The 288,358-nt window shown below is 39.3% G+C and overlaps 2 protein-coding genes across 4 annotated transcripts; one reads left to right on the top strand and one right to left on the bottom strand.

The window, feature by feature from the left end:
- Window positions 1–103,559: 103,559 nt before the first annotated feature.
- Window positions 103,560–164,374, top strand: FANCL (FA complementation group L). 2 transcript variants are annotated; one of them, XM_070734783.1, is made up of 14 exons: window positions 103,560–103,958; window positions 109,687–109,745; window positions 113,884–113,944; window positions 116,872–116,928; window positions 119,025–119,122; window positions 121,209–121,305; window positions 129,526–129,594; window positions 152,481–152,631; window positions 153,503–153,586; window positions 157,733–157,778; window positions 157,857–157,938; window positions 163,006–163,122; window positions 163,562–163,633; window positions 163,870–164,374. In XM_070734783.1, the coding sequence occupies exons 1-14, from the start codon at window positions 103,863–103,865 to the stop codon at window positions 163,903–163,905; spliced, it is 1,125 nt and encodes a 374-aa protein (XP_070590884.1). In that variant the 5' UTR covers window positions 103,560–103,862; the 3' UTR covers window positions 163,906–164,374. The 2 variants fall into 2 exon arrangements, with proteins under 2 accessions (XP_070590884.1, XP_070590885.1); XM_070734784.1 differs by lacking the exon at window positions 129,526–129,594 and having other exon boundaries at window positions 103,625–103,958.
- Window positions 163,843–228,988, bottom strand: VRK2 (VRK serine/threonine kinase 2). Of its 2 annotated transcripts, none has more exons than XM_070734781.1 (13): window positions 228,882–228,988; window positions 224,835–224,975; window positions 221,295–221,350; window positions 219,786–219,855; window positions 219,458–219,545; window positions 218,489–218,597; window positions 217,472–217,564; window positions 206,902–207,034; window positions 187,445–187,565; window positions 180,183–180,241; window positions 175,467–175,648; window positions 166,647–166,811; window positions 163,843–164,191 (listed from the first exon to the last, which is right to left on the bottom strand). In XM_070734781.1, the coding sequence occupies exons 2-13, from the start codon at window positions 224,968–224,970 to the stop codon at window positions 163,952–163,954; spliced, it is 1,452 nt and encodes a 483-aa protein (XP_070590882.1). In that variant the 5' UTR covers window positions 224,971–224,975; window positions 228,882–228,988; the 3' UTR covers window positions 163,843–163,951. The 2 variants fall into 2 exon arrangements, with proteins under 2 accessions (XP_070590882.1, XP_070590883.1); XM_070734782.1 differs by lacking the exon at window positions 228,882–228,988 and adding an exon at window positions 226,770–226,952.
- Window positions 228,989–288,358: the final 59,370 nt, after the last annotated feature.

Here is a 288,358-nt window from a genome sequence, read left to right as displayed (position 1 = left end):
GAGGGGCGGTAACCTAGCGACTGGGGAAAATAAGGGACAATCATTGGTTCGTTCCTCAGCCAGCTGGTAGTTAAATAGGGAAACCCTGAGGAGGTTTGACAGTTGAATACTGACTGTTGTATTAACGTTATGTTTATGTTGGAATAAAGCAGTTCAAGCAAAGCCGCAATTACGTGTCTGAATCTATACAAAGCCACTTCATTGGCGACGAGGATGGGATACGAACCCACGCGTGCAAAGAACAATGGATTAGCAATAAGGAAACAGTCAAATCTGGCCACATATGAATCCCATGTTTCACTCTTAGGGTTGAAAGGCAGAAAATTAAGTTGTGTAGACATCATTCCTTTTATTTAACTTAATTTCTTAGATTGTGTACTTGCGTGGAAATCCTCGTCGCCAATGAAGTGGCTTTGTACAGATTCATCATTTATTAGATTTGTATGCCGTCCCTCTCCGTGGACTCGGAGCAGCTCACAACAAAATAACACAGTATGTATAACAAATCTAACATTAAAAAACCCAACATTAAAACCATGCAACACAATCATGCCACGCATAAACTATATATGCCTGGGGGTATCTTACCTGACACTTGTACTGGTACCTCCATCATGTTCCTCGGCGTTGTGTCCAGGGCAGCCCATTCTAAAAGAACATGTCTCACGAGTTCGGTCAAACTTCTCAAACTGGTGAAATATTTTCTTTTAGAATGGGCTGCCCTGGACATAATGCCCTGGAATGTGACAGAGGTACTGGTACAAGTGTCAGGTAGGATACGTGTCTCGTGGCCCAGCCAGACACCCACAAATTCAGTGAAGGACTTCACTTACTTTTTCCTACTGGTATGGGATCCCGACGCATGTGCAGAGGCAAAAAGAGGGCAAAAATTGTTGAAATCTCATGTGCGCAAGCATCCTCATGCAAGATCCCATGCAGAGGCATGTGCACACATGTTGGGTGCATGCGTGGCTGGACCAGCCTCTGGAACCCATAAAAAAATGCTAACAGATCACCAATCCCATCCGTACCAGATGGGGCCCATCACTGCCCAAATTGCACCCCACCATAAGACACATGTCTTGCAAGAAGAAATTACTTATTTGGTAAATTTGAATACGTAATTTTTTCACAATGCCCCTAAGCTACAGAAAGACTTTTGTGGTTCCTAAACTGTGTACCTAATAGATCCATTTATTGAGTAGTGAAATATCTCATGGTCACATCCTGTGAGTTTGCTGTGACATCCTGGGGTTCCAAAGCATACAATTTGGGAACCATGGGACTAGACTATCAAGCTGCTTTAATTCTATTTATAAAAGCCAAGCAGGAATGTGTGAAACCCATATGACATTTCCAGGAGCATCAATATGTAGGTTCAAAAGTAAAAATGTGAACTGTAATTAAATCCCATTGTGCATTGCATTTTCTTGAAAGTCAGGCGGTAGGGAAAGCAAGTAGGATGCTTGGCTGCATAGCTAGAGGTATAACAAGGAGGAAGAGGGAGATTATGATCCCGCTATATAGAATGCTGGTGAGACCACATTTGGAATACTGTGTTCAGTTCTGGAGACCTCACCTAAAAAAGATATTGACAAAATTGAACGGGTCCAAAGTTGGGCTACAAGAATGGTGGAAGGTCTTAAGCATAAAACGTATCAGGAAAGACTTAATGAACTCAATCTGTATAGTCTGGAGGACAGAAGGAAAAGGGGGGACATGATCGAAACATTTAAATATATTAAAGGGTTAAATAAGGTCCAGGAGGGAAGTGTTTTTAATAGGAAAGTGAACACAAGAACAGGGGGACACAATCTGAAGTTAGTTGGGGGAAAGATCAAAAGCAACATGAGAAAATATTATTTTACTGAAAGAGTAGTAGATCCTTGGAACAAACTTCCAGCAGACATGGTAGATAAATCCACAGTAATTGAATTTAAACATGCCTGGGATAAACATATATCCATCCTAAGATAAAATACAGAAAATAGTATAAGGGCAGACTAGATGGACCATGAGGTCTTTTTCTGCCGTCAGACTTCTATGTTTCTATTTATATAGGAATGGCTTCTCAGTAGGTTTGGATCCACAACCAAACAAGATAGACACAGACTTCAATGGATAATTAGAACTGCAGAAAAAACAATTGCTACCAACCTGCCTTCCATTGAGGACTTTATACTACACAATATAAAAATGATGTTATAGGGCATTCCACAACTGGACACAAGGACAGTTTTTTCCCTATGCCAGTGATGGTGAATCTGTGGAATGTGGAGCCATATCTGCTGGCACATGAGCCATTGCCCTAATTCAGCTCCAAAATGCATGTGTGTGCCGGCCAACTGATTATTGGTTTGCATAGAGGCTCTGGGAAGCCATTTTTGGCTTCCAGAGAGCCTTCAGGGGGATGGGGAGGGTCTTTTTTACCTTCCCCCGGCTCTAGGGAAGCCTTTGGAGCCTGGGAAGGGCAAAACACGAGCCTACTGGGCCCACCAGAAATTGGGAATCAGGCTGTTTCCAGCCTCCAGAGGGCCTCTGGGGGTGGGGAAAGCTGTTTTCGCCCTCCCCAAGCATTGGGAGTGGGCACTTGTGCATGTGTGATACTGCACACACATACTCTTTCAGCACCTGAGGAAAAAAAAGGTTCGCCATCACTGCCCTTTGCCATCACTGCTAAAAGACTAATTCCCACAAAATTGTCAAAACTATTTACTAACACTGTATTACTATTATTCTTCTCATCCTTCCTATTACCTATTTCCTTTACTAATTACTATAATTCTGTTGTGTGTATCTTTACTATTTATATTGGGTGTTTTTGTTTCCTAGTATGATTTATGTTGATTGCTTGTTTAGTGTCCTATGACTATCACTAAGTGTTGTATCTTATGATTCATGATTAATGTATTTGTGACTATGGTCATGATTTATCACTTATATCTTTTATGTACACTGAGACCTTATGCACCAAAGACAAATTCCTTGTGTGTCCAATCACACTTGGCCAATAAAGAATTCTATTCTATTCTCTTCTCTTCTATTCTATTTATTTTTAAAAACCTCTAATTTGAGATTGTTGTTTTACCAAAGCAATGTACACTGAAAGGTTAAAATGGGAAACTGTTCATATACAAAATGTCCTCTTTAGCTTTGAAAGCATTTTTGGCTAAAATACCTCCACTTTTGCCCTTTCAATGATTATTTTTATTTTAAAGCAGCTCTCATTTAAATCAATTCAAACTAATTCAAAAGGCAGTAACCCTGTGGGCATCATATAATCCTAAAATTGACATATTGGTCTCTCTTGAAAGAATATGATAATATGAACCTTTGCCAAGTTATCGGCATATTGAATGAAAATGTTGACCAAACTGCAAACAAATGTTTTAAAAAGTTAAGAAAACAAGAGCATGGGCCAAGAATAAAAGATCCATTGATGTGTCCTCAATTGCAAAGAAAAAACTTTACTTGTCTCTAATCAATTGTTTTACTGTTTCTACTTTTTCAGTCACATACCGTGTTTCCCCGAAAATAAGACACTGTCTTATATTAATTTTTGCTCCAAAGGTTGTGCTACATCTTATTTTCAGGGGGTGCCTTATATTTCTAAAATAAGACAAATTCACAGGCAGAAAAGCTGACACCCCCAAAGAAAGTGTACCGTACGGTACACTGATTACAGTACGGTACCTGTCAGTATGGCACACACACACACCAACGACGGCACTTATATGGTACAACAGTATACTCCTATATAGCTTCCGGCCACCAGAGGAACTACAGTCTACGCACTGTAGTGGAGACTGTAATGGTGGTGAGGCAGCAGCAGACTATGTCTGCTGTACTGGACGGTACAAAGCAATGGAAGGGGCCAGCAGGGGACGCCACATTATTACGGTACCGCTATGAACAGCTTTGAATGGTACCGTATGTTTTTCCACTGTACCATATGTAAACTTGACTACGCCTTATTTTTGGGGGGTGCCTTATATTAGCAAATTCTGCAAAACCTCTGACATGCCTTTCTTTCGGGGTACGTCTTATTTTCGGGGAAACAGGGTAATATTTTGAATATATAAAGGAAGGAAAGACAGAACTGGGCAAGATGGCTATATCACAGCTTAACATGTTAGATCAAATTTCAAACAACATGAGCCTTTCTAAATTTCATATAAGAATTTCCTGTTCAGAGTTAGGAGAGAGTTTATTAGAGAGATGATGATTGGAGAAAAATCATCTGGACTTTCTCTTGGGATATTTGTAAACAGGTCCTCCTTGTGCTTTGTTTTTACCTTAAACACTACAGTCAGTGTTACAAAATAGGGAAGTGAAATGAAACTATCCTCCTTGGAGAGACTGATGTAGCTTTCTCAGTCAAAGAGAATGCTCTATTCTGAAATTATCTAATTGCTATGTCCACTCTTCTAAATGGAATAATAAAGATGCTGCTTAGTTTTTGCCAAATTGGATTTTTGTATAAATGCAAATATTAAAGAGTTAGTGTGGGGGGAGGCTGAATTTTATTTATTCAGACCTCTCAACAAGGGGTTATTTCATTAAATGCTTTAGCAGGCCCTATAAAGCTATATCAAAACTATGTTTTGAGATGCAATCCCTCAGCCTGTTTTACAAGATGAGGATAAAATGGAAGAGGAACCAAATCATTCATTCTTTCAGTTATTATAGGAAAAGTAGTATAGCACTGTAGCAAACTCATTTGTCAAGCACATGTTGGGAAAAATCTACTCTAACACTGGGAAGCAATATCAAGTCAGATAACAAATTGGTTGTTACTTCCAGAACACCTTTGAATGATAGCTTTTCAGTAATCATTCAATTCTTAGCTTTTATGTACATCAATTCATTTTTCCTTTTATTTTAAAACAAAAAGTCTTCAATTTTTTTACCGCTGGATGATGTGATACAACCTCATGATTGTGTATATGAATACCCAAGTCCATAAATACAGCATATTTAGCTTAGTCCAAGAAAATGCTACCTCTAACTCTCCCACAATTTGAACAATGCTGTTACTTAGAGATAATCTCTGCTGCAATCAGAGAAATAAGTTTCCAGTAAATATGAAGAGGATCTGAATTTAAGCGCTGTGCTGGGATGCTAAATTCCATAGTCTGACTTCCCACAAAGCTAATCAACACAAACTTGCAACAGACCACTTTCTCATCCCTTGTCCCCTAAAGCCTTCAGGACTGGAGGGAATGGGAAAAATAGGAGAAGATGCGTGTTTCTGGGCATGATAAAATGCCTTTTTGGAGCTCAACCAAATTTCCCTTTTGCCACTGTAACCATAAAGCATAGCTTCAATATTTAATGAAATGCTTATGTTGCTGCACCTGGATACATTGTCAGCCCTTGTTCCCTTGTGGGTCATTACTGCAGCCATCTGAAAGGGGGACAAACTGTTCATTGATGGCAGTAATGTGTGTCTTGAAGACTTGAAAGCAACAAAACAGCAGGAGGCAAAGTTGCGTTAGTTCTGATCTTAGGAAGCTGTTCAGCCAGTGTGTGTGTGGAGGGGAGGGGGAGTAGAGGAGAGAAACATCATGTTCGCCATACTGGAGGTGATCTAGTTACCCATAAATCTGGAAGTCAAAACTTATGCATGAGATCCAAGTTGGCTGCCTTCACTCTCATTTTGCCCTCTTGGTTCCAGAGAGCCAGCGAGAGCTCTATGTCAACAAGAGAAAAAGAAGCACCAAATCGTGCAATCGCTGCTAATGATCCAATGCATCAATAGCTCAAACTATAACAACAAGCAGATGTCCTAAGTTGATATAGACTTCCCTGGGATTTTAACTGGGAAAACATGTCTTTTCAGAGACATTTGTCTTTTCTTTCCTCATGAGGGATCTGCTAAACCCTGGCAGTGTTTTCTGTGTGCATACAACAAATGGACAACCTTCCCTCTGCACACGTTCATCCCTCCCCCAAACACATACACACTTTCACCACAACTAATGGAATTTAATTACCTTAGTGGTATTAATCATCTGTACAGTAGAACAAAGTGTATTTTATTACCACTTTTAAGGGTTATTGGCACAGTTATTTCAAATGAACTGTCAAACTCCATTACGTGTCAAGAATGCCAGGTTTGAAATTCTGAAGCACAGTTGGGGGAAAATGTCTTTCTTTCTTTCTTTCTTTCTTTCTTTCTTTCTTTCTTTCTTTCTTTCTTTCTTTCATTTCTGAAAGAAACAGGAACAGCAATATTCACAAAAGATAATTATTCTAGGGCTGAGGAAAATTATCTTTCCTAAATTCTCCATGCAGATTATAGTTAGGCAAATGTTAAGGGGGAAAGATGGATTCAAATATTCTTTTGAAATTCTCCTGATCGGACACTAAAAAGGATTATTTTCCGCAAAATGTTCCCCCATTTAACTATTTATTGTTTTTGGTAAAGGAAGAATAGTAAATATTAAATAGAAAAAGAAAGGGAGGTGACCAAAATTATAGCTTCCTTTTAATAATTTTAGACACAATAAAACTACAGTAGATCCACAGTTTAAATCCTCCCATTTCAAACTAAGGAAGGAGTGCTGAAAATGTATCACTTTTCTGAATACAGAACATAGCTTATCTCTTTGCAATAAAGTAATTCATGCCAAAACAATGTATCGATATTCATATATCACCCTTAATCCATAATGTAGCTAATTAACCATAGTTTATGGCTCAAATATGCTGTAATGGCAACTTCCTATAGTTCATGCAAATGGTTAACTTAGTTGTATCAATAATACAATTCTCCATCAAGTCTGGTGAAACTCAAAAGACAATATTAACAAATGGAATCTTTTATCTAAAGCATTTTTTCTTCTTCAAGCAGATACAAAAAGCCATATGGATGGGCATTATCAACAACTTAGCAAGTGGACTGGGTATTCTGGAGATTAGTGCAAGATTGGAAGATGAGAAACGACCCGCACTCTTGTGATTTGTTGTTGAAACTCGCTATGAGCTTGCTGTTGCTTAATATAAAGGTCAATTCTCTTTCTTGCTTTGCTAAAACTATTATTTATTTATTATTTATTTATTTATTACTTAGATTTGTATGCCACCCCTCTCCGAAGACTCGGGGCGGCTCACAACATGTGGAAACAAATCATAAATAATCTGACAATTTAAAATATTTAAGATTTAAGAAAGACCCCATATACTAACAGACATACACACAAGCATACCATATATAAATTATATAAACTCTTTCTCTCACAACATTAATAAAAAGAAACAACAACCCCAGGATGGGTGGAACAATTTGCTTCACTTCTTTTAATACAGCAACCACACAGCAATAAAGTCCAGGGTATACATTTCATTCAGATAAAGCTCTTTTAGGGCCACAGAGAGCATCAGGTTGCTGCTTCTATCTTGTGATGTTCTTGCAACATTTATCTCCCTGTAACACATGCTCGTCTGTGTTTACTTATCTGAAAATGACAGCAAAAAGATGATCTTCTCCTGGCTCATAGGATGACCCTGGCCGCACACATGCTGCTGGCTAAAGTGCTGTCTGTGACAATGACAGAGTCAGAAACAGAGAGCAACCTATCTGAAAATTATGTATCTATTACATGTCAGATAGGAGCTGGGGGAAAAAAGAAAAGAAACTAGGCTCATTTTGCCTGCATGTGGCCCTGTAAGGATAAAACATGGACCTAGCAATAAAGTCTAAAGCAAGGATGTCAAACTCAAGGCCCAGGGGGCAGATATGGCCCACGGGGTACTTAGAGCTGGCCTGTTGAGCCCCCCTGGAAACAGCAAAGGACTAGCCTGAATACTCTACCAGCAAAAACAGGCTTCCAAGCTCCATTTTCAACTGCCACAGTGTCCTGCAACCCTCTTGCAGTGAAAATGGACCTCAGGGGGACCATGTGCTCAATTTTCCATGGTAGAGGGTTGCAGGAGCTTGGGAGCCTGTTTCATTGGCAGAAAATGGAGCTTGGGAGCCTGTTTTTGCTGGCAAAGCACTTAGGATACCACAGGTGTCCCCAACATAAGTGATGGCCATGCCCTCCCTCCCGGACCTTCCACCCCAGCCCCTCCAAGGTCAAACACAACCTTGATGAAGCCCTTAATAAAATTCAGTTTGACACTCCTGTTCTAAATACTTAGGAACAGCATCGTCATAGATCTGCTTAGAATCTAAAATGGAACCTTAACTCAAGTGGAATAAATGGAATCCATTTTCATTCAACAAGCCCTCAGATGGAATCAAGTACACCTAGCAGAGTTAGGAGAGAGGCATGAAATAGGATCTGAATGCCAGATGCTGAGAAAGGGAGACAGCAGTATACATGCGAAAATTTTACACCCAATTGTAGATTCTTCAAGCAAGAGGGGGAAATCTATTAGATTTGTTTGAGTTATGTTTATCCGCATTCAGCCCAAATGGTCTTTATATGTTTAGTGCTAAATATACATCTGTATGTATTCGTGTGTGTGTGTGTGTGTGTGTGTGTGTGTGTGTGTGTGTAGATATATATATATTGTCTTTTATCTTATCTTTTGAAATAAATTGAAAAAAAAAGAAAGAGTAAATGCTATTGAAAAATAACTATGAGAACCAGCATGCCTAATTACTATTAATTAATTAATTTATTAAAAATAGCTGACTACTGGATTTTCCATAACTGAAATTTACTAATTACTAGCTATGATCATCAGTCAGAAGCAAATTATAGAGCAGCAAATTCAAGCAATTTTTCAGTATTTTTTTAAAAAGAAAACAATTTCAATCTATTTCAACCCCATTTAAACTGAATGAATGGAGCTTAATGCATAAAATAATTACTGTCAAATGAGTCCCCAATAAATGATCATTGTGATTCATGGACAACTGGGAACCCCAGAGATCAAATCCAGAGAAGCATGGTTCTCGGTCAACTTCATTTTGGTTTAAAATCTGATTTAACACCAGCATCAGAATTCTTTTGTCACTGTTGAATTGACAGTTACCCTGGTTCTTCCTTCATCCAGAGGCAAAATTAAAGAGCAAGTGGTATCCTTCTCCTTCCTACTGTCAGATACTTGAGGAAGGCTAGTGAAGAAGTCAAACATTAGGGGGAAAGAGCAGCTAAGGATTAAAGAACTCACAAGACCCCGTTTGGCTCCCGACTTCAACAGTTGATCGGCAATGCCAAGTTCCTGGCTGCTAGCTGTACTTCAGGTTCTGATCAGATCTTCTCTTTTTTAGCTTCCATAACGATATTGCTCATCTTATTTTAAGCTGTATCTGGGGTCTATAAGACTATGTGTAAGAAAAAATCCAGGAGACCAGGAATAAGAAAAGCAGGAAAAAATTAATTGCAAACAAAAGCAAAAAGGAGGGGGGGACAATAAGCATATCGGACTGGAAAGATCGTAAAAAACAGTCCAAGTATGTCTAGAGTAGCTAATCTGTGCAGAACATAGCATTTTTATACATTATTTGCTCCCGTATCCTCTCATATTCCACACCCCTAATTTACTCCCATATTGGGGTGCTTCCTTAATGATTCAACACTTTCAATGAACATGCTTCTCCTTTTTTGGGTGTATCTCCCTTAACTACTTGGAACCTCCCAGAGTTCCTCCATCATTGATATTCATACCTTTATTGGTCCTACAGTTACCAGATGAATTTCCACATCTTCTGTTCATTCTTTCTAAAGGTCATTTGCACATGGCCCTGTGATACACTTCCATATTTGTAGAGGAACAGATCTTCTCCTTTTATAGGAATGGGGCACTTGTTTTTACAGAAACAGGGTTGTTTGGGGAAATTAGGACAAGGGGCCTTACAATTTTTCTTATACTATGTGTACCTCTTTGTGCACCTCTAAGCTTTTTTTTGTACAAGGAAATGGGGTAGGGTATCCATTAATTTAGAAGTTGCACGCAACACCGTGTATATGTATATGAGGTGTTTGTGTGTGCCCGTGTGCGTGTGTGTGTGTGTGTGCACAAGCCTTTCTTTTGTAGCTTACTTGTGTTTGCTTGCATTTATTTTTAAATTTATGACATTTCTGTCCCAACCTTTACTACCAACAGATCTTACTATATTCTCTTGTATTTGGAGAATCCATGCTTGAAAAAAAAGGGGGAAGTTCAGTTTCATTCCATTATTGATCTGTCAGACAAGAACCTAATCAATCTTCTTTATAAGCTATTAAAGCAGAGCAAGAGAAATGAACTCACCTGATACATTCAACATTGATTGCTTCTTTCTAAGAACTGAATGTCAGTCTTATCTGCTGCTACAGCTGTGATTCAATTTTTCAGAAACAAGTTTTTCCTCTTGTTAGTTTTCCAAGAAATAAAGAGTCCATTTTTATATTTATAAAAAAAAACATTATGTCCTAAAATAAAGAATATTGTCAGGATTAAATTTAATCAGATTTTTCTCTTTTAAAATCTAGTGAATGAAATGGAGATTCTTGCAATTCAAATCTAATCCTTGTGAATATATGTGTGGAGATTCCTCTGAGAAAGCTTAATCTTCTCTCAAAATACTTAGAATTTCTAACCCAGAATTACTAGGATAAAGCTTTAAGGTTATGAAATGAATACTCTAGATCTCCTATTAAGAATAAATTTGCCAAATCCAAAACAAGTTTAGAAATTTCAGATTCTTTTGCGAGGGAGCATGAAGGAGATGCTGAAATTCTACCTACGACTAAAATGTAGGTTACTAATTTCAAGACTTCTTGCATTTAAATGTAATAATACAATTAAGAAAAGTATAATAAAGTTAGTTTGAAAGGGGTAAGTGAAATGATGAAAGTAGTGTGATTACAGTGTACATTCCATAAAGTCACACACTTGTACACAAGCAGAAGAGTCTCTATTGTGCTTCTGTAAGTTTGTTTTCGATTACATATTTAAAAGTGAAAAACCATTCACACATTAATCCCGCAGTCTCTAGAACCGTAAACCCTACAAATGTGAAACTTGCCACGTATGTTTCTCTTGCCTTCAAGGTGCTCACTAAGAAAGGATTTTTAAAAATGAACATCAGAGCATGAGTATTTCTTATATTATTATTAACAAACTCTGATGCTAAGGAGTTCTACTCCCCTCTCCCCACCTGAAAAAAAATCTGATCCAAATGCAAACACAAGTAGAGGAGTTTCAGTTTTGATTTTGATTTCACAGCAGCAAGCAGCTTTACTACAGAACAGTTAAGCTAAACCAGTGTTTTTCAACCAGTATGCCACAGCACACTAATGTGCCATAAGACATGGCCAGGTGTGCCATGGGGAAATTAAACATGGGTCCCCAAACTACGGCCCACGTGCTGGATATGGCCCGCGGAGGACATTTATCCGGCCCACCACCAGCCACCTCCATCCGAACATAAACATTCCCCTCATAATCCCTCCAGCTATCAGCAACAGGAAGAGTGGAGGCACAGGGAATGCTCACTGACCAATCACCTTCTAGGATTCATCCCAACCACTAGCGATGAACCAAAAGCAGGCCGCCTCTCATTCACACCCAGGAAGGTCCCCGCTCGGGCTGCCGTGCACTTGTCATTGTGTGGCCGTGGCGATTAGTTGAAGCTGCTGTTCCTCCCCATGGTCCCGATTTCTAATCCTGGTCAGGACTGGAGGTAAATTTTCCCACCACTAGATGAAGCCTCAGCCTCAGCTGGTTATGTCTATCCTGATGGTGCATATAGATATTTGTCCTTTTTCTTTTATAAGAGGCCCCTGCAGAGGGTGATATATTATTAACTACATGTATAATATGTACTGTGTTAGAGTGTCATTTTGGTTGGTGGCGTGCCCCATGATTTTGTAAATGTAAAAAATGTGCCGCGGTTCAAAAAAGGTTGAAAATCACTGAGCTAAACAATGCACAGACTCCTTCCTGTCTCCTCCTTGCTCACACAGCAAATACTGTTTGAGTTTCCAAACATCCCTCAGCTCTCAACCACACTAACTGGATGCTTGCCAAATGAATACCAATGGGTGCCGGTAGGCAGAGACAAATCCGCTCCCTTTATTTTCCTCCTCAGTTCAAACAAATATATTCCTTCTACTATAACACCAGTTAAAGGAAAAGAGGCAAAAAACACAGAAAAAGATTTACAAATGTGATTAGGAAAATACAACTAAGGGAAGCTACCTGTTTCTCCCATGGCCAGTACTATGTGGCATGCTCCAGAGTCAGTTCACCTGACAGCCTGGTCACCCTCCAGCCCTATGGCAAAACCAGGAATGTTTTTTACAGGAAGGTCCTGAGCTATTCATCTGAGGGACAACTTGAAAATCTATGCTCTGTAAATGATGTCTTCATCTGTAACAGAAACTTAGCTTAGCATTTCATTAAACTAATACAGTCCCCTTTTAAACTATTCATTAATTTTCAAGTCAATTTATCAAGTCCCATCACATAGTTTCACAGCAAAGCACAGGTATTTAGCTAGTTTTGATAAAAGCATTGGGTTCTATCAAATACAGACATACAAAAGCAGTGGTGTATCTTGAGGAAAGCATTTCCTCAAGCATTGACACCACTATGAAACTTTCGCTAAAATATTATTTGTTCTATCCTTTTCTTGCGATCACCCTGCAAACTGTTAAGTGTGTATTTCTGCTTTCATAAAAAAAAGACACAGGTATTTCACAACTGCATCATTTAGCAACAATACTCATTGCAGCAAAGTGAAAGGTTTGACTCAATGGTACAATTTCAAAATCTCTAGTTACATTCTATTTGCACTTGTTTCTTCATCAACTTTTCAAGAGTTGCAAATAGGAGGAATGTGAGAAAGGCCAACAACTCGGTTAGAATATTCCTTGGGTGCGATGTGGTATAGAGGACTCAAGTTTAGGTTTAACGACATCAGCCATAGAAGTACAGCAGGTCATTTTGGGCATTTCGCCCTCTCTCAGCTCAACACAACTCATCTGATGTTACAATGATGTCTATGGGAAACAAGTTGTTAGCTCCTGCCTCCATAATGCAACAGATTTGCATGGTGGATGCTAAATGTTGGGTAAGAACCTGGCGTTTCACTGTACAGTGGTACCTCATGATACGAACCCCTCGTCTTACGAACAACCCGAGATACAAACCCGGGGTAAAGAAAATTTTTGCCTCTTCTTACGAACGTTTTTCTTCTTATGAACCCTCTGCTGCCGCCGCCGAGAAGCCCCACCGCCCGGCTGTCACTTTTTGAAACAGCTGGGGGGGCTTCCCAGCGTCCTCCTGAACCCGAACGCCAAACCCGAACTTCCGGGTTTGGCGTTCGGGAGGCCGCTGGGAAGCCCCGCCGCCCGGCTGTCACCTTTTAAAACAGCCGGGGGCTTCTCAGCGGCCTCCCAAACGCCGAACCCAGAAGTTCAGGTTTGGCGTTCGGGTTCAGGAGGACGCTGGGAAACACCCCTGGCTGTTTCAAAAGGTGACAGCCGGGCGGCAGCGTTTTTTTTGCGTTCGTTGCACGGATTAATAGATTTTACATTGTTTCCTATGGGAAACAATGTTTCGTCTTACGAACTTTTCATCTTACGAACCTCCCCCTGGAACCAATTAGGTTCGTAAGACGAGGTATTACTGTACCAGGTAAAACTGGAACACTCTATCAGTGGAACAGTTTGCTTCCAGAAGTTATGAATGCTCCAACACTGGATGTTTTTAAGAAGATGTTGGATTACTATTTGTCTGAGATGATGTAGGGTTTCCTGCCTAAGCATATGTTGGACTAGAAAACCTCCAGGGTCCCTTCCAATTCTGTTATTCTAATTTCTAATTTCTATCTCTCTCTGGCGGATTATCCTATATGATCAGTAGCTTATATTTGTCTCAGTCAGATACATTGTGCTGACATGAATTACTGTATTGCAAAGAGAAAAGTCATGAACTGTGTGTGAGGCCTCTGAGAAAGAAGCATTCTTTGCTGATATTTCGGTACAGCTGCTTTTTCAGAAATTTCACTAATGCTGGATAGGAGAGGATTAGATTCAACCATATCAGGGAGCCAAATGCTGAAATTGCAGTGGGGTTCCTGCTGAGCTTGTTTTATTTTCCTTAATACTAAATTGATTCCTGGAATATTAACTGTGCACACTTTTCTCAGAAATCCCATCCAGTCTCCGTACGTGGATATAATTTCCCCCAGGAAACAGTGATGGTGCCTTCAATCTTAAGTTTATTTATTGCAACCCCACCCTACAATGCAGAAAATGGCAGGGACATTTCTAGGAGAATGTTTCAGTCAAATTACATTAATTTCTAATTAATTTTCACTGGTATTTCCAAGAGGAAACCTTTCATCAGCATCATTTAGGCTTTGAAAATTACAAAATTAACTAATTGTAATTAAATAATAATGTATTAATTTCAATAATTTTAATTATATCCTCTGATTAAATTACCTGTTAATCAGTTCCACACTGCTTTTGTTATTAATTAGCTAATAGAAAAATGAAAGGAAGGAAGGAAGGAAGGAAGGAAAAGTACCCCACGGAACAGTTTTTCCCAAGCAGTGACCACCAAATATGATGGACTCAGCTCCCACAAAAGCCCAACTTTGTCCAGTGAATATCCTAGAAGTTGAAATCCAATGTATTGGTCAGCAGCGGGTTAGGTCACCTAAGAGAATATTTATATTTTTTCCCGAATAGGTCAGTATTCTGTATCTTTAAATCATTTTGACAGCAATTTCTTTATCACTGTTTTAAGTGCAAAAGATTAACGTCTTACAGAATAAATGATTGGTATAGTACTAAAGAGGTTACACGATGGCTCAGTGGTTAAAGACACTGAGCTCATCAGCTGCAGCTGATAGTTTGGGTTCAAGACCTGAATGCCACAGGATGGGCTTCTTACCCCAGCAACTGCCCAACTAGCAGTTTGAAAGCATGCAAATGCAAGTAGACTAATAGATACAATTACCTGGGAAGGTAACAGCATTCCTTGTGCTTGGTGTGTAGTCATGGCATGGAAGTTTCTTCAGACAATGTTGGCTTTCTTGGCTTAGAAATGGAGGTGAGACCACCCCCTAGAGTTGGACAAGGGAAACCTTTACCTTTATAGTTCTAAATCAGCTGATATGAATTGAAATGTGAAAGTTCAAAGAGGGGAGGAAAATAAACAAAAGTACAAAACAAGTATCATCTTCAGCAATTATTATGGTTACCCAAAGTCCAAATTAGACATAATGTTAATTGAGCGACTGCAACTTCCATGCTCATTAGATGTGTGAATGCAATTATCATTCATGGGTTTTGCTGAAGTGAATAATAGTTGCATAAAACTATTCAGTGTCATTCAGGGAAAAGTATGAAAGAAAAAGTTTAACTCTTTCTCTTCTTTCCATAAAAATAGAGGTTCCCATTGATACCAATGGAGATATTGTGAAATACAAATACGTGCTTTAAAAATTTGATTATTGAGTCTATGGCATGTGAAAACGTTTAGCTTCTTCTCCATTCTCATGTGGTAAGGATGGAAAATCAATGTATTATTTCCTCTGATAATTTAACTTTGAATCTCAAGGTCCTATCAAATTTACAAAGGAATCTGAGAACATGGACAGTTATTATTAAAAAGAAAGTCAAATGAATTTCTCATCAACTTCAGCCAGATTTAATATAGACATCCAGCAGCTTTCACAATAGATGGTTAAAAAAAAAGAAGCCACCACCCAAAAATGGGTGGAATTAGGCCAGGATTAAGAGTGCAATGCTGCTTCCCCAACATCCAGTTTTTGAGACATTCATGAAAACATGGGGACAGCAGAGGGGTACATGTTCTGCCGGCGTGTTTCAACGGCCCGTAATTACAGGGTAATTAGTCCAGGAAGACACACACCACACGATAAAAGGAAAACCAAAAGTTTTTATAAACAGAAAAACAGAAACAGCTCCCTTTTTAACCCTGCTGTTCTGTTCGGGTCGTATGTGACCCGAAGCCAAGTTTGAGTCCCTGTAAAAATTTTTCCCTGCATATCTGAAACTTGAAATTTCATGTAGGTTCATCATTTCAGGGGTTCTCTCTATGAGAATTTTTTTTGGGGGGTGGGGGGCTTAGTTTTTGCTGGGCAAAAAAAGTTACAAATCTTATGTTCCTGGGTCACCCTGACCCGGACCGAAAACTCTTCATTTGCAGTGCTTATGTTTGGTCTTTTTGAAAGCTTTTTTCACTTGGAAAGTAGTCTGAACATTTCTGCACACAATGATATGAAAATTGAAATGAAAAAAGTAAATCTTATTGGTTTATTTTGCGGATATAATGCACGCCCCCCCCGTTTTTGTGAAATTTTTTTCAATTTATGGATAGTTTTACTTGCAAAATGCATTCTATTTTACTAAGGTTGGTGTGGGATTGGTAGCTTGAACATTTCTGAATATAAGAAAAATATAAAGGAACTGAAAAAAATGATTCTTATTGGTTTTTTAACATCAGAAATAAGGCCTCCCCCCCCCCCCCTTGGCTGCTTGCAACCATTTTCACTTTTTATTTTTTTATGCTCCAAATCCGAAATATTCTTTAAAATCTTAGGCATTCATTTACTCAATTTAACAATGCTGATCATCAAAAAATATTTTTGGGGTGGTGGCTAATTGTTTTCTGGGCAAAAAAAAATCATAACTTTGAATCTGTTTCTGTTCGTATGTGACCGGACCAAAAATATTTTTTTAGGTACTTGAATTTGATCTTTTTGAAAACTTTTTCAACTGGAAAACTAGTTTGAACATTTATGAACATAATGATATGAAAATTGAACTGGAAAAATTGAGACTTATATTTTTATTTTGATCAAAAACCCCTCCCCCCATCCTTTTTTAATTTCGTGTCAATTTCTATTTTTTAAGGCTACAAATCCCTAAGGAATTTTCCCCCAAAAGGTTTGATATACTAAATTGAACATTTCTGAATATAAGAAAAATATAAATGAACTGAAAAAAATGGTTCTTATTGGTTTATTTTTGCCACAAAAGGGCCACCCCCCCTCGGCCTTGCTGTGTGCCATTATTGTCACTGTTTATACATATTTGTCTAGAAATATTTGGAATATCCTTTTGAAAATCAACCACATTGTAGCCAGAGAACTAATTTTATGAAACAAATCCATTTTACTAAAAAAAAGTATGTAAGTTTGAAATTAACAGCATAATGTTTATATAAATTGAAATAATTGAGGCATACTTTATGTGCAAAATAAACCAATATGCATCAATTTTTCCAGTTCAATTTTCATATCATTATGTTCAGAAATGTTCAAGCTACCAATCCCACACCAACTTTAGTAAAATAGAATGTATTTTGCTAGCAAAACTATCCATAAAGTGAAGACTATTTAAAAAAAACGGGGGGGGCGTGCATTTCATCAACAAAATAAACCAATATGCATCAATTTTTCCAGTTCAATTTTCATATCATTATGTTCAGAAATGTTCAAGCTACCAATCCCATACCAACTTTAGTAAAATAGAATGCATTTTGCAAGCAAAACTATCCATAAATTGAAAAAAATTTCACAAAAACAGGGGGGGCGTGCATTATATCCGCAAAATAAACCAATAAGATTTACTTTTTTCATTTCAATTTTCATATCATTGTGTGCAGAAATGTTCAGACTACTTTCCAAGTGAAAAAAGCTTTCAAAAAGACCAAACATAAGCACTGCAAATGAAGAGTTTTCGGTCCGGGTCAGGGTGACCCGGGAACATAAGATTTGTTACTTTTCTTAAACAGAACAGCAGGGTTTTAAATCAGAGTCCAAGGAAAAGACTTCCTCAGAGTTCCAAATTATTCCTAGAGCCATCTTGGCACATCTCTGGGAAAACCTGGATCTGATTTCCCCAGGATTTCTACTTCCAGGTTACAATTCATTCTCCTGTCCCACAATCACAAGTTCATCACATGGATCACTAATCTTCTGCTGCCATCTTCTTCCAGCCCAGTGATGACAAAAGGTGACCTTGAAACTCTAAAAGGAATTTATTTTGTCTACCTCTAAATCCTCATGCAACCACCCATCCCCTCTTCCCACAGCAAGAAACATTCCAAAAGAACATAGCATAATGTGGCAGGCCAAAACTTCCAAGCATTCTGGCTTCAGCCTGACATATCTGAATTTTAATCTCAGAGTGCCTTGGCAACTTGGTAATTCTGGGATTTGAAGGCCATCCATCTATCATGTTCCCAGGGTAGAGACTTACCTTGTGATTTCTGTGTTTTTTCAAATTTTCCTGAAGTGCTATTCGTAGCATCTCTCACCATTAACTAGCATAGATGCTTCAGGTACCACAGTTTTCTATCCCTAATGGTAACTCCACAATACGAAACATAAAGCTGTGACATTATAAAGCAAACTCTACTCTATTCTACATGAGTTATGTTTGGATGCACATTTCCTCACATATTTTCTCATGGATGCTAATGGTTTACCCAAATGAATGCCAAAGTCAAACATGTCCTGCCTTAGTAAAAGACCATAGATGTATGACTTTTAATTCCTCTCTCATTCTTCTTTTAGTTTCCCAATATTCAATTTGGTTTGTCTCATTTCCATGTAGGGTTGACACTTTGATTCATGTGTTTTAAAAATTGCAGAGAATAACTTTTGGAGTAGGTCAATATTTTTGTTTGGTATTTTATAATCAAAATCAAAACCACGAAATCCCCAAACTCTTAATAAACAGGTTAGAATTTTAAAATTGAACATGGTTTAAAATTGATTGAGGGACAAATAATTTGAAAGATAACTGGACAGATTTTTCAGTACTTACCACATTAAAATGTAAAGCTTCTGAATTATTATATATTCAAGGATATTGATGGGGCAAGATTGGCTTTACCTTCCACCCTTTTTTCTCACAATTCAGCCTTCTCTGTTCCAAACCTAGATGTAGGCTGGTACCTGTTGTGGTTAGCTCTGGCCCAGCTCCTGCCCCAAGGAATGTGCAGGTGGATGTGGGGGAAACATCCACATGCCGCAGGCCTGTTTTGCTCCCAATGGAATCTGCTGATGAAGCCTCCTCTGACCAAGGAAGCGTGAGTGACAGGGAAGAGAGGAGTTTGGCATACAGCCCAGGAGGAGATCAATCATATGTATCATCCTTGGATTCTGAACAAGAATTAATGACACATCCATGCATGCGTAGAGTGATGCATAGGAGACAACAACGGAAGGGTTATTACAAGAGAAAATGAGGCCACCTGTGGTTGGGTGGGGCTGCTGTAATCAGTGCTACAGATAAAAGTGCAACCTGGTGTTTTAGCCTCATGGCAGTTTATCTGATTCATTGTTTCGTCAAGATCATCATTTTTGTGCTGTTCAAGATTGTGTGTGGACTCTCTGGACTTTTGAATTGGACTCAAGTTCCCAGTTATTGGATGAGCAATTGGATTGCATTTAACCTTTGCCTTGTGTGTACCAGAAAATCCCTTTGACATTTAACCACTTAGATGTTAGTTGAAATGCTGACATTGAAGACCTCAAGTTCAGAGTGGTAGAAATAAATTCAGTCAGTTGATCTACAAGATATGATCATGCAGTGGACTTTTCTTTGATGTGCATATGTTTAAAACATAGGAGTCCTGATGCCTCTAGATGATCTAATTGAAGGATGGCAAACCTTCCATTGTTACATACAACCAAACTAACTTTTAGAGCTATGTACAACTGTAAATTTCTCTTATAATTTAAGTACATTTCAAGGTATGGCATTAAAATAGACACCAAAGCAACCAGTAATTTCTTTTTCCAAAAAGCATCAAATGATTAAAAAAATAGTAGCTTTCTTACTTGCAAGATGGTTTAAAAAAACATAATGTGCATTTGCCTTTAAGAACATTATCTATGTCTTTTGTTAAGTGATTTGTAATTGTTTCTAAATTGTTGATCTGTCTTTAATGGTATATTTGCAGCTGTGCGGCTGTTTAAATTCTCATTGCAAAAGCAATTTTTGGATTAACGTAAACTATTCATCTATCTTTTGATGTTGTTAAAAATAGAGAAAAAGGAGTACATGGAGAACAACTGGAAGAAAGAGGGAGAAAAGATTCTAATATGCAATTATTAAGAGATGCATTGTGATAACACCTTTAAATATTTATATAGTTGCTGATTATATATTAAACAATTCTCACATGAACTCCCTGAAAACCCATTAATATTATTATTAGATTTCAGGCACACCTGCAGACTCCATGTGAGATAGGGCCCATTATCTTAGTTCCTGTAACTCTACATTATACAAAATCCTTGCTTCATGCCCCAGGTGGCAAAAAGTGTAAGCTCAATGGTTTATAAATGGTAACCCAATTTGTAAGATGCTGTGCCCACCCATACTCTAATCTCAAAATTCTGCTGCACACAAAATTTTCAATAGCAGGGAGAGATGTGCCAACATAGGCATGCAACTTACATGCATGAATTCATTTTATGAAGAAACTTCACCCGTATTCCACTGATGGAAAAAGAGCAGAGGGGGAGAGGCAAGTTATATAACCCCTTATGTTGTTTTAAAATAATTGATGCTGCTATTATCACAAAATAAAATCTCTGAAATTATTGAGTCAGGTTTCTTTAACTATTGTGTTTATTTGGAATAAACTTTCCATTTGAATGTTAGGACTGAAAAGTGAAAAGAGAGAAGCATAAAGTAAAAGAACATTGATTTCTGGATGTAACAGTTCTAATATGTAATGTAATAAAGATGTACATATAAGATATTGACAGGGCGTTGATCACCTGACTGTGTGGTTTCTTGATTTTTTTTACCTCTCCTCTCATTACCCTTGATCAGAAATATGGTATAAAGCAGGGCTGTCAAACTCGACCTGCACTGGTCATGCCCATGCCGATACATCACATGATTCACACAATGTGAGTTTGACACCCATGGTATAAAGTCTGAGAATATTCTGATGATGTGATTCTGATTCTGGGTAAATTCTAAGCTGTTCTCAACTATCAAACATCTTCCTAGCCTGAGAGCAAAGTCTCCAGCAAATACAGTGATACCTCGTCTTACAAATGCCTCGTCATACAAACTTTTCGAGATACAAACCCGTGGTTTAAGATTTTTTTGCCTCTTCTTACAAACTATTTTCACCTTACAAACCCACCAGCGCCACTGGGATGCCCTGCTTCTGGACTTCCATTGCCAGCAAAGTACCCATTTAAACGGGCACTTCTCTGGCAACGGAAGTTTGGAGGTGGGGTTTCCCAGCGAGGGGAGTCTCAGTGAAATCGCAGCATCGCAACAACAAAGAGGTCCAGGGGTGGGGTTTCAAGGACTTCGGTGTTTTTGCGATGCTGCAATTTCACTGATGTTCCCTTTGCTGAGAAACCCCACCTCTGGACTTCCATTGCCAGCAAAGCACCCATTTTTGTGATGCTGGGATTCCCCTGCAGCATCGCAAAAACACAGAAGTCCAGAAGTGGGGTTTCCCATGGAGGGGAGCCTCAGGGCAATCCCAGCAGTGCAAAAACGGGTGCTTCGGCTGGCAAAAGGGGTGAATTTTGGGCTTGCATGCATTAATCGCTTTTCCATTGATTCCTATGGGAAACATTGTTTCGTCTTACAAACTTTTCACCTTAAGAACCTCGTCCCGGAACCAATTAAGTTTGTAAGATGAGGTATCACTGTACTTGGCATATTCAGTAGAAATCTCTATTGCTCAGCAATAATTGATCATATTGAATAAATTATAGAAAAAGGGGTGGATCGTGTCTTTAACAATAAACACACGTACATAGCATAGATTACCACATCTCATTTCCATATAATGATGCTATGGTTGTTTTGTTTATTAAACCTTCTGTGAATGGTTTAACAAAATCAATTCCAGGTAATTAAAGGGCTCAGATCCAGGATCATTTGGAGGAAAGATGACATTGGTTAAATAAATCCCAAGTCAACTTGCACTGTTCCATTATTCAATTGACAAGTTATGGAAACCAATATCTGTGGTAGCAATGTGGCCAACAGTATTCACACAGTTTTGGAGGATATGCTAAAAGCCTCCATTTATCAATAAAGCCCACCTCTCTCACCCTTATCCCCTCAACAATCATCTGAAGAGAAGATTTGGCCTGTACTGCATCTTTTATTCCTGACAAATTCCTTGCCTTGGGAGTTATTCCATCTTCAGTTATTTGTGGTAATATAAAGTATTGTTTGTTGGTTTGTTGGTTGGTTGGTTCATTCATTCATTCATTCATTCATTCATTCATTCATTCATTCATTCATTCATTTGACTTCTATGCCGCCCAATCCTTTGGAATTGCTTACAACAAAATAAACACAATATAATACAATAATAGAATAAGTCAATAGTAATAATAAAACTAAACATTAAAATAATAAAACAATAAAATCCTATTAAAACCCCACAACAATCCAATCAACATACATACCTAACCAATCTAATAGAGTGGTCTGTGATCAAAACAAAGATTTGATTTTAATTGAATATAAAGGCTGTTCTTACTGTTATTTACAGTTGCTGTATGTTTCAGAAGACACTGAAAAGGCACTAATGGAGATCTGCGTTAGGAGCAAACTTCTCTTTTTCCTTGTTTATTTTGTAACAAATCTGAGAATAAAGGATTATTTCCAGATGAATTGGTATTTGCACATATCATCTCTCAATTATTTGACATTTTAGCTACTTTACCTCATATCAGTGAATACGTTGTTATACAAAATCAATATACTAGCCATCTAGAGTTGCCCCAAACAGTGAGATAGACAGAATAAAAAATTAACAAATAAATAATCAAGTCATATGGGATAGTACACTATCGCTCATTTCTCACTATTGACCAAATATACAAAACATTATTTCCTCATCTAATACAAGAAGAATTAAAATGTTTTCTCTGAAAACAACATAACTTATTACTGGGCACTAGGTTCATAGCAAAGCTTCTGTTTTGCTAAGGAAGAACTTTATTCCACTTAGGGTTTTTTTCCTTTTAACCAAAGCTGTGTTCTTTGTTTACACACAAATACGTTATTGATTTAGACTAGCTCATTCATTTGCTTGAGAAAGTCTGGATCTAAACATTGATCCTCAATTTTAAGCCATGTGTCCTGTGAACCTGACAGAGTTCATGCAATTTAAGAGTTTGAAAATAAATATACAAAGCCCAAAGAACTCTTTGTCTCTTTGTCTTCCTACTCATATTTGCATGCACAGACATATATGCTTGCACACATATATACGTAAAACTAGATTTTTATAAAAATACAAAACATAGATTTAGCATCTCTTTTTCCTGTGGTTATTATATAACTAAAATATACAACCTTCTCTATTGTATTGTATTATGTTGTATATTGTACTGTATTGGGACAAACTTGTGTATTATTAGAAGTTAACTAGCCCTAGTTACAGGAATAGTTAGCAATTCATTGTGTCATATCAATCCAGAAAACAGAATTGAGAAAAGTGAATTAGATTAGATAATTCATTTTTTCTCCACTCTATTTTCATGTTGTTCTGGCACATCTGTTGAGAGGTAAAGACCTAAAGCTGTTAATAATTATACTGAATACATAAATAAGTTCCTAATATTTAATTTGGAGCACAAAATCAATAGTCTATCGGTTTCAAAAAAATAGAAAGTTGTTTATTTTATAATAAGACCACCCAAATACAGGAAAGGTACAACAAACTCCAAAAAAGTGCATTTAAAAAGATAATAGGTGATATAGATAGATAGACAGACAGACAGACAGACAGACAGACAGACAGACAGACAGACAGACAGACAGACTATTTATTCAGACAGACAGACTATTTATTCATTCATTCATTCATTCATTTATTGGACTTTTATGTCACCCCTCTCCGAGGATTCCAAGATAGGAGTGAAATCCAGCAGGTTTTCACAGGTTCTGGAGAACTGCTAGTGGAAATTTTGAGTAATTTAGAGAACCGGCAAATACTACCTCTGGCTTGCCCCAGAGCTGTGTGGGAATGGAAATTTTGCAGTATCCTTCTCCTGACATGGGGAGGGAATGGAGATTTTGCAATATACTTCCCCCAAGAATGGGAATGGAATGGGGATTTTGCAGTATCCTTCCCATTGCCATGCCCACCAAGCCAAGCCCGTCAAGCCACACCACGCCCACCAAGCCATGCTCATAGAATCAGTAGTATAAAAAAAAAAACATTTTACCACCGGTAGGTAGATAGGTAGGTAGATTGTGTGTGTGTGTGTGTGTGTGTGTGTGTGTGAAAGAAAGAGAGAGAGAATGAGAGAGGGGGGAGAGAGAGAGAGATTTTTAAAAATCTCAAAATTTGAAGATGATCTTCATGACTTAAACTTGTCTGGTGGTTAAGTTCTTATATACCTCTGAAAGAGCTTATCTTTCCAATAGAGGATCTTCTCCTGGTTTCCACCCAAAGTGGGGAATGCTGTTTGCTCCACAAATACATCTGTTTCAGCAGCCTTTTAACTGCTCAATGAATTTTAGTACCTATTTTATTGCCCATTTTAATCTGTGTTTTGTTTTCTCTTAATTTTGTTAGCTGCCTTGCATACTTGCCAAAATAGGGGAAACTGTTAAAAAAATTAAATAAGTGAGTAAGAAAGCATGACTATAGTATATCTTGAAAAAGAGCTGCTCAGACCATGGATTCGGTGGATACAATGACAATATCTCCACTGTCAATATACCTTTGCACAATACTTTTTATATTTGCGAGTGGCTATATTAAATATAGGTCCATTTATTTCCAAATACAAAATAATGCATATTTAACTTTTAAAGAGAAGTAATACTTTTTTTTTTCATTCAGTCAGCTGCCAAAACCATATAACTTTCATACTTCTAACATAATGAGAGGGTGGAGGATTTCTCCTCCAACCAGCCTGGTTTGTTTACTGCACACTACACAATGTATCAGAAGTTGCTCTCTCATGAAATCCACTACCCTGGACTTAGAATACACAAAGCTGGTGTCATGGTTTTGAGCCTGTTACCAACATCATGAGGTGGTACCATAACAATAGGCAAGCCATGAAAATGATCTTAGAATTTCATAGTGGTCTTTGAATGATTCAAAAACGAGTGGTTTTTCTAACATCCCACCTTGTGATAAGCCATAGATTTGGAAGCACTTTCCAATGTAATAATAGTCTTAGTTGATTCCACCCTAGCCATTACATCTACTTGTGAATAAAATACTATATAAAACAACTCCCTACTTCAGTAAAGATTTGTTCAGAAATATGGCCTTATTGGATCTGTAGCTGTCATTGTCCCAGCGTCTTCTTACCCCTTAATTCATTCATTCATTCATTCATTCATTCATTCATTCATTCATTCATTCATTCATTCATTCATTCATTCAATTTTTATGCCGCCCTTCTCCTTAGACTCAGGGCGGCTTACAACATGTTAGCAACAGCACTTTTTTAACAGAGCAAGGCTATTGCCCCCACAATCCGGGTCCTCATTTTACCCACCTCGGAAGGATGGAAGGCTGAGTCAACCTTGAGCCGGTGATGAGATTTGAACCCCTGACCTTCAGATCTACAAGTCAGCTTCAGTGGCCTGCAGTACAGCACTCTACCTGCTGCGCCACCCCGGCTCATATTAATCCTCATTGTAGGTGTATCCAAGTATTGAATAGGACAACAAAGTAATGGTATGATTGGAACTTAAGCTTAGTCGCTGCCTAAGTACCAATATATGAGTTCAAAAAAGGAAACATTTAGGTGAGCCACCGATCAAAAAATAAATAAATAAAAGGATCGGATTCAACTGCTGAACTTACATTTATCTGAACGGTGATTCTCAATCGAGGGAGCAGTCTGCAGTCAGTGGGTTGACCTCCATCCGACAACCAATCAGGACTGAGCCCATATTATAAAAGCTCAAGTTCTGTCAATCATTCCGCTTTTTTACGAAGTTCGAAGCTTGGGCTCAGTGTGGTCAACATGTACAAACGATTGACAGACAACAGAGAATCAAGACAACAGTATATAGTACAAAAACAGAAGCATGCAATCTCATAGTTGAGAAGAGAAATCAGAAAGAGTTGGTTGCTAGCCCCCTAATGAGAAGGAAAAGGGAGGGCCTGACTGCAGACTGCTCCCTCGATTGAGAATCACCGTTCAGATAAAGGTAAGTTCAACGGTTGATTCTCCAATCATTGGAGCAGTCCGCAGTCAGTGGGACCTGCCAAAGCCTGAGTCCCTTGGGAGGGAAATCTAGCTAGCTGGCGTAGAACCAGGAATGACCTGTTGGAGAACTCTTCTACCGAAGGCTGCATCAGAAGAAGTAAAGGTGTCTATCCTATAGTGTTTTATGAAGGTAATAGGAGCAGAACAGGTGGCTGCTCTACACACCTCCTCTGGGGAAGCCTGCTTGGACCAGGCAGCTGAGACTGCTGCACTCCTGGTAGAGTGGGCAGTAATGCCCCTAGGTCGAGAGGTTGCAGACATATCGTAGGTTTGGAACAAAAGGAGGGCAGGGAGAGCTCCTGAGATCTGTGGAAAGGAGAATTTACCTTAGGGAGAAAGGATAGATCAAGGCTTAGGACTACCTTGTCGGGCAGAAAGAGACAGAAGTCTTTATGCATAGCTAAGGCCGCTAGTTCGGAAATTCTCCTAGCCGAGGTGATAGCAACAAGAAAGGCCACTTTTTGAGTTAGATGGCGAGTGGAAGCATCCCGGAGTGGTTTGTATGGGGATTTTGTCAGAGAATCTAGCCCCTTGGTCAGGTTCCAGGTTGGGAAGCGCTGAGTGACCGGAGGACTACGTAAAGAGGCACCCCTCAGAAGACTTTTAATCAGTGGGTGTTGGGATAAAGGAGAAAAATCCGCACAGGCCAACACATAGGATAAGGCCAAAACCTGGCATTTTAAGGTGTTGGGGGCCAATCCTTTGGCAAAGCCGTCACTCAGGAATCCCAGCATCTTGCCTACCGTCAGGTCAGTTGGTGAGCATTGTGCTTCCTTGCACCACTTGCAGAAGGTGCGCCAGGTGGAGGCGTAAATCTGTTGTGTTGAGGACTGTCTGCTATTGATGATCAGGTCCATTGCTTCCAAAGGCACCTGGCGATTGGCTAACGTGAGCCGCTCAAGCGCCAGGTGGTCAGTTTCATCCAGTTGGGGTCTGGGTGGCATACTGACCCCTGCTGTAATGCATTGGTTCGCACTGGAAGACACCAAGGAGGGGATACAGACAAGGTCACAAGGTCTGCAAACCATGCCCTGCGTGGCTAGTAAGGGGCCACCAGTATCAGATCCACCCCCTCCTCCAACAGTTTGCATATCACCCTGGGGATTAGGGCAAGAGGAGGGAAGGCGTAGAGAAACCCCTCTGGCCATGGAGAACGAAGAGCATCAGTGCCCTATGCCCCCCGACAGCCGAACCTGGTGAAGAACCGAGGCAGGTGAGTGTTCGTTTTGGGCCATGACTCCTTGGACTTAAAGGCCCATTTCCTGGAATGAGAGAAGGAATACCCAACATTGCTGGTGCCCGGAGATGGAGAATCCCTTTAAGGAGTCAAACTTGAGGCCTCTAGCTTGTGACTCACAGGATTAGAGTCCGACATGTTAATACAGATGAGAAGGCCCAAACAATTTGCAGTTAATGTAAAATAAAATGGCCGCCGGTATGTAAAATTGCCAGAGATAACAAAATTGCAGGAGGCCTAGACAGGCTTAGAGCTGTGGGCCTCAAGGTTTGTGGTTTCCAACTGCACAGAGACAAACGGCACTTATTATTTTTATTTCACACACTCACTCCCCTGAATAGGCAAGAAAGGGCAATTTCGGCTTAGCCGCTTGAATTCTACTCCCAAATCCTAATATGAATTAAAAATTTTGACCAGGAAAAATTGGGCCTAAATTGCCTCGGAGTGGAGCGCTGCGCTGCTGCAGGAGCCGATCAGCTGTGAGGCGCTGAATAATTACTAGTTAAAACCGGGCGGATTTGTAAGCCGATCTCTGAAATTGAGCTGAAATTGCATCCTCGGGATAATTCCTGCTTCGGCATGATCGACAGCTAGAAGGGCCTCTGGGAAGGGCTTTTCGGCTGATAACAAATACCTCCCCCCCGACCGGTTGTTTAAAGGCTCCAATGTAAAAGCGGCAGAGAAAGAAATCGCTTTTTGAGTAAGCGATCTGGCTGGCCTGCCGGCACAGCTCGGAAGGACTAACCTCCCACCCTCACAAAATGCCTTCCCGGGGCAGTGGCTGAAGGGGAGGAGGATAATTGGGAGAGGGTGTTTTAAAAAAAAAAACAAAAAAACTGGTAGGTGAAGGGAGAAGAGAAGGTAAAAGGAAAAGAATACACAGTCAGTAAGTTGACCACACATCCTGTCCTGCTGAGGACTGAGGAAAAAAGCGGAATGATTGACAGAACTTGAGCTTTTATAATATGGGCTCAGTCCTGGTTGGTTGACGGACGGAGGTCAACCCACTGACTGCAGACTGCTCCAATGATTGGAGAAACGTATAGTTCAATAAAGACTGCTTTCTTCTCCACATTAGTAGGGCAGTGTATTTGTCTGATTGATTTATCTGATTATTTTTAAAATATGCAGAATTTTTCATAATTGTTTACATATACTGTATTTAAAAGCTTTTTTTAAAAAAATCTCTAATTTACATAGCTATTAATGTAAATTACTCAAGAATCTTTTTATAATGCAAATTAACATTCATTCTATGACAAAAATATCTCACCACTGCAAGCAAACTCCTTCAATGTAAACTTCCTGATGTGAGCTTATTATTTTTACAAAAAGATGCCTAACACTGTTTCTATGTAACTGGTAGTCTAACATCTACTTCAGAGTACTTTGACTAGGAAAGGTACATGTTACCTCATTTTGATGCTAATAGTAGTCCTGTTGCAAATCATTAGGTGCAATAAATGTCCAACAAAATCCAACGCAAACTTAGCTTACTTCAGGCCTGGCCAACTGAGAACATTTAGAGTGAAGGTCACAGAATTTTAAAATGGTGGGCATGTCTATGTATGTTGAAAGAGGGTTGGGGGTCTTAGTCCCTGTTCACATAAATAATTTTGAACCAGTAACCATTGTGGATTTCCATGTCAATAATACTGGGCCCCACCCCACTATTTCTTTGGATTAGAAATACTATACTTGTAAGACTCCATAGTTGCCTATCTTTGTAATTCTCTCATTGCACTACAATAGAGATTTAAAATATGTGGACTTATGTGATGAAAGAGGAAAATGAATTCTAATGAGAATGAGATTTAGGTCCTGAATCCACACAATGGATTCCTCTGGAATACTGGCTAAGCCTAGCTCCCTCCCCCCAACCCAATCTCATTGAATACAAATTAAGTTTATCTTTTCTACAGGAGCTATTTACTGGTTACAATGAAGAGTTGAATCTGGGACATATGGTGATGAGTTCTTTATGTTCAGAATTACTTTATAGCACTATTTCCATTTAATTAAAAGAAGTGTTTGTGGAAGAGGGAGAAAATACTAACACCCTGCTGTGTGTTTGTGCGTGCACGTGTGTGTAGGTGCACCAAGCTGCTTTAAAAACACATTGTTAAACCTTATTAATTGTTTAGAACTATAGTATCAAACAAGATTTTAATAAGAAACCAAAAAGATAAGGAGAAAACAAGCCACTGAAAACTTCTATATTTGAATTATAAAGGCATTGTTTTCTACTGGTGGCACCTTATTTTTCAAGTACATAAAGAGAATGAAAGCCAGAGCAGGGTGAGACAAAGATCAATGCTGAATGTATTACCTGGCAGTGGTCAGACTCAGTTTAATAAGAAAAAAATTGTTCCATTAAGCTAAACCTAATTCTTCGCCGAAAATGGTTGAAATCTATTCCTTATATTGCCAGGTTCATAAAGACTTATAATATTTGGAAGAAACAACCCAGAGCCGAGTTTAATCAGATTAAATGTATTGCAAAATATACTTAACAAGAGCCTATCAAGTTGTTAATGATTGCTATTAATAGCAAACAATTTTTGTATAGAATTTTTTTTATTAGAAACTATCGTCAAAATACAGCCTTTGTGGAATGTAATAGAAGGGGGGGCAAAGGGGGGGGGAAGCTTCACAGTAATTTGTAATAGCTACAACTATGGGCCTGAAACATTCACCTACAAGATCTAAGTAATTTATTTCATCAATTCCCTTTTTAACACAAAATGAAATTTTATTCATAAAGTATTTAAGTGCCAGCTGTTAACATAACCAGAGAAGTTCAAAGGGGACTAGAACAGTTGTTTATGGCTTGAGTTTGCTGGAACAATGTAATAGTAGAGCAAAAAAAATGATTTCTTTTTTTGGAACTCCTGAGAATAACAAAATAACAGAGTTAGAAGGGACCTTGGAGGTCATCTAGTCCAATTCCCTGCTTAAGCAGGAAATCCTTTATACCATGACTTTAATTTTTTTTAAAAAAAATTACTTTTCCCAACCTCCAGATGGACCCTTGTTAACCAGAATGATAGAATAGTGGTACTCATCATATTAGATCGGGGAAACTAGTTTGGTATTTTTATGTTGATGTTTCACATGGAAACATATAGGCGTTTGCAGTTTTTTCTGGAGTAGAAATTCAGATCTTTTGTTGCTGACTCCAGAAAGCAGAGGAACTTTGGAAAAGTGCTTCCTGGATGGCTCCTATCAGCAGCAGTGGCCATATATCAATTTGTGATTGACTCCATAGCTGTTGTGAGTGCTCCTTGTCCATCTCAGGTCATGGCAGATTCTGTTGATAATGAGCCAGGGCCCTCTGGATACCCTGGGCCAGAGTAGTTGCCAACTGATGCAGAGAGAGAGAGTGAGAGACAAAGTGACCTGAGTGAACCTGAGGAACCACCAGAGGGGGCTGATCTGACAATGGGGGAGTGGTCCCAGTCGGAGGATGAGGAAGACATTAGAGGGGATAATCAGTGGATAGATCCTTGCTATAGGAGATTGCTGAGAAGGGGAGAGGAGTTGCATAGTAAAAGGAATTAGCTTACAGCCTTAGCAGAGGTCTTCAAACTTGGCAAGTTTAAGACTTGTGGACTTCAACTCCCAGAATTCTCCAGCCAGCTATGCTGGCTGGAGAACTCTGGGAGTTGAAGTCCACAAGTCTTAAACTTGCCAAGTTTGAAGACCTCTGGCCTTAGTCTCTTTGGGATGTGATGTCACCTCCAGGCAGAATAAAGGCAAAGGATTTAGGGTAATTGGGTGTGGGGTTTCAGCACCGTTAATGGAAGAGGTTGTAGAGTGGGGGGATGCTTGAACAAGGCTTCAAAACTATGATTTCTGCCTCAATAAAAGACATTCTCTGCTGGAGGATTTTTGCTCAGGATCGGTTGAGTTGATTCATATGCTTAAATGATAAATGGACTTGTCATCTAAGGAATTCCAATTAGGCGGAGTTTGGCACCTTTCCCAGACCTTGATGATGTTTCATTCTGGAGAGAGAAATAACTCCCTTTTTCTTTGCCATTTTAAATCTGCTTTCATTGTGTGAAAGCATTCCCGGCATGATCTCATGGCCGGAAGTGGATGGGGCAGAGCGCGCAGCTTTTAAAAAACCCACAAGCCACCTAGCTCTCCTCTTTGTGCTTGTCTGCAAGCAAGAGCAGACACCCACCCTCCCTCCTCTCAATCCAGGGTGCTTAAAGGGTCGCCTAACTGGGGGCAGAGTAGGAATTTTTGCAATCGCAGCACATTTGAGTCTAGATTGTTTTTTGCCTATTCCACCCTGGAGGACGGAGAAGTGTATTTTGGTTATGTGGCGTGTCTGGGGTTTAATAAGGTCAGCAGGTAACAATTGACTAATTTCTTTTCAGTCACTGTTTGGCAGTAATGGGGCGGTAATGTGTATCAGTAGCAACTGTGTGTTCTCCATTGGGCATCTTTTGGAAGATGATCGCATGCCCTTTCCACAACTCAAACTGTCTACACAACCAGGGTGGTGGAAAGGGGGTGCCTTTGGGACTCACCAATGCTTCAGTGGTAGCAATTTACACCTATTTACACCCATTTAGTTGCCCAAGTATGTTATACATAGGAACTTCCACCCCATTTAGTGACCTCTGCAGGTCTTCTATATTTATATTTAATAAAGTGACCCAATGCTTCTGTGGTAGGGCAGTTAGTGTGATTATGCCCTTTCCACAACTCAAACTGTCTACACAACCAGGGTGGTGGAGAGGAGGTGCCTTTGGGGCTCACTCACATCATTTCCGGTTCCAGGTCATCGGGGTGAGCCCTTCCACATGCTTGAGGTGTGGCTTACATGGTTGGACGTAGGCTAAAGATAGCCTCGCACTGCCCAGGCAAGGAGTTACACCCATTTAGGTGTCCAAGTATGTTATACATAGGAACTTCCACCCCATTTAGTGACCTCTGCAGGTCTTCTATATTTATATTTAATAAAGTGACCCAATGCTTCTGTGGTAGGGCAGTTAGTGTGATTATGCCCTTTCCACAACTCAAACTGTCTACACAACCAGGGTGGTGGAGAGGAGGTGCCTTTGGGGCTCACTCACATCATTTCCGGTTCCAGGTCATCGGGGTGAGCCCTTCCACATGCTTGAGGTGTGGCTTACATGGTTGGACGTAGGCTAAAGATAGCCTCACACTGCCCAGGCAAGGAGTTACACCCATTTAGGTGTCCAAGTATGTTATACATAGGAACTTCCACCCCATTTAGTGACCTCTGCAGGTCTTCTATATTTATATTTAATAAAGTGACCCGTATTACCCAGCTCTCGTGTTCATGTGTTATTCCACATCCAGCTAGCATGAAAGGAGATTGGCACACAAAATTTTACAAAGGATACCAAGTTTGGGGAAGAGTGTTCTTTGTTAAAATGTTTCTTACCAATGATTAGGACCCTCCTTGCCTTTCGTAAACTCCTTAAAACCCACCTCTGCCGTCAGGCATGGGGGAATTGAAACATCTCCCCCCTGCCCATGTTATTTTGGTATTTGATTGATTGTGTGCTTGTTTTTTATATATATTGGGGTTGTTTTTATGAATTTCTTAACCTAAAACTGTAATTGGATTGGTGGGTATTGGATTTGTCACTATGTACTGTTTTTGCCATTGTTGTGAGCCGCCCCGAGTCTGCGGAGAGGGGCGGCATATAAATCCAATAAATCTAATCTAATCTAATCTTCTGTGGTGGGGCAGTTAGTGTGATTTTGTCTCTTCATAATATATGAAAGACATGCAAAGAAAAGAATTATGTACAATGAATGTATTCTTTACTTGTCAGGAATCACTTAGTTTCTGACAATTTTTCAGTTAAAATAAATTGTAGATTTGCTCTTTATTCTAAGACAGGATAGACACATTAATACATGCAGGTTTCCCACTTCGCTATGTTTCAGAAATATTTATCATTATAAAAGGTAAAAGATGACATTCCATAATGTTACCTCTTAGAGTAGTTAACACTACAGGGAAGATATCTGTCTTAGTCTTTACGCTGCATTACCATAAAAAAAGGCAGCAAATGAAGTCTTGCATGTACAAACAAATCACTTGTTTTTGACCAAAACACTTGACTTTTATGGCTGTAAAATGGTGTGTTCTTTCACCCTTCATTGTCCAATGCCCAAAACTGAAAGAACCAGGTCTTTTTGTTGCTACCCCATGGTTATAAGTTGGGTGGAACTAAAATTCAGCTATACTTGAATATTGTCAATCCCTGCATTGCAAATATTAATTTAGAACAGGGGTCCTCAACTTTGCAACTTTAAGACTTGTGGATTTCAACTCCCAGAATTCTACAGCCAACTATGCTGACTGGAGAATTCTGGGAGTAGAGGTTCACAAGTCTTAAAATTGCCAAGTTTGAAGACCTCTTGTTTAGAATAATCAATTTAGTACCTTCAAGCTCAGAAGACATGTTCATAATTCTCATCTGAAAATGGACAAGAACATTGTTTAAAGAATTCTTTAAACAAAAATCTAATTTGTGTTAACCTCTACAAAAATCCTTCCTCCCCCCTCCCCCTTATAGCGCAATAATAAGTTTGTCATGGGCTACAACCTTCCTGGGATGGTTATAACATCTGGAATTCTTCCATCCCTGAATACAGACAGCAAGCAAAGCCCACTCCATTTAGACAACTGGAAGCAGCTGCAATTTGGAAATCAACTTTCCCAGAATGGTCTTCTTCATATTCATCCAGATGTTTCATATAATAGCAGTGATAAACACTTGAAATAACCTTCAAGAACCAATACTTGTATTTGCTTGATTTTTCTTTTTCCATTTAAAACAGTGTTTAATATTGTAAACCTCTAGGCAAGGAATGAATCTCATGGGAACAAAAATCACTGCACCAATCATGTAAAAGAATAATTACATTAAGAACTCCACAGTTTTGAAAGTTCAGGGAACCTTCCTATCTACATATAATGTTATCCAAACAAAGAGAAACAATAAAATCTATATCAAAACAGAAATCATAAAATTAATTCTAAACACCCTTTCACTGCCCTGTCAAAGCAGATTAATGAATATCAAGCAATAAAGCATATTAATCTATCAAATCTTAGCTTACATCCATCAATTGTTAGCATTGCACCACCTCTCATTGCTTACTTTTTTTTAATATTCCTGTTTCGAAAGACCGACTATTGTGTCAGTTCATAGGGATCTATTTTAGGGATCTAAGGCCTTATTTTGATTTACTAATATTATTTTGCCCCATACTGAAATAACATAGGAGGATCTCTTAGGCCAGTTATGGCGAACCTTTTCCCCCTTGGGTGCCGGAAGACCATGCGCGGGTGCTATTGCACATGTGCAAGTGCCCACACCCATATAATTCAATGTCTGGGGAGGGTGAAAACAGCTTCCACTGCCACCTGGAGGCCTTCTGAAGGCTGGAAATGGCTTGTTTCCCAGGTTTTTGTGGGCCCAGAAGACTTCCCTGGAGCCAGGGGAGGTAAAAGTCCTCCCTCAGCCCCATGGAGGCTCTCTGGAAGCCAAAAATGCCCTCCCAGAGCCTCTGTGGGAGCCAAAAATCAGCTAGCCGGCACACACATGCACTTTGGAACTGAGCTAGGGCAACAGCTTGCGTGCCAGCAGATATGGCTCTGTGGGCCACCTGTGGCACCCGTGCCATAGGTTCACCATCACTGTCTTAGGCAATCAGTGTAGCATTGAACATCATTTGTTTTCCTGATATGTTGGTCATTATAATGTCTACCTGAAGCCTCCTGATAGCTATACAGATAGTCCTCGATTTACAGCAGTTCATTTAGTAACTATTCAAAGCTACAATGGCACTGGAAAAAAATGATTTGTGACTGTTTTCAGAGTTACAACCTTTGCAGCATCCCCATGATCATGTGATCACAATTAAGATGCTTGGCAACTAGTTCATATTTATGACCATTGTTGTGGCTTTGTCCAAGGTCCCTTTTGCAACCTTCTGACCAGCAAAGTCAATGGGGAAGCCGGATTCACTTAACAACCAAATTACTAACCAATTAATTGCAATGAATTAACAGCTGTGGCAAGAAAGGTCTTAAAATGGGGTAAAACTCACTTAACAAATATCTCATTTAACAACAGAAATGTTGGACTCAATTGTGGTCATAAGTCAAGAACTATCTATAGTGGCTTGGTTCATCTTGGAAAAGAAATGTTGCCATGCTGATCTAGAAATAGTAGGAGATGGCCAAGAAATCCAAGTTATGAATAGATGTGGAATAGGGGGGGGGGGGGGGAAGGATCCCAAAAGGTGATAAAACTACAAAGATGTTTTCATAATTATAAGGAGTCCAAATCAACTTGAAGGACACTTTAACTTTATGGAAAACTTTGCCAGCTAACATAATCTCATGTCAATGGCCATGCCATGAGAGGTAATTAAGCTTATGGATCCTGACGTTACACAAATCTGGCTGAAAAGAAAAGACTTTCAGACTTGTCTTAAAGCTGTCAAGTTTGAAGACCCCTGAGTTAGGGGTTAGGACAGGGGTGGGCTACTGCCCAGATAGGTGGGGACATGCAGTGGGGCAGCGAAAATGGAGTTCCACCCCAGAGCACCCAATTTGCACTGAAAAACATTGAAAGAAAATGCAGGGTGTCCTGCATAAGCCCTGCCCACAGTGTGGTAGTAAAAATTTTGGTAGCCCGTCACTGTGTTAGGAGTGCAAGGGTCTTTACACCTGGCATGTTTAAGGCTTGTGGACTTCAATTCCCATTTCTGAGCTAGCATGAGTGGTGAAGGAATTCTGGGAGTTGAAGTCTACAAGTCTTGAAGCTGTCAAGTTTGAAATTTGTAAAAAGTGTACATGTTTTTAAAAAGTATACATGTTTTTAAAAAGTATACATGGTTTTAAAAAGTATACAGTACATGGTTGTAAAAAGTATTCTGCTACACTGGCATTTTATTAAACAATATAATACTACACCATTTGGTTCAGAATACTTTTTTCCTTGTTTTCCTCTTCTAAAATCTAGGTGCATCTTATATACCGGTGCATCTCATACACCAAAAAATGCGGTATATCCTTAACATCCCACAACACAAGCTTTTGGCCCTAATACCTTGCTATATCTAAGGCAAAAACGTAGATGAGTATTTACTCAAACTTGAGGTCAGTTTTATTCAGTCTAGCTTAATCACAAATAAATGCAACCTAATGGAACCTACTTCTAAATAGGCATGTACAGGATTACTCTATAAGTACATAAAGGTGTATATTTGTGCTCTATTTACCTGACCTCATTTTGCTCTACTCCACTGTCATTTCCCCTGCATTGAATTGTAAATTGCAAATCCTATGGGGCAGACACCTGTCATTCCATACTTCATCGAGTGTGTCAAGCATATTGATATATTATATTTTTTTTAAAAAAGAGAACAGTATGAAGCCTCCTCTTAAAAAATTATATGTGTAACCTGTGCAACTATTTGTTTAACCTGCCTAGGATGACCATCAGAATACAGAAATCACTGGTTGCTTTCAACAGGATCCAAACTATGTGTTTAATTAAATTTGCATTCCCATCTACATTTGATGTGCATTTAGTTGCATGACCTGTGGAAGTAATCCAGTGTGTATACACCACTTTTGCATTCAGATATTTACCCAATTGAAATTCACATTTCCTAATATGCAAAGGCTGTTATAGGACATCTGCATGTAGATTACCTTCTGTAGATCAGAGTTAAGAAAACTCCTATGGTATGCATGGCTTTCTGTGTACTAGACTGCTTTGCATAATTTTATTAGACTTTTAAAAAAAGATTATAAACTAACATGTGTCCAGCCTCCACTTCCACAGCGCCCCCCGAGGAGGAGGGCTGTGTGGACAACTGTCGGTTCAGGAAGATTGCGTGCAGTTGAGCAAAAACATAGCAATTTTGGTCTCTCTGTATCGAATTCCTATAGTGTTCTTGCGGATTTAAATAGTAAGGATGTTGGAGATATTAGCAAGGTCCCTCAGGCAGAGAATGAGGGGATGTTCAAAGGGGAAGTTGTCGTAAATGTCACCAAACCATCAAGTACAGTTAGTAGAAATAAAAAGAGGACACATTTTCTTGTGGGTGATTCGACCGTTAGAGGTGTTGATTTGGGACAGAGCAAGGATGTGGTTAAGGTGCTGAGGTGTCTCCCAGGGGCCACTGCCAGCAGGGACAGGAGGCGGATTACAAACATTGTTAAGACTGTGAGTAAAGGTAATAATGTTGATGTGGTGGTGCATCTTGGCACAAATGATTTGTCCCAGAGAAATGTTAATGTAGTAAAAAGAGATTTTCAATGTCTAAGTGTGGAGCTGGGTAAAATAACTGATTCAGTGACTTTCTCAGAGGTGTTACTGGTTTGTGGCCAAGAGGATAAAACAACGTGTATCAGAGAGTTTAATGTGTGGTTAAGGCAGTGGTGTAAAGCTGAAGGTTTTGGCTATGTAAGTCATGATGTCAGTAGGTGGTCTAATAGGGAGTTGTTTAAGAGGGATGGTTTGCATCCATCATACAGAGGTACCCAGGTGCTCGGTGAGGAATTCAGAACTTTTTTGGACAGGCATTTAAACTAGGTAAAGGGGACAGAGATGTAACTGATGTGGGTGATTTCTGTCCCCGACCAATGAGGATAAAGCAGTTTTTGGAAGCTTATGAAAAGGGAGCTGCAAATAATATAGATGTAGTTGTTGATGATAAGGGGCAAACTAATAACGAAAATAATGTTCTTCGGGTAATGTGCACAAATGCTCGAAGCTTGAGCAACAAGCTCTGTGAATTAATGGCCATAATATCTAGAGATAATTTGGACCTGGTTGCCATAACTGAGACATGGTTTAAGGATTCTAATGAATGGGAAATATCCATACCAGGATATACACTGTATAGGAAGGATAGAATAGAGAGAAGGGGAGGTGGAGTAGCCATTTATATTAAAGAAAGTCTAAAAACAACACTAATTCAAAATACGTGTCAAGATCTAGAGACTCTCTGGATTTGCATGCAAAATAAAGAAGGTTCTGTCATTAGAATTGGGGTGATCTATAGGCCTCCAGGGCAATCCGAGGAATATGACAACAAGATGGTGGGTGAAATTACCCAAATGGCAGTAAAGGGAGATATTGTGGTTATGGGTGATTTCAACATGCCTGATGTTGACTGGAATATCCCCAGTGCCCTTACATGCAAAAGTAAGAATATAGTAGAGGCCTTTACAGGAGCAGCTCTGGCACAGCTGGTTAAGACACCAACTAGAGGGGAGAATATTCTAGATTTAGTTTTTACGAATGGGAATTGGGTTTCAGATGTCAAGGTGGGAGAAAATTTAGGTTGCAGTGACCATCTATGTTTGTGGTTTGATGTAAAAACTCATTGTGAGCAATCCTATAATGCAACCAAAGTATTGGATTTCAGAAAAACAAATTTTAATGCAATGGGAGAATATTTAGATAATGAATTAAAGGGGAGGGATAAAATGGCAGGAGCGAGCATCCAGTGGACTGTATTAAAAAAGGCCATCTTAAAAGCCACTGGACTGTATGTAAGACAAATAACTAAAGGTAAAAGGAAGAAGAAACCGCTATGGTTTAGCAATGATGTAAGGGCTATAGTCAATGAAAAAAAGGCTGCCTATAGGAGGTATAAAGAGTCTGGAAGTATAGCTGATAGGGAGGTATATAAAATGAGACAGAAGGAGGCGAAACAGATAATATATGCTGCTAAAGCCTCAAAAGAGGAAGAAATTGCCAAATCTGTAAAGAAGGGGGATAAAACCTTCTTCAGATATATTAATGATAAGAAGAAGAAAAACTGCGGCATCACGAAGCTTAGTACCGGGAATAATACATGCATTAATGGGAATAAGGAGATCGCTGACCATTTCAATAGCTACTTCTGTTCAGTTTTCTCAAAAGACACCTTACAAAATAATACTATAGAGGGATATAGCATTGCTTCCAGCTGTACGGATTCAGCTCCAGTGATCTTAGAAGCCGATGTCTTAGAAGAACTTGAACGATTAAAGATAAATAAGGCAATGGGTCCAGATGGCATCCACCCCAGAGTTCTTAAAGAACTCAGATCTGTCATTGCTACCCCCCTGACTGATTTGTTTAACCAATCCTTGTTAACAGGAGAAGTTCCTGAGGATTGGAGAATGGCCAGTGTTGTGCCTATTCACAAGAAGGGCAGTAGAGAAGAAGCTGGTAACTACAGGCCAGTTAGCTTGACATCAGTTGTAGTTAAAATGATGGAGACTCTACTCAAAAAGAGGATAAATCAGCACCTAAAAAACAATAACTTATTAGACCCAAATCAGCATGGCTTTACTGAAGGCAAATCATGTCAGACTAATCTCATTGATTTCTTTGACTATGTCACAAAGGTGTTGGATGAAGGTGGTGCCGTGGATATTGCCTATCTGGACTTCAGCAAAGCCTTTGATACGGTTCCACATAAAGAGCTGATAGATAAATTAGTGAAGATTGGACTTAATCCCTGGATAGTTCAATGGATTTGCAGCTGGCTGAAGCGTAGACATCAGAGAGTTATTGTTAATGGCGAGTATTCTGAGCAGAGTCAGGTTACAAGCGGTGTGCCACAAGGATCTGTTCTGGGTCCTATTCTTTTTAATATATTTGTGAGTGACATAGGGGAAGGTTTGGTAGGGAAGGTTTGCCTATTTGCCGATGACTCTAAAGTGTGCAATAGGGTTGATATTCCTGGAGGCGTCTGTAATATGGTAAATGATTTAGCTTTACTAGATAAATGGTCTAAGCAATGGAAACTGCAGTTTAATGTTTCCAAATGTAAAATAATGCACTTGGGGAAAAGGAATCCTCAATCTGAGTATTGTATTGGCAGTTCAGTGTTGGCAAATACTTCAAAAGAAAAGGATTTAGGGGTAGTGATTTCTGACAGTCTCAAAATGGGTGAACAGTGCAGTCAGGCGGTAGGGAAAGCAAGTAGGATGCTTGGCTGCATAGCTAGAGGTATAACAAGCAGGAAGAGGGAGATTATGATCCCACTATATAGAATGATGGTGAGACCACATTTGGAATACTGTGTTCAGTTCTGGAGACCTCACCTACAAAAAGATATAGACAAAATTGAACGGGTCCAAAGACGGGCTACAAGAATGGTGGAAGGTCTTAAGCATAAAACGTATCAGGAAAGACTTAATGAACTCAATCTGTATAGTCTGGAGGACAGAAGGAAAAGGGGGGACATGATCGAAACATTTAAATATATTAAAGGGTTAAATAAGGTCCAGGAGGGAAGTGTTTTTAATAGGAAAGTGAACACAAGAACAAGGGGACACAATCTGAAGTTAGTTGGGGGAAAGATCAAAAGCAACATGAGAAAATATTATTTTACTGAAAGAGTAGTAGATCCTTGGAACAAACTTCCAGCAGATGTGGTAGATAAATCCACAGTAACTGAATTTAAACATGCCTGGGATAAACATATATCCATCCTAAGATAAAATACAGAAAATAGTATAAGGGCAGACTAGATGGACCATGAGGTCTTTTTCTGCCGTCAGACTTCTATGTTTCTATGTTTCTAACATAAACTAATATAAAGAAGAAGAAGAAAAAAAGTAAAAAATAAATCTAAAAGTGCAAAAAAGATCAAAGTAGAAAAAAAGAAAATACAAAGGAGGAACTTCCAATCTTTTTTACTACTGTTCTAAGTGCCATTGCAAATTTTCCTTTTTTTCTACAATAACAATGGTTTTCTTTTTTCTACAGTTTCTTTAATCATCAAAACCATAAATCATAAGCTTTTTTCTGTTTCATTCAAAAATCTATAAGCTGTTTCCAGGCTCTAATAAACATAGATATTGCCTTTTCTCTGATCGGAGAAGTCAATTTAACTATCTCAGCAAATTTCATCATCTTTATCAACCATTCCTTTATTGTGGTAGGCACAAAATCTTTCCATCTTTGTGCATACTATAATCTTGCTGCAGGTATCATGCATAAAAACCAAGTTCCATGACTTCCATACACACAGCCCAACTGTTTGTCCACCAATTCCAAAAGAAAAACCTCTTATTTTTATCTCTCTGTATTTGTGTGCCTATATGAGATGGCTTGCAAATAGCTCTTGATGCATTTATTTATTTACATTACTTCATATTGTTAAAAATCATTTATAATGCCATTCTGTGGGAGTTGCCATTACAGACAGTAGCAGCTGTTATGGTCTATTGTGTAACTAAGTAATTATGGAATTTACAGACTGTCATGTAAATATGTAATTATGGACTTTTAAAAGTGTGTATTATTTCTTCCATGTATTATTTACTCAGCTTGCTGTAGTTCCTCAGGATGGAGCCCATTCAGCCTGTTTGGGGGGAAAAAATGTTACAACCGAACTATATACATTATTTGTTCTATAGTATTATTTCAATGCGTTAATTAGATGCATTTTAAATGGAAGTATGTGCATAATTAGTCTGGTAACATCCAATTCTTTGTTTCAGGAAAAACTGAGCTTAATGTACCAATATACTGTACTCATTCTCCAGACAGTGATAATCTTCTAGTGTAAATGCTACCATCTATATATAACAGGAGAGTTAACATATAATAATAACAACACGTTTGTGGAAAGTGTTTCAGGTGAAATTCAAAGCACCCCCCCCCCAGTGAAGTGCTGCAAAAAAAATTTACTACTGCACTGTGGGCGTGGCTTATTTTGTGGGTGTGGGTTGCAGGCCATGTGACCAGGTGGGAGTGGCTTGACGATCTTGTGACCTGGGGCAGCTTAAAGGTCATGTGACTGGCTTAAAAGTGGCCAACTTGACATTACTCACATCAAGGGTTTGAGTTAGGGTGCCTGCCCTGGCCTCGCCTCAAAGAGATACAATTTCCCTATCTATTTACTATTACTGAACAACCAAAATATACCTTTTAATTCTATGTAAATATGTCTTATATGTACGTACATATTACACACAGGCACACAAAAATATACATTATCTACTATATAAGTTGTATGTGTCTGTACACATAGATATGCATACACAGCTCTTCAAAAATTATACACATTCAACTTCATTTACTGCAATAGGAAAAATATACCCAGAGCCCAGAAGGGAAAAAAAGAGAGAGAAAAAAAATCTTTTTTTTCTACCGATATTACGTACTTGACCAAATTTTTTCTACCAGTTCTGCGTATCCCCCACCCCCCAAAAATCACCATTCTGTTCATGTAGCCATAAAATAGATAATTTGATACCTTCTGATCAGAAACATCTGCGATAGATAATTGTAAATCTCATGTAACAAATTAGTCAAATTCTTTTTAAAAGTCATATACAAACCAGAACATAACTATACTTTAGTTTTTGTACTCCTTGGAATGTTGTGAGAATGTTGCATACGGAAATGTGAAGGTTGGAGAAAATTAGAGAGAGGGGGAGGGAGGGAGAGGCAAAGAGAGGGAGAGGAAAGGGAGAAAGAGAGAGAGAGAAATTAAAAGAAATGAAAAGGTGTGTTTGGTTTTCACGAAGAGGTTTTTTTTTTCAATAAAAAAATTCCAACCAAATGAAGAAATACATAGAAGCAAAAATGCTCAAATCCAAAAAATGTAAAAAGTGAAACAGAGAAGCTCCCTCACCCTGTCCTTAGAGATGCTTCAATCGCAGAGGTTGGCCTAAATCTCTACTCCTTCAAATGACCACAACACAATGAAATATCATAAGCAACTATGACCTCCACTGCTCCGTTTTCCCTAGTGTGACGAGTTATTGTTTCCCCCCAACCCATATAAAGCTTTGGCTTCTTTGCAGCTGACTTTCTATGTGCTCAGAAGTCCACAAATATTGAGTTTCTAGCCAGGGGTTACCTCTTACTGTTTCCAATCACCTTAACAAGAACCCTCTGGCAGGTTGGGAGAGAAGTGAGATACTCACTTATTTGTGTGCAAGATGAAGATAAGAAATGGAGGGAGTCTCACCAGCTGCTGGAGGTTGTTATTGTTTTAATTGTTTTGAAAACTGCAAAGGAAATTAGGCCTTTGAGGTAAGGATGTATGATGCTGCTGGATCTCCTTTCTTAGAGAGTTCTCAGGGCACAGAGAGTGTATTTGTTGATGCCTATCAGCTCAATAGAAAAAAACCCCCCACCTATTTCTACCTGCTTATAAATGCCCATTCTGACAGTCTCTAATTTACTTTATATTGCTACAGATTTTTCCCTGGTTTTTAGCTGTGCTAATTTCTTCTTCCATATTTTTCTTTCTCTACTTTGGAGTCATTTGTTCGTGTGTGTGTTTGTGTGTGTGTGTGTGTGTGTGTGTGTGTGTGTGTTGATCTCATTTTGTCTCTGTAATCTGCCATTTTCTCTCCCTCCTAAGTTTATTTGTATTTGTATTTATTAGATCTGTATGCCGCCCCTCTCCGAAGACTCGGGGCGGCTAACAACAATAAAAAGACAATGTGAACAAATCTAATATTCAAAATAATCTAAAAAACCCCAATTTAAAGAACCAATCATACATACAAGCATACCATGCATAAATTTTATAAGCCTAGGGGGAAGGGAAAACTTCAATTCCCCCATGCCTGACGACAGAGGTGGGTTTTAAGGAGCTTTTGAAAGGCATGGAGGGTGGGGACAACTCTGATATCTGGGGGGAACTGGTTCCAGAGGGTCAGGGCCACCACAGAGAAGGCTCTTCTCCTGGATCCCGCCAAATGACATTGTTTAGTTGACGGGACACGGAGAAAGCCAACTCTGTGGGACCTAACCTAAGTTTATCTTGAGCTGCTTTCAGAAAAAGCTGCACTCCTGCATAATTCTATATTCTTCTCCTGTGGAAACTACTAAAATTCTCTTTCTGGATCTCAATATCTGTTTCCCGTATTCCCCACTGTTTTGTTTATTCTAGAGGCCCCGGTGGCATCCACAAGGTCATTCCAGATATTCCTTGTCACACTATATTACCTATGCGTGAAATCCTCATTTTGTGTGATGCTCAAAATATATATTCATGTCATCATAGCTTAATGTCCAGGAAGGATTCCACAAGCAGAAGCAAGAGAATTCACTGTCTGCTTTCTGCATTATTGTAACTAAACGGCCCAATGGGAAATGCTGACAGTTCAAGACTGGAAACGCATAAGGAGAGGAGGAAAAATAGAAAAGTTTAAGTTGGTTGGCATTGTAGAACTAGGGCATTCAGCCAAAGAAAGAAAGAAAAGTCAAAGGAATAAATTGCCTATCAAGGGTTGCAATTAGTTCTGTGTGAAGTTGATGTACCAATCTTAAAACGGTGTCTGTATTTTTGTGAGAATAACTGCAGAACCATTTCAAGGTGAGATTATGAGCAAGAAGCCCCCAGGGGCCATTGCTGCCCATGCAGTAAATCCTCATTTCGAACAGACTTAATGAGAAAAAGAATTTCTTGTAAGGCATTTGGGTATTTTCACTTATTCTCCCACATCGAGACAAGATTTCACTGTTTGGGCAGAATAAAGACAGATCATTTTGTACATGTGGAGGGTGGGGGCATAAATTCTTTCTGCTAAATGTTCCAATACTAGCCAGAATTAAGTGTTTTCAGTGTGTATTAATAACTTCAAGCCAAAGTTTTATTTTGTTTTAAAAAAACTAGATTGATGCCTGTAAATTCCGTGCTATATTTTTGGGATTCTTAGTCATGCCACATTGGACTTGACTGTTGTGTCTGGCAGGATTTGGCAAAGAATGGGGATAGATTTCAGTTCAAGTTCAACATCCAGATTAAAATATTTGGAATCCTGAATGGCAACTAATAATAGTCAGGCCAACAGAACATCTTGCTGTTACTGCTATAAAACCAGTGGTTTCTATAGTGTTTCCTACAAAAAACAGATAAACGAGACAACAATAATTGTAAAAGAACAAGATAAGCTTCAATAATTTTTTTTAAAAAGCTGAACTGTAATATCCAAAATTTGGAAGACTTACCTTTGTTGAAGACATAACACCTGTGGCAAGGAAAAGGCACAAAGCACTTCATTTCCCCTGGTTTGTAATTACCAAAGAAATATTGATATCAATGAAAGCTCCTCCAATCCACTATTCATTCTATGCTATTACATATGGAGTATCATCAAATACAAGGGTTTGGAAGAACCTTGGAGACCATCTAGTTCTAGTAGAACCGGGGGCAGGCAGCAGGGGGTGCTTCTAGGTGCGCGGCTCAGGTAGGTCTTGTGCACCCAGGTATGCAGCTCCGGTAGGTCTGGAGCCATCCACAGGTGCAACCTGGAGATAATGGCGATTTTTACCATTTTTTTGTGTGTGTGCATGTGCAGAAACAAAGAAATAGGGGGAAATCACCCAAGTCTTGTGTGCAAGAGTGTCCTCACGCAAGTGAGATTTGGGTAAAAATTGCCGAAATCTCACTTGTGCGAGGACACTTGCGTGAGATTTCATTTGCTGCGCATGCACAGCAGCCGAATCTCATGCAAGCATGTGAGCATGCATGCCGGATGCGCAGGCGCAAGGAGCACACCATGTGCACTGGCGACTGGCAGCCCATCCCTGAGTACAACCTTCAGTCCTTGCATTATGTCAGCATCCACAGAGATGGATACTCAGTCTCTATTTAACCACCTCCAGTAAAGAGAATTTGATCTTCCAGGATAGACCATTGCACTAGGAAAATTTGTAGAAAATGTTTTTGAGTAGTCAGTCTAATTCTTGCAATCTAACCACAGCTTCTTACCCTATTTCCTTAAATGACTCTGAAAATCTGCCCTATGTTTTTTCTTTTACAAGATAGCCCTTTAGATATTTGATATCATGTCACCTGAGATTTCTCCTTTCCGGGCTAAATACACCAATATTTCCAACTATTCCTCATAACATTTTACTTCCTGCTGATGACTCATTTTGGCTGCTTTCCTCTGGATAAAATCCCCTTTATCATAGCAGTGCTCAGAACTGGACGTAACATAAAAAATATGGTCTGGCCAATGCAGAGCAGAAGTGACTGTTGACTTCACTTGAGCATGACACAACATTCCTGCCAATGTAGGTTTTTTTATCCCATCTGAAACACAAGGGTGGTTTATGTTCAGACAATTCTGTTCTTCTTATCTCTATTATTTAGGTTAAAAAGCTTTGGGAATTGAATCTTTCCTATCACTGTGCATCAGAAAGGTTAAAACTATCGGCATAGAGCAGGCGTCTGCAACCTTAAACAGTGAAGGAGCCACTTGGATCCATTTCCCACAGAAAAGAAAACATTGAGAGCCACAAAACCTGGGTGGGCACGGCCAACTCAACATCACTCACTCCCACCCAGTCACATGACACACAACCCTAGCCACACCTATCCATCTGGCCATTAGGGCAGACAACTGGTTATTAAAAAAAAACACTGGAGTCACAAAATCCTTTTGACATCTCTCTCTCTCTCTCTGTATCTCTCTCTTTATCTATGTCTCTCTCCCCCCTCCCTCTTCCCCATCTTTCTGTATCTCTGTATGTCTCTCTCTCTCCCTCTCTCTGTCTCTGTCTCTCTCTCTCTGTATCCCTCTCTTTATCTCTCTATGTCTCTCTCCCCCTCCCTCTTCCCCATCTTTCTGTATCTCTGTATGTCTCTCTCTCTCCCTCTCTCTGTCTCTGTCTCTCTCTCTCTGTATCCCTCTCTTTATCTCTCTATGTCTCTCTCCCCCCTCCCTCTTCCCCGTCTTTCTGTATCTCTGTATGTCTCTCTCTCTCCCTCTCTCTGTCTCTGTCTCTCTCTCTCTCTGTATCCCTCTCTTTATCTCTCTATGTCTCTCTCCCCCTCCCTCTTCCCCGTCTTTCTGTATCTCTGTATGTCTCTCTCTCTCCCTCTCTCTGTCTCTGTCTCTCTCTCTCTGTATCCCTCTCTTTATCTCTCTATGTCTCTCTCCCCCCTCCCTCTTCCCCGTCTTCCTGTATCTCTGTATGTCTCTCTCTCTCCCTCTCTCTGTCTCTCTCTCTCTGTATCCCTCTCTTTATCTCTCTATGTCTCTCTCCCCCTCCCTCTTCCCCGTCTTTCTGTATCTCTGTATGTCTCTCTCTCTCCCTCTCTCTGTCTGTCTCGCTCTCTGTATCCCTCTCTTTATCTCTCTATGTCTCTCTCCCCCCTCCCTCTTCCCCGTCTTTCTGTATCTCTGTATGTCTCTCTCTCTCCCTCTCTCTGTCTCTGTCTCTCTCTCTCTGTATCCCTCTCTTTATCTCTCTATGTCTCTCTCCCCCCTCCCTCTTCCCCGTCTTTCTGTATCTCTGTATGTCTCTCTTTCCCTCTCTCTCTCTCTCTCTCTCTCTCTGTATCCCTCTCTTTATCTCTCTATGTCTCTCTCCCCCCTCCCTCTTCCCCTTCTTTCTGTATCTCTGTATGTCTCTCTTTCCCTCTCTCTCTCTCTGTCTCTCTCTATCTCTGTATCCCTCTCTTTATCTCTCTATGTCTCTCTCCCCCCTCCCTCTTCCCCGTCTTTCTGTATCTCTGTATGTCTCTCTTTCCCTCTCTCTCTCTCTCTCTCTCTCTCTCTGTATCCCTCTCTTTATCTCTCTATGTCTCTCTCCCCCCTCCCTCTTCCCCGTCTTTCTGTATCTCTGTATGTCTCTCTTTCCCTCTCTCTCTCTCTCTCTCTCTCTCTCTCTGTATCCCTCTCTTTATCTCTCTATGTCTCTCTCCCCCCTCCCTCTTCCCCTTCTTTCTGTATCTCTGTATGTCTCTCTCTCCCTCTCTCTCTATGTCTCCCTTTCCACCTCTCTCTGTGCCTCTCTATATCTCTCTCCCCCTCTCTCCCCACTCTATGTGTGTGTCTCTCTGTATCTCTCTCTTTGTATGCCTCTCTATGTCTCTCTCCCCCTCTCTGTGTCTCTCTGTGTGTATGTCTCTCTCCCCTCAGTGCCTTGCACAGCACAGTGAACTTTAGCACACTTCATAATGGGGGAGATGAGGTCCCCTCCTCCTCTGAGAACCCATTACATCATGGAGCCACAATGCGATTCTGACCCATTTGCCCCTAGCAATAGGATGAAGCTCCAAGCCCAAAGCTGTGGGAGGCAAGGGATGCCTTGAACCAAGTGTGGCACGAAAGCAAACATAGTCCTGAATTAAAGCTCCGGCCATTGCCATGTCCCCACCCTCCCAGCAGCTCTTTGGCAGAGTGCAGCAGGCATGAACTCCAACCTCAAGCGGCAGGAGGCAAAGGCTGCCTTGAGCACAAATGTGGTGCAAAGGCAAGTACAGGGTCACTTGGCTCCAGCACTAAGGCTCCAACAACACTCCTACTTCCTTGTCCTTCTCCTATCACTACCCCCTGGCCAGATGTGGTGAGGCTGGGAAGGTGCATACAAGCAGACAGACCCGCCTCAAGCAAGCGGCCAGGCTTAGCATAAGTGCAGAAAAGGCACACCTAGGGCAGGCAGGTGCTCGCTTGAGGAGGGTCTCCCCACTTGTGTGCATCCTCCCAGCCCATCACAGCCAGCCAGGGGGGTCACGAGAGAAGGAGAACAGGAGAAGGGTCGCCCAAAGATAACCCTCTACCATGGCTTGTGCTTGTTCCTCAGACATCCCAGATTTCCAAAAAGTTGCCAAGAAGAAAGAAAAGGAGTAATGAAGAAGCCCAAGAAGCTCGCTGGAGAGGAGACACAGAGAGAGAGAGATACTGATACACGCATGGCTTTCATTGAAAAGCATCCTCTGTCTGGCAAAAGCTCCCCATGTATGTTTTAAAGCTGCAGCTGGGCACTGCAGGCCTATCCCCCTTTCAGTTATCCTATCCTCCCAGATCCCATTCTCACCCAACCAGCCCTAGTGATAGGGAGGCTGGCATCAGTCGTGGCTGGATCGGCCCAGTGTCTCAGAGTAGAGAGCAGGTTGCACATCACCCCAAGTGACCGAGGCATGTTCAGCACCAACAAGGGCTGGAAGAATCTCCAGCAAAAATGAGGCACTGGAGAATCAGTCCCAGTGGCTTCTCCATCCCCCGCCATTGTGTCAGATACTGTATCTAGGGTGCCTTGTCATATAACTCCCTTCTTATGCGATGCATGCAAGAAAATGTATAGACATGGCATTAAATGAGGAGAATATTATTAGCGAAATAAAATGAGAAATGTCCTGTGATTTTTGTGCACTAGGTTTTCTGCAGAATTCATTATGTCTCAGCTTCCCGCTGTAAGCACAAGGTCATGGCAGATACAACTCGTCACACTATATTGCCAATGCATGAAATTCTCATTTTGCTCAACACGCCAAAATATATATTCATGTCATAATATCTTACTGTCCACTTATAGTCTGGGAGAGTCTGCCTATTATATATGCAGCATGTTGGAAGACAAATCCAGCAACAATTCTGAGATTTCTTCCCTCTCAATACACATGCTAACTCCTATTAGCTGAAAGTTTTACACTGAATTCTGAATGCTCTATATTAGGTGTGCTTCCAAAATTGACAACCCCCCAAAAAATGGAATAAATAAATTTAGCTCGAACATAAATATTGCTGCCTTATGACATGTATAGACCATAGAAACATAGAAGACTGACGGCAGAAAAAGACCTCATGGTCCATCTAGTCTGCCCTTATACTATTTTATCTTACAATGGATATATGTTTATCCCAGGCATGTTTAAATTCAGTTACTGTGGATTTACCAACCACGTCTGCTGGAAGTTTGTTCCAAGGATCTCCTACTCTTTCAGTAAAATAATATTTTCTCACGTTGCTTCTGATCTTTCCCCCAACTAACTTCAGATTGTGTCCCCTTGTTCTTGTGTTCACTTTCCTATTAAAAACACTTCCCTCCTGAACCTTATTTAACCCTTTAATATACCATCCACCTGCTCCAGCACTGCCTTTGGCTGGAAGTGACTAAAGGTAGTCTAATATAGAGTCAAAAACACCCTTTGATTTAGGACCAAGAGCAGAAAATTGGAAAGTAATTATTCCTTCACTCGTTAGATTATTCTTATTCATTTTTCTTTCAACCAGATTCATTTATGATAAATGATGCTGGCAGTATAGCACGATTAATGCAGGAGTGAAATCGATATTAGGTTGCAACCCGGTATGCGCCACACTGCACACCGGTAACAAAAATGGAGCTGCGCACACAGCTCCATGTCACCAGCATGAGCACATCCCAGCGACATTTTGCTTCTGTGTATGGGCAGTGTTGTGGTTAGCTCTGGCCCTGCTCCTGCCCCAAGGACTGTGGATGTGGGGGAGACATCCACATGCTGCAGGCCTGTTTTGCCCCCAGTGGAATCTGCTGATGAAGGCTCCTCTAACCAAGAAGACATGAGTGACAGGGAGGAGGAGAGTATGGCAGAGAAGCTCAGAAGGAGATCAATTATCTAACTCCTCCTTGGATTCAGAACAAGAGTTAATGATACAGCCACGCATGCGGAAAGCGATGCATAGGCAACAACAACTGAGAGATTATTATCAAAGAAAATGAGGCCACCTGTGGTTTGGTGGGGCTGTGGTAATTAGCGAGGCTGCTATAAATAGCAGCCTGTGGGTTTGGCCATTGTGGAGGATTATCTGATCGTTGTGTTTCATGACTGCTTTACTGACTTTGACCTTTTGTGTGCTGATTTTTCCCTGCTTTGAAACTAAACCAGAGCAAAGTGTGTTTCACTTTGTGAAAGAAGAAGGACTGGGAATTGCCTCACAGCTGCAAGCTAAGTATCACAGAACTGATACGGGACTTGTACAAATTACCCGTTTGTTTGGAGACGAGTGCTCTTTGCTATACCAAAAGAGGGCTTGGTTTAAATGAATTTTCATTATGAAGAACATTGTTTTGAATTTTCAAACGTGTGTGTCTGAAATTTGTACCTGTGAATTTTTGGGAGGATTCTACCAGAGAGCCCAACAGAACAGGCAGGAAGCAAAATCTTATGATGGTACGCATGCGAGAGAGATTTGGGGCATTTTTGGCTTCTACACATGGATGGAAACAAAAAAATTGCCAAAATCTCATGTGCAAAATCCTGCCCATGCGCAGCAGCAAAATCTCGCTGGGACGCGTGAGTGTTCACGCTGGTGACCCGAACCTGTGTGCGCATTACACTGGTAGTGGCAGTAAATAGCAACCCCCCCGCCTGGGTGAAATGAAGCAGGTTCTGATTTTGAGGCTCTGGGGCTGGCCTCAGAGTGGGATTGTAATGGAAATTTTGCAACATTTTAATTTAATTTATTTTATTTATTCGATTTTTATGCCGCCCTTCTCCTTAGACTCAGGGCGGCTTACAACGTGTTAGCAATAGCACTTTTTAACAGAGCCAGCTTATTGCCCCCACAATCCAGGTCCTCATTTTACCCACCTCGGAAGGATGGAAGGCTGAGTCAACCTTGAGCCAGTGATGAGATTTGAACCGCTGACCTACAGATCTATCAGTCATCCTTCCACCAGGAGTGGGAAAGGAATCGGGAGTTTGCATTATCCTTCCCCTGCCATGCCACCAAGCCACACCTAACAAGCCACATCACACCCACCAAGCCATGCCCACAGAACCGATATTTTTTTAAAAAAAATTTTTTATTGATTTTTACCAACAACAATAAAACATACACACAACATATAACATTGTGCCTACAACCGATATTTTTTTAAAATAAATTTTACCACTGCATTAATGCCATTGTACAGTAAGTATTAGTGTAGCATAAGAGGATGAAGATGTTGGTCAAAACCTGCAAAACTCAATTGTCAAGGCAGAATCAGATAGGGAAGCAGTGATGGCCCCCACCAGGTACAAATGGGATCAGCAATCTGTTAGCGGTTTTTGATGGGTTCCGGAGGCTGGCCGCACATGTGCCTGACATGTGTGTGCATGCCTCCACATGAGATTTCGCTTCTGGACATGTGCCCGAAGAGAAATCTTGCACGAAGATACTTGCATGGGTGAGATTTCAACAAATTCTGCCCACTTTTCTGCATGTGCAGAAGCAAAAAAGAGGGCAAAATTTGCCAAAATCTCACCTGTGTAAGCGTCCTCGTGTGAGATTTTGCTTCAGGCGCATGTGCAGAAGTTAAATCTCACATGGGGGTGCATGCACATGATGTTGCACTCATACACGCTTGCCCCAGCCTCAGGATCCCATACTGGTAGGAAAAAGTAAGTGGAGCCCTTTGCTGTAGGGCAGGTAAGTGACCTTCAATTAGCCATTATACTGTAAACTTCTTTGTAGAACTGAGATTGCAAGGAGATACTGTTAAGAGTGCTATATATGATGCCTTGAACTTCTACAAGAAAGGGGAAATATAAATGTGATAACAAAATAAATAAAAATATTCATCATCTGATCTTTGGGTAGGATTACATAACAGTACAAAAGAAGTCAAAGTGAAAGGATGTACTGTGCCAAACAGAGTACTGATTAAAAAGTGTATCAAGAATAGAATGGATGAGGTTTTCAAGACATATAGTAGTTCAGGAAATGTTTCAGGACCTCCAAAACTAAGTTGCTAAGTTGCTAAGCAACTTTATACTTATATTTAGCAAAAGTTGTTAAGCCTTTGCTTAGCAAAAAAAATACTATAACATTAAGTTCTTTATCAGTCAAGTTTCCCAGTTATAACAAGTTGAAATGCAAATCCAAAGTCAAAATAAATTACAGAATATTCTGGGGAATCAATTAAATCGAATTTACTGGAAATGCTTTGGAAAGATATGCAAATTGGACTATGGATTCTAATCTAATATTATTACTTGTATGATAGTGACAGGCTCACATATACTGTCAGCCTGGAATGAGAATGTGTATGTAAGCCACTGGAACCTAATTCTCCATTGTTTTGGCAGCAGGTAATCAGAACAAATGAACCATATATATATATACAGTGATCCCCCGGGTATCGCGACCCCAATCATTGCGAACGGGCTAAATCGCGATTTTTAAACCCGGAAGTCAAAACACCATCTGCGCATGCGTGCCCTTTTTTTATGGCCACACATGCGTAGATGGCGCCGGGCAGATCAGCTGCTGGGCGGCTTCCCTGGGTCTTCCCCCTCTTGCTGGCGGGAGGGCGAGCATCAGCGAGGAGTTTCCCCACCGCCCACGCAAACTCCTCGCTGCCGCTCGCCCGCCCTTCGCCTGCCCACGCCGTTCGCTCCCCCTCTTGCTGGCGGGAGGGCGAGAAGCCCTCCCCAGCACCCGCTCGCCCGCCCTTCGCCGCTCGCCCGCCCTTCGCCCGGCCACCCGCCGTTCGCTCGCTGCTCGCCCGGCCACCCGGGTTCGGGGGGGTGCTGGCAAGCCCCCCATGCCGGCGGCGACGTTTTAAAACAGCCGCGCGGCTTCCCAATGAGTCCCGAAGACAAACGCGGAAGTTCGCCTTTGATGTTTGTCTTCGGGACTCAGTTGCGAAGCCGCGCGGCTGTTTTAAAACGTCGCCGCCGGCATGGGGGGCTTCCTAGCAGCCCCCCAAACCCGGGTTGGGGGTCCGGGGGGGTGCTGGCAAGCCCCCCATGCCGGCGGCGACATTTTAAAACAGCCGCACCGCTTCCCAGCTGAGTCCCCTTCCCAGGAACCCCAATCTTCGGCTCCTCGCTAGCGCTGCGGAAGTAAAAACACCATCTGCGCATGCCCAGATGGTGTTTTTACTTCCGCAGCGCTACTTCGCGAAAACCCGATCATTGCTAGGGGTCCTGGAACGGAACCCTCGCAATGATCGGGGGATCACTGTATATATCTTCATGTGAATATATATATTTTAAAAAGTGGAGTGAAACAGCAAAGCAAGAGAGATGCCACATTATCAGGTGAACAGGACTAGTGGAGGAAATACCAAAAGAAACTATGAAGTGTTTGATCTTCCTGGCCTGCTAACTTGATAGAAAACCCATTACAGAAATCTCTCCTGCTTATTTTAGGAGCAATCTTCAGCCTTAATCTTAATCACTGTCACCAAGTTCTATCGGTACATAGAAGGAAAATGTATCTATTTCAATGATAAGTAAGATTCAGCTCTGTACTTCCCCTTTATTAGATGTAACACTGAAACAGTAATGTAGTGTATCACCCCTTCCCAATACGAGCAACTAATATTCACTTAATATTGAATACTAATTAGTTAGACTTTTGTTTACTGTAGTAGCTTACTTTGACCCTGTTTCTAATGTGTTTTAATTTACTTATGTTGATGTCTTGACCTTTAAAAGATGGTTTAAGATGTGTTTAAGTTGTGTTTTTATTACTGTAAATAATCACTTTAATTATTGGTGTCTTTGAATATGGCTGCATAGAAAAGTGGGTGTGAGTGTATACATATACACACACACATACACACATACTATCTACAGGGAGAGAGAGTAGTCAACTATGCCACCAAATATGTGCTACTTGGCAATGTCCCAGTTCTTTAACACTTTTTCTTCCTATAAAACTGTTTGACAATAAATGCACAGGGAACACAGTGATAGTAATTATCCTAGCAATAAATTTTACATGTCTATATGTTTTGATCATCAGAATCTCACATCAATTAAATGAGCTGCAATTTTACCTTTAAAAAAAATGTAAGTGATGCTTTACTTACAATACCATCTAATGTATCTGAATGCCCTAAGAGAGTCTAATCAAAAGTTGAATGGGTAGAAATGCTTAGAGTTACATGCTTGACATGAGCTTGTCAAGGGAACCAATTTGATTTCAAATAATTAGTTGTTTGTACCAGATTTAGTCATACTAAGACTAGACCTCCTGTAATGAATGGGATTTAATTTTATCATGACAAAAATTCCATCATTTTAAACAGGTCTACTCTGGATTCAGTTCCCCAAAACTTCATTCTTGAAATGATGTAGAAAAGGGAAGAGCAACAAGTTCTAAAAACAAGGGCTAGAACAATGAGTTAGTAGTAATAGGTATTATAGAAAATGTTTTTTATTTATGTAAATATCTTTATTATAGAGTGAACTTAACATAGTTTTTTTTAGATTTAAGTTCAAGTTTAAGTTCAAAGTCTTTATTGTCATTGTTCATCATTAATACAATGAAATTGGTTTAGCCTCTACTGGTGTAATCCATACAAGAATGCAAGACAATATGTATAACATAAAAGACAATCCTGATAGAAGTAGCTAGGGGGGGAAAACCAATCATACATTTCCATATGCACATCATATTCTGTGCAACATGTAAGCATGCAATTTAGAGAGAGTTTAGAGTGATAATAAAAATAGTAATACAGTGGTACCTCTACTTAAGCAGAAAAGTTTGTAAGCAGCAATTTTTCCCATAGGAATCAATATAAAAGCAAATAATGTGTGCGATTGAGGAAACCACAGGAAGGGTGGAGGCCCTGTTTCCTCCCAGAAGATTCCTAGAAGGGCCCCACAGAGGCTTCTGCCCGCCTTTATGGCCCTGTTTCCTCCCAGGAGATTCCTAGAGAGGCCCCACAGAGGCTTCTCCCCGCCTTATATGGTTCTGATTCCTCCCAGGAGATTCCTAGAGAGGCCCCACAGAGGCTTCTCACTGCCTTTTCTGGCCCTGTTTCTTCTCAGGAGATTCCTAGAGAGGCCCCACAGAGACTTCTCACTGACTTTTCTGGTTAGTTTCGGAGGCTCGGGTTTGTAAGTGGAAAGTGGTTCTTGAGAAGAGGCAAAAAAATCTTGAACACCCGGTTCTTATCTAGAAAAGTTTGTAAGTAGAGGCATTTGTACTTAGAGGTACCACTGTATTACTGCATGCTATCTTTTTAGCTTGAGTTCTATACCTCTAGCCTTCCTCTCTTATATGTTTTGTTAATTGTTTTGCTCTGTATTTATTTATGACTGAAACAAAGTTTGAACTGAACAGAAAGCAGTAAGTAGTATATATTCAATAGGGATTTGCAAAAGATGGCTAGCTTCTGTTGCTCCTTGACTATAATACAATGTGGGTTTGGTCCAAACATGTTTTTAAGGCAGAAATGTTTTGGAGGTGCTATAGCAGGTGGTAACTACTATAGAAACACAGAAATGTAGGCAATGGAAAGTCCAGAAGGGTTGGGAAGATTCATGAGATAACTTTCTTGAACCTAGGGACAGCAGCAGTAAAAGGCAAGCCAGACACCATTAGGAAAAGTGACAGTCAGGCTGGCCCACAGACTATGTGGAAAAGAAGATGACTAAAGATAATTCCTTTGGTCACAAGCCAGAACAACCAAAATGTTCCGCTAACCTGTAGCCTATTGCAATGATTTTACCTGCACTTCCAAAATACAATTTGCTTGTTTTGGTTCCCAAGCAAAACATATTTTCCATCTTGTAAACATTCCTAACATGGAACAAGGAAGTTTTATTCAGAGGAAACTTACCAGTTTTAGCTAATATATCTTAAGTCTCTAAATCAAATAACTAAAGCAGCTCTTTTAAAGATAAGTTCAGTTCAAACTTTGTAATATTGCATTACAATAAATGTATTATCAAGAAAAGAGTAAAGCCAGTGAACCATTGCTATGTTTATTGATAAGATTTTTATTTTAGGCTTATTGTGAGTTTCTAACAATGTGCATCCAGCTCAATAGCAAGCATATATGTAATTACTGGTTGTTTTGACAATATATAGTAAAATTCCAGCCTATAGAAAAGTGCTATTTATCTATGGAATAATTTACCATCATACTTGGTCCTCCCAAAGTTTTCATTCCAGTGAGTCTTCTGCAAGACACTGAATATTTTATCTCAAATTTAAAAGTATTTTCGTGATAAAATAAAATATATTTTATTTTAAAATATGATAAAATAAAATATAAAAGCATAAGAATGGAAGATCCTCTTTAACAGCAATTCACAAAACTCAAGCGCCATATCGTTCAAAATCAGACTGTGTGTAGAAGAATATTCCACTTTTGTTTTATCTTTCTGGAAGCACTCAATTTCCTGCCTGGGTCTGTTCTTGTAGGCAACAGAGAAGACTGATGTTACGTGCTCAGATTCTTCCTAGGACGTGTGGTTTTGCATTTCCAAATGCAAAAACTGCCTCCGAAATATAGAAAGAATCAATACTCAACATTTTCCTGGGTCACTAACATTTGTCCAGTAGTTTCTTAAATCAATAAAGATACTGTGGGTTGTTGGTTGTTGTTGTTTTTTTGTTCTTTGGTAGTGATGCTTGAAAACATCCAGCCAATCCTGTGTTTCTCTGCTTTGTATCTTGGACTTTGGTCCCTAAACATTATATGCATTTAGTTCATCACACTGTAATGAAGCAGCATAGTCCAGACAAGATAGCTATAGTGAAGTGATTTTCATGTGCCCTATCCGTAACAACATGGTAGAAAATGCAAAGTATTTTATTATCAGTATTAATACATCTTTCAGTGTTTTAAAAAATTGTACTCTGTGCATAAGCATCACCCACATGAACTTGACTAATCTCAGAGCTAAGCAGAACCAGCTCAAATTGCTATGTTGGTAAGGGAAACATTATTTTATTTATTTATTTTATTTACTTATTTATTTTGTCTAATACACAATACACATTGAAGAGAATAAATATGTAGTAATATATATCAAGGAAAGGACAGAAGAAAAGATATAAGAATAAAATAGGTCAATGAAGAATGGAGTAAAAAATATATGAATGAAAGAAGATATATGAGATCTAGGAGAGACAATTGGACAGGGGACGGAAGGCACACTAGTGCACATGCAATATTATTAATATTGCATAATATTATGCGATATTAAAAATATCATGGGTTACATGCCAGGCTGAAAAGTGAGCAAGAGGGCATTTTGACATGGAAAGCAAGATAGCAGGTAGATATTATGTACAAGGCCCAGATACCTATTTCTTATTGAACAAAATGGAATAAATATGTAATGTTTTTGTAGTATTAGATATTGGTATGGTCCCTGGTGCTCTGATTAGCTTGGTTTGTTTTCTTGTAGATGTTTGAAACTAGGTAACAAGCTAATAGCAAACAGCATCCTAAAGAAGGAATCACCAAGAACACTCACAACATGACAGGGCAAGCTACTAGCATATAAAGAAAACAAAACTCACTCCCTTCTAGCACAGATGATGTTACTTAGCTTGGTAATAAATAGTCTACAAGAAATCAACCAAGCACACAGTTCAGCCTTGAGTTGCAAATGCTGTTCCATCAGTATAAGTCTGTTTAGTATTTTATGATAGAATGTTAACCCCCTTCCCCCCCCACACACACAAGTAAAAATTAGAGTTTTGGTGCTTATTCTGCAATGCATGCAGGAGAACCACTGTAGGCATGCTGAAAAGGTGATCTGTTTTATCACCTCAGACTCCGTGATTTTGATTGTGCTGTCCCCAGAGACAGAGATAGTTGGACTGTATTTAGGCATGTCTCTTTAAGATATTGCATTAGGGGAAATGTAGTGAAATTGCACTCTGGGTAATGTAGTTCTACATGTGACCACATTTGTGCATTCCTATTGGCTCTGACTCAGGATGAGGGGCAATTGGAGACAACATTCCAGAGGGTCTTTTTTCTTCACTCTTTCATTAAGCCAGCCAGCATGTAGATGCTCCACCTAGAGCCTGGGTCAATTCAACCTCTTTTTAACTGCACAATGGGAAAGATTATACTGCAGAAGAATCGCATCATAACTGTGAGTTACTGTGAGAATTCCTGTAATAAAATGATGTGATATTTCATTGTGCTGAGTTATCTGACTGGGAAAAGTTGAGCTTGTACCAGAACACTGATTTATTTATTTATTTATTTAGATTTGTATGCCGCCCCTCTCCGCAGACTCGTTTATGGCAAAGGAAGTCCCAACGGTTATGGTTGACCCAAGCGAACATCTCTGGGAGAACCAAAACGCCCGCCACGCCTCATCATCCCCTTTAAGGCTAAGCACCATTTTCTACGCCTCACTTGGGAATACATCCACAAGGATGCTCGTTGAAAAAGCAAGGCTTTTGTTCCCCGCACTGCCCCCTTCTCGCCCTTGTTTTCCTAGAAAACAGGATCCCGCCTTCTTCGCTTGCCCCTCTGTTCAAACGAAAACACCCAGCCAAACTCTTTTGCCAGACGGCAAGGTGAGATCCTCTGGCTGCTTTCCAAAGCCCCCACCCCAGGCCGCTGCAAGTTCGTTTGCTGAAAACAGGAGAGCTGTGACCCTCGCTTGCGAGATGTGGTCGCCCTGTGGGTTTCTACTTAAAAGAGCAGCATGTGCCCTGGCGGTCATGCAAAAGCACACACTTTGGCATGCGTCGCGCACTCCGGTCATTGCATAAAAGTCCAGAGAAAATCTTCCCGTCCTACGATGCAGTTACAGCCCATTAACTCCTAATACAGTACTAGAGAATAGAGCAGCGGGGGCTGTAAGGGAGGCAGCGGGGAAAGGAGAAAGGAGGATTTTTTGAAAGGAGAAAGTGGGACTCGAGAAGAGTTTTAACCCTTAACCCCGGATTGCTGTCCCACTTACCCGGCCGCAGGGACATTCTTGCCCTCTGGGGAAGTTATTTGAGTCAGTAATCCTCACAGCCTTTAAGGGTGCCAAACAGAAACACTCCGCCATGATTTCTTTTGTTTAGCCAATTCCTCTGCTTCTGGCTTTCCCTCTTACAGCGATGCCCCCCCTCTATTTTCCTTCTCCATTTACATATTTAATTATTTACTTCGTCCCTATATTTAAATGGTTGCTGTGGCTTATGGAAGATTTGCGACTGGTTAACATTATTTATTTTAACAAAAGCTTTGTCACATCAAATTGCTGCTTTACATTTGTCCACACGGAGCAAATGTTGTTGTAATCAAAATCAGGTTAGAAATTGTTGTTGGTTTGAAAATTCTCTATAAAGAGAAGAGCCAAAACATTGCAAAGTAAGAGTGCAGATTCTACCTGAAAAGTTGTCAATTTTTAAGGTGGCCTTTATACTTGCATTTGCTTGATGTATGGTCATTAGCATGTCATGTGAAGAGAAGTGTCATGCTGAAACCTTAACTTGGTGTTAAGAGATAAGAGTTGCTTAGATAGATAGTCTTTAGGTCAGTTGGCAACCCTCTTAACAAATGAGGCCCTTCCCCCACTCCAAACAATCAGATTCTGGACAGATGCTTAGCAAATGAAGCTTACCATCCCTTTGTCTTTAAACTGTAAAGGGACTAGCTGAATTTGTATCCCAAAACAGAGGATAAAATCATTGCATCCTTTAAAATGAATCACATTATCATATAATCCTTGCTACTAATGTTGGGAATTCTTTGTGTCATAAATGGATTGCAGCCCAAATTTTTGCATGTTTTATGGCTGCAAAAAGAACAATAGAGTTGGCATCTCTGCCCAACCCCCAACCCCATTTTCCTTTAACTAATTGCAAGAATTTGTTTGATGTGGAATTATTAGTCTGTAACTGCAAGTGTCGCCCATTGAAGGTTACAACGGTAATGTAGTAGAAAGTAAACATAATTGTATGCACTGACACTTTGGGATACACACTTTAGGATTAGGCTCAAATCATACTGAAGTTAAATCCCAGTGAAAACAATGATTTATTTCTGAGTAAACATGGGGCAATACATTTTTTTGCCTGAGCAGAATTGTCTGTTTTTGACTGACAGTGCTTCTTTACTTTTAATAGCTTCATGGATGAATGAAATTCAGCAAAGTTCTCATCAGCAGAGTTTCATGCTAATTAAAGCTTTATCTGCTGTGCTTTCATTTGTCATACATTGAAGCCTTCCTTTTTTTTATAAAAAAAAAGGCAACTCTTTGAGTCATGAAAGGCATAAACTACTGTGTCAGTTTGCTTTCATGCTAAGGCTTCTTTGAATAACTTTTGCATCATGTTTACTTCTGATGCTACTGTTTTGAGAATCCCTTTTTCTGTTGGCTCATATAAAGCTTCATCATCTTTTATCTGTGTGTGTAACATTAGGAAAGATGGCAGTTCCTCCCTGACCCAAGGGATATAATGTCACATTGAATTAATGAAAGAATTGTTGGGATACCTCTGGCTAGGCTGTACCTGCACATTTTCAAAATGCAGGCAGAATAACAAATGAGCAAGAAAAACAAAACAAAACAAACTCAGTTTCTCTGGATGCAAATTGCTTTAGTGAAGGAGTTCTTGTCTAAAATATACTGCTCAAAAAATAAAAATAAAGGGAACACTCAACACATCCTATATCTGAATGAATGAAATATTCTCATTGAATACTTTGTTCTGTACAAAGTTGAATGCGCACAACAGCATGTGAAATTGATTGTCAATCAGTGTTACTTCCTAAATGGACAGTTTGATTTCACAGAGGTTTGATTTACTTGGAGTTATATTGTGTTGTTTAAGTGTTCCTTTTTTTTTTTTTTTAGCAGTGTACATATATTTACATCTCTCAATCTTATTTTGAAAGGGCTTTTTTGATACTCTTTCAGGTGAGCTTCAAAAGGTAAGTAAAATTGAAAGGCTGCAGCTTTCTTGGATAGACAGAGAGTCTTCGGAGAGGGGCGGCATACAAATCTAATAAATTATTATTATTATTATTATTATTATTATTATTATTATTATTATTATTATTATTATAGAAAACTTTGATTTAGTATGCGTCGTCAAATGTTTTCAACTCCTGGTGATCATATAGATCAGGGGTCCTCAAACTTGGCAACTTTAAGACTTGTGTACTTCAATTCTCACACTTCTGGAAGTTGATGTCCCCAAATCTTAAAGTTACCAAATTTGAGGACCTCTGACATAGATCTATTTTTTTGATTCTCTATCCCTAACCTGTTTTTCAAGTCTCCCAATAGTGCACTCACGATCCATCTCACTGCTAGTAAACCTCTTATCTTTCCTTCAGCCTTTTGCAGCATAAGAGCCTTTTTCAGAGAATTGGGTTTTCACATGCTGTGCCCAAAAGTAGGATAATTGGAGTCTGATCATTTGTGCCTTGGGTTGAATTGTTCAGTGATCCATTGGTTTCTTTTCTTGACTGTCTATATGATATACTCAGGAATCTTCTTCAACATCACAGTTCAGAGGGATCAATACTTTTCCTGTCTTGCTTCTATTAATTCCAACTTTCTCTTTCATAGAGTGTGATGGGCAATACCATGGTTTGCACTATTGCACTATTTGTAGAAGTAGATACATCGTGGTATTTGAATATCTTTTCAAAGGTTTGATAGCTCTTCTACCACTAATGCTGGTCTATGGTGTATTTCTTGGCTGCTTGTTCTTTTAATTGTGATGGTTGATTCTAAAACGGAGAAGCTAACTATCACTTCAATACCCTCATTGTCAATTCTAAGGTCATTGTTCCACTTACTTTCATTACTTGGTCTTTTTCATATTTAATTTTTTCACTGTTCTCTTTGACTTTTAACACTAGGGCTGTGATATCCTTTGCATTTTTGGCTAGAGTGGTAGTGTCATCATTATAGTACAGGTTTTCTGATTTATTTCCCCCAATTTTAAAACCATGCTTTTTCCATCCCAACTTCTTCTTGTGCCATATCCATGGACGTGGGCAATCATGTTGCTTCTTCCAACCCAACTACCCTTAATATATATTCATATTATAAGTTTAATAAATAAGGGGATAGCACATAGCCTTGTCACATGCCTTTGTCAACCTGAAATTAGACGGTTTGTTAAGGAGTGTGTAGAATAACCCTTGAGTTATCAAGGACATGCACAGAGGATAACGTGGAATTCCAGCAGATATCCAGGAGATATGAGTAATTATTCAGTCATACATTAAAGTTCAATTAGTGTTTACTTTAGAAATAGCACAGTCAATAATAATATTACAAGCCTGTCTTTGTCTTACATATCAGACATACATCACAAATGGGAGAGAGGGGCGGCATACAAACATAATAAATTATTATTATTATTATTATTATTATTAATAATAATAATAATAGTAATAATAGTAATAATAATAATAATAATAATAATAATAATAATAATAATGGGAAAGATCAAAAGCACCATGAGAAAATAATATTTTACTGAAAGAGTAGTAGATCCTTGTAACAAACTTCCAGCAGACGTGGTTGGTAAATCCACAGTAACTGAATTTAAACATGGCTGGGATAAACATATATCCATCCTAAGATAAAATACAGGAAATAGTATAAGGGCAGACTAGATGGACCATGAGGTCTTTTATGACCTCATGATCCATAGAAGAAACATCTTCTATGTTTCTATGTTAATATTAATAATAATAGTAATATTAATAATAACAATAATAATAATAATATTACAGCTTACAAATATATCAAACTACAATTGAACACACAGAGCTTACTACATCAGTCACAGTGAATCAGCAGAAAGAACAGAAAGAGCAGAAGAGGGAGAATCATGCTTTCTGGCTCCCTCTTATGGCAATTTGCAACATTACCTCTTAGAGCTATAGTACTTCAGTACATACAAACATTCAGTTTGTTTATATATTGCAAACCCAACTGTTTTGTATATAGTACTAACACCGTTTCACCATGTTCCATCTCATGGCTTGTCAGACTCCCGGCCCGTGCTGACTATGTCCATGCCCATGTTGGTTTACTGTAGGAGAAAAATGTCTTGATATGTCATGTGATATCACTGTGATGACGTGAATTTGACACTCCTGTTCTGTCTGTACTGTGTCTTTCTGCCCTAGATATAAATTTCTCATGAAAACTGTGAGATGTTCTGGGATTCCCATTTTTCTGAGCATTTTTCACAGACTGACCTGATTGACACAATTGAAGGTTTTTCTGGTATTGGTGAAGCACAAACCAGCTGCTTTTGGTTGTTTTTTTTTACTTTCTAAATTATCCAGTAGGAATCAGCAGTAATATCTCATGCTTCTAAAGTTGGCTTGAACATTTGATATCATTTTGTTCATGTAGGGATCTAATTATGGATATTATGCAACAGTTTGCACACTGTGGAAAGTTACCTTTTTCGGAGTATTGTAATGTAGACTGATATTTACCAATTGTTTGGCCACTTGTAATTCTCCAGATAGTTTAATAGTTTACAAGATTGTATGCCGCTCAACTCCAGTAGACTGTGGGCGGCTAACAACATATCAATATAGATAGATGGATAGGTAGGTAGGTAGGTAGATAGATAGATAGATAGATAGATAGATAGATAGATAGATAGATAGATAGATAGATGATTACAATATCAGCATAAAATATTTAAAAAAACAGTTCAATAAACTCTATTAATAACACTCAAACATTCAGTTATTCATCCATGGTCCCTGATTTGCTGGCATAGCTTCATTAGAATCTTGACTGGTACTGTTTTTTGTGCTTGCCAAATTTCTGTGGACATTTCATAAATTCCTATAGCCTTCTAACTTGGTAATAATAGAATGCTGATGTAACTTTATCTTCTAATTGTAGAGGTTCTTGTTAAGAAATAAATATCTTCAAAGGTATTTGGGATATTGCCATTTTATTCATTCATTCATTTGACATCTATGCCGCCCTTCTCAACCGACTGAACTACTATTTCTCTGAATAGTAGTTTAATATACAGTAGTCCCTCACCTATCGCTGGTGTTACGTTCCAGACCTGGCCGCGATAGGTGAAATCCGCGATGGGGAATTTATCGACTGATAGTACTTATTTAAGTATTTATATTGTAATTGTTTGGTAAGTTTTCATTGTTTTAAGTGTTTATAAACCCTTCCCACACAGTATTTATTTTAGATACAGTATTTAAATACAGTATTTACAATTTTAGATTTATTTTTTTTTTAAACCTGCCGATCGAGTTCGGCAGGCTGTTTAAATCTGCCGATCGACTTCCTCAGAAACCCGCGATGAAGTGAAGCCGCAGTAGGTGAAGCACGGTATAGCGAGGGACTACTGTACTGTACTTTGATCTATTTTGAATCAGTTATTATCTGTCCACTGTTAGCTTATTGTAATATTTTAATTGCCAAGAGTTACAGGACTGAAAGAATAAAAATCAAATGAATGAATAAATACGATACAATGAAATACAATATATTGCAAGTGACATCTTTATTGCTGCATGCAAAAAGTGCTTCTCATATGATCTTTAGTTCACTAACTCCCAAAGGAATATAAGAAAATCATAGTCTGAGATCTAATGCTTGCCATTTTCATAGAAGTCTAGAATCCTGCTTCCAATTAGTGTGGGCAACACGGATCTAGGATGGACTAATTGTCTATTCTTCTTACATTTCTAAACCCTACGTAAAAGCAACAATAACAACTACTCTGTTGATTTTGTTGTAAGGCAGGAGGTTAAATAACAAGTACTGTCCTTTGTATTTGTGGAACTTACTGGGACAAAGTGTCTGGTAGATCTATGAAAGTCATTCCATATCTGGATTGTCTTCAGAATTCTGTGCACTGCCTTTTACAAGCCCATTGTGTTGGATTCTATAAAGCTCTGTACCTTAGAAGTACAAAATAAAATCAATTGTAAACAGAAAAAGGAAGGCTTTCCCCCCTTCTCTGTTGTATTATCCTGAGTTACCAAATTGCTGTTTTATAACAATAACTGTACATTAATTATGCCAATTTTCCCCACATGATGACAGATTACAATGAGCAATTCATCATTGTAACATATTAATCGCGAGTATTAGTTTTTAAACGGAAGAATCACATCTGTAACATACTTGTCAGATTAGTGAAAATTACCACAATGATGAAAAATAACCCCCCAGCTTCCAAATGCATTGACAAAACAAGTGGGGAGAGGGGGGAAAGCATGATTTGCTATCCCAGCATTCTGTAACTACAGATTGTTGTAACGAATAATAATTTTATCTGGATAACTGAAGCATTTGGGATGAGCGAGTATGGTTGTGCCCTTATTTAAGAAGAAATGTTTCTGAATGTAATGTTAAACTATGGAATGTCGCTTGGATTCATATTTGCTTTGGGGAGGGTTGTGAGGAGGAAATTAAGAGTTGGGTCCAAGATAGTAAGGATACAAAGCGTTGAAGGTGTGCTCTAAATATTATTTAAAAATGAAGCGTTGTATCAGATCAAATAAAAGGAAGGAATCATAGAGTTGTTGATGTATTGTACACTTTGTGAAGACAATGCAAATTGCCCTCCAAATGGATTTGGCTGGGTCTTCAATGAATGTCTTCAGTTATGAGATGGTGAAATAGCTGGCTTGCATTACAAGCTACCTTCTTTGATAGTCTATGGCCGTGATGACAATCCTATGTCCGAAAGGCTGTAAAAACCTGGCTTTGCCGGCAGGCCTGGGGCCGACGAGCTACATCATTCATTCATTCATTCATTCATTCATTCATTCATTCATTCATTCATTCATTCATTCATTTATTGGATTTGTATGCCACCCCTCTCCGCAGACTCTGGACATGGATATGAATGACTTTCTTGTGGGGTTTAAAATTATTTTATTGTTTTAAAATGTGCGCTGCCCAGAGTCCAGACGGAGGTAAGCGGCTTATAAATCAAATTAATTAAATTATATTAAATTATGGCATGCATGCCACAGGTGGCATGGGGAAACCTCTCTGCCAGCATGCGAGCTCCACCAGACATGCCCACCTCTCGCCAGCCAGCTAATTTTCAGGTCTCTGCAGCACTGTTGTTTAATCAAAATACAGTTAAAATACTGTATATGCCATCGAGAATATAACTATATCCAACAGGAAGAGCAGAGAGAGGTAAATCCTAGAGAGGCAGGAAATGCATCATTGAACAATGGAGATGAATACTAGAGAGGAATAAAGCTACATACAAGGCCGACATAACACCTGTAACAGAGTAGGCATTCTCCCCTATGCCCTTTTTTTCCCAGGAGGTTTCAGGGAGGCCTACTAGGCTCAAAATAGGATGAGGGGGGGTCGCGGGCACATACAGGTGGGATGCACATTGTATTATGGGTTTGGGCACATGCATGTGTGCTGTCCTGCATGTGCACACGATTTTGGCATGCAAGGACAAAAAGGTTTGCCATCACTGATCTGAGGCAGGGGTAGGCAAAGTTGGGTCTTCTAAGACATGTGCACTTCAACTCCCAGAATTCCTGAGTTAGCATGATTGGCTCAGGAATTCTGGGAGTTGAAGTCCACAAGTCATAGAAGAGCCAGCTTTGCCTATCCCTGATCTGGGGTATTCTGCTTTAAGAAAAAAGAACAGAGATGAATGCCTGCCTCCAAAATGTTCAATTCCAAACAGATCAACTAATGAAAATTAGATACAGGAAGTCCTTGACTTACAACCATCATTGAGCCCAAAATTTCTGTTCTTAAGTGAGACATTTGTTAGGTGAGTTTTGCTCCATTTTATGACCTTTCTTTTCAATAGTTCTTAACTGAATCGCTGCAGTTGATAGGTTAGTAACGCAGCTGTTAATTGAATCTGGCTTCCCCCATTGACTTTGCTTTTCAGAAGGTTGCAAAAGGTGATCATATGACCTTGGGACACAGCAATGGTCCTAAATATAAATCGGTTGCCAAGCATCTGAATTTTGATCACATGTTCATGGAGAGGCTGCAAAGGTCGTAACTGAAAAACAATCATAAGTCATATTTTTCAGTGCTGATGTAATTTAGTGATCACTAAATGAACTGTTTTAAGTTCAAGGCCTGTTTGGTTTAGTAGCCTGTAAGTTTGCTAGTTTTGCAGTTATTGCTGTCTAAGAACTTGTACTGAACACACTCAGGCTTTTATATATTGCTAAAAAGCTAATTTCTCCCTTTTTGTGTTCATCTGTACTTTCTCATATCAGGAAACCTATCTTGTTCGAAACTGTTTTTAAATAGCAATTCTCCAATATTCTGATCTGATAAGATGTGAATCTGAAATTTCTCTTACCAGACAGCCTTAAACTCATTCCATTTCAGTGTTGCTTTTTATTAATATCCAAGGTAAGTTTTCTTATGTTACAGGTAGGCAGGATGGACAGCTGGGTGATGACGATTCATATGCAGCATTCTATAGATGCGAAAGCAGATCCTCTGAGTCCACAGCGGTTGCTGATTGCTTTAGATTGCTGATTGCTTTATATGAGTTGCTGGTCAGAAGTGATAAAAAAAATTAAGGTAAAAAGGACCTGTAGCAATTGGTGGAGACAACTGTTGATGCCTGGCAACCATATCTTCATTTTAAAAATTCTGCAAAGAATTTTGGGATCTAGCATCCATGGTGAGTAAAATGCTGAAAAATGTTAGGATTTAAGTAGCTATGGAGTGATTGTTTATATCAATTAACAAAAACAAGGTAATCAATGCATGGCATGATAGAATAGGTGAAAAGGACTGTAAATACATGCAAAATAGCACACTGCATTGTGGGCTGCACACTAATAATTTCTAGGTCTGTCAGCCTTGCACTAATGAATATTACCTAAGAAGCTATGCTCAACGCATGCATGCTTTTATACTATATATTGCTCAATCTAATTTCTGACTTATATTAGTAAGGTTCATTTATACTGTGTCAGGCCAAACTTGTTCAGAATTGTTCAGCTAGCAATTGTTCAGCTACTTTATCAAGGTCTTCAGTCTTCATATTTCCTTCGTCTTGTACTTAAGAGCTATTTGTTAGTGAAGTCAATGAATGAACATGAGATTAAAACTAGCCCCAAATTACAATGATGCTGATTTATAGATTGTTATTTTGTTCACTGCCTACATAAGCAACATGATTTTAAAACTACCATCTGCAAGGCAAATAAGAAATATTTTACTTGGATGAGCGAAAGGCATTTTCAAAACAATTTCAAAATCAACAATATCAAGCTGCTGCTAATATATACAGCAACAGTTCTAAATATAAAACTGACTTTTTGCAATAGTGGCAAGTATCTGTAGCTCAGGTATAGGATGAGAACGAAGGTTTGTTCTCCGAGCTTGTGGATTGGTTTCCGAATGTTTTATTACCAGGCTAGATAGACAGTGACATCCCTTAAACTCTGATGAAGATATTACCTAGCATGGTAACGAAATGTTCAGAAACCAACCCACAAGCTTGGAGAATGAACCCTCACCTTCATAAAGTGAATTCGTATTTAAACTGTTTTCAGATGATTTTAGCAGGAGGACATTGTGATGTTTTGACATCCCCACTAAAAGGCTTCCTGTTACATTTTTATAAAGCAGGACCTCTGGGGTAGACCCTGAAACATTGTAAAATTGCAAGAGTTCTTAGGAGAATTATATTCCTGTGGTTAATGTAACTCAGCATTCTACTGTACGATGGAGAGAAAGACAGGAAGACTTTTAAACCTTTTCCCCATTCTTTAGCTCTTGCTCTTACCACTGCTAAGCTTCCAAATAAACAGAGGAGGGAAATGCACTGGATTCCTAAGAGGATTTCAACAATTTTCCCAATATTTTAGACATCTTGAAAAAAAATATGGGGTCAATAGGAGAACAACCATGGAAAAATTGCCTGTCCTTAATTACTATAGTATTTAGTCTCACGACTTCAATCTTATTGAAGATTTTTCTTAGTAACAAATGACAAAGGGTTATTGGTTATTTTATTTTTTTTGCGGGGTCAGGATATTGGCATGTAAATTAAATACTGGAAATACAGCATTTTCTATTTTTCATTTCAGTTCTATTTATTTCTAAAGTGCAGAGACTTATTTAAAATTATTTAAATTCTATCATTCAGATTCTTTACAAAAGAGATTTTACATAATGTTTTTGGCTTTTTATAATTAAGCCACTTTACATCAATTAAAACAGGAATAAAGGGAAATGGAGAAGCAGTTTTCTTTCCAAAAGAACAAACTTGATTTTCTTCCAAGAGGGGATGTATTTTTAACATAAAGCTCTTCTTTTTAAAAAAAAAGTTAAGAAAGGCGTTGTCATAGCAAATGTCAGTTTTTGAGCATTTTAAATGTTCTCATAGGTGTTCATCAGGACTCAAGCAGAAGGAAAGCTGCTTTGGAAAGATACCAGCTAGACTGATTATAAAAATTCATTTTGGCTTTAAATGTTTTAAATCTCTCCTTTTTAACATCTAAAGCATTTGACACACCACTTATATTCTTCCAGATGTGTATATGCATAGTAGCTGTTCAGTCTCTTGAAAAGGCCTTTTGCACCTGACACCTTAGCTTCCTTAAGAAGCATAATGGTTATCAGCCTATATGTGGCAGGGAATTGAATGGTGTTCTATAGGAGTCACATACAACCACCCATTAACATTCTTCTCCAGGACAGTCTGCTATGGGAATAGTATTGTCTGTTTGATGCACATTGTAAAAGACCTGTTGTAAGAAATAAATCTGCTCACGTGAAAAGTTTTTGTCGATTTGGTTGATGTTTGGTTCACCATTCCATGGGTGCATCCATTTAAAAAAAAGTTACAGGGGCACTGTTGTCTCATGAGTAGAATGAAAAATGGTACATTAGGTATTTAACTCTTCACCAGGTCCTTAGGTGAAAAAAATGAGAAATACAGAGAGGAAAACTATAGTTAGGAAATCCAGAAGAAATCTATACTCTGAACAATCAGGCTCTGTTGTTATGCTTCATGGACAGGTAAGCAAGTGATGATTCCCTTGCTTTCAAAGATGGGATGGTAGAAAAGCCAGGGAAACTATCAGCTGGAGGGAATGATAGCTGAACTCTGGACAGAATACAAGTACTCCTGGACTTTTGACCACAACTGAGCCCAACATTTCTGTTGCTGAGACATTTAAATGAATTTTGCCCAGTTTACGACTTTTGCCCAGTTTTCTTGCCACAGTTTTTAAGTGAATCTCTGCAGCTGTTTAAATTAGTTAGAAGATGGTTAAGTGAATCTGGCCTTCTCATTGACTTTGCATGTCAGAAGGTCATGGGGAAGGGGACCACATGGCCCCAGGGCACTGCAACCGCCATAAATATGAGTCAGAATTGCCAAGCATCTGAATTTTGATCACGTGACCATGGGAATGCTGCAATAGTTGTAAGTTTTGAAAACAGACGTAAGTCAATTGTTTCCTAGTGTCATTGTAACTTTGAACAATGACTAAATGAACTGTTATAAATCGAGGACTGGTTTACAACGTTGCCAATTATTGCTATCTGGATAATGATTTCTTAAGTCAGCTAAAGGTCTGTAGCTGTGGTCTCAGCATGGGAGGCAGGCAACTTAAAGCTGTTGCACAGCATTGTCCATTGTTTCAGTTATTTTATTGCTGTTAAACCCTTTAGAAAGCTAATGGGGCTATTATGCCTCCAGATGGTACAAAAAAGAAAGAGTGTAAGTCTTCTGGTGGCTAGTACATTACACTAATTCTGTACCAGTTGTTTTTTCCCCCAGGCCTGATTTGGAAGCTGCAGATGAATTATCTGATGGACCATCTTCCTTTGTGTAGGCATGTGCAAACAGGCCAAAAAAAGTAGAGCTGTTGTATCAAATGGGTACAATAGAATAATAGAAAATATGGGTTTTGTATATGTTTTTGCATGTGCATGCTTTAAAGCTTCCCACCAAAACATTTATAGTTCATGGCTTCTTTGCTCAATAATTGTCGTTGTTGTTATATCATCTCTTAGTCATCACTTGAATAATTATGATTTTTCCCTAGCCTGGTCCTTCAAGGGTCCTAATGTTGCACTAATTACCACTGAAGTCAATTCACCTTGTTGCTGGTCATCTTCTTTTCCCCCTCAACTTTTCCAGCATTAGAGCCTTTTCCAGAGAGTAATGTGTCCAGACTAGGAAAATTTGATCCTGGTCATCTGTGTCTTGAGTGAAACCTATGGATTGATTTATTCACTGATCCTTTCAGTGTTTCTTTTTTTTTTTTTCCCTTTTTCTTTTGGACATTCAGTAAGGGGTGGGTTCCATCTACCTCCACCACTGGTTCACATCGCGACATTTCATGTACATTCCCTCATGCAATTCTGCTTCCACACTTACTTACTTACTTACTTACTTACTTACTTACTTACTTACTTACTTACTTACTTATTCAATTTTTATGCTGCCCTTCTCTTTAGACTCAGGGCGGCTTACAACATGTTAGCAATAGCACTTTTTTAACAGAGCAAGGCTATTGCCCCCACAATCCGGGTCCTCATTTTACCCACCTCGGAAGGATGGAAGGCTGAGTCAACCTTGAGCCGGTGATGAGATTTGAACCGCTGACCTTCAGATCTACAAGTCAGCTTCAGTGGCCTGCAGTACAGCACTCTACCTGCTGCGCCACCCACTTGCTCAGTAGCTATAATCAGCCTGAGACACAGCTGAGGAGCTGATCAGCTGTGCTTCAGGAGAAGGAATAAAGGTAAGTATAAACCTGGGGGCAGGCGGGAGGGCACCTTTATAAGCAGCAGCAGGGGGGAAAACTTCCAAACAGTAAAAAATTTGGAAAAAATCCCTCCCAAAAGACAGTGCTTCCACGGATCGGCACCAAGCAAAATGGATCCATGATGCCATTGTGACATCACCAGCGGGTCATTACCAGTTTGGATGATCCGGGTCCAAATTGTCAGGAACCCACCCTGCTTTCAGTGATATTTCCAGAAGTCTTCTCCAACTTCAAAGTTTGTACCAATTCTATTTCTATGTTGCTCCTTCAAAGTCCAGCTATGATGTCTACAGTAATTGTGTGTTGTTGTGACTTTGGTAGATAAAGACTCATCAAAGCATTTGAATATCTTTTCATAGAATACAATAAAGAATACCATGGACTTGTACTATTATAATCTTTGTAGGTATAGACACAGCACAGCATTTGAATATTTCATCACTGTTGTACCAAGACCTAATCTGTGGCATATTTCTTGACTTTGTTCTTTACTGTTGATGACTGATCCTAAAAGGCAAAAGCTCTGCTAATTCTAAGGCTGGTTGTTGTACTTGTTATTAGTTTGCTCTTTTTATATTTAATGTTAGTCCCATTCTTTCACTAGGCTCCTTGATTTTTGTTTACAAGAGCTTGCAGATTATTTGCATTTTTGGCTATCAGTAGTGTCATCATCACATCACAAATTATTGATTGTTTTCATAAGAGCCGGGGTGGTGCAATGGTTAGAGTTACTACTTCAGCTAATTGCTATCTGTAGTTTAGATTAGTTCAAATCTCACCACCGGCTCAAGGTTGACTCAGCCATCCATCCTTCCAAGGTGGGTAAAAGGAAAACCCAGATTGTTGGGGGCAATATGCTGATTCTGTAAACTGCTTAGAGAGAGCTGTAAATGCTATTGCTATTTTTCTTCCAGTTTTAAAAACATAGTCATTTTCATCCAATTTGGCTTTTCTTAATATACATTCAGCATAGTGGTTGAAATAAAAAGGTTTCCCTATCAGTCAAGTCCAACTCTAGGATTTCTTGGCCCAGGGAGCCAGTATTGTCCAAAGGTTATTTGGCCAATGTGATTATACGTAGTAATGGGCAGCCAAAATTTTTACTGCCACACTGTGGGTGTGATTATGTGGCTTGATGGTCATGTGACAGGGTAGGAGTGGCTTGCCAGCCATGTGACCAGGTGGGAGTGGCTTGAACGATCATGATCGTTCAAGTAAACTGTTAAGTTCTTGACTTACAACTTCACCAGTGACGCTCTCTGGTGTAACAATTTGCTTCGCGTTTCCTGTGTTTTCCTCCCTGGGTCGCCCCCTGCCTCAGGCTGGGTAGCTAGGTGAATGGGTGCCAATCAGCTGTTGAGAAAAGAGGGGGGAGGAAATGGGCCCCCTGCAACTCCTGCCGGTGCTGGTCTCCCTGCCGCTTTCTGAGGAGGAGGGTGGGAGGGTGGGATGGTTAGCTGGAGCTGGGCACATAGCTTCCTTTATGTTGTGAGCTGCCCCAAGTCCTCGGAGAGGAGCGGCATACAAATCCAATAAATAAATAAATAAATTTCTGCTGGTGGAACTGTGTTCCACCCCGTCCTGCCTGCTGCCCACCCCTGCTTATATGTCAAAGGCAGATGGAATGCTGTTACCTTCCCACTGTATCTACTTGCATTTGCCTGTTTTCAAACTGATAAGTGGGCTGGAGCAAGTAATGGGCGCTCACCTCGCTCACCTCATTGGGTATCAAAGTTGACCTGTCAGTTCTCCAGCTGAGAAGCTCAGTTTCTTTAAGAACTGAACCATCATACTCCCATTGGTTGAATATTAAGGGAAAAGTATAAACTTTGTCTCACTCCTTTGGTAGCCTGCAGCCAGTCTATTTCACCATGTTCTCTTCATAAATTCTCAGTAATCATTCTTTCAATTACCCTAGGGTAGTAGGTCAGTCAGTCTTTTCAGAACACTTGGCTTAAAGGCATAATTCCCAAAATTAGGATTAACTTTGGCTGAGCAAACAAGAGTCCTCTTGGGCCATTAAGTCAATAGTTTGAGAGCTCTGCTATTCACCTCCTTAATTTCCTTATCCTCTTTTTAGCTACTTGGGGCTGACTCATGTTGTATTGAGCAGCCGTTTACTGATGATTCACTGAGACAAACTAGGCATGTGGGTCAATAATGGTTGGAAAAGAAGTAGATTTAGGTATGCTAAGGCAGAACAAGCCAAGTTAATAATGCAAGGTGTAAACTTAACCATTATTTTGCTTTCTGTAATAGCAGAGGCATAGAGATAGCGCATATGCTTTATATATAAGAGATTACCCCATCTTCAGTATCTCTAAATCAGGGGTGTCAAACTTGCATTGTCACGGTATCATCACATGACATATTGGGACTTTTGTTCCCCTTTGCTAAACCGGGTGGGGGTGGAGCCAGCATGTGGTGTGTCCGATCCATGGGCTGCAAGTTTGACACCCCTGCTAAATAAAGACAGTTAGCAGTATTGAAGATTACCTCTATTTGAAACTTCCAATAACTCCACAGTAAAAAATGGTGGGTTAGATGAAACAATTGCTAATTCAAGGTAAGGCAAATTTGCAGAGTTTCTGGGTTCAATTTAAATCTAGTACTGTAGTCTGTTTTACTTTAAAGTTTAACTCCTGCTTTACAGCTGCAAGACTTTGACAACGTAAGAACTAAAGGGATGATTGAACAACTTGACATTCTTTTACCAGAGCATACTGTAAAAATATTTCAAAGTCAGTTTGACACCTGGGAAAGAAAACCTTAGATCAAGAAATGTCAGTTTGGCACTTCACAGAAAGAGAAGGATGTGATATATTATGTCATTCAGTAGCCAAGGTGGTACAAACCAACACCAATAAACTTCCCTTACTGAGTGCTACAATACACCATATCCTTGGAAAGTCCAATCAAATGGATCATTATAGATGTTTGTGAAATGTTGTGACATGGAAGTCCCAAAATTGAGACTGACCCATATTTCTCCATCGTGCTTTTATGGTTGAAAATTCTCCTCTTTATCTGGATTGCCCTGCCGGTCTTCTTTGATGTCAAAAAACTATGTTTAGAACTGATAAATGGAACGATAAGCACTCTGTGATGTTTTTCTTAGGGCAAATGAGGGCAGGTTTCTTCAACCTTTAAGATGATGTCTAGTCCATGCTATATACTTTCCAGCTTACTCCAAGGAATCCTCCCTAAAAACTACAGTCTTATGAATTTTTCATAATTATAGGCTTCACAAAATGACAGTCCCTTTATGGGAAGGATTTAGTTAATTGCATATAAGGAGTTGTGTCACAAAAGTGAGCAACTTTTTATGCCTAGGATCCACAAAATGATTTGTTATTCTCCCTGAGGCTGGCAGGGAATGTCACCAAGACTGTTCAGATTGTAAAGCAGGGGATTGAGAGGTATCAGGGCAAAATGGGTACCTTAAACTCTGTAAAGGCATAACTTCCATTCTGTTATTAAAAGCCTTGGAAATTAAGTGGATGAGTGAAAATTTCAGACTCTTTGTTTTTTTTTATATAGTCAAATGAAATTACATCTTAAAACCCTCAAAAACTAAGGGAAAAATCTGCCATTTGATGTGCATTTTTATTTTGCTTGTAGATTGAGTCCAGGGAGCCTCTCTGTTCCACTAGGCCATAGGTTACTCCTGCATCACTACTTAAAGCTTGTTATTTTATATAAAAGGGAGTACAGTAGTGCCATTAGAAATTTCTTCTTTTAAACAAAGAAGTCTTAAGATTAAAGAAGTCTGCCTCTTAAATCTACCCATTTCTTTTTCTGGAGTTTAAATAGCATCTTCTCATTTCAACCTGTCTGCAATTTGTTCAAACTGTTGTAATGGCTTATTGAAAGTCCTCATATATACCATAATCCTCTCATGTGTCCTTACATCTACAAACATTGAAAGTCCTTTCAACCTGATCCTATTTGGGGGGGGGGGGGTGATGTTATGTCAAAAACATTAAGCACTCTGAGAAGTGCTCCACTACTAAAATAACAACCCAACTTCCCCCAAGAGGAGCTTTGTAAGAACATTATTCAGATGAGTACAAATGTACTTCAGCAACATAGGACAGCAGAAAATAGAATCAGACCACCTATTTCATTCATTCATTCATTCATTCATTCATTCATTCATTCATTCATTCATTCCATTTATTTTTTTCACATTTCTGAACTGCTTATCTCCCTTATACAATATCTTCCAAAAAAATGGATACCCAGGCAATTTTTATCAAAAGTACTGATTACTCACCTAACCTAAGCACAACTAACTTAAGTTATCAAAAAGATAACAGTGCCATACATTTAAAAAAATCTCAGAAACAATGAACAATCCATACAGTATTGACACAGTATCAATGTAGGACACAAATTAAAGTCTTCAATAACATTTTAAGTAATCCATAAGACCCACTAACCGTAAGAAGAAGAAATATCAGGAGTCATCTACAACATCCAATTATGGGCTCTAATAGTGATATTATATCTAAAGAAGGATGCTTATGTGGATGCTCTATTCCAGTGATGGCGAACCTATGGCACGAGTGCCACAGGTGGCACCCAGAGCCACATATGCTGGCATGTGAGCCATTGCCCTAGCTCAGCTCCAACATGCATCTGTGTGGTGGCCAGCTGATTTTTGGCTCACACAGAGCCTCTGAGAGGGCATTGTTTGCTTCCATAAAGCCTCCAGGGCCTTTTTACCCTAATCTGGCTCCAGGGAAGACATTGGAGCCTGGGGAGGATGAAACACGAGCTACTGGGCCCACCATAAGTTGGCAAACAGGCTGTTTCTGGCCTCCAAAGGGCCTCCGATTGGGAGGGGCTGTTTTTGCTCTCCCCAGGCATTGAATTATGGGTGTGGGCACTCACAAATACGCAACAGTGCATGCACACACTCTTTCAGCATCTGAGGAAAAAAAGGTTCGCCCTCACTGCTTTTATCCTATCAGCTGTCCTGGATAAATTAGAAACACAACGAGATGAGCTAATTCTACTTCATTATAAGATTATATTAACATAATCTTGTATATCTAAAGGTACAAACTCCCCACCACCATTTTTAACCATCTGAACACTTTAGGGTGGGTCCTTCCTAAATAACTTCCTCTGACCACTATAGCATTAGCAATGACAGTTTATATACATAGTCATTTTACAGAAAAATGGAAAACTAAGTCAACCTCGAACCTGTCAGGATTGAACTCCTGGCAATAGGCAGAATCAGCCTGCAATGCTGCATTCCAACCATAGCTCTCTTTTTAATCCTTTGGGGACTCCTGCCTCTTTTGTTTGATTATTTCCTAGGCAGCATCTCTGTCATCCTCAAGGTCATCCAAATCCCATTATACTTCCGTAAAGAGATTAAGGCTTCACTGAACCAGTAACTCCTCTGAAGAGCTTTGATATATGATTGCCTTTATTTGCATTGTTGCTGTTTCCTTATTCCTTTTTGCTTGTTTTGATTTGTTTTATGTGCTAGTTTGAAAAGGGTAGGGGTAGCCTATATATGAGTATTGGACAAGACCAGGTACATTTATTATATATTATTATTATTGCTAAATGTTGTGTTAAAAAGTTATCTTTGACATTCCAAATCATTGTTTTAAATTACTGCCTCTCTTCATATAACACAAAGGAAGAACTACTCTAGAATCTTAAGAATGATCCTTTGAAGCTTGCAGTTTCCTTTGAGTTTATCCATTTATGAAACTGTAGTTCTAGACAAGTGTTCTTGCTCCAGGCTTTCATAAACTTATTACAAATATGGATAGAACTTGCTATTACCAAAGCAGAAGACCCATTAAAACTTCAAAGCAGTCTTTGAATTTAATTTTTGCCTTTTGCAAAGCATGGAACATTCATTTGCAAAAACAGGAAGTGGAATGTATGAATATGCACGTGTGTGAAAACTCTTGTCATTTTGTAGACTGAACTAGCATTAAGATTTTATTACCACCAGCAAAGTGTCCAGATTTTCTGTTTTGTTTTCTTTCGGGATGGCCCCCTTAATACACAAATGTTGGTCATGCACTACAACAAATTCTGAAAGGCAAGGATGTTTTTAAATGACTATAGAGAAACTCAATTTAAAGGCAGAGTGGGGGAAAAGAAGATCCAAATTGCTACCACTGAGAAACAAGAGAGATATATGAAGCCTTCACAGCTTTTGCAGAAAACATTTTTTTAAGACCATTAGTAGCAACCCAAGCTTTCCAGGCATGCTGGCCCATGAGAGCTGGGCTTACATCATAGAATTGAGTATATAATTGTCAGCAGTAAAGCACACACAAAACTGGATAGAGTGAAATGAAATGCTTGAATACTATCAGGATTAGATAATAACAATAGCACTTAGACCAGGGGTGCTTAATCTGGCCCGTGCGGCCATCCTGGAAACAGCGAGGGACCAGCCTCTGCTAGTAAAAATGGAGCTTGTGAATGTGCCGCCCCCCCCCCCCCCCCGAGTTCTGTTTTCAGCCACTATGGCCTCCTGCAGCCCTCTATCTAACCATAACCCTCCAAAGCTCAATTTTTACTGGCAGATGGCTGCAGGAGGCTGTCACAACAGTAATGTCAATCTGGCTGCGCCCACCCTGGACATGCCCAAATGGCTCCCCAGGTCAAACACAACTATGATATGACCCTCAATGAAATTGAGTTTGACACCCCTGATGTAGATTTATACACCCCTTCACAGTGCTTTACACACTCTCTAAGCAGTTTACAGAATCAGCATATTGGTGCCAACAATCTGGGTCATCATATTGTTGATTGGCTGGTAAAATCGCTGTGCAGGTATATTTCTTTTAATAGTACAGTACTACCAGTAGCAATAATACTTAAATTTATATACCGCTTCACAATGATTTATAGCCCTTTCTAAGCAGTTTACAGAGTCAGCATATTGTCCTCAGCAACCTGGATCCTCATTTTACTGACCTCAGAAGGATGGAAAGCTGAATTAGTGAAAATCAAACTTCTGGCAGTCAGCAGAATTAGCCTGCAGTACTGCATTCTAACCACTGCGCCACCATGGCTCTTAAGAGATGAAGATGTATTGCAATATTTTCATGTAGGATCCAATTTGCAGGGAATATTTTGAAATCAAACATACCCAAAAAAGCAAAGAATGGCAACCCCTTAAGTACCTGTATACTGCTATCATGTCCCACCCCCTGGCCTTTCTTTTCACTAGACTATCCATTCCCAGTTCCTGCAACCTCCCTTCGTATGTCTTGGTTTCTAATCCCCTTATCATTTTGGTTGCTCTTTTCTGTACCTTTTCCAATTGTATAGATGGTTTCATGGAGTAGCAACTTTTCATCTTCCATCTTAAGGTTATTTCTTTCTCTGGAATGCCATATTATTAGCATTGCATTGTGGTCTACATGTGTCATTAGCAGCATCTGTTGTTCTTTAATGGAGACCCAACAGATATCTATTCTAGAGCATGTCTGATATCTTGCAGAGTAGAAAGTCTATTTTCTCTCTTTTGGATTTTGCAGTCCATGCATTTATCAGTGGCGATTCATCCATATATTGGAAAACATTTTGCAGAAGCTTTCCACCTTTCTTCCTGTGAAGCAATCTGTCAAAATTGAAATCTAACAATTTGTTCATGTCTCCATGGACAAATATTTTATCTTGTTCCACATCCATTAACATTTGCAAAAATCTTTATTTGGAGCATCAGATTTTTTTTAGACCATTTCCATTATTTCAAATGTAAAATCCTTCCTGATTTGTCTTTACATTGACTCAATACTTACCAAGTTAGTGTCATGATATAAATTATATTTCATTATTTTTGTTTTATTTTCTACACAACCTTGTTTTAATCAGTGAACAAATCCTATTGTTATATGGGTTTCTTGTAGGTAGACATTTGGTGTGTTTTTTTTCAAATGGTTAAAAAATTTGCTACATTTTTGTGGTGAATTTATCCTATTGATTTTCAGCAACAGTAATCTCTTGACTTTGAAATCACGCCAACTATATCCAGTTATCCTTCTTCATTGTCAACAGTACCCCATTCAATGCTGAAACAATTTGGCCCCAAATGTCCTGAGCTGTTAGGTATTTTTGCAGCCAGGTTGTTTTTGAAAGCAGAGTTTTCCTGGTGACTCCAAAAATCTTTCCAGGGCAAGTGGAATGTTTCCTCTGAATCTGAGTTATTATGTTCTTAAAGTAGCTGTCTGTGATGCAAATTGTTTTATTAAAAAAAATATTGAGGAAATTTTTTGGAATACTAGCTAGAATTGTAACAAGCAGTGAGAGCTGCATTCTTTTGATTTCTGGAGGGCCATCGACTGGCCCTCCTTGATGTAAAAGCTGGGATATTTAATTCCAGCTTTCAGTGTCAAGATCTCAAAAGTTGAAAAGACAGTGGTAACATATTATGATTTTACCTGAATGTTTATACTTTATGGATCAAAGAAGAAGCATGTTCTGGATGATTAAAGTGCCCAGGAAACCCTTATCTGGGTGATTAAAGTGCCCAGGAAATGGGTCAGAATCCACACATTAGTCAATAATTATTTGAGACAAGGACAAGTTCCATTGTCTGCAACTTTGAAAAAAGTGCCGGTCTCAATTCGTAAGAAGCCAAATTTGAATCTGGAACAGCGGGAAAACGTGATTGAAACACCTGAAATTTACCTTATTGTATGTTGTAAACTAAAATAGAATATTTACAAAATGAGGACATTGGTATATGACTCTATCAAAAGTATCTAGAATGTATAAAGATGCTTCAAATTTATGTTAAAATTGTGGACAATTGAAGGGACATTTTATCATAATTGGTGGATTTGTAAAAAAAAAAAAAAGCCAGAGAATTTGGGGCTGAAATATATATGCATAATCGTGCATTCAAGGTGTTGCAAAAAGATAATTCTCTTTTACCAACTGTGTTGTGGAGTTGTGGTTCAGTTGTATCCTCCAAAACACTTTGTCATTCCCTTGCCCAAAGCCAGCAATTTTCAGTACTATATCACTACATATCCCCGCATTAACCAGAATATTGTATATCTCTCTATAAGTCCGGTATATAATTGTATATCCAATGTTTTCCCCAAACAAATCCTCATGCATGTTTTAAATTTAACATCAAGCAGAGAAATACTGTATGCTGCAATTTTCTTAAAAATGAGCTAGATTTCTACATGTGGAGATAGTTGTATTTGTTTTTAAATACTCCTATAAGTTTAGAAGATGACCTTGCTATATCTCCAAGTGGTAGTGGACCAGAATTCTAGGACTTCAATCACCTCATTTTATCTAATTTGTAGATCACATTTCCAACAAGTAATTTTGGTATCTAGCATTTGAGGCTGAGGTGGCTTCAAAATTATCCCTAAAATACAGGAGATGAAAAGAGATGTTATAACTGCATATTATAAACTAACACTGTTTGTTCCAACTTTTATCGATTGAGACTTCTTCTGCTTTAACCTCCTGTGGCATCTAAAAATAAAAGACTAAACTCTGAAAACTAAGCCTGATGAAAAACTGTTTCAATTGTTATGTATACTTACTATCATTTATTTCTGGAAAAAAACCAACACACATGCCAAGAAAGACAAACAATATGATGACTACAATATAAAGGAAATCTTGTTTTAACGGGAATCAAATAAATGTCATAAATCCATTTCAGAAGAAGTATGTATGATTGGTACATTAGTTTGTTTAAATTTACCTCTTTTTTAAAAAAGACAAACAATTATTCAAGACTTAATCCCTCACCCATATAGCAGAACTATATTCTAATTACATGGGAGCCAACAGGCTCAAGCTCAATCCAGACAAGACCAAGTGGCTTTGGGCATTGCCTCCAAAGGACTGTTCCATCTGTGTGTCCATTGTTCTGGGGGGGGGAGGAGAGATTCTGACCCCCTCAGATAGGGTCCATAACTTGGGTGTCCTCCTGGATCCACAGCTGAGCCTTTAATACCATCTCTCAGCTGTGGCCAGGGGGACCTATGGCCAGGTTCACCTGGTGTACCAGTTATCGCCCTATTTGGACCAGGCCTTGCATACAGTCAGTCAGGCACTCATCAACTCCCATCTTGATTATTGCAATGCTGAGGCATAGAGTTTATATAGAGGGCTATTTTAGTTTGGGTCCATAATGGGGTTTTATAACTATTATTAATATTTGACTTCTTTTTTATTATTGTATTATTGTATTGTTGTAAGCCACACTGAGTCTATGGGATTGGGCAGCATAGAAGTCGATTAAATTAAATAAATTAACCCAAGAGGAATTTTAGACAATTATACATTTATTCTGGGCCAGCCATTTCCAATCCATTTACATTCATATATGTTGAAGCTTCTACTCTGACCCTAACCAACATGGGCAATTAAAAGGTTGAATTGTAAAAACAGCTGAATCTTTTTTAAAAATTCTATCTAGGAAAAAAAATGACATGGTATGGTATTCCTGGATTGATAAACCATCAGTCTTTAATGATTTACCTTGCATTTTGATACATCATTTTTGAAAACTTGAATTTAAGCTGGGAATAAATAAATTATTTTAAAATATATGTTTCCTAGGTCTTCAAGACCAGCAGCACTAATAGCATCCTAATCTCAGCAGGGAGAGCAGGAGCTATGACAGAAAATGCCATAGCTCCTGCTCCTTTGATAGATTTTCTAACCACTGGATGGAAATTCCCTATCAATAACTGATTGATAAGGAATCCCTCTGCAGTGTTAGTGCTCATTGACTGGTGTTTTTCACTATGCTCAATGGCTTATTTATTTATTTACTTACTTACTTACTTACTTACTTACTTACTTACTTACTTACTTACTTACTTATTAGATTTGTATGCATGCTTCCTGAAACTATATTTTTTTCTAGAGATGGGGGCAGAGTAGTTGAAAGGGCCGCTCTTAGTATTCCATTCCATTCTATTCCAGATCCACCTGATCCATCTTGTATAGGATTGTTTCAGGGACCCAGAAGACCTATGCTTCCAAAGTTTGAGAAGGCAACATGCTTTGATAGTTTGATTCAGCTTCTGTAAAGCCCAATAGGCAGTTTGAGATTATACTGCAAGTCTTACTTGCAGGGGGGACTTGACAGACTAGTACAGCGATGGCAAATCTATGGCACGCAAGCTGTTGCCCTAGCTCAGATCCAACGTGCATGTATGTGCCAGCCAGCTTATTTTTGGCTCAGACAGAGGCTCTAGGAGGGTGTTTTTGGCTTCTAGAGAATCCCAGGAGGGGATGGGGAAGGAGAATTTTACCCTCTCCCAGCTCCAGGGAAGCTTTGGAGCTTGGGGAGGGCAAAATATGAGCCTACTAGGCCCATAGTTGGGAAACAGGCCATTTCTGTCCTCCAGAGGGCCCTGGGGGGGGGAGAAGCTGTTTTCCCCCTCCCCAAGCATTGAATTATTGGTGTGGGCACTCGCACATTTGTGATAGCATACGCCCATGTTCTTTCGGAAAATAGGTTCGCCATCACTGGACTAGTGCCTGCATGTGAGTGACATAGCCAGGCTCGTATCCAGGCCTGGAGAAGTAGTAGTCTGGCTTCAGATGGCTCAAAACAGTTTCTCTCTGAAATAAAATGAAAAAATGGGAAGTATGGGGTAAAGCTGGAATTGATATCTTTTTTTGCAAGTATCCTGAGTCCCATTGGGATTGGGCGGCATAGAAGTCGAATAAATAAATAAATCCTGAATTACATCCGTTATAAAAGGAGATGGAAAAAGAAGACGTGAGCAATGCAAGCCAGGAAGATGGGGTTTCCTTTTCACTTATTAGAGACTGAGACCTGAGGGAAAAGGATTACTATTCTACTGGTGGATGAATCCCATCTCAAAAAATGGGGAATAAACAAATGGGTGATTATGACTAATAAAGCCAGGGGGAAAAATAAAAAGAGATAAAAGTTAGAATTGGGAGCGTGTGAGTCACTTGACAGGCTTATGTCTCCTGATCTGACTGACAGAACAAATGGACCAGGATGAACTTGGGGTTCTGATCTCATTCTTACCATTTTTTGGCTCACTTATTGTTCTTTTCAGCAAGATTCCGCAATCAGCAATGGAAATGACTTAGGAGCAATTTGGAATATGATTTAGAAGAGGAGGGAGAGAAACAACTTTCATTACTATTTCTGTATTACTTTACTACTCTGTTTAACTTGCAGACAATAAGGAATGGAATCAGAATTAACAAATAGCTATACTGTATATTCACACCATTGCTTATGAAAGCATAGTTCGTAAGTGGGAAGTTTTTCCATTTTAGTACACATTTAAATCAAAGAGCAGGAGTCTTTGATCTGAGGAAACAAAAAGCCTTTTTGGATTTGTGCTCATGAGAACTTGTATCTCTTCCATCGCCTGCTGCACAACTCTTCCCGTTGCTGCCTACAACAAAATTGTGATTTACAACTGTATTCTACGTTATCAGAAAATAACATTGTTGCATTCCGGCAGCTATCCCCAGATGTCATACATGGTTACCATTGTTTCTGTGGAAATAAATGACTCTTGGTTATCATGGGCTACTCTGACAAGGTAATGTAAAATCATATTCGGGGCTCTGGTGTTCATGATGATAACATACAGTATGTTGCTAGTAGTACAAGACCGGAGAAAATTCCTTGGAATTCTTGTCTATTCACATTCAGATTCTAGTACAGCAAATTAAAGGGTGCTTTTCTTGATACCAGTCGGGGAATTATATCGTCAGAAGCTTAGATTTCCCATTTCTTTTGTAAAAAAAGGTCTGTCATCTTTTGTAAGTACTGTATGCCATTTTCTAGAACACCGCAAAGTAAACATTGCTGGCCTGATATTCAAAAAATAATCCCGAGTTAGTTAATAATATCAGACATTTTAGCTGCTGCTTTGAAAACCCTGGAATGAAAAAAACCCAAAAATCTCTGGCTTCTATCAGGATGGTGTTAGGAATATTTGAAATTGGCTTTAGAAGAAGGAGAGAACTTTTTGAAGTACAGTAGTTGTCTTTGGGAGTAGATCTAACATAAATAAAAGAGATTGTTGAGGATGAAAAATTCCTTGATTTACGACTGCGCTATGGCAATTGATGATGCCACTGAAGTCCTGTCCTGATCCCTAGAGACTGAAAGGATTTGTTACTAATCGTTGCATTCTCTGTCTGCTTCAGTGGTATCCTGATGTGGTAGTACAACCCCTAAGACAAAACTAGAACATCGGGGATTCTTGCAACAACTAAAATAGTAGCAGGAGGATCTTTGCCCAGGTATCATAGTGCACCAGTTTCAATTCTACCTGGAATGGAAGGACTTTGCTAAGTCCTCGTAATAGTCTGCTGCCATTTAGTTTGCTGCAAAAGAAACAGGGGTCAACAACCAAAAGCCTCCTGTACAATTCTGAAGCCAATCAGAAGTCTGGTTCATTACAGTGCTGTGGACTTTGCACTGGTCATCAGTAAGATTCTGGGTGCAATATAAAATCCTGGTATTGACCTATTAAGCCAGGAGTGGGATGCCCGGACGGGGGGGGGACGACGCAGTGGGGTAGCGAAAATGGAGCTCCATCCCAGAGCTCCACCCAATTTGCACTGAAAGATGTTGAAAGAAAATGCAGGGCGTCCTGCATAAGCCACGCCCACAGTGTAGTAGTAAAACTTTTGGTAGCCCTTTACTGTATGAAGCCCAATAAACTCTAGTGTCAAATTATTTGAACATTTTCCCATCAAAATCAGTGCAGCCAATTTGATTTAATTAGGCAAAGCTGTGAGTAGTTCCTTGCTTTACGGAAGTGTAGGCTTAGAAGGACTAGTTTCCAAGGATAAATGCTGGTCCTCTGAAATGGCCTCCTGGTTGTTCCCATTTGGTCTGCTTTCTGGATGTTGCTCAAAGCTTTGATCTTCTCAACAATATTTGGGCCACGATACATAGGTTTGATTTATAGAGTGCTTTTATTATATATTTTACACTTTATGCTTTATTTTTAATGGGATTTTGGATGTGTTACCGTAATTGTGTATTTAATTGTGTATTTTCTATCTTTGTGAACTACTGAGATTTATTCACAAGTTTCAATAAATCTTGTGCCTGAAATCATAGGTGAAATACTCAGGAGTTCTTTAAGTATGTTAAAGCAGATTTTTTTTTTAAAAAAAAATAATAATCTGTCCTTCCTCTTCCTTTCATGCCCTGCTGGTGCCACTTATAGTGCCTGGGAAGTTTGGGTAATACAGTGTTCCCTCGATTTTCGCGGGGGATGCGTTCCAAGACCGCCCGCAAAAGTCGAATTTCCGCGAAGTAGAGATGCGGAAGTAAATACACTATTTTTGGCTATGAACAGTATCCCAAGCCTTCCCTTAACACTTTAAACTCCTAAATTACAATTTCCCACTCCCTTAACAACCATTTAGATTATTACTCACCATGTTTATTTATTAAAGTTTATTTTAAAAAATGTTTTTTAAAGGCAGACAAAAATTTGGCAATGACATATGACGTCACCGGGCGGGAAAAATTATGGTATAGGGGAAAACACCGCAAAGTATTTTTTAATTAATATTTTTGAAAAAACGTGGTATACACGTTTCGCGAAGTTCGAACCCACGAAAATTGAGGGAACACTGTATAGCCATAAGAGACAGGCATGGTAACACAGTGGTTAGAATGCAGTATTGTAGGCTAATTGCTAACTGCCAGAAGTTTGAGCCTCAAGGGTGAGTCAATTTTCCATTCTTCTGAGGTCAGAAAAATGAAGACCCAGATTGTTTGGGGGGTGGGATGGGGGTGGGTTGGCAATATGCTGACTCCGTAAACTGCTTACAGAAGGCTGTAAACCACTATGAAGCAGTATATGAGTGCAATTGCTATTACTATTGCTATATTATGTCAATCTATTCCATATATACACAGAGAGAAAGATAACATGTCAAATTTGTGTAATTTTCAATGAAACATTTAATAAAATAAGCTGTCCTGCATACTGTTGATATATTCAACTAAGCTGAATTCTCTAATTTGAAGTAATTACACAATCTCCTAGCTCTTTTTTTTTTTGGGGGGGGGGGACCCAGAGATTTTTAAAATCAGTTTTACTACTTTCCCCTCTTTTGCACAATATGCTCAAATGGCTAGACTGTGCAAAAAGCTAGTCTCCACTAGTTATGTACCAAACATCCTTTAACAGAAACAGCAAGCATCCAACAGTGATGTTGGATAATCAATAGAGACTTCAAGGATAAAAATAAGCTGGACAAAATCTATAGTTTTGCTTCTAGTGTGTTTGGGAAACACTGTTAATGAAAAATGAGGTGGATGTACCCACTGCACATTTTTGGATTACTGTTTGGTGCCATCAATCTGAAGTCTAATGAAACATAGACCACCTACAGGGGAGGAATATTGTGTCTTTCTGACAAACAGCATCTAATTTTCTAACTGAGACTGGCATTCCTGACTAGCATCAACTGAAAACATTTCCTGTTTCTGATCAAACATTGTAAGCAGAAATCTCATTGCAGCCCCATCCCCACTATCATTGCTATAGGTGCTAAGAAAGGAATTATAGCCGGCTGCATTTGACTGAAGTGTCAGGTACCTCACCTCCAAGAATGGGCACAGCTTGTTTTCAAGTCAAAGCTAATAAACATCCCTTTGCAATGTTGGAATGTGACTGTCCAGCATAAGTGCTATTGAGGAGTCTGCACATTTAATACTTAAAGGAAATTGCAACTCCATTGAAATCAGCATATCCTCTGAATCCTGAAATAAATCTCTTTAGGATTTGATGTTGATCTGTTTATGGTTCACTATGTATTTTTAAAAAATAAATTTTGATGAAGACCAGCCCTTCCAAATGGTTGCCTAAAGATGGTTTGGATTTTAGTTCATAACAAATATAGCCATTGAGTCTTCTAAGGGCACCAGAAAGGAAGTTGCTACCATTTAGTTCATTCCTTACAGACAGCATTTTTGGAGGAAGCATATGTCTTGCATATGACTGGATTCCAGGTTAAATGGGCCTTTGGTCTGAGCTCAAAAAAACCCTTTATTTAAATTACAGCAGAACTTCAAAAAGAGGCAGAAACCCCACCCCCACATTAATCTATTTTACATTAGAAATGCCTTTTGTTTCTGCATCTTTTTATATCTCAGCAATGCTACCTTATTACTGTATGTCTTTTTGACAGACTGAAGAGAACCATTTGGAACCACGATTTATTGTAATTAGGCCTCTTGCCACCGCTGATCATAATTATGTGCATCTGCACAGGTATAAGAGAGCAAAGCTTATGAAGATAGCTGTTTTAAGGTTCCTTAAGAAATATCTGATCACGTCAATGATGAGATTGTAGAGCAACATTATATTTGACTCATTCAGTAATTAAAGTACATGAACTTCTCCAGTTTTATGTGCATACTTAGGATATATGCATCATAGGCACATTTGCATATACATTTCTTTAGTGTTGTCTTCCACTGTGTGTTTGAGGAATATGGAAAAAACATACTGCTCACTGGAGACTTAATATTATTATGCAAGAAACAAGCATATTTCTACTTGAGTTTGAATGGCCTACTCTCAGTAAACATAAATAACCTTATATACAAATGCCAATAGCTGAGCTAATTTCAGCCACAGTATCGCAAGATGAGATAACCTTCCTGAAGTGAAGGGTTTTCAATGGTGTGATCTAGTGGTAAAATCCAAAATGTTTTTACTCCTGGTTCTGTGGGTATTGCTTGGTGGGCATGGCGTGGTGGCATGGCAGGGGAGGATAGTGCAAAATCCCCATTCCCTCCCCACTCCTGGAGGAAGGATATTTCAAAATCTCCATTCCCACCGCATTCTGAGGCCAGCTAGAAGTGGTATTTTCCAGTTCTCCAAACAATTCAAAATTTCCGCTACCAGTTCTCCAGAACCAGTCAGAACCTGCTGGATTTCACTCCTGGTCTGATCGCCTCACAAAAACCAACAAAACCTAGATAATATCTGTACAAAAGACATTGCAATATATTACAGATCAAGAATTGAAGTGGAAGCGTGAATTCTTAAAATAGACAAATTGCTCAAAAGTGGGACTGTCCCACCAAAAATGGGACATCTGGTCACCTTATATTTGCTGGTTCTCTGAACTGCTCAAATGGTCACTACCAATTCGCCTGAACAGGTCTGAACCAGCTGAAAATCATCTCTAGGTATGTACATCATTATTTTTAGCCAGTTGTTTTTGTTAGAGAAAAACACCTCAGATCACCATGATTATCCTATTGATTTTAGATACAGTGCCTCTTCCACATACATAACCTTGAACTTGTTGTGATTCAGCCTGAGGCTGCTCAGGGACCAGCTGTGTCTCTGCTGGCTCCATGCCCGGTGGAGGATGACAGCGCAGAGGAGGGGGCTGAACAGTCGGACGGGGGAGAGGAAAATCAGGAATGGGATGAAGGAGAACAGCATGAGAGCCCCGGGGGAGCCTCTCCCCAGCCAGTAGCTTGGAGTCATTAGGGGATGACGCACAAGCTGTCATTGACATGAGACAGCGACGTGCAGAGCAACGAAAAGAGCAGTTAAAGAGATATTTTCACCATTGAAGTAGAAACAGCTGAGTTTGGGTGTGGTCCTCATCAGCAGGGTTTAAAAGGCAGGCAAGCCCTTGCAGCCATGTGGAGTATTATCAGCTTGGTGTGGCGTTATCCTGTCTTGTTTCACAGCGTCTCTGTTCCTGGCTTGTGGCCCAGCAGCTTTGGAAGATCCGTGGGAGGTGTAGGTCTGCTATCTACAGCCTTGGTTTGGCAGCAAGAATTCTGTATTGCTGCATGGACTTTTGGCCTTCGTGAATATATCTGAAGATACAGCATTTTCCTGTTTGTAAGGACATTTTCTGTTACCTGTGTTTTTCTTGAATTTTATAAAACTGCCTTTGCCTTTTACCAGTGTGTCTGGCTTCTCTTTTTGGGTTGGTATTGGCTTCTGGAGTGACCCAGACAGAACAGAACTTAGGGTAGTATGTCACCTGTACAATGTGCCTCTTTTGAATTGAGTTTGCCTCCCTGTGGCTTCAAGGAAATATCCCTGAAGGGTTTGGGTTTTTTTAGTTTTTTTACAAAAGGAGAATTTTTTAATGGAATTGATTTCCAAATCAAACATCTTCAGTCTTTCATTAGGTTTTTGTGGGGCTTTGTTGCCCTTTTTTAAATACACACTGCCCCCCACCCCCACGTAACACAATGTATTTTTCTACCAGAAAGGTAGGATTGCTTTTTTAGGTTCTCTTCACTATGAAATGAACTTGTCTTTCCCAATATATGAGATTAATTGTCAGTAATTGAACAGAGTTTGGAGGCTAATTATATAAAAATTGGTATTAAAAGAATACTACTGGATTGATGGAGTTGAGCAGTTCATATTTAGTTTTACAAATTACATGAGTTGAGAGGCAGCGGTAAGAAACAATAAAAATCCTCTGAGAGCTGCTAAAGCAAATTAAGGTTTACTAGTCCTTTGAAAGACAAATGATCCAAGCATATAATGCAGAGAAGGTAGTAAAATTGTTCATGACATTTACTATAGATTTAAAATATCAAATGGTCTTGGATGCCATATGCTGAACACATTTCCTTTCTATTTTCCTTTAAAGACATTTTTATTCCAAAGGGTGGTAAAAACTATGTTGCACTAGGAATATTTGAAAATCTTATGTTTTTCAAACCGTGGTCCAAAACAATGCTGATATTCTTCTGAAATTCATTATGTACTTTTCTAAAAAAAATTAATCTAAAATATTTATCTATTTATCTTAAGCATGCCTAAGGAAAATAAATACATTAATCAGAAGATCCAAGATTCAAATTCTATCATCATCTCTGTTGTCATAACTGTTGTCCGGTGGGCTATTGTTTTCAACTTATTTTATACTTGTCTATAAAACACTTTTTAAAAATCTGTGTATTCGCAATATTTCTGAGGAAAGATGATGTATACATATGATGATGTTCGTCTATCGTGTTTGAGGAGGACCTTGACATCTAATGGATTGTGGGGTGTACACAGTGGTGGGTTACTAGCCAGAACACCTAATTGGGTTCGCCTCCACGGCTCTGGAGGTCCCATGAGTTTGAGCAGAGTTATGTTGCTGCGCCAACGCAGGTAGCAAACTCGTGCATGGAGAATGCAGGTGTGCCCGTGTTCTGGCAAGGTTTTATGCTTCCGCGCATGTGGAAGTAGCCCACCCCGGCTGTACACGACTGGTGGCGATGCCAGGCTTGCATGCGCATGCACATGTGTGTACACGCCACCGGCGCTTGCCCAGACCAATGCCTGCCCTGCCCCACCACGAGCGTTGCCTTCCCACCCCATTCGCCCTTTGCTCGCTTCTCACGCCAGCTCCCACCACCATCCTTGCTGCCGCCATTTGCCCTAAGAGTGAGTGATGAGCGTGGCAAGCAGGTGGTAGTGGAGCAAATGGCGGCGGGCAGCAGTGAGCAGGCACTTACTTGTTTTCCCATTTCCAAGTTTTTTCACTTCTGCACAGGCAAATTCCGATAGGGCCTGGAATGGTAGCCCTCTCCTGCTGTAGCAGTAGGTGTGAGCTTAAATGGACTCTGGGGGGATGGTAGAGAACAGGAAGGCCTGGAGTAATGTTGTCCTCTGGGTTGTGATGGGTTAGACATGACTTTGCAACAAACAACAACAAAATTTATTTATTACTTAGATTTGTATGCCGCCCCTCTCCGAAGACTCGGGGCGGCTCACAACACGTGGAAACAAATCATAAATAATCTAAACAGATTTAAAATAATTAACGATTTTAAAAAGACCCCATATACTAACAGACATACACTCAGGCATACCATATATAAATTAAACATGCCCAGGGGAAGATGTTTCAGTTCCCCCATGCCTGACGGCAAAGGTGGGTTTTAAGGAGTTTTCGGAAGGCAGGAAGAGTAGGGGCAGTCCTAATCTCCGGGGGGAGTTGGTTCCAGAGGGCCGGTGCCGCCACAGAGAAGGCTCTTCCCCTAGGGCCCGCCAACCGACATTGTTTAGTTGACGGGACCCGGAGAAGGCCCACTCTGTGGGACCTAATCGGTCGCTGGGATTCGTGCGGCAGCAGGCGGTCTCGGAGATATTCTGGTCCAGTGCCATGAAGGGCTTTAAAGGTCATAACCAACACTTTGAATTGTGACCGGAAACTGATCGGCAGCCAATGCAGACTGCGGAGTGATGGTGAAACATGGGCATACCTAGGTAAGCCCATGACTGCTCTCGCAGCTGCATTCTGCACGATCTGAAGTTTCCGAACACTTTTCAAAGGTAGCCCCATGTAGAGAGCATTACAGTAGTCGAACCTCGAGGTGATGAGGGCATGAGTGACTGTGAGTAATGAGTCCCGGTCCAGATAGGGCCGCAACTGGTGCACCAGGCGAACCTGGGCAAACGCCCCCCTCGCCACAGCTGAGAGATGTTTTTCTAATGTGAGCTGTGGATCGAGGAGGACGCCCAAGTTGCGGACCCTCTCTGAGGGGGTCAATAATTCCCCCCCCAGGGTGATGGACGGACAGATGGGATTGTCCTTGGGAGGCAAAACCCACAGCCACTCCGTCTTATCCGGGTTGAGCTTGAGTCTGTTGACACCCATCCAGGCCCCAACAGCCTCCAGGCACCGGCACATCACTTCCGCCGCTTCGTTGACTGGGCATGGGGTGGAGATGTAAAGCTGGGTATCATCCGCATATTGATGATACCTCACCCCATGTCCTTGGATGATCTCACCCAGCGGTTTCATGTAGATGTTAAATAGCAGGGGGGAGAGGACCGACCCCTGAGGCACCCCACAAGGGAGAAACCTAGGAGTCGACCTCTGACCCCCCACTAACACCGACTGCGACCGGCCAGAGAGGTAGGAGGAGAACCACTGAAGAACAGTGCCTCCCACCCCCAACCCCTCCAGCCGGCGCAGAAGGATACCATGGTCGATGATATCGAAAGCCGCTGAGAGGTCAAGGAGCACCAGGACAGAGGATAAACCCCTGTCCCGGGCCCGCCAGAGATCATCCATCAACGCGACCAAAGCGGTTTCCGTGCTGTAACCGGGCCTGAAACCCGACTGCCGGGGACCTAGATAATCGGCTTCTTCCAAGGACCGCTGGAGCTGGAGCGCCACCACCTTCTCGACAACCTTCCCCATAAAGGGAAGGTTGGAGACTGGACGGTAGTTGTTGAGCACAGCTGGGTCCAGGGAGGGCTTCTTGAGGAGGGGGCGCACAAGCGCTTCTTTATAGAGTGATGGAAAAACTCCCCTCCCCAAAGAAGCGTTGGTAATCTCCTGGGCCCAGTTCCGCGTCACCTCCCTGCTGGCCGAAACCAACCAGGAGGGACACGGATCCAGTAAGCAGGTGGCGGAACTCACAGCTCCAATGGCCTTGTCCACTTCATCAGGTGTCACCAGATCAAACTCTTCCCAGACAGGTGGACAAGTACGTGCCCCAGTCACCTCGACTGACTCGTTGTCAGTCGACTCTGTTTTACAATTGTCATTAGCCTCTCTGTTAGTCTTCTATCTACTGGTATAGCTTAGCCAGAAACATGCTGAAGAAGATAGGACAGGACTCAATCTGCAAAACCTAAAGTCTTCCTTCATTCATTAGAAAGTTTCCATTGCAACTTGGTTCTCCCAAGTAGAGAAGAAACAGTTCTATTTATGGAGAAGCAAGTTTAGATCTCACCCCATGAATGTCTTTGATAAATATTCAACTGGCATGCTTATATAAAACTATTTTAAAATATGAAATATATTCATGGATGACAAATAAATGTGTTAAAGGTTGACACACAATCTTTACTAAAATAGTTGCAATGAAAAGTATCCAACCAGAAATATTAGGATGATAGCTTTTACTGGCAAACTATGTAGGGCAAAGAAAAATATAGCAGCTTTATAGGTTCCAACATTTTCACAAAAGTATATGTGCCATGTAAAGCTCCACAGCTGATGAGAGAGAAAGCAAAAGTTAAGTTTGAACAGATGGTAAAATTGGATGTTATCAAATGAAATCAGATGGTCAACTGGTCTTTATTATAAAACCAAGAAAGCCAAATGTTTTTAAAGTTCAAAAGCACAAGGACAGAAATGGTGCATGAAAGGAAACTACTTGCAGCTCAAGAATGTGTTTGAGGGGTTCATGTATAGACTCCAAATATAAAAAACCTTTTCCCTCGTTTTGGATGCAGACCAAGAGCTTTGGGAGGCTAATCTTTATAGTAAATATATAGAATTCTGGGCTTCCTTGCAACAGCTGTTTGAGAAAGCAAAGTGTGATCCCCAGAGATAAAGTAACAGCAAAATGCAATGTATGTGTGAGGGATATATTCAGATAAATTGTATCTGAATGTGGGTTTAGCAGATTAGCATCAGAATTAGGTGCCTTTGATAGAAAACATTTTTTTAATCAAATATGAATATACTGTAAACCAATCTAACATTCATTTCATCATTCTGACACTGATGTATTGAGGGACATACATGGGAAATAACATTTTTTCCAGAACTGGCATGGTAAAAAATCTAGAATGTTTGCAAGAAATATATCTAGTCAAGAGAAAAACGTATGATCAGTTTTTTAGTTTAGAAGTTATGTTACATTACCATGTAGTAGGTACTATAGACTACATATTGGCTAGGCTTTGTGGCTACGTATAGCTACCCATTTTTGCCTAGCTGATTGACCATTTTGTATCTCAGATATCACAAATCCAGAGCTAAAATCTAATATACAACTGACTATAGCCCAAGATTGCCTTGACTTAGTTAAAGAAAGCAAAGAGTAATTCAAAGCTAGGCCAGTATTTAAATCCAAGGATAACAAAGCAAACTGAAGGATTACAGCAAGTCTTTGGGACTTTTCTTGTCTTGTTCAGTAATACTACTGAGAATTCAATGTATTCAAACCAATACAATGCAGCTGGCTCAGATTTCCACAATGATGTGTGCCAAAATACAAGATGAATCCTGATACCATGGAATATCCAACTTGAATGTTGTATACTGGGCATATGCTAAGCCATCTTTTCACAACCTGGTGCTTTCCAGATGTTGTGGGACTAGCACATTCAGAATTCCCAGTCCATATGTCCTTTATCCATGCTGGCTATGATTTTTGGGAGTTATAGTCCCACCCCATATGTCAAAAAAGGGGACTTCTGGAGAGGAAATAGCAAACTGAAGATTGTAGCATGAAGAATCAGTGATAGACTAGCTCTTTGTAATTAATCTCTGGACAAGGAGAGGATTGTGCTCATTCACAAGTACTCCATACTGTTGTCCCTTATGGGGAAACTACAAGACAGTGGTCTCCAGCAGGTTTAGAGTCCCGGGAGATGAGAAAATGGCTATCTTGTTCAACCCACAGTCAACTCCCTTAAGGACCCTGGGTTTACATACTTCCTTTTGTAATCAGATTTGGAAATTGTCCATTAACCTCTTTTCAGCTATTAGCAATCTTTGGATTGACATGTTTTAGATAACTATGTGACTTTCTCTCAATCCTTAGTTGTGACATTTTAATTACAAGTGTAAGAAATTATTTTTTGGAAATTAATAGAAAACAGAGTTGGAATGTACATTGGAGGGAGGTCTTCTAGTCCAATCCCCTGCTCAAGCAGGAGACCACACACCTTTTCAGACAAATGGTTGTCCAAATTCTTCTTCAAAACCTCCAGTGTGAGAGCAAGTCACTTCAATGATTAATTGTTCTGGCTGTCAGAATTTTTTTCCTTATTTCTAGGTTGGTTTTCTTATTGCTGCTTCTACTGCCTTCAGGTGCTTTTGAGAATAAGTTTATGAGTACAGTCTTCTGTATGAAAGCCACTTAGATATGGAACACTGCTGTCATGTTGTCCCTAGTCTTTCTCTTTTTTTCATTAAACTAACAGCAAAACGATGATTGAAATTTTGATTTTACAAAATTACAAACTTACTAAAACTGACTGGAACAAAACATTTGAACATTTGAAAAATTGAAGGATGTTTTTGTACAATTGTCCCAGAACTTATTTTTAAGAATGTCAGCCTTGATTGAGGGATTGGGTCTAAAAGATCTTATGGAAGAAGAACAGGTTTTATTAGGCAAGACCGAGACTGATTTGGATTTAGGATTGGATTTAAAGTAGGTTTTTAACAAGCTGAATGAATATGGAAAAAGATGTTACAGTAAACATAAAAAAGAAATGGATGAGGAATTTTATAAACAACAGGTTAATTTGGATAACGTTAATAATTTTTCTATATTGGTTTTACAAAAGAGACTTGTTAAAGCTTTGCAGATTTTTGTGAGAAAGAACAAAGAACAAATGAAAATAAATCAAGTTTTAGAACATTATTTGAAAGGACTAAAGTAGATTTATTTGTGTAAGATGAAAATGTAGCTAAAATGATTTATATTTGTTGTAATGAAGGCGGAATAATTCTGTCTTTTCTTTTCTTTACTGTATTCTTTTTCTTTTCTATTTTTATTGTTTGCTTTTTCTTTTTTGCATATTTTTTTTTCTTTTTGTTATTTTAGTTTCCATTATTCATTTACTTATTATATTTCCACACCACCCATCAGGCAGTGTGCACTCTCAAGCCACCAGCAATCCCCAAGATTGCAAAGCACTCTTCAATCCTCATGCTAACTGGCAGAGTAAAATCAGAAGCTCCTCTCTCCTCTGGGGTTAAGGTTTGTTAAAAGGTAGGTATAGCGGTGGCAAAGAACTTCTTCCTAGATTCTGCTAGATTCGCTAACTTTGCCCAGGATGGAGAGATACACCTGGATATCATCTATGGTATTTACTGATGATACTTTATTCCATAGTGATGCATGATCTAACCTAGTGGTTTCATGTAGATATTAGAGAGAGAGAGAGAGAGAGAGAGCCCTGAGCCCTGCGGCGCCCAACAAAGTCGGCCACCTCAGCTGAGTCTCCCAGTATCAATACTGATTAAGACAAGTCCAGACGAAGGAAGTGAATCAGCACAAGACTTTCCTGATAATATTTCTTATAAAAAGACATAAAACTTTCATGAGTTTCAACTCAGTTCCTCAGGGGTGCCTCAAAGACATTCAACATCATTAATTATTATATATCTCTGGATAGAAAATAAAGCATTGTATTACAAAGTTCTAGCTGAGCATTTAAGACTACTGCCAAGAATGTTTAGTACCAGGACATATATTGTGTGATGTTCCAAAAATTTCAAATTTGTGTCTCTGTCTTAGTATATTGTATATTATCTATCTATCTGTCTGTCTACTGTCTGTCTGTCTACCTACCTACCTACCTATCCATCTATCCATCCATTCAACCACCCATCCATCCATCCATCCACCCATCCATCCATCCATCCATCCATCCATCCATCCATCCAACAACCCACCCACCCACCCATCCATACATCCATACATCCATACATCCATCTAATTTGTGATCTGCTTAGTACTACTATAGTGGTTCCCAGGGAACCACTGTAGTGCTACTGTAGTGCTACTATAGTGGTTCACTGGGAAAAAATTCAGTGGAAAAGGCTGCTCAGACAATTGGGAATTGCATCCTTTTATGGTTGACAGAGGAAGAATAAATAGGAATGTAATCAGCCTTGGTTTTCAGCAAGTTCTATTTCATTTTTGTTTTTATTTTTCTACTAACAGTTTCCAGTAGGAAAAAGGATTGTAAGACTAATCATAATCACTGTAGAGAAGAGATAGTGATTAGGCAGTTGTGTGGAATTAGATGTTTAGTTATGTATGTAGTGTTTTCAATTCAGTTTTGTAAGTAAAAACATTCCTCAGTGAAAACTTGAGTGAATATCATCATTTAATGTAGATTTATTTTTTTTCTTATATATTTTTTATCTGCTCATTAAGGCTTTCATCACAATTCTAAATCAAAATTTAAAATATACAAGGATTTCCCTTTTTGGATTGGAAAAAGAAAACCTTCACTGATGACAGACTATCTTTGAAGATTTGTGCTACTGCATCAGGAAGACACTATTGAATATTCTTAGTTAGCTCCTAGTTCTAGCTCTGAGAAAAACGTCAAGAGTGCCAGTTAATCAAAGGAAAAGGGTGTTTGTGGAGGGGTATGAAACATAAAGGACAAATATTGCCCAAATATTCTATTTGAATCTGAATATATTCAATAACTAGATGATGTCCAACAAGTAAGTTAAACCCAGATTTAATATAAATGTATTGTGTACTGTACTCAAAATCATATTGTATTGTGAATAGGTTCCCCCCAAGTTCTGTTATATTATGTCAGCATGATGACTACATATGTGATCCTGGGAGGAAGGAGCAAAGGACATTGGGTATGTATGCCAAAAGTGTGTATTTCCAGCAGGGCCGCTAAACCATGAAAGTAATCCCAGCTGCCAAGCTAAAGCAAAAAGACATGTATATAGGGCAGCAAAGACATGGCAATGTGCAGGAGGCAAATGGTCAATTTAATGACAATAGCAAAGACATCACTTCATATTGTGTGAGAGTTGGCAATGATAAACCACTCGTGTACTCTATGAAGAAAACCACATGAACAGGTAGATAAAGTGACTGATGATATAATGCTATATAATGGATTCCTATAGTTAGATGTCTCTTAATATCCTGCTGAGGAAAAGCTGATGATCTTTTGGACTATTAATGAGTTTATAATACAGCTAGAATGAAAACTTTCAGACATCTACTTGCTGATGTTGCCATACAAAAACAGAACAACCAAAGCTGCAAGATCAGAATTACAATTGGAACATAGAACATACAAAGCATGAACATGTGAAAGCTCAATGTACTGAAAGATTAAATGAATCTATTACATATTGACATCACAGGCAAATTGAAATGGCCTAAAATTGGACACTGTCAATCAGGAGATTGTGCTGTTTGTTACTCAGGATGCAAACAGCAACAAAAAGCAATGATGCTGCTTTCATAGTGAAAAAAGGGTTAGGGTTAGGCAGTACTTAGATACAATGCATTCAATAACCAAAAAAATATAACTTCATTGACAACCCATTAATATGAAAGTTATTCAAGTTTATACTTCAGCATTAACAATGGTGAAGAGGAAATGGTGTGCTTTAGGATCAAGTTCAACATACCATGTAAACAGGATGTGCTGCTTGTAGTTGGAGAGTGGAATGCCAACTTCAGAAACAGTAAGGAGGAAAATATAGTTGACTGTCTAGCCTAGAAAACAGAAATAAAGCAGGATAATGACTTATCACTTTCTGCCAGTCCAGTGATTCTTTCATTGCTGACACATTCCTTAACTAAAATGAAGCTTATAGGCATGGACATTACCAGACAGAACACAGAGAGAACAAATTGACTTTGATGGGAGATGAAAGAATGTTACAATACATTACTGTAATCCATGTGGGATTAATACAATTGCATTGTTCTTTATATTGTACAATTGCTCTGGAAATATTTCTAATAAAGAAAAACAGGCCATGCAGTTTCTAAATACAGTAAGTAAATAAATAAGAAAATAAATAAATAAATATCTACTACACTTTCTTTGCTTAGGTCCTGGAATATAAATTTCTTGATCAAGATTTGAAAGCGTACATAAACCACGAGGGTTGCCCAGAAAGTAATGCACCACATTTTTTTCTTCAACAATTATTTATTGAACACAATGAAATTTACACACAAGAAAGAATGATGTTTCTTTTACACTCTCTATTTTTCCATGAAATCTCCATCCCGTTCTATGGCCTTCCTCCAGCGAGACACAAGGGCATGTATGCCCTGTCAGTACCACTCCTTGTTCTGATCAAGCAGCCATTTCTGCACTGTGCGAATCACTGAACCATCTTCTAATGGCCTCACCCTCTGTGCCCAGCGACTAACCGTGTTTCTGTTAACTGCAGATTATCCATAAACTGTACACAAATGTTTGTGAATGTTCCCAACAGTTTCTTTCTCCACAAAAATTCAATGACGACACACTGCTTGTAATGTACATCACTTACAGACGCCATTTCAAAACACTGCTGCAGCCACGCTATCTGTCTGAAGAAACACAAAATTTACACATGCACTCCTGACAATTCAAATAATGTACAAAGTTTTGCATCCATACCATTACTGTAGGCTGAGGGGGAAAATGTGGTGCATTACTTTCTGGGCGACCCTTGTATATTGATTATCCAGAAAACACTGAAAGTATACACTGAACCAGAGAATAAAAAAGAGAAAATTGCTGGCATGCTGAATTTTAAACTTGGTTGAAAGAAAACAACTTTAGTCTGATCAACTGATTACACAGGACAAAATACAAAGTGGGAAAGAGAATAAAACTAAGTGAAAGGCATAAAATTAAGGTAAAATGCAATTTAAAAAAGGAAAAACATGTTTTTATATTCTTCCCCTGCCTATGCCTAACTAATTAAAATTATAGTCAAAACGAAAGTTGTATCTTTCTCCAACTGACACTATCTTTTTAATCATCTTAGTATTCAAAGATGTTAGTTTGTTCATTAGAGCCTTACAATTCAAAATTGTTTTATTTCATTTCTTAAAATGTTTCTTCCTAAATATGAATTTGGATTTTCTCAATTGTTTTCTAACATGCTTTCCTTTCCTCCCTCCCTTATATTTTTTCCTGATTTACTCTGGGTATATCATATATTATGATGGCTTCTTATTTTTTTTATTATTGTGGCTTCTTATTTTTCTCTAAAATTTGATTCCTGTTGATGGATTTCTCAAGATTGTTTATCTTTAGTCATGTTTACCTGTAAATTTACTGTTATTATCTACTTGTACTTTGATGAGAAAATGTTACAGGTAGGAAAAGTCATAGAAATTGTAACTTTGAAGGTTTAAAAAAGGTTATGCTAAAACTAGGTTTTGAAAAAGGATTCACAAAAACATTTTTTAAAGAAATGTTAATGCAAAACTTCATAAAGATCTTATTTGATAGTTTCAGGATTTCTATCAGCTATTTCATTGGACAGTCTGGAAAAGCTTCAAGTATTCTAAGTCTTGAAAAGTAACCAAGTATCAAGGTTTGGAAGGGATTAAGAGCATCTTTGGTCTGGTTTTACATTGTTGGCTATGTCTGTAAGGGATCTGATTTATATGATTGCTATTGGACTTTTGCCAGAAAGAAATAATACAAACCAATAAAACAATATCCAAAACACCATCAACCAAAACTAGGTAAGCGCGCCCCTTACTCCCTCAACACAATCCAATACTAATATTCATTGAGATTATAATAATATAACCTCAAATGCAAACTAATAATGCAAGAAGCATTGTTAACATAATGTCTGAACTCCTTCTTATTAAATACTGCCACATTCAACATTATATTTGTTTGCAAAACATGGCTAAAACCATCCCTCCCAGACTCCATCATCACAGCAAGAAACTAACACCAAAATCTCACTCATGTATGTATCCTCATGTGAGGGTGCACCAGTAGAAGGTAAGATGAGCAGCTGTTCACTGGCATTAGCCATTGCTGTTTACAAAGACTGAGCCAAATAATGTTTTGAAGAGGTTAGCTTTCCTGATGAATCATGAGGAAAGCAGGAACCGGAGGAGTCCCTGCAGACGTGGTGAGCTCTTTCATCCTCGCACTGGAGTGGACCCTGACCTCCTACCGAGAGCGGCCGAGCACAGAAACCACGCAAATACTCCAGCACAGTGACTGTGGTGCACCATGTTGCTGTAAAGCAAACAATTAGGGGTCTGTAGAGTGGGTCTGTTAGGTCAGGCCAGGGTCTGGGTCTTTACAGTATTGGGTAGAACTGAGTTAGTTATTGTTATGCCGGGCTTCACCTTACAAGCCCCCAATTAAGCCAAAAGTGGAAATTCAAACACACAGTTTGTAAAGTAAACAAAGTAGGTTTATCAAAAGGATAATACAGTCCAAAATGCACTTTTAATCAGCCAAAGTGCTCTCCCATATACCACAAGCCTTGAATGCTGTGACAAGCATAAAACAAGAGCAAAGCAGATAAAAGGCAGCTGTGATGATGTCACAGCCACCCCCCTTCAAGAGTTCTCATGCTGAAACTTAAATGAATTGTTCTACAAGGTCCTCGAAAATCCTGAAGCAGTTCACAAAAGTCTTTGTAAATTCTGAAGCAACACCACAAGTCTCTCTCTGTCATAAAACGGATAAACTCTCACGCCAAGAGGCAACAACGCTGGCAATTTATCAGCAGCCCCATTAACCTAACTGCCCCAGCCACAGGTGTTCTCCCTTATTTCCTATAATTATCTCATATTCCTGGGAAAGATGATAGTGGGACAAAAATATCAAATCCAGTCTAAACATCTGGTTGACTACATGACAAATTTGTACTCACACACAATATAAGACTATAATCCTATCTAGCTCCCCAGAATTGTCACCACTATAACCATGGGCCACAAGTTCTCTTCCTTATGGAAAATTTCTGCACTGGTACATAAAATGACTTGAACATTAGTAAAGAAGCTAGGGTTTCCTGCCTAAGCAGGAGGCTGGACTAGAATACCTCCACGGTCCCTTCCAACTCAGTTATTCTATTCTATTCTATTCTGTTCTATTCTATTCTAACTCTGTTCTGTTCTAATTCTGTTTGCGTCTTTAAAGAGCTAATAAATCACAACAGTCTGGCCCCTTCAAAACGAATTTATCTCACGAAGACGGCACACACCCCCAACTACCGCTTTTGCAGAGAGAGAGAAAAATTTTTTTTACTGGACGGAAGTCAAACGCAAAACAGCCTGAACACACAGAGAAAAAAACACCCGCCTGACGAAAGACAAACCAGCCGCCCAAAAACCAGACGCGGGAGATCCCTTCTTACACCTCACGAAGCTCCGCCTCTCGCGTTGGAGGCGCGGCCTTTTTCTCCTCCCGCGCGGCGCTGTGGCCGTCCTGTCCAATCATGAGTAAGCAGCAACTTTGCCTCTTCGAAACGAGAGCGGGGTTTTGGTTTCCTCCTTCGGTCGGTTTACTGGGGCGCTGTACTTTCGCCTGGTTCTTCTCCCTGGCTTAAACCGAGATTAACCAGAAAACACAGTAATTTTCGCCCGAGAAAAGATAAGTGTGTTTTCCCAGCGCGGGAGGCGAAAGAAGCGCATGCGCTCGTTTTGGCGGGCCAGGGTTGTGCCGTTCGAGGGGTGAAGGGAAAAAAGGAACAACCCCGAGAAATGGCTGCTGGATTCGGGTCGTTGCTGCGCGAGTGCCCGCTCCTCTTGCCCCAGAACCGGGAAAAGAGCGTCTATGAGGGCTTCGTCACCGCCCAGGTACCGAAACACTCGGGGCGAGCAAGGAGGGGTGGCGGCGGTGGAAGTTGGAGTATCTCAGTTCCGGTTTATCGGTGGGGGGGGGGTTTCTGTTTGTTTTCCAAAAAATGTGGTGTAGCGCAGTGTTTCCTAACCGTGGCAACTTGAAGATATTTGGACTTCAACTCCCAGAATTCCCCAGCCAGCGAATGCAAAGGATATAAATGACCAGCTGTCTGCAAGGATATAAATCCTTCCATTCCCCACTATCCTGTCAGAGCTAAAGAAGCTTCTTGGATGAGAAGCAAAACGTTTTGCAAGAAAAAAAAACAAAATTCAATTGCCTCCTGAAAAAGCACTTTTGGGACAACCAAAAGTAAGCAACCTGAAAGTGTTGGGCTTTTTGAAGCACTGGAAAACTCAGGATTCCCAGCCTAAAGTTAGCCTTGCAGTTCTGTCCTACACATTAGGGATACTGCTATCACTTTATTTTCTTTATTTTAAGAAGGCCTATTTGTTCAGAATCATGGGATATACAGATAGTTCTCAACTTACTACTTAAATTGAGCCCAAAATCTCTGTTGCTAAATGAGACATTTGTAAGTGAGTTTTGCCCCATTTTATGATTGCTTCCCACAGTTGTTAAGTGAACCATTGCAGTTGTTAACTTAGTAACATGGTTGTTAAGTGAATCTGGCATCCATATTAACTCTTGTCAGAAGGTCACAAAAAGTGATCACATGACTCTCTGGGACATTGTAGCTGTCATAAATATGAATCATTTGCCAAGTATCTGAATTTTGATAACTGACTGGGAATGCGGCAACGGTCATAAGTGTGAAAAATGGTCATAAGTCACTTTTCAGGGTTGTTGTAACTTTGAAGAGTCACTAAAACTTGTAAAATGTTTTATAAGTCAAGGACTACCTGAATCCTACAGGAGTGTCCTGTTATTTGAATTTAAAGTGGTTGAAAAGGTTGAAAAACAAAAGCCCTAGTGCAGTGATGGCAAACTTTTCCCCCCTCTGGTGCCAAAAGAGTGTGTGGATGCGTGAGTGCCCACACCCATAATTCAATGCCTGGGGAGGGCAAAAACAGCTCCTCTCCCACCCCCCTGGCAAGCCCTCTGGAGGGTGGAAATGGCCTGTTTCTCAACTTCTGGTGGGCCCAGTAGGCTTGTGTTTCGCCTTCCCCAGGTTCCAAAGTCTTCCCTCGATCTGGGGGAGAGTAAAAACACCCTTCCCCATCCCCCTGGAGGCTCTCTGGAAGCCAAAAACACCATCCCAGAGCCGCTGTGAGCCAAAAAAATCAGCTGGCATGCACGCACACACATGCATGTTGGAGCTGAGCTTAGGGCAACCGGTTTGCATGCCAGCAGATATAGCTCTGCGTGCCGCCTATGGCACCTGTGCCATAGGTTCGCCATCACTGCCCTAGGGAAATAACTGCTAGGAGCAATAGTATCAAGAGAAAAATAACTTCCTATCATTGGAAGAATGTCCTATCATAGGAGAAAAAAGTATCATTTAAGCATACATTGCTTTTATTGTATTTTTTTCTACTTTTAAAACGAATTTGCATCACTCATTTACTAAACAACTCGTCTATTTCTAGTTTAGAAAATAAAGTACACTTGGAAAAATACCCTTGTTTGCAAAAAATAATTGGGGAAAGGGGAATAAATTTTCTCCCCTCTCCATTTAATATTTTTAAAGTCACAGCCCATTTATAATTTATGTCTACAATACATTTTTTTTTTCTGGCAGGATTTTATACATTATCCGTATTTGTTTTTTAAAAAGTATGATATGCCATATTAAAATTATTTGACCTTTGCAATTCACAATTACATCTATTTTTTATTTTAAAAGAGGCTATTTAAATATAATAGAAGTGAGAGTTACAATATACTATTAAATTAAAGGCTATAGGATACATTAATTATGCTGCTGAGTGTTTCTGATTACAATATGACAAGTTTCTTCTAGTGTTTTATAGAAATGTTGAAAAAAATTAATGTCTAATCACTAACCTTGGCATTAATAGTTTTTCAAATTAGAGCTTTATGAACTATGTACTGGAAAACTAACATTTTAGTTTTAGTGATTTTATGAGAGTGCACAAAGTTGAAATGGCAGGATTTTATACATTATCTGTATTTGTTGTCAAGTTCTATAACCTGTAATATTAGCACATGACAGTTTAAATAGATTAAAATGTTATTGAACACATAATGTAATTCTAAGTTGTCGACTATATTTTCTGAGATATGAACTGGTCTTTTCTTTCATATTCATACTCTATATAAATGATACAGTGAAAATTCGACTAGCCATATAAAAGAGGTATATGGATGTTTGTGCTTTATAAATGTGTAGCATTTGTAACAACTAGGAAAACAGAAGACAACATTATAATCATAATTACATATTAGCCATATGCAAGAAACAAATTTACAGTGATCCCCCGGGTATTGCGATCCCGATCATTGCAAAATGGCTATATGGCGATTTTGCAACCCGGAAGTAAAAACACCACCTGCGCATGCGCGCCCTTTTTTCTATGGGCACGCATGCGTAGATGGCGCCGGGCAGATCAGCTGCTGGGCGGCTTCCCTAGGTCTTCCCCCTCTTGCTGGTGGGAGGGCGAGCGGCGGGCATCAGCGAGGAGTTTCCCCACCGCCCACGCAAACTCCTCGCTGCCGCTCGCCCGCCCTTCGCCCGCCCACGCCGTTCATTCTCGCCGCTTCCCAGCTGAGTCCTGAAGCGAATTGGCTTCAGGACTCAGCTGGGAAGCGGCGTGAGCGAGCAGTGCGAGCGAACGGCTTGTCCGCCGCCTGCCTGCCCGCCCGCCCTTCGCCCGCCCACGCCGTTCATTCTCGCCGCTTCCCAGCTGAGTCCTGAAGCGAATTGGCTTCAGGACTCAGCTGGGAAGCGGCACGAGCGAGCGGCGTGAGCGAACGGCTTGTCCGCCGCCTGCCTGCAGGCGCGCCCCGCCCGCCCTTCGCCCGCCCACGCCGTTCATTCTCGCCGCTTCCCAGCTGAGTCCTGAAGCGAATTGGCTTCAGGACTCAGCTGGGAAGCAGCACGAGCGAGCGGCGCGAGCGAACGGCTTGTCCACCGCCTGCCTGCCCGCGCGCCCCGCCCTTCGCCCCGCCCACGCCGTTCATTCTCGCCGCTTCCCAGCTGAGTCCTGAAGCGAATTGGCTTCAGGACTCAGCTGGGAAGCGGCGCGAGCGAGCGGCGCGAGCGGTGCGAGCGAACGGCTTGTCCGCCGCCTGCCTGCCCGCCCGCCCTTCGCCCGCCCACGCCGTTCATTCTCGCCGCTTCCCAGCTGAGTCCTGAAGCGAATTGGCTTCAGGACTCAGCAGGGAAGCGGCGCGAGCGAACGGCTTGTCCGCCGCCTGCCTGCCCTTCGCCCGCCCACGCCGTTCATTCTCGCCGCTTCCCAGCTGAGTCCTGAAGCGAATTGGCTTCAGTACTCAGCTGGGAAGCGGCACGAGCGAGCGGCGTGAGCGAACGGCTTGTCCGCCGCCTGCCTGCAGGCGCGCCCGCCCGCCCTTCGCCCGCCCACGCCGTTCATTCTCACCGCTTCCCAGCTGAGTCCTGAAGCGAATTGGCTTCAGGACTCAGCTGGGAAGCAGCGCGAGCGAACGGCGCGAGCGAACGGCTTGTCCGCCGCCTGCCTGCCCGCGCGCCCGCCCTTCGCCCGCCCACGCCGTTCATTCTCGCCGCTTCCCAGCTGAGTCCTGAAGCGAATTGGCTTCAGGACTCAGCTGGGAAGCGGCGCGAGCGAGCGGCGCGAGCGAACGGCTTGTCCGCCGCCTGCCTGCCCGCCCGCCCTTCGCCCGCCCACGCCGTTCATTCTCGCCGCTTCCCAGCTGAGTCCTGAAGCGAATTGGCTTCAGGACTCAGCTGGGAAGCGGCGCGAGCGAACGGCTTGTCCGCCGCCTGCCTGCCCGCGCGCCCGCCCGCCCACGCTGTTCATTCTCGCCGCTTCCCAGCTGAGTCCTGAAGCCAATTCGCTTCAGGACTCAGCTGGGAAGCGGCGCGAGCGAGCGGCTTGTCCGCCACCTGCCTGCCCGCGCGCCCGCCCTTCGCCCGCCCACGCCGTTCATTCTCGCCGCTTCCCAGCTGAGTCCTGAAGCGAATTGGCTTCAGGACTCAGCTGGGAAGCGGCGCAAGCGAGCGGCGCGAGCGAACGGCTTGTCCGCCGCCTGCCTGCCCGCCCGCCCTTCGCCCGCCCACACCGTTCATTCTCGCCGCTTCCCAGCTGAGTCCTGAAGCGAATTGGCTTTCGGACTCAGCTGGGAAGCGGCGCGAGCGAGCGGCGTGAGCGAACGGCTTGTCCGCCGCCTGCCTGCCCGCGTGCCCGCCCGCCCTTCGCCCGCCCACGCCGTTCATTCTCGCCGCTTCCCAGCTGAGTCCTGAATCGAATTGGCTTCAGGACTCAGCTGGGAAGCGGTGCGAGCGGCGCGAGCGAACGGCTTGTCCGCCGCCTGCCCGCCCGTCCGCCCTTCGCCCGCCCACGCCGTTCATTCTCGCCGCTTCCCAGCTGAGTCCTGAAGAGAATTGGCTTCAGGACTCAGCTGGGAAGCGGCGCGAGCGAACGGCTTGTCCGCCGCCTGCCTGCCCGCGCGCCCGCCCGCCCTTCGCCCGCCCACGCCGTTCATTCTCGCCGCTTCCCAGCTGAGTCCTGAAGCGAATTGGCTTCAGGACTCAGCTGTGAAGCGGCGTGAGCGAACGGCGTGGGCAGGCGAGCGGCAGCGAGGAGTTTGCGTGGGCGGTGGGGAAACCCCAGCGCCGCTTCCCAGCTGAGTCCCCTTCCCAGGAACCCCAATCTTCGGCCCCTCGCTAGCGCTGCGGAAGTAAAAACACCATCTGCGCATGCGCAGATGGTGTTTTTACTTCCGCAGCGCTACTTCGCGAAAAACCGATCATTGCGGGGGGTCCTGGAACGGAACCCTCGCAATGATCGGGGGATCACTGTATAGGAGAAAGAAGAATAGAATAAAGTTTAATCTCCAGCTAATCACATATAAGCAATCTGTACCTTTTCTGGTTATAAGTCACTTTTTTCAGTGTCGTAACTTCAAATTGTCTCTAAAAGAGTGATTGTAAATTGAAGATTACCTGTAGTTTTAAAGAGAAGCTGGGATTATCATGGACGGCCACTGTCCTACCACTGCCCCTTGCCTCCCCCACTGCCATTATAGGCCAGAAAGGGAGAAAGTCCTGGATATAGCCCATGGGCTGTAAAATGCCCAGATCTGGAATAGACCATTCTTTCTTATTCTCTCAGGACCCCATTCCCACTATTCAAAATTATGGAAAGTTTCCAAAATAACTTTTCTTTTTATAGGTTATATTCATCAGTATTGACTGTTTTTGGATTTGCTCCTAATTTCTTTTTTCCCCCTTTCAATCATGTCTTTCTTTTATCAAATCATATGTAGAAGACCTATGCAAAGTCTGACTATTGGTCCATTTGTTTCTTGTTCTTGACCAAATAATATTTATTGTTTTATATTGACAATTTAGTGCCATAGTGTTAGTTTTATTATTGTATATACTGTATAATATACTGTGTAGGTTTTAAATAAATGAATTTAAATGCAAATTAAAGTAAAAATGTAAAAAATTAATATTAGAACATATCTTTAAAAGTCCCTGATATACTCAAGCATGTAGGCTTTGCTAAATACATGTATCTGAAAAGATTATGCCTAATATTGATTTTGTATTTCCAGGGGAGAGACTTCCACATAAGGATATTGTTACCAACGGATGGTCAGTTGAAAAATGCTAGGTGAGGAGCATAATTGCTTTACATGCTGTTTTCATTTCACAATCATTTCATTTTCCTACAAGGAATGATCATTAATTTGACTTGAAGATATTTCCAATATGTCAGAAATTTTACTGACTTAATTGTTACTAGTTGATCTTTATACTAGTTAACTCAAATGTAATTAGTCAAGTCATCATTTAAGAACACTTAATACAATTTATGAAGGAAAAAAAAGAAATATTTTCTAATTCCGGGGGCTAGAACTATAGAAACATAACTATAAAGGTTCGCCTGGTGCACCAGTTGTGGCCCTATTTGGACCGGGAGTCACTGCTCACAGTCACTCTTGCCCTCATCACCTTGAGGCTCGACTACTGTAACGCTCTCTACATGGGGCTACCTTTGAAAAGTGTTCAGAAACTTCTGATCGTGCAGAATACACAAATATGCCCATGTTACACCAACACTCCGCAGCCTGCATTGGTTGCCGATCAGTTTCCGGTCACAATTCAAAGTGTTGGTTATGACCTATAAAGCCCTTCATGGCACCGGACCAGATTATCTCAGGGACCGCCTTCTGCTGCACGAATCCCAGCGACCAGTTAGGTCCCACAGAGTGGGTCTTCTCCGGGTCTCGTCAACTAAACAATGCTGCTTGGTGGGACCCAGGGGAAGAGCCTTCTCTGTGGTGGCCCCGGCCCTCTGGAACCAACTCCCTCCAGAAATTAGAATTGCCCCCACCCTCCTTGCCTTTCGTAAGCTACTTAAAACCCACCTCTGCCGCCAGGCATGGGGGAATTGAGATACTCTTTCTCCCTAGGCCTTTACTATTTTATGCATGGTATGTCTGTATGTATGTTTGGTTTTTATATTAATGGGTTTTTAATCGTTTTTAGTATTGGATTATTATTGTACACTGTCTTATTATTGCTGTTAGCCGCCCCGAGTCTCCGGAGAGGGGCGGCATACAAATCCAATAAATAAATAAATAAAATAAATAAATATAAAGTTGAATTTGGTCTTAGAATCAAGCTGAAGTTAAACTCAGGTAATAACTGACTGTTAGAAAACTAAAATATTTTCACTGCTCTCAAGAAGCAATATCTTCCTTTCCCAACTTGACAGTAAGATACGTAATACAATGTTCTGCTTTATAGCGCATGTTATTTGTATGATGTATCTATTACATCAAGATGCACTTGTTTTTCAGATAATCTCTAAATTCTGCATTAATGTATGGATATTCCTACCAACTCAAGCCCCATGTTACTGCATCATTACTCTTCCCAGATTGACTTGTAAGATAACTTGTACGTCTCACTTCTCAAACAAGCCATGCTGTTTGAATCATACTTTACACTGTGCAAGATGTTTAAGAATCAGCCCAAATTTGGCTTTCTAGGACTTTTAAGATTTAAAGTTTTATAAATACAGTAGTACCTCTAGATACGAGCTGCTCCACATGTGAGTATTCCAAGTTACGAGCCGAGACGCGAGCAAAATTTCTGTTCGACACCCGAGCTCAAATTTGGGATACAAGCCGAGCTTCCATAGGTAGCGCAAGAATTCCTTGCTTCCAGTTATCTCGGTGCGAAAAACAAAGTCTAAAGGCATTCGTTCGAGATGCGAGTTGATCGGCATACGAGCTCGGGTCTGGAACGAATTAGACTTGTATGTCGAGGTACCACTGTATGCACAAAATCCAGCATTTAAAATTTGATTATGTTCTAACAAAACACAGCATCCTTATTTAAGGAAAAGAAAGGGGAACAAGTGGGGAAGATAAGGCATGAGGAAGCACCTGAAGATGTTTCAAAGGGAGAGTGTCTTCTTAATTCTGACATTGTTATCACCATTTGTTCATTGATATTTCATATTCTGGGTGAAATGGAGGAAAGGTTGGGAAAAGCAGGCTTTAGGGTGCTATTTTGTTCTGGGAGGTTGGATGGAGGAAGAAAAAGTGCCTGGCCCTTTTAAATTTAGGTCTCTATCTTTTTCATTGGTCTCAATCCGTTTTTTCTATACATGGAGCAAACTTTGGCCTTCTTTTTTTCCCATCTGTACAAGTGATTTCTTTGTATTTTCACAGACTTATATACTTGTGTCTGTTCCAACTTGTGATTTGATGCCAACTTCCTTTGGAAAAGAATTTGGTTACTGAGTAAAATTTAAGGTCCCTGAGAAATATCAATGAAGTAAGGAATGCTACATAAAATAGATCTGGGGGCCATTTACCTCTACAAAATTGTATCAAAGTAAAGCCAAAAGTCAATTTTTGACATACCGTATTTTTCAGAATATAAAATGCATTAGCATGTAAGATGCACCTTAATTTTGGGTGAGCAAAACAAGAAAAAACCCAATTCTGATAACAAGCAGCACAGATCTCCCCATTTTAAAAGAATTTGGTTGTACACAAGCTCCTATTGTTTGAAAATAAATTGGCATGTTGTGAAGAGCAAAAACTATAATAGCACATCTGCGTTATCTGTTAGTAGAGTAAAGATTTATTAAGTGGTAATGGTGCAACTTTTCTTAATAGCTGTTCTGTACAAAGTAAGCAGGGAAAGAGAAAAAATCATTGAAATGCCAGTTGTGAAGGAAGAAGATTTTCCTAAATTGCACTCAGGGATTTTTATTTGGATGCCTATTTCATTTTGCAGTCAGCTGGCACTAAAAAAAATTAAACAAAATGAAAAATAAATGTTTGTTTTTTAACAGGAAATGCAATCTTGTTCCTTAAATTCCTTGACTCACTTGGTTGAGTTGGGTGGCTCTAGGAGTCAAATAAAAAAGGAAGGGAAGGAATGAAGGGAGGGAGGAAGAAGGGAAGAAGGAAGGAAATGGGGAAGGACAGAAGGAAGGAAATGGGAAGGGGAGGGAGGAAGGAAGGAAAGCTCTCTAAATCGAAAAGCATGAGAAAGATTTAAATCCTGTGTGAAATGATATTAATCTTTTGTATTCACAGGCAAAAAGTGTTTAGGAATATACACAAGTTTTAATTAACTTTATTGATTAAATTATTCACTGCCCAGAGCACCTCTCTGAGGGAGTTTAAAATGTGAAATATAAATAAATAAATAAATAAAATAAAATAAAATAAAATAATGTACTGTGAACATAGCGCTTATCTGCAGCAATTCTTATACCAGGAATTTCAATTGAACAAATAGGAGGATCAGAGCTTCATAAGTTTCATAAGTGTCTTTCGTAAGAGCCCTTGGTTGAAATATGCTGCTTTTTAACCGTATTTATTCTTGCAAAGTTTAATGTGTAAAAATGAAATTGCATCTTAGAAAATGCAACAAAATAGTTGGGTTTTTAAAAACCTAAAAAGTTTGCATTACTTTTACAGATTTATAGTGCTTCAAATCCAAGCCAAAAAAGTGCTTTGGAGTAGGCATTGGCCCCATACTGAACCTGTCGCAGGAAAATAATCCTTTGAGATAAGAAGTCACTGAGAGCTTGTCCATGCCCACTATACTGAAGCTCCCTAGTATCACCATTGCAAGGTTTCCTTGAAATTGCACAATTACCATGCCCATGATCTCTCTGAAGTACCTTTTCAGCTTTAGAGCCATCGCACTGCAGAGCCGTACCAATTTCCAAAGCATACATTTATTAAATATAACATATATAGGTAGTTCTCAATTTATAACCTGTTGTTAAAGTCACGATGGCCTCAAAAAGGGAGCTTTATGGCTTAAAAAATTAATTTAATTTAATTTATTAAACTTTTAAGCTGCCCGACTCCTTGTGGACTGTGACTTAAATGTCACAGACTTCCCCTCACCCCCATCACAGAAGCATACATGATGGGATACCTTAAAAATTGCATGATTCAACAATTCAGAAACATGAAAAATTGGGTCTGATCATGTAGGTGCTTGAATTATGACCAAACCTCTGGTCCCACCTGTGGTCGTAAATCGTGGGCTTGCTTTAAGCTTTATAGAAGTTTTTCAAATACTGTATGATAACACTTTGTAGAGATGTGTTGCTCCATAATAGGAAATTTCTAGATGATGTTAACAAATAAGATGCAAAGTACTAAAAATAATTATGAGCTACTGTATTTTATCTCTTTCCAATGTACAATATATGTATATATGATATGTTAGGTTTAATTGATCATGGAAACATTTTATTTCTATAGGATTCAATGTAGCTGGCATCTGAAAAAGTTGCTTCATGGATATCATCTGATTTTAAAGCAGGTACCTACCCATTCAGACTTTTTAAAAAAAAAAATGTTAGGCTCTATGTTTATTTGAAAATCATGACTGCTGTATTGATTTTTATTGAAATGTTTCATAGTGCATGGATTATGGGTTTTATCAAAAGTACAACAAATTATGCCCTTAATTCTAAAGACAAAGAGAATCCAACAGTGAAGGTTTCTTTGAAGGAGGAAAGCTTCAAATATTGCAATGTGCTCTACATGGGGATACCCTTGAAAAGTGTTCGGAGGCTACAACTGGTCCAAAATGCAGCCACATGGGCTGTTGTCGGTGTACCTAGGTACACCCACATCACACCAACACTCCGTGAGCTGTACTGGCTTCCAATCAGTCTCCGGACACAATTCAAGGTGTTGGTTATCACCTTTAAAGCCCTACATGGCTTAGGGCCAGATTATGTACGGGACGGCCTTCTGCTGCATACCTCCCAGCAGCCAGTTAGGGCCCACAGAGTTGGTCTTCTCAAGGTCCCTTTGGCTAGACAATGTCAGCTGGCGTGATCACGTCGGAGAGGCTTCTCTGTGGCGGTCCCGGCTCTATGGAATCAACCCCCCCCCCCCCCCCCCGGGAGATCTGCACAATCCCCACCCTCCTGGCTTTCTGAAAGGCCATGAAAACATGGATTTGCCAGCAGACCTGGGGCTGGTGAACAACTCCATCTTGCCCCAGCTGAATGGATATGAATATTTTAATATTAAGGGTTTAAAAATAGTTTTTACTTTTTTTTATATTGTTGTTCACTGCCCAGAGTCCAGAAGGAGTTGGGCGGCTTATAAATAGAAATAAATAAAGTAAATAAGTAATTAGGTTCTGGAGTTATATGTCTATAACAGAAATGGAGAGCAATAAGATCTATTGAATAAGGAAATAAAACATTTTAAAAAAATGCTTGAATGAAGAATTTAAAGCAAGGATTGTGTTTGGGGAAACTCACCTTGAAGCTGCCACCTTAGCATCCAGGATCTGGTTTCCCAAACAAAAGCCAGGAGAGGTTTTCAATCTCCTGTTGTGCAGCTGATCAGGGCAGGAAATGACGACTGCTTCCAAGAGACATGAGGATCAGGCCCAGGTGCTGCAGGGGGGGTCACATCAGGGCAGAAGAGGGGGGGGCATTCAGCATTCCTGTGGTCAGTCATAAGGGCAAATGATCACGGGCACTGTAATTATTGTAACTTTGAAACAGAATCATATGTGCTTTTGGGATATCTGTCATAACTTTATACCTGTTGTAATTGACTGTTGTATCTCTGGAACTACCTGTGTAACCTTCATTGTCTATATTAATAGAACTATTGTCAGGAAATAGCTTTGTACTCTAGTGTAGTGGTCCCCAACATTTTTGGCACCAGGGACAAATTTTCCATGGACCTCTGTGTGTGTGTGTGTGTGTGTGTGTTTTATCAGGATGATTCAAGGACATTACATTTATTGTACATTTTATAAATAAATGAACAGTGCACTTTATTATAGAAACATAGAAGACTGACGGCAGAAAAAGACCTCATGGTCCATCTAGTCTGCCCTTATACTATTTCCTGTATTTTATCTTACAATGGATATATGTTTATCCCAGGCATGTTTAAATTCAGTTACTGTGGATTTACCAACCACGTCTGCTGGAAGTTTGTTCCAAGGATCTACTACTCTTTCAGTAATATAATATTTTCTCATGTTGCCTTTGATCTTTCCCCCAACTAACTTCAGATTGTGTCCCTTTGTTCTTGTGTTCACTTTCCTATTAAAAACACTTCCCTCCTGAACCCTATTTAACCCTTTAACATATTTAAATGTTTCGATCTTGTCCCCCCTTTTCCTTCTGTCCTGCAGACTATACAGATTGAGTTGTAATATATAATGAAATAATTATACTGGAGAGAGAGAGACTCAGCGTGAAAGCATTTTAAACACACACACACACACACACAAACAAACAAACAAGCACATAACACCAAACTGCGAGAAGCAGGCAAGATGTGGGCAAAATGCATGGGGCATCCTTGAATATCAAAACAAAAATAAGAAATGCGAGTTGAAGCATAAAGGAGCTTAGTAGCCTTGGAAAAGGTTCAAAATAGAGAACGATTCCCTTGGCGATGCAGCACTTAAGGGGACAGATAGCTTCTCTCTGGTCCTATTTGCACCTTGAGGGGAAAAAAAAACCCCCACACACTTTGGAGGTCACCCTCCATTGAGACTTTGGGGGAGCCCTTGGTTGCAAGCTGGACTGGCATACATTTCGCTTGCAAATCTGGAGAGCTGCAATGAAGGGAGTGTGAACCTAGTTGGGGTGACAGGAGGGAGAGGGGACGAAAGTGAGGAAGAAGATGTAGGAGAAAGAGGAAACAGGACCAGGAGGAGGAGGAGGAAGAGGTGACAAAAGCAGGAGGAAGAAGGACATGGAACCCAGGAGTGGCAAGCCAGTTGCACAAGGAGCTGGCAGGAAACCTTTGCACTGGCTTTTGCAACACTGTTCTCCTGTCTCAGTCCCAACCCCTGCAGACTCACTCCATATCTGACTGTGGAAGACATGTTTTCAACTCACCTCGAGCTCTGCAGCCTGGTTCCTAACTGGCCATGGACTGGTATTGGTCCATGGACTGGGGACCATATTTTTTTTCAACCTTCTCCACTTTTCCTAATCAGAAAATAAAAAATAATGTGTGTATCCAAAATATAGTGGGATTTTTTGCAGTAGTGGTTGAAATCTACTCAACTGGCAATGTCCATTTTACTGATACATGGTCATAATGAGAACTACCAGTATACCCCAGTGCTAATTTTATGTGAGTCTTCAACCTCACTTTATGAGTGTTAGTTGCCAGGTAATGTTGAAAGAACAGTCCATATCTACCATAATATAAAAAGAAATTGCATAACGGCATTGACAAAAAAATGTTTTTCAGATGTTGGAACATTCTTCAGATCTAGTCAGTTTCATGGTAGAGTTGAAGACTATTTTGGTGAGTTACAATTTTGCAAAAAAAACTACTGATACCACTTTGTTGATTAATATTAATGCTATAGTGAGCATGGGATACATTTCATTAATAATTTTAATGCCTACATTTAAAAGTAAATGCTTGTAGGAAATAGTTATCTGTACAGAATAATGCTATTGTTTGTAAATTTAACTTTTTAAAGTCAAAAGTTATAAATCTATTCCTGCAAAACTAGCTATTATAAAATCATTTTTGTAATGATGAATAGTCAATACGCAAACTAAATAATTATTTTATTGTTAACAATAAATAGTGTTCAGTTTTTCATGGGTAAGATCCATATTGATAAGACAGAACAAGGAGTGCCTGTATTGAATGTCCATTTTTCTTCTTGTGTGCCTATTAAGGGTTAGCTATATGAATCTAGTAGCTTATGTATATATTTACATTCTTGAGCACTACCATGTACACTGCATGATTCTGATATGGGGTATCAGAATCTTGTTATCTTGGGGTAGGATAGATGGCCTGTAAGTTTAATAAATTAATAATAAATAATACATTCTGATTTTATAGTGGTAAGTAGAAATAATAACTTAAGTAAAATTAAGTCTGGTGACAGGTTCCACAATAACTATTTTCATTCATGTCATAAATAAAACACAAATTTTTCATTTGTAGCAAACTTCACTGCTTTGGTGTTCTTTCCCCTTTTAATTCCCTTTTCTGAGTCTGTAAATAATATTTTGTTTAAAATGTTTAGTGTCCAATTATTACTAACTTTTCTCATTAAAGCATAACAGTATTTTGCTGCTTAGAGAATGCCATTCAAGAAAATCCTTTGTAGTAAATACAGCATATAATGTGGTCTAAGTATATCTTTTAGGTAATTCTTCTGACATTTTTATCATAGACTGTTTCATACCTTTCATTATTTTATAGCTTTTCAAAATTATTAATTCTTTTAAAGATTGATTGCTCCCTGATTGTAGCACTCATATAGCCCTTAAAAGAAGACTATAAAGAGCACAAGTAAGGCTCATGTTAACTAGTCCCTTAACTCCCATGAAAAATCCTATCTTTTAATTATTATTTTGTATCTTAATTGTTTTCTAAGGATATGCCCTTCCCTCCCTGTACTATTAAATCCACATCTTTGTACCTTGATTTTATCAAAAAAGATTAAAGCATAAAGGCCAGTTTCATCCCGCGCAAGGCTATTGAATATAAAAAAAATAAGTGTAAATTCTGCATTGCAATGCTGCATACCTTGTGGTTTGTATGAGTACATTACCTAGAGAAAACACTGTATTTATCACAGATAATCCTGTAAAAATTGAACTTTTAGAAACAGAATTGAAATTGGATTTTGTAGTCTTCTCCGTTTTTAGATATCTTGAGCACATGGGTGATGATAGAGGAAAACAATAATAAGAGGAAAATAATTCAAGAAATGTTATGAGATTGTTATCAAATTACTTTTAATTTATTTATTTTATCTTTTATTCTCAAATATAGTCACCAAAATTCCTTCTCAGCTTTATTTTTTTTAACAAAGTGCAATTAAAAAGCTGTACTATACTCAACATCACTGTGCTGATGTAGAGAATTTTCTCTGTATATTCCTATTAAGATTTAATGGATACCTTTCTTTTTAAAGTGTGCTTTTAGCCAGAGTGTTTGACTATTACCATTTTTTAAACTCTGATACATACTTCATATACAGTATATGCATATATGCATGAAATAATACCTGTTTAAAATGTGGAGAGGTTGCTAGCCAAATGTTTAAAAGCAGTTTAATGGATTAAGGTTTTTCTGTCTTAGCAAAGAGACCTTGCTGCTATCTGTCTAAAATTGTCATGACTATAATTGTAACCAATTAATATTTATGAGAAATGAACCCAACTAAATTGGGTTTACTTTCAGGTAGTTGTGTGTTTATGAATTGATGAACAATTACTTGAACCTAACCACTTTGATTATTTTCAACTTTATTTTTGAGTAATGTGAATAGTTGCATTTCTGGTTTTAATTTTAAGATTCATAGATAGATTTGGTAGATGGATGGATGGATAGAAATCAATCAAACAATTTTTTAAACAATTTTAATACAGGAACTGGCTTTGAAAAACACAGAAGAATTGTGTGCCCAACCACCTCCACAATATTATTCTGGTCTCATCGGAGATATAGAAAATTTGGGATGGAATAAGTATTCATGTTTATTATCTTCTGCAAATACCAAAAAGTTAACCTGCTAGTTTTAAAAATATTTATACTGTATATAGTATACTGGATTTTACTCTGATTATTTCAGTATTTACAGTTTTGCTTTTTAAATAGTTATAGTTAATCAATATTTAATAAAGTTTAAAATCTTAATACTATATAAAAGTTGACGTCATTTATACTTATAATAACTCTTCATTTGAATTTGATTATTTAGATCAAAACTTGTGCTTTACTTTAAGATATTAGTATTTTGGGCATCTTGCTCTGTACCTGAACTGATATTTAACAGTCATTCTATTTTTGAAAATCAGGTAGAATATACCATGATGTGATAAACCAGCCTTTATATTTCTACCTATCTCACCTTAGTAACTTTCAGTAGTGACTGCCTGGACTAATATGGTTAATGCAGACTAAAATGCACAAGCAAAAAGAAATATTACATGGATAGGCAGTTGGGAGAAATAACCCTAAGGGGTTACAATTAATCTGCTATTCTCACTCCTAATTACCATTTTGAATATGTACCTCTAGAATAAATTTTTAAAATAATTCTGGCTCTGGACTATTTCACTTATTTGAAAAAACATTTTCTGTGAAATATAAATATTGTATGCTAAAGCTAGTTTTATAACTCCAGGAAAAGCCCACCTTTTTTTCTTGGATCAGTATATAAAAAGCAACTGCAAAAAAAGGATGAAAATTTTGCCAGGAAGTGTAATATGTAGAGAAATAAAGGCTGACAGAAGTATAACTTTATATGCCAAAGGTTCCAGTGATAGAAAACTGAAACTGGTATTCATTTCCACAGCATGACTTCTGACACATAGTATAAATAAAAAACTATGTGACCGAATCAAATAGTTTACTTACATATTAGGAGCAGTAAATTTTTAACAGCAAAAAGGACTGTCATAGATTTCCAATTAATATATTTAGTAAAATTAATACGAATGGATTACTAAAAGAGTTACCCCAAGGACATGGGGTGAGGTATCATCAATATGCGGATGATACCCAGCTTTACATCTCCACCCCATGCCCAGTCAACGAAGCGGTGGAAGTGATGTGCCGGTGCCTGGAGGCTGTTGGGGCCTGGATGGGTGTCAACAAACTCAAGCTCAACCCGGATAAGACGGAGTGGCTGTGGGTTCTGCCTCCCAAGGACAATCCCATCTGTCCGTCCATCACCCTGGGGGGGGAATTATTGACCCCCTCAGAGAGGGTCCGCAACTTGGGCGTCCTCCTCGATCCACAGCTCACATTAGAACAACATCTTTCAGCTGTGGCGAGGGGGGCGTTTGCCCAGGTTCGCCTGGTGCACCAGTTGCGGCCCTATCTGGACCGGGACTCATTGCTCACAGTCACTCATGCCCTCATCACCTCGAGGTTCGACTACTGTAATGCTCTCTACATGGGGCTACCTTTGAAAAGTGTTCGGAAACTTCAGATCGTGCAAAATGCAGCTGCGAGAGCAGTCATGGGCCTACCTAGGTATGCCCATGTTTCACCATCACTCCGCAGTCTGCATTGGTTGCCGATCAATTTCCGGTCAAAATTCAAAGTGTTGGTTATGACCTTTAAAGCCCTTCATGGCATCGGACCAGAATATCTCCGAGACCGCCTCCTGCCGCACGAATCCCAGCGACCGATTAGGTCCCACAGAGTGGGCCTTCTCCGGGTCCCGTCAACTAAACAATGTCGGTTGGCGGGCCCCAGGGGAAGAGCCTTCTCTGTGGCGGCCCCGGCCCTCTGGAACCAACTCCCCCCGGAGATTAGAACTGCCCCTACTCTTCCTGCCTTCCGTAAACTCCTTAAAACCCACCTTTGCCGTCAGGCATGGGGGAACTGAAACATCTCCCCCTGGGCACGTTTAATTTATGCATGGTATGTCTGTGTGTGTGACTGTTAGCATATGGGGTTTTTTAAATATTTAAATATTTTAAATTTGTCTGATTGCTTATGATTTGTTTTTACATGTTGTGAGCCGCCCCGAGTCTTCGGAGAGGGGCGGCATACAAATCTAAGTAATAAATAAATAAATAAACTTGTTTTCTTCTTTGTAGGGTTCTGTTTATTGATCCTGCTTTTAGTACCATCAGGTTAAAAGCTGAAGATTCTTCTGGTCGAGATCATCAAATCACTTTAAAATTAAATTCAAAAGTAAGAGTTTTTAAAATGTTGGGGAAAAATAATAACTTGAAACTACCACACACAAGATTTTTATGGCTATTGATTGACTGAATTATCATATATAATCATTTGTAACTTAAGAATTGCTTTTTTTTTCAATTTAAATCATGTTAATTAAAGGATATGGAGCAGTGATGGCAAATATATAGCAGGCTTGCCACAGGTGGCACACAGAGCCATATCTGAGGACTTGCGAAGCATTGCTCTATGGCAGCTCTACCGTGCATTTGAGACCACATTTGGAATACTGTGTTCAGTTCTGGAGACCTCACCTACAAAAAGATATTGACAAAATTGAACGGGTCCAAAGATGGGCTACAAGAATGGTGGAAGGTCTTAAGCATAAAACCTATCAGGAAAGACTTAATGAACTCAATCTGTATAGTCTGGAGGACAGAAGGAAAAGTGGGGACATGATCGAAACATTTAAATATGTCAAAGGGTTCAATAAAGTTCAGGAGGGAAATGTTTTTAATAGGAAAGTGAACACAAGAACAAGGGGGCACAATCTGAAGTTAGTTGGGGGAAAGATCAAAAGCAATGTGAGAAAACATTATTTCACTGAAAGAGTAGTAGATCCTTGGAACAAACTTCCAGCAGACGTGGTTGGTAAATCCACAGTAACTGAATTTAAACATGCCTGGGATAAACATATATCCATTGTAAGATAAAATACAGGAAATAGTATAAGGGCAGACTAGATGGACCATGTGGTCTTTTTCTGCCATCAGTCTTCTTTGTTTCTATGTTTGTATGTGCACGCTGGTTAGCTAATTTTCCAGACGTTTTCGTTTGTTTGTATGTCCAGACGTTTTCGTTTTGTTTGTATGTGCACGCTGGTTAGCTAATTTTCCAGACGTTTTCGTTCTCCTCAGGCTTCAGGAAAGCCTCCTGAACCCTGGGCATGGCGAAAAATGGCTCAGTTGCCCATTTTTGGTCGTCCCAAGGCTTCATGAGGCTTTTCTGAACCCTGGAAACAGCGAAAAATGTTCCAGTGGGCCTACTTAAAACTTCAATGAGACCTGTGTGCACGCGTGGGGGGGGGCAGTGCGTGGAGATATTCACATGGGGGAGGCAGCGCATGGGGGTTGCTCTTGAACAGGGGAGGGTATTGCATTATGGATGTGGGCACGCACACGCTATCCTACACGGACACATCCTTTTGCCAACTGAGTCAAAAAAGGTTCACCATCACTGATACAGAGGTTTCTAATATAAAGGAGCTAATGGTACCAAGAGGATTTAGTTTTAGGAATTAATCATCCCATCTAGGCAATGTTCTAGATTGATATGAGAATTTGGCTTCTCTATTTCTATTCAGTTGGATTTCAGATACTTATCTGAGACTCAATTATTTTACTTAGAGAGCAAGTTATGAAGTATTGTAGTAAGAGTTGAAAAGGTATGGGACATCAGAGGATGTATTGCAGGGAGAGTTGTTAGGATGTGACAATGGGGAGATGGATGTTGAAAATTACGGAAAAGAGATTGAAGAGGAGTTGCAAGAGTCTGGACATCTCAGGAAATGGTTTCCAGCCAAGAGACTGCTGAATAATGATGGAGGTGACAGTGAGTTCTTGGCAGTTCCCCACAAAAGTAACTGGGGGGAAACAGTGAGAAAACAATGTAATGATTGCCATTGTTGATCACACAGCTGTAGATTGCGAGATTGGCAGCAAATAAATTTAATAATAATATTAGACTGCAATGCACTTCTGCAAGGAAGCTAAAGAAATAATAGACCACCTGGTTAGAAGATTGTACAAATTGACTGCAAACAACGACATAACAAAGTAGCAAGAAAAGTTCATTAGAAGATTTGCAAGAGATACCATTTGCCTACAAGCAAGAATTGGTGGACCATGCAATAAAATGACAATCATCATGAAAACTTTCAGTTTCCTATCATTCACTATAAATCACACTTACCCCTGCCGTCCACTTTTTACTATCTGTAACAACCCCTTAAAACTTGGCAGAGAAGCTCACTATTCCAATAAGTACAGTATATCATTAACTCCCCAGGTAGTCACATCTTTGCAGCTTGCTACCTTTCAATTGACTATTCACAATCTATCCTTTCGCATGGATTTCTTTGCTGTTTGTTCCAAATTTTCTTCTGCATCTTTGAGTCACCATAAAACTGTCTTTGGAAACTGTTGCCAGCAGCATTCCCAGTTCCAAATCTACCATTAGATTTTTTTTCCACCTTTGTCCCATTGAACATCTTTTACGGCCTCTACTTAGATACTCTTACCATAACCATGACTTCTTCTCTTACTGTAGTTTGTTGCCTAGTTAACCAGGTGTTCAGTTCTTTTGAGTTCTTTCTAGTTTAGGCAGATGTTGATGTTTGATGTTGTTAAAGATATCATTGCAGGGTGTAAGGAGTTCTGAATAAAACTGCCTTTTTAAATTGTTTGATGGTTATTTTGTCAATGCCAATGGTGTTCAAGTTATGCTCCAGTTGTTTTGGGCTTGCACCCAAAGCATCTATTACTATTGGTATTACTTTTGCTTTTTTTGTCACAATTATTCTATTTCTATTTGAGTGCATTTATATTTTGTACATTCATCTTCTCCAGTTCTTTCTCTCTCCATTTCGTTCTTTTCTGGTCTGCTGTTTCCAGGTACTGCCACCAGAGGGGGCTGGTAAGGTGTAACAGTGACGTGTGCTCGCCCCTGTGGCTCTGAGTACTAATGGAGTCCAGGTTAATTATGCTACTGCACCTGGGCAGGTAGCAAAATTGCGTGTGGACACGCAGGTGCGGCCATGTTTCGGTGCGGTAATCATGCTGAAACAGCGGCATACCAGCATGTCTGTGCGCTTTTGGAAGAGACAAGCACACCCGTGCCCGGCTGCTTCTGCGCCGACCATAGATAAAAGTTTGGCTATCAGCTTGGCTTCCTCTTGTAGCCTGCGAGAGTTTTCTTCCCCCACTTGCTTTTCTCAAGAGCTGGAGGCAGGGGAAAGTCAGTGGACGCAACACCAGGAACGTGATTGAGCTCCAAGGCCCAGATAGGATGCGCATCTCACACCCTGCCCTGCCCAACTTAACACCCCCCAATTGCACCCCACTGCAAGACGCACATCCTACCTGGAACTTGTAACTCTGTTGCATTCCTCGGTGTTGTATCCAGAAAAACCCATTGTAAAAGAAAATTTATCCCGCGTTCGAGAAGTTTGATTGAACCTGTGAGAAGTTTTCTTTTACAATGGGTTTCTCTGGACACAACACCGAGGAGCGTGACAGAGCTATAAGTGTATAGTAAGATGCGTGTTTTGCATCCCAATACATCCCGCCTGCCAGAAATGAGTCTGTGAGACTCATCACGTCTCCACCACTGCCTCATGGAGCAGGAGATCTGCAAGGCTTGGGCCGTTGCGTGCATGAATGACAGTAGGACCTCAGCTGTGCGGATATGATGAAACTCGTGGCAATCCTGGAGTTTGTGCATGCAATGGCTCAACAAGCCTTGCAGAGTCCTGCTTCATGAGGCGGTGGGCCAGCTGCTCGTCTGGCGCCAAAAACAGAGAGGGGAGGCGGTGGTGATGGGACATCCAACCTCATGCTTGCTTCCTATTGCACCCCCCAAAATAATACCCCCCCCCCCCTGATAATAAGGCCAAGGCCATATTTTGGGGTTCAAAAAAAAATATAAGGCCCTGTCTTATTTTCAAGGAAACATGGTAGGGATTGTAAAAATGTAAGCGGTTTGCTCTTCTACATTTAAAAAGCAAGTGGCTCCCCGCCCTGGTACACTACAGTTTACAGTGCCTTCTAGAAGTCATTTTGTCCCAAATCTCTCCTCTGCTGGGGAGTAGGGGAGGGGAATAAAGCAAGCAGTTTCTATAGGTAGTCCTTTTTCCTTCACCATTGCTGGTGCAATTTAATTGGTCTTGATTTGTAGAAGAGTAGACAGCTTGCTGACTTGAAATATATTTCTCTACTCTTTGCCTTACCTTTCTGTCCGTCCCCTAGTCCCAATTAGGGTCCTTAAACAAGGACTATGTGTAAAAAGAGTATAGTCAGAAGGCAGGCATTTTCTGTATCAGCCTTTACACAGTGGAATATGTTGCTCTAAATATATGCTTGGCCATTACCTTGCTGATGTTTTAGTCATTCTTTTCCAGTTGCACTTTGGGTTGGAATGAATCCTGGAAGATGGCTAGCTAGTTAGCTTTGTGGCTTTGATGTTAATTTGGGATGAGGTTGGGCATTAGGCTAAGCCTTCCCCTGCACCCACTGCACAGAATCTGAGTAGAGGTGGTCTACAATAAATACTATAAGTTAGAAAGCCTTATTAACTAAGCATGCTCACAAAACAGACGGGTGGTTTTAGGTAATTGCAAAACTGGGGGTAGGATTGTACTCTAGATCCGCTGCAGAACGCACTTTATAGTGCTTTTAAAATGAAATAGCTGTCTTCTTAATTTGTCATATACATATTCTTTTCTAATCAGTAATATGAAGAGCAAACACTTGAATGAAATCTTTAATGAAATATTTTAAGTTAATTCAATGTGTTTATGTACATTTAATTAAATATTATGGAATAAAGTTTTAAAATGGTGTCTATGCCTCTTGAGGCAGTACTTATAAAATAATACTTAAACCAAGAAAATTCAAATTCTGTGTTTTATGTTATCCAAGATGAAAATATTGGCTGGAAAGTTATTTTAGTTGCAGCTTGCAAAGAACAGATTATGCTAGTATCTAGTTGAAACTCATGATCATCAATCAACTCTGTTTCACAAGATTATAGTGATGAAAGGATCAATTGTGTTTGTCCTTTTTAAAAATGTGTCTGGCATTTAAACTTGCCACTGGAGAAAATTAATATATGAAACGTGTGTTTGATGACATGGGAATTTGATTTGTAGTAATTTATGTAATAAATGTTCTGAGCAGTTCATTCATATGTTACATTTATTTAAAGAAACAAAAGCAATATTTTTTGTGTGGACAAATCTGCCAAAATGAAATGCATTCAATGGCTATTGATTTCAAAAGAAGAAATTTAAGCATATGTTAAACTGAATTCTCATTGTAATCAATAAATGTAAAATATCCTCTTGTCTTAAAGTATTCTAAAATTATAAAATGTCAATTCAGGGAATCCTTTATTTATTCTTTGTTTCTTCAATGGAACAAATAACTTTATGTGGATTTAGAAAGGAAATTGATACAATTCTGCTTTCTCCTCCATTAACTTATGCTGATTTTCCCCTGCTTCCAAACACAGTTTACAGGCACAAACCTAGTGGAGATTTATAAAATCATGCATAATGTGAATAGAGTCCATAGAATTTTATTTCCCTCTTCCCATAGTGATGATTTGATAAATACAGTTGTGGCATTGATTGCCTATATGGGAAGAAAAATGAAAGAAACTACTTTTTAATGTAACAAATAATTTACATTATGCTGCTCTAAGGGTAGATGAGGGAGTTATGTTCATGCCATATTTCTCAGTAGTAGGAGTTCACTTATTAGAATTGTGGCATTATATCTGAAGCCCTTTTATTTAATATTAAAACCTCATTTAAGTTTTTAATGCTTACTTCTTATTTTTCTTTCTAGTATTATTGAAGATTTTACTGAAAAACTAACCTTGTGTATGGAGTACACTATTTCAGAAGAAAGCAAAAATTACTTTAGCAGCATTTGTAGCCAATACAATTTTTTTAAAAATAGTTTTTATTAAGTTTCTTTTTTAAAAAAAATACATATCAAAAACAAAAAGACAATACAATACAAAAATACAAAAACAACAAAAATAACAACAAAAAATCCAGAATAATATGTAAACTTGTATGTAGCCAATACAATTTTAATATGCATAAAAATATTTTGAGTTCAAGAGGAAGCTTTCATATTTCTCAGATTGCAAAACTAAATATCAAAATATTTAGAATACACATTTTCAGACATGCATGATGCTAGTAAAATGAAACAATAAAATTTCAGATTAATAAAGCAGTACTTTAAATGATACTTTGTTTGAAATGTTATGGAGAGATGTTGTATATTTTATTTCCTTTAAAGAATTATTAGGTACTATAGTATTCTACGTTAGAATAAAATAATACTAAATTAAATGATTACTTTTTAATCTTTGGAGTGTCTGAATCATATACATGTTGGTTACATATTTGGATACATGTTTGATAATGGTGATTAATATTGTAATTCTTAAATTAAAAAGAGAACTTACAAAGGCATATGGAATTACCAATTTTCTTACAACATTTTTACCATTAAAACTTATTTTTATGGAAAATTTTTGTTCGTTTGTTTGTTTATCTTCTATGCCACCCAATCCCTTAGGACTCAGGCGGTTTACAACAACATAAAAACAATACAATATAATAGTAAGAAGTCAACATTAAAATTAAACACTCTAAAATTATAATCAATAAAATCCCTTTTGTAGGTACGATAAGAAATTTAAGTAAATTGTAAAAATCTATAGGTATACACAGGAGCCATATGTACTCTGTGTGTGCGTGTGTGTGTGTGTGTGTGCGCGCACACATCTGTGCATAATTATATTGGATAATTAAGTTAATATATTCAGAAGAAATGTAAGATATTTGTATTAGTAACCAGTAACGTAAGATCTGTACTTTCAGTTTGTATAATTATTGGACTTTTAATAAACAGTAAATTCCATTGAATGTTCCTGTTATTCTTCCAATTGAACAAATCCTTTGCATTGCTGAACTATCTACTACCAAATTCATATTAGGTTTCAAAATTAACTTATTGCCATATATTTTTTTTGGTTGAGGTTTTTTTCTAATATATGAAAGGCTGAAAATGGAGAGATTCTTTATTTAAATTCAGTATTGTTTTCTACAAGATTTAGATATTTAAAGTAACTTAATTTATTTTCCCAGATCCAAAACGTAGTTTGCAGAGGGAAAAAATGGTGTATGGCATCTCATCTGTGATTCAGATGAATTCCCTTAATCACTCCTTTTCTATTTTGTCGCTTGCTCAAAAGTTATTAATGTAACTGACTGAAAATATCATAACAACAAAGCATAAGAGCTTTTGCAAGCCATAAAACTTTTGTTTTTAAAATGGAAAGTACAGCAGGGAACATAAAACATAGTATACATAATAAAATATAAGTGCAAATTTGAATACCAAGTAGCCAGAGAAATGAAAATAAATTTGAGTGTAACCTAGATGAGGAGCAGGTGTGAAGAATCAGTGGGAGATTACCAGAGGCAGATATAAAGTTACAGAGAAACTGAAGTTCATTACCATAAAAGTCAATTGGATGTGGTCTACTACTGAATTAAGTTAGGGAGACTAAAAACAGAGCAGAATAGTACATTATTCAAAGTGGTAGGTGGCAAGTATCCAATATTTGGGTAGTTTTATTTCGGGAGATTTAAATTATGTTTATATTTAACTTTGCTTTCTCTAAACATATCAGATGTTATGAGTTTTATTAATGAGTTTTGTTAAGGTGAATTAGAGAAGAGTTGATATTTTAATCAATGCATATACTTTAGTGTTAGCCATATTAGCGTTATTGCTGCTGTTCTTATTTCAATGTACAGAGCTCATATCAATTGGAACAGAATTTTTGAAAGAGTAAATGTGAGTGTGTCTATAATGTGTGTTCGTGTGAATACACACACACGTGTACACATGTGCATATCATATAAACAGACGTGCATAAAATGAAATCAGTAGTAGGACGTGAATGATAGCTTCTGTGAAGCTAGACAACTCAGTTTTTTAAAAAAAAGATTACATTGGAAACATTTTTCATTCTTACTGGTAAATAGCAACTTTAAAATACCATGTAAAATATGTTTTTATTAGAATTGGATGAATTCTGAATAATGCTATAGAAATCTAACTATAAGGAACTTCTTTACACTTGAATCTAAAATTTGAATGACCCAACGGTTTCCTAACAAGAAAATAGTTTTAAATAATATGTTCCTACATTTAGGAAAATATTTGGAAAAATCCTTACGTTCTTTATACAGTATTTTAGAAGTTGCTGGGAATTAGGTAGCATATAAATGTAATTAATTATTAGAATGGCTTTTCTGTTTATGAAAAAGAGGTAATTTGTTTATTTTAATATATTGTTTGCTTTTCTGCAAAAAAAATCTCATATGTGATAAACATTTCAGTTATTGTTTTCTTTCTGTGTCAGTATCCTAGAGAACAACCATACTGTCTTATTGACTTACCAGTTCAGTTTTCTTTTTCCTGGACTCCACAGGTAAGCAACCATCCATTTGTTCCCTTGTGAACTATGTATGTATTTTCGAAGATGTTAGGATCATATCTAATATACAGTTTAAACAATTTCTACTGTATAGATTAATTAACTTAAATTAATTAACTTAAATTAATCTTGACTATAATATAAATGATATAGTATCCAGTAAACCGTAAAATGAGTTCCTGCCTTAAGACTATGTTTGTATGTGAATTATTCATCGTTTTGAATAAAATAAAATTGAAAGAAAAAAAGATTTTTTCCCCCCAGTGAATCCTATGGATATATATCCAACAGTAGGAATAGTTCAATAGGAATTATTCACAAGCCAAGTGGTTACTGAAATTTGTTTCATTAGCGTAACATAACTTCTAAATCCTATTTTGTGGTGGAAAAATTATCTCCAATCTCATAGGTATTAATATTTCTAAAAATAAACATGTGTAACTTGAGACACAGAGCTAGTTTGGTGTAGTGGCCAAAATGCTAGACCAGAAACCCAGGAGATGTAAATTCTACATTAGTTGTGCAAAGCAACTGGGTGACTTTGGGCTACTCATTCTCTCTGACCAGTCTGTTCCACAGGGTGGTTATTGTGTGTTTGGGAGGGGTGGGTGGGAGGGGGCAGAAGGTTTATTGCTTTGAGTTGTATAAAAATAAAGGAGGATGTACATAGAATCTGAAAGCTGCAATAAAAACTGATAGTGAAAGATGTACTACTGGGGCAAAACAGATTAAAGTGTATGTGGGCTATTGATAGCCTACCAGTTAGACATTCAACATTCAGAGAGCACTTTAGCAATATATAATTTCTGCTTCTAAGGCTATGATAATTCAGATTCTGTAGCTTCTTGTTCAAGTTAATTGCAGAGTTTACTGGAAATTCTCATTGTTTCTTAATAGGTCTGATGACTTGAATGCAGGCATATCACAGTTTCTAAATCCTCAGCCAGCATTGTGGTGGCTTTAGAAATATTCTGTGAATATATAAAGATGACTTGAAACCTTTAATAAGGTACACCTGAGACGGGCAGAAATAGTTACAAGATGCATCTAATCAGAAATTACTTATGACATAGTGAATACTATATCTTATCCTGATAGAAAATGTTGCTAAAGATAGATTTTTGCACACCATACTTTATTTTCACACAATTAAAAATCTCTGCTGCTGATGGGATGCCCCCCTCTGGCAAGAATGCAAAATGTTTAATTTTTTCATCCTTTTCATATAAAATGTAAAATGAACATTTTTGGTATTGTTCTATGCCATAGGAAAGAGAGCAGCACAAGAAAGCATAGCTACCTTCAACCCTAATACACACAGAGACACACACTTTTTAAATAGAGGCTGAAATGGCTGTGTGTTATATGAAATTTCAAGATTCTGAATTTTAAAATGACACTATATAGTTCATGCTCCCTGTCTCATCCAAATTTCCAAAACCATGTATTACATTCAATGCCTAATCAATGGATAATTGGCAGTATTATTTGGAAAAAGCAAAATATAATTTGCTCACCTTATTGGCTTTCTTTTTTTTTATAATTTTTTTATTGATTTTCATATTAACATATGAATTATGATTATGATTAACATCACAATCTCTTATGGTATTAGGCTTACGCCACTGGCCAACATAGTTTTAAATTTTTAACATATGGTTTCCTTTTGGTTGTAGCCTCGAAGCTGGACAATCTTTCTTTTTCCTGATGTTACCAGCCTTCTAATTCAATAACATCTGTTTTCTAAGCAAAATATAGTACATTAAGCTTTTAATCTGTCTATTATATTAATATAAAATTGAAAAAAAATCTTTATACAGGTTTGTGAATATTTATGTCAGGACCTGTTAAAACCTATAATAATCTCATTCATTTTCCTAAAAGCCACAACATCTTCATTAAGATTTTCTTTTTAATATTATAAGCTGAACAAATACATCCTAATAAAAAGCAATCTGTAATTGGCTTGTAATTGGTCGAAATAGCAGCATTTTCAAATATTGTAGAAAGAGAGATCGTGAAGAGGTTGTGTGCAGCAAACTGCCTACCTCAAGCAGGCCTCTCGTGCCTACATGATCTCATTCAGTTCACATCGCCAGGATGATGGAGGACACTATCCCTGGCTGTTATGTGATCTCATCTAGGTTGTATCAACAGGATGTTCTTAAGGATTGGCGAGGAGAATTCACCAATAAAAATGCTGTTGCTCTTTGTTTTATTTATTTATTTATTATTTAGATTTGTATGCCGCCCCTCTCCAAAGACTCGGGGCGGCTCACAACAGAGTAAAACAAATCATAAATAATCCAAATAAGTTTAAAATATTTAAAGATTAAAAAAACCCCATATACTAACAGACACACACACAAGCATACCATGTATAAATTAAACATGCCCAGGGGGAGATGTTTCAATTCTCCCATGCCTGACGGCAAAGGTGGGTTTTAAGGAGTTTACGGAAGGCAGGAAGAGTAGGGGCAGTTCTAATCTCTGGGGGGAGTTGGTTCCAGAGAGTCGGTGCCGCCACAGAGAAGGTTCTTCCCCTGGGGCCCGCCAACCGACATTGTTTAATTGACGGGACCCGGAGAAGGCCCACTCTGTGGGACCTAATCGGTCGCTGGGATTCGTGCGGCAGGAGGCGGTCTCGGAGATATTCTGGTCCAATGCCATGAAGGGCTTTAAAGGTCATAACCAACACTTTGAATTGTGACCGGAAATTGATCGGCAGCCAATGCAGACTGCGTAGTGATGGTGAAACATGGGCATACCTAGGTAAGCCCATGACTGCTCTCGCAGCTGCATTCTGCACGATCTGAAGTTTCCGAACACTTTTCAAAGGTAGCCTCATGTAGAGAGCATTACAGTAGTCGAACCTCAAGGTGATGAGGGCATGAGTGACTGTGAGCAATGAGTCCCGGTCCAGATAGGGCTGCAACTGGTGCACCAGGCGAACCTGGGCAAATGCCCCCCTCGCCACAGCTGAGAGATGGTTTTCTAATGTGAGCTGTGGATCGAGGAGGACGCCCAAGTTGCGGACCCTCTCTGAAGGGGTCAATGATTCCCCCCCCAGGGTAATGGACGGACAGGTGGGATTGTCCTTGGGAGGCAAAACCCACAGCCACTCCGTCTTATCCGGGTTGAGTTTGAGTCTGTTGACACCCATCCAGGCCCCAACAGCCTCCAGGCACCGGCACATCACTTCCACCGCTTCGTTGACTGGGCATGGGGTGGAGATGTAAAGCTGGGTATCATCAGCATATTGATGATACCTCACCCCATGTCCTTGGATGATCTCACCCAGCGGTTTCATGTAGATGTTAAATAGCGGGGGGGAGGACCGACCCCTGAGGCACCCCACAAGGGAGAGACCTCGGAGCCGACCTCTGACCACCCACTAACACCGACTGCGACCGGCCAGAGAGGTAGGAGGAGAACCACTGGAGAACAGTGCCTCCCACCCCCAACCCCTCCAGCCGGCGCAGAAGGATACCATGGTTGATGGTATCGAAAGCCGCTGAGAGGTCAAGGAGCACCAGGACAGAGGATAAACCCCTGTCCCGGGCCCGCCAGAGATCATCCATCAACGCGACCAAAGCGGTTTCCGTGCTGTAACCGGGCCTGAAACCAGACTGCTGGGGACCTAGATAATCGGCTTCTTCCAAGGACCGCTGGAGCTGGAGTGCCACCACCTTCTCGACAACCTTCCCCATAAAGGGAAGGTTGGAGATTGGACGATAGTTATTAAGTACGGCTGGGTCCAGGGAAGGCTTCTTGAGGAGGGGGCGCACAAGCGCTTCTTTATAGAGTGTTGGAAAAACTCCCCTCCCCAAGGAAGCGTTGGTAATCTCCTGGGCCCAGCTCCGTGTCACCTCCCTGCTGACCGAAACCAGCCAGGAGGGACACGGATCCAGTAAACAGGTGGCGGAACTCACAGCTCCAATGGCCTTGTCCACTTCATCAGGTGTCACCAGATCAAACTCTTCCCAGACAGGTGGACAAGTACATGCCCCAGTCACCTCGACTGACTCGTTGTCAGTTGACTCTGTTTTACAATTGGAGTCGAGATCGGCCCTGATCTGAGCGACTTTATCAGCGAAAAACGAGTTAAAACCCTCGGCACTGCTCTGCAAGGGCTCCCGAGCTCCCCCCTGGTTAAGAAGGGAGCGGGTCACCCTAAACAGAGCGGCCGGGCGGGATTCCGCTGATGCAATCAAGGCGGCATGGTACGCGCATCTTGCCGCCTTGAGCGCCACTTTGTAAGTCTTAATAAAAGCTCTTACAAGTGTTCGGTCAGATTCAGACCTACTCTTCCTCCATCGTTTCTCTAGACGTCTCTTATGGCGTTTCAACTCCCGGAGCTCCTCGTTGAACCATGGGGCTCTACGGGGTCTAGCGCCACGGAGAGGTCGCAAAGGCGCAATCCGGTCAAGAGCCTCCGCCGCAGCCCTGTTCCAGGCCTCAGCAAGAGACTCCGCCGAACTGTGGACGAGTGCCTCTGGAATAACCCCAAGCGCCGTCTGAAAGCCCTCTGGGTCCATCAGGCGTCTGGGGCGGAACATCTTCATTGGTTCCGCCTCCCTGCGGGGAAGGATTGGAGCCAGGAAGTCAAGCCGTAGTAGAAAATAGTCTGACCATGACAAAGGCAATGCTTCTAAGCCCCTTAGTCTCAGACCATTACTCAATTGCTCAGGAAGAAATATCATGCGTGCCCTCCCTCGTGAGTCGGCCCCTGTACTACTTGAGTCAGGTCCATGGCTGTCATGGTGGCCATGAACTCCTGTGCCAACCCAGAGGTTTCGCCGAGTGTTACCTTTTTTTGTTACCTTTTACTGCTTGGAAAATGATATAAAAGCAATAAACACTGTGAAGGCAGTCAGGCATCTTAGCATCCTGCAATGAGTGGTCTCTAATTCCATCAAAGTATAACACTTTAAAAATTGACATTTCATTCAATGTTATATCAGGCCCAATACTAATAGCTTAAAGGTTTTAAAATTCACCTTTTTATATTTTTGTTGTCCCATCATAACTTCCTAATGTTGCATTATGTTTTTAATAAATTATTTTTATTCTTCTATTTTTAATTTAGTTTTTATTTATTTTACTAATGTATAAACCACTTTAGCTTTTCAAATAAGTGCTATATAAATATTTTAACAATAATAAATAAAATAATGGTCAAGTATTATAAATATGGGATGCCATAAGTACTAACATATTAATACAGTAAATATCTTTCCGTGAAAACAATTGTGGTATAAAGCTTTCAAAGTATAATCTACTGAGGTGTTTTTGTGTGGATGTGCATGCCTAGGCCTTTACAATTCATGTATGGTATGTTTGCATGTATGAATGTTTGGTTTTACAATAAGGGTTTTTAATTGTTTTAATATTGGATTTACATGCTGTTTTTTGTTACTGTTGTTAGCCGCCCCGAGTCTACAGAGAGGGGCGGCAATCAAATCAAATCTAAATAAATAAATAAATAAATAAATAAATAAATAAATAAATAAATAAATAAATAAGCATATTTTTTCAAATAACACCAACTCTACATTCATAGTGAGATAATAAAGATTTAATTATTACATTTTTAAAGAACTAAAATTTCTGGTGGTTCCTCTGTCCCTAACTCCTCTTCATTCTTACTCTCGGACTCAGATGGCAAGAACACTGGCCTGCGATGCCAGTACTGTCTCCTTGTCCTCTAAATCCATGACCAGCTGAGCCGTACACGGACCACTCACAACAGAATCCATGAGTTATCATTTACCCCCAAATTAATGACATGAAGCTTTATTAGTATGTCATCCTACCTAGAGCTATTGCTAGGACCATCCTGAGCCAAGATGTTTCTGGACAACACTGTAGATTGTCTTACTGATATTTGAAAATATTTACTGAGCTCTCGCATCCTGGACATAAACTCCTACCCTCAAAATGGCACTACAGAGCACTGCACACCAAGACAACTAGACACAAGAACAGTTCTTTCCTGAATGCCATCACTCTGCTAAACAAATAATTCCCTCAACACTGTCAAACTATTTACCAAGTCTGCACTACTATTACTACTAGTTTTTTCTCATCATTCCTATCACCCATTTCCTCCCACTTATGACTGTGTGACTGGAACTTGTTGCTTTTATCCTTAATATTTTTTATTAATATTGATTAATTTTCTTCATTGCTTCTTTGACCCCTATGACAATCATTAAGTGTTGTACCTCATGATTCTTGACAAATCTATATTTTCTTTTATGTACACTGAGAGCATCTGTACTTCCTATGCAAGGTCATCACTCAATTGGGGGAGCAGAGAATTCTAGAAATAAACTATTGGCCCAAAATATTGTGCCATAGAGAGAACTTTGGATTCCTAGTTTACATTACCTATAGGAAGGGCTTTGGCAGGAAATGGACTAGACCTCACAAGAAAGTGTTTGGAAAACAGTTGTCTCGGCTTATTTAAAGGGCCAGATGCATTATCAAGAGCATACTGTCCAGATCATTTGCAGTAGTAGTTTCACTTAAATTTTATAGATGAGATGAGTATTTCACAGTAAAGGAAACTTCCATTCATATATAAATGATTCCACATTATTAGTTGAAGAACTGGAGTGATTAGTGAATATTAGATAGATTGTAAGATACAGTGAGAAGGAATCTCAAAACTAATATATCAAATACCAGGGTAGTCATATTTGACAAAGAAAACCGACTGAACAATTGCAAGTTATATGTAAACAGCAAAAAACACAGCAAGTAGATTTGTCTATCTTAGTAGAAATTGGCAAAAGATGGGAAAATCGAGACTTTAAGTTAGACAAATGCTAGTAAAACGATAATAGATAAAATGTGATCTCTTGCAAGGAATGAATAAGTATCAAGCGAAAACAAGCGAGTGTAGTGAGCGGTGTTTATTTTTGGTTTGTTATTTCTTACTCATTTCTTACTTATTTCTTACTCGTTTTTTGCACTTTGCACAGCATTGCTTATGTTTATGTTGTTTATGTTTATGTTTATTTAGATTTGTATGCCGCCCCTCTCCGCAGACTCGGGGCCCAAAGGGATGTATGTGTTATATGCTATTCAGGTTAACTTTTCCCCACAAATTAAAAGCTTTGTATATGTTCAGTGAGCTATTTGTTGGCAGCTTATCATTTGTTTTTAATATTTAATTTTTTGTGTAAGCATGTGTGTGTGTGTGTGTGTGTGTGTGTGTGTGATGGATATTTAATTCTAACAACCGTAGGTCATCTTAATGAAAATAATAATAATAATAATAATAATAATAATAATAATAATAATAATAATAACTTATTAGACTTGTATGCCACCCCTCTCCAGGGAGAAAATATTGACAGGATCCTTAACTCCACGAGGACAAATGTCAAAATTAGAATACTAGCACAGAACTTGTTTTAAGAGAGTCTAAATAGATTTTAGATACAATAATTGATTTTCCCCTAACATCTGTTTCTCATTTTCTGTTCCACCAGTACTTTTGGACTCAAAGCTTGATGGTGGTTCTCCCCCCTCTTGCTTTTTATATAATAATAGACATGGCTTTATGGCATCTGTATTAAAAATGGGTAATTTTCCTTATGGTCCCTGTCTTCCTGCTGGGTTGATAATGTTTTGATGTATTTTTCTTGTGCTCTGATGAGAGGTCTGCTGCTGCTGCTCTGACATATTCATTTGGATGAATAATTATAACGTGCACAATGTCAAGCTGAAGATGGTAGGGTTTTGTGCATCGTGACAAGCCTAGTAGCCAGTGCAGGTGCCTCACAGCGGGATCAGCAGCAGACAGTGGATTCTGGTGCAGAGAAGACATTTTAAAATAGTCAGAAATCGGTACCAAGGGCAAGGCTGCTGCCATTGTTCCAGTTGCCATATATACAGAGCTTTCCAGTGACAAGTCCCAGCACAACTACTTACTTCAGTTAAAGACTTTCTTTTGTCTAATTAGCAAAATTCATTTGCTGTCGTATTTCATTTTTTAAAATGCCCCAATTACTGCAGGTATTTATCCATGGGTTAAGGCACTGCCTTGAATTTTGAGTCAAATTAGTTCTACTATAATACATAATACTGGATTTTCTAAAGAAGCACGAAGGATTTCTACCTTTGATGACTAAGTCTTCCGTGAAACGATTGAATATTAAATCAATAATATACAGTGGTACCTCATCATACGAACTTAATTGGTTCCAGGAGCAGGTTCGTAAGGTGAAAAGTTCATAAGATGAAACAATGTTTCCCATAGGAATCAATGTAAAAGCAAATAATGCGTGCAAATCCTTCAGGAAAATCCCAAACTTTAGAAGGAAGGCGAACAGAGGGCAGGGAGGAGCAGCTAAAGGGGGTGGGTGGAAGAAGCAAGGCTAGGCTAAAGGGTGAGTGGGAAGGAAGAAAGGCAAGGGGGGTGCCCCTCCCTTTTCTTTCTTCAAAAAAGGGGGGGAAAAGGAAACCCCTTCATCCCAGCAGCAGCTGCTTGGGTTCATAAGGTGAAAATAGTTCGGATGAAAAGGCAAAAAAATCTTAAACACCGGGTTCGTATCTTGAAAAGTTCGTTAGAAGAGGCTTTCATAAGATGAGGTACCACTGTATACAACTTATCTGACAGCTGGAGGTGTTTTAATTGAAATCTGGTACTAATTTTTTGGGGTCAATGTGTGAATCAGGAGGAATACTGGAGAAAGGGTTCCAGAACAAGTAAATGACAAAAAGAAATAATTTCCAAGCAAATGTGAAAAAATAATAAATGCTTTGGACTTATAAGATGCTCCGAATCATAAGACGCACCTAGCTTTTGGGGACGAAAACAAGAAAAAAAAAATCTGACTCCCGGCATCCATCCAATATTCATCTGGTCTGTTTGCTGCCACGGCCCATTTGCCACCATCCATTCACTGCCATTCTTTGCCGTTGTGGTCCGTTCGCTGCCACAGTTTGTTCATTCTAGAACAGCTGCCCCTCTCCCTGCCACAATATTTACTATATAAGACGCACAGACTTTTTCCACCCACTTTTTTTTTGGGGGGGGGGGAGGAATGCATCTTATACTCCAAAAAATACAATAGTAGCGATCTTGAGGGGGCATCTAATCCATATTCTTGCTGTGTTTGGACTTGTTTAGTAGGGTATTTTCTTTCTTTTTTTAATTTAGTGTTACAAGCAACATAGTAGATAATCCCTATCTTTTGCACCATTATTTAGTTTAAAATATTTCCACATAAGCTTCTGTCCGTGAACTTCAGTTTTTTGTGGCTTGGTATCCAAAAGTATTACAAATCATGGAAGCACTTACAGATTAATGGATTGTGAAGCACAAATGCTGTTTAGGATGTTCTAACGAATGGAGATCTGCGCATGCGTTACTCTAGCTAAACGCTCCGAAAGAAAGCTCCCAGATGTGGAGAAGGAAAAGTAAAAGTTAACCCTTAACAACCCTCTCTAGCTTGATGAAAGTGGATTGAGAGGAGAGCGAACTGAACAAGCTGTGAAAAAACTTTATTAGAAGGAGTTAAAAGTTGAAGCAAGTAACTGTTTTAACGTGTCTGTGTGGAGAAGCGAGAACAAAGGGAAGATGGCGTCTACTGAGGAGTTAGAGGGAAAGATGGATTCGCTGCTTAAAGCCTTTGCTGACATGGGGAGGCTGCTCCAAGATATGAAAAAGGATTTATCTGCAGTCGGAGTTGGAATGGCAGAATTGAAAGAACAATCCAAAGCACAAGATCAAAGAATTGGGAAACTGGAGGTGGGAAAATCTCGCCAAGAACTTCGTATCATTAATTTAGAAGACAGACAGCGCAGGTCTAATCTTCGCTTGAGAGGTTTCCCCAAAGATTTTGCGGAGAGCAAACAACTTATTCAAGAAATCCTTCAGTGGTTCATTAAGAACAAAGTTAAATGTGAGTTGCAAGAATTTGAAAGAGCGCATTGGGCTTTTGGATCCCGTAATCGTGGGGACTCAAAGGACATTGTTGTAAGGTTTGTTTCAGAAAGGAGAGCTGCAGAAATATTTAAAGAGTTGAAACAGATTTTAAACTTACGTTACAAAGCTTTTCCAATACGCGTTTTAAAATATTTGTCTGCTGAAACCCTCAAGATGAGAAACCAGATGAGAGAGGTGTACTCCCAACTTTATGAAAATGGAATCAGGTTTTCGTGGCGTTATCCTGCTACAATATGTGTGTTTAAGGATTCCAAGGCTTTCCAGGCGAGATCGTGAGAAGAGGGAAGAAAGCTGCTTTTCCAATTGGGGTTAAATCCGGATGGAGCATCCCAGAGACAGTCATCGGTGGATCGGCCAGATGCAGCAGGAGAAGAGTTGTTTCTCCAACCGTTCCGTGAAGCAGGGCAAAGTAAGGGGGAGAAGATCGCAGCACTTCAAAGAGAACTGGCCTCACTCCAGGCAGAGAAGAAAAACGAGCCAAGGGTTACTCGACAGAAGAAAAAATAATAAACTGAACTGAGTTGACTTGCTAATATGGTATGAAGTTTTTCAACTAATCAATCCTTTTTTCTTGTACTTCTTTTTTGGTTGTTTTCGCTAGTTAACAAGGGGAGAGGAGGGAAGGAGGGGGGAATCTTTTATTATGTTGTAAAATGGGGAGGAAGGGGGGGCTTTCTGAGGGAACGCAGATCCAGGAGTGCCTCTTAGTAACGAAAGTTTTTTTCATTGCCTCCCCCTGGGGGGGAGGTAAGGATAGGGGCACCAGGGTGGGGATTCATTGTAATAAAAAAAACATCTCTGTTTTGTTGGAAGGGGAAATGCATTTAAATTATGTAAATGGGTGATATAGGGTTATTATCGCTGAATGTAAATGGTCTCTCATCACAGAAAAAACGTTATAGAATCATGAAGCTGGCAAAGGACAGTAAGGCAGATGTTTTATTTTTATCAGAAACTCATAAGGGAAGGGAAAAAACAGACAGATTAGTCACAAATACTGAGTGGCAGAAAGTTTATGAGTCGAGAGGAATGAATAAGGCAAAAGGAGTCGCCATCTTGTTTCACCGAAGAGTGCATTTTCAGTTAAGTAATATTAAAAGGGACAAAGATGGCAGAATGCTATTTATTAAGGGGAAAATAAGAAACAAGTTAGTAACTTTAGCGGTAATTTATGCTCCCAACGTAAATGCAAAACAATTTATAATAAATGTAAAACGGAAACTAGATGATTTTGCGGAAGGTATAGTGATTTTAGCAGGTGATTTTAATTTGGAATTAACAGCAGGGAAGGGGGAAAAGAAAAAGTTACACCTAAATAAAATTAATATGATGGATCTTCATGAGAATATAGTTAATAGAGACACTTTCTATTCTGCAAGGCATAATAAATTTAGCTGTATAGACTATATGTTAATTAATAAAACAGATAAGGTAAAGTTTAAGAAAGCGGAAATGAAAACTATTTGGCTATCAGACCATGCTCCTCTCCTGGCTGTGATAGAGATAGAGGTTTGTAGGAAACAAAGAATTTGGAGGTATAATCCCATCGTCTCAGCAAATGAGGAGAGTAGAATTAAATTACAAAGGGAACTTAATGGATTCTTTTGTATTAATGCAACAGGTGAGATTAAACAAACAATAGTTTGGGATACACATAAAGCAGTAATGAGGGGTACTTGCATTAGTACTGAAGCTTTTATTAGGAAATCCTGGGATGCTAAGAGGAATAATTTATTAAAAGAAATAGATTTAATCCAAGAAACTTTAAAAATTACAAGAAATAGAGAATGGAATTTATTACTATCATTTAAGAAAAATAAATTACAATTACTTGATGAAGAAAGATGGAATAAAATGAAGATAATTATGAAACATAGAATTAGGGGTTGGAGTAACAAATCAATGAAGCAAATGGTACACTATTTGAAAAAAGAAAAGAGAAATCTCATATCTCTGCTTTAAAAGATAAGGATGGTGTAATAAAACGTAGTAATGTAGAAATGAAAAAAATAATGAGAGATTTTTATGGGGAATTATATAAAAAAGTATGTTATTTCGCAAACCTCAGAGGTTAAAAAGAAATTAAAGGAAGAGGATAGCCAAATGTTAAATGCAAAAATCACAAATGAGGAGATATCTAGAGTTATTAAGGGATTGAAACCTGCCAAAGCACCAGGTCCAGATGGTTTTACTGCTGAATATTATAAAGTGTATATGAATGAATTATTACCGCATATGGAAAAATTGTTTAATAATGTAATGGAGACTTTTGAAACTCCACAGACGTGGAAAATGTCAGAAATTATAACGGTCCCAAAACCAGATCGTGATTTAATTGACACGAGTTCTTATCGCCCCATCAGCCTATTAAATCAGGATTATAAGATATTTATGAAAATATTGGCAAATAGGGTGGAGAATATATTACCAAAAATAATTGGAGAAGATCAATATGGATTTGTGAAAGGAAGGAAAATTTATGAACCAATAAGAAATGTGGTCAATGTTTTACACCATGCTACCAGTACCAAAAGAAAATTAAGTATTTTAAAATTAGATGTCTATAAGGCTTTTGACAAAGTTAACCATGACTACCTATTTCAATTATGTAAAGACTTAAATATGGGAGACATATTTTGTAGAGTTATAGAAACAATATATAAGGATAATGTGGCTCAAATCAGAGTAAATGGCAATAGAACAGAAATGGTTAAAATTCAGAATGGAACTAAGCAGGGTTGCCCACTATCCCCAATGTTATTTGCATTAGCAATTGAGACCTTAGCAAACAAAATTAGAAATGATAAGGAATGGAGAGGCTATCAAATAGGGGAACTTGAATTGAAATTAAACTTATTTGCAGATGATGCTATAGTGATGTCTGAAACCCCAATTGAAATGATGAAAAGAATAATGATACTGCTTCAGGAATTTAAAGATCAATCTGGACTTAAGGTTAATATAGATAAATCAGAGATAATATGTTTAAATACTGGCCCCAAAGAGCAAATCGAGATTCCAAAAATTTCAGGATTGAAATTAGGTTGTAAAAAAATGAAATATTTGGGAATTTGGTTGTTCAAGAATCCAATAAAAATAGTCACGGCCAATTATAACCTAATATGGAAAAAAAATCCAGAAGCAGATTAAAAATTGGAAGGGTAAAAAGTTAGGAAGAATGGCTAAGATTAGAGCCCTTAAGATGATGATAATACCAAAAATGATGTATTTGTTTCAGGTTCTACCGGGTAGTTTTCCTGAGGCAAAATTAAGAGAATGGGACAATAGACTAAACTTTTGGATTGAAGGAGATAAAAAACCCAGAATAAGGAAGCACTGGCAGTTTGCACAAGAGAAAGAGGGGGGTTGGGGCAGCCCATGTCTATTATTATATAGAAATGCTTTTCAAATGGAAAGGTTAATGGAGTTACAGTTATGGGGGGGAAAGAAATGGGTAGAATTAGAAAAAGAAATTAATAATATAAATAACAAAGAACTATTATTTAAAAATTGGAGTAGAATCGAAACCAGTACCTTAAGTGATCCTTTTAAAGCATGTTTAGAAATATGGCTTAAATGGCAGCGGAAAAGTGGAATAAAGGTATCCAGGCTATCAACGTTATATGTATTGAATAAAGGGGATGATGTTAATCTAAGTAGAATTATCAAAGTATTAAATAGTAAAGGCATAACGAGAATTGAACAATTATATGAGAAAGATGGAAGAGTTAGTAGAACCAGACTGGAATGGTGGATTGGTAAACAAAAATGGTTGCAGATTAATGCAATATGTACATATTTAAATAAAAGTGAGAATAAAGAAGCCTTCTTACGGGAAGAAAATAGTTTAGAAAAAATATTAAGTGAAAAGATAAATGAAAGTAAAGCACAAGCCGGTAATATATATAGAATGCTATTGCAGATGGAAGAAGAAGTAACAAAAAGTTTAACAAGATGTTGGCAGGATGATTTACAAATACTGTAGATGAAAGAGAAATGAAAGAAATAATAGAAAATATATACAAGATTAAAAATACAAGAGTTAGAGAAATGAAAAGAAAAATTTTACATAAATGGTATTATACACCTGTACAAATTGCACACTTCCAGGGGAAAGAGAAGGGTAAATGTTGGCATGGGTGCCAGAAAAAAGGAATTTTTATGCACATGATCTGGGAGTGTGCAGAAATTCAGAAATTCTGGAAGGTAGTGCAGAATGAAATTAATAAAATGTTAAACATTAACTGGATTATTACAAAAGAAATAGCAATTTTAATTAAATATAGGGAACTAGGAGAATTTAAGGAAATTAAAACCGCAGCATTGGAAAGTGCTCAAGCGGTGATGGTATTAGGTTGGAAAGATTCTACAAAATGGACAGTACAAAATTGGTACTGGTATATGGTGGACCACATACATTTTGAAATTATGGAAATAAGATTAAATAATTTTGATGAGAATAAATTGGAGAAGCTGACGGTGCGATGGAACAAGGTAAAAGACTATATGTTAAGTAGAATCTGTGATGTAAATATGAAAAATAAATTACAATCACTCTTTCAGTAATATTTGTTCAAGATAGAGCCAAGGATTAATAGATAGATAAATAAGCAAAATATTTTTTTGAATCCCTTTGTAGGGGTGGTGGGGGTGACGGGGGGGGTGTTGTTAGGTGACGGGCACATGCACTGTGCACTGTTATATGTTTGTTTTATGTAAATCTATAAAATCAATAAAAAATATTTTTTTTAAAAAAAAAGATGTTCTAACGAATATGAAGACTGAATATGTTGGTAATAGCAGGTATATCTTCCAGCATTGATTTTTAATGTAAGCTTAGATGGAAAAGCTATTTTTTGTAAAGGTACAGTTTTCAGTATTATACTTTTTTAAAATAGTGATTCATGTAGTAATATGCCAATCAATTTGGAAGCAAGATAGTAGCCTCTACATAGTTAGAGACTTCCCTGGTATGAATTTTAAATAAAAGAGTTTTAATTGTTCGCTTTTAAAATGCTGATGGAAATTGAGCCAATAAACCTTTGACCATGCTGAGAACTGCAATTGTAGTATCTCTGAAGGGCGCCAAATTGAAAAGATGGGTGGTGGACAAGAGCTGAACAAATAGAAATCATGCGGGAGTGTGAATTTGTTAGTTCAAACCAGTCTTGTCTTGTCTCAGGAATTGCTACGAATCCTAATTATTTTGATGGCCCTTTGGGTGTATTTTACAACTCCATTGTAACTTTTGAAACGTGAGCATACATTAAAGAAAAATTTAAAATCCAAGTAAATTGACCCACCATGTCTTGCCTGGTTTTTTTTGTACACACCCCATCCTGTCCGGCACGAGCGGCATGGTTCATCTCCCATCTGCTAAGGGGTGTCAGCTGACAATGTGCAGGCTCTTTTCTGCAGGGGTATCTGCACTGTATCATTCTTCTAGGGATTGGATTGGTGATGTCTGGTTTCCAGAAGACCTTAAAGGCCTATCTCCATGCTCAAGCCTGGGGCTCAAAGTGTGTGCCCAACATGATAGTGGTTGAAGTAATCAGAGATATACAGTACATGGTGTTGAAATTTCATCTATTCAAACATCCATGTTGGCAAATTATATGTGCATTTTTTTCCAGATTCAAAGTGCTAAAATTTTATGACATCGTTTTCTAGTTTTTTAATACAAAGAAAGAGTAAGCAATTTCGATGTATTAAACCTGCAATAAGGTTAATCAATGATGTGCAACATGTCCCCAGAGCTACACATGCCATCCTCAGCATATTTATTTATTTATTAGATTTGTATGCCGCCCCTCTCCGAAGACTCGGGGCGGCTAACAACAATAAAGAAAACAATGTAACAAATCTAATATTAAAAAGTAATATAAAAAACCCCAATTTAAGACACCAATCATACAAACAAGCATACCATGTATAAATTCTATAAGCCTAGCGGGAAGGGAAAAAATTTCAATTCCCCCATGCCTGACGACAGAGGTGGGTTTTAAGGAGCTTGCGAAAGGCAAGGAGGGTGGGGGCAACTGATATCTGGGGGAAGCTGGTTCCAGAGGGTTGGGGGCGCCACAGAGAAGGCTCTTCTCCTGGGTCCCACCAAATGACATTGTTTAGTCGACGGGACCTGGAGAAGGCCAACTCTGGGACCTAACCGGACGCTGGGATTCGTGCGGCAGAAGGCGGTCCCGGAGATATTGAAGTGATAATGATGTTGTTCATTCAGTCTTGCCTGATTCTTGACAATTCTATGGGCCAGGTCTCTTTACTTCTTCTCCATAGTGGTGGATATAGCATTCAGGAATGGGTTGACCTCATCCTCCAAGCTGATTGGATTTGGAGGACTGTCAGAGCTGTTGAGGACATGCCTCCGTCGTTATCCCTTCCAGATTTTTAACTCAGGCACTGAGCTTGGAAAGATGTGCCAACCATATTGCTGTTTTTGGACAATTCTTTCCTGGATTCTATATTCACCTTTATCATCCATTCATGAGTTGTGGACCCAGCTGATTCCCAAAACATCTGATTGAGTTGCTGGGGGGAAGGGGGCTTTCCCTGCAGCCAGAGCTTTGGCTCAACCTACCACCCCCTCTGGAAACGAGGGCTTTCAGTTCACCAGAGACCCTTCTTTGTGTTCTGAGCAGCCCTCAAAGACTTCAATCTAATAATTGAAAAGATAGTAGAGCTTAGAGCTTCAAACTGGCAGCTTGGTGACCTGGGATACTTAACAACCTGATCTTATCAGTGGAGATTTACACTGTCACAGGGACAGTTGGCACCGCAGACTTGTGCCCTCAATTGCTGATCACACTGAGGCAGAGCCTACATGCTCTTGCGCCTCTTAGACTTTGACAGTTGGCACCACCACCACCATTAGCGTCTCCATTAGTGGAGATTTACGCTCCTGAACAGCCAATCTAGTGGAACAGGAGATTTGTGCTTCTTTCCCCCATAAGGCAATAAAACATCCTGAGTCCTTCACCTCCGCCCTGGTGGATGGGCATGCCTTTGAACCACTCAAAAGAATGCTTTGTACCTGCATATGTTCCCTCCTGACTTTCACCCCTCCCAAGTTCCCACAACATCAGATCTTCTATCGATAGTGTTGTGGTTAGCTCTGGCCCAGCTCCTGCCCCAAGGAATGTGCAGGTGGATGTGGGGGAAACATACACATGCCGCAGGCCTGTTTTGCTCCCGATAGAATCTGCCGACGAAGCCTCCTCTGACCAGGGAAGCGTGAGTGACAGGGAAGAGGGGAGTTTGGCAGACAGCCCAGGAGGAGATCAATCATCTGTATCATCCCTGGATTCTGAACAAGAATTAATGACACATCCATGCATGTGTAGAGTGATGCATAGGAGACAACAACTGAAGGATTATTACAAGAGAAAATGAGGCCACCTGTGGTTGGGTGGGGCTGCTGTAATTAGTGCTACAGATAAAAAGAACAGCGTGCTGGTTTAGCCTTGTGGCAGTTTATCTGATTCATTGTTTTGTCAAGATCGTGGTTTTTGTGCTGTTCAGGATTGTGTGTGGACTCTCTGGACTTTAGAATTGGACTCAATTTCCCAGTTATTGGGTGAGCAATTGGATTGCATTTAATCTGTGCCTTGTATGTACCAGAAAATCCCTTTGACATTTAAAAAGTGAGCTGTTTCTGTTTTTCTGTTTATAAAAAATTTTGGGTTTTCCTTTTATCATGTGGTGTGTCTTCCTGGACTAATTACCCTGTAATTACGGGCGGTTGAAACACGCCGGCAAAACAGTGTGGCAAGATAGTGTGATTAATTTATCACCAACTTCTTCAGCAGCTTCACATCTGCGATGCCACCTGAAGAATCTTTTGCAGGTGGTGTATGGAGGTGGACATTACACCAACAGCCACTTCAGTAGTCCAATTCCTGGTGGTTCTTCAGGATAGGCTTAATAGGAGACTATTGCCCAACACAATCAGAAGACAGGTGGCGGTTTTGTCTTCAGTTTTAGCATGTGGGCAGCTGGAATCCCTCATTTTACATCGTATGGTTCGCAGATTTCTCCGGGGAGCTACCAACTTCTGCCCCCCGGTAGTGCATAGATACCTTACCTGGAATTTGTCCAAAGTCTTAACTTTACTTACCGGGGCCCTCTAGGAATCTTTGCAGTCAACCAGCCTGCGCTACCTTACCTGTAGGGTGGCATTCCTGGTGGCAGTCACTTTGGCCAGGAGAGTGTCGGAGCTGGTGCCTCTGTCAGTAAGGAAAGTCTTGTGTGACTTCCACAAGGTTCGGGTGGTGTTACGTTTGGATCCCTTCTTCATCCCCAAGATGAACTCTTGGTTCCACAGGGTGCAAGAGCTGATTCTACCAAACTTTTGCCTGTAACCAATTCACCTATTAGAAAAACAATGACTTACCTTGGATGTGATGTATATACATTAAGTCAACTGCCACTATGACAGAGGCATTATTTGTTGCGTTCCAGCTGGCCACGTTAGGCACCAGGGTGTCTCCTTCGACCATAGGTAGATGGTTACAACCATTGCTAAGGCCTGTGAACTACAGGAGTTTTGTTTACCCAGAGAGATTTATTTAGTTATTAGATTTATATGCCGCCCCTCTCCGTAGACTACTACTTATTTTACCCACAGTGCAGATAGCGGCTTGGGCTACCCAGGCTTCCATTGAAGAGGTTTGCGGTGCAGACACCTGGTCTTTCCTGTCTCCATTTATTTGACATTATAAATCGGACATCTATGCCTCTGCAGAGGTGGCTTTTGGCAGACAGGTACTTCAACAAGTCGACCAGGAGCAGCAGCAGCCAACCCAGTGAGGTCCTCCCGTGATGACAACCAGCTTTGGTATGTTCATTCCGGGAGGCTAAAGTATATCCAGCACTATGCAGAAGGGGCAATGCTCTTACCTGATACATTCCTTCTTATGGGGATGGATATAGCATCCAGCTCCACCATGACAGCAGTCTGGTTGGCCATATGTTGAAGGAGAACTTTACTACATGGATTATTGACACGTAGGTCATCTTCGTCAAAAACTGGAAGGGATAGTGATGGAGGTGTGTCTTCAACAGTTCTGACAGACTCAGTCCAATCAACTTGGAGGATGAGATCAACCCATTCCTGGATGTTATATCCACCCCCACGAGAAGGAGCGTATTAGTTAAGACCAACGCCCTTTCTGATCTTGTACGTCTTTGAGTTTCTCTATGTTCTGAATGGTGTCAGCTTTGATGGTGTCCAGCTATCATGTTTTTTGGTGGCCCGGTTTTCCTTTTACTGCTAATTTTTCCAAATATAATTGCTTTCTCAGTGATTTTGCCTTCTAGTGACATATTTGATGTTTTGCTCTCATATTGGAATAATGCCAGTATTGAATTTTTGATGGCGAAATAACCAAAATTTCATTTGTACGTTTCCTCTCACAACCCCCAAAATATAAGACACTAATGTTAGTGTGAGATCTTTACGAAGCAACAACTCTTAGTGGCTGCTATAATCCCAGTTATAGTTTAATGCCAGTTATTTCTCTTGAGATAATGTTGATGGAGAAGAGGAAATGAAGGTTTTATTGTTGTTGTTTAAGTGACCAGCAGGGCATCCTATTTCAGCTTTTTAATTTTTTTCAAGGTTTTTAGGAACCAAAGTCTCATCGCCATTCATAAAAACTAAATTTTTGAAAATCAGCTTCAAAAATGGCAACTTCAGACTATTTTTTAAGATTTAAAGATAGTTTATCTTCTAAAAGCTCCTGCTCTTATTCTAATAATCTTTGCATTTATAGGGGAAAAAACCCCTTCCTGCCAAATTGCCTCCTTCCATTCTTATAATGTTCCACTTATAACCCAATTGGGGTTTTTTTGCAGCATTCTTTAAAGATTCACAGGTCTCATGTTTCATAAAATAAAAATTGGATGTTGAGAAAACAGTTAGGATTGCTTCAGATTTTGGCCGTTAGATTACTTTTTGCTCCTTCCCCTGTTTTGTTCATTCATGTCTGATAAAGTAGACAAGTTTTCTTCGCAAAGATGTTTTAGAAATGGTTTGCCTTTCCTTTTGCCCAAATCAGGATTAGCGCTCACCTTTTTCAGTTTCTAGCCTGATGCCTTAACCAACCTTTTTCTCAAATTTGCTTACCATTGAGTTTAACATACAGTTGAACATTTTATTCCTGTTATCAATATGCCCTTAGAACTTTGGGGGGAAATTTTAAAGAAGTGAATATAGCATGCTTTGAAATTATTGGAGAACAGAATTTTGGATACACTAAATAGAGCAGAATGTCCTGAAGCAGAAAAAGAACAGAAAAGTTCTTTATCCTCTTCCAGCAATCTACTCCCATTTCTCTAAGAATTCATGAAATGTCTATACCTTTTCTAGAATTAGAAACATAGAAGACTGACGGCAGAAAAAGACCTCATGATCCATCTAGTCTGCCCTTATACTATTTTTTGTATTTTATCTTAGGATGGATATATGTTTATCCCAGGCATGTATAAATTCAGTTACTGTGGATTTATCTACCACGTCTGCTGGAAGTTTGTTCCAAGGATCTACTACTCTTTCAGTAAAATAATATTTTCTCACGTTGCTTTTGATCTTTCCCCCAACTAACTTCAGATTGTGTCCCCTTGTTCTTGTGTTCACTTTCCTATTAAAAACACTTCCCTCCTGGACCTTATTTAACCCTTTAACATATTTATTTAACCTCTAAATTTTGTGGATTTTCCTCTTGCCGTGCCTTATTTTAAAATACAGTGTGTTCAATAGAGCTTCACTTGCACTACTGTTCTAGAGAAATGCATATAGTTTTCATATTAGGGTGAGTGGGAGGGGCATTGCATATCAAAGCTTATTCACCGCCTTGAGATAAATTTTAGGGAGCAACTATAAATATGCTAAGTAAATAACACTATCTTAAAAATCATGAGGCAGCAGAGTGGCTATTTCATTATTGAATTTCTTACCATGGAACACATGTAAATTATTTAAAGGGACTATGTACAGAAATGATCTAATTGAAGTGTAAAATTAGGAATAAATTGTTTATAATTTGCATGACAAAGTAGTGTAAATGTTTTTAACATAGAGATTCAAATATGCATATGGAAAGGCAACTACAACATCAATGAAACATGCAAATAAGATCAGATGAGCAGATCACTCTAAGATTTTGCTACCTTTCAAGGAACATCACTGAAAAATTGCAATTAGTATTAAAATTAATTGGATTTCAAAATTCTAATCCCTTGGTGTCTATTTTTACTGAAATTCCTTTGAATTCCCTAAAGAAAAAGATAAAAATGGCTATTAAAAGGATTTGTCTGTATATGAGGTAAGAAAATGTAAAAAAATCAAACTGGAAAGCAACTGTTGCAAGTACCAGAAAATTATGCTATTAATTTAAGTGTCATCAGAGCACAAAAGATCACATTCCAAGACAGTGTGAAAATTATTAAAATACTGGAAATAATAGTACTTAAGATGAAGATATTATGCTGTAAGATCTGGTTAAGTGACTGACACTATTATATCACTTCAGGTATTATAAAAGTAACAAAATGCTTTTAAAGATAATAAGCGTTACATTTTGAGATTGGCAGTATTCACACTTTTCTGCTTAAGTGCTTTCTCACTTTAATATAATTTAATAACAGCAGGGAGAATAAATCCAACGTGTTCTTTCTCAAGCTCTGTCCTTCCTTTTAAAAATATTTTTCAAGTGTGTAAAATCCTAAAAACTCACCTGAGCAATTTTTAAACCATCCACAACTTCTTGTTTTTTTGACATTTTGAAGAAAATTGAAGAAAAGATCCATGTTTGTATATTCTTCATAAAAGTATAATTTTTGCTTTGCTTATTAAACCTATTCCACTGATAAAACACTAGCCTCCTTTCTGCTGCAACAGTGATGGGGAGGGGAAGTTGGTGATCTCTGCTTTGGGAGATGTGCATGCTATAAAATTTCACCCTGTTAATCCTGGGTTTCAGAATCTGTTTATTTAGAAATGTGTTAGATTTAATGAGGAAAAATTAGAAAAAATAGGCCGCAATTATTGTTAGAAGACAGTTTTAAATAGAGACATACTGGATTTGCAATATGTTTTTAGTTGTTTAAGCATTTCAAATTACTTGGAATTTTGCATGTGAATAATTTTCAGGTACTTTACAAAAATAAAGCTGCAAGTTACTTCCTTATTAATTCACAGGAATTCTGTATTAAATACAAAACAACCTACTTGCTACATGATTGTACGCTGAATAGTTTTAAGTGTAAATGTAAAAAGAGTAGAAATATTCTAAAAGAAGTTTAAAAATGAATATTTTTAAAAAGGGATTGAAAAATTAATTGTAATACAGTGTTCCCTCGATTTTCGCGTGTTCAAACTTCGCGGAACTTCTATACCACGGTTTTTCAAAAATATTAATTAAAAAATACTTTGCGGTTTTTTTCCCTATACGTTTTTCCCCGCCCGATGACGTCATATGTCATTGTCAAACTTTCGTCTGCCTTTAAAAAATATTTTTTTAAAATAAATTTTAATAAATAAACATGGTGAGTAATAATCTAAATGGTTGCTAAGGGAATGGGAAATGGTAATTTAGGGGTTTAAAGTGTTATGGGAAGGCTTGGGATACTGTTCATAACCAAAAATAGTGTATTTATTTCCGCATCTCTACTTCGCGGAAATTCGACTTTTGCGGGCAGTCTTGGAACGCATCCCCCGTGAAAATCGAGGGAACACTGTATACATATATAATTATACATGTATGCATAATGTATAATTGTTATGTGTGTGTGTTTATAATTGTGCACTAGATTTTGAAAAATTGAAACAGTTAATAAACAATACTTCTATTTTGCTTTGTTAATGGCCACTTATAATATTTCTTACAATTTCCTTCCATACTAGAGTTCCTTATTGAGCATTCACAGTCAGTTCTTGGCAGCATTAGAATCACTGAAGGAGTTTTGGGATGTTCTAGATGAAATTGATGAGAAGACCTGGGTCCTTGAGCCAGAGAAACCCACAAGGAGCTCCACAAGGCGAAGGATTGCAATTGGTAAGAATAAAACAGACAATTGCATAAGGACTTTAGTGGCTAGGGGAGATAAAACTTTTAAGAAATCAGGTTTCTACAAAAGGAGCTTTTTTCTTCTGTTACACATAACATTTTAAATGTTAGATTGTGACTTCATTGAGGAAGAAACCTCTCGTTCTCCCTGGAATTATGTTTTATGTATAGTTATAACAGTAATAGTAATAAAAAATGTTTATAGAGCTTCTCAAACTGTGGGTCATAACTTCCAGCTGGTTTATATTCCACTGTTTTTTGGGGAGATGTGTCTTTTTAAAAAGAAAGAAAGAAAAGGTTTTCCTATCAAACAACTGCCCACTCCTGCATTGCTTGGACAAGTTTTATCATCAAGTCCACTGAAACTAAGCTGTGACTACTTTTTTCAGCACTACTTTCATTTTGGAAGACACATATACCATACTTGCTATTTTTTCAGATCAGCTTTTATAGCACAGAAGGAAAGGTTTCTTAATATACCCCACCAGATGTAATTTTTAGGAATACTTGAACTAACTATAATTAATTACTATATTTTCATAGAAATACATGGATTTCAAATGTACTGAAATGTGTCTAGTTGATCTAATTGATGAATGACTTCAAATCAATATTAGGAAATAAAAAGAAGGAAGTAGGTAGAAGGATCAAGTCAATCTGGACGTTACTAAGATACTAAAATCTAGTCACTTTCACGTACAGATTTTGTAGTGTTAGGTAAGCATTTTGAATTCAAAGGTGGAATTGTAATTCTTGTAGTTTTGGAATGCTGTGCATAACATTTGTACAATTAAAAATTATCCCTTTTTTTAAAAAGACTGGGTAGCTATATACTTTGATGTGTATCTATCTGTTTCAGGAAACAACATTTCACTTAATATAGAGGTAGATCCCAGACATCCTTCCATGCTTCCTGAGTGTTACTTTCTTGGAGCTGACCATGGTAGAATGGCTTCTCTTTTTCTTCTCTTTTCTGTTGCAGTGTCTAATATTTTATGCTAGTATAAATTAACCTCTATGTATGGTAAACTGAATATATTTGTTTCAGGCAAGCAATACAGAATAACATCAACATTTTTAATAAAATTCTCTATATTGTTCAGAAAATCATTAAACATTCAATATATAAAACAATTTGCACTGTTTTGGATGCATTTAACTGCAAAATAGCAGACATGTCATGTACAGAACATGTTTTATAAAGTGTTATATATCACTTCTCATGCCACAGTAATAGCAGAACTGCAGGATAACATTGGGAATATAATTATAACTGGAGAGAAGTGGATGGCTCCCTGCCACTATGCTTAATTCCTATGTCCATGTTGATGTGTTTTTTTTAATTTTTATTCACAAAGTTACAAACTCCAAGCCAAAAAAAAACAACTATGCAAGAACAAAGCAAAACTATACAAGGCAAGGAATAATGTGCATAAAACCTACAAACATATATTGTCCCTCCCAGTTGAATACTGATAAATATATTTCAGTAATAATAATCTCTCCTGCGCAAAGCAATCCCACAATGTTATAAACTTTAATACCTCCGTTTATGCTACAATCATCTCTGATCCATCTAGCATCAAATATCCTTTATTGATTTTTAATGATAAAAATTTTCCTTAAAAGTTTTAATGGGAATCTTTCCCAACAATTGCATCTCATTCTCCAAAATCATAAAACTATTTTAAATATTTCCACAGCATTTGTCTTGGGGGTAAAAGGCAAGTGGACTGTTTTTCCTATGAGGAAGAAGAAAGCATTTCACTTCTCATCCAAGATAATTTTCTTCTTCCTCAAGGAAAAAAAAACCCAGTCCAGGTGCCTTTTGAAGAAAAAAACACCTTTGAGACAATTAGGAACCAGATAATTGAGAATCTCCAGAGACAATCCATTGCATTTTTTAAACAAAATAATATCTTTATTTAAATACATACATACAAAGAACATTAAAAAAATAAAAACATTGCACAGCATGTGATATACCTGTTTTACAATTCTCATTGTGTTCAGTCTCTATTCCATAACTATCATTATACATGCTATATACAGTGCTACACACACACACTGATCTTATTTTCTTACTCCCCCCTTTCTTTTTTTACCCTTCTAACTGATCATCTTTCTATTGAAAACATTTCTATTCTCATCACTCATCAATTCTGATATTTCTAGGTCTTTTGAATTCATGCCTTTCTCTAACCAGCCTGCAATTTTCAAGCCAGGCTCCTCTCCCTTCAAATCTGCCAGCAACAAATTAAATTCTAATCCATCCAATTGTAAATTGGGTTTAACTGATGTTGCTTATAACTGGACGCCATTGGGTTGATTAAAAGTGTTGTTAATTTATCAAACCTTTTTTCCAAGATTTTAAATAGAGCTTGTATGTTGAAAAGCATTTTTCTCAAAGGCTTCCCAGAGGGCTTTATCATTAAATTGATCTGGCTTTTGCCTTTCTTTTATATCTTTTTATGGACATTGTAAGGGATATATGAAATGTAATATTCAAAAATTCTTATCAAAGTGTGTGTTCAGGAGAAACCCATAACCCTTCCAAGTATTCTGAACTACTTTTTTCTCCTAAATATATTACTAGGGCCTGCATCAAAATTGGGCAGAATGTAGGCACTCAGGATCAGCTACTTGTTTAGATCATTAAATGATTTATATGACCCAGGAAGGCACTTAACATATTTTTTAAGCAAGAAGTTATTCTTGGCATCATTTAATGCAGATTAATTATGTCATAAATGTTGAGAGGTCTGTGAATGCATTCTTGATTTGTAAATTAGCACATTAGTGAGCCACAATAATCTATTTTTTTAAAGCATACGCATGTATAGGAATAAAAGTAAGCTATGCAGAATAGTTCTCTCAATCTTTATCGACGAAATTGTTTTTCTCAAGGGACAGTTCTTACGATTCTAACAGGGCCATTTTTCCTTTTTTTTTCCCTGTTCCCATTGTAGAAGACTTGAACTGTTTTAATGCAGGGACATTTGTCTTTTCCTGTCTGCCTTTTATCATTGGACAGATCAAAAGCAAATTGATTGTTTAGTTCTTGTGTGAAGGCAGCAATAATTGCACAGAATTGAGAAGACTAAATTACCTAGATGTTTTATCAAGATCAGAGGTGCTTCTTTAGTGGGATTGTGCAAACTTCAGTGGGATGATTTGATCAAATCATTCCTCTAAAATATACCTTTGAAAGAGGTGACAATTTCTAAGTCTCTTGGCTTCAGGCAAAATAGCCATTCAAATTAGATTGGTTGGGTGAAGCTCTGGGACAAGTTGTACGAATTTGGGAGTTTCCAAATTAATTTGGGAAAAGCCATTTAAGTTCATGCAGAAATATTCTGAAGCTATCTAATTTTCTTTCAGAAGATGGAGGTAAAATTCATGATATTATAAATAAAGGAAGCATTCCTTCAGAAATTTGATTAAATTATATTTAGTCAAATATCTAAATTGAGAAATTCTAGAGCCACATTATCAAGTCTATGTCAAATGTGCAGATCTGTTTATATATATTTTCATTATGTGTATGTTGATGAGTTCACCTCTAAACAATTCTGAAATAGAACTGTAGTATCTAATGTAAGCAGCAGCAAACCTTGAAAATAAAGACAAGTTTTGTATGAACGAAAAAAATACATTCTTGATCACGAATCCATTATCTATGAACTATAGCAGTGTTTCCCAACCTTTTTTGAGCCGCGGCACATTATTCGTATTTTCAAAATCCTGGGGAACAATGAAAGGGGGGGGGGGCGGGCTAGAGAAAAGTTTGGACAAAAAAACCCTCTCTCTTCCTCCCTTTCGCTCTATTTCTCCCTCTTTCTCTCTTTTCCTTCCTTCCCTTCATTCTCTCTCTCCATCCCTCTTTCTTTCTTTCTTCCTCTCTTTTTTGCTCTCTTTCTCTCTCCCTCCTTCCCTTCCTCTATGTTTTTCTCTCTCCCTTGCTCTCTCTCTGTCTCTCTTGCTATCCCTTTCATGCTTTTTTCTCTCTCTCTTGCTCTCTCTCTCTTTCACTGTCTTGCTATATGTCTCTTTCTTTCTCTTTGCCTCTCTTGCTATCTCTCTTTCTCTCTCTGTCTCTCTTGCTATGTCTCTCTTTCTTTCTCTTTCTCTCTCTCTCTGTGCCTCTCTTGCTAAGTCTCTCTTTTTCTCTTGCTATGTCTCTCTTTCTTTTTCTCTCTCTCTGCCTCTCTTGCTATGTCTCTCTTTCTCTCTCTTTCTCTCTCTCTCTTTCTCTGTCTCTTGCTGTCTCTCTTTCTCGCTCTGTCTCTTTCTCTCTCTCTCTTTCTCTCTTGCTATGTCTCTCTTTCTCTCTCTCTCTGCCTCTTATATGTCTCTCTTTCTCTCTCTCTGTCAGCTGACTGCAAGCGGGAGCCCTGACGGCGGCAGCTGGACGTGGTGCTGGACACCGTATATGCCAGGCACGCAGCGCCAGCATGTACGACGTCCAGCAGCACGTCCAACCGCCACCGTCAGGGCTCCCACTTGCAGTCAGCTGAGAGAGAGAGAGCGATCCCTCTCGCCGCCGCCATCTCCCCCGACTGCCTGCGGCCGCTGCGGCCACACACACCCCCGCTCCCATCGGACACTTGCCGTCGACGCCAGAGGAGCTCCAGCTGGGCGGGGCGCTGCCGGTACTTCCGTCCTGGGGCTCCCACTCGCAGCTGTCCCCCGCCTCCTGCTCGATGCCGCGGTTTTCGGCGCTCTCCTGCTGGGCCCCAAAGAAAGAAGGCGGGAAAAAGGTGCGAAGAATGGAGCTCTCCTTCTTCCTGCCTTCCTTCTTTGGGGCCCAACAGGAGAGCGCCGAAAACCGCGGCATCGAGCAGGAGGCGGGGGACAGCTGCGAGCGGGAGCCCCAGGACGGAAGTACCGGCAGCGCCCCGCCCAGCTGAAGCTTGGCGGCACACCTGGCCATGTCTCGCGGCACACCAGTGTGCCGCGGCACACCGGTTGGGAAACGCTGAACTATAGAACCACTACTCCTGAACTCTACCACTCCTTCATGGATTAAATATTCTGAAAAATAATGTTTTCCTGTGAAAGATGTAACTAATGCATAATTTGTTTTCAGTGGTAAATCCGTTGAAAATCAAGCTGAATAGCAATATACATATGTGGTAAGTATATCTGTTTGTAAATATGTTTGGTTCGTAATTTAGTCAACATAATTATAATACTATTTCCTTCTTTTTTAGGAACCCAGAAAATAGTTTATTTGAGAATTTAAAAGAGATTTTAGAAATTGATTTCCCATCTCGAGAAGCCCTAGAAAAAACTGTAAGTTATCTCATATTTTCTATGCTCACCATGCTTGAATACTACATATTTGGAAATAACTATTTTTCAAAGAGACTGTAGATTATTTAAAATGTCTACTTATATATGGGGGCTATTTTTCCTCTATTCCTTCAAAGAGATTTTTAGTGGTGTGTGTATGTATGGGTTTTTTTGTATTTTCTGCATTAAATTTATTACATTTAAAATTAATTCTGATATCAAACAACATATATACAGTCTTTGGTATTAGAATTTTAAATGTAATACATTTAATACAAAAATATGAAAAAAAACCTTTCAGGTGAGAAAGTGCACTAAGCTTAGCGAAAGAAGTTTGCATTCTTCCATCCATCTACCTGCCCATTTTATTCTTTCCTATTTTGGAAAATTCTGAGAATGGACTAAATAAAATATGATCTATTTATGTTGTGCAACTGCTGGAAGGCCTCTGGACTCTAAAAATCCATAAACTTCTAACGGTAAAGTGCAACTTAATTATTGGAGTTGACCTCCTGTTCAGATTTATTCTTTGTATTTGCTCACCGTGAATGACAATAATAATAATAATAAAGATACAGTTTCTTCCTTGCCTGTAGAATGTCGGGTTTGTAAATGGTCTGACTCGGTATAATTTTGGAATATCTCAGTATCATGATGTTGTTTATTCATGAAGAATTTGTAATATCTTGCACATATTATATGTGACACTCTGCAATAACACATTGGTAGGTCACCGTAATTTGAGAGCTTTCATATCACCTAATGCCCTTTCCTATAAAAAGATGTATACATCAAGATCAGTTGAGAAAGGAATTGCTTGAGATTAATCAAAGCTCCATTTGAATCTTTATATGCTATGATTTCCTATCTTCAGTCTACTAATAGAAAATCTGTAGTAGAATATCATAAAGGCAATATTTGTCCATGTATCCTGCCTTGGGTATCATTATTTTTATCATCCTGTGAGTGATAAAACGTAAAGCTATAAGCGGATTGAAAGATCTTAGTTAATTAAAGAAGAATACAAAAAGTTAAATTTGCATGCAAATAAAACACTAGATGGAAAAAAAGAATACTTATTTCTAGATGGCCTCTGGTGATGCATATATATCTACTATCTTAAAAAAAAACCACCGTCTTATCTAAAGTGGTGGCTACCATATACAAGTTTTATAAATACTGATTAAAACATTTAAACTTGCTTTAAAAGACACAATTAATTAGAAACAGTAATGTGTATTTCAACCAATTAAGTTTAAGACTAGTTCTTCATTGTAGCTCTGTGATTATCTCACATGGGATAAGACAAGTGTTCATTCAGTACAATCTAGAACTTAATGGGATTTCCTGGTAGGAGCTCCGTCCCATGTGAGACATACACAATAAGGCATGCTTCCTTTCATCCCTTTAGTTTTATTTTCCACTAACATAGTAATAGCACATTCACTTTTAGAAATAATGATTGATTCTTTTAGAAAATTTCCTGTTCTTTCACTTTGTTCTATTTCAAAATAATTATATATCTTTGTTTCATGTGCGAGGGATTGTGGGATTTAGATTATTGACTCCATTCACATATGACCTTGAAGGTTCCATTCCATAGCAAATGTTTCCCCAGTGGGTACAACCTAGATCAGTGATGGCGAACCTTTTTTCTTTGGGTGCCAAAAGAGCATGTGTGCACTGTATCGCGCATGCGCGAGTGCTCCCACCCATAATTCAATGCCTGGGGAGGGTGAAAACCAGAGGCCCTCTGGAGGTCAAAAATGGCCTGTTTCCCATCTTCTGGTGGGCCCAGTAGGCTCGTGTTTTGTCCTCCCCAGGCTCCAAAAGCTTCCCTGGAGCCAGGGGAAGGTAAAAACGCCCTCCCCCATCCCCCCCTGGAGGCTCTCTGGAAGCCAAAAACATCCTCCCAGAGCCTCTGTGCGAGCCAAAAATCAGCTGGCTGGCACACATACGTTGGAGCTGAGCTAGGGCAATGGCTCACGTGCCAGCAGAAATGGCTCCGCGTGCCCGTGCCATAGGTTTGCCATCACTGACCTCGACGAGTGATGGTGAATCTATGGCATGGGTGCCACAGATGGCACGAGGCCATATCTGCTGGCACGCGAGCCATTGCCCTAGCTCAGCTCCAACATCCACGTGTATGCTGGCTAGCTGATTTTTCACTTGCACAGAGGCTCTGGGAGGGCCTTTTAGGCTTCCAGAACCTCTGGGGGATAAGGGAAGGCATTTTTATCCTCCCTGTTTATTATTGGCACTTTTAATATAACAGTATATTGGCAATAGCAGCAGAGAAAGGGATCTTAACTTGGATTGTGAGTAAGCTTTTAGGGGATTTTTCTGGGAAAGACTCTAAAGCTGGGAAAGATAGAAGAAAAGACCAAAAAAAGAAAAAAAAAGGCTGACCAGCAGCAGAGGCAATGAAAGCACCATTGGAGCATCTGAATAAGCAGGATGGAAACAAATTGTTATGGAGAAAAATCCATGAGGTCATTAAGAGTTGACAAAGATTGAAGGCACCTACTCAGAAGAGAAATTTCTGAAACATGGTAAGGAATTTGTTCCTAAAAATGAATTACAGATGAGAGAAACTGTTGTGCCAAGCCCATTTTGTGTGTTATCTTATCTGATTCCAAAAGGATGGTTCAGAGTTTAGGGCTGGAAACAAAAGGGCTTCCTGCAATTTTTTTAAGTAGTTATACCTTTTCCCAGAATCAAAGGGGTGACTTGCTATAGTGACAAAAAAAAACACCGATTCTTTAAGGAGCTGCAGCCTAGCAGGCGGTCTCGTAAATAGTCTGGTCCTAAGCCATGTAGAGCTTTAAAGATAATAACCAACACCTTGAATCGCATCCAGAGACCCACTGGTAACCATTCTCAGAGGGATAAAGCCATTGAAAGAGCATTCCTTTCCTCAGTTAATTTATGAGTACAGGTAGTCCTCGTGATATTATTATTCCAGTTTCTCAGTACCAAATGAGGTATTATTTAATTACCTCTGGTGAAAAACACTTATTTTCTACCTGTATTTTTTGTTTTTATGATATTTTATTCTTGTTTTTTATATTTAGAAACAATTTTATATTTGCATTTACTCTTTTTACACTTTCTGTTTCATCTATAGTTGTGTACTGTCCAGACTTGGGCAGCTCTATAGATTTGAATTAATAATCAAACAGTATCCAGTGACTGTTTTTAGCTTTTCGGGGTCTTTTTAAAAAGCATTTTCCAAGTAAATAGTTTCAATCCTCAAACTTTGATATACACAAAGGAATAATGTCCTCTTACAATGTCCAAATATATTTTGGGTCCTTCAGCTACATACGTGACCATTATAATTGCCTTTTAAGAATTGTTCAGGGGAACTATCTATCTTGGAAGAAGCCTTACACTTTTATCCAATAATATTGTCTGGAGCTCTGTTCTCAGAGGGAAGAAACCATTGGAAGGACTTGGAAAGCTTTTTGCTTCCTCTCTGACTCAGCTTCTGTTGGGGCCACTTACTTGGTGCATGCTTGTGTTTTAGTTGCTTTTTCTTTAGAGCTGAATTGTTTTTTCCGGCTCCTCAAGGCAAACAGCTTTTCAGAAATATTTTCTCTGTTTGCTTCCTTTCCTCTAGTAGTGAATCATAAAGGCAAGCACTGAATTTAGCAAATTATGTGATTATCTGGGATGCGATTGGAGGGCAGAGCTGGAGAGTTTAGTTTCAACATCTAATTGGGAGGAAGGGAATTCAAGTCTGCTCCTCCCACTTTTTATTGAAGAAATATGGGATTCTGGGAGAGGAAGGAGATTAAGTAATGGAAAGGCTGGGGAAGTTTATCCTGTAGCTGCCACCTTTGCATGCAGGTGGTTGGCTTCTCCAAAGACGTCTACAATCTCCTAATGACCATCTGGTTGGGGCAAAGGCTCAACCAAGCTTCACTGGCCAAGCACGGAGGCTTGTTTCGAAACCTCTCTGGCATTAGAATGCAGTGTTTGTGCTAATGTAGCTGGGCTCTTTCCCCTATGTGGGCTGTTTTTGGCTTTGCAAAGCATTTTCCTGCCTGTTTGTCTCTTTTATGGATTCGGCTAGGTGGGGTCTCTCCCAGGGCTTCCCTCACTCAGGAGAAACACCATGTGCTCACAACATTTAATGGTGGCATCAGGCAGGGTGTGCGGAATAACCAATTACCCTTCCCCATTTGATACTGGGAGGTCTTGGCGTTGCTTTCATATTTCACGTTAAGTTGCAGATAAGAAGAGATTCAACAGAGGCATGACTACTTATGATTGCTATGCATAGGGCAGGACTCCTATCAAAACATTCCATATGCCATAGAGCAGCGATGGCGAACCTTTTTTTCCTCGGGTACTGGAAGAGTGTGGGTGTGTGCTGTCGCATGTTTGCGAGTGCCCACACTCATAATTCAATGCCTAGGGAGGATGAAAACAGCTTCCCCCACCCCCGAGGCCCTCTGAAGGCCAGAAATGGCCTGTTTTGCAACTTCTGGTGGGCCCAGTAGGCTCATGTTTCGCCTTCTGCAGACTCCAAAGGCTTCCCTGAAGCCAGGAGAGGGTAAAAACGCCTTCCCCCATCCCTCCTGAGCCCTTCGGAAGCCGAAAACGCCCTTCCAGAGCCTCTGTGTGAGCCAAAAGTCAGCTGGCCGGCAAACACATCCATGTTGGAGCTGAGCTAGGGCAACAGCTCATGTGCCAGCAGATATGGCACCTGTGCCATAGGTTCAGCGTCAGTGCTATAGAGGATCTAAACAGGTTGCGTGCAAATGTATAATTCATGTATATACATTCATAGATGGCTACCTGAAAACAAAATTATAAGTAACCAGTTTGCCTCATAAAGTAAACTCTTAAGTGCTATAGAAATGCTGTTGAACCATCATGTAATTTGGTTTGTTTTAGTGTGTTGCGTAACCTTTCTTTTTGTTTTTTTTTCATAATTCAATTCAATTCAATTTATTTAATTTATCTCCAAAATGGACTCTGGATGAATTTTGGTTGGGGTGCAGTACATGTACTAAACCCAGCCACCCCACTAATACACTTCTATTTTATATTTTTAAGGACTTCTCTATGGATTGTGGTATTTGCTATGCTTATCGTCTGGATGGGGCTATTCCAGACCAGGTTTGTGATGACTCTCACTGTGGCCAATGTTTTCATCAAGTGTGTTTATATGAGGTATGATTATCATAAGCATTCAACATTGTCTTTGTTCTAGGCATTTAACTCCATGCAGTAGCTGAACTACTTTTAAAAATTAGAGGAATCTAATTGCTTAGTAAAGGACAAGTAGACATTTACAACAATATATACTGATATAGAATATTTTTTCTCACTGTTATGCATCATGCAAATTCTACTTTTAGATAAGTCTTAGAATTATTTTTAAAACTATCGGAACTGGTTCTCTTAAGCAAATCAGCTTCTCTCCAAGAGAAGATAACGTGTGTGTGTGTGTGTGAGAGAGAGAGAGAGAGAGAGAGAGAGAGAGGTTGGATCAGAATGTACTCTTGATTTTAAAGCCTTGAACAGGAGAGATGCTTATCCCGTTTGCAACATTTTCATAGCTATAATCTATCTTTAAATGCAGCAGATAACACCTTGTTTTACTCTCCAGTGGTTACGTGGGCTTCCTTCAAGTCGACAAAGTTTTAATGTCATATTTGGTGAATGCCCATATTGTAGTAAGGTAAGCAAAGATGAATATATATGCTTCAAAATTAATTTGAAAATAATGTAATTGTAATTAATGGGAAATTTCATTATAGGCTTGTAGTGCATCCCAGTAAACAAACCATTAAACTTGGAAGCTTTGGGAATGATGTATATTCCAGATGTTTGTAACATACTAGAAAATATTGTAAGCAACATTATACATTAACCTGTGCATAAGATAACTTTGCTTTGGTAACCAATTTATTCCAGCAAATCACACTGAAAATATCTACTAAGAAAATCTGAATACAAATGGATAACTGCATTTCCAGAGCACTTACTGGTGAAGATATCAAAGGAAATATAGAGACAGCATTATTAAGATGACAAGGACAACAATGGCTACAATATACTGGAACAGTTTTCCATGTAGCCCAATCTGAGAGTGGCTGCATGTGTAAGAACTAGGCAGATTTCGACCACGTTCTGGTTGATGGACTACTGAATATGTGATTGCATTTTCTCTACAATTTTCTTCAAAATTCTGTAAATAACTGCAGGGATTTGTCCAGGGAAATGATTTTACATAGTCCTGAAAAAGAAGGCCAAAACATTACCTGTAGCAATAAGAGCAAGTGTTCAGTACTTTGTTACTAGAGAGTTTGTCTAAGTATTTTCCCCTTTGTTCTTCTCTTATATTACCAAAGCTAACAAAAATAACTACATCATTGATTTTCTTTTTTAAAAAAACAATAAAGTGGAATGATAAAAAAAAGATGTATCTGAAGAGTCTTTTGTTAAGAATGTTTTGCTGTAAACTGGCTGGGGGTTATAGATATTTCACTTGGACAAGATTGGAATTTGTCTCAAACAAGCACTTCGTGAGTAATCATATACCATAAAACTAACATGTCAACTTTTATAAAGTGTGGAAAACATAAAAGTCTAAGGAGTATTCCCGCTCTCATCCACATGCAAATCAAATATTTCCATTTATTTCTTGCCGATCATTTTTAGTTTCTATAATTAGAAAATTAACAATTTTCCAAATGTGTGATGTCTGAAGTACTGTATAAATATCTATTGCATTTAAATATTCTTTAAATACCCTAGGTCAGTGATGGCAAACTTTTTTTCCACGGGTGCCGAAAGAGCGTGGGTGTGTGCTATCAAGCATGCATGAGTGCCCACACCCGTAATTCAATGCCTGGGGAGGCAAAACAGCTTCTCCCAGTCCTCAGAGGCCCTCTGGAGGCTGGAAATGGACTATTTCACAACTTCTGGTGGGCCCAGTCGACACGTGTTGTGCCCTCCCCAGAGTCCAAAGGCTTCCCTGGAGTCAGGGAAGGATAAAAATGCCCTCTCCATCCCCCTGGAAGCTCTCTGGAAGCCAAAAATGCCCTCCCAGAGCCTCTGTGCGAGCCAAAAATCAGCTGACCGGCATGTTGGACCTGAGCTAGGACAATGGCTCGTCTGCCAGCAGATATGGCTCCACGTACTACCTGTGGCACTCGTGCCATAAGTTCGCCATCACTGCACTAGGTACTCATTAGTTTATAGCTTATGAGACACAATACTGAAATATTTACAATTATAGGGACTTTACTCTATGGGCAATATGAATTCAGGCTGTTATTTGTTAATTGGACTTGTATGCCACCCCTCTTCACGGACTCAGAGCGGCTCACAACATATCAAAAAACAATATACAATAAAACATCTGAAATCCAATTAGTATAAATAACTAATCTAAAACCATTCTAAAAAGCTTGAAACATTAAAAATCATTCACTCAGATTCAGACCACAAACATACCACATACTCATTGGCCAGAGGCTAGTGACCCCAAGCCTGGTGGCATAAATAGGTTTTCAGATTCTTACAGAAGTCGAGGAGAGTGGGAGCAGTATGAATCACCCGGGGGGAGGGGGCTGATTCCAGAGCCCTCCCCCCCCCCCCGCCGAGAAGGCTCTTTCACTAGGCTCCACCAAGTGACATTTTCTAGTTGACGGGATCTGGAGAAAGCCGATTGTGTCACCTAACCGAAAGCTGGGATTCATGTGGCAGGAGGCAGTCCTGCAATAATCTGGTCTGATGCCATGTAGGGCTTTATAGGTCATAATCAACACTTTGAATTACGTCCGGAAACCAATTGGCAGCCAATGCAGTCCGCAGAATGCTGAAGAAACATGGGCATACCTTGGAAGGCCTATGACTGCTTGTGTGGCTGCATTCTGCACAACTTGTACTTTCTAAACGCTCTTCAGAGGTAGCCCCATGTAGAGAACCTCGAAGTGATAAGAACATGAGTGACTGTGAGTAGAGACTCCCTGTACAGATAGGGCAGCAACTGGTGCACCAGGAGAACTTGGGCAAATGCCCCCTTTGCCACAGCCGAAAGATGATGGTCCAATGTCAGCTGTGGATTGAGGACACCCAAGTTGTAGACCCTCTCTGAGGGGGGTCAAAAGTCCCCCCCCCCAGGGTAATGGACAGACAGATAGAAGTGTCCTTGGGAGACAGAACCCACAGCCACTCCATGTTGTGGGGGTTGAGTTTGAGCCTGTTAGCACCCATCCAGACCCTAACAGCTTCCAGACACCGGCACATTACTTACACTGCTTCACTGAGTGAACACGGGGTGGAGATGTATAGCTGAGTATTATCAGCATAATGATGACAACTCACCCCGTGACCTCAGATGATCTCACCCAGTTATCTTAATCTTGCATTTTAGAAGATTTGAGTAGAAATTTGGAAGCCTTTAAATTTAGAAAAGACCATACAATTGTAATAATGCAACAGAATATTTGTTTTTAAAGATTTGTTAGCCCTGGTAACATCTGTCTGGGACATTAGGCATATTGCTTGTTTTATAGTAATTTCTAGCAATATTTCCATATTCATGGAAAGTATGTACTGTATTTCAAAACAAATACTTGATTTCCATTTATAATCTGTATTTTATGTTCTTCTAGAAAAAAAAGTAAAATGGAAAAAAACCCCAAGGTTTTAACAAACAATTTAATGCAACATAACAAACTCACCATTGAAGCTTGAGTAAAGTTATTCATTCTAACCAGTACTGGCTTATCTTGTATTTGGCTACTTTTCATTTGTGCAGTAGGTTTCCTAAGACTAAAAAACTCCTTGTTCTCTTGTTGGCTTTCTTGTCCTTTAACTTGCCTCAGTGTTGGCATCAGCAAATGAGCCTATTAAAAGTACAAATTAAGCCATCCTGAATGCAATCCATGAAATGATACAGTACTGTACTGCTACCGCCTTCATCCACTAAATTAGTTTTATGTTAAAAGAACTTAAGCGAGTCCTAACATGAACTAGATCATGCACAATACTAGAAAAAGTATTGCTAACATTAATGCAGCTATGCAAGGAATAGACAAATTTTATGAAATTAGCAGCTATTAAAGATTATTACAATTTACTTTAAAAATGTTTCAGCATTATTTTTAGAGAAATTAAGATGACTGTTAGTAATCTTTAGTAGAAATATTAATGAAACTAAGTTTGTCAATAACTTAACATACTGTATTTTAATGTCAATATCACAAATAAGAAAATACTAACTAAAAGATTTTTCTAAGCTTTTAAATATAATCTATAATATGTTGATAGGCAATATCTCTTGGTTTTTTTATGCCTCTTTCTTCCTTTAAAATTCCCTATTACATTAAAATTTTTGTTTTACATGTATCATGAGACTGTTTAAATTGAAATGCAAAATGCATTTGTGATGTGCAACCTGGAAAACAACAGTAACAGCAAAATGAGAAAGATTAGCAAATACTACCAATGTTTAGATGGATTAAGAGTTATAAAGTGGGGTGCATTGGCAATGCATTAAGACCATCAAATAAAATGCACTGGATGAAGCACACACTTCAGTGTGTATCTCCAATTCCAGTATTCCAACTCAAGAGGCAAGAGTTGGGAATTATTTGCATTGGGCAAAGATTTCTCATGTCCAATTCTGTAAATACAGAATTTACAAAATAGATTTATTTTTCCCCCAAATACCAGGGGAAATGTTTTAACTAGGCAATGAGTATGTGTTCTTTTTTATGCCAGTCTTTTTTTAATAACCCCCCCCCCCCAAAAAAAAAAACAACCACCAGGGAACTGCCAGAGGATTGAGGGATCTTGGGGGTCCTAGTGGACAACTATTTAAATATGAGCCAGCAGTGTGCAGCAGCTGCGAAAAAAAGCAAACACAGTTCTAGGCTGCATTAACAAATCAAGATCATGTGAACTGTCAATACCACTTTTTAATGTTTTGGTAAGGCCGCATCCAGTTTTGGCTGCCACAATATAAAAAAGAGCAACAAAGATGATTAGGGGATTGGAAGGTAAAACATAAAGAATGGTTGCTGAAACTGGATATGTCTATCTTATGAAAAGAAGGACTAGGGTAAATAAGATAGAGTGTTCTGATATCTCAGAGGTTGCCACAAAGAAGAGGGAGTCAAGCTATTCTCCAAAGCACCTGAGGGTAGAACAAGAAGCAATGGGTGGAAACTAATCAAGGAGAGAAGTAACTTAAAACTAAGGAGAAATTTCCTGTCAGAACAATTAATCAGTGGAACAACTTGCCTCCAGAAGTTGTGAATGCTCCAACAGTGGAAGTTTTTAAGAAGTGGTGTAAGGTTTCCTGGTTAAGCAGGGAGTTGGACTTGAAGACTTCCAAGGTCCCTTCCAACTCCGTTATTCTATTCCCATTTCTTTCTAAAAAGATACTCCATGCCAGAGATCTTAAGTAGGCATCAATCCCTATGTTTATCAGCACATCGATACAAGCCTGATTTTAATGTAACTTGTGGATATCCAGAATCTGAATTTTGCCAAAATTGAAGGACTTAAGGCAATTATTCACTGTATTGCTAACAATGTTTTTCTTTCATGTAAGTGTTTCAAGGCTAGAAAAATCCTATTCATCATTTAGCAAACATTCAGCTTTGAAACAACCCCGTGTCTTTATTTGTTTAATCATAGATTTACCGTATTTTGACAAACATAGATATATAGCAAACTAAAGGAATAATATCTTCTTATAAATTCTTGCCAGTATTATTAAATCTCTGCTTTTCCTACCTTTATATTTGGAATATGAAGCATCCTCTTCCATCTTTTTTTGTATATTATGGACAGGACAAAATGGCTTATCTTGTATTTAATACCATATTTGACATATCAAGCTGCACATTTTAAAGTATTAAAATAAATAAAGTAAAATACACCTGGTACAAAATTATTGTCATTGTATAAATTATTCAATTCAATACTTTAATACGGAAGATGATTTGTCTATATTATTCAATCCCAAATCTGAATTGCAGATCATCTTTTCCCTATTTGAAGAGATCTGAAGCAATTTAATTGGTAAAAACTGACTAAGAATAAAACTCACATATCAAATTTGGAATGAGTGGAAGCTTTCTATAAAATATAGACCTGTTTTCAGCAACACACAGTAAACAGAAGCTTTGAAAACTAACATTTTTGTCATGAGGTTTATATGTACAGTACTTACAAACAACAAACCCAATGTCCCATTTTTGTATCAAGATTTCATGCCAGCACTTTAACCTATAAAAAAGCTTTAAGCAAGTTCTTCTCAATTATTTTCTGTTATCCCCCACCCCTAGGAAAAAGTAAACATTTCCCCCCACACACACACTGTAATCTGGGCCCCAATGGAATTTTAGTCTTAATATTTATTATTTTACTTTCAAGCTGCAAGTAAACTATTGGCTGGGGAAGGCTGCTCTACCCACTTACCTGGGACTAAGTCATACTGAATTCAGAGGAGCCTGTTTTCGGTTAGGCAGGCATAGGTTAGGCACTGTGGTTGGCAGCCTGGCCCATAAGCACTGCCTCTGCCGGGCACTCACACAGTAAAAGGAAAAAAAAAATTTTGAGAGAGAGAATAAGTTGGAATTGATTGTCAGGTGAACAATTTAGACATCTGAGAAAATAAATGAACTTCCACGTCTTATTTCTTTAGCGTAGAGTCATATTTATTAACAGAGCTAAATTAGACTCAACATGCTTCATTCCAACTTAAGGTCCCTTAAGATTACATCCAGGTCAAAAAGCTCATCTACCATCCCCACACCCACAAGGACAATCGTGGACAAATCCAATGCAGAGATTTCTAATTCCTTCCTGTGTTCAGTTACTTTAGATTCTGCGTGAAAGAATGTGTGCTACGTGGCATATTCTCTCAAAAAAATATATATATTTTTTCTTTTACTGTGTCAGGCCAGCCTTTGAATTCACATTTTTACCTTGGGCCTGACACAGTGAATGGTATGGAAGGAGGCTTTAAGGTGTCACCTGAAGTTTTCGACCAGCTGCAGATGATACTCCTCCTTGTCCAGCAGCAGATTCACCACACTGTTCATGGCTACTGCAGTGCCCACTGAAAACAACCCACGTAGCTGCCCTGCCCGGCGGCCTTCTCTTCCGTGCTTGGAGCAGCGTGCAACTGGGAAAACACTCCCCATCCGGGGGAATCGATCGAGATAGGCCATGCATGTTTCCTGGGGTCACATACGTGTCCCCGGCATCACTCCATGCCCCCCCGGGGGGAGGGCGCCCCACTATTTGAGAAGCACTGCTTTAAGCTAACCCACAGAAAGCAAGTTTTTTATTTTTAAATTAATCATTGCCTAGCACTATGATGGCAAACCTACAGAGCCACATCAGTGGGCACGCAAGCTCAGGTCCGGTACCCAGGCATGTGCTGTTTCCAGGCTCTGGATGGGTAGAGGGAGGCCCATTTTTTGCTTTCCTGAAGCTCCAGAGCCTTTCTAGGAGCCTGGGTAGGGTGAAAACGGCTTCCCCACACACAAACACCGAGATCCTCTGGAGGCTGGAAACACCTGGCAAGGGCTAAAACGGTTTTCCCCATGCACCCCAGAAGTCTTCCAGGCCAAAAATGGCCAGTTTCCCAACTTGAAATGGCACATGAACAAAAAAAAAAGTGTTGTCATCACTGGCCTAACGTAATTCTGTAACCCATTCCAATTTTGAAATAATATAGATATTACAACAGGAATAAATGGTACTGTTATTTTTTTTTCCTGCATCCCTTTCTACACCTTTACTTTTGCTGCCTTCCCTTCACCCGCACAGAATATATGTTGCACCTCCTCACACATATGACTATATAATACTTTGTTAATATAATTGTTTTATTTATTTATTTATTTATTATTTATTTATTTATTGGATTTGTATGCCGCCCCTCTCCGCAGACTCGGGGCGGCTAACAACAACAGTAAAACAGTATATAACAAATCCAATTCTAAAAACAGTTAAAAGCCCATATATATAAAAACCAATCATACATACAGACATACCATGCATAAAATTGTAAAGGCCTAGGGGGAAAGTATATCTCAGTTCCCCCATGCCTGGTGGCAGAGGTGGGTTTTGAGCAACTTTCGAAAGGCAAGGAGGGTGGGGGCAATTCTAATCTCTGGGGGCAGTTGGTTCCAGAGGGCTGGGGCCACCACAGAGAAGGCTCTTCCTCTGGGTCCTGCCAAGCGGCATTGTTTGGTTGACGGGACCCAGAGAAGACCCACTCTGTGGGACCTGACTGGTCGCTGGGATTCGTGCAGCAGAAGGCAGTCCCTGAGGTAATCTGGTCCGGTGCCATGAAGGGCTTTATAGGTCATAACCAACACTTTGAATTGTGACCGGAAACTGATCGGCAACCAAAGCAGACTGCGGAGTGTTGGTGTAACATGGGCATATTTGGGAAAGCCCATGATTGCTCTTGCAGCTGCATTCTGCACAATCTGAAGTTTCCAAACACTTTTCAAAGGTAGCCCCATGTAGAGAGCGTTACAGTAGTCGAGCCTCGAGGTGATGAGGGCATGAGTGACTGTGAGCAATGACTCCCGGTCCAAATAGGGTCGCAACTGGTGCACCAGGCGAACCTGGGCGAACGCCCCCCTCGCCACAGCTGAAAGGTGTTTCTCTAATGAGCTATGGATCGAGGAGGACGCCCAAGTTGCGAACCCTCTCTGAGGGGGTCAATGATCCTCCCCCCAGGGTAATGGACGGACAGATGGAATTGTCCTTGGGAGGTAAGACCCACAGCCACTCCGTCTTGTCTGGGTTGGGTTTGAGTTTGTTGACACCCATCCAGGCCCCAACAGCCTCCAGGCACCGGCACATCACTTCCACTGCTTCGTTGACTGTTACAAATAATTGTAACAGTTGATGTTAAGCTTGTTTCTCTGAAACCCCTTCCCCTCACCACTGCAATCTTGGCATGGCAAAAGCACAACTGAAACAAAATACAGGTTTAAAAGTAGGTGTATTGTGACATACAAACAACTCAAAGAAAAACATTCCCTCAGGCATGCCTAAGATGTTTGCAGGCCACAACGTCTAGTTAGAATTCTACTTGTTCCCAGCGAAATCCACCACTAATTTATTTATTTTATTATTCATTAATCAAGTTTATACAATGCCAATTTCACTGTGTCTCTTAATAATTGATAGTTTTTCTATACTTCATGTGCATATGTCTGTCTGTGTGTGTATCCATATCCAACTACAATCTATATTACAACACATCATTTATGCAGGCAGTGTCCTGTTATTGCAATAAATTATTGTTATACTGTATGAGGATCACTTAGTGGTGTTCAACTACTTTCTGATATTTAAAATAAGTACTTTCCCATTGCAGGCAAATTGGTCTCCTAGACATGAGAAAACTGATATGACTTATAAATCTTTGGATGTGCTGTTCTGGCATTTTATAACTTTCAGATTTCCCAAAGTTGAAAAGCTTAGAGAAGAATGAGGTGGCAGGAAATTGAATCTGAGAATGGAAGTCTGCTTCGTTTTATGAGGAGCTCATAAAACCTTGGACACTGTTTCAGCGGAATATGGTTCAAGAGGAGCTTTTAAATTTGAATTATTAAGAATATTAAGTATATTGCTATGGCTTTAATAGAATCAATGACTATAACTTAGATCTGTGTTTACAGATAAAAAAGAAAACTTTTGTCAAAAAGTAGATTTCTTAATTAAAAATGTGCATATTTCAATTAACTTTAGAAAATTGTACCAATCACAGATACAAAAAGAAGCTGCTCCAATTAATTTAGATTAAATGGCAACCACAGCAGCAAGGAAATGGCTTTTTGCTTTGTGGAAAAAGTGATGGGGAAAAATACCAAAGTCTATAAAACTCTGGGGAAAAAAGTCTTAGCAATTACTAAGATCAAAATCCAGTGGCTTTTTATTAAACATGAACTTTTGTTCTGCTTTTCTGCACAACGTAAATAGTGTTGACAATTGGGTTTCCAAAGGCACTTCCTACAATAAAATGTAATTGTATCATGAGAGAAAGGTGACAATCGGGAGATCATGAAAAAATTACATATTCTCAGTGGTAGTTAATTAGCCATGCAAAAGCCCCTCAAACAGAGATTCTCTTCTATTAGGAATGATTACTATGCAGACCTACCAATGTCAATACCAGAGTCATTCAAATACTTCTTTTGCTACTAATTGAAGGTTGTAAAGCTTTGGTGCCAAGGTTTGGCTTCCAAAGAGCTAATTTATGACTAGGCTGCTATTTTATGTCTTCAGTTGCAACAGCTACAAAACTCAGCAAATCAAAACCATCTGTGCTCTAAGATTTGGATCACCATTTATCTTACATCTGATCAGTCACTTTAGTTTGCATCCCACATTTTTTGACTAACATATTATTGTGACAGTCCAAAGTTCACTAGGGATATTAAAACTGAATGACATTTTGACCTTGCCTCAATGAATACTCATCAACAAAGACTTCAGACTTATCCATATGGCAAGAGATAACCATCTCAATTAATTGGGGTTGAGAAGCAGTTAATCATATTAATCCAAGATTAATAATGATTGTTACTGCGGTTACTATACTGTAAATTTCCAATAACACAAAAATAAGGAGCACTATGGTATCACAGTCAATTTATATTGAGACACATATTGTAATCCAAGTATAGAGCTTTTGGAAGGCAAGAATGAAAATATGGCCAACAAATAAAATCTCGAGGTTGGTACTAGTGATAGAGAACATGAAATAGCTGGAACAATAAAAAGTACTGCTTTAAATATGGTCTGTGGAAAGTTGCTGGCATTCATTATGATTCAAATACCACAGAACACAAACAATATTATGCAGAAAGAAAATGAAATTAAACATATCTGCTCCAAGAAAAACAATATCCCCCAACTTGAGTGTGACATTCTGTTTTGGAACCTATCCAAGAAAATGTCAAAGTTTAATAATGAGCCAGATTATCTAATCTGAAGGTTTAGCACTTTAACACTGAACAATGCTTGTTTCACATTTTAAATCAGAAACTAATGCTTAAAAATGTAGCATAATGTACTTTACAATTTACTTAGATGCCAGAGTCCTTTTTTTACTCCAAGTGACTGGATTGACAAATGCTCAGCATCTTAATCTGTCTCTAACAATAATCTGAAGTTTTTTCCAAGGTGAAACTACTGTAAAACAAGTACTGAACACCTTCATGGAAATATTGATGCAATTCCTCTGAAAACACGATTGGTTACTGCTGCCTTCTGGAATCATCCTCTCCCCAGTCTAGTCTATTTTGATATTTCATGGAGATCTTCAATCTATACACTAACCTGGTCTAAATCTACGTAGCTTTTGAGTGAGGTTGTTAGCTGCGAAGGACATTTATTTATGTCGAAAGAGCTCTACTCCAACACCCTGCTCAAACAGGTGACCTTACACTACCTCAGTCATATGGCAGTCCAATCTATTTTTTAATATTGTTGGGGAGTTCACAACCTCCACTGGCAGGCCGTTCCACTGGTTGATCGCCCTCACTGTCAGAAAGTTCTTCCTTATTTCCAGATTGGTCAATTTCCATCCATTGCTCTTGGTCTGGCTGGTGCCCTGGGAAATAGTGTGAATCTCTCCTCTCTGTGACAACCCCTCAAATACCTGTATACTGCTATCATGTCCCCCCTGGCCCTCCTGTTTAGTAGACTATCTGCCCAGTTCCAGCAACCTCTCTTCATATGTCTTGGTTTATCATTTTGGTTGCTAGCTTCTGTACCTTTTCCAGAGTTTCTAAGTCCTTTTTGTAGTGAGGTGACCAAAATTGAATGCAGTACTTCAGGTGTGGTCTGACTAGGGCATTATATATTGGAATATTATATTCCAATATATATATTATATATTGGAATTAGTACTTCCCTAGTCTTGGAGTAAACTGTTGATGCAGTTTAAGATTGTGTTGGCTTTTTTAGCCGTTGCTGCACATTGCTGGATCATATTTAGTTGGTTATCCATCAAAACACTGAGATCTCTCTCACAGTCACTACTGTTAAGTGTGGTTTCTCCCAGTTTGCATGTTGCTTTGAGTTTTTCTTGCCTAGGTGTAGGACTTTGCTTTTCTCGACATTGAACCTCACTTTGTTAGTTTGGGTCCACAGTGTTAGTCTATTGAGATCTCTTTTGTATTTTGAGCCTATCCTCTGGGATGTTGGCTACCCTCACCAGCTTGATGTCGTCTGTAAATTTGATTAGTACATATCAGGGATCTTGATTACATACCAATGATCTCTTTGATACTCACCTCTATTTTTTCTTTCTTTCTTCCATTTCTCTCAAAAGTTATCACATTTTCAATTCAGCAATTAAAAGGAATAATTTGAAAAAGACATCTCATACACTCCTTCTACAAGTTTAATTTCCCCAAATATTAAATTTGATTTAAAGTTAACTAATCCTTACAATACGTATTATTACCTCTTATTTATTTTGACTTGACCTTTATTGTTCCATTACTTACTTTCCTGTGGTGAACTGTGCATTCATTTTGAGAGGTTTGAACAGAAGGTAAATCTAGTGCCTCCTTGTAAAAAATTCCTTTTTGTTCCAGGCCATTCAAAAGGATTTTCTTCAATATCTCATATTGTGGTTTTCCATCATATGTTAAATTAGAGACATTTTTTAAAAATCTGACTATTTCACCTGGAAAAAACATAAGAGACTAGTTAACACACACAAATAATCTAATTTTAATTATACAAGTATTTATTAGATTAAGGTATGTATGTGTCTAGTCCCATGATGGTGAACCTATGGCACGCATGCCACAGGTGGTGCATGTAGCCATATCTGTCAGCACACAAACTCTTGCTCTAGCTCAGTTCCAGCGCGTATGTGCATACCAGCTAGCTGATTTTTAGTTTGCGCGAAGGGTCTGGGAGGGCGTTTTTAGCCTCCGGAGGGCATCTGGGGTTGTGTGTGGCCCTTTTCACTCTCTTCATGCTCCAAGAAAGCCTCTGGAGCCTGGGGAAGGCGAAAAACAGGCCTACTGGACCCACCAGAAGTCACAAAATGGGGAAGGGGGGGATCATGCATGCATGTGGGGGAGGTATGGCGTGGGGGGGGACATTAAATTATGGATATGGCCACATATGTGTGTGCAATAGCACACACATGTACGCTTTCGGCACCTGAGTGAAAAAAGGTTCGCCATCACTGTTCTAGTCCCTCATTTTTACTTTCAACATCATCTAATCAAATGCCTTCGTGATAGAGTATAGAATTTTTCCATTGTACAAAATACACATATTTGATCAGGTTCACAGAATTCAAAGAAATAATGCAAAGTTTATATTGCTTTACCACTGGTTACATCATGGCCCACTTAGGTTCATTCTACTGACCAATTAAACAGATGTGCATTAGCTTAATATAGTTACTTGACAGTTTGGAATGAGTAGCTGAAAAAGTTTTTGTTTCTACAAGACTACAAATAAATACTAACAGACCATCTCTCCAAAATGCTTGCAGTATTCAAACTTATAACCAGAAACCCTCTAGAATGTGTACCAGATAATATTAAATAATATTATCAAGCCTCCAAAAACCACCAAAGTAGTTTCTGTGAAACATCAAGTTAAAAAAAAATCCTTTACAAAAACAAGAGAATGGAATATAAACTCGGAAGACATGCAAGGACATAATACGGGTTACAATAAACAACATAACATAATAATTGTGGGCCAATTTGGGCCAAAAGCATTAATGATTAAAATTATAGAATACCTTCTAATGAATTTATAAATGGTTGGATAGTAAAGGAGACAGGGACATGAAAAAATTATCAAGACACCACAGAAAAACTAAATGAATTATTCTGGAAATGTATGACAATATTCATATTTGAAACGCTAAAATAGTGATATAAATAGTTCCCTGAAATTCAGTTGGCAGGACCAGATGGTATTCAGCCACAGACAAGTCAAAATGTATAAATACCGATCTCTTAACAGTATTAGATGTCCTTAAATCAACCTCTGAATTAGAAAAAGGAAGAGGAAAATTCATCTTTAATCCAAGAAAAGTACCATAGTTAATTGTTTTAGAGAGCAATGTAAGAAGTGATAGGCTGCTTAATTTAATATCTGTTTCAAGCAAACTATTCAAAACATTAGCAAAACTTTTCAAACCAGTAGGACAAACCTTTCTGAAGGTAATTGTTTTTATAGAACAATCCCACTAGGTTCTGGTTCTTCTAAAAGTGTCAACAAGACTCTTCTAAAAGAGATTGCAATGGACATTGTTTACTTGAATTATCAAATACTGATGCCACTGCTGTTCATAATCCGGAGGTGGCTAATTTTGCTGATTACACCAAATAATTGAAGCCACTTAAAACAGATTGCTCAAGAGTTTCCAGCAAGGGGAATTGACATTAAAATAGCATATGTACTCATAGTGATTTATTTAACATTTTAAAACTGCATTAAATAAAGTTTTCCTAACAAATAACTTTAAGGAAGGAGACATGTGTTGGTAAATGCTATTCACTGTACAATTATGGAGACCAAAACAAAAAACCCGACCCATTATCACATAGAGGTTGATAGGATTTTAGCCAGGTGACTGGAAACTGACTTTGTGATTGTGATAGAAACATAGAAACATAGAAGTCTGACGGCAAAAAAAGACCTCATGGTCCATTTAGTCTGCCCTTATACTATTTTCTGTATTTTATCTTAGGATGGGTATATGTTTATCCCAGGCATGTTTAAATTCAGTTACTGTGGATTTATCTACCACGTCTGCTGGAAGTTTGTTCCAAGGATCTACTACTCTTTAAGTAAAATAATATTTTCTCATGTTGCTTTTGATCTTTCCCCCAACTAACTTCAGTTTGTGTCCCCTTGTTCTTATGTTCACTTTCCTATTAAAAACACTTCCCTCCTAGACCTTATTTAACCCTTTAACATATTTAAATGTTTCGATCATGTCCCCCCTTTTCCTTCTGTCCTCCAAACTACACAGATCGAGTTCATTAAGTCTTTCCTGATATGTTTTATGCTTAAGACCTTCCACGATTCTTGTAGCCTGTCTTTGGACCCGTTCAATTTTGTCAATATCTTTTTGTAGGTGAGGTCTCCAGAACTGAACACAGTATTCCAAATGTGGTCTCACCAGCACTCTATATAGCGGGATCATAATCTCCCTCTTCCTGCTTGTTATACCTCTAGCTATGCAGCCAAGCATCCTACTTGCTTTCCCTACCGCCTGACTGCACTGTTCACCCATTTTGAGACTGTCAGAAATCACTACCCCTAAATCCTTTTCTTCTGAAGTTTTTGCTAACACAGAACTGCCAATACAATACTCAGATTGAGGTTTCCTTTTCCCCAAGTGCATTATTTTATATTTGGAAACATTAAACTGCAGTTTCCATTGCTTTGACCATTTATCTAGTAAAGCTAAATCATTTACCATATTACAGACGCCTCCAGGAATATCAACCCTATTGCATACTTTAGAGTCATCGGCAAATAGGCAAACCTTCCCTACCAAACCTTCCCCTATGTCACTCACAAACATATTAAAAAGAATAGGACCCAGAACAGACCCTTGTGGCACACCGCTTGTAACCTATCTGTGCTCAGAATACTCGCCATTAACAATAACTCTCTGATGTCTAAGCTTCAGCCAGCTGCAAATCCATTGAACTATCCAGGGATTAAGTCCAATCTTCACTAATTTATCTATCAGCTCTTTATGTGGAACCGTATCAAAGGCTTTGCTGAAGTCCAGGTAGGCAATATCCACGGCACCACCTTGATCCAACACCTTTGTGACATAGTCAAAGAAATCAATGAGATTAGTCTGACATGATTTGCCTTCAGTAAAGCCATGCTGATTTGGGTCCAATAAGTTATTGTTTTTTAGGTGCTGATTTATCCTCTTTTTGAGTAGAGTTTCCATCATTTTAACTACAACTGATGTCAAGCTAACTGGCCTGTAGTTACCAGCTTCTTCTCTACTGCCCTTCTTGTGGATGGAGGCTCAGTATCAATACTGAGCCAGTTTTCATCTACAAAGAAAGGCAAATTCCATGTTGGCAATCATTAGGAAATATAAAAGTGCTCTTAACATATATATTTTGTAGCAACATACATTTTGCAAAATCATTCTTTCCAAATAAGCTTTAAATGTCTTTAACCAAATAATTTAGGTTTCACCAAACTGAAAAGTGTGCTGGTATATACTATATAATTACTGCATTTCAACTTCTTGTGTGAACATTTTTTCTCAGAATCATAAAGCATGTTAAATTGAACAAACAGAAGCAAGATATCAACCTAGCAGCAACACTGTTCTTTAACAAGACAAAAATAAATATCATATTCAATATCCACTTGTTTCTAACTTACTTTCAAAACCATAATCAGCTACCTATTGTGGGATTTTGATATTTTACAAAAAAAAAATAACATTAGCTATCTATTTCTTTATCTCTCACTGAAAGAAGCATCTCTATGGCATGCCTATAAAGTACACATCCCTCTTTTTCTTTTAGAACTGAGGTCTTCAAACTTGGCAACTTTAACACTTGGGGACTTCAACTCCTAGAATTCTGGGAGCTGAAGTCCACAAGTCTTAAAGCTGCCAAGTTTGGAGACCCCTGTTTTTAGAAAAACATCAAATCAATTAGACTTGAGGTGACCAAATATTAAGGATAGTTCACTTTTATGAAAGGTGTAAGAGACTCTTTTCATTCATGGTAGCTCTAGAAAAGGGGTGTCAAACTCAAGACCCACCCTCCCAAACTCCATTTTTGCTGGCAGAGCACTTTGGCCACCACAGGCACCCTGACCAGAGTGATGTCGAGCTGTACACTCCCACCTTGGCCACAACTACTTTGCCCCCCAAGGTCAAACATAATCCTGATATGGCCCTCAATGAATTTTGTGTTTGACAACCCTGCTCTAGAAGGCATTGCAGGATGTTTTGCCCAGCTGAAGGCAGAGGCAGGAAAATAAGGAGAAAACATTTTGGCTGGGTCCATAGCTCGATGAGCTTGGAGGAAACGGAAGCATATCCTTTTCTACCACTGTGAAGGTGCACCTTTCAGCATTTTCAAGCCAAGTTTGAAATAGAAATATTGGCCATTTGGAGTCATAAACTAGGCAATTTGAGTGGCCATCCTCAAGGGAGAAATATAATAATATTCACATGTGTTTACACTTACCGCAGTTTTCTCCTGCAGGAGGCCACCTTCGTACTGAATCAGGCAGTTCATCAAGAAGCCTAGAACCATAAGAATGAGCCACTTGTGAGATTGGGGGCAAAATGGTAATCCTCCCTTTGGAATCTAACAAATTATTTTCTCTTTGGGAACCAAGAATAGTTAGCAAATCTCCATCTCTTCTATATTAACTCTCCACAGACAGATATTAGACTACACAGAATTATGACCAAGAAAATAAATTCACAAGAGCTCCTGCCAAACTTTTTCTAACTGTAAGACAAGAAATAGTAATAAATGTGCTTTCTTTTCTATTAGAGAATAGATTAATTGCTGCATTTTAAAGAGTTCACCTGATCCCTCCTTGTTGCTCACAAATCCATTTTTATATTGATGGTATTTGATAAATTTGCTATTCCAATGTCTATTCAGTTCAGTGAGGCTTATTCCCAAGTAAGTATATGGAATACCAATCTAAGGTAATTCCAGAATTGCACCAAATCAAGAAAGTTTCCTGCTTAATAAATTTCTAAGTTAAACTACATTCTTTTCTAGAGTAGAATGCTACAGTAAAGATTATGGCCTACCGATGAAACAAACCAATGTGCCTCTTCTACCTTTAAAATTATTTCTACATGGTAAGGACTGAGAAAACCTTGGGATTTGTGGTTATCGCAGCCTTCAAATCTTCTTTAAAAGATTGCTTTTAACAGAGGAAAAATTAAAATATTTAAAAAGAGCCAGACCAAAATTAACCTCAAATGTCCCTATATTTTAGCTCCCCCCCCCCTTCTAGGTAGTCTCCAGTGACTTTCACCTCCTATCCTGACACCATCATCAGCTTTCATACTATTTGGAAGCTGATCTTCAGAAGAAGTCAACATGTTTGTCAATTGCTTGCTCATTCAGGCTTAATCCACTCCAGCCTTCACATATCACTGTGTTAAAACAAGAGGGTGCGTGTGCATACACTCACTCACAAACATACACTTTATAGTCTTTACTACTGGAATGCACCGTACAAATCACTTGTCTAGATCAGTGTCTGTTCCTTATGTCCTAAGGGCAGGAATACAAAGGAAAGAATGCATGGCAGAAGGTGCCCAGTCTCTGCTTGAGCATAGAAAGCAAAAGAGAGATCACCTTTCATAGTTTAAATGCTGTTATGAATCTTGGTTTCTTAGTAGGTTTGGAAATGGTAAAAAAAACTCTTGTAATTCAACAGTTTTAAGTTAGCATTTCTTCAAGGATAATGATTCTGGCTGGAGAATTCTGGGAGTTGAAGTCCATAACCGTATTCCAGAGATAATAGGAAAATACGCCATGAAAACAACTTCTTTACTTCAGCTTTTATGAACTTTAGATTAGACATACATGGCAAACCCTGGGAAAATAGCAAGAAAAGTATTTGGAAAACCAGAAGTTGATGGATGCTTAACACTTTCTTTTGACTGGCATCTCATTTTTCTCTGACTCCACTATTGTAATGTCCAATGTGAGACACTACATGGGCAGAGATCTTAGAATCTCAAGAATTAGATATGCCTCCTTTTCTTCTATCCAGCACTCTCTATCCCATCCACCCAATATGTTTCACCAGACCACTTAAACATCTATCAGTTATTCTCACATAACATATTAAACTTGATTATTTAATTGCTGGGTTCCCTAAAATGCCAGGAGAGAAGGATCAAGCCCACAATCCATTTCATCAGTGTTCACATGTGAACAGGAAGAAAGCAGAACTATTAAACATGTTTTTTGCATTTGTCTTTATACAAAGGGGAAAAAACAGCATCATAAAAACATATTAGGAACACAACTTAAAACAGGGAAGAAAATGGTAAGTGAACACCTCTCTACTCTAGATGAACTCAAATCACCAGGAACAGATGGATTACACCTCAAGGTTCTGAAGGAACTGGCAAACAAGATCTCAGAACCATTGAACTATATCTTTCAAAGATCCTGGAGCATCAGGGAACTGCCAGAGGACTGGAAAAGAGCTGATGCAGTTCCCATCTTCAAAAAAGAAAAAAAAACAGATCCAGGAATCTACAGAACAATCAGCCTGATCTCAATACCAGGGAAGATTTTGGAAAAGATAATCAAGCAATGAATCAACAAACACCTAGAAGCAAACAAAGTAATAACCAAAAGCCAATATGGGTTTGTCAAAAACAGATCATGTCAGACTAATCTTATTGCATTCTTTGACAAAGTGACAAAATTAGTGGACCAGAGGAATGCTTTTAATGTAGTTTACTTGGACTTTAGTAAGGCATTTGATAAAGTAGACCATAACCTACTACTAGATAAAGTAGAAAAATGTGGGATGGACAGCAACACCACCAGATGGATTCAAAGCTGGCTAACCAACTGCACTCAACATGTAGTGCTCAATGGAACGGCATTTACATGGAGGGATGTATGCAGTGGAGTACCCCAAGACTCTAGGCCCAATACTCTTCAACATCTTCATCAATAATTTGGACAAGGGGATAGATGGAGAACTCATCAAATTTGCAGATGACACCAAACTGGCAGGAATAGCCAACACTCTAGAAGATAGACACAAAATACAGAAGGATCTTATCAAACATTGGGCGCTATCTAACATAAGGAAATTCAATGATGAAAAAAGTAAGGTTCTACATTTAGGCAAGAAAAACAATATGTACAGGTACAGTATATCTGGTACATTGCTCAACAGTAGTAGCTTCAGAGGGATCTTGGAGTCCTAGTGGTCAGCCATTTAAATATGAGCCAGCAGTGTGCAGCGGCTGCCAAAAAAGCCAACACACTTCTAGGCTGCATTAACAGGGGGGTTGAATCAAGATCGTGCAAAGTGTTAATACCACTTTATAATGCCTTGGTAAGGCCACACTTGGAATACTGAATTCAGTTTTGGTCGCCACGATGCAAAAAGGATGTTGAAACTCTTGAAAGAGTACAGAGAAGAATAATAAAGATGATTAGGAGACTGGAGGCTAAAACATATGAAGAACGGTTGCAGGAACTGGGTTTGTCTAGTTTAATGAAAAGAAGGACCAGGGGAGACATGAAAGCAGTCTTCCAATATCTCAGGGGTTGCCACAAAGAAGAGGGAGTCAACCTATTCTCCAAAGCACCTGAGGGTAGAACAAGAAACAATGGGTGGAGACTCAACACGGAGAGAAGTTACTTCAGAGAAGGGTGGCATACAAATCTAATTAATAATAATAATAATAACAGCAACAACAACAACAAACAACAACATAGAACTAAGGATAAATTTCCTGACAGTTAGAACAATTAATCCGTAGAATAGCTTATCTCCAGAAGTTGTGAATGGTCCAACACTAGAAGTTTTTAAAAAGATGTTGGATAACCATTTGTCTGAAGTAGTGTAGGGTTTCCTGCCTAAGCAGGGGGTTGGATGAGAAAACCTTCCAACTCTATTGTTGTTGTTGTTATATCACTAGTTCCAGATAACAAGGCTAGACTTTGCATCAGTCACACAATACACACCAATAGGAGATCAAGATTTTGGAACATATAAGGAACAAAATGCTATGCTGGGGAAGCCAGATTGTTTTAATAACCGTGTTACTAGCTTAACAACTGCAGTAATTCACTTAACAACTGTGACAAGAAAAAGTTGTAAATTGAGGCAAAATTCACTTAATCAATGTCTCACCTAGCAATAAAAATGTTGGGCTCAGTTGTGGTCATAAGTCGAGGACTACCTCTTCAGGTATTCAGCCTGTCCTTGTTTAATTGTTTTAAAAATCTATGTACCACATTATGCTTACACCCTATTGTGTGATCTTTGTTGTGCCAAATTATGAGGAGCTGCTTCTTTCCAAATACAGGTGTTTAACCACTACTTGTGGAACTTATGCCACTGCAAAACAAGCTGTACTTATGATTGAGCCTCAGTTTTGGCCCTCGCAGCATCCCTGCAGTCATGTGACAATGAACTGAACACTCAGTGTCTGGCTCACAATTTCAACATCACAGCAGGCTGCAATCACATGATGGCAATTTCCGACGTTCCCTGCTAGCTTCCCATAAGCAATCAATGGGTAGCCAGCAGGAAGAGGTATATGAGGTCCTCACTTAACAACTTGCACACTGTTTGCTTAACAACAGCAACTGGAACTGCTGTTGCTAAAAAGTGTGGTCACATGACATCACACTATATAATTATGTTAATGCAATTCCAGTTCAGTCCTAATTGTCATTGTTAACAGAGAACTATCTGCAGTACTAACAATTTAAGTGGAATAGACTAGCTTGCCTGGGGTCCTCCTGTTGTTTAAGCCAATAATTCCTTTCATTCCAGAAAGACTAATGCATGCATGGCATAAACGTCCAATTAATAATAAATAAAATAAACGCTAGAATCCGAAGCCATGTTTGGCAAAAATCTGGCTTAACACCAGACAACTTTAGCTTCACAAATTCTCCAGCAGATGCTTTCTTCATTCCTTTTGCCCAAAATCCAATTAATTTGAGTTGTCAAATACCCAACACAGTTATTTGGCTTAATACTGCATCTTATCTGACATAAAAGTTATCCTTTCTAATAAATAATAAAGATGTTTCATATAAGAACTGAAAGAGGCGAAACAGAGATGCAGATTTGCAAAACCTTTGCTCTGCATTAGGCTAGTTAGAATAGCATAGCATAGCATAGCATAGCATAGCATAATTGGAAGGGACATTGGAGTTCTTCTAGTCCAACCCTCTACTTAGGCAGGAAACCATACATGACTTCAAACAAGTGGTTATCGATTTGTTAGTTTATATAATGTTGCCTCATACCAAGTGTGCTAGTTAATCAGATAACACAACTTAATGGACAACTCATAAGTACCCAAGTATTTAACCTGAAAATAACCAAATCTGGGCATTCAAAACAGGGGTCTATAATTTGTTCTTCAACCCACATTAGCAAGATAAACATAGGAAATGTTTAATTTAAAAAAAATAAAATCTCAAGATTCTCAAAGAGCATACTGGTATATGTGTGTGTATCGGGTAAAGGGACTTTGTGAAGGAGATGTCATCCTTTCATGGGGTTAACTGTTGAGTGCAGAATTAATAATTTTTAAGGATTACATTGACTGAATACTGAATTGCATTAAGAGGCAGGTAGTGGGGAATTGTAGTGATCAAGAGTTTTAAAGGAGAAAATATTAAACAATACTGTACAAAGTCAACATTTACAGATACAATCTTTATTATCTACAGCCTGCAGGCTAACCTCCCTCCCCCTCTCTGCAGAGAGCCAGTGCCAAACTGAATGTGCAGATTGATTTCTTCAGAACAAGCCATCCCTATTGTGTACCTCTGTTGTGACTTGCCCTATTTAAAACTTTGCTGCCTTTGCCACTTGTAACCCTCCACTGCAACATAGCTGGTATATTATGAGCCAAGAAACTGGCTGTGTGGGGCCCAATAATTCACGTACTTAGGTCCCACAATAAGGGCAGAGAGACTGCCACACAAGTTCCACTTTGCTGGGGCTAATTACATGCTTTAAGGAAAGGAAGCAGGTGGAATTCTAGCTTCCTTTTGTTTTTCACACTTATGAAAGGCCTTTCTGAAAATACCCTTTAAAAAGAAGGGAATAAATTGGAATAAAATTGCATTCAAAAGCAAAGTACCAAGATCTTACAATTAAAACTTATAACAACTTATCAACAACCTTTTTTTTTGTAATCCAATAGTTAATTGATGCCATGTGCAAACATGTGTTCCATTTGTTAAAGGTAATTATACAAAGTCTCTCAAATAAATAGAATATTGTAGTTGCAACTAATAATCGTCCAATTGTATTCAATGAGACTTTGCTGCAGGATTGTATTTCAGAGGTTAGTTTGTATTTTAAAAATTCAAAACACTAAGATTCAAGGCACTAGGATAACCCAGCTGTCTAAGCCATTTCAGGCTGTCAAGAAACACTCCTGTACAGACTGGTTTCATCTATTTAAATTAAAGAGATATGCACTACAGAGTAGTGGAAAACGGGTGGGAATTTGGGTTAAGCGAGGGGGTGCTCAGAACTAGCCATCTCACAATATTGTTGTGACAGCATGTGACCGCTATCTTTGAAAGATAAGTTTCAAGAGTTTCATAAGAATATATTCCTTGGAGAACAAATGGATTCCAATTGTAGGTGAATACATACAGCCCCTTTTGCAGCAAAATTAGTCTGTCAACTTTATGAGGCTCCTTAGACAATTTCTCTAGACTGTATTTGCTTAAGAAAAGTTTGTTCATTGGGGATTAATCCTAGAGCCTAACACAAGCACAACCACACATGGGTCCCCTGATAGTGACTGGGAATGCATTACTGTTATTTGCTCGCAATTTGACCCACACTCACTTGTAGGTAGAGCAGTGGTTTCTCAACCTGGAGGTTGGGATCCCTTTGGGGTTCAAACAACCATTTCACAGGGGTCGCCTAAGACCATGGGAAAAGACAAATTTCCCATGCTGTTAGGAACTAAAGCTTCTATTCTGGCAACTAGGAACATATTTTTACAATCCGACCAATCAGGCGTTTACAGTGGGGGTGTCCCTCTAACCTTCCTGCCAATCAGCTTAAAGCTCTGTTGGGAGAATTGGTGCTAGACTTATGGTTGGGGATCACCACAACATGAGGAACAGTATTAAGGGGTTGCGGCATTATAAAGGTTGAGAACCACTTGGGTAGAGCAACAACTGCAAAAAAAAAAAATCCCACACAAAACAAAACCCCTTGTGCTTTGTCAAGAAAAGGCCTCATCTGTGAACCTCCTGGCAGTTTAGCAGAACCTTCTCCGGTCATCTTCATTAAAGTTGCCAGCTGCTGTCCTTTAGCACAGACAATACAAGAGAGGGGAGGGAAACCATTCAACTCCCTCAGCAATAAGGAGCTTGCTTTCCAATGGATTTTTATAAAAGGGGATCCAATATTAATTAAAATAAGAGCAATAAGCACAGTTAACGTTGACTGTATTCTTGCAATTCTTTCAAGAGTGTAACTTAGGGGCCAATGCTTTCCATCCAAAAATGTATTTTATTTCATGTAGCTATATTTAGGGTTTGCTTTGATTTTCTGAAAGAGGGGGGTTTTTTTCTTTTTGGGGGCAGAGGGGACGAATTGATTCATTACAAAGGGTGATCCCTGCACACATACTTTCCCAACACATACCCACTCATTTCAACCTGTCCCGTTTTGCAGAGTTAGGGCAGAACATCTAATTAAATAAATAACAGGGGTTTTTTTTTACTTTGTTTTTGCAGCCTGCACAGCCTCAGGATGCTTCAAATTCCGCTCCCAGGGTAGACTTCCGCAGATCCACTGCAACATACAGTAGCCCAAGGTTTCAAGGTCCCCTCTTCGGGATGGTGCTAAATTGAGAATTTGAAGGAGGAAAGAAAAATTATTACTGAGCTAGCTTCCCCATCATCACCACCACTTCTTTTTTTAAAAAAAATAAAATAAAACTATAGTAATTTAATGCACTAGTTCAGCAAAAGAGGGAATTGGGCAGAATTATGCCGTGTTTTTTCAGCTGTCCCAGGAACTCCGCACGGCCTGTCTTTTGGCTGCAGTCCACAGACAGGCAGCGATTTGTTGCTCCTGGGGAGGGGCAGCTTCCTCACCTCCTCCATCCCTTTGCTTGCCCTGTCACATGAACTTGATCCCCATGGCCTCTGACATGATCCAGACAGCCCATAACCCGGCACCAACACTTTTTTCCAAGAGCCAGGCAGTAAAACAAAGAAATAAATGTCTGCTCCTAAATTGCTAACACATGTTCCAGGAAGTCCATGGGGTCCACATTGGTCATGCCGAGACCCTTCGAGAGCAGACTAAACAGTGATGGCCTTTCCTGCTCCACTAAACCAGAGATGCTGGATGGCCGACGGCATGACAACAGTGCCCTCTAGTGGGCTTACAATTTGAGCAGCACAATATCTGCACAAAGAGACAGGAATGCTTCTGCATAGCTTGGAAGCATAAATCCCTTGGCTCTTTTTGACTGAAGTGTTCATTCAATTTAAATCTAGCGTTATTTCCAAATTATTAAAAAGCAAACCATTTATGGTAGGTAGAATTTAATAGCAGAGCTAGTATAAGCCGCAAGCTGTCTTAAAGATATGTAAGTTTCTCACTGGCTCTTTCTAGCAACATGCTTCTAAACACTTTATTAAAGATAAAGTAATAAGCAAGGAGACATTAGTTAGACTTGTGAACTAGGTTGCAAGAGAAGCAACACACACGCATACACACCAACAGGTAACAATCATTTTTTCCTTTATTTTTCTAAACAAAAGACAGAATTCTGTACTTGTATGAATATATGCATTGTACATCCATTCAAAACAGTGTTCTCAACTTTGCAATAACAAATAGGGAGAGGATAACATCAGATAAATCGGCCTGATAGAGATGATAGTATTTATAATCCAAGATATCTGGAAGTCTCTGTAACAGGGGTTTTTTTTCCAATTCATAGTTCTGCACTAGGAATCTGAGATACTGACAAGTTCTGTATTTCATTACCAAAATTTCTCAGGTGATTCTGAAAGACAATATTTGATTATAAACTATGGAAGCCTGGTCTAATAGAACTAAATCCATTCTTGGGCAGATGCACAGCTCTTTTTTTATGATGGAAGCACATAAATTTCGACATATTAACTGCTGTTCAACTACTGGATTATGAATCCCTTCAATCTATCAGGATGCTATTTTATTGTCTTGAGGGTCTCTTTTATTCTAAATTAGCTTTCATTCTGTACAAACCCAAAAGCATTGCTTGTGATATTAAAATAAACAAAATCAATCTTCCACATATACAATTGTAGCATTTTAGGTGAATTCCAATAATAAAAATTTAACAAATTACTGTATTCCCATCTATCTCTATAAATGCTATCCTAACACAATCACAATTCTCAAAATGTTAATAAAAATATCACAGATATGAAGAAATCATAGCTAATTTCCTATTATAAAATTACAATCACAATTATAAAAATTGCACTTGTCATCTATCATATAAGGAAAATGTCATATTATAATTAATTCATAGTAAATATCCAGTCACTTAGTGGTCTGTACCTTCAAAAGTGAAACATTAGATAATTTCAATTTGCCCAATTCTGTAAACATGCAACAAAGCAAAAAGTATTGTTGATTTTCCAAATTTTAGATGTACAAGCCCATTTTCCTTTGTTATTTTATATTAATGTCAACCTACAGAATCCCAATATTTTAGAAATAGCATGCTTTCCAAATTCTTCAATCTTTAGGAAAAAGTAAAAAGATTGCTGTTTCTATATTCAATAGAACTATGATAAAATATACATACTAAATATTACTGTCAAAGATAAGGAACAGAAAGAGAATTACTGGAGTCCCCAATTTTTATTCTCAAGAAAAGATAAATCTGTGTACATAAAAGGAGAAAATAATATGTTACATCATTTTAAGATGTCATAAACAAAACTACAATTTGAATAATTTTATGTCTGAAAAATGCCCCACTCTATAATCTAACACTTTTGCAAGGCTATATTTTGCTAACAAAAAGCCAACTTTCATTTAGAATCAGGTTATGGTCATTTTCTGTAGGCAAATAGGCTTTTTCAACTGGAATTGTGAAAAAGAGATACTGCATTTTCTAAAGACCAATAGTTTTTCACAAATAATTTATTTTTAAAATGGGTGAAATTAAAAGTGTAGAATGTTTATTTCTGACTGCTTAATTTTTTTTCCTTCGGGAGTGCTTTCCTGAATAATTCTAAGTCAAATAAATATTGTTGTGTGGTCGACATTTAACAATATAAATCCGGGGTCCCCTATCTTGGCAACTTTAAGACTTGTGGATTTCAACTCCCAAAATTCTACAGACAGCATAGTTTAAGAAGTTGGAGAGTTCTGGGAGTTGCTCCACAAGTCTTAAAGCTGCCAAATTTGAGGACCAAATTTGAAATAGATATACACTTCAAACTTCTACAATCCACTTTTACCTTATCCTAAAAAATGGAAATGAATTCAGCAAGTTGAGAACTTTTGCTTTCAAATTTAACATAGAACATTGAATAATACAGTTGACCTAATCCAATCTTCTGCACAAGTATTTCATTACTATACCATCATTATACCATTTCAGACAAATGGTTGTCCAGTGTTTAGTATGTATAGGCTTGTTCAGTCTACACGGCATTTTATTTTATAACATTTTGCTCTGAAGTGATGCTTGGAAAGGAGGTGTATTGTATCCACTCCTCATATTTATGTGGAATGCAATCACTACCAAACCTGCTAGACGCCTGCCCTCCTCTCAATTAGATGTTAACTTGTAAAGTGCCCTTATGAAAACATTGACCCTGATTGATGATAAAGGGAAGAACTGGTCAGGAATGTTGTTGTTTCTGTTTACTGACCATGTCTTAGAGCTAGTATGGCTAGCATGCTAACTTTGTAGAAAGGGTTAAATAAAGAAAGTAGAAAGAAAGTAAAGCTTCAGTACCGTGCATGGACATTAGTTACTTCTTCATAATGATTTGCTACAAATTTCAAAGAGCAAATATGCTGGAAATGCTTTATGGATTTAAAAAAATCACATTAAATTTATTCTACCCATTCAGAAACATGAAATACACACTGCTTGAGAGAGTGATGGGATTTTTACCACTCATTGAGTTGCCCAGTTGAGTGAGCAACCCATGAACTATCCTAGATCACAAGATGAGAAAAAAGAAAAAAGAAGAGTGCAAGGCTCCAAGCCACCACATCATTTAATCTACTAGTAACAACTATGGTGGGTTCTTCCTGGTTTGGACTGGTTTGCCTGAACCGGTAATGACCTGCTGGTGAAATTACAATGACATCACAAACCACATCAATTAGTGCCAATCCATGGGCACCACGATCTTTAAAAAACATATTTTTAAATTTTTTGAATTTTTTTTCTGTGCATGCACAGAAGCTAAATTTCCACTATTGTGCATGTGTTTGCCATCTTGTTTTTGGCATGTTTATTATTTTTAATGGGTTTTTTTGCACTGTGGATGAATACAGGCGGTCATGTGGCATGGGAGGAAGTGAACCCCCAGCAAGCTAAGTTGGAACCCACCCTTGGTAACAATCCTATGATGCGTTCAGCAGATGTCGCTTCCATCCCATTTCAACTTAGGTGCCAGGGATAGAGCCAGGAATCATGTCCTGTTCCTGGAATTAAAGCTGTTCCTATCTCCAACCATCAATTGTTGGCAACAGTTGCATAAATAGTGCAATCCTGGCATGGAATGAGGTGCATCCTTACATAGGAATGAAGAAAATGAACTAGGCAACAGTTTTAAAATACCCAGCAATCCTTCTGATGACATCAGTCCAGTGGTGGGCTGCTACCAGAACAGCTAATTGCATGCAGCTCCGCAGCTCTGGCGCACCAGTTCGGGATCAAGCACAATTTTGCTTTCCACACCCGTGCAGGTAGAAAAATTTCACACGGGGATGTGTGAGGTCTTTTGCTTCCCCGCAAGCAAAAAACCTTACCGAAACACATGCACTTGGGCATCCCCATGCGAGATTTCGCTACCTTCATAGGTGCAAGAAACTCGATCCTGCACTCACCCGCTAGAGCCGTGGAGCTGCGCACAATTAGCCATTCCGGCAGCAGCCCACCAGTACATCAGTCTAAAGGCATTATTCTATACATGAATCAAAATTTGGCCAAGAAAGAGGAAGGATAAATTCTACCTCTTATAATTCTGCCTTGGTTTTATCTGTAACCAAGCAGATAGAGAAACAACTGTGTTACAAGAAGTCCCTGCTATTAAGTATGAAGTTTCCATATCCGCAAGTGTCCCTATATGAAATATATTTCTCAATGGGACAAAGGGTCAGTAGATATCAGTTCTTTAAAGAGCTTTTAATAAAAACCAAATACCAGACTACATTTATTTTTGTTTGTTTGTTTGTTTGTTTGTTTCTTGATTGATTGATTTGATTTGATTTGTATGCTGCCCCTCTCCGTGGACTCTTAAACTTTTAAAGTACATTTCGATTACAAAATTATATATAAAAAAATAATTTACAAAATTATATATAAAAATAATAATTTAAAACTATAGCAAAAGACTAAGCAAATAAGCTTAATACAAAAAGAAAATAGAGCATTAAAGGCATTTAATATTTCTTTGGCACTGAAAGCACACTAAACCTCAGATATCACAGCTAGGAAAATTCTATCCACACCTACAGAGAGATGCAAAAAAAAAAGGAGGGGAGATTCCAAGGAAGAGTATACATGTCAGGCTGCTCATGTACAAGATTAGGTCCTTGTAACAGATTCAGCAACTCTCCACAATAAGCCTCACCCAAAAAACTCTCTTCCATGCCTAATTTACAGTGCAATGCTGGACAGCTGCTATTCCCTCACAGCCAGTTTCTCTATTGCAAGAACTTTACAGTATCAGGCCAGAGGAGATACCAATACAGCCTGTGTTTAGACTTGTGATATCTTCTCTAAAAATGTGTTGCACCATCAACATGAAATTCAATAAATGATCTGTCTATCTCTGCATTATGTTCAAGTGCATTATGTTCCCAGAATCATACATTCAGTTAAATCATAGCTTCAATATGCAATTAAGTCAAGAGAAAAATGTGGACTTTCAATTAAAAACCATTTTTTATCATGCATGATGTTTCTTGTTGTCAAAGATCTCTGTTTACTTTAAAATCAAGGAGGCTGGATAAAACAGCTTCTTTGTTGGTGAATGGCAGAGCAAATGTTACACTTCGAGTGATTGGCTGTTCTCAAAAAGTTTTCTCACTCTTACCTCAGTGTCTCCCATAAGTGAAGGTTTCCTAAGTTCACTGTATCCCAAATAACAACTTGTGTTACTTTATGAATAAAAAAAGAGCTCAGATATTTATACAACACTCATAAAGCAACGTGTCCCGTCCCCACCCCTCCATAGGTAGCATTTATATTCAAGTATACATATCCTGAATCAGGATAGACTAAGTAATTGGTCTTACAAGTCATGCTTCGGGTATAACTAATTTTGACTACTTCAATATTCTTGATATAGTCAATTGATTAAACAATAAAGCTATATTATTATTGGAGTACTTCAGTGTACTTTCCATGGGTCTGTCACTGAAAAAGATTGGGAAATTGCAAAGTGGTGCAATCAGCCAAGTTGCACATTGGTGGAAGAGAAATCATGATGCCTGTATCAGAAGATCTGTACTACTGGTCATTATTTTAAGGTGCTGGCATCATCTTTTCTACCCCTAAATCACACAGTACATGCTTGGCCTTCATTCTCTCGCCACTTAGGAAGAAGTTAAAATGCATCTCTTTTACCAATCTTTTGACTTTGTTTTTCATTGTATTAACCTTGTAGTGTCTTATTCTCAGTATTTTAAATTGTTCAAGGCCTCCTAAAGCAGTGTTTCTCAATCACAGCAACATTAACATCGGTGTACTTTAAATCTCATAATTTCCTGATCAATGCACTAAGGTACTAAATGCTGAGAAAGAGAAATGTTGGCCTTAAAATAGCAGAAAAGCAAGATATAAATTTAGTAATAAATAAAAAAGGCAAATTAAATTAAATATATATTCTAGGCAATCATATTACTAGGCAAGAAATATATTGATTAGTTAATTTACCTAAGCAAATTTCTTTCACAGCTTCTTCTAAAAATACATTTAAATCTTTTAATCTCAAGATAACAAAATAAAACTAGACAGACGAATAAATTTTGGCTGTGGCCATGCAATGAATGGTTTCATGTTGCTTGAATTTAGTCAGTATGAGTTCAATTTGCATGGATAAATCCACATTATTTTTCTCTTCAAACTTCATACATTTTAATAATACCTTATGTAGCTTTTGTCATCTTGATATTATATTAGTTATTTTTATAGAGTTTGTTATATATACTGCTTTTTAGTCCCTGCCCCAGAAAAGCAGCATTTAAATATTTTAACAATGATATTTATTCAGTGTGCTTCTACTTTGATTTACTAGTCTAGTCAATGTAGTAATCTAGTCAATATGCTTTTAAAAAAACAGCTGTGCCAGTTCTAATCTGCTTTTTGCTTTTGTTCTGCATTCCAAAACCTGTGTATAATCTGCATTTTATTTATTGTCTTAATTTTGTAAGCTGCGCTGTACATTTTTCATAAGAGAAATAATACAAAGAAAAAAAATCCTCATAATAAATTTATCTCAAACTACATGAGACTGTACCAAAGGCATCTCCATCTTGGCTGTTTCACACCCGAATGTGGTTTTGAATACAAGTCTGAATTTCATATTAAACTCCATATATGGAACTGCCATACTCGTATATTAAGCTATGAACGAGCCTGCTTTGATGCTGCTTTTCCAAATTAATAAAGCCTAATGAGATGCTGATTTGCAGCTCTTTTGGAGAAAGAGTAAAGCTGCTAATATCAGTTCTGTAATTCATATGTTAACAGAATAGGACAGACTGCACCTGAATTGTCTCACCTTCCATCCTGCCCTGATCTACACATACTGGAACAAATTTAATTCAGACAGTTCATACTCCTCTGATGTCCATCAATGATGGCAAATTAAAACCAGTCTTATGCACTTGGTACGCAGAGCCTAGAGTATTTAAAAGAAGCTCGATACGTTGAGTGCAGTATATCTCCTGAGAAATTAGGTATTGACTGCATGCCTCACTGAGTAGAAAATCTACAAAAATCCATACACAGCATTGACCCAAATATTACTTTTTAACACTACTAACTATGTAACAAATTTTTAAGAGGCATGCTTGATACAGGTATAATTCTCTTTAATTATCAAGAAACAAGCAGGAAAAAGCAACACTATTTTTACAGTGCAACATTTCAAAAAATGAATGCTCAATAAAATGCAGTCAGGTTCCATGATAAAAATAAGGCAATTGTACAGTTGCTTAGAGCTATGGTCTTAAGGACAAGAAATTTAATCTGGAGGAACAGGAGCAAGAAATGCTAAATGTTTATTACTTAAACAGCATTTTTATGAGTTTTCAGCTGTTTTTATTGTATTTGTCAGAAGATAGTCATAATTCTGCTTTAAAGGCCAAACAAACCTTAGTTATGCATGCAGAACAGAAATATTTCTTTTATTCTCATTGTCCTAGGAACACAGGCGGGTATCATATAATAAGCTGATCTGTTAATGCATACAGCCCAGCATTATTCATACGGGGCTGTTGCTTAGGTAAACCAGTGATTGGAATAGGATTGTTTGTATAAAAAAACCTGTGCTCTGTTTGCAACAATCTAGCAACTCCTGCCATTCCTTCCAACAGCCTTTCTTTTCCTGCTACTCCTAAACTCTCCAGAAAGATTTCTACAAGGTAGCCAATTGAAATGCAGAACCCTCCTGAGAACTGGGGCTCCGGGAAGTTACCGCTTGCAGGTTAAGTAGACTGTATTTGAGACTCCGTTCACCTCCCAAAGTGGCTACTTTTTTGTGGCTATGATAGGATCGGCCATGGCTCCTCTTCTGAAACATGGAATTATTGAATTATATGGTCAGGAATGGGAGCTCCTGTTCTGACCTGGCTCCCCAAACATGACAAGCATGCTGTTTTTAACTAAATGTTCCCTTGTTTAGGAGTGTCAGCAACCCCAGCAGAGTCTCTCTCTCTCTCTCTAGTGCATACAGCAGGTTAATAAAGTCTCAAGTGCCTGTGGAAAGCGAAGCTTGCTCCCTTTCCCCCTGAAATGATTCCAAAGCACCAGGAGTCTTCCCCCCCCCTCTCTCTCTCCACACTTGTAATGGAAGCTCTGCAAGGTGCTCTCGTTCTTTTTCCTGCAGCAGAGACACACATATACATGCTCCGAAGGCATGCCTGAGTCTCAGGGCTGCAGATTCCAAAAAAATAATTCCAATAGAGTTCCAGATAGGATTCAGATGTTTTATCCTGCCTTTTATCCCCAGAGCTGGGGGGGATGGAGGTGCTTAGCTAGCAGTGGTGGCTCTCCCCTCCCAAGGATTGGCCTGGAGAGTCCCACAGCTCTCCTTGCCTCTGCCTTCTGAACATCCATGCATGGGGCACAGGGTGCAGCTGTTCCTCCTCTTCCTCATCAGCCATCTCCAGACCCGAGAGCTGTTGACTCTCCACCTGGGGGCTAATGGACAGCCCAGGCTCCATCTCTCTGTCTTTGACAGCTCTATTTACTCTCCCCCTCGGAGCCCTCAGATTGCCCTGAGGGTGGCCCTGACTCCCACTCCACCTCATCTAATTCAGCTGCTGGAGGGGCCAGCGGCTGACAGGTCAAAACGGTTCCTATGTTTTCTATGTTTGATTCAGTGTAGGAAAGGATGGAGTAGCCAGAAAAGCCAGAAAGTTTTTTCTAAATTAACTGATTAAGAAAGTTCATATTCTAGGATTGTTTTCATAGTATGTGGATGGTTATAGTGTATACACACACACACACACTAACTACCTTAGTTATGCTAAATAAAGGTAAAGGCTTCCCTTGTCCAGTCGTTCTGACTCTAAAGGGCAATGCTCATCTATGTTTCTTTGCCAAGGGAGTCATTGTATTTCCATGGTCATGTGGCCAGAATTACCATATGTCAAAGGCCATGGAACACTGTTGCCTTCCCACTGAAGTTGGTACCTATTTACCTACTCACATTTGCATGCTTTTGAACTGATAGGTGAGCAGAAGCTGGAAAGGGGCAGGAACGGGAGCTCAGGTTTTAACTCTGGACTGTCAGGTTTCCAGCTAATAAGTGTCTTAACTGCTGAGCCATTCCCCACCCCACCCCAGTTATGCTAAATGTAGATAGAATTTGGAGGTAGTCAATATTTATTATTAATATCTACTGCCACAGAGAAAAAATGTTGGAAACAGTTTTAGCTTCTTAGAAGCTAAAATTAGAAACTATCTCCAAACTGCAGACACAGTTTAAAATACATCATCTTTCTCCATAGCTTCAAATGCTTACAACTACAGAAACAGAAAGAAAATGACTTCTGCACTAAAGAAATGCATTCCCATTCACTGTGGGAATGTTCTCTTGTCAGAATACATACTCAATTTTTCCTTAAAATATAGAACAACTTCTCTGTAGGGACTTAACTATAACAAAATAAATATGCCGGTTGAGATTCTACAAGGCCTTTTAACCATCTTGTCATCCTATCTTATTCGGCAGAAACCCAATTTCACATACAAAAGAATGTTTCTCACTTAAAGTATTTTCAGTAGAAAAATTTGGGAACAAGTAACTCACAAAATACCCTGCCATGAATGTTAAATATCACACAGGATTTGATACTTTGAGAATGCTATTGTTTTGCAAATTGAAAATCTATTTGCCCAAACATTTTTTAGCTCTCAAAAGTTAAAGGCCTTGGAAAATACACGTACTATTTGTTTTGCAAAACTAACACATTCAATAACATGATAGATCACAGAACTAGAAGCTATAATGCACATGCATTTAACTTTGTCTAAGAACTAAAAGATTAACATTATTTAAAACTCCATATAACCACCACGGCCAGGAAAACATACAATCAAAATTGGAAAACTGATAACATTCCCATTTCATTTATGGTGATTGCAAAAATTTTACAATGTTCAGAAATGTGCAAATTGACATGAAAATACATTTAAAAAAAGAAATTTGGGGGAAATGGTATTGCTGGTTAAAACAAAATAAAAAATTTAAAAGTTGGTTATAAAACATGAAATTTTCAAGGTGAATCCGCAAATGTCTGTACTCTCTCTTCCTAAGAACAGAAGATACACACACACACACACACACACACACACACACACGTTTTTGCTGAATTTTTAAAATTAAGGGAGACTATATATACCATGGTGATCCAATATATCAAGGTGATCCAACAGAAAAAAACATATAGCCCCTCCCTGGTACAAAGCTGAAGGGATCAGATCCTGTGGTCTAGAGGCATGTATGTATGTATGTATGTATGTATGTATGTATGTATGTATGTATGTGTTGTGATTCGACACAAAAATATGTAACCCTTCCCTGGTGCAGAGCTGAAGGGATTGGATACTGTAGCCTAGAGGTTAATTATCTGCCTTACAAGGCAAAGGTTGCAGGTTCAAGTCCCAGTGAGGGTATGGCTAGCTGATGAGGTCAAAATAATAAGGCCGAAATAGATCTATCCTAGTCTCCTTTAATTTTCAAATTCAGCAAAAATATATATACATATATACACAAACACACACATGTATAATAAATGATATGGATATGGAAAATGCAATAGGAAATTAAACTATATAGAGACATAAATATTAATGAAGGTTAAAAGTAACCTAATAGTATTGTAACATGAAATTGGATATAGGAAAAAGCTGTAAAAGTGAGAAATCATTCTTTGTATTTGTTTTGATGTATTTGATGTATTTTTTGCTGTATTTCATGTGGGGTTCTTTGTCTGCCTTATATGTCTTAATAAGATTTTTTTTTTTTTTAAAGTCTAAGAAATTAACAATAGAGTTGCCCTATGGGCCTATAGGACTCTATTGCCACGGGAACAGACACCCAATCAGTGGCTACAAATCCCTATTTTTCATCCAATAATTCTGAATAAAATATTGGAGTTTTTAGCAAATAAGGATTATCCAGCTCTAAAAAACAAACAGTAAAAATCTATACAGCATCAGTAGACTTAACATATTCTCATTCTCCTTATCCCTATTGTCCAGGTCAGGAAGCGCTTGGCCATTATAGCTTTTTAGTCCAAAATGCTTCTGGTAGGTCAAACAGTGCAATTGTTTCAGCATCAGGGAAGCACAAGAGTCCCATTTCATTTTTCCTAATGACCGGCCTTAAATGACTACAGGTCTTAACAGTGCTGGCAAATTATCAAGGCCTTCTACATTACATGGTCAATGGTCCTTTTAATAGAAAAAGCAATAATATATAGTTGTTTGTGCCAAGCAAAACTCGTTAGAAAGTATTAGTTTAAGATAACAGTTCAGGAGCTATTAACAACTACAAACGTTTGCAGAAACAACTCCCCTCCCTCCTCCCTTCAAGTAAGCTGCAGAAGATGAAGGACGTGAAAGAAAAAAAAAAGGTCTTCATTTTGCACAGTAAATGATTTGCTAGCTGGAAATGTGTTGTTAAAGTTCAATAAATTTGGAGAAGACTGAGTTACACTGTCATAAGCTGGAATGTGGACTATAAAATGGTTAAAGGAAATCATGCAGAGTTGGACAATGAAGAAAAAAATAGATAAATGTCATATAGGCACAGCAGGAAGTATTTTTAGGTAGAATTGAAAGAGACCAAACAAAAGTCAAACTTTGCCAATAATCACTTTTATTTTTTCATACTAGCATAACGTGAGAATTGACTTTGTGTCTTGCTGACATAGCAACTAAGAAAGTCGTGTTGCATTGACCATTATTGATTGCAAGCAATGCAAGCTGGGGCATGGGGGGGGGGAGAGGGACACCAAAGCCATACCATATATTTTCAATATTGACCTTCCACTCCTTTTGTATGGCTCTTTGGGCTGGCTATTGAATTTGGACTGCAGTGTAATAAACAGCTGAGGTTTAATTAATGGTAAATGAATACAAGACACAGGTTATGACTTTAACTAATTAGGGAATTGTTGAATTAAGTCTGCCTTGGAATGCAAGGCAGTACAATCAATACCCAATAAAAGGACTATGTATGTAATTTACCTGCAAATGTGTTTCCAATACCATCAAAGTGAGTTTAAATAAGTAAGATATATGAAAGTCTACCAGAAAAAAAATTAAGTTAACACTTCACATAGCTTCTAGAACAAGGAGTGTAATAGAACTAGTTTAATATGAAAGAAGACCAATCTTGCCTACAGACTTAGTGCAAGAGAAGTAAATGAAACAATCACTAAGTCTAATAGCAGCAAAATGATGGATTACAAGATTAACAAACTTTGTGGTTGAATATTTGGTATGAGGAGGTAGGAAACTAGTCAGTGAGAAGACAGCATGTGAAAGTAATGCATCCTCCTATTGTTTGTGCATATTGGACAGACTGAGAAGCTTTATATCAAACCAGTTAACTCTCGTCAGGGAACAGCTTCTTTTTAGGCTCTAAGTATCCAAAAATACCCACTAGGGAAATTTATCCCTCCAGTCAGTTTTTCTAGAAAAGGTGTCACCTATCTTTCAGACCTCAGGGACCACTAAATTAAATAATTTTAAATCCCACAGACCACTAACATGAATCCAGTGTGCCGTTTGCTGAAGCATCTGGACTCCCACTGATGGGACGGGGTCCTTCAGGCACTTAGCTTAGCCACTTGTTTCTACAACCTTAAACACTCAAAGAGCCATTTGGGCCCGTTTCCCACAGAAAACAAAACACCGGGATCTCTCATCTCTCTCTTTCTCTCTGTATGTCTCTTTCTCATCTTTCTTTCTCTGTAACTCTCTCTTTCTCTCATCTCTTTCTCATCTCTCTTTATCACTCTCTCTCATCTCTTTTTATCTCTCTCTCTACCACCTCTCTGTATCTTTCTCTCTCACACCTCTCTCATTTCATCTCTTCTCTCTCTCATCTCTCTGTATCTTTCTCTCATCTCTCTGTATCTCTCTCTCTCTCCTCGCTCTGTATTTATCTCATCTCTCCCTTCTCTCTTTCTCTCCCTTCTCTCTCATCTCTCATCTCTTTCTCCCATCTCTTTCTGTATCTGTCACCCTCTCATCTCTCTCTGGGTTATCTCTTCTCTCTCTCTCATATATCATGGGCCAGCCAGTATCTTGGGGTGGAGAAGAAGTCACACGTCACCCAATCACACAGCACCAACAGGGGCCAGAAGAAATGCCTGCGAGATCCTGTTGAAGTGTACAAGGCCATGGGAGCTATGAGCTCCGCCATCTGTGTCCCTTCTGGCTGGTTACAACCAGCAGGGAGGTGACATGGGCTGGGTCTAGGAGATTGTCAATTCTTCTGTGAGGGAGGGATCCTTCCCGCTCCCTGCAAGGAGGCAGTTATGTGCCCCCTCCTCAAAAAGCCTTTCCTGTTTCTAGCTGTTGTAAACAACTATTGTCCTGTCTTCAATCTTCCCTTTATAGGGAAGGTTGTTGAAAAGGTGGTGTCGCTCCAGCTCCAACGGTCCTTGGGTGAAGCCAATTATCTGGGCCCTCAACAGTCAGGATTCAGGCCTGGCTACAGCACAGAAACTACTTTGGTTACACTGACAGATGATCTCTGGCAGGCTCGGGATAGGGGTCAATGCTCTATCCTGGTGCAGCGTTCTATACCAATAACCATAGTATCCTTCTGTGCTGGCTGGCGCGGTTAGGAGTGGGAGGCACTGTCTTATGGTGGTTCACCTCCTACTTCTCTGGTCGATCGCAGTTGGTGTTAGCAGTGGGGGGCAGGGGTCGACTCCTAGGTCCTCCCCTTGTGGGGTTCCTCGAGAGTTGGTCCTCTCCCCACTGCTACATGAAACTTCTGGGTGAGATAACCCAAGGGCCACAGGGTAAGTTAACATAAGTATGCTGATGTTACTCAGCTATACATCTCCACCCCGTGTCCACTCTGTGAAACAGTGAAAGTAATGTGCTGGCATCTGGAGGCTGTTAGGGTTTGGATGGGTGTTAACAAGCTCATACTCAACCCTGAAAAGATGGAGTGGCCTCCCAAGGCCTCCATCTATCTGTCCATTAATCTGGGGGTGGGGAACTTCTGACCCTCTCAGAGAGGGCCCGCAACTTGGTTGTCCTTCTTGATCCACAGCTGACCTTAGATCACCATCTGTCAGCTGTGATGAGGGGGGCATTTGCCTAGGTTTGCCTGTGCGCCAGTTGCGGCCCTATCTGGACAGGGAGTCTCTACTCACCGTCACCCATGCCCTTGTCACCTCAAGGTTTGACAACTGTAATTCACTCTACAGGGGGGCTACCTTTGAAGAGCGTTCAGAAACTATAAATTGTGCAGAATGTAACTGCGTATGTGATCATGGGCCTTCCTAGGTACGCCCATCTCTCTCCAGCACTTTGCGACCTGCATTGGCTGTCGATTGGTTTCTGAACACAATTCAAAGTGTTGGTTATGACCTATAAAGCCCTATATGGCATTGGACCAGATTACTTACAGGACCGCTTTCTGCTGTATGAATCCCAGCAACTGGTCAGGTCCCACAGAGTCGGCCTTCTCTAGGTCCCTTCAACCAGACAATGTCGCCTGGTGGGGCCTAGGGGAAGAGCCTTCTCTGTGGAAGCCCCGGCCCTCTAGAACCAGCTCCCCCGCCAGAGATTCATACTGCCCCCATCCTCCCCGCCTTCCACAAGACCCAAAAGACCCACCTTTGCCGACAGGCCTAGGGCCATTAGATATTAGCCGCCAGCTGATGAATGGAATGTATGTTTGATTGCCTGAATGAGAGTGATTGGCTTTTAAGGGATTTGGGTTTTAGATTAGATAGTTTAATTTTTAATTTTGGATTTAGGATGTTTTCTATTGTTCTTTTATATGTTGTAAGCCACTCCGAGTCTGCGGAGTGGGGCAGCATATAAATCCAAATAATAAATAAAATAAAATAAAATAAAAGATGAAACTTTGCTCCCGCTCTGGAATATGAAGTGATTCTCCATGCCCCACCCTTCCCTTCACAGGCCAGGGAAGGAGTGAGTGGGAGGGGAGGGTGAGGGGCAAAGATCAGCCAGAGGTGGGTTGAGCTAACAGCAAGCTATAGCAGGGGGATGAAAGAGCAGCATATTGCTGACACCCATTGCTTTGGCCACCTGCGCCACACACACCCCTTGCCACAACAGCACTATTTTGGACAGCAAGGGATGCACTACTCCTTGTACATTGCACCTACTACAAAATTGCAATTTGCACTGCCCCGTATTTCAGAGCTCTAGTCATGGGACTGGTCCATTGGTCATCCCGGACCAGGTCCTCCACCCGGGTGCACTGCGGACTGTGGACCACTGCTTGGTGACTTCTGCTCTAGAAGCATGACTAAATTCTAACTTTCCGGAAGGTTTGCTCTTTTAACATATATTTCAGAAGTGCATTTTCAGTTAATCCACATATTAAGCCGCCCCGAGTCTACGGAGAGGGGCGGCATACAAATCTAATAAATAATAATAATAATAATAATAATAATAATAATAATAATAATAATAATAATAATAATAATAATATAGAGATGATCTTTGCTTAATTATCATTCTGTCAGCGCCCCAAATAGCATCTGAAAAATAAATCAGTTTCCAGTCCAATTCTCTCATCCAAGATTCGATTTATTTGCAGAGCCATGTTGGTCACACCATTGCAATCCCAATATTAACTTCCTTCCAGTACCCCACCCAGGTTAAGATTCATCCCACATTCCCACACCCACAAGTCCATCACGAGGACCAGTCCGAGCGCAGGAATTTCACTGACTTCCTCTTTACTTCAGTTGATGCAGAAAAAAATAAGACCTTGGATTTAGAAAGGAATTTGTTGTGGCTAGTAACTTTTCCTCTCATGCATCTACACCGCCCAGTTCCCCTAATATTATTCTACTGTGGAAGGCCAAAGTCTCTAACTCCACACGATGGCTTCAGCCTGACACATTCACTGACTGTTCAGTGATCATTTGAACTTAAGATGATGCTGAACAAGTGGTACCTACAACTGTTCCTCATACATAAAAATGGTCACAGCATCCCACAACCATGTGGTCACAATCTGGGTGCTTGGTGAAAAATTCTTAATTATGATACTGCAAGGTCACCTAGTCCCCATTGGCAACTTTGTTCACCTACAAGCAAAGTCAGTGGTGAAGTGACATCACATTTAACAACATTCCAAGATGTGCTTAATGACATCAACTGGAAATGCTGAAACTTCCATTGCTAAATGACAGAGTCACATGACATGACATTTTACGATTGCTTTGCTCAGAAACAGAAATTCTGTTTGCAATTACTGTCGTTAAATGAGGCCGACCTGTGTTTAAACTTTTTAATTGATTGTATTGTTGGTTTCTTTAGAATTTAAATCTATTGACAAGAGCAATCGAAAATAGTGGATATGAGGAAACCAGTCCTCCTCCACAACTGCTGATGAGAAAATGACTAGGTTCATATTTATCCATTATGTACTTGACCACAGTTCACTGAATGAACAATAAAGTAGCATATTATGTGAACTGAAACAAATTCAATCAAACAAACCAACCTTGGAATCCCCCACATTTTTGATCTCATAAAATACTTTTGAAATTTTGAAAGTATACAGTGTTCCCTTGGTTTTCGCGGGGGATGCGTTCCAAGACCACCCGCAAAAGTCGAATTTTTGCGAAGTAGAGATGCGGAAGTAAATACACTATTTTTGGCTATGAACAGTATCACAAGCCATCCCTTAACACTTTAAACCCATAAATTGCAATTTCCCATTCCCTTAGCAACTATTTAGATTATTACTCACCAGGGTTATTTATTAAAGTTTATTAAAAATATATATATTTATTAAAGGTGGACAAAAGTTTGGCAATGACATATATGACATCATCGGGGCGGGAAAAAGAATTGGTATAGGGGGGAAAACACAAAGTATTTTTTAATTAATATTTTTGAAAAACCGTGGTATAGACTTTTCGCGAAGTTTGAACCCGCGAAAATCGAGGGACCACTGTATTGTGGATTCTTGCACAAAATGGCTGGGGGAGAGGGGGGATTGTTTGTTCATAAGAAGTTGTCATGACCAAGTACAGTATGCTATTAGCCACTTCCCTCTAGGACTCCTTCCCACCCTTTCCTTATCTATTTTTGTTTTGTAAATGGGTGGATTTTCAACTCCAGGTCCTCTGACCTAAATGTTCCCATCTGATGCAACCTTCTTCATGGCTGCCACAGCTCATTGGAACAACCCTCCACCTGATATCAGAGGGATCCCTACCCTTAATTAGCCTTCTTGGGGGCAGGTTTTTTAAAGAGCTGGCTCTTCCCAGAGCATTGGGATAGGATGAGGGTTGAGCTGCAAGGATGTCTGATCTGGCGGGAAAGAGTACTTCTGTTTTTAACCATGTTTTGGGAATTGTCACGAGCTGACTAAAGTCACTGTATGCGATAAGTGGTGTAAAGTCATGTAAATAAATAACCAATCAATCAATAGGATACAGCCATCCTTATTTATATGTCTAGTAATCTTCATACAGCCCATTTGGCTTTCTAAGGAAGTTTAGCAGTCCTCTGAGGGTGAAAAAAATGATACGAGCGTGTGTTGCTTTTCAAGATGTCACTTTCCAGTTTTTAATTAAAATGTTTTTAAATATGTAAGAAACATATTTCTTTTTTCTTCTCACAGCCAGGCAGAGAGACTTAACGTACCAAGAGATTTCAGAAAGATATGAATTTAGTTACTGAGTACTTGGAAAAGAAGAGACAGGTGGCCTAAGGATCAACTTAATATAGGCTATCATGTATATCAGGGTCAACTGTAGTTGACTACAAGTCTCACAGTCCCCAGTCACCATGGCCACAATAATTAGCTCTACACTGCATAAAATTTCTTTTGCTGAAGTGAGGGGACCCAAATTGAAGATATTACAGAACTTCGGGTCAATATTGGAGAGAAACCACCTGAGTTGGGAAGAAGATTCAAGTGGCAAATTATTCTGAACTTATTACATAAACAAAAGAAAACAATGCCTTTGAGCCTTGGCTAGGCTTTCCCAGGCAGAAACTGCCAGTTTGGGCAAGTTACAGTGAAATAGGCATAGAGCAATAAAGTCATTAGTTTGAGCTCTACAAATGTGGGTCTAGTTATTTATGCCTATACTGTATAGACTAATCTAGAAGATGTAGCTATGGGATAAAAATTAGAGAGAATATTTTCTACTGCCTTGAGCTTCTGGAGAAAAAAATGGTAAGTAAGTATATTGAATTAAAAAATATATTGGAGACTTCTACAGGCAGTCCTCGACTTACAACAGTTCATTTAGTAACTATTCAAATTTACAACGCTACTGAAACAAGTGACTTAGGACCAACTTTCAAACTTATCATCTTTGCAGCATCTCCAGGGTCACATGATTTTCCTATGGATACTTGGTCCTTGGTTCATATTTATGACAGTTGCAATATCCTGAAGTGACACGATCCCCTTTTGTGACCTTCTGACAAGCAAATTCAGTGGGGAAGCCAGATTCACTTAACAACCATGTTACTAATTTAACAATTGCAGTGATTCACTTAACAAATATAGCAAGAAAAGTCGTAAAGTGAGGCAAAACTCACTTTAATAATTTCTCACTTAGCAACATAAATTCTAGGCTCAATTACGGTAATAAAGTGAGGACTACATGTAGTTGTATGCTTCAGAACTTCTCATTCAGACCATTAATCATTCTTTTTACAAATCAGCAGCCCAGAAGAAGCATAGAACTGGCTTCTAGCCTAAACAGCATACAGTACAAACTCCATAGTGAAAGATTCCCAAAATATTCTCAGGACCTATGTGTCCCCCCCCCCCCCAAAAAAAAAGATTCACCTTTTAGAATAGCACAAATAACTACATTCATCTTAATGGGACAGAAAGTTATTGCATGCCAAAAAAAAGCCACTTCAACTTTACTGAGAGCCACCATTGTTCCCGCATTTCACAAATTCAGTGAGTAATTTCTGAAGTGTTTGAAGGTGGGGAGGAAGAAGGGGGAGGAAGAGAAAAAGAGATGAAAGACACTAACCTACTCCCTTGTGTGCATCTATGCTGGTAAATTCCATTGTACCATTATGGGCCCTTTTAGGGTTTTCCTGATATTCTTTGTGGTTCCCACTGGGACAATATCTGTAGGCGAGTCCATAATCAGCAAGATAAACCTGGAAGACATGAGCAGAGACATGAATGATGCTTTCGTCCTCTGAAAAAGTATAACCTTTCTAATTAAGCCAGAAGAAAATGGTGGCTTAAGGACACTGTTAGATCTGCATTTTATTAAGCCAAATTGCACCTCAGGATAAAATATGTACATCTGGGGGCTATTAACAGCTACTTTCCCTTTCTAGGTTGTGTGCCTTCTACGTGCTGCCTTATTTCGAAGCAATACAGAATAAAATCACATTTTGTTCTTAGGCTCCTTTCTCTCCAGGTGGGCATCCAGACATCATAAAATGCAATATCTTTTATCTTTCTTCATGCTGCTTATGGGAGCTTTCCTTCTCGCAAAACACACTCACATACAGATCCCACCTTTCAACAACCAGCCCTGCAACAAGTTCAAAATAGGTTCAGTTAGAGGCAAGAACACAAGAAAAAGTTTCACAAACATCCATTGGGTTAACATACCAATTTCCTCTCCAGAAAGCATTCTAAAGAAATGCCTTTCTCTGCAATTGAACAGCTTGTTTTCAGAACTTTTCTAAGCCACGACCATCCCCCAAAGTGAACAATTCTCATCCTAAAGTGATCAGTATCATTCTAAAAAAGGTGGATTCTGCAATACCTAAATTTGGCAGAGATTAACAAAACAGAGTGCCAGTTTGGTGTCATAATTAAGGCATCAGGCTAGGAAGCCAGGACAAAGTGTGTTCTAGTCCTGCCTTGGGCACAAAGCCAGCTAGGTGACCTTGGGCCAGTCACTTTCTCTCAGCCCTAGGAAGAAGACAATGAAAACCATTTCTGAAAAACCTTGCCAAGAAAACCACAAGGACATGTCCAGGTAAGTCTCCAACTATTGGACATAATTAAATGGAGGGGTAGAGAGAAGCAAAATTAAAAGAAAACTGTAGCCCAAGGACAGAAACCTAAGCTATACCAACTGACCTCCTAATGTCTTTTTTTTATCTTATGCCACTTACATTTAGCAATAAAAATCAACTTGATATATTTGTGATAGAATTTTCTTAATTAGTTTTAACTTTTTCTACATAATACAAAAACATGTTAATGTTTACATATAAGCATGGAACTACAAAAATAAAACAATTTAAACTTATAAACTATCACAGAATTCAAGACCTCTACTTCAAAACATTTAGTTTCTAGAGCAGAGTAAGATCTTGCAAGAATGAAAAGGTGGCCAAGCGTGGAAAGAGAAAAGTCCCATTTTGGTATATTCTTCAACTACTTCTCCAAGGGAATGCTTTCCATTTCTGCATGTATATCAAAATTTGAAGGAAGTATACTCTCTATTTCCACTTCATATTTCAGTCCACTATAAGAATTAGGGCAAGAATAATTCAGCCAGACCAGGAAAAGACCCATCTTAGAATAATATTTCATTTTTCATAGAAGCAACTAGTTGCATGTGAAAGACTGAGATGTATTTCCTCCTACCATTGTCCATGCAATTGATATTTAGAAGCATACTATTCTTGACTCAGAGACAACATTAGCATTTTCTCCTTAGTAAATCCTAGGGTCACCCAATGCAAGAGCTTGCTGCCATTATTATTAATTTTGTAGAACAGCTGTATATTCTACAAGGGGCACCCTACCCTAGACTTTTAAAGACTACAGTTCTTGACACACTTGTCCTCAAGAATTTACATTATCTGCCTTTCAAACCATCCAAATTAGCGATCACTGCAGTATTTTGTGTAAATTCCACAGGTTGATTTTGCAAAATAGTAAGAAACATAATACAGTGGTACCTCGGTACTCGACCATAATCCGTTCTAGAACTGTGGTTGAGAACCGATTTGGTCGAGTACCGAATTTATTTATCCCATAGGAAATAATGGAAATGGATTTAATTGGTTCCCAGCCCCTGTTAACTCGCTGGGAACCAATTAAATCTATTTTCTTTATTTCCAATGGGATAAATAAATTCGCTACTCCAAGCTGCAGGAAAGGTGGGGGCTGCTGGAAGCAATGAGGAAAGGAGCCCCCAGAAGCTGCCATCCCGGCAGCTTCAGGGGGCTGAGGAGCTCTCTAAGAGCTCCAAGCTGCAGGAAGGGTGGGGGCTGCTGCAATCTTGGCAGCTTCTGAGGGCTCCTTTCCTCATTGCTTCCTTTTATTACCTGTAAGCAGCTTGAAAAACTTCCTCCTTCCCTGTGGAATTTAATGGCTGCAACACGCGGTGATTTCCCTTCCAGTAGCAAGAGCGCCGGGAACGTCACGTAATGAAGGGAAGCTGCTGGAGCGGCAGCAATTGCTGAGATGGCTCCGTCGGCTTCCCTTCATCACGTGACGTTCCCCCTGAAGCTGCCGGGATTACATTTCATATAATGAACAAAATTTTCTCTGGCTGTTCGGTATCTGAATTTTTGTTCAGATACCGAAGCAAATTTTTGCCGAAAATTTTGTTCGTTATCCGAAATGTACGAGAAAGGAAGCGTTCGAGTACCGAGGTACCACTGTATAAAGATCTTAGAAATAGGTACTGATACAAAAGGAATGCCAGAAAGAAAAAAATGACACTTATTTCACTTGCACTTACACCCCTGTAAATCACAGATGTGCATCTCTAACCAGGCCAAGCTATAAATGGTGTTTCAAAGATTATTCTTTAAATAACAGTGCAAAGATGAAGACCAGGATAAAAATGTAATTTAATTTCCTTTCATTCAATATTCAATTAAGACAAGATAATATAACCAATTAAAAGAAAAGTACACTAGATCAGTGTTTTTCAACCAGTGTGCCGTGGCACACTAGTGTGCCGCGAAACATGGTCAGGTGTGCCGCGAAGAAGGAAGTTCAGGTTCCAGTCTCGCAACTTTTTGCTGAGAGAGAGAGAGAGTGAGAGTGAGAGAGAGAGAAAGAAAGAGAGAGAAAGAGAGAGAAAGAAAGAAAGCAAGAGAGAGAGAAAGAGAGTGAGAGAGAGAGAGAAAGCAAGACAGAGAAAGAAAAGAGAGAAACAAAGAGAAAGCAAGAGAGAGAGAAAGCAAGATAGAGAGAGAGAGAAAGCAAGAGAGAGAAAGAGAGAAAGAAAGAAAGAGAGAGAGAGAAAAGGAGAAGAAGGGAGAGAGAAATGAGCAAAAAGGGGAGGAAAAAAGAGAAATGAGAAAATGATTGAGACAGAGAATGAGAAGAAAGAGAGAGAAGTGACTTTTGATTTAAAGCATATGATAAAAAGCACCCCAAAAATAAGAGAGAAAAACCCTCCAGCCCTCACCTGTTTTGGAAATGGTTCAAGAGTGTGTATACACACACAAGGGTGGGGAGGAGACAGGTGGAAAAAGAGAGGAGAGTGTCTTAGGGTGTCATTTTGTGTCATTTTGGTTGGTGGCGTGCCCCAGGATTTTAAAATGTAAAAAATGTGCCGCAGCTCAAAAAAGGTTGAAAATCACTGCATTAGATTACCTCAGTCATAGCTGCACAGCATACAATATTTCTTGTGAATGATATGGACAGTGTAATCGGTTATGGTAAAACCTGGGTTAACTGTTGCATGTGCAACCAAAGCACAGAGTGGACATAATCTTTCACAAAAGCAAGGATCTCTAAATAATACCTTACAAACGAATGCACTGAGAGCACTCTGGTACAGTAGATAAGGCATATGATTTAAACTCAAGAAACTCAGTCTCACCTACAAAAAGATATTGACAAAATTGAACGGGTTCAAAGATGGGCTACAAGAACGGTGGAAGGTCTTAAGCATAAAACGTATCAGAAAAGACTGAATGAACTCAATCTGTACTGTCTGGAGGACAGAAGGAAAAGGGGGAACATGATCGAAACATTTAAATATGTTAAAGGGTTAAATAAGGTTCAGGAGGGAAGTGTTTTTAATAGGAAAGTGAACACAAGAACAAGGGGACACAATCTGAAGTTAGTTGGGGGAAAGATCAAAAGCAACATGAGAAAATATTATTTTACTGAAAGAGTAGTAGATCCTTGGAACAAACCTCCAGCAGACATGGTTGGTAAATCCACAGTAACTGAATTTAAACATGTCTGGGATAAACATAGATACATCCTAAGATAAAATACAGGAAATAGTATAAGGGCAGAGTTTCTATGTTTCTATTCCTGCCTTAGGCTTATAGTCAACCAAATGATCTTGGGCCAGCCCTAGGAAGGGGGCAAGGCAAATCTCTTCCGAAAATCTTGTCAAGAAAATTGCAGGATTTGTCCAGGAGTCAATGCTGACTCAAAAGCACCAAAACAATAACAACAGTCCTCTATTACCTGCATCCCATCAATTAGTGGATGCATACAATGAACAGAAACACTCAAAAGAATTGAGTATGTTTAGAAAAGCATAGTGGAGTGAACATGTCACCTAAAAGGAGGAGGAGGAAGAGGAGGAGGAGGAGTATAATAACAATAATAATAATAATAATAATAATAATAATAATAATAATAATGAAGAATAAGAATAACAAATAAAAATTTAAAAATCCAATATCAAAGTTAGTAACCAAGCATTTTGCACCTTAGTGAGAAGCTATTTTGCGCAGGGGTGTCAAACCCACATTGTCACAGCAGTGTCATGTGACATTTTGAGATCCGCCCCTTTTGCTAAACTAAGCAGGGGTGGGGCCAGCATGTGACGCATCCAGCCCTCAGGCCACAATTGTGACACTCCTGATTTAGCAGAATTTGAGAGACTGTCCTTATACTGTATATACCAAACACAGTTTGGAAATAACTGTTCACACACAACTGTTTTTCTGAGTTGGGAAAGAGGAAAGCGGGAATCAGTTCTAATTTACCATCTACTATGCTGAATAAACTACTTTTTATATCACTCCTTAACTATTTTTATTCCTCCTCCTCGGAACAGCTCAAGAACTGACCTTGTTCTTAGTTATTTTATTATTCAAAATATAAGATGCATCGGAATATAAGACATACCTAGATTTTAGAGGTGGAAAACAAGGGAAAAAGTATTCTGAACCAAATGGTATATTATTTAATAAAGTACCTGTGTAGCAGAATACCTTTTACAAACATGTATACTTTTTGTAACAAAGTACACTTTTACAAACTTCAAACTTGACAGCTTTAAGACTTGTGGACTTCAGCTCCCAGAATTCTTCCTCCAGTCATGCTAGCTCAGGAATGGGAGTTGAAGTTCATAAGTCTTAAACTTGCCAAGTTTGAAAACGCTTGCATCCCTAATCTGGGAGTCTTCAAATTTGACAGCTTTAAGACTAGTGGACTTCAACTCCCAGAATTTCTTCTCCAATCATGCTAGATGGGGTAATTAGAAGGCAAAAGCAGCCCACTTTTTTTGAAAAACGGGCCATTATTTACTGTTTTTCCCCCCACAAAAATTGGGTGGGCAAAGGATCTGGGAAGCCTGCAGACAGCTCTTGGGTGATGAGGAAAGGCAAAAATGGAGGCATTTTTGTCTTCCCCTAGTCCCCAGAGCTATCTCCAAACTCCCCAGACCCTTTCCTCACTCCCTTTTTCTGAAAAAAGGTGCACACACCAGCTCTTTTTTACAGAAACAGGGGCATTTTTACCATTCCCCAGGAGCTCTCTGCAGGTGGGGTGCGGGGTTTGGGGAAAGCAAAAATAGTTGCATTCGGTATATAAGACGCACCAACATTTCCACCCTCTTTTGGGAGCAAAAGGTACAGCTTATACTCTGAAAAATACATTATGTTGTTCTTGATGCTCTTTCTCTGATTTTTTTTAAACCAAAGAGAAATAAGCAAGTTATCTTGTAACCAATTCCATTAAAATGATTAGCTTCTCTCTGGGCTTCAGGAAAGCTTTGCAGTCTTGGGACAGCTGAAGTAGCATGTTTAAAAATATTGTTTCTTGCTGTAGTATCTTCTATGCATATTGAGAAGGTGACACCAGAAGCACAATGCTCTTTTTTCAGATTACACCAGTGCGTTTCTCATCCAACAGACCTATAGAGATTATGATACAAAGAATGGAGACAGCATCTGGAATTCTGAGAAAAGCCAAAAAGCTTTATCAGGCTGACTGACTGACTCTATTTGCTCTTGCATTTTCTGGTAGATTCACTTTGCTCAGTATTCAACCTAGCCAAGCCAGAAGACAATAATGCATCAAATCAATGTGACGGAAAACACAACTTAGTGAAATTGACTGAAGCAACTATACTACTGAGCCTATCAATTTAAGATGTAGCCTAATTTCAGTGTAATGTTGGCACGAGGAGGATTTTGTTAACTATTGCATCCAAGCCCATTACAAACTCCACCCATAATTTTAATTTATTTAAAAGACAAACAATGTAAACCATGGAACAAAAAAAAATCCATATAATTATCTCTTGTACAAGGGAGTAATTGTTTAATCTAACCTACCATGAATAGGAGAGGAAGTCAATGCATTAAAGCTAAACAAGGCTGTCAAACTCCTGGCCCACGGGCCGGATGTGTCACATGCTGGCCATGCCCCATTTAATGAAGGGGAAAAAACTTGCGATATGTCAAATGATACCACTGTGACACTGTGAGTTTGACACCCCTGAGCTAAAGGGAAGATGATGATGACATTACAGCTACAGCAGTATAGATAAAGAAATTAGCAGTCTGGGAAGCTGCAGAATGACATATTTTGATGTTCGAGGGAATTAGGTAAGATTAAGTATTGTGTATAATTGTGTATACTGTTTGTGTATACTTAAGTGACACAGATCTATACCAGATTAGAGCAAGAGCTCTACAAATACATTATTCTTGAATCTTTGAAAACATTCCTGAATTCATGTACTTATTAATAATAAATAAAATATTATTTTACTGAAAGAGTAGTAGATGCTTGGAACAAATTTCCAGCAGACATGGTTGGTAAATCCATAGTAACTTAATTTAAACATGCCTTGGATAAACATATATTCATCCTAAGATAAAATACAGGAAATAGTATAAGGGCAGACTACAGGGACCATGAGGTCTTTTTCTGCCGTCAATCTGCTATGTTTTTATGTTTCTATCCTAAGCCATAATGTGGCTAATTGTGATTTGGTTTAGTGTGTTGTGGAAATCCAGTCAGCGCTGTCTATAGATCATGATAGACAAACAGTGTATTATGTGAACTCCGCCTATGGTCATTTTGGGGCTTTGTATGTGTTGTGGTTCCATCTGAGGCCCCTCAGGGAACGGCTGATCTTCTGTCGGTTTCCAGCTCAGAGGGAGATGATGAGGAACAGGAGGTGCAGGCAGATGAGGAGGAGGAATCCCAGGCTGAAGAAGAGGGAGGACAGCCAGGGTCCCCCCAGAGGGAGCTCTCCCCAGCAAGCAGCCTGGATTCCTTAGAGGAAAATGCACAAGCCATAATTGATCTGCGACAGAGAAGAGCTACACAGAGAAGGGACCAATTGGCTAAGTACTTTCAGCATTAAAGAGGCAACAGCTGGGTTTGGGTGTGGTGCTCTTTGGAAAGGCTAAAAGGCAGACCCACCCTTCCTGGCTTGTGGAGTTTTATCTTTGAGAGTCTTGGGACCTGGCTGTGAACTTTGGCATCTTGGAATCCTGGTTTGTGCCTTTGACTACTGAAACCTTGGGGTGGGTGTGCCAGCAAGAAGCTTGCTGTATTGTCTGGACAGCAGGACTCTGCTGTAAAGTATTATAACCTGTCTGTTGGGAAGAACAGGTTTTCCTCTGTGTTTATTTTTTCCAGCTATAAAGTACTTTTGCTTTTACCAGAGTGTCTGGCTGTTTTTTCCAATTGGTGTTGAGGTCTGGGGAACCCAGACAGAACAGTATGAAACATAAAGTAAGCCACTGTAAAAACAGAAGTTATTTGAGTTTTCATTCTAGATTTTTTTTCAGCCCATATGAAGGACTGAATCTGAAATTTTGGCATACAAAACAATTATCCACCAACTTACCCCCAACAGAACACAGCTACAGAACACTCAAGCTAAGTAACAAAAACTGGAATTGTTTAGTAGCTTTCAAATGACATATCTTCAGATATTAAGAGTTCCTTAACAAGAAATTTAATAATGAAAAACAAGCTTCTTTGAAAACAGCTTGTCCAGTGCTGATTTCCTTCTGCTACAAATAACATTGCTAGAAATTTTCAAAATGTTCTCATCCATTAGTAGTCCTCTGCATTTTACTTATTTTCATAAAGGGAAGGAAAGCTTCTCATATTGCATTGCTATGTTTTGTGGAATGCACAAGAATTGAACTTGAGGTTAACAGCCAAGAAAAGAGTGGGGGGCTCTCCACATATTCTCTGGAAAAAAGGAGTGGGGGTGACATGTTCCAATATTTAAGAGGCTGTCACAAAGAAGAGGGGCGAGGGTGAGAACCTATTCTCCAAGCTCCTGAGGGCAGGACAAGAAGCAATGGATGGAAAGTAATCAGAAGCAACCTAGAAACACGTAGAAATTTTCTGGCAGTGAGAACAATTAATCTGTGCAACAGGTTGCCTCCAGACATTGTGGATGCTCCATCACTATAGGATTTTAAGAAGAGACTGGACATCCATTTGTCTGAAATGGAATAGGATGTCCTGCATGTCCTGACTCTTCATGATTGAGAATTTTATACATGCAGAGAATCCAGCTTAAATCTTTAGAATTCACAAGCACCAACTTTATCAGATAAAAAATATTTATTACAAAACAATATATGCTTGATTTTATTGCATAGAACTAAGTAATAAGAGAAGTATAACCACTTTTTTGTATGACTGCAATAAATTACTATTAAGAGCTCTAAAATACAAATAACTGTTTTTAAATCCATTAGACGAAAAATGCAGTACTGAGAATATTCAGACACAAAAGACTAAAAAATATCCTACCCTTTTGCTTACCTGTTTATTATACACAGCATTCCAAACAACACATTCTAAATAAAAGCTCTGCATTGATCTCCAGGAAACCCAAAATGTATTTTTAAATATTCACATACATGCCTCAATTATCCATGTTCAAGTTTTTTACATATCATAATTAAAAGCAAAGTATCCACAAGATAGAACACAGTTTGGAGAAAAACAATAACAAAAACATGGGAAGAATTTCACCTTCCCTTTTTTTTTTAGTCAATGGAGTTGCCATATAAACCTGATGAGATATATTGCTTTGTTAGCACAGTAATAAATTTGGATCACCAGTGTATTAGGAGGCCAACTTAATTAGGCCACAGAACTCAATGACAGCGTTATTAGCAGTAAAACGGCAATCAACTGCCGCACAAGATGTAAAACTTGATCTTCCCAAAGCATTTATCCCTGGGGGCAAGGAGTTCTGATTGACTTCTGGGGCATTTGTAAGCAGGGAGCCTGATCCAGCTGTCCCATGCAGAGACAAAATCATTCTCTGTTGAAGTTGCAGAGATTACTCAGCACACAAGCCTCACAGCTGTACTATATATTTTTTTACATTGCAAAATATACTTAAGTGAATAATTCTGAACTTCAAAATTTAACTATGTTTTTCTGTTACTATTTTCTGTAAGGTTCTGTAAAATGATATCTTAAAGCAAAATAAAAGAAATCACTATATATTCTATATTTAAAAGTGCATATGAATGCCCACAGAGTTGTCTTCTATTTAAAAGTATAAATGGATCTTATCCGATAGGTTTTAATACAAAAAAACCCCAATGTCAGTATCTCAAAAGCAGTAGTTCAACAGAGTTTGTCTAGAGTCTAGATCATCATTTTGAAAATAGTCATGAAAGACTATGCTGCAATGAGAACTAGGAATTACATGGTTTAATCTGAGTCAGTCATGGTTGCTCACTAGAGGCTACAGAAATTAATGAAATTTGAGAACTTTGAATCTACAGATTCCCACCTTAAAGGTTTCCAATGAAAAAATATTTTCTTTTACGGCAAGAATTTCCTGAAGAGTGATTTTCTGAAATCACTATCATTGTAATTTTCTTTGGCAAGTCAAGTTTATTTATTAAGTATGCCACAAGCAAAGTACCTGGCAACCATGGATGCCTTTAACACTAGATTTGGCGACCGGTACCAGCCACTCAATTTGTCAACTATGAAAGAGGTAAATAGACGTGAAATATTTTTTCAACTGGTAAAATATGCATTTTCAGCATACTAATGTCGTGCTACACTCATTTTCTTATGATGATTTCAATGCATCCATATGAAAAAATATGAGCACATAGAGCAATTTCCTTCACATATATGAGCAAGGCATTTAAAACCATGAAATATTCAGATTTTTGTAAAGTTTTGGTAACAAATCATGTCATTGAGCTACTATACAGAATAATCAGACTGTGAATTTCATCTGAATAGGAACACAACCCCCTCATGCTTTCTTCTACTTAGCAACAATGCATGCAGTTTAAGCAACAACCAAGTCTACACCATCCTGATTTTTTGCAAAACCGAAGAACATTTAACAATGAAAAATAAAATGTATGGATAGGGGAAACAATATATTTATTTACCTTATGTGAATTTTTGTAGCCCAAAAGTAAATTTGCTGCTTTGACATCCCCATGCACATATTCATTTTCATGAATGTATTCCAAGGCATCTAGCTAGTGGGCAAGGAAAGACTGTATTACAAAGGAAACCAGTAATTGTATTTATATTACAATCATCCCTACAGTATTATTTGAAGACTTCAACTTACAATTGACCATTGAGCCCAAAATTTCTGCTGCTAAGCGAAATTATTTGTTAAGTGAATTTTGACCCATTTCATGACTTTTCTTGCTACAGTTCATACATAAATCATTGAAGTTTTAAAGTTAGTAATTCAGTTGTTAAGTGAATCTGGTTTCTCAATTGACTTTGCTTATCAGAAGATTGCAAAAAGAGATCAAATGACCTCAGGATACATAAATGTGTGTCAATTGTCAAGCATGAATTTTGATCACTGATCATGGGGAAGGTGCAATGGTCCTAAATATGAAAAATCACTAAATGAATTGTTGTAAGTTGAGGACTACCCATATTCTGAAGGAAAAACATATTTCTTAATACAGAGTGAAAAGGCAAAGTAAACTATTTAATTAAACATACAAATAACTATCTATCTATCTATCTATCTATCTATCGATCGATCGATCGATCTATCTATCTATCTATCTATCTATTATTTGACTTCTATGCCGTCCAATCCCAATGGGACTACTTTGGTAGTATATTTTGAATATACTTAAAAGGGGCGAGTAGAGACCAATAGCCAATTTTTACATTTCAAGTAATAAAAATATATGTAAGTCATGATAGATTAAAAAAATATTTTAAATATAAAATGCAGATGCTCAACTCAAGTTTTAATTAATTAGCTTCAAATCATTACATCAGAGAAAGAGAGAATGTAGAAAGTCCTTGTCCTTTGTAGTCATACTTTCAAGAAAAATTAAACATTTAAAAATACATGTGCAAGACAGTACTTAAAACTCAAAAGATCCATTGATCCCCATCCCAAGTTTACTCTGAGGTTTTATACCTACCACCTGCATCCCAACATGCAGAACAGTTTCCTTGTCAAATTTTCTCCCTTCTCTTTCAAAGATGGTTTGAAGATCTTCTCCTAATCTTTCCATCACCATAAATCTGTAACTAATATATTATGACCACACAAAAAAAATGAAATATATTTCCCTTACCTAAAAAATCAACAACAAAAGCAAATGTATATGAGTGAAATAAACTGATTTGTTTTACTAGATTAGATATTAATCCACCTAATGTGGCAGCACTCTCCATGAAGTTATGCAAAGCATATCCTTCTTTCACATTATTCCAAAGAAGTGCTTCTCAATTATTTTCAGTTATGCCCCCCACTAGGAAGAAATAAACATTTCACCCACACCCAACTCTCTTGTAGTATGGTTGTTTGCAATATTTGGCATGTTTTCACTGAAAACAATGCAAGCGGCTTATCAGCGTGATTTGGGTGTTATGTATTTAAGTGACGCCTTAAATTATTTGGCTTCATGCTGTCCACTGCCAACATTTTTAGACACAGTAAACATACCAGTCTTTCCTCGTCTCCCACGGTAGTCACAGTGAAACCAAGCACTACATACACTTCGTCATATTTCCTCATCTTAGCTTTCAGGAGAGTTACGTTTGTCTTGTTATCTCTGTCACTCTCCTCCTTTCTTTTCTTCCCTGTAATTGTCCATGGTGTCTCTTAAGGGTTTGTTATCTGCACTTCATATCTCCTGCTCTGTGCTGTGTGCTATTGTTCAATGCAAAAAACTCCTACGCCCTGCAGCAAAAAAAGCATGTTCCTGGAGGGTCACACGCTCCCCCCCCCCCCGGCATTGCTTCATGCCCTCCCAGGGGGACCCACCCCACTATTTGGGAAACACTGTGACCTAAAGTATTTCCTTATTTCTTTCAAAGAAGGTCTATTAAAATTCCCCATCCCAGAATTCTTGTTCAGCTCTGCTGTATTTTAATCTTTTCCTTACCTTTTACCAAGATGTTTTACTTGACCTGCTCCCAAGAAAACAGGAACACCTAAAAACGTTAGTTGTTTCAGCTTCATCCATTTTTTGACTGACAAAAGATGAGAGGAAAGCAGGTAATTTAAAACTATCCAGCTTCTTTTTTAAAATAAAACATAACTATGATTTTTTGAAATATCAGAATACAATGTTATAAAAATGTATATACATATTAGTTACATTTGCTAAAAGTAACACTGAAATAAAGTTAAATTTTCATAAGTGATTATTCCCAAGCTATTAATTCCTGAAAAAGTAGCTTGAAATAGGACTCTTCTGTTGCCTGACTTACTATGTTCTTGTTTTGCAGCTCGTTGGTAGAATTTCAGTTCTGAAAATAAGGGCCCATTTTCAAGATATTCCTATACAGATATAAAAGTATATATAAAAGTACAAAGTTTCATGTCAATTATATGTTATACATAATTGAGTGTAACACATAAATAGAGAAAGTGTTAAGAAATGCAGCTTTCCATCTACACATCATGTGATGGAATGTAATAGGATAGATTTCCAGAAGGAAAAGTCTGCTTTCCAGAGGAATAAGAGACCAACTCAGATAGTTTGTGTGAGAGAAAGAAGATTTAGATTTGTTTGATTTGAAATCCAGAACAACCAACAAAGGGTTCTGCTTAACTATACTTGGCTTGAAACAGTCTGGTTGATTTTTGTAAAGCAGACCTTTTGTCTGGATTATTAAAAAAAAAAAATTTCTATGTTTTCTATATAACCCTTGTGCAGATAATGCCTTCCAACTATACATTACAGAATTTTCAAAAAGGAATGAAATCACTGGTATGGGAGACTTTGATAACTGAAACATCTTTTGGGAGACTGATTTTGCCCTCCATGGTCCTTCTAGGATATTTGTAATTTCTGTTATGATAATTTTGTCTTTTAGGTAATGGAGAAAGGCACAAGAGAATCACATATCCCTGACTTCTTATTAATCAACAGGAAAGATTTGAGTATTGTACTAATGAGATTAAGGTAATCTTCCCATGTAATTTTGAAAAGACTATTTTAATTAAATGTACCATTTTTCCCCAATCAAATTTGGAAAGACACTAAGTAAAGTTACTCAAATTCTGTCTCTCTCTCTATTGCATGGTAACTCCAAAACCTGAACATGGAAGAGCCAGATTTGGTAGAAGCAGAGCAGAGCATACAAAGCTCACCACATGCTTTTCAATCTACACATCATGTGATGGAATGTAATAGGATAGATTCCCAGAAGGAAAAGTCTGCATTCCAGAGGAATAAGAGACCAACTCAGATAGTTTGTGTGAGAGAAAGAAGGTGTAGACTGGCTTTTTCTAATAGTTCTAATAGTTTACGAAGTAAAATGTTCATGTAGGTAGTAGCCTGCTTTAGTTTGGCAAGATACTGTCCATGAGTGAAGAACAATAAAGAAATTATTGGAAGAATCAATATGTCATTCTTGTTTTAGGCACCTGACACACCAACATATACAGATGTAATACAAAAAAAGAGCTAAAACACAAAAGTAATCAAAAGGCAAGGCACCAACACCACAATATCAATACCTCCTATAACAACTATTAGTAAACTTTGGAAAGAATACCAAAATCAGAGAAATACCTCACATTAACTCTTCTAATTTTCTTTTTCCTTCTTTTCATCATTTCCTAAGACTATGACTGATAGAGCAAGGATTGTCTTGCCCTAAAATGTTCTGTGAATCTTCTTTCTAAAAGAGTACACTCGCTTCAAATAAACAAAAATATAAGGAAAGCATGGAATTCCATATTTTCAATATTTTAAAAGTTGTAATAATTACCACTTTAATGACATACACAGCATTGTTTCCTACAGGAACATCAAGATAAGGGGAACCTGCAAGATAAAATTAAGGCAGAAAAAGTTATGAAACATTTTATCACTTTATTTAGAACTGAATTTCAACTAAACAAGAGAAGATATGATGTAGTTGTATTGCTGCACAAATATTAAAAACTGGAAAAGCATTTTTGTTTAACAGCAATTTGGTTATAAATGAAATGTACTTTTTCATTGTTTTCTTCATAATATGTGATAAAGCTCTATCATTAATATTATTATTGTTTCTAGAAGAGTTAAAGTAGTATGCCAGGAAGTAACCAGTTTGACTTTTATTTATTCAGTGAATGGACTAGAATAGACTTGGAACTGCAGGCTTTCCCATGTACATAATTAAAGTAGCTTTTCATAAGAATGGACGTGATTAGATAGGTGGAGTTCACCTCCTACCACTTTAAACCAAGACTATACTGGCTGGATAGTTCTGGGAGTTGAACGCCACATATCTAGAAAAAAAAGGAACATTTTAAGGTACTTTGATTCTGAATCCATTACTGTACTCTTACATGTTAAACCTTCTGAACAGAAGTAAGTACTGTAGTTTCTCTTTCCCATGTTGACTATATCCTTATACTGTATTCCACTCCTTATCTTACAATAGGAAATGGATTACTTCCAATGGGACACTGAAATTCACCCCTAAATCTAATTGGTCCTTTTCATAACTTCTGTCCCTTGCTTCATGAAAATATATCCAATGACAGATATATTGACATGTTTTATGGCAGGCCCATTCCAAATAAATCTTCTCCATATATCATTTCAGTTTCACCTCTTAGAAATGCAGCTATTAATTCTAATCAAGTTACAATTGTCTTTCTACACAAACTCCTTCTAATCTGTACACATACCTCATACAATTTTTAAGTTCTGGTCAAAATAGTTTAATAAATGTTGAATAAAGAATATATTAATATAAGCAGTTGAAATCCAAATCAGAATACGGAATAATTGAAAGGGGAAGAAATTGGCTATCTTTGCCCTACCACGCTATTATATCATTTTGACCACATTCCTTAGAAAAGATAGGTGTACTTGCAGGATATGATGCGGGCATCTAATAATAACTTTTAACTGTTCAAATCAAATGTTTTAATGTTTTGTTTGTACTTCTCTTCCATTTTATCCATGTACTTACTTTATAAATAAACCCAATATTGTTTTGGTTATGCCGATATAAACACAAGGTTTTCTTAATTTGTGCAAACAACATTCATAAAAAGATGCTCAATGCATCCATCTTATACAGAGTAAGACATATTTTACAGCTACCCAAGTATTAACCACTGAAAGTGGTCTTGTTCTGTGATAAGAAAAAAAAAAGTAAGATCCTCTGCCTGCACAGCATGAGTTCTGCCATTAAGCCATGGCTGTCCCCTATATCTTTTGTTAGTTTCACATGCAAAAGTAACATCAGAACACACTTCTGGAGAATATTGCTTTCCCCCCCTCCTCACGCAATGATAACCTGGCACCATGGCACCCAGAAGTCCGACAAAGTAACTTGCTGGTTTTGCTTGCCAGCTGGAACTTACAGATTTCCATGTACAACAGTTTATTTGTGTAGCAATCATCTCCTAGAATAATGGAAAAAGTGCCTGCAGTACATCTTGTGGAGTCAGTTTTGCAGGCAAAAGTTTACACAGAGGGAAGAGGAAAGCAGTGCCTATTGGCAATTAAACAGAATTCCCAACTCTTGTCCACAGCTGATCTCATTGCCTCTGCTGGAGCTCTGGCAACAAATACTCATTTTGCAAATATGGATGGCCTCAAGAAAGTGGAGGTTTGTGCACGAGCATGCTGTGGTTATAAAAATTTGAACAGTAATAATCTCCTATGGGTTTTACTTATACGGTAACTTCACAATATCTATTATCTGTAGACATTCCAAGATTAGAAAGTAACTTTAAAAAAAAATATTCTTTACTACTTTTGCAAAGTAATAGCTAGGAAGACATAATTTACTTTTATGTTTTCCTTCATTTTTTGGGATCACCCTTCACTAGTCAGGTGCCCTCCAGATGAGTTAGAAAAACTTACAGAATTCTCATCTGATAAGCCAAGATGTATAAATTAAATGAATCTGAAAGTCCTCTGATCAAGGAAATCTTATTTACATATTTCTCCTGTTCTAATCTTCCACTTCTATTCAAACCAGCAATGAAGCTAAATGGCATGAAACTGTTTAGAAGTCAAGCTGGAGACCAAGGAAAAATCTTTAACAATTTTCAGTACTGCATAAGCAAGGCAAGAATATTTATATAAAGTAAAACATTTGCCAGCTTCTGTCTGGATACTAATCCTAGTAAACTATGGTACCAGTTCTTTAATCCTATCTGATATAATCCTGGTTTCTTTCTTAAGTGCAAGTGAGAGAAATAATTATGTTGAAACCAATCCTGAACATGTTTCCCATCAATTCTCCACAAGTCTCAACTCTGGAAGCAAGGTTTGTGGGGCAGAGAAGAACCAATAGAATAATCAATCATTGGATTCTTTTGCACCACAAAGTACAATTATTTAAAGAAATGTTTGGAAATTACCCACAATGGAAGAAATGGATAGTGAAGATCCTGGAACTTGCTGACATGGTCAGATTGACTAACTAGAAATACCATAGGACACTATCAAAAATTAATGATGATTGAAAACCCCTTATTGTCACTTTAGAAGAAACAGAAAAATGATGTTATATGATTTTTTAAACTAGAATAAAAATAATATTGGAAAATGTGCATAATGCTGTAATCATAGAGTTAGAAATTTTATATCTACACTTATAATGGCTATAAAAGAAAATAAGTCACTTCTTTATTTTTCTTTTCTTTGATTTTTGCATCATTTTCTTTGTTCTTTCTCTTTCTTTTCTTCTCTCTTTTCTTCTAAATATTTGTTACCAGTTATCATTCTGTATTACAAATTAATAAAATTTATAAGAATGAAATATTCAGAAATTATGTGTTTTTATTTATTATAATATTTGGTTTGGAACAGCAATTTTTAAAAATAGCACAATTTGATACTGAATCAGAAAAACAACATGACTCAATTTCATATTCAAATCAAGGATACAAAGTTCCTTTATCAAGATTGATAAAGTACTGTAAATTTTAAAAAAAAATAACTGTCATCCATTTGATGCTACAAACAAAAGTAGAATGTCTAATTTCACGATTTACATGCAAAGATTTTAGAAGAAGGCCTTTTAAATTCTAATTATTATTTAAGAAAGTTTAGTTTTCCTCCTTTTATAAAAAGCAATCCTTTCTATAAAGTATTAAATTTCTTTTGCAGACAAAATATAAAGCTGAACATATAAAGTGTCCAAGAGGTCATAGTGGAATTCTAGGAAGAAAAAAAAGGGGGTGGGGTGGGGTGGGGTGGGGAGGGGACAAGGAACATACCTATTTCCTAGTTACATTGAGGTATGATTCCAAGTAGTAAGTCTCTCACACAAAATATTTCATATTACATATCTTACCTAGATAGACTAAGCCAAATCCACCATAAGCAATCAGGGGACCCAATCTCCATTTCTGTTTTTGGGTATCCGTCAATATTATTCCTTCTTGAAGAGGATCTGGGAGGTTGGTTTTTTTATACTTTTGGAGAGGCATTATGCCTGAACATAAGAAATCAAAAACAATTCTTAAAAAAAGCAGCACGTGCTGTTTCTTCATAGACTTCTCATATTAGTTTTTTTTTTAAACAAACAAACAAAACAACCCACCATAATACAGTATCAGCAAGCTTGGTCTCTTTGTAACACTTTAAAGCAGTAGTTCTCAATCGGTGGGTTACAACCCCTTTGGGGGTCAAATGACCCTTTCACAGATCATAGGAAAAAAACATATTTCTGATGATCATAGGAATAGAGACACCACTGCTCTATCCATCTAGGCGGGCCCACCCACATGCAAACAGACTACTGCAAAAAAAAAAAATCTGTACCAAGAGAACTTCTGAGCATGCGCAGAAGCCGAATTTCCAGCACTGTGCTTGTGATGCCATCTTGTTTTTGCTTCCCACCCCCCCAATTCTTAAAAACATTTTTTGGCACTGCACATCCGTGCACCCACAAAGTACCCACGAGGCTATGCAACGCAGGAGGAAGCGAACCAGCATTGAGGTAAGTTGGAACCCACACATGAGTTTCCTAATAATTTTATTATTTTATGGTTGGGGGCCACAACAACATGAGGAACTGTATTAAAGTGTTGCAGCATTAGGAAGGATGAGAACTATTGCGGTTGATTCAGCTGATGCTATACGAAGTTCTTGCTGAATATAAGTGTAAAGGACACCTTTGGCCATAATAAAAAATTACCTTGAGTTGTGAGAAATACAAGGGATAGAATGTTACAATAAATACATGTTTCAGTTTCAGCTGTTCAGAGTGAATATGTCTAAATATCTTTAGTAAATAACACCTCTTCCTTTGTAATCTACAAGATTCTAGCATTGATGTTTGGATGGATCTTTCACTTGTTAGATACATTTGGTAAGAATGTATCTGCCCCACTCTTCAGTGTATATTTGTCTAACTTCGTTTCTCATGAATAATAGACAGTCTTTTCTTCTTGAGACAAAGTATGAAAACCCCTTAAGATAATTGCAACTGAGCATTATGCAATATTGCTTGTGATGTTTTAGGCAGTATTATCAATTTATTATATTTTTCATGTTTTTATATACACAACTGCGTGCTTACACTTTAGCTGTAACTACAGCATTTCAGATAAAAACCTTGAGTGATTTTGATAACATGCATGGTTGGTTTCAGTGCTCTAAACCCATGTTGACTAGGCAGCCAAAAATAGCACATTGACAAGACTTAAAATAAGCACACAGCAAAAAGCATCTTTAATATCTTTGTATGCTTGGATTCCCTCCCCTCTTAAGGTACAGGAAGAAAAGAGATCAGTTAACAAAAGGTGAGGAGATACACTTTCCATCTACTTTTATTCCACATTAGAGTAACAGGAGAGGTTTCAAGACTGGTGTCAAAATCCCAAACACAAGTTTTCAACTTTTTTTCTTATTTTAGAACAAAAGGTGAACATCTTACTCTTTTCATTAGTTACATCATAACATTTTTTTTAAAAGAAGCAGGAGAGACATTTTTCCTGCCATGGAAAAAGTAGAGGAAAACTCACTTGCTTAATTTCTGTGTGATAGCAATTGAAAATAAAGTCATAAGACCAAGTTCACAAAAAGGTAATTAATGGCAATTCAATATTTCAAATTCCAGAAAGTGAAACAACTCTTTGCTTCTTTCATTCAAACGAGAGCAAGACAATATTTAAAAGAAAAAAAAATGAGTAAAAGTATGTGCTGCAACATAGTTTCCTAGGAATGATAAGACTCAACTTCTATGGTGTCAAGGCAATATCGTTATTGTTTCAAGAATTGTTACCTTTTTTTTGTACAAAGCTCTGACTTCCATAAGGCAACTGTGACTCCAGGCCAGTTGGACTAGCAATTTTTACATGTGAGAATTGTGAGTACTTTATATCCAAAGGGTACTTGATGATTTATACCAGCGGTCCCAACCCATGGTCTGTGGACCACTGGTGGCCTGCAAGAAAATTTTGGTAGTCTACAGAAAAAATATTTATAAATTAATAAAAATTATTTATTTCAGGGGTTCTCAAACTACGGCCCCTGGGACAGATATGTGTAATGAACGTTTGTGATGTTGCAGCATCTCCCCCTTCAGGGTCTTTTTATGTAGGTTGGAGGGGGGCAAAAATTCCAATGTGAGGTCTGCTTTGGCCTCCTGGTGCAATGCTTTGGGCAAAGACTGGAGGGAAGCACTGCTGGTGGCAAAGAGCCAGGGGACCTTGTTCCTGTGGGACTGTATCATGGCCTGGAATTGGCTGACCATCTCAGCCTGCTGAGCCTCCAGGTGCCTGTACCTGGCCTTGCACTCCCACAGGTCTTTCATTTGCGCGGAAAGCCTATGCCTGTAAGTCAGCAATGAGGTGCTTCTACTGAGCCTCCTTCTCAGTCAGATCCAATTTAAACTAATTTGCCAACTCTTTCTTAATTGCTTTCTGTTGGGGCCCTCAGGAGCCCAGTGGGAAGGCAAGGAGTGGCTGGGAGAGGAGGGGCAAGTAGAGGTTGGCGAGGCACCCTACGATGTAACACTGAGTTGGCCATGCCCACCCAGTCACATGACCACCACCTAACTATGCTCATCCAGCTGGTCATTAAATCCGCAGGATTTAAAATTATGAATTTAGTAGTCCCTGAGGTTCGAAAGGTTCGTGACCCCTGATTATACTGTAGATAAGTTTGAAATTAAAAACAAACAATATAATGTTATCAATTACTTCTATTACTTTTTCTTATTTTTAAAAGAGTGCTTTGCTTCCATAGAGAAAATATAAATAAAAGATACATTGTTTGTACATATTCATTTGACTCTCAATATTCAATAATATCTCAATATTCAACCACATTCCCATTGACCCATAAAGAAACAGCCCAGGTGAATCATAGCAATTGTGCAAGAAGAGATGGCTTTTAAGTTTGAATTGGAATTAAAATGTAAGTCACGCTTTCCTTACAACTCTGTCCTCCATATGAGGGAACAGACTACATGTACTCTTAAGGAGCATTAAAAAAAACAGGTGGGAAGCATTATCAACTACAGCAAAAGGAGGATTGACACATGCAAAGTGGATGCACTTTCACAAACTATCTTTATGTAGACTACACAAAGGGCTACTCCCACCAGCAGACCTAAAGAGAGAATTCATTCCCCAGCTTTCCAGCATCTTATAACAGTACTTATACATAGAATAGAATAGAGTAGAATTCTTTATTGGCCAAGTGTGATTGGACATACCAGAAATTTGTCTTGGTGCATATGCTCTCAGCGTACACAAAAGAAAAAAGATACATTTGTCAAGAATCATGAGATACAACACTTAATGATTGTCATAGGGGTCAATGATTGTCACATATGAAGAGAGCACCAAGAACTTTGGAACCACTCCTCGGGTTATATAGAGTTACAAACCAGACGGAGGATTATTTGTGGACGGGACGCGTTAAAAAACATTTATAGTATTTATTTAAGGAGCTTTATATGGCCTCCCAACTCTCTCTCTCTCAGCGAGTCCGGCCGACTCACTTCCATTAAGCTGGAAAACAGCGAGCAGGCAAGACGGAATGAACTAAGTAGGTGACCAAGGAAGGGAGAAGAATTGACCATAGAGCTGCCCAAAGGAGAGCGGTCAGTTGCCCTTTTCCCTTGACTCTCATTCATGTTTACCGGCACCATTGCTCTGGCGCCCAAAACTGCAAAAAAGTCAAGGCAAGGGGAAAATGCGCGGAAAACTCTTCCCTTCTGAGACAGGAGAAGTTGAGGAAGGGCAGCCCACGCATTAGCACTTCTAGGGCCAAGAACAGTCCCACGCACACACTGGGGCCTCACAACGGCACAAAGAGAGCCGTTTACCTCATTCGCCCCCCCCCCCTTCTCGCCAACCCTTGGGGGAAGAGCCGTATCGCCACCTACCTCCTGGAGAAGTAAGGCCACGCCCCCCACCTTCCTCGCACGCGCTCGGTGTTGCTTCCCCTTTTCCCTCAGTTCCTCCCTGGGGTTCCTCTGACGCTAGGCAATCCCAAGGCAAGCCTTCGCGGCTGGCGGCCTATCAGAAGAAAGCGTAACTCGGCCGAGCGCTTGTCGGCGCCCAATCACGTAACGCGACTGACTAAAGTGAAGGCAAGAGGCCGCTCAGCGAGATGAGTTGCGCTTGTCTTCTTGCTTAGCCCAAGACCGAGCCAATCGGAAAAAGCGGAACAGAAGTCGTCTTCTTTCATTGAAAGGAGTGGAAGTGATAGGGCTGAGATGTGCAGAAGAGAGAAGAGACGGGGTTGCTAACCAAACCGACGAATATCGCTTTACATAATAATAATTGTTATTATTAGGTTAGAACTACATCGCCTTAAACAAGACCTAAGCATAACTCATAAAATCATCTGCTACAACGTCCTTCCTGTCAATGACTACTTCAGCTTCAACCACAACAACACACCAGCGCACAACAGATACAAACTTAAAATAAACCACTCTAAACTCGACTGCAGGAAATACGGCTTTAGTAACCTAGTAGTTAATGCATGGAACTCACTACCAGACTCTAGTATCATCATCTAACCCCCAAAACTACCCTTAGACTATCCACTCTTGACCTCTCCGGATTCCTAAGAGTCATTAAAGGGTGTGCATAAGTGCACCAGAGTGCCTTCTGTCCCCTGTCCTAATGCTTCTCTTTTACTAGTATCATGTATATAAATATTGTTATATCTTTGTATACCACCAATACGTACTTGACAAAACAAATAAATAAAAATTTTAAAAATAAATTATTTATGAAACTTGTCTGCCACTTGGCTCTCAGTGACTTTGGGCAGCTCACTACTTTTGCCTAACATGGAAATATTTTAATATGTGAGCCGCCCCGAGTCTACGGAGAGGGGCAGCATACAAATCTAATAAATAATAATAAAATAATAATAATAATATAAATTCTTTCTATTTTTTTTTATCCCTGCAGCATGTGAAATTGAATCAGTTGCTATCAGTCTTTGTATATCCTGCTTCACAGATTGTGTAGCATAAGAGAGATGGCCTCAGCCAGATTGACATCACAGAGTTGTGAAGATTAAAAAGGCAGAATTATATGCATGGGATGTAAAATACCATTCATTGGCGATCTTGGTGATATTTTGTGGCCATCTTGGACTTTTGCAACCTAGAAAGTATAAATTGTTATATGGCAGCAAAAAAAGGATCCTAAATGAATCTGATTTACATGAGTCTACCCCTTTATAAAGTGATGGAGGGTCTTCTCTGTTTCTGTTTTTCTGTTGTGGCCCAATAACTATAGAACAAGATGGCAGTGGAAATAACTTTAATTTGCTCTCTGGATTTGTTTACATAAGTTTATGCTGTAAATTGCTAAGTATTTTTAAATGTTGAATGCAACTATTATGATCAATATGAAAGATAAATATACAATAATCTTTTTTTTTCTTTCTTCCAAAGTCCATATATAGATATAGGATCCTGTTCCAGTTCAGGATGCTATATATAAACTTTGGAGTATTATGTTATCCCCATTCTAACCTCATACACATGCATTACAGGCATATTACAATCACAAGCATTTTTTTTAAAAAAAATCCAGTGTGCAGACCAATTTTTAAGAAGTGTATAGCAGGAGAAGTTATAACTCTCACAACTTTGTAGAAGCCAGACCCAAGTAGGATTGATATCCTGTATATTTACCCACAAATACAGTTAAGCAAAACAAACAGGAAAATTATACATGTCATTGGAAATAAGTTGAAATTATTTTGTCTAAACTTAAGGGAAACAAGCTGTTGAGGAGTGACATGTAAATTTGACAATAAAGCCAAATGCAATTTTAGGTTGTGTGGAAGAGCAGTTTGTTTAACTAAATTTCAGGTTCTTCTGCTTTCTTTCCCTCCCACTTTAGCCTTCCCAGCATCAGCACAGCAGAGTTGCTAATAAAGCTGCAACTTTGACACAGCTGTGGAAGGAGACATGTGTTTTCATAGCTCCACAGCAACCAGTAAAAAAAAAAAAAGACAGAAAAGCCAAAGGGGGAAAAAACATTTGCCTTCAGAAGTAGCAGGCAGTCCAGAAGAGAGTAAAAGTTTAGCAACACAGCAAGACAAAGCGCAATGTTAAAAAAGATGGAAGAGCTTCAGTTTGGAAGTCAACTTTTGTTATGTTCCAAATATCCACTCGGATTTCTCTCTTGGGATATTATTATTCCAATAATAAGAAGAAAAATAATAAGAAAAAGAAAATAAATCTCAAAGAAAGGGGATTTAAGGCAGGCAGACTTAAGAAAAATAAATATTGATGCATACCAGTAATAGTATAAAGGTAAAGGTTCCCATTGCTAGTCATTCCCAACTCTAGGGGACAGTGCTCCTCTGTTTCAAAGCCAAAGAGCCAGCACTGTCCGAAGATGTCTATGTCATGTGGACAGTATCACTAAATGCCAAAGGCGTATGTAACAGTTACCCTCTCACCAAAGATGGTCCCTGCTTTTTTACTTGCATTTTTTACATGCTTTTAAACTGCTAGATTGGCAAAAGCTGGGACAAGCAACTAGAGCTCACTCCAGTGATGGGCTCCTATGGGAATGGTCAGGAATGCAGTTCTGGTAGCAAAATTTGGAGCTCCACCCCAGAGCACCCAATTTGCACTGAAAGATGTTGAAACAAAATGCATAAGCCACGCCCACAGTGTGGTAGTAAAAATTTTGGTAGCCCATCACTGGCTCACTCTATTATGTGGCATTAGGGATTCAAACCACTGAATCTTTTGATCAACAAAATGAGCATCTTAGCCTCTGAGACACTGAGAGTACATAGGGGATTGTAATAGGCAATAGATTAATATATAATATTAATTGAACAGTAATAGTATAGAGTAGTATCAACATTGTCATAATATCAGTAAGCTTTACAGGGAGCTATAAAGAAGCCACCAGTGCTTTTGTGTCTCTTGATTTTGGATCAGTGTAATTTTTTTTTCTTCCTAGCATTTTCTTGCAAATACAACCTCCCTCCCTCCCCCCTCTCTTAATCAACACAGTGTTAATCCACTGTTGCAACAGGAATTGATGGGGTAGCTTGTTTTCTGGGCCTAAGTTCATATGCTGAAAGAGAGACTGGCCTGAAATTACCCAGCTGACATTCATGCCTATGGTAAAACAAGAACTCAGTCATAGTCTCTAGCCCGAGGCCTTAACCACTGGACAAAACTGCCTCTCTTGAGTCAATCTAATTGGATACAGTTTTAAAAAGACTCTATGACAAGCTGCATCAATGGAAGTGCTATATATGTATCACGGGATGTATAACTTTGGGTTCCATTATATTAATATCCTTTTCAAGTTCTGTGCCTATTTCTGGGCACTGCGTTTCAAAGTAATGTAAAATGTGAAAAAGTTGCAAGAAATTACAATTGGGGGTAGCAACTAAGAGCTACAAAGAAAGACTAAAGGAACTGAGGATACGTTTAGTGAAGAAAAGGGAAATCAAAAACCTAGAGGAACATTACTAAGGAGCATGCCATGATCTGTTACTTTTTTTTCTAAGACTACAGTTACAGGTTAAAAGATGATACAGGTTAAAATTAAAAATTAAGTAAGAATTAATAGAAATAAGAAGTCAACAGTGGGACTAATTATTGAGAGATACTGAATATTACTAGATTTGTTCAAACAGAAACAGGAAACCAGCTACCAGGATTACTTTCATTTGGATTTTTCACCAGTTGGGAGCTGAATTTGAGAAACTAGAAAAATAGAAGATTGACGGCAGAAAAAGATCTCATGGTCCATCTAGTCTGCCCTTATACTATTTCCTGTATTTTATCTTAAGATGGATATAGGCATGTTTAAGTTCAGTTTCTGTGGATTTACCAACCATGTCTGCTGGGAGTTTGTTCCAGTAAAATTCTATTTTCTCATGTTACTTCTAATCTTTCCCCCAACTAACCTCAGATTGTGCCCCCTTGTTCTTGTGTTCACTTTTCTATTACTTTCTACTACTTTCAATACTTTAATTCCATATATTACATACAGGAAGAGAATAGAGAAAATCAGTGAAAGTCAATATACAGTGGTACCTCTACTTACGAACTTAATTCATTCCGTGATCAGGATCTTAAGTAGAAAAGTTTGTAAGAAGAAGCAACTTTTCCCATAGTAATCAATGTAAAAGTAAATAATGTGTGCAATTGGGGAAACCACAGGGAGGATGGAAACCCTGTTTCCTCCCAGGAGATTCCTAGAGAGGCCCCACATAGGCTTCTTCCCACCTTTCCCGGTCCTGTTTCCTCCCAGGAGATCCCTAGAGAGGCCCCACAGAGGCTTCTCCCCGCCTTTTCCAGCCCTGTTTCTTCCCAGGAGATTCCTAGAGAGGCCCCACGAAGGCTTCTCCCTGCCTTTTCCGGTTACAGTTTCGGAGGCTCGGGTTTGTAAGTAGAAAATGGTTCTTGAGAAGAGGCAAAAAAATCTTGAACATCCAGTTCTTATCTAGAAAAGTTTGTAAGTAGAGGCGTTCTTAGGTAGAGGTACCATTGTACTATTATGGCCATATGGGGGTTTGTTGATTGCTTGAAAATATTGGTGCGATCCAACAAATTCAGGGCAATTGGCTTTGAAACAGGTATGGATAGAACTCTGTAGTTTAGTGCCACTCATTTTAAAGAACATAAGGAAATCTGATGTCATCTGTCCTGTTTCCCCTAACAGCAAGTACACAGAATTATAACGCTTCTGAACTCAGTGCAGCCAATGTATCTAATAGTTTAGGTTCATCTCCCTTGAACTTGTCTAATCCTAAAGCTAGTTTAGTTTGAGGACATCTTCACATCATGTCACAGTGGATTCCTTCTAAATGTTGTATGAGATGATTCATTTTTATAATTTATTTGTGCAAGATCATGTTCACAATCACCTACTTGAAAAAAGAGGGAAGTCCCTATTTTTTGCTATTCACAGTATGCATGTTTCTCACATGTTTCCCACGTGTACCATGGCCATTTTTGTATTGTAGACTTTCACTCCTCTAAAGAGCCTACTTTTTTCCCTGTTGAAGAATTGCTCTGACCTCCAGCACAGCTTATGCCTTTATGACAATCTGTAGTCATCAATGAAGTATAATGGCTTTTGGGTCATCACGAATGTCTGCTGCAGATCTCATAGGGGTGTACAGAATGGATGGCAGAACAGCAACTGCTTACACCAAGTTACATTATCTTCCTGCAAAGGAGAGAAGGGGGGGGGAAGACCTCAGTGTTTTTCATAAATCCAGATATTTTGATTTCCTAAAATGATAGTACCCACTCAGGCTAAAATATTTTTCTTTCTTTTCCCCCTGTGTTTCTTTAAAAAGTCCAGCATAATATATAACGGCATTTCTAGTTGACAGGGTTATATGTAGACTATCGGTAAAAAAACTCTTGTCTCTGAATGTGTCTGTTTTCTCCCCTCTAGCCCATGGTTAAGTTGCTGGAGGTCCAAGTTCCTCTTCTCAATGATGGAAATAAATGGATAGCTTCAGTCACTGCCTCTTAGTTCAACGCAGCTCATAATGTTCTTCCTGTGAAGACAAAATGGGAAATAGGAGTGCTATATATGCTGTCTAAAGATTTAAGAACAAAACCAGGCTAATCAGTTCTGAGTAGCCTATCTGCTATTTTATAAAGGTACCTGGGATTCATTCAAATGTGCAAAAAGATAAAAACAGAAAACAAAAACTGCTGCAAAGCAAGAAGTTCTTATTTTTTTTCAAAAAATATGCTCTATTTTGTAACTATAACTTCCAAAATTCTAGCAGGTAAATGTTGAAATTGGAGATCCAACACATCTCCAAGATCCAGGTGGTGCACTGGTTAGAGTGCAGCATTGTAGGCTACTTCAACTAACTTCTAGATGTAGTTCAGCAGTTCATTTCTCACCAATGGCTCAAGGTTGACTCAGTCTTCCACCTTTCTGAGGTGGGTAAATGAGGACCCAGATTGTTGGGGGCAATATACTGATTCTGTAAACCTCTTAGAGAAGCATGGGTGCGCTACTGCCCAGACGGGGGGAGCAAAAATGGAGCTCCACCCAGAACACCCAATTTGCACTGAAATATGTTGAAAGTAAATGCAGGGCGTCCTGCATAAGTCACACCCACAGTCTGGTAGTAAAAGTTTTGGTAGCCCTTCACTGTAAAGAAGGCTGTAAAAGCACTATGAAGTGGTATATACAGTAAGTCTAAATACAGTGGTACCTCAAGATACGAACCTAATTGGTTCCAGGGGGAGGTTCGTAAGACGAAAGGTTCATAAGATGAAACATTGTTTCCCATAGGAAACAATGTAAAGTCAATTAATCCGTGCAACAAGAAAAAAAACCCGCAAAAAACCGCTGCCGCCTGGCTGTCACCTTTTAAAATAGGGGGGGGGGCTTTCCCAGCAGCTTCCGGAACTGGGAAGTTTGGCAAAATTTCGGGGTTCGGGAGGCTGCTGGGAAGCCCCGCAGCCCGGCTGTCACAACAACCTGGAGGCTTCTGCCTTTGGGTTTTCCGCTGGGGGGAGCAGGAGGACCTTCCTAACTCCCTCCTCCCCGAGCCGAAAACACAAAGGCGGTCTGATGCCGCCAGCTTGAGCCAGGAGGCATTCAGGGCGTGGAGGGTTTCTTAGCTTTCCTCTTCCTCATTCTCCATGAAAGCTGGAGGACAAATAGAGAAGAAACGGTGAAGAGAAGAGCCTCCTTGAAAGGTTGAGGACACATGGAGAGAAAACTGGGAAGAGGAGAGGTGAAAAACCCTCCGTGAATGGTTGAGGACACATGGAGATCAAACTGGGAAGAGGAGAGGTGAAAAACCCTCCGTGAATGGTTGAGGACACATGGAGATCAAACTGGGAAGAGGAGAGGTGAAAAACCCTCCGTGAATGGTTGGGGACACATGGAGAGCAAACTGGGAAGAGGAGAGGTGAAAAACCCTCCGTGAATGGTTGGGGACACATGGAGAGCAAACTGGGAAGAGGAGAGGTGAAAAACCCTCCGTGAAAGGTTGAGGACACATGGAGATCAAACTGGGAAGAGGAGAGGTGAAAAACCCTCCGTGAAAGGTTGGGGACACATGGAGATCAAACTGGGAAGAGGAGAGGTGAAAAACCCTCCGTGAATGGTTGGGGACACATGGAGAGCAAACTGGGAAGAGGAGAGGTGAAAAACCCTCCGTGAATGGTTGGGGACACATGGAGATCAAACTGGGAAGAGGAGAGGTGAAAAACCCTCCGTGAATGGTTGAGGACACATGGAGATCAAACTGGGAAGAGGAGAGGTGAAAAACCCTCCGTGAATGGTTGGGGACACATGGAGAGCAAACTGGGAAGAGGAGAGGTGAAAAACCCTCCGTGAATGGTTGGGGACACATGGAGAGCAAACTGGGAAGAGGAGAGGTGAAAAACCCTCCGTGAAAGGTTGAGGACACATGGAGATCAAACTGGGAAGAGGAGAGGTGAAAAACCCTCCGTGAATGGTTGGGGACACATGGAGAGCAAACTGGGAAGAGGAGAGGTGAAAAACCCTCCGTGAATGGTTGGGGACACATGGAGATCAAACTGGGAAGAGGAGAGGTGAAAAACCCTCCGTGAATGGTTGAGGACACATGGAGATCAAACTGGGAAGAGGAGAGGTGAAAAACCCTCCGTGAATGGTTGGGAACACATGGAGAGCAAACTGGGAAGAGGAGAGGTGAAAAACCCTCCGTGAATGGTTGAGGACACATGGAGATCAAACTGGGAAGAGGAGAGGTGAAAAACCCTCCGTGAATGGTTGGGGACACATGGAGAGCAAACTGGGAAGAGGAGAGGTGAAAAACCCTCCGTGAATGGTTGGGGACACATGGAGAGCAAACTGGGAAGAGGAGAGGTGAAAAACCCTCCGTGAAAGGTTGAGGACACATGGAGATCAAACTGGGAAGAGGAGAGGTGAAAAACCCTCCGTGAATGGTTGGGGACACATGGAGAGCAAACTGGGAAGAGGAGAGGTGAAAAACCCTCCGTGAATGGTTGGGGACACATGGAGATCAAACTGGGAAGAGGAGAGGTGAAAAACCCTCCGTGAAAGGTTGAGGACACATGGAGATCAAACTGGGAAGAGGAGAGGTGAAAAACCCTCCGTGAATGGTTGGGGACACATGGAGAGCAAACTGGGAAGAGGAGAGGTGAAAAACCCTCCGTGAAAGGTTGGGGACACATGGAGATCAAACTGGGAAGAGGAGAGGTGAAAAACCCTCCGTGAAAGGTTGAGGACACATGGAGATCAAACTGGGAAGAGGAGAGGTGAAAAACCCTCCGTGAAAGGTTGGGGACACATGGAGATCAAACTGGGAAGAGGAGAGGTGAAAAACCCTCCGTGAAAGGTTGGGGACACATGGAGATCAAACTGGGAAGAGGAGAGGTGAAAACCCTCCGTGAAAGGTTGGGGACACATGGAGATCAAACTGGGAAGAGGAGAGGTGAAAAACCCTCCGTGAAAGGTTGAGGACACATGGAGATCAAACTGGGAAGAGGAGAGGTGAAAAACCCTCCATGAAAGGTTGAGGACACATGGAGATCAAACTGGGAAGAGGAGAGGTGAAAAACCCTCCGTGAAAGGTTGAGGACACATGGAGATCAAACTGGGAAGAGGAGAGGTGAAAAACCCTCCGTGAAAGGTTGGGGACACATGGAGATCAAACTGGGAAGAGGAGAGGTGAAAAACCCTCCGTGAAAGGTTGGGGACACATGGAGATCAAACTGGGAAGAGGAGAGGTTAAAAACCCTCCGTGAATGGTTGGGGACACATGGAGAGCAAACTGGGAAGAGGAGAGGTGAAAAACCCTCCGTGAAAGGTTGGGGACACATGGAGATCAAACTGGGAAGAGGAGAGGTGAAAAACCCTCCGTGAAAGGTTGAGGACACATGGAGAGCAAACTGGGAAGAGGAGAGGTGAAAAACCCTCCGTGAAAGGTTGAGGACACATGGAGATCAAACTGGGAAGAGGAGAGGTGAAAAACCCTCCGTGAAAGGTTGAGGACACATGGAGATCAAACTGGGAAGAGGAGAGGTGAAAAACCCTCCTTGAAAGGTTGAGGACACATGGAGAGCAAACTGGGAAGAGGAGAGGTGAAAAACCCTCCTTGAAAGGTTGAGGACACATGGAGAGCAAACTGGGAAGAGGAGAGGTGAAAAACCCTCCTTGAAAGGTTGAGGACACATGGAGAGCAAACTGGGAAGAGGAGAGGTGAAAAACCCTCCGTGAAAGGTTGAGGACACATGGAGAGCAAACTGGGAAGAGGAGAGGTGAAAAACCCTCCTTGAAAGGTTGAGGACACATGGAGATCAAACTGGGAAGAGGAGAGGTGAAAAACCCTCCTTGAAAGGTTGAGGACACATGGAGAGCAAACTGGGAAGAGGAGAGGTGAAAAACCCTCCGTGAAAGGTTGAGGACACATGGAGAGCAAACTGGGAAGAGGAGAGGTGAAAAACCCTCCGTGAAAGGTTGAGGACACATGGAGATCAAACTGGGAAGAGGAGAGGTGAAAAACCCTCCTTGAAAGGTTGAGGACACATGGAGAGCAAACTGGGAAGAGGAGAGGTGAAAAACCCTCCATGAAAGGTTGAGGACACATGGAGAGCAAACTGGGAAGAGGAGAGGTGAAAAACCCTCCGTGAAAGGTTGAGGACACATGGAGAGCAAACTGGGAAGAGGAGAGGTGAAAAACCCTCCATGAAAGGTTGATCTCCCAGTTTGATCTCCATGTGTCCTCAACCTTTCATGGGGGGTTTTTCACCTCTCCTCTTCCCAGTTTGATCTCCATGTGTCCTCAACCTTTCAGGGCGGGTTTTTCACCTCTCCTCTTCCCAGTTTGATCTCCATGTGTCCCCAACCTTTCAGGGAGGGTTTTTCACCTCTCCTCTTCCCAGTTTGATCTCCATGTGTCCTCAACCTTTCAGGGAGGGTTTTTCACCTCTCCTCTTCCCAGTTTGATCTCCATGTGTCCTCAACCTTTCACGGAGGGTTTTTCACCTCTCCTCTTCCCAGTTTGATCTCCATGTGTCCCCAACCTTTCACGGAGGGTTTTTCACCTCTCCTCTTCCCAGTTTGATCTCCATGTGTCCCCAACCTTTCACGGAGGGTTTTTCACCTCTCCTCTTCCCAGTTTGATCTCCATGTGTCCTCAACCTTTCACGGAGGGTTTTTCACCTCTCCTCTTCCCAGTTTGATCTCCATGTGTCCTCAACCTTTCACGGAGGGTTTTTCACCTCTCCTCTTCCCAGTTTGATCTCCATGTGTCCTCAACCTTTCACGGAGGGTTTTTCACCTCTCCTCTTCCCAGTTTGATCTCCATGTGTCCCCAACCTTTCACGGAGGGTTTTTCACCTCTCCTCTTCCCAGTTTGATCTCCATGTGTCCCCAACCTTTCACGGAGGGTTTTTCACCTCTCCTCTTCCCAGTTTGATCTCCATGTGTCCCCAACCTTTCACGGAGGGTTTTTCACCTCTCCTCTTCCCAGTTTGATCTCCATGTGTCCCCAACCTTTCACGGAGGGTTTTTCACCTCTCCTCTTCCCAGTTTGATCTCCATGTGTCCTCAACCTTTCACGGAGGGTTTTTCACCTCTCCTCTTCCCAGTTTGATCTCCATGTGTCCCCAACCTTTCACGGAGGGTTTTTCACCTCTCCTCTTCCCAGTTTGATCTCCATGTGTCCCCAACCTTTCACGGAGGGTTTTTCACCTCTCCTCTTCCCAGTTTGATCTCCATGTGTCCTCAACCTTTCAAGGAGGCTCTTCTCTTCACCGTTTCTTCTCTATTTGTCCTCCAGCTTTCACGGAGAATGAGGAAGAGGAAAGCTAAGAAACCCTCCACGCCCTGAATGCCTCCTGGCTCAAGCGGGGCGGCATCAGACCGCCTTTGTGTTTTCGGCTGGGGAGGAGGGAGTTAGGAAGGTCCTCCTGCTCCCCCGAGCCGAAAACCCAAAGGCGGAAGCCTCCCGGTTGTTGTGACAGCCCGGCTGCGGGGCTTCCCAGCAACCTCCGGAACCCCGAAATTTTGCCAAACTTCCCGGTTCCGGAGAGCAAACTGCGTTCTGCGTTCGGAGACTGCTGGGGAGCCGCGCGGCTGTTTTAAAAGGTCACAGCCGGGCTGGGGGGCTTCCCAGCAACCTCCCGAACCCCGAACCCGGAAGTTTGGCTAAAGTTCGGGGTTCGGGAGGTTGCTGGGAAGCCCTCCAGCCCGGCTGTGACCTTTTAAAACAGCCGGGTGGCTTCCCAGCCATCTCCTGAAGCTGAACGCCAAACCCGGAAGTTCGGGTTTGGCGTTCGTAACATGAAAAAACTTCGTAAGAAGAGGCAAATTTTTTCTGAACCCCGGGTTCGTATCTCGAGTTGTTCGTAAGACGAGGGGTTCGTATCTTGAGGTACCACTGTACTTACTATGCTATGCTATCTGAGTTAGCTATGCTATCTCAGTTATGCCAGGTTGAAAGGAAGGCTTTGAATGTCAGGCTAGGATTTAACCAGTCACCATCTTTGAAGACAGAATAGGATTAAAGGGGATTAATGTATTCTTTGCCCAAAGATGCTGTTCAAAACGTAACTGGACTTTCTTGGTTCTTTTTCCCACACCTTGAAAATATTTTGCTTCTCATCAAAGAATTTCCTTCAGTTCTTCAGAACTGAAGAAACTTCTTGGACAGTAATAGGCAGCCAAATTTTTTACTGCGGCTTATTGTGTGGGTGTTGCTTGATGGTCATGTGACTGTGTAGGAGTGGCTTGCCAGCCATGTGACCAAGTGGGAGTGGCTTGAATGCTAATCATTGTTCAAGTGAACTGTTATTGCCGCACGATGCCTTTTCATCTTAGCTGTCGGCAGAGTGAGGGCTTCAAGAGAGGAAAAAGGCTGCAGCCCAGACTGCTTCGGCGCAGTGTGGCTCTCCTGGCTTGGGAGGTGGCCGTGTGAGGCTGGAGGGGAGCTGGGCAGGAGAGAGGGAAGTTCATCCGAGGTCAGGAAGGAGGAAACAGGAAAGCAGCAAGGAGCACACAGCAGCAGCAGCAGCAGAGAAAACAAGGAGAGCCCTGCCGAGACCAGTAATCCAGGAAGTGACTGCCACAGGTCAACTGGAGCTGTGCATGCAGCTTCATTTCCGCCAGTGGAACTGCGTTCCGCCCCGTCCTGCCTGCTGCCCACCCCTGTTCTTGGATGAGAAACAAAAGATGCCTTTTTTTAAAATAATATGTTTATTGAATATATACATTAAAAACAGGGTACAGAAAAGTAAAGGGAATATGTATAATGTACATTCTAGCAATTATAATTTATTTATATAAATTATAATTTATTTATATAGTACGCGTAAGTGGGGAAGTAGAAAAGAAGAAGGGTAGGGGGATTGGGGAAGAAGGGGAAGAGATACAAGAGGAGGAAGGATAGAAAATTAGAGCAAAGAAGAGTAGTAAGAAGAGTAAAAGAGTAAAATTAGAGCAAAGAAGAGTAGTAAGAAGAAAAAGACCGCAGCCCAGACTGCTTCGGCGCAGCGTGGCTCTCCTGGCCTTGGGAGGTGGCCGTGTGAGGGCCAACGTTAGAGCTGGGGCTTCAATGCTTTGTGGCCTGTGGTTTAAACATATAGGTGGTGTAGATTTCCCTAAAGTTTTATCCATATGTATTTGATGTAGTTGCTAGTGCCAACACGTATCAGTGGTTTAAGGGTTTGTTCATTCAGTTTCTTTGTAGTTCAAAATTTGTGTCGATCGATGTTTACATTTTGTCGTTTCAATTTGATATCATCATGATTCGTGTCGTAGATTGCTGGTTTTACACGTTGTTTTTGTTGGATATTTTTCTTGATGAATAATTTCTTTTTTTAAACCAATGGTACCATTTGTCCTAGGCCTTGTACAAATCTGTCTCATCCCTATTTTGCAGTTCCATTGTTAACTTGGACATTTCTGCACACAGCACCTTTGAGACAACCATGACTGAGAATCTCCATAAAGGGTGTGTTCTTTGTGTTTGCTCAATATATCCTCTCATATACCTGGATTGCCATATGATACGTACGGGGGTGGTGGTGTTGCTACTTATCACCACTACTGGTGCAATGTACACATAGCTTTGGGCCGCCAGCATGCACGCATGCGCATCCCAGTGAAGTTTTGCCTCTGCGCATTTGCAGGAAGCAAAATCTCGCAAGAGGATGCACACATGCTAGAGATTTCAGTTATTTATTTTTGCTTCCATACATGCGCAGAAGCAAAAAATTGCCAAAATCTTGCATATGTCCTCTCTTCAGATTTTGCTTCCTGTCCATGCGCAAAAGCAAAATCTCACTGGGATGCATGTACATGTTGGCGACACAGAGCTGTGCGCACAGCTCCATTTTTGCTACCGATGTGCAATGTGGCGCATACTGGGTAGCAACCCAATACTGGATAGTTAACATGATGAGTTGGTTCCCATAGCACAGTGTTTCCCAGCCTTGGCAACTTGAAGATGGCTGGGGAATTCTGGGAGTTGAAGTCTAAATATCTTCAAGTTGCCAAGGTTGGGAAACACTGCTATAGCATTTGGGATTACAGATTGGGAATAAAAACTCTCACTTTAAAAGTAAATTAATTTATTTAAATAGTTTTACTTCGTACATTTAGATTTCATCTTCAGAAAAGGATTTTTTTCCATAGTGGCTAACCTTAGACAAAACAAAAAAGCCACGAGAGACTTAATACATGGGCATTTTCTCCCAAAGCAATCCAGAATCTATAAAAATAAAACTGGTATATGGCACGAAGAGAAAGCTGCCATTGCATATTGGTCGCACAGCAACCTTCTAATATCATCTTGCTGTGGGGAATATAGAAATTTCTGTTCATTTCCAGTCGACTCTGAACTGCCACGAGGGTCAGTAAGCAACAGCAGCTTTGTCCTTCCCTAAAGCAGAGACTGAAGAGAAGATTAGAAGGGAGCTTCAAGGTAGAGCTGCCTGTAATTGCCTTAGGGATTGGTGACCACTACAGTTGCTGGGAGGTTTCTTTTCACCAGATGTTTCCGTAATTGGCAGGTGTATGAACTTTGGCTAACACTGATATTTAGACAGAATATAACTTATTTTTAAAATGCTTCCAAAGGTGATAGTAAGTAATACAGAATATCATGGATGTTGCTTTGATTTAACACGTTTTATTATTCGGTATTCAAAGCATAGCATATTGAAGCTAAGTTCTTTCTCATTTCATATTTTTAAATATATATATATATATATATATATATAGTTTTGCTTTTTAGCTACTCACTTCAGACTGGAACTGTGGATAACAACGAATGGTGCAATTATCTTGAAACCTTACCGTTTCACACCTACACTTGGAACAGCAGTTGCAAGTGACGTGTAACTTCTCACACTGTTGCCTAGCGTGACACCCTTGTGGTATTTAACACTGACATTTCAGCACTTTCTCTATTCATCCTTTTTCTCTTTAGACCCCAGAGCGCTTAAAATACCATTGCTAAAATTACACCAAGGGACATCTCTGCCTGGTACAAAGAACATCAGCCTTGCAACAAGGGAAGCATGGAGTGTGTGCCTTCAAAGTGGCAAGATTTTTTTCCCCTTGTCCATATATGATGCTGGTTGGTTGGCAGCTTGGTTTCATTGATTTGTGTGGGTTTTTTTTAACTTGCTCCCACCAAGTTTTCTAAAACTTTCCAGGTAATTACTCCTCTAGTACCAAGGGGGCTTTAATGTCCAAGGAGTATGCCCTGCTTTTCTGTCAATGTCTGGGATGCACTGACACCCATTTGAAAAGCTCTGGCACAATATCACAAGTCTGGCCTCATGATTGAGATCATGCAATTACAATAATTAAGGACCTTCACCTCAGAATATTATGAAAGTGACCCATCTAAACTGAAGTCCATATGGTTGGAAATAGCTAATGAGTCAGTTAATGTACTATGTCTTGGAGAATATGTACTAAATATGGATGGCACACTGGAGTAATTTGCCAATGTTATATCTTATAAAAAGTTTCTCTTTCCTCTTTGCGCCACTCTCTTTCCCTATCCCAGATGGACAATCATTTAGAGTCTCTGATGTTTAGAGAATTCTGTGATTGTTTATGTAAAACAGAAGAAAGGGATTGCAACTAGAAAGGATTTGGTCAATAGATTATTTCAAAAAATCTTAGCAGGCTGATCAAGTAACTATGCATAAATCTGTGGATAACCCAAAAGATAATTGTGAAAATGTTCAGCCATGCCTTTTGTGTTTCTAAATAATGTGTACATAACATTGTAGCATTTCAGAAAAAGTATATTGTATCTACTTTCCTATTTAGGAAGTTTAGAACTAAGACGCCTTAAACAAGATCTAAGTATTGCCCACAAGATCATATGCTGCAATGTCCTGCCTGTCGGCGACTACTTCAGCTTCAACCACAACAACACAAGAGCACACAACAGATGTAAACTTAATATTAACCGCTCCAAACTTGACTGTAAAAAATACGACTTCAGTAACTGAGTTGTCGAAGCATGGAACTCATTACCAGACTCCATAGCGTCATCCCCAAACCCCCAACACTTTACCTTTAGATTATCTACGGTTGACCTATCCAGATTCCTAAGAGGTCAGTAAGGGGCGAGTACAAGTGCACTAGAGTGCCTTCGGTCCCCTGTCCTATTGCTCTCCTATATCTCCTATACCTTTCTTCTATTCCTATATCTCTTCTTCTATTCTTTCATTGATATGTTCTGTTACTATATCTTCTTTTCTATTATTGCTTAGATATATATTTACTATGAGTATCTCCTCTATAACTTTCATCATGTATTTTACTATGTGTATATAGTTATATACCCACTAAAACCCTCATTGTGTATTGGACTAACTAACTAACTAAATAAATAACTAAATAACTAAATGACTAAATGACTAACTAACTAACTAACTAACTAACTAACTAACTAACTAACTAACTAACTAACTAACTAACTAACTAAATAAATAAATAAATAAATAAATAAATAAATAAATAATAAGAAAAGAGGTAACTGCCTTATATTCCAGATCAGACCATTTGATCTAGTTAGCTTAAGGTTCTCTTTACCTGGAAGTATAAACCCAATGATTCTCTGCTAGAAATGACCTTCCTTGCTATCAAGGGGCACTCCATGCAAGATCTTTGTGTCAGTTTTGATTGTCCTTTTGTAAATAATGTTCTTTCATTGAGGGTGGAGGATAAAGAGTGCAAAGGAAGAGAACGCAGTAAGTAGATTGGTTTTACCCAGATACTGAACTCTAAAAGCCTCTCCAATTTCAGGGAGCTTCAGGTTGTGCATTGTGAAAATGCTCAAATGCCCCTTTATAATACGTGAGATATTTGTTGTCTAAGCAACAACTCAAGTTTATTGTGTTGTTTTATCTTTATCCAGTAATTTTTCTCCCTCTTGACTACAAAAGTTAACATCTAGAGAATGAGGAACACCCTACCCTGGAATTTCACTACTTCTGAATGTCTGCAGCAAATAAGGCTTTTGGTATTCACACATCTCTAATTCACAATATTGGAAAGTAGTTATTGCAATACCTCCTCCTGTTCCCCCTTCTTTTGGCTCTTCCACTCATATAATTACACCACTGTGTCTATAATAATATCTTAAATGCCAGCAATATGTTCTCCATTCAGTAGTTCAATGTGTATATAGTGCATCATGCAGTAAAACAAACAGCTGTACCCTGTGTGGAATCATTCAACCTTCTGAACAAATCTCTACAGTAAGTCTCATTTTATTGCATAGGGAAATGCTCTGCACCATCCACAAGCATTATTTTTTTGATGGAGGGCTAGCACTTAGCTTTTGGAAAACCATTGGAACCGCATTTTGAGGACATTACTTGGGGGCTATAATGGTGGGTACCCAGCTGTATTTTCTTTTTAGAAACATGGCATTATTGCATTATCATGTATATAATTTATACTTGGAAGGAAGATAAGCAGAAAAGTAATGGAATCTGGATGCTGGCCATCTTTTCAGTAAAGACAGTTGTGTCCATGTAAAAGTGAACATGTTTATGCCCTAAACCTGGAAAAGGTTTGTCCACATAGTTATTGGGTATGCCGAACAGCTTTTTCCTTATCTTGCAAATGGGTACACAGGCTTACTTTGTGCATATAAATATGTAAACATTTCTCTGGGTGGAATAAGTATAGTAAGTGATTCTAGGGTCATCCAATTTTCCAATATGTGTAATAAGTGTATTGTCATTAATATAAATAATACAATGTAATAGAGACTTACAATTTCTAATAACCTGTCTGAGAATGTAGGTTTCTTGAGCATCTAATGTCTCCTGAATTGAATATAATTTATAACAAAACTTTTCTTCATCTTAGAAAATAAAATAGGATGTTAGATGTTCTCAATAATCATACACTATAAGCATCTTTCTATTTTGTATTCACAACAATAAGGAAACTTTCTTCCATGTTAGAAAAATTGTCAGCACAAATTCTTTTTCAATTTTGGTTTTGTTCCTGTTTATATTGCTGGTTTTAAGAATAATGTTATTTTTCTTTGGTTTTACTGATAGATACCACCTGAAGTTCTTTTCATGCAAATAGGGTGGCCATATAAATATATATATTTAGAAAATGTATATGCAACAAAATACTACAGTTTGTCCACAAAACACAGCTAACTCACTGCTTTCATTCATGATCTCAAGAAACCTCCATTACTTCCCTGAAATCGGGGGTGCCTCAGTGCCACTTCACTTCCTCCTGCGCTGTGTGGCTGTGCCTTGTGGGCACATGTGAGTTTTTTGCATGCATGCATGTGCTGCATAATCCACCCCCTTGAAAAAATTAAAAAAAACGCTAAAAACAAAATGGCATCTTTATGCACAGTGCCAGAAAAAAAATGAAAACTTTTTTTTTAAAGATGGCAGCACCCACTGACTGGCACCAACCAATCCAATTCAGTGATGTCATCGTAACATCACAAGCAGGTTGCTACCGGTTCGGGCAAACTAGTCCGAACCGGGAGGAACCCACCCCTGCCTGAAATAACATCAGGCAGGGTCATGGCCATATTATATTTTAATTTGCTCTCTCTTTCCTAACTGACATTCAGTGTTTTTGGCTACTAAGCTACTTTATGGAATTTTTAAGCATATTCCCTTCCCACCAAAATTAAGTAATTATTTCAAGTTTTCTTCAAGTACATTGTTAGCTTCCAAATATTTTGCAGTTTGCCTATAAACCTTTCATATGACATAAGTATGAGAAAAGTTCATGTTGATAATATAGTATGATGCAGTACCAATATTCCATCGTGGATTATATAGCCTGATTCCTTGAACCTCTGACCAGTGACACCAAGATTTCTCTGGTCATACCGATCTCTTTTTTCAGAATAATTCCGCTAAATCTGTTCTGCATATTTATTTAGTGGTTTGATTCTTCTTATCCAGTCAGTGAGTACCATGTCAGGATGCCCAGACAAGCGCAGGACCCCAAATATCCCCTTCTAAGTGTGTTCACACTATTCTCTTTATGGCTCTGAAAGGCCCATTGAATACAGAGGCAGACAATGATTATATTTACATTAAATGAAATTAAGGCAGAATGCCCACCTCTTTAACTTTATGCTCCTTTAATGGACAATCATTCTTCATCTTTCCCCTCCAAGCCAGAGGATGCTCAAAAGGCATAAAACTGGCTTCATTTTAATAAGACAAAATAAGAGGCATGCCAGATCGAAAATGACTAAATTATGCTCAGTTTAGGGGTTTCACTTTGCTGTTTTGCCTCAGGCTTTGGGGACATTAAGGCCATGTTATAAATCCTGGCCAGTGCTTTCTTCTAAAGAGCAAAAATGAGAGTTTATTAGTATCACAGTGGTTGCCTCAATAATGACAAAACAGTTGCTCATTACTGCTCATTAGATTCATATTAGATTCATTTGCAGGAGTCATACATCTTCTATTCAGAGTCAATTGCAAAACAACGGATATGATTTGACACCTGCTGTAGGACCGAATTCATTAGACGGTAATAACACAAACAGGAATTCAAGGGATGGCCTTCTGCTTGGTCCCGCTTGGAGGGTTTGGAAAAGTTGCGGAATTTGTATAGAATAAATAAAGACAGCAATCAATCATGTTAAGCTTGTTTGATATACCTGACTCTAAGGTCCCCACCATTTTGACAGATGCAGCATCTATACATATGCCACTCGAGTCATACATATCTTTTGAGAAGTCCATGTGACTCAGTGCACTGACAGGTAGTGCATCCTGAAGAACAGCAATGTTATTTAACCTAGGCTCCCCAGATGTGTTCTGTTTGCAGTTCCAAGAATTCTCTGTTAGTGGCCCTGCTAAAATCATAGCCAGGTAGCAAAGATGCAGTACAAGATCTTTGCCATGGTGACTTGGCCATTTGTCAAAAGCGAGGATATCTACCAGACAAGATAGCACAGATATTCCTACCTGGTTTCCTTTCCTACCCATTTCCCCTGCCTGCAACTCTGGAACATCTGAGATTATAATGAATGAAAAATGTATCACATTCTCACACCTGTTTTCTTAGATCTACATGGGATGCCTGCAAGAGGAAGAGCTGTAAAAGAGCCAAAGGTGATGATGATGATGATGATGATGATGATGATGATGATAATAATAGTAACAACAACAACAACAATAATAATAATAATAATAATAATAATAATAATAATAATTTATTAGATTTGTATGCCGCCCCTCTCCGATGATGTTTTGTAGTTTAGCTTGTGTTTAAGGAATTAGAAGACAAACTCTATTTTCTGCATTTAACTAAGAAGCCATGAAAGATTTATATGCGGTGTTTTAATATCTAAGGCTCTACTAGAAAGAAGAGGGGGTCAAACTGTTCTCACCCCCAATGAAAGGACATTCACTATAAAAGCACCTGAAGCAGGATGAGAAACAATGGAAGGTCTTAAGCATAATAGTTATCAAGAAAGACTTATTAACTCAATCTGTATAGTCTGGAGGACAGAAGGGAAAGGGGGACATGATCGAAACATTTAAATATGTCAAAGGGTTAAATAAAGTTCAGGAGGGAAGTGTTTTTAATAGGAAAGCGAACACACGAACAAGGGGGCACAATCTGAGGTTAGTTGGGGGAAAGATCAGAAGCAACGTGAGAAAATATTATTTTACTGAAAGAGTAGTAGATGCTTGGAACAAACTTCCAGCAGACATGGTTGGTAAATCCACAGTAACTGAATTGAAACATGCCTGGGATAAACATATCCATCCTAAGATAAAATACAGGAAATAGTATAAGAGCAGACTAGATGGACCATGAGGTCTTTTTCTGCCATCAATCTTCTATGTTTCTATGGATGGAAACTAATCAAGGAAAGAACCAAGCTAGAACTAGGGAGAAATTTCATGACAGTTAAAACAATTAAGCATGGGATGACTTGCTTCCAGAAGTTGTGGGTGCTGCAAAACCGGATGGTTTTAAGAAGAGATTGGAGTATCATTTGTCTGAAATGGAAGTCCCTTATTTGAGCAGGGTTTTCGACCAGTGGTGGGTTGCTATCGGTGTGGTAGGTGACTGCCCACCAGTAGCGACCACCAGAGTGAGCAATTTGTACTCAACCACTCTGGCACCAGTCCTTCAAGCGCCACCATCTTTTTTTCTTTAATGTTTGGTATTTTTTGCATCCTGCACATGCACAGAATCAAAATCTCATGAGGAGACACTCGTGCCTGTGTGATTTCTGCGATTTTTTGCTTCCATGCATCCACAGAGACTCCCCATTCTGCCTACATAGTGCACCAGTAGCAGCAGGTAAGAGCAATCCGCCTCTGGGTTGGACTTGAAAACTTCCAAGGCCCCTTCCAAGTCTTTTATTCTGTTCTGCAAGTTGTATCAGCACAACTCCATTTTTAGCCTCTTGTCATTTCATTGGTGAGATTTCCATTTTTAATAGGATAAAAAAGATCAGTAATATGTAGGATCACTTTATTTCCCATGTGCCAAATACAAAACAATCTCTTTGATCTCTTATCTTAGGAGATTTTGGTTGAAATGGGAAGGAGAAAGCACTGCAAATATCTATGATTAGGGCTAGTTTCTATTACTATCCCTTTAATATAACCCACCCAAACACATTAAATGATCCCTTAATTAAATAAATGATTATTTAGAGACAGGGAAAAATCGATCCTGCAGTAAGTCATATATAATATACTATATGTCTCATAACACTGTATGTGGATGAATAATGAATCACAATTGATAATTTCTCTTCAACATAGCAATAGTATAAGTTGATAGTAATATTATTCTACCTGATTAGCAGGCACTTTATTGATTTAGGATAGTAGAATCACTAAAGGGACCATTTAGACCAGTGTTTCCCCCACCTCCGCAATGGGGGAATTTTAAAATGTATGGATTTCAACTCCTAGAATGCTGGCTGGGGAATTCTGAAATTGAAATCCACACATTGTAAAATTGACAAAATTGAAAAATGATGATTTAGATCAGGGGTCTCCAATCTTGGCAACTTTGCTGGCTGGGGAATTCTGGGAGTTGAAGTCTGTCAGGCTTAAAGTTGCCAAGGTTGGAGACCCAATTTAGACCATGAAGTCTTAACTCTTGCTAAGTGTAGGAATTCAACTTAAAATAACCTGCAGGTGATTGACCTCTGTTTAAACACATCCAATGAAGAATCCACCCTGGCTCTGGATAATGTCAAACTACTCATACAGTATTATTAGGAAATGTCTTCTAATATTCATTTGGAATCTGCCTTCTTGTAACTTAAATGCCAGTTTTTCCATATACTGCCCTTAATAATGAAAGAGTAGGGATTGGACTGCTATTATATAGCTTTTTTTTAAAGTTACCTACTTCTTTCAATCTTATTTCATAAATCTTAAATGTTAATTTCCCGATAATCCACATTTTCCCCCTGAACTTAGTCCTGTGTCTCCAAATCCTTCTTAAAACATGGTATTCAGAAATGGACAAAGTATATATGAGGTGGCATCTAGCTAATAAAGAATAAAGTGGAACTAAGACTCCTCATAATTTGAAACTAAAATCTTAACATATTTGCAAATACAGTGGTACCTCTATCTACAAACGCCTCTACTTACAAACTTTTCTAGATAAGAACCGGGTGTTCAAGATTTTTTTGCCTCTCTGCAAGAACCATTTTCCACTTACAAACCCGAGCCTCTGAAACTGTAACTGGAAAAGGCAGGGACGGTAGGCAAGCTGGTACGCTTATGCTGACTGACCTCTTAGGAATCGGGTGAGGTCAACAGTGGAAAGTCTAAGCATAAAGGTTTGGGAGTTTGCTGATGAGACCACAGAGTCAGGTAGTGAATTCCAGGCACTAACCACTCTGTTGCTAAAGTCGCATTTTCTACAGTCAAGTTTAGGGCGGTTCACTTTGAATTTGTATATGTTGTGTGCTCCTGTAACAGGCAACATAGTTCTAATCTTTCTAAGCCCAGGATTCCAAGTCAGTTGCCAGAAGAGGAGTGGAGGGCTCTTCTAGTAAAGTATCTCTGGACACTTTCTAATATATTTATGTCCGATATGCAGTCCGATATTTTCAGGAAGGAAAGCTGGTTCTCTTGTATTTTAACAATAGACTAGTCTGATTTTATTATTTCTGTTTATTTCTGATCCTGTAGGACCTATTCACCTTCTTTCTATTCCATTAGTCAAGATATTTTATTATTATTCCAAAATATTTTAATAAATGATCTGAACAAGTCTAAGACTAGGAAGAGCAAATAGAAAGCTTGTGTCCACTGAGTGACATAGTCATGAGAGAAGGAAACAGAATTGTACTTACCTAGCCCTATTGAAGTGGGTCTTCCTGACCTAGCCAAGCCATTACAGCTTCCATAACTCAGAAATAGCTGGAAGGAATTTATTATGATAATTATGATTATTTTAAATTTATTATACCCATCTCACATAGACTCTGGGTGGCACATAGATACAATTATAAAACAATAAAAACAGTTTTAAAACATATTACACAATAGGCAGCCTGGACTAAAAAAAAAAGTCATAAACCAACAAACCAAACCAAACCAATCCAAGTCAACGGCTCTACAAACACTACAACTGCAGGCCTGAGACAAAAGCAAAGTCTTCAGGTCTTTTCAGAATCCCAGGGAAGAGAACATTGTCTGTATCTCTTGGGGAAGGGGGATGCTAAATGCTAACTAGAAAACAGTTCAGAAACAATAAAGGCCAAGGAATGTCTGTAGAACCAATGGAGGAAGTTTGTCTTCTGACTTTTTCCCTTTAAAGTCAATATAGTATCTGCCAATGCCAGCTGTTTAGTCTGGTGTGACCTTCAGCATTAGTTAGGATGTTAGTTTAGAAGATGCTAGTCTCTCATCTAATCTTATCTTGGTCATCATAATTGCAAACTGCTGTGTTTCCTAAAAGAAAAAAAGGCTTGACCTAGCTTATTACTACTAATGGTTATCATTTATTTTCCTCACAATAGCATCCAGCCTTTAATGAAGTGGAAAAATTAAAATAATAGAAGAAAACAGAGGGCTTGATGATTACAACTGATATTTGAGTTACTAGAAATCAGTTCATTGGTGTTGAATCCTATGTAAATAGTTGCTCCTATGTAAAAAATGCTGTCTCTATGCAAGCTGTGTAAAAATAGAAGTCGCGCCTGATTGGCTCAGACGCTGACAGTTCTCTTTTTGTCGGGAGCCGCAAAAGTATAAAAGGAGCGCTTGTTCTCTGTTAAAGTAAGACGCGTTCCAGCTGAATGTCACTTGTCTTAAAGAGCTGAAATAAAGGAACCGTCTTGTTAGCCTCCTGTCTCTGGACTCTTCACTGGCGACGTCGGACGGAAGAACCACGCTCTCACCATGAACAACCTTCCAGTCGGCCGGGCTCCTGAGTTCTTCGATCCGGAGAAAACCTCCTGGGACGCCTACATGGCCAAGTTCGAGATCTTCCTCGAAGCTGCCAGGATAAGGGACGCCGACACTGAACGGAAGCGGGCAATCTTCCTGAACTACTGCGGCTCAGAGATATTCGATCTCGCCCAGACCCTAACCGATCCGCTACCGGCCAACTCCGTCGCTTGGGACGTCCTGAAAACCAAACTCGCCACCCACTTCAAGCCCACGAAGCCAGCCGTTGAGTTCTGGCACCAGTTTTCCAGAATGGGCCAGCTCGAATCCGAGTCAATAAACCAGTACGCTACGCGTCTTCGTACGGTGCTGTCAAAATGTAAATTTGACAACCCAGAAGCTCGCCTCACCGATGCCCTCATTTTCAGCATGAAAAATGCTATGGTCCGCAACAAGCTCCTCACAGAAGACGAGCCTTCTCTCCAAGCAATAATCAAGCTGGCACAAACCGCAGAAGTCGCCGACACTGCTGCCAAGGAGTTGAAGACACATGACAAGCAGGAAGTCGTCGCCCAGATCGACTCCAAAGCTTCCCGCGCCGAGGCCCCAGACAACCTCAGCCCACCTGCCTTCTCCGAGGGCAGCTGTTTCCTGCTGCAACAGGACCAGTCGAGACAACCCAGATACCCTCGCCCCATCGCCCCCTGCTCCGGCTGCCGAGGGAACCTTTCCGGGACGCCATCTGCCGCCGCTGCAACCGCCGGGGCCACATCGCCGAAGCCTGCAGAGCCCCCCTGCCAGAAGACTCTTTTTCCACCCCGCGGCCTCCTCGGTTCCAGACCCAAACAGCTCAACCACGCGAAAACCGACTTCCTCGGTTTTCCGGCCGCAGAAACTACTCAACCGTCAACCGAGACTACGCAAGAGGTAAAAAACATTTTTCCGTAAATAGCACGGCAACAAAAAACAGGAGCAAAATCATAATTTCACTGCTCCTAAACAACAAGCCGTGCAACATGGAACTGGACATTGGATCTAAGTATACCATTATGCCATGGGAAAAGCTAAAATTGTACATGCCTAGTCTCTCAAAATCTGATCTTATGCATACTACTTTAGTAATTAAGGATTTTCAAGGGGGAATAATACCAGTATTGGGAAAGGTAAATGTGCCAATTATGTTCAAAAATGTCAAATGTAACCTTCCTTTGATTGTTGTTGCAGGGGCTAGGCACTCTCTTCTGGGATTGGCATGGATGGATCCTTTGGGTATTGAAATCTCTGGTATTTGTAATGTCAAATCTGCTGACATTCCCAACTTCTTGCAGGAATTCCCTGAGGTCTTTAGCTCCACTTTGGGGTCTTACAAAGGGACACCTATCTCCTTTTCTATTGACCCTAAGGTCCCCCCTGTCAGGCTCAAACCCCGTAGGGTTCCCCTACCGCTTCTTCCAAAGCTTGGTCTACAGCTTGACAAGCTTATAGGCCAGGGCATTTTAGTCCCCGTGGATCAAGGGCCTTGGGAAACACCCATAGTCACACCTTTAAAGCCTGATGGCTCTTTGAGGGTTTGCGCTGACTATAAGTCAACGCTTAATAAGGCCCTCCAACATCACCCTTACCCCATTCCAGTGGTGCAACAACTTCTTCACTCCCTGGGGGAAGGGAAAGTGTTCACCAAGATCGATTTGGCGCAAGCTTATCAACAGCTCCCTGTCGATGAGCCAACCGCACTCGCACAGACTATTGTCACTCAAAGGGGGGCGTTTCAATGTACCAGATTGCAATTTGGGGTAAGCATAGCCCCTGGGATTTTTCAAAGCATAATGGAACGCTTGTTGTCAGGAATTAAGGGCACTATTCCCTATTTTGATGACATATTGATTTCAGGAGAAAACCAATCTCAACTCAACCAGAGAATAAGGGAGGTATTACATAGACTGCAAGCTAAAGGTCTAAGAATCAAACCAGACAAGTGCGTTTGGGGAACTAGCAGTGTGGAATTCTTAGGGTATAGGATTGATGGCGAAGGCATCCACCCCACTACTGAAAAATTAAAAGCCATTAGAGAAGCCCCAGAGCCCCAGAATAAGACAGAATTGCAGGCATTTTTAGGCCTTCTAAATTTTTATTCTGTTTTTTTAAAGCAGAAGGCAACAGCAGCAGAGCCTCTACACCAGCTGCTTCAGAAGGGAACTCCTTGGACATGGGGGAGAACTGAGCACGAAGCCTTTTCGCAAATAAAGCAGTTGTTAACTTCCAAAAGTGTGGTAGTTCAGTATAGCACTTTGCTACCCGTCAGGCTTATGTGCGATGCGTCCCCGTATGGGGTCGGGGGGGTCTTGGCACATGTCTTGCCAAATAATACAGAAGCCCCAATTGCTTTCTTTTCCAGGACAATGACTAGTACTGAGAGAAATTACAGCCAGCTAGATAAAGAGGCTCTAGCTATAGTGGCTGGGGTAAAAAAGTTTCATAACTACCTTTTTGGCAGGAAATTTGAGTTAGTCACTGACCACAAACACTTGCTAGGCCTGCTAGCCCCTAAAAAACCAACACCTCCATTTATGTCTCCTAGACTAATCAGATGGGCATTGTTTCTTTCAGGTTACCAGTATGAGCTTATTCATAAAGGAGGTAAAGCCATCAACCACGCAGATGGTCTAAGTAGGTGCCCCATGGCAGAAATAGTTGAGGACCCAGCCCCATCTGCTGACGTTTTAATTCTAGAGCTTGAGGATAACCCACTAACAACAGCAAAAGAGGTTGCTAACCACACTCAGCAAGATCAGATTTTACAAAAGGTGGTAAATTGTGTACTCAAGGGGTGGCATAACGACTCTTTAGAAGCAAACTTAATGGATTTTAAAAACAAAAGACTGGAACTGTCATATGTAAAGGATTGTCTGTTGTGGGGTGATAGCGTTATCATTCCTGAAAGTCTAAGGACTAAAGTACTCACTATGTTACATGTGGGCCATCCTGGTATTGTCAGGATGAAGGGCTTAGCTAGGGGGCACTTATGGTGGCCTGGTCTGGATACAGACATTGAAAGGTGGGTAGCCAAGTGTGACCCATGCCAAGAGTCACGGCCAAATCCCCCCAAAACAGCTCCAGTTGAGTGGGAGCAACCTGCAGGGCCTTGGTCCAGGGTCCATATTGATTTTGCAGGGCCAGTGGGGTCTCAATATTTCTTGATAGTGGTAGATGCATTTTCAAGGTGGGTTGAAATTATTGCAATGAATAATATAACCACTAGTGCTACAATTAAGGTTCTGCGCCATTTGTTTGCCACCCATGGCTGTCCTGACATCTTAGTGTCAGACAATGGGCCCCAATTGACAGCCAGGCAATTTGAATTGTTCTTGGATAACTTGGGGGTCAGACATGCTCTCATATCACCTTACTCACCATGGGCTAACGGGTTGGTAGAACGGTACGTTCGGGTGGCAAAAGAGGCATTGCGCAGGTCAGGCCCTGGGAATGTACAACAGCATCTGGACCAATTTTTGTTAACACAACATATTACACCTAACTCCCAAACACACAAAAGTCCTGCTGAAATCCTAATGGGAAGGAAACTTAGATCCCCACTGGATAGATTACACCCAAGGTATTGTACTCATAATTCTATGTATGTAAATCCTGAAAGACAATTGTACTTGGGTCAAAGTATTTTTGCAAAAAATTTTGATGGGGGGTTAAATTGGATGAAGGGAACAATTGTACAGCAAACAGCTCCTAAAACTTATGTTGTAAAATTGGATGATGGCCGATTGTGGAGAAGGCACATCGATCATTTACAAAGGCGCATTGAGGCCTCCCCTGTACAACCCGCTAATACAGACTCTTCCCCCCAACTAGACTTTAACATGCAACCTGTCTTAATGGACATACAAATGGACTTACCAAGACGGGAAAGGTCCTCCAGCGATGTCGAGCCATCTTCGTCCTCGGAGGTCGGTGTTGTGCCTGCCCACTCAACACAGCAGGCCAGAGCTCAGCCTCGGCCCCAGCCGCACTGTGGAGGTACAAGCGAACCGACCTCCACCGTTGAAAGCGAGGACTCAAATGATCTGCGCAGGTCAGAAAGAACTCTGCGTAGGCCAAGCCGATTGGAGGACTTTGTCACATGGCTGGCAGATTGACTTGTCTCTGACTAAGGAGGGCGGGGTGTTGAATCCTATGTAAATAGTTGCTCCTATGTAAAAAATGCTGTCTCTATGCAAGCTGTGTAAAAATAGAAGTCGCGCCTGATTGGCTCAGACGCTGACAGTTCTCTTTTGGTGGGAGCCGCAAAAGTATAAAAGGAGCGCTTGTTCTCTGTTAATGTAAGACGCATTCCAGCTGAATGTCACTTGTCTTAAAGAGCTGAAATAAAGGAACCGTCTTGTTAGCCTCCTGTCTCTGGACTCTTCAATTGGCATTCCTAAAAAAAAGAAAATCTTATTGTTGACAAACAATATACAAAACCGGAGTGTGGCATGCATGGTCTTACCTCTTTTACCTTATACAACCCCATGAGATAAATTAGTGATAGTAAATAGACCAGCGTAATCTTATACCTATTCTTTAGATTCAGACCTCAGAAGAAAGAAAATGGTCATACCCTATTCCATTATACCAAACAATATAGGAGAATATTGCTAATCAGGACTTCTTTCTTCTTTTCTTTTCTTTTCTTTGGAAGCTCCCTCTTTTTAAATGCTGAGGCCATTGACATTTTCAATGGTGTTCAAATTAGGCTCCAGAGATATCCAGAGATTTCTGAGCATTTATCAATAGTAAGATGACTGTTAACGGTATGCAAGGTTCCCTGCAAATTTGGTTGCCTGCTGCTACTTCTGAGGTAACATGGCTATAGGGAACAGTAGTGGGCTCTAAAACTTTTTACTATCAGTTTACGCCCATGCTTGTGCATGTGCAATGCTTCTGCACATGCACAGAAGCAGGGGTGGCTGCTAGCCAGAATGCTAAATTGGGCTTGCCACCGCAGCTCGTAAGTGCTTGTGGGGCCAGCAATTGTGCTTCTGTACCTGTGGAGGTAGCAAAATTGTGCCTGGAGCCACAGGTGCACCTGTGTTTCAGCAAGTATTTTTTGCTTCCGTGCATGCCGAAACATGGGCGCACCTGCAGCTCCATGATCAATTTTGCTACCTCCACAGGTGCAGAAACAAAATCGTGCTGGCCCCATAAGCACACATGAGCTGCGGAGGCGAGCCCAATTTAGAATTCCAGCCAGCAGCCCACCCCTGCACAGAAGTATCATGGGTGGGAGGGCACAGCCTCTCACCACCAGCGCTACTGGTTCTTAGAACTGGGCAGAACCAGGAGCAACCCACGACTGATAAGGAGTATTGGATGTATCTAATGTAGACCTGATAAATCTTATCACCTTCAGATTTTTTCAATGTTTCTTTCCTGCTCTTAAGATTGTTTCATTCCATTTGTAAATTAATTTGCAATTTTTAAAGTGAATACTGAATCATAATAAAATAAGAAATCATTTTCAAGTCCATTTTTTCATCTGCATTTACAGTACAGTGGTACCTCTACTTAAGAACTTAATTCATTCCGTGACCAAGCTCTTAAGTAGAACTTAATTCATTCTGTGACCAGGCTCTTAAGTAGAAAAGTTTGTAAGTAGAAGCAATTTTTCACATAGGAATCAATGTAAAAGCAAATAATGCATGCAAACCCATTAGGAAATAAATAAAAGCTCGGAATTTGGGTGGGAGGAGGAGGAGGAGGACAGTCGCTGCCAAAGGAAAAATGTGAGGTGAGGGGAATAAAAATAAATCCAAAACTTTAAGGCTTAAAAAAAAAGAGGGACTCTGAGGCAGAGAGAAAGAGCACACGCCTCCCATACACCCGGTGTGAAGCTGCCTCCCATACACTGTGCCCGAGAGAGAATCGTGGTATTTGTCAAAGATCCCAGAGTTACTCCTGGATAATAGATAGCCACACAATTGAGCACATCTCCTCTGTGGAAAAACACACAATGAGATTTCTTCCAACAACCGGTTTTCCAAACTGCTTAGAAAGTTAACAACTGGTTCTCCCGGATAGGTGCAAACTCGCTGAATCCCACCACTGCTTGCAAAACTGCATTGATATTTTAAATGATATTTTAAAGGGCAATAGGTATCCTTAAAATACCTGCAACATCAGTACAGAGCAGAACAGAGACGTATCTTCCAGCAAATTTTGAGTAGTAAAAGTTTGTGCTGTGGAGATCTAATGTTTGTGGACACAATGTGATTTTGCAGACAGTGAAAAAGAATCTTAATGTTAAAAACCCCATAAGGCTCAACTATCAATAAAGACAAACCAAGGTATTCACGACCAATGACTTTAAGGCAACTATCTATTTTGATAGAGCTCAACAATTTAAATACCTTGTGTCAGGAGTCCAAGAACATAAAATAGCTGCCACAGCTAATAACAATCATTTAGCTAGGCTACCTCAGCTTTCAAAACTCCTGTATGGTGCCTTTGAAAATAAGGCAGCTTAAGCATTGACATGGAAATGTACAGCTATCTATCATTAATACTAGCAGTGCTCCTTTATGATATGGAATCCTGATTCTTGCTTCAAAATTATTGTTGTTAACGTCCCCTCTCTAAAATGCATTATCTATACCCAATATTAAGGATTTCAATCCATCACAAAATACCTGAAACCATTAATGTATTGCTACAATATCTGCATAGAGATTTATTTATTTTATTTATTTATTTCGTCCAAGACAAATTGAAAGTTAAACAGAATAAAAACATGTAGTAATAAATATCAGGGAAAGGATAGAAGAAAAGATATGAGAATAGAATACGCCACTGAAGAGTAGAGGAAGGGATATATGAATGGGAGAAAAGATATATAAAATATAGGAGAGACAATTGGACAGGGGACGGAAGGCACCCTAGTGTACTTATGTGCCTTCCAACAAGTTTTAAGGAGTGAAAGTTTATGTTGTGAGAATCTAATATTTGTGGGCACAATGTGATTTTTGTAAACAGTGAAAGAGAAGCTGTAAGCAACCTGTGGTGGCTGATGAAATTAGAAGCATTAAATGTGGTAGTTTGGAAAAATCTGCTGCACCACCAGGCACATTCTAGTTACTCTATCACTCTCTATCATAGGGCTGTCACACTCCCAGCTCATGGGCTGGATACATCATGCATTGGCCACACTTCAGCAAAGGGGGGGAAGTCCTGATACATCATGAGGTGCTTCTGTGATAATGTAAGTTTGACACCCCTGCTCTACCAGATGTGAGCTAAGCACTTTCAATACAAGGGTATTATTCTAGCATTTATTTCCCCAAATGTGTGAATTAATTCCCCACCCTACTCTCAGAATTTTGCATTGCAAAATTCAGAAAACGATGACAATTGAAGGATGATTGCATCCAGTTTGCATTTCTGTTTAGGTAAGTTAGATTAAAATGCAAACAAATGAATTTCTCCATATGTTCAGTACAACATGGTATGTCTGAAAATAGATCCCAGGTTCTAAAATAAGCCTTCAAATATTTCATGATGCTCTGTACCAGACAAGCTGATGTGAAAACATTTCTCTGCAAATAAGAAAGCTATTTTCTTGTTACTTGGGGCCCTTTAAAGAATGGGTCCTCAAAAGAAGGAAAAATAGCTCAATGGGAGAGAGAGTGTGTGTCTGTAAGCAGAAGAACTGGATTCCCTGACCTGTCTGGGTTCAATGGATTGGGCAGCTGGAGAACTGCTGCCAATCAGAGCAAAACGATTCTAGGTCAAATGAGCAATAGTTTGACCTGGTATAAGGCTTCCTTCTATGTAAAACCCTCTGGCCTGTCTCTCCCTGACAGTGGTTTTGCTCGGAGGAGAAGTACATGATGAAAACAGCAGCATTGTATTCCCATTTCTCATTCATCCAGCTATTACATCTTGATACTGTACAAAAGACAGGGCATGTTTATTTGCTTTTGTGGACTTTGATTCATTGAAACTTTTCTTTCTTTTAGTTTTCCTTTTTTTAAAAGTTTTTGCTTACAAGTGTGACAGCAGTCCTGCATATTTTATTTATTTTATTTATTTATTTATTTATTTATTTATTTTGTGCAATACACAATGAGGGTTTTAGTGGGTATATATCTATATACACATAGTAAAATACATGATGAAGGTTATAGAGGAGACACTCATAGTAAAATATATCTAAGAAATAATAGAAAAGAAGGTATAGTAATAGAACATATCAATGAAAGAATAGAAGAAGAGATATAGGAACAGAAGAAAGGAATAGGAGATATAGGAGAGCAACAGCACAGGGGACGGAAGGCACTCTAGTGCACTTGTACTCGCCCCTTACTGAGCTCTTAGGAATCTGGATAGGTCAACCATAGATAATCTAAGGGTAAAGTGTTGGGGGTTTGAGGATGACACTATGGAGTCCGGTAATGAGTTCCACGCTTCGACAACTCAGTTACTGAAGTCATATTTTTTACAGTCAAGTTTGGAGCAGTTAATATTAAGTTTAAATCTGTTGTGTGATCTTGTGTTGTTGTGGTTGAAGCTGAAGTAGTTGCCGACAGGCAGGACGTTGCAGCATATGATCTTGTGGGCAATACTTAGATCTTGTTTAAGGCATCTTAGTTCTAAACTTTCTAGGCCCAGGATTGAAAGTCTAGTCTTGTAGGGTATTCTATTTCGAGTGGAGGAGTGAAGGGCTCTTCTGGTGAAGTATCTTTGGACATTTTCAAGGGTGTTAATGTCTGAGATGCGATATGGGTTCCAAACAGATGAGCTGTATTCAAGGATGGGTCTCCCCCCAAAAAATATCCTGTCCATTTGGATGCACTATTATCATAGATAGCTTCCAGTTACTAAAGATTTAGTAAGACATGAATTACTTTAGCCTGATTTCATTAATATCTGGTGAATGTTTGTTTTATAGATCATTATGGTTTTGCAATGCAATATCTATTTCTATATACTAATATGTCCAAATATTATTTGGGGGAAAACGGTTAAAATGTTTACTAAATTCTTAAATAGTTTTAAATGATCATAAAAAAGAACTCATAATTTGATTTTTGCTACCATTGTTCAATAGAAAACAGGCACTTTTGTTCTGCATATAATATCCAAATTTATATTTGGGTGGAAGGCATAGGAATCATTCCTGTAGGACAAACTAGCACTGAGGCAATAGGAATATGACCTTGGGCCAAGAGAATAATTTTGGAAAACATGTTAAATATTCTAATGCATTTGCTAATGCAAGAGATAGGTCAACAGAAGAACATGCCTTGCTGCCAATACTTGTTTCAAATAACATAAATACAGAGCTACCTAAAGTTTATACCAACACTGTAATCAAATAGACAATGGACATGAAACTAAAAATCATAGAATATAAAAGTTGGAAATCATTTGGGAGACCATGTAATTCAGTGCTCTGACCAACACTTGGTATTAAAAGTTTTTAAGATGATCAGAGTAATATCATAAAAATATACACCTATCCTATGGACTGTAACCTTGGGAAAGATCTGATAGAAGTCACATGTTTCCCCCAGCAGCTGAGGTGCTTTGCTTCTGCTCTGGAATATGGATTGAGTTTCCATCTGCCACAGTTGCCTTTCTTTTCTCAGGGCAGGCAAGGAGTGAGTGGGATGGGAGGAGCCATCCAGTGGTGGGATCATCTGACAGGGAGCTTCAGGAGAAGGCCCAAAGAGCTGCATGTGGCTCTAGAACTGCACATTGCCAACCCCCAAAGTAGATGAATAGGATCAAAGATATTACGGGAACCAGGGGAAGAGCCTTCTCTGTGGCGGCACCGGCTCTCTGGAACCAACTCCCCCCGGAGATTAGAATTGCCCCTACTCTACCTGCCTTCCGTAAACTCCTTAAAACCCACCTTTGCCATCAGGCATGGGGGAACTAAGACATCTCCCCCTGGGCATGTTTAAATTGTGTATGGTATGCTTGTGAGTGTGTATGTACTATATGGGGTTTTCTTTTTAAATCTTAAATGTTTTAAATGTATTCAGATTATTTATGATTTGTTTTTCTCTGCTGTGAGCCGCCCCGAGTCCTCGGAGAGGGGCGGCATACAAATCTAAATAATAAATAAATAAATAAATAAATAAATAAATAAATAAATAAATAAATAAATAAATAAATAAATAAATAAATAAATAAATAAATAAATAAATAAATAAATTGCTGAATGTATAAGATTTGTGATTTGTGAGTCAGATCATTCCAGTCAAGGTTCTAAGCTTTTTTCAGAAAGATACTAACTAGAATCTTAAACAAGGGAGCATAACTCTTTCAGGCTACAAGCCTTAGGTGACTAACACAACTTGCAGTGACCAGTCAGTGCTACAAGTATAAACACTGGTACTTCAACTATTGTCCTGGCCTCATCTTTATGGTCTTTATCTAACCATGTTTATTTTGTTGCAAGAGAAGATACATGCCTGTCGGAGATGGATGGCAGAAAGGATAGGAAAGCTCAGAACAAGTCAGATTATCTCATAAATTCAACACAAGTAATGAGACCTCTAAAGAAGGCCAGGAAATCTATATAAAATTAAAACTCTGTTTATAAACTTAAATTGGATGAATAATAATAATAATAATAATAATTATTATTATTATTATTATTATGTCAGTACAATACAGCAAACAAGATCACTATTCTGGATTTTGTATTTCATCATCAGTCGGGCACTTCCCAAGCACCTATGATTGCGTGATGTAGCGGCAAATTATGTTTGCCGATCCCAGTAAAGCGGCCTTTTGCAATTGACAGATGGAGATTTTGTCAATTCCGATGGTTTTCAAATGTCCGCTGAGATCATTTGGCACTGCGCCCAGCGTGCCAAGTACCACTGGGACCACTTTCACGGGCTTATGCCAGAGTCGTTGCAGCTCGATTTTTAGATCTTCGTATTTCACTAATTTCTCTAGCTGCTTCTCCTCAATTCTGCTGTCTCCTGGGATTACGATATCGACGATCCATACTTTCTTTTTCTCCACAATCACAATGTCTGGTGTGTTATGCTTCAGAATTCGCTCAGTCTGAAGTCGGAAGTTCCACAGTAGTTTTGCTTGCTCATTTTCGACCACTTTTTTGGGCTTATGATCCCACCAGTTCTTTGCCGCTGGTAAATGGTAGTTCTGGCACAAGTTTCAGTGGATCATCTCTGCCACAACATCATGTCTATGCTTGTAGTCAGTCTGTGCGATCTTTTTGCAGCAGCTGAGTATGCGATTGATTGTTTCATCTGTTTTATTATTATTATTATTATTATTATTATTATTATTATTATTATTATTATTATTATTTAGATTTGTATGCCGGCCCTCTCCGTAGACTCTGGGCGGCTCACAGCAATGATAAAAACAATATACAATGACAAATCTAATAGTTAGAATCTAAAATAACAATAATACATTTAAAAAGTCTAAAAAACAAGAAACCCCAACATACATACAGTCATATCATACACAAAAAATAAAATAAAAAAAATAGTGCATCATAGGACAATATTTGATCCACGGAAGTTCAAATGGTCTAGTGTGATTGGATGTGCAGCTGCAGAAGAAGCAGAATGGCTTTCCAGGAAAAAAGGAAGATATTTGAGAAAAGACAAGAGACTATGCAACCCTGAACTGGATACAGGAGAGAAGAAAGGATTCAGGGTAGCCACAGCCTAAATTTTGCTTATACTGTATAAATTTGCAAGAAATCCAGGATAGAGGGTTTCACGTTTTGCAAGCAAGGGACCATGGCACTCCTAAAAGTCAATATAATGCATTTCTAGTCCCAGAGAGAATGTAAACTGTGGATATGAAACTAATCCATCCCAATTCTAAAGGGAAGGGCAAAGGGAAAGCCAAATAAAGAAGCACATATTATTTATGGTTGCAAATAGTGAACAGAAGAGCTCTGCTAGTTCACAAATTGGCCCAAAACATAAGAGCCTATCATTTATTACTTCAATTTTCACTGAGTGTTCTACAGGCTCAATGGGAAGATATATTTGCACACCATGGAACCGTTTATTAAGTTTGCAACCAGAATCTATCAGGATTTGAAGCCTTTTTTGCAAAATCAATCAGTTTAGAGAATAACAGGGAGGACAAAATATATTTAGCATCACAGGTTTATGTCCTTCTTCCTTTTTTTCCACCACCACCCAACTTCTTGATTGCTAAGGAAGGGCAGGACCTATTTATTTTACGATCGTGCAGCACATCTGCTTCCAAATGCTGGTTTTGCTATAAGACCAGCAAGTTGTTCGTCAAGAAACTAATTAATTCATTAACTACATAGTAAAAGCGGCAAGCCATATATATCATATGGCAGAATCAAAGTTCATTTTTTACATATTTGCCAATAAGGCTACCTCTGCACACATATCAACATGCCTCTACTTGCCCGCAAGGAGCCTCTAGAGGTAGAGATAACAATAGCACTTAGGCTTATATACCACTCTATAGTGCTTTACAGCATTTTCTGAATAGTCTACCTGCTTAATAATGGGGTTTTAAAAATATTTTAAATTGTAAATTATTAGATTTGTTATGAACTGTTTTATTGTGTTGTGAGCTTCCCCGAGTCTACGGAGAGGGACGGCATACAAATCTAAATAAATGAATGAATGAATGAATGAATGAATGAATGAATAAATAAATAAATAAATAAATAAATAAATAAATAAATGTTAGTATATTATAGTCAACAATCTGCGTCCTCATTTTATTGATCTCGGAAGGATGGAAGGCTGAGCCAACCATGAGCTGTCAGGATCAATTTGGCAGTGGGCAGAATTAGCCTGTAATACTGAATTCTGACCACTATGCCACCATGGGATAAGATAGAAAATCCTAAAATATCTGAGATAAACAGCTCATGCAGTAATAAATGTTGGAAATGTCATGAAAGAAAAGGAATATTTTACCACATGTTGTAGACATAGGAAGAATGTGAAAGGTAGTGGAAGTATGATTTAAATATTGACAAACATTGCAAATATGAGCAGATGTATATAAAGGGAGAAGTTAGAAAACCAATAATTTGTTTTTACATTTACGTTTCTTTAAATATTTTTCAGCATTTCAATTTCTGTTAAATTTTCTCCTCATCTATTTTTTCCTCTATTAACATGTAATAATACTAGTGCATGTGTGTGCATGTATACACACATGCTCATGCATACACACACAATAAAAATACAACAGAGTCTTTAATATTAAATAGTTAGCTTAAGATTAAAACTTTTATCATACAACAAATAAACAGTGTGGTTCTGTTCTCAATGTTATATTCAATTATGGATGAAAACAATAATTTTATGCTATATCTTAGCCAGAATATTTTTTCTTCTCTAACAAAGGGCTCATTTCCCAGGCTTCAATCACCTCTTTGGTTATTTTTAATGTAATAGCGGCAGCTAGTAAGATTGTTGAACAAGCAGGCATAAAAACAGCCTTTTGGGAAACGCGCCCTTTGTCAATCAACTGGAGTGCTGATTTACCACCATCTGACCAAGTACTTAGAAGGTGAGGAATGGGCAGTTCTGTTGAAATAGTCACTTCTGTATGTCTGGACTTTGGGAAAAGGTATTATGTCTGTTTAAATAGTTGCCTTTTCTAGATAAATCCCTCTCACTTGTGATGACTGTATTTCAGTTCAGTTTGCTGTCTTTACTTTGTTGTTTTTCCCCCTCTTCACTTTCTCTCCCCCCCTTTCTTACTGTGCACACATAACGCCTCATTAGCTGCGCCAAGTCTTTGGAGAGGGGTGGCATGCAAATCTAATTAAATAATAATAATAATAATAATAATAATAATAATAATTACCATTATTATCATTATTATTATTATTATTATTATTATTATTATTATTATTATTATTATTATTATATGTGCCCACTTGTTTAGAATGCTTTTATTGCTAGGGAAGGAACCCTTTTCTTTGCATAGTTACTTTGGTGTTGAACCAGAAAGGCAATGTGAATAGAATAGAATAGAATAGAATAGAATAGAATAGAATTTTATTGGCCAAGTGTGATTAGACACACAAGGAATTTGTCTTGGTGCATATGCTCTTGGTGCATATGTATTTTCTGGGTTTGCCTTTGATTAAAAACTGTTTTTTAAACTTTTACATTGAGAGTTTGAATTATTAACAAGTACAAGCAAAAGACAGATAGTGACTTAATAACCAGTCACCAATCCCAATCAACATCTAAAAAAGCCAAATTCAACAGGTGCCACATAATTACTACACACAGAACAGCACACACTCTGCTAGAAAGATGTTCCTTAAAGATGGGCTCCAGCATAAGTCTAAAAGCTTGGAAGACAAAACCTCTGGTCCCAGTGACTAACTCAGATTGGACCCTGCAACATTATCCTGAGACATGTCATCTTGAGCAGAGGTAGGTTTCAGTAAGTTCTGACCATTTATGGAAATTTTGAGTACTTTGGAGAAGCGGTAGTGGAAATTTTGAGTAATTCATAGACCCAGTAAATATCACCCCCATCTATTGTCCGCCTCTTGAATCCCAGCTGACCAAGTGGAAATGAGGATTTTGCACTAACCTTTCCCTGGAATGGGGAAGGAATGGAAATTGTGCAATATTCTTGCAGCCACCAATACACATCCACAGGTAGTAATTTTTAAAAAATCCCATCACTGATCTTGAGCCTTCATTCATTAAACATGTAATTGGAAGACAAAAGTAGGGCAAGTGATAAATATATGTCATGACACAAATTCCTCCCCTTTTATATTTGTGTGTGTGTGTGTTTGTTTGTGTGTATGCATGCAAGTTTGTGAATTTCTGAGAGTATGCAGTGTGGTATTATGGTATACGTTTCACAATTTGGCATAATTGTAATTTAGAAGGGATTTACAGGAATTTTTTTTTAGTTAATCTCTATCTCATTTTCTTACCACTCAATGTTTTTATCTCAAAATTAAGGCTTATTGTCTGCTCTAATATGACTTTGATTATCACTGAAAGACATTCACTATTTTTTTAGTATTTTATCATAAGGTGAGACATGAGATATGTGATCCAAATGTGGATCACTGTTTTTATAGTGAAGGCTTGATAGCCTTCACAAAGTCACTGCAATTCAAGGATCATTATGATTACAGATGAAACAAAATGAACGAGAGGAAACATTTGTCATGCATTAGAACATGATGTCTATTTAAGAATAATTTCTAATAACACTAAAAGCTACAGATTGTACTAGCTGAAAGGAACAACCTTTTTGGTAATGATATGAAAATTCTTTCAGAGCCACAAGTTTCCATTACAAGTCTGAAATTTTCAGAAAAAACATCAGAGAGAGAGAAAAAAAATCACAGACTGTAAGAAATAAGAATATGGAATAATGCCACCTATTGGACAAAGTTATTGAATGCAGCCACAGTAAACTTTTGTTAAGACTGGGTGTCTCATTCCACAAGGACAAAACTCAAAGCCTCAAAACCAGTTGCTAGTGTTTCATCATTCATTACCTCACTAAGAAATTCCTTAATGACCAGTGTCTGAGTTATACCATTTTCAACTTTGGGTAAATGCATTTGGATCAAAGACCAAATAAAGAAATTCTCTTTGTTTGTTTTTTCTCATTCAATTTGATAAAAGAAAATTTTGTTTTAGAAACTGCAACAAGAAGGGAAATTTTGGAGAAATTAGACAAAAAAGCGTTGACATTTCTGTGCTTGCTTACTTATGAAGTAGCCAAGGTAGCTGTGTGAGAGACAATGTCTTATCTTTTACTAGACAGTTTTATTTTCTAGATAAACAGTTTTCTTTGCTTTCCATTCATCAATTAAATCCCAGTCATCAACAACTCTGTAGGAGCTATTCTATTACTACCACTAAGGCAGAGTCTGACCCTTAAGAAATAATTGAACATTTTCTTCTTTGCCTAAAATTTGGTAAAACTACCAATCTGATTTCTCTGCCCAAAATTTGGTAGAGGATTTCAAAAGGTTATTAGTGCCCTGCTCTTATTTTGACCACCAAATGTCAGAAAATTGTATTAACAGCTTCTAGCCAAAGTATGAAAGAGAAAACCGGGCTAGCTTTTAGCTTTCTTTTCAGCTATTGATACACTCTAATCCTAGTTGTCAAGTCTACAGGGTGAGAATTAGCAAAAGGTTAGTGCCAGAGGAAGTTCTGCAGACATATCAGAATTGTAAGCAAGCGGCTCTTTAGTTGTAAAGTGTTCCTTACATCAGGGATTTGGAACAAAACCATTGTTGCTGCAATTACTACTCTTTTTACCAGTTACTATTGTTCTTCTAATCGTGTCTAATGCTAAATAGCTTTTTGCTCAACAGATTCTCGGAGATCTGCAGACACACAAGGACACACACACACACACACACAGAGAGAAACGTTGCCACACAAGTTGGACAATCATACAGTTAGAAACAAAAGAATGAAGAGAACAAAGCTCTTCCTCTCCCCGTCCCCGTCCCCCTTTGCCTTCACCCTATAAAGATTCTAAAATCACACACCAAACATTTGTTCTGCTCCAGCTCTTTGTGAACTAATTGGCTCTCCTGGAGGGACAGGTAATTGTACTTGACTACACAAGCTGTCCTGAAGCTTCCATGGAAAGCTCCAGTAAGCTTGCAGCCTTTTTCGCCCTCAAGGATTTTACAGGTCAGGCATCCGATCGATACAGCTAAAAGCAGCAGGGACTGTAATGTCGACAGCAGGCTTCAGAAAACGCTGCAAAGTGCCAGTTTGTCCCCCCACTTCATGCAGAAGCTTAAGACAGCTTAATTAACCTTGGAAAATACAATTTATCCAGGAGCTCTTCGGGCCTATACTAGGCCTTACTAAGGAAACTGATAGTAAAGATGCCAACCGATCAGTCCTAAATTTCACGTGGCCATGTACAAGCGCCCCTTTCGTTTTGCCTTGGTTAGGGTCCTGTCCTTGGGAAAAAAAAACCTTTGAGATGGGGGGATGCTGGTGTTGTCTTGAAGAGTCTTTGTAAGGCAGCCAGAGAGGATATTTTGTTAACTATCTTGGTGATTTCAGCTGAAGCCTGGCGCAATGAGGGCACTGATGTATATATGAGGGTGTGGGAGGGAGAAAGAAGGAGAACAAAGTGTACATCTAAACACTTCCTTGCCCTCTTGAAAAGATGTTCCCTTGTTAGTTGTCTATTTGTACTGTCTTTAATATTGCCCAGCCATGAAAAGCACAGGCAAGATAATTTTCCACATCCCCAAACATCTACATTTTGGAAGACAAACTCAGGAGGGATGGGAACAAGAATAGCAATAGCATTTAGACTTATACAGTGTTCCCTCGATTTTCACGGGGATGCGTTCCGAGACCACCCGCGAAAGTCGAATTTCCGCGAAGTACAGATGCGGAAGTAAATACACCATTTTTGGCTATGGAGAGTATCACAAGCCTTCCCTTAAGACTTTAAACTACCATTTCCCATTCCCTTAACAACCATTAACAACCATTTACTCACCATTATTACTGGTACTCACCATTGAATAAGACAGTGATCCTGATATTTATAAACATAATTATTTATTAACAATAATTATTTTTTTTGTTATTTATTTTCAAAAATTATTAGTTTGGTGATGACATATGATGTCATCAGGTGGGAAAAACCGTGGTATAGAAAAACCCCCCCGCAATATAGGTTATTTGCAAAGTACTTTACAGTACTTTACAGCCCTCTCTAAGTCTCAAGTCAACCTTGAGTCTACTGATATTCAATCTGCCAAACTGCTGGCAGCCGGTGATCAGCAGAAGTAGCTTGCGGTACTGCATTCCAACCACTGCACCACCGAAGCTTTTAAGAAGTTGTCTCTGTGATGTGATACTTAAAATGGGGCTCAACAAAAATTGTATTTATTTATATAATCATATTGTTGAACTATTCATCTCCCTCAAAGAGAAACACTGGGCAGGGTACAATAAAACATCAAGATATAAAATAGCATATAAAATACTAGAGTTAACATTTTAGAATTAAAAATTAATTGCTAAAAATTAGTTGACAGGCGCAAAGGGAGGTTCTCAGCCAATCTCACAATTGTTAATGGTCTGTGTCTTCTTCCATTTTATTACCCTTTGCATGCTTTATTTCATGTTTGTAAGATATTTGCTACGAGGCAGTTCTAGGAAATTTGCATCCAGAAGAATAAGTTTCTTTACTCTGTCTTCACTGATTTGTCAAAGGCAATTGACACTATAAATAGTAAATGGAGAATCTCTGGATCACCCTGAGAAGTTACGAATGCCTGAGGGAATTTGGGAAACCAATTCACCTACTCAACAACAGGACAGGTTCTTTATAGCAGTGACACATAAGTTGCATTGGGGTAAAACACGGTTGTGTTTTAGCCCCCAAACTATTCAAAGTGTTCTCTGCTTGCCTGCTGTCATATGCTGTCCAGGGTTTAAGAAGGAAGTGTACATCTGGTGCCAATTTGGATGGATTCTCTTTGACCTTCACTACCTGAACTTATGAACAAAGTTCTTCATACAGTCCAAGAAATCCTCCCTGCTAATTACTGTGCAGTTTTGGCACACAAAGACAATGATCTACAGTTGATGTTGAACAAATTCTCAGAAGAGAACAAATTCTCTAGTCTGACTATCAGCCTGAATAAAACTGAAGTACTTAGAAACATAGAAACATAGAAGATTGACAGCAGAAAAAGACCTCATGGTCCATCTAGTCTGCCCTTATACTATTTCCCGTATTTTATCTTAGGATGGATATATGTTTATCCCAGGCATGTTTAAATTCAATTACTGTGGATTTACCAACCATGACTTTACTATCCTCTATCAAATACCAAGCCTGTAGAACCAGAAATCAATGTTGATGATATATAGCTGTTAAATGTAAACAGCTTCAAATACTTGGGAAGCATTATCTGGAGTGACTGATGTTTGGACAAAGAAACTGACTCAAGGTTCAGTAATTCCTGGTAGTGAAAATATTTACAGATCCCCTGGACATAAATTGTTTCAACCCCTACCCTACTACCCTCAAAGCACTGCATGCCAAGTCAACTAGACACAAGAACAATTTCCCCCCCAAATACCATCACTCTGCTAAACACATAATTCCCTCACCACTGTCAAACTGTTCACTAAGGCTGCATTACTATTGTATTAGTTTTTCTTATCATTCCTGTCACCTATTTCCTTCCACTTATGACTGTACCTTGTTGCTTGTATTCTTATAATTTAAATTAATATTGTTTCCTGGTAGTTATTTGTACCCTATGATAATCATGTTGTACACGACCCTTGACAAATGTCTTCTCTTTTTTGTATAATGAGAGCATATGTACAAATAACAAATTCCTTGTGTGTCCAATCACACCCAGCCAATATAGAATTATATCTAGTCTAGTGATGGTGAAGTTTTTTTCCCTTGGGTATCGAAAGCGTGTGTGCATGCACTATTGCATATGTGTGAGTGCCCACACCCATAATTCAATGTTTGGGGAGGGTGAAAACAGCTTCCCCCACCTCCCAAAGGCCCCCTGGAGGCAGGAAAAGGCTTCTTTCCCAACTTCTGGTGGGCCTCCCCAGGCTCCAAAGACTTCCTTGGAGCCAGGGGAGGATAAAAATGCCCTCCCCCACCCCCTGGAGGCTCTCTGGAAGCCAAAAATGCCTCCCAGAGCCTCTGTTTGAGCCAAAAATCAGCTGGCCAGCACACACATGAACATTGGAGCTGAGCTAGGGCAATGGCTTGGGTGCCAGCAGATATGGCTCCATGTGCCACCCGTGGCATCCTTGCCATAGGTTTGCCATCACTGTTCTAGTCTATCTATCTATAGGCACTGTTGGAGCTTCAGCTACTAGAGTGCTTAATCAATACAACATCTGTATTTCCACAAAGCTGAAAATCTAAAGAGCTATGGTTATCCCCAGTGAAGGGCTACCAAAATTTTTACTACCACACTGTGGGCATGGCTTATGCATTTCCTTTCAACATATTTCAGTGCAAATTGGGTGTTCTGGGGTGGAGCTCCATTTTTGGTATCCCACTGTGTTCCCTCCGTTTGGGCAGTAGCCCACCCCTGGTTATCCCTGATGTCCTATATTGATGTGAGTTCTGGACTTCGTACCGAAAACATCTGCAGAATTGTCAAATGTGCCCCCTCTGCTTCATCCTTGGCATTTTTTGATATGACCATGACTTTAGTCTGAAGGTCTTAGATCCAAAGGAGTCTGTTTGAAACAGTGGTTTCATTCTGCCAATCGATTAAAATCACTCTGCTAGAACAAGAGTTTAAAATTGTTCCTGGGCATGGTCCTTCATACATTAAAGCACCAAATAAGCATCTTTACTTTCTGTTGCTAAAATGAATTCATGCCCTCTAAAGTGTTGATCCTAGGTGCTTTAATTTTTTTCATGCAGTTAAGGTTAAAGATGGATTGAGGCCAGTTTTGGATTGATGATTTACAGTGAGGTCCTTTCCACATAAACTTGCCTTAGCAGTATTAAGTTCTGGCTGAAGCAGATTAAAAAGCAAACACTTGGGGAATTTTCTGCCATACCATTATCATTCAGAACTGTATTTTGCTTTATTTTGTGCAGACCAGCAAAAAAGACAATCTTAATATGTCCTCCTGCAAATTCACCCATTACCTCCTCTGCAAGTTGTTTCCTTTGCAACCTGAGCATGGTGACAATGTATGTGGAATACCCAGCTGATTGACAAATAAGTAATTCACAGAAAGAAAAATGTTAGTGATTCCCTTTCAGTTCCCTTCCACCACACACAGACACAAAATCCATTATTTGTTTGTGGTAAATATACTACAAGCCCTTTGTAATCAGAGCAAACTATCTGAATCAAAGGTAAGGTGAGAACTTAGCTTTTGGAGCCTGGTTTGGAATTTTACAACTGATCTTTAAAAGTGATCTTTTCTGTCTTTAAAAGAGAGAGAGAGAAGAAACATAAAACATCACTGATCCAAGAAACTTGAACCTTTCTCAATGTGTTTTTATCATTTGAAAATAAATGACAGAAGCTTTTGAAAATAAATGACAGAATCATATAAGCTGCAACTTTTACACTGTAAAAACATACTGTATTTATTTATTTATTTATTTTATTTATTTATTGGATTTGTATGCCGCCCCTCTCCGTGGACTCGGGGCGGCTAACAACAGTGATAAAAACAATATGTAGCAATCCAAAAATAAAACAACTAAAAAACCCTTATTATAAAAACCAGACATACATACAGACATACCATGCATAAACTGTAGAGGCCCAGGGGGAAAGAATATCTCAGTTCCCCCATGCCTGACTGCAGAGGTGGGTTTAAGGAGCTTACGAAAGGCGAGGAGGGTGGGGGCAATTCTGATCTCTGGGGGGAGTTGGTTCCAGAGGGCCGGGGCCGCCACAGAGAAGGCTCTTCTCCTGGGTCCCACCAAACTACATTGTTTAGTTGACAGGACCCAGAGAAGACCCACTCTGTGGGATCTAATCGGTAGCTGGGATTCGTGCGGCAGAAGGCGGAGATAATCTGGTCCGGTGCCATGAAGGGCTTTATAGGTTATAACCAACGCTTCGAATTGTGACCGGAAACTGATCGGCAACCAATGCAGACTGTGGAGTGTTGGTGTGACATGGGCATTTTTGGGAAAGTCCATGATTGCTCTCGCAGCTGCATTCTGCATGATCTGGAGTCCAAGTTGGACCATTCAACTTGATCAGGGTAAAATAATAGCAATTTACATAGACTTTTGTAAAGCCTTTGATTCAGTAGTACATGACAAACTACTTCTGAAACAAAAATCCTATGGCAGGTGTGGATCACTACATGACTGGATAACTCCGTTCCTATCTAACAGACAACAAGTAGTCAAAATTGGAAGTGCCATATCAAATTCTGCTCCTGTCAACAGTGGTGTCCCTCAAGGCAGTGCTCTAGGACCAGCACTCTTCATACTCTACATAAACAATATTTGTGATCATATTATAAGCAACTGTGTTCTCTTTGCTGATTATTTTAAACTATTTAATACTACCAACAATGCTGCTACTCTTCAAAAAGACCTTGACCATGTAGCAGAATGGTCAAACAACTGGCAACTTCAAATCTCAACCAACAAATGTTCTATCTTACACATTGGCAAAAAGAATCAGAATACAAAATACAAAGATAGAGGAAATGAACTTGTAGATGACCCTCACTCTGTCAAAAACCTCAGAGTACTCATATCCAATGACCTAAGTGCTAGAGTCCACTGTAACAAGATTGCCAAAAAAGGACTAAGAGTTGTTAATCTAATTTTAGGCAGCTTCTTCTCTGGCAATATTATTCTACTAACCAGAATTTACAAAACATGTGTTAGACCAATTCTGGAATAAAGCTCACTTGTCTGGAACCTGTATTGCATATCAGACATTAATACAATCGAGAGAATCGAGAAATATTTCACAAGAAGAGTCCTTCACTCCTCTACTCGCAACAAATGCCGCCTTGATTGCATCAGCGGAATCCCGCCCGGCTGCTCTGTTTAGGGTGACCCGCTCCCTTCTTAATCAGGGGGGAGTTGGGGAGCCCTTGCAGAGTAGTGCCGAGGAGTTTAACACATTTTTCGCTGATAAAATCGCTCAGATCCGGGCCGACCTTGACTCCAATTGTAAAACAGAGTCGACAGACAACGAGTCAGTCGAGGTGACTGGGGCACGTACTTGTCCACCTGTCTGGGAAGAGTTTGATCTGGTGACACCTGATGAAGTGGACAAGGCCATTGGAGCTGTGAGTTCTGCCACCTGCTTACTGGATCCGTGTCCCTCCTGGTTGGTCTCGGCCAGCAGGGAGGTGACACGGAGCTGGGCCCAGGAGATTACCAACGCTTCCTTGGGGAGGGGAGTTTTTCCATCACTCTATAAAGAAGCGCTTGTGCGCCCCCTCCTCAAGAAGCCCTCCCTGGACCCAGCCGTACTTAACAACTATCGTCCAGTCTCCAACCTTCCCTTTATGGGGAAGGTTGTCGAGAAGGTGGTGGCACTCCAGCTCCAGCGGTCCTTGGAAGAAGCTGATTATCTAGGTCCCCAGCAGTCAGGTTTCAGGCCCGGTTACAGCACGGAAACCGCTTTGGTCGCGTTGATGGATGATCTCTGGCGGGCCCGGGACAGGGGTTTATCCTCTGTCCTGGTGCTCCTTGACCTCTCAGCGGCTTTCGATACCATCGACCATGGTATCCTTCTGCGCCGGTTGGAGGGGCTGGGGGTGGGAGGCACTGTTCTTCAGTGGTTCTCCTCCTACCTCTCTGGCCGGTCGCAGTCGGTGTTAGTGGGGGGTCAGAGGTCGTCTCCGAGGTCTCTCCCTTGTAGGGTGCCTCAGGGGTCGGTCCTCTCCCCCTTGCTATTTAACATGTACATGAAACCGCTGGGTGAGATCATCCAAGGACATGGGGTGAGGTATCATCAATATGCCGATGATACCCAGCTTTACATCTCCACCCCATGCCCAGTCAACAAAGCGGTGGAAGTGATGTGCCGGTGCCTGGAGGCTGTTGGGGCCTGGATGGGTGTCAACAGACTCAAACTCAACCCGGATAAGACGGAGTGGCTGTGGGTTTTGCCTCCCAAGGACAATTCCATCTGTCCATCCATTACCATGGGGGGGGGAATTATTGACCCCCTCAGAGAGGGTCCGCAACTTGGGCGTCCTCCTCGATCCACAGCTCAATTAGAAAACCATCTCTCAGCTGTGGCGAGGGGGGCGTTTGCCCAGGTTCGCCTGGTGCACCAGTTGCGGCCCTATCTGGACCGGGACTCACTGCTCACAGTCACTCATGCCCTCATCACCTCGAGGTTCGACTACTGTAATGCTCTCTACATGGGGCTACCTTTGAAAAGTGTTCGGAAACTTCAGATCGTGCAGAATGCAGCTGCGAGAGCAGTCATGGGCTTACCTAGGTACGCCCATGTTTCACCATCACTCCGCAGTCTGCATTGGCTGCCGATCAATTTCCGGTCACAATTCAAAGTGTTGGTTATGACCTTTAAAGCCCTTCATGGCATCGGACCAGAATATCTCCGAGACCGCCTCCTGCCGCACGAATCCCAGTGACCGATTAGGTCCCACAGAGTGGGCCTTCTCCGGGTCCCATCAACTAAACAATGCCGGTTGGCGGGTCCCAGGGGAAGAGCCTTCTCTGTGGCGGCGCCGGCTCTCTGGAACCAACTCCCCCCGGAGATTAGAACTGCCCCTACTCTTCCTGCCTTCCGAAAACTCCTTAAGACTCACCTTTGCCGTCAGGCATGGGGAAACTAAACATCTCCCCTGGACATGTTAATTTATACATGGTATGCTTGTGTGTGTGTTTGCTATTACATGGGGTTTTTCTTAAATCGTTAAATATTTTAATTAATTGGATTGTTGTGACTGTTTTTACTTGTTGTGAGCCGCCCCGAGTCTTCGGAGAGGGGCGGCATACAAGTCCAACTAATAAATAAATAAATAAATAAATATCTTATTCCACCAGACTTGAAATATTGAAATTAGACAATTTACAACTACACCACCTCCAATCTGATCTAAGTGTAGTTCATAAAATCATATACCAAAATGTCCTTCCTATTAATGACTACTTCACCATCAACCATAGCAATTCAGGAGCACATAATAGATTCAAACTAAATGTAAACCGTTCCAAACTCGACTGCAGAAAATATGACTTCAGCAATAGATTAATCAGTGCCTGGAATGCACTACCTGACTTTGTGGTTTCTTCCCCAAACCCCCAAAATTTTAACCTATAGTCGGCCTGTCCTACTTTACTATTATTTTCTTTTATCATTACTTTTTACTTATGTTATGTTTATACAAACTACTACTATCCTATACATGTTTGACAAATAAATAGATAAATAAAAAAGTTCAGGGAATGAAATTTAAATAAATTCTGCTCATCATTCTTTTTCTAGGTCAAATTTTAAAGGAAATTGAGGAGTATCATAGAATCATATGGCTGGAATGTACCTTGATAGTTTTCTACTTCAATGCCCTGCTTAAGGCAGAGGCCCTTACACCCACCCAGACTAATGGTTGTCCAATCTTTTCCTCCATCAATAGAGGACCAACAACTCTGGAATACAAGCTGTTGCATTAATTAGTTGTTCCCACTGTCAGGAAATTGCTCTTTAATTTCTGATTGGACCTCCCTGTAATGAGCTTCTACCCATTGCTCCTTGTCCTGATCTCAGGTGGTGTCTATGGAAAATAAATCAATGTACTTTACCTGTCCTTCAAGCATTGGAAGATAACTATCATGTCACCCTAATCTTCTCTTTGTTGGATTAAACATTATTTTAGTAGGTAACAGACTAGTAGATACAGCCTATTCAACTTCTGCAGAGCAGAAAATCTATGAAAAGTAAAGGATTTATAGAGGATAATATTATCATGGATGAATGCTTAGATGGTTGTTGTTGTTAATACAACAAACAGGATATTGTTGTGAGCTGCCCCGAGTCTACGGAGAGGGGCGGCATACAAATCTAATAAAATAAATAAACAAAATAAAATAAAATAAAATAAAATAAAATAAAATAAAATAAAATAAAATAAAATAAAATAAAATAAAATAAAATAAAATAAAATAAAATAAAATAAAATAAAATAAAATAAAATAAAATAAAATAAAATAAAATAAAATAAAATAAAATAAAATAAAATAAAATAAAATAAAATAAAATAAAATAAAATAAAATAAAATAAAATAAAATAAAATAAAATAAAATAAAATAAAATAAATAAAATAAAATAAAATAAAATAAAATAAAATAAAATAAAATAAATATTATAGAATTTGAAGAGAGTTAACTTAAAAGAGGTCTTAGTTTTGGGAAAGAGACATTCAACCAAAAATCCAAAAATGGATTCTGAAAATGGTATGATGCTGTCATTGAAATAAGTCCTTGTAATTCCTATTATTCAAACCTCTCTTAGTTACTTCCAAATTTTCCTCTTAATTTGGGCTGCTGGGAATCCTTACATCGGAAAGACCGACTTTGCATTGCTTTGACATCCCTGTGTCCTGCACAAAAAGTTTGATCTTTATATGAATTTGGATGACAATTTTTTTTATTTGCAATATAACCAGCAATTTTTTAAAAAATGGTCTGAAAAACATGGCCTCTTACAATTCTGTCAGAAGTGCTGTGTTCCACTTTATGATCTCTGCAGTAATAACTCTGCAAGAGGTACACGTAGCAGCCGAATATTGACTTTGAAAGCATTCTTTACTGATTGACTGTGAACTAAAGCCTTAGTTTCTGCAGTCACCCCAGCACCTGGATAACAACCCATTTTTGCACCTTTGACTTGATTGATATCTCTTAGCAGTAGGACACTGAAATATTTATGCCATCAAAGTGGGGGGAAATGGAATATTTGATGCCACCTGTCTGTGACAACATGGCAAAAAGAACTTCAGTCAAATAAAAGTTCAGATTGTTTCGTTCGTTAATATGAGGCAATTTAGAAGCTTATATTAGTTTGTGGTTTCTTTAAAAAAAAGCTTTCAGGAATACAGCATAAAATGTGACAGTGGGAAGAAACATATGCGTTCAGTTCCTTAAAATGACAGCTCATAAAACTATACAATGTCAGCGCAAGAAAACACAGTTTTGATCATTGTAGTCATGAACTGTAGAGTTATCTACTGATCCACTGAATGGCTCATAATTTGCTCAACTAAAATGTTGAAATACATTTGGAATTTTCCCAGTGTCTTGAGGAACTGCACTCTCCAGGGACCCCACTATAACCTCTCCAATTGAATTCTAAATTAAGATAAATTTGAATTGTGCAGAATCTTGAACATCACTATTTCTTCCTAACCAATCTTTGCATCTCCAGCACCGTCAAAATTCTGGGAACAAGTGAGTTAGGGCACATTAACTACAGTCAAGTTTTACTTTTGATATAAGCATCCATTAGTCCCACAATGTGTTTGATGTTGGCAAATGCATTTGCTACACTATCTTATGGAAGCATAAGGTGTTCACCTTCAGGAGAAAATGTTATTAAGGAACTGCATGAAGATATCTGGAATTCTGCCAGAATTTATCCATTCAGAGACCTCTTGCTTTAATTTTTCAAAAGGAACATCTATTCTTTCAGAGTGCAATAATGCCCCTGTAACATAAGCAGTTCTTTTCTTTCAAGCACAAAGCTTCAGAGAACTTCTCTAAAAGGTCATCACAGTTTCATAATGTAGCTTATCTTTCAAGTTTTGACCTAACAATCCTCAGCACAGATCTGAAGTGTCTAGTTATCCAGATATATCGTGTGACATCCACGTATTCTTGGGTCATGGTAAGACTTGTGCAAATAGCACTTACCTTTATTGGAGCATTTGATTATTTGAATATTTTGGATGTCCTCCAATCCCATTTGGACAAATGAAGTCATACCGTATCCACTTTTTGTTTCACATTGTCCTGAGGTGTCTCTTAAATGTCTTTCCTAGTATCTTTATGAGCATTCCTCACCTTGAGATTTTGCAGCTGCACTGAATTTCAACCTCCTTAATCCCTGGTGATGATAATCAGCTTGCCTTTAATAATCAAGATGTTTAATTTTATGAGATGGCTTGAAAATGGACTTGAAGAAAGTGGTTGTTTTTATATGAATGGTTTATGGTGTCTCTCAGCTTTCTATCTTTACCATAATATTTGCCAGCAGGATGTACAGCTGTGGATATAATAATTAAAAAGGACTATTACTGTCCTGACCATATTTGTGTCTTTTAAAAATATGTTTGATTGGCAACTTTGTGATACAGTACTAGACTAAATGAACTAGTGTCATGATGGTGTCTATGAAGATTCTCAGTCATCCAAGTCATAATTGTACTGAAGTTGCTTTTTGGAAAGGCAACCGGACTTCCTTTGTTTTTCCTTGAAGATGTTTCGCTTCTCAAGCAAGAGGTTTCTTCAGTTCTGACTGTTCTGATTCAGAACTGAAGAAGCTTCTTAGATGAGAAATGAAACATCTTGAAAGAAAAGCAAAGAAAGTCCTATTGCCTTTTCAAAAAGCACCTTTGGAATAGTGTCATGATCCAGCACATTTATTTCTTTGTTTTATACTTATTTGCAAAACCATTGGAAGAGATCATTTTGAATTTGAAGTTTCAGCTTTAGTTAGTTAATGATGGTATGGTATAGTAATATATGATATAACAATGTTGGTGTACCAATTTAGCCACTGATGTATTATTTAAAGTTTAGGATCAGGGTGACCCATATTATTATATTATCCTTAGCTATGGAAAATCAATAGGTGACTCTGGATATCTCTCTCTCTCAACTCAGCCTGCCCTTCAGAGTTATTGTTGGGGTGAGAAATGTAGAATATAATGTTACTTGACCATTGACAGATAAAGCAGAATAAAAACCTAAGAATAAATTAAATGTAAATTATTTCAAATTTTGTCTCTCCGTTTAAATTCAAACCTTATAATTCCAACAGTTAACTAGAATTCAACATTTTCCATTTAGTTTGTACTTGAAGTCATTCCCTTTTCTGCTTCAGATCTGTTGCCTTGCTGCAAAAAAATGAGGTTTTGAGTGGTGTTTTAACATACATATGCCACAATAATCAAAGCTTCAATATTGAAAAGGGAAGGAATATATCTATAGATCAGGGGTGGCATTGAGAACCACATCAAAGTTGCATTTGACCTCAGGGGCCATAGCCAGCTTGATGTCACTTGGGTCCGGGGCATCGGTGGTGGGCCGAGCACCCTGCCAGCAAAAAAAGGACTCCCAAGTTGTGTTTTCAGCTTTAACAACCTCCTGCCACCCTTTGCCAGAACAAATGGAGCTTGGGGGGGGGGACTGTGTGACCCCTCCAAGCTGCATTTTCACTGGCAGAAGCATTGTAGGTTGGTCCTTTGCTGTTTCTAGGGCAGCCCCACAGGCCAGATCGAAGCCCTCCATGGGCCGAATCTGACCCCTGGGCCTTGAGTTTGATATCCTTGCTTTGGTCTAATTGTGGAATTATTGAATGATTTGTATGTGTTGGAAAGAAATGAAACAAATTACAACAGAAGTATACTTTGGTATTGTTGCTGCTCTTGCTTGCTTTAACAATATGTTGTCTCCTAAACTCAAGAGAAAGGAGGGGAAGTTTCATATATGCCTTCTGCTTGCAAGCCCAGAAATCTTCCATCAACTCCAATAACTTTTTGTCTCCTCTTTTTTTCTGGGGTGAGAATTGATTGCAACTTTGATCAAAGATCGGTTTTAAAGACTCACTGCAAATTCTGATGTGATAATCTGCCCAACTTGACAAGTTCTAAACTTCAGAACGTTGAGGTTCATTACTCAGCTAAAACCAAGTCCAATTTACCTATAGCTTTCCTGCCTATTAGTTTAACCCAATGTACATCAGAAACGGATTATCAATATCTTGGGAACAATTCAGATATCCTTTGCCCAACAAACAGGGTTGTTCTTATTTTTTTTAAGTACCATGCCGAGGTGAGTTCCAACTTACTTCACTGCAAGTTCCCTCCCTCCCTTCCTCATTGCGTGGATGTGCCTCATGGGTACGCAGTAACGAAAAATCTGGGGGGAAAAAACCTAAGCAGAAAAAAAGATGGTGACTGCATGCCCTGTGCCAGAACTTGGCTTCTGCGCATGCTCAGAAGAAGAAAAAATTAAACAATCAAACAAACCAAAAGATGGCGGCGGTCATGGACCATAACCGACCAATCCAGTTTGGTAACATCATTGTGATGTCACTACCTATTTGGGCAAACCGTTCTGGACTGGGAGGAACCCATCCCTGGTACTAAGTGGTTAAGCCATATTTAACAGTTGAATTTTTGGTATACCATGTGGAAACATATTGAAAGCTATTAGTGTTGTGGTTAGCTCTGGCCCAGCTCCTGCCCCAAGGACTGTGGATGTGGGGGAGACATCCACATGCTGCAGGCCTAGTTTGCCCCCGGTGGAATCTGAAGATGAAGGCTCCTCTGACCAAGAGGACATAGGTGACAGGGAGGAGGAGAGTGTGGCAGACAGCTCAGAAGGAGATCAATTATCTAGCTCCTCCTTGGATTCAGAACAAGAGTTAATGATACAGCCACGCATGCGGAGAGCGATGCATAGGCAGCAACAACTGAGATATTATTATCAAAGAAAATGAGGCCACCTGTGGTTGGGTGGGGCTGTGGTAATTAGTGAGGCTGCTATAAATAGCAGCCAGGGGGTTTGGCCATTGTGGAGGATTATCTGATCGTTGTGTTTCATGACTGCTTTACTGACTGACTTTTTGTGTGCTGATTTTTCCCTGCTTTGAAACTAAACCAGAGCAAAGTGTGTTTCACTTTGTGAAAGAAGGACTTTGAATTGCCTCACAGCTGCAAGCTATCACAGGACTGATAAGGGACTTGTATAAATTACCAGTTTGTTTGGAGACGAGTGCTCTTTGCTATACCAAAAGAGGGCTTAGTTTAAGTGAATTTTCATTATAAAGAACATTGTTCTATACCAAAAGAGGGCTTAGTTTAAGTGAATTTTCATTATAAAGAACATTGTTTTTAATTTTCAAACGTGTGTGTCTGAAATTTGTACCTGTGAATTTTTGGGAGGATTCTACCAGAGAGCCCGACAGAACAATTAGTAATATGCATTTATCTTAACATGCAACACATGCCTATTATTTTACCCACACAGAGAGGGAATACGCTATCAGATATGCAAGCTTGAAATAATACTTATATATATTCAGTGCTGTGGAAAAGGGAGGAGAAAATAAAGTTATAGAGGCTATTTAAAAGAACATACTGAAAAGTATCACTAATACAGATTTAATATGCATATGAATATTGATCTGGGGGGCGGGAGAGGGAAAGAGAAGCTTTCATGAATAATAGTTATCTTACACTGTTAGAAGTTCCAGGAGCTTGGGAATCAAGCATCAGCTGAAGAGAAATTGATGGATTTCGACAGGTCAGACAATGTCATTGTAAAAGCATCTAATCAATATGGACAAATGTGTCAGAAAGGTGATCTTAAAAAAAAGATGACTTTATAATAAAGGAAGGGGAAAGCAAGGTACTTCAGCATTCATTGCCTATATCCCACATTTTATGTCTCCTATATTTTTAACTATTTTATATTTTGCTCACACTAAAAGGGATAAATGTCTGTGCCTTATACATTAAAACATCATGCTTATATCACCAATGGCTTGCTTACAATTGTCATGCCCATGTACACTATTTAATTAGGAATCAAATGCAGCTTATTTAGTTCTAAGGCTGACTTGGAAATGTAGCCGGTTTCTGGTTCATATCATGTTAGCATGTTTATGAGTGATTAAATTCAGTTCTTTTTGTCGGGTGAACCACGCCATCACCACCACCTCATTAAAAAAGCTTCAGGAAAATTCCCCTTTCTCTATATATTTTGAACTTATTCTCTCAAAATCTTTTTCTGAATGGAAACACACACACATGAAAAAAACCCTTTGATTTTTTAGAAAAACCAAAAACTCCATCAAAAATGATAAAGTGAGAAATCCAATAGAAATTTAATTTCAAGTTTATACCTGTTCTGCCAGGCTCTCTGATAGGACCTTCCCGAAAATTCAAGGGTACAAATTGCAGACACACACGTTTGAAAATTCAAAACAATGTTCTTTATCACAAAATTCAAAATAAACAAAGCAGTCTTTTTGTATTGCAAAGAGCACTCTTCCCAAAACAACCGGGTAGTCTGTACAATTTCCCTTAAGCAGTCATTAAGTACTTAGCTAGCAGCTGTGGAGAAACTTCACACCCCTTCTTCTTCCAACGAAGTGACACACACACACACGTTGCTCTGCTTTGGTTTCAAAGGCATGAAAAAGCAACAAAGTCCAGCAACACAAGATTCCTGATGAACTCTGATCAGATATTCTTCCACAACAGCCAAACCCACATGCTGCTATTTATAGCAGCAGGCCTAATTACTGGAGCCCCACCCAAACACAGGTAGCCTCCCTTATTTCCTGTAATATATTCTTACTTGGTCTCATCTACGCACAATTCTGTGCTTGTGTAGGTCCAAAATGTCATCATCCGAATCAAAGGAAGATAAGGGAGATTGACTGCCAGGGCTGTGTGCCAAGCCCTCCTCTGCTGAGTCACTCCCACCTTCTTCTTCGTCCGAGGAAATTAAACTCTGAACTGATTCTGTGACAGGCCTGTGACATGATGAATTTTCCCCTGCATCCACATCCCCATTCCCTGGGGCAGGAGCTGGGCCAGAGCCAACCACAACAATACCAGAACCTGGGGCACCAGATGCATCAGAGCTACAGTATTCTCAATTCCAGTATTTCGCGCACTATGTATTTCTAAATTCCCAGCCAGCATGTCCTTCTAAAAATTAAAGAAGAGTCAGATTTAGTGTCAGCTTTCTATAATTTGAGGACCTCCAGATATATTGATATATTAATTTTAATTCCCAGAATTCTTAGCAGTAGTCATGTTGCTTTGGAAGTCTTGGGAGATGAAATTCATCTTTTGCAAACCTGGCTAAATAGAAGGAGGCTGTCTTAGAAAGTGTGGATTAGAACTGAGCGTATTGCAGATATCAGAGATCAAAATCCTTAAATATTTTAGTCTCAATTTTAGTTTGTTGCATCTCTGATGAAAACATCTGCTTTGTGGACAAAATGTGATCTTCTACATCTCTCGGTCTAGATCCGCAAGCTCTTCTTACAACCTGAGGCTATGATGTTTTCTCCCCAGGCTATACTACTGTTCATCTTATTGGCAACATTAATTTAGTCTGTACCGCTTTTTCTCCCAGCTTCAGAAACAAATGCAAGGCATATTACATTGACAAAGGAATATGAGTGATTGAAAATGTCTTTTCTGCCATTTTACTTCTTGGATACTGGGTGAAAGAAAGGTGACACATCTGTATCTGGATGCTTTGGTTGTTAGAATGTAGATATTACAAATTGTGACTCGGATTATGAAGGTGTTGACAAGAACAAGTCTCAGAATGCCTTTTCAAATGGATTTCAGCAGGCAAGTAACTCTGCCTACGAGGCTGGGGGAGGGCTACCAGTAGTGGTGGGCTCCTACTGGAATGACTAATTGCGTGCAGCCCCATGGCTCTGGCGCGCAACTAAGAGATCGTATGCAATTTTGCTTCCTGCACCTATGCAAGATGCAAAATCTTGCATGGGGATGCGCATTTCAGTGAGGTTTTTTGCTTCCCTGCATGTGAGGAAACAAAAAACCTCACTGAAACATGCATGCGAGTTTTTGCTACCTGCACAGGCACGGGAAGCAAAATTGCACTCGATCCTGCACTTCTGCGCTAGAGCCATAGAGCTGTGTTCAATTAGCCATTCCGGTAGGAGCCCACCACTGGCTACCAGATAAGATAGTTCTGGGCCAAATGATTGTATTCAGCAAAAGACAACTTCAGAGACCAAAGCTTACATCACCATCATTACGCCTCCTGAATAGCATGAAATAAGAATCTGATAATGATCTAAGTGCTTTCAATAGGAACATGGAAATTAATTTTGAATTTGGTGGCTTGTAGCCTGGCAGGTGTATTGTTGATAAAGCAACTTGTTGTATTCCATGCAGATACAAAAGAAAAGGAAGTGCAAAACTTTTATAACTCCCTCGTGGGGAAGAGAAGAGCCCAATATTGCCATTAATTTCAGTTCATTTTTTCAAAGAATTGAATGAATCTATTGTTTCTTTGCACCATCTGGAAACAATAGGAAGCATAATAAATAATGGCGAACAATGGAATCGGTTTCAAAAGATTCAGATTGTAAGTATAGGTATTAGATCAGTAGATGGCAAATGCAGCATGGAAGAGCAGAATTGTTTGGAACAAGACGCCGATCTGGGGAATATTTTCCTAAACAAAACAATTACACGGCACACTGATTAGGGGAGGGTAGGAGGGGAAATGATGCAAAGCTTTGTTACGAGGCCACTGCCGAAACAATGGGGCAAGTGTGAAAAAAATGAGCATAGAAATTTGGATGCCATTTGTATAGTTCATGTCAGGTTATTCTCCCAAAGAGACAAAAACAAGATAAATGCCTAATAACAATGACTTTTAATAGATGAAGGCCAAGATAAAGGAAAACAAACAATGGCATTAAATTATAGGGAGGTAGATTTAGGTGGAAGATTAGGCAGAAGAGAACAAAGAAAATCCACATTCTTCACTTTGATCCCAGTTTAGCAACTAAAGAAGCTGTCTAAGCAAATTGTAAAAGGAGACTGTGTTTCTTAGATACTTTAAGGAGATCTTTGATAAGTAGTTCAGTGTTTTCATCCTGTGCAAATTTATCTCAAAATTCGGGAGCTAGTCAGGGACTGTGTTTACAGAATATATTGAATGTCTTTACTAAAGGGGAAGAGCCTTCTCTGTGGCGGCCCCGACTCTCTGGAACCAACTCCCCCCAGAGATTAGAACTGCCCCTACTCTCCTTGCCTTTCGTAAGCTCCTTAAAACCCACCTTTGTCGTCAGGCATGGGGGAACTGAGACATCTCCCCCGGGCATATACAATTTATGCATGGTATGTTTGTATGTATGTTTGCTTAGTAAATGGTTTTTTAAAAAATATTTTAAATTATAATTTAGATTTGTCATGAACTGTTTTATTTTGTTGTGAGCCGCCCCGAGTCTGCGGAGAGGGGCGGCATACAAATCTAAATAATAAATAAATAAATAAATAAATAAATAAATAAATAAATAAATAAATAAATAAATAACTCATTTCTCAGTTCAGATAGCAACTGAATCAAACATTAAGTAAATGGACATGGTTTTGCCTAGTTGAAATACCTCTATGATTCAAACTAAACAAGTTTAGCATATTATGCAATGGTAGTTGCTGGTCTTTTGCTAACCTGATTAAACATATTATATGAATACAGCTGAGGATCCCCAAGTTTTAAAAGTGATTTGGCCGGGCTCATCTGAGGGAGTAGATTTGAGCTACACTGGATCTATTATACAGTAATAAATTGCCAAGCATATATAAGAACTAAATAAGATTTAGTTAAATCTTTCAGAGTTAAATATATAATATCATCTATAGTGGGCTATACTGAATCCTCTTTTCAGGAAATATTTCATTACAATGGCTGCCATTTTCTAGCATTTAGGTGCAGACCTATGTAGTGATTATTTGCATAGCCACCACTGATTGGCTAATCTAACAGCGGGAGAAATAAACTCCTGTCAGTGGCTAGCAAGCTTCAGGGAAGCCCTCAAAAGCTGCTTCCCTGCAGCCTGCCGGCAGTCTGTATTAGTTCTAACTAATTAGCTCTAACTAACAAAGGTGATGAACTGTTCCTGTGACACGCCTCTTCATTTATGTTTGAATTCAACACTAGCAAGCCCATTAATGAGACAGGGCAAGTAATGATGATAACCTCTCATTCTAAT

This window comes from Erythrolamprus reginae, chromosome 1 (genome assembly GCF_031021105.1).
Source record: "Erythrolamprus reginae isolate rEryReg1 chromosome 1, rEryReg1.hap1, whole genome shotgun sequence".
Taxonomy (NCBI): domain Eukaryota; kingdom Metazoa; phylum Chordata; class Lepidosauria; order Squamata; family Dipsadidae; genus Erythrolamprus; species Erythrolamprus reginae.
Note: the sequence above shows the minus strand (reverse complement) of the source record. Positions and strands in the feature narration are given on the sequence as shown.

Bases quoted from the DNA above. Each gene is read 5' to 3' on its own strand.
- FANCL (XM_070734783.1), top strand. From the start codon at position 103,863: ATGGCTGCTGGATTCGGGTCGTTGCTGCGCGAGTGCCCGCTCCTCTTG. The intron at 116,929-119,024 runs GTGAGTTACAAT...ATTTTAATACAG, and splicing joins TAGAGTTGAAGACTATTTTG to GAACTGGCTTTGAAAAACAC. The intron at 163,634-163,869 runs GTAAGCAAAGAT...AATTTATTCCAG, and splicing joins AATGCCCATATTGTAGTAAG to CAAATCACACTGAAAATATC.
- VRK2 (XM_070734781.1), bottom strand. From the start codon at position 224,970: ATGCCTCTCCAAAAGTATAAAAAAACCAACCTCCCAGATCCTCTTCAA. The intron at 217,565-218,488 runs GTAGGTATAAAA...CTTGCCCACTAG, and splicing joins TGCATGTTGGGATGCAGGTG to CTAGATGCCTTGGAATACAT. The intron at 207,035-217,471 runs GTAAATAAATAT...CATGTCTTCCAG, and splicing joins GCTACAAAAATTCACATAAG to GTTTATCTTGCTGATTATGG.